This window comes from Ambystoma mexicanum, chromosome 6q, assembly GCF_040938575.1.
Source record: "Ambystoma mexicanum isolate Mex_15411 chromosome 6q, UKY_AmexF1_1, whole genome shotgun sequence".
Lineage (NCBI taxonomy): Eukaryota > Metazoa > Chordata > Amphibia > Caudata > Ambystomatidae > Ambystoma > Ambystoma mexicanum.
This window is the reverse complement of record NC_090937.1, coordinates 210297036-210585393: the sequence shown is the minus strand read 5'-3', so window position 1 is coordinate 210585393 and position 288358 is coordinate 210297036. Positions and strand designations below refer to the sequence as shown.

Below are 288358 nucleotides of genomic sequence, written 5' to 3'. Positions count from 1 at the left end.
GAGTTCCTGTGTTCTGCTTCCAGGGAGTGGCTCCTGCTCCACCCAGACAGAAAAAGTAGTCCCAGACAGAGAAGGATCAGGAGACCAGCTAGCTGGTTAGTAAGCAGCATGGTCTGCTACAGGTAGGTCCACCAAGCACTCTTATCTAATATGAGCCCGGCGCTTCCTGTGCCGGGACCAGTTACCTTCATGAGCCTGGCGCCACTGGCGCCAGGACAAGGTCCAAAAGGTCCCAATAGGGACTGGCTGGTTCCTGGGATCAGAGTTATGGGCCTGCTTCCAAGGTCGTGGGGCAAGTCCTGACCCCTTGGAAGCAGGGATCATGACAGCTTCTCAACTTCACACCATATTTAATAAGAAGCCGAAGTCACAACCAGTGAGTTGGCCATGAATAGACAATACTATAATTTGTCAGTCTGAATTTGGTCAAAGTTGCAGACAAACTTCCTATACCTAATTATATAAGAATGTGTAAGTGCAGTACACGCTGTCAAAACATGTCAGGGAGTTTCAATATGGACATATGTATTCAAACGGTATCCCCTTCCAAGCACCAATCTTTATATATAAAGCGGAATGTATGTATGTGTGTTGGTTTGTTAGGCTATACAAATCCACACCATTGAACCCACGTCTACTACATTTTTCATGGATTCCTCTTTTGTCTGGGGCAAGATCATAGTCTATGTTTGGATGCAAAAATCTTATGTGCAAAAACATTTTTGGATGTGTGTCTGTATGTTAGTCCGGCTATACAAATCCAAACCGTTAAACCCACTACCAAATCTTGCATGGATTCCTAATTAGTCTGGGGCAAGATTGTAATCTATGTTTGGATGCAAATAATTCACTTCGTAGACACCCTCATTTACTGATGCTCACCCCGATTCACTATAGTAGGTACTAGTAGGAGGCAGCATTTTAAAAAGTGTCTGAAGCAAAATGATTGATGTGTTGGTTATTCCTATTAAATGTATTACTACTCTATCCAGTTCAAAAGTGTTTATTATAGCATTTTTCATGGGAATTAAAAAATGAAATCAAGGTTACAGTCTATTTTGGTTTATTCACGAGAAGAGAGCACAATCAATCAATCAATCTCTCTTGGAAATGTTCTCATATGTGCTGAAGCAATAGAGTGACTGTAACATGCTGCACAAAAAAATGAACATTGCCTGGAAAAGCTTCATCTGATGCAAAGCGAAAATCAATATCAAGAGCTTCTGAAACACAACAACAAACAGCAGCACAACTTGCCAACCAGAGGACAAGAGCAACTTTTTCCAGGGCAAATGAGATTCCAGAGCAAACTGAAGCAAGACTTGCTGACATGAAGACAAGAGTGACATCCTCCAGGCACATAAGACCCTAGGGCAAACTGAAGCAAGACCTGCCGAAAAGCGGACAAGAGCAACAATTTCCGGGGCACATGAGATAGCACTCGATCAGGACACGGGTAATGCTGGGTAACCCAGCTAGTAAGAGATTAAGTAGGAAGTACATTAAAATGCAATTTCATTATAAATCTTCCCAGATCAGCATTACATGTCTTCACAATATAACCAAACTGTTTTAAATAAGGACATAAGGACAATGTTGTCCAACATATTCTTCATAATATTTCTTATTAGACAATCAAAATTATCTTTTACCACGTATTCTTCTCCCTCATCTCTTAACACATGTATAGTTTCTTAAGTGGGCGCTAAGGGTGTTTAATTAAAAACATATTTATATGAGTTTGCTGTGTGGCACTGGGCCATGCCACACCCTTAGAAGTCTGTTTGCCTTTTTATGACATTACAGTCATCAACAGAGAAATGGATTTCGGGAACTAGGGGATGGTGCTGAGGTGCGCTTCTAGGTAAGTGTGTTTTTTTCCTTTCAATTAAACACCCTTAGCACCCGCATGGTGCTTAGGGTGTTTAATTTAAAAAAAATCAAGAGGGGAAAATGCATTTCAGGAATTAGTACGTGGGATAGAAAATGGATTTCAGGAATTAGTACGTGGTACAGACGTGGGCAGCAAGGTAGGGTTTTTTTCTTCATTAAACACCCTTACCACCTGCATGGTATTAAGGGTGTTAAAAAAAGAGTATGACCTTGCGGTGTGGCGTTGTGATGTGCTGTACTTTACGAAGTCTGTTTCTCTATTATCAATGTCATGAACATAGAACATGGATTTCAGGAACTAGGGCATCTCACCTAAGTGCGCCGCAGTGTGTCTTTTTAAAAAATTCAAAGCCCTTATCACCTGTGCATGAAACTACTTTGGTGTTAATGGAGATATAAACCATAGCTGCGGGCCGAGATTGCCGGTAATGGTAGTGCTGCCTGCAGTAAGGGATAATTCTTTCATTTGGGCCTTTAACTTGGGCCTTGGACTTTTAGCGGAAGGGTTAGCCTGTTGCCATGGTGCTTAATGTAAACCCACCTCCTCCCGTTTAGATATTTTTTTTTACATTTAATGGTGGTTCTGCTTTTGGCAGATAGCACTTCCTGCATGTGAAAATGCCACCTAATGGAGACCTGCATTAGTGTGGAGGGTCCAACACAGGGGCAGCAGAGGTGACACTCCCATCATTGGCACTAGATGAAGTCTAAGGCAGAGGTCCAGAAAATGAAACAGCTAGTGGTGGTGGTCCAGCTTCATCTTCGGCCTGTTGCATTGCAGGACTGACAGTGGTAGTTGCAGGCCATTGCAACAAAGGTGGATTGCCTGTTGCCGTACTCTTCTCCTGAAACATTCATCCACTTGCTGACAGTGGTAAGGAATCAGATGATTAACTAATGTTGTGGTGCACAGGCTGTGCACAAGAACTATAGAGATTCTTTTCCGGTGCACCTCGCCACAAAATGTGACACCATCTGACAATCGAGTGTCTTCAGGCACCTTGAATTACTGCCAGCACAGGGAAAGTGTGAAGCCCCATGGGCGGTACTTCTTGGGTGCAGCTGGCTGCACTACCCAAGCAACATCTCCTGGGTCATTAGGGACAGTGACAAGGTTGATCTCTTCATTGCTGGAGGGTGACTAGGGGTGTTGTGTTGCCATCTCGAGAAAATAATTAAAAAGAAATACACACAATCATTAAAATAAAAATGATCACAAAATCCTTAAAAAGGAACTAAGAAAACTGAAACAAATATAAAACAAAGAACAGAAAACAAAGTACAACACCACACTGAAAAAATGTTTGGGTAGGAAAAATTGCTCTTTGGACTAAAAGGACAGTTAATGTTTGTACTGTAACTATCTGAATTTCTCCAAAGCAATGACAAAGTGTAAGGTTTTCTGGAGTATATATGTGTTATTCATGATCTGTGTGTCTATGAACCAATCAGCTCTTCAATTTCATGCCATTCATGTGCCCTTAGGCCAATACATTTACAGATTTATTTGTACCTGTGAATTGCGATTCAAAAATAAATTAGTCTGTTTTTATTCTTTTTATTGTAAGGATTTTTGAATATGTTAATTGACAATTCGGTTGGTCCTTAGCTAAAATGTGAAGAATACTTATTTCTACAAATATCATATACGTGTGTATTGTTATATGATTATTCAAACAATTCACGATTTGGAAATCAAATGTCGAATTTTAATGCCGCTCACACTGCGGTTTGAATTGCAGTTATGCAAAATAGTGTATTTTTGTCAAGACTTGATTGTCCTGAAGATTAGAGGGGCCTCCATCCCCAAGTACCACACAGGGAGAGATAAAATGACTCTCTATGCGATCCTTGAGGCCACAGGTGGGAGATGCTGGAACGCCAGAACCACGTAACACTGGAAACCCCAAGGCTGCTGTAAGGCAAACAATTTTTAGTACAAACAATCATAGTAACAGTACACAGAACAGACTAATACTGTCAGGGAAGAAGCTTACCTAAGTGTATTAGTAAAGTCGCTGCTAACCACACAGGGGCTTGAGATGTAGCTACGTGGGTGCTCGTGGGCAGCACCCTCAGTGGATGGTAATGGTGATGTAGGAATGGTACTCGGAGTGGTCATCGGTTACACCTGTAGTTGTTGACATGATCCTTGATGCAAAATAACAACCCAAGATGTGGATTCAAGTAAGTTTGTGAGCATTGCAGATCAATCCAGGGAAGAGCCAAAAGAGGTCCGTTAGGAAAGTCCTGAGGTCCAAAACAGCCAGATACCCACAAGAAATAAGTGCCAAATCCGAAGGAAAAGCCAAAAGAAGTCTGTAGTTCGAGGTCCAAGTTCGAGATATCCAGGAATCGAGGTTGAATTGCAAACGCCAAACAGAGTCGAGAAGAACAGCTGTGAAGCAATGTGTGATTGTGGGAACTCTGCTTTTATCCCGTTTGTTTCCTTGTCACGTGGCCCAAAACAGGGTCACGTGATCTAGATCTCCTTGTCACATGATCCGGAAACGGGCGTGTTCGCCTGACTCTGCCTGACCCAATGCACCACGGCAGTTGCCAATGCAGGAACGGATAAAAACGGGACCGAATGTGACCCCAGCTGTGATGTAAGTTACCATACCATAATCGAGGATTATGGGTCCCAAGCTGCTCACGCGGCCCCCGTCCTACATGTGTACCAGGTGTCGGGAATGGGCATGCTGCGGGGAATCTAGCGGGAGTGGGGACATGATGCATGACAGTTTTATTCTCCTTTTATTATTGAGCTTCTTCACAAAGAGACTGTAATTATAAACATTTTTGTACTGTTTACATGCTCCCTGCAAATAAAATACAGTTATTTGAAGTTTAAGATGCAGTTTGTATTTCATTGGGTGTATACAAGGTTTTCGATCTGCATTGTTGTTCAATGTTCACTTGCCCATCTCAGTATCGTCTGAATAATTGGGAACATCATGAGTTCCTGATATGATTTGTTTTGAGTGGAGGATCGGAATAAGGTACACTTAAAAAACATTATTTTATCTGCTTCTCAATTCACATAGTGTCTTCACATCTTTCCTTTTTTCTTAATTCCTGATCTCAATATTCAAAGACAGAAACCCTAAACAATATATGAAACTCATGCAGATGTGACTAATGTAAATAGGCAATATTTTGAGATGTGTATGTAATTTGGAGGTGCTGACAAACATTTTTTTGTTCGATAAGGACTATAGCATGATAAAGTACTGGGAAAAGTAACAGGACTGTGTGTGTGTATGAGATCCAGATTTGTGATGAATGATTGAAGTGGGCAAAACAAACATGGTCACATTCCCCTCAATACTTACAAAATGGCATGGGCATTTATGTAATGCTTGAGAAGCATTTGTTAGAATGAAAGCCCTATCATATTTCAATTTTCTGACTCTCCCTCAACTAACGCCTTTTTTCATTGTCTTCCTGTGCCTCAGTAAAAGCCAATTATACTTTTGGACCTCTCCCTCAACTAAATCACATTCATGTTCTGCATCTACTTCAACGAAATGCTACCAGTTTTCTACATGCCCCTTAACTAAAGACCATTTTCTCAACTGCTGAGAAACATCCCGCCTATCTGAGATTTTTTATTGACAAAACATTTCTAATAATTTGTTTTGGTAGAAGGATTTCTAAAACTTGGCATTGGCAAAAAGAATCTTAGACTTCTCTACTCAATCAATAGATATGTGGACTGCAACAAAAAACAGACACATTCAATTCCAGCCATTGAATACACTCTCTTGCCTATAAAATGGCTATGACTTCTCATTCGGGAAAAAAAAATTACTTAGACTTTACATTCATCAATATTTCCAAGACAGTTTATTCACAAAAGGATTTCAAAGACTATTAATTGGCAGAAAGATTTCCAAGACTTGTTATTGCCAAAAGATTTCTAAGACTGTTTAATAAGTATGTGAGCTTGCCACACAAAGACAGTGAACCTAGTTACAGGAGCTGCATGTAACCTCATGCTTCTTGCTGCCTCTGTACAATTCTGTCATTATATTCTCCTAGGTCTCAAAAACAATGGCACATGTGCTTATGTCATGCAAGGTGGTCACTACACTTGTCCTATCCTTGGTTCTGAGATGGTTCACTTAGTTAGATAGTGAATGTTATCTCCACTTGTCTCCCAAGAATTCTCAAACTATTCCATGTAAGCACAAGTATGTGGCTTGGCAACAAAAAGATAATGCTCCTTGTTGAGGAAACTGAATTCCACAAAGATCTCTACGACTTTCCACTGGTAAAAAGATTTTACCAATGTTTCTACACAAACAGGAGGTGTGTGGACTGCCTACAAATAGACAACACACTCAGTTGCAGCCAGCAGATGCTCACTCTTTCTAGAATGTTTTCTAAAACTGTTGATTGGCAAACATATTTCTAAGTCTTTTCATTTTCCATCAGATTTCTAAGACATTTCATTGACAAAAAGATTACCAAGACATTTCATTCATAAAAAGATGTCCAAGACTTTTCACTTTTGACATATATAATTTTCAATATTTTCTATACAAGATACAAGTATGAAGACTAGCAGCATAAAGATGACAAACTTAGTTACAGACACTTAATGAAATCTCCTTCCTGAGGCTGCCTCCACACAATTATGTGGTCCTAGTCTCCTCAGTCTAACCAGCAATGGTGCATGTGTTTATGTCATGCACGTTAAGTAGTAATTACAATAGATAGCCTATCCTTCAATTAAGATCCATTTTAATTTTCAGCCTATCACTCAACTAAGCATTTTTTTATTTTCTGCCGCCCCCTCAAATAATAAATAGTATTAATTTTCTGACTCTCCCTCAACTAAATCATATACATTTTCTACTGATTCCACAACTAAAGCATATTCTCTCAACCACCCTTCCTCTCCCTCTCCCTAAACAAGATGAGTTCAAAAATTGAACTGCATGTCACTATGTATACTTTTTAGTCATAAACACTAGAATCACTTTGTCTGAACCACTCAGGAAGCCTGGAAAACTCTGTTTCAGTAAAAAAAAAAGATAGTAGTTGGATTTATTGTAAAATGTTTGCACAGACTTGCTATTAAAGCAAAACTTATATTTTTAATTTTTATATTGTTTTTTATTTGTTTTGTTTGTTAATCACAACCTTTCAAATATGAACATGTACATAACCAACACATTTTTTTTAACCAAATCATCACTTAAACAATTCAGATACACTTACAGCATGTCTTCACTAACATATTTACATCCAAGACCATTTTGTAATCTTAAAATCGTTAAAAGCCATCTGAATTAATAGGTACATGTCCATCTATGTCTTCAACGCAGGTTAGGTGCACGCTATAAGACAGCATAGGACAATTTACGGTTCTTCCATTTCATAAAATATACCCCTATACACATTCTCACTCACTAAACAAATTCATAAATTCATTTGGATAGTTTGAAATAGTAAGCACCTGTCTGGCCCTATCTATGTATTCATAATTACATGGGTGGTTTAGACAATATATGATTCTTTCCATTTCACAAAATATAATCGTCTACACATTTTCACTCTCTAAACAAATATATTTGTACTTTTTTAAAATAATAAGCACCCTATCTATGGCTTCATAGGTACATGTATGGTTAGAAAAGTGTCTCAGTCTAACCTAGTAGACACGTCTGTCTCTATTTTTAACGCTACATAGCTACATGGATAGTTATACATAAGAGAGTGAATGTTTCTCTTCCATTCTAAAGGGGCCCTCAGCCAGATTTAATTATGTAGGCTCAACAGTGGAGTCACTATGAATCTTTGAAGCAAGGAGAAAATTGACGGTAGCAATATTTAAAGATATATGCTTTGCATTCAAAATCCTCTTCCACATTAGGTATTTAGTTATCGTTGAAAATTGACTAAAATATTTATAAAAAATGATTATATTAATAGGTTCAATTGCTGGCGTTCTACAAACACATGTTTTAATGTTTCTCTTTGAGATGTTGCATTGCAAAACCTACAACTGGTGATGGCCTCCAGACACTTGGAGCGTACTTCTATTTGTACTCTGATAGGCCATTAAGTCAGACGAATTCTCATAAAAATGCGGGATATTTGTTATATAGAAATTTTAATGAATACATTGGTACTTCATGCAGGGCTTTCAAATGGAAATCTCCTGTTTTAAATATTAAGTATGTGTTGCACTTTTTCCATTTTACACACCAATCCCATTACCAAAGTTTATCATTAGATCTATCTGGGTAGTGTAAAAGAAGCTGTTCACTGATGTCTGAATTTTTTTATTTTGATCTGCTATTCTGTCCTTTCATTGCCGCAAATATCAGTGGGATTAGGGTCCCATGATTGGTCTGTTCAATTAAACATTTCCTGAGCAGGTCTCAACCAATCCTAGTTCATATCGTAGAATCGCAATTGGGATGCTTTTAAGTAGGGATAGAAACTTTTCCAAAAGATACCTTCTAGCAGATCCCCATTTCGTCTGGTTCTCTGGATGTTTTGCCTGTGCACCATAAGTAATCACTGGGACAACCATTTGCTTATAAAAATTAATAACTGAAGCATGTGAGAATTTCCTAAATTTTTATTGTATTATTTTACCTTGGTATGATAATGTTCGCATTTGGAATTATAGCTCATTTTTATAAGTGTGATCAGTCCTGTTGTTATTGATATTTTCTCAGAGATATCTATATTCGTTGACTATGCTAACTGCACATTTGTTGACTGTCAACTTGAACTTGTGCTTTGATCTACTAGTAGTGGTATGCAATATCATAATTTCGGATTTCTGGATATTTATCATTAAGCCATTGACCTGTGGATACTGATCTAAAGTATTATTTTTTCTATGTAGTCCTATGGGAGTTTGGTCAATTATAAAGAGGTCATCAGTGTATAGAAACCTTGATACTAACCCGTTGCCAACTTTAAGAGGGAACGTGCGATGTTGATCTAAAAAAATGTTAATATCCTTGATATAGAAATTAAAAAGGATAGAAGCTAGAATGCAGCCTTGTTTAAGGCCAGTGTCAGTTGGAATAGCTTTTGTTAACAGGCCGTCTTGGGTTAGTTGGATTTTTATCAACGCATCTGAAAAAAATTGATGTATCAGCTTTAAAATGTGTATAAGGAAACCTGCATCCATCAGTTTGGTCCATAATAAGTCCCTTGATACTGAATCGACGGCTTGTTTAAAGTCTATGAAAGCTAGAAAGATAGATTGTTTGGCGGAGATAGCATGTTTTTTTATGGCTGACAAGAGGAGCAGATTGACTGCTGTTACCATCCCTTTAACAAAACCTGATTGATGCTGATGAAACCAGTTTGCTGCCTTCACCCATTCAATAAGGTCTCTCAATATTAATCTGGCAGTGATCTTCCCTGGTATGTCTAAGAGAGCAATAGGTCAATAGTTTGAGGGTTCATTTCGGTTCCCTTTCTTGAATATTGGTATTATAATTGACTCTTACCATAAGTACGGCATGAGACCTCTCTTAAAGATGTTATGAAAGATAATTTGTAGAATGTTAGCTCATTCATTGGATGGGCTTTGAGTATGGAGTTTGACAGACCATCAGGTCCCGGCGCTCTCGAGGTACTACGTTTGGAAATAAGTAAAAGAATGTCTGTCTGGTCTAAGAATACGTTCATGGGCTCTGAGCTCTGAATTTGTGGTGGGGTGACCTAAGTGGTCTTTTAGAGAAAACAAAAGGGATGTTGAGGCCCTGTAAGTAGTTTTCGTTAAGAGCCCCCACATTTGTGCACTTGATTTATTAGCTATAAATGCTAATGCTAATAACCTTCTGCCATATTTCTGTTTTTTGTGAAGTTTAAGTTGCTTGATTGCATTTTTATACTGTGTGTGACAATGTAATATTTACTGTGTTCTGTCAGATACAGGATGTGTTTTTAAGATTTGCCAGGTTTTTGCAAAGTTGAGAGAGTGAATGATCAGATCATAAGCTGTTTATGTTTAAATATCAGATGATTATTTTGACTGGAGGTTTAAATAATCAAATTAAGGGTATCAGTATACTCATATTTTTAGTGGAAGAAAAGCAGTTAAAGTCACAGTCCATTTTGAATGAATCTAGTTTAGAGGCCAACCATTTTATTCTATTTCTACCTTGATTGAGTGAAATATTAGCCTTAAAATATTTTTGGGATTGACTGCTAGGGATGGTCCATATGATTTCTAGAATATTATGGCCACTAGAGAAGGTAGGGATGATAGTAAAGGTTTCAATACGCATGACTGCTTGAGAGTAAATAAAGGCATAATCCAAAATTCCATGCGATGAACCTCTTTTCCAAGTTGGAGCCAGAGGAATGTCTCCGGTCACTGTGCCATTTAGGATCGTAAAGTTCCTTGCAGTCATCATAGACATCCATTTCTTTGCTCTTAACATGAGAGATTTGGGCGCCGTGGGAATACATTTAATATTAAGGTTGCCGACACAATTGTTATATAGGTCTGGTCATCAAGGACAATTAGATCTAGCATTTGTTCTATAAATTGGAAGAATTTGTCATCTTAAATAGATATTTAAAATCACCAACTGTGGCCCAAGTAGGAAATGTGGATTTGTTGTTATCAATTTGATTTGTTGAATCCCTGGATGAGGCGATGTCCATGTTACTAACTGGATTCCTAAGTTTGACTGCTATTAACATCCCTGCTGCTGGGTGGTCTTTGGCTTGCTTTGTGGCCGGAATCCATGATATTTGGTAATTTGCCCAGATCGGTTGAGAAGTCATCCATGTTTCTTGAAGATTTAGGATGTCAAATGTGATTAGCGGATTATCTACTTTCAGTCTGAATAAATGTGTAAAACCACTTGCCATGGATACCTTCTGTGTATGTGTTGATGCCTGCCATTAATAATATGTAGTGTGTTTTGTGTCACGAATGGCTTTGGTGAGCCATGACCATTTCCGCTGAATAGGCTGCACCTTCATCCTTATAGTAAACCTCTCATGTTAACTGCCCTCTTTCCTCGTCACAACTAATATACAGTGGCTGGAATTTAATTTGACTTGTCTGGTCCTTACTATTGTTCGTTGGTGGGTTATTTTGTCACTTTAAGGTGGATAAACCTATATCTACTTTGTGAGGTGTTTCATTTGAGGAGTTTCTAGCATAGGAAGTGTGCTGTATTTTTGTTCTTGGTCTGGCTTTTTGTATGTGAATATTGAAGCCATAATGCGCTAATTTATCCTTCATATGCCATGATAGTTCCTTTACAATCTGAGAGGGGATACTTAACTCCACTGTGTCTAACTTGGAGCTATTGATAAATTGTATTGATTTTATATCATGCGATTGTATGTTCTTGAGACTTGTAATAGATTTAAAGTCAGTAAGGAGCATGGTCCTATTTGGAAAAGGATGAGTTCTAGGTCTGTTGATGATTGTTAACAGAAGACTATCTGTAGAAGTTGAAGCCGACTTTTTGGAATTATAATCGTCATAGCTACTGCTCTCTTCCCTAATGTTGGACGATGGACATTTCTTTGCAGTATGGGAATGATGGTGGTAAATATAATCTTGTTTGGGCTGTTTCTCAGTCAGCCCCGTCTGAATAGGGAGTTGTGTTGTCTTTTGCTACAAAGTCAGAACATTAGGGAAGTAATCTTCCAGACTGATGGTTATAGCCTCTCGCCTAATGGTATCCAACTCCTGTGAATGATGTAAGCTCTCATGTATTGTATCAATTCGATGCAGTGATGATACAGAATAAGCAGAGAGGTTTAAGAGATGATCATTGTGATCGTGATCTATATCTATCAAGGTGACCAGTTGAGCAGAATTCTCATTCAAAGTTTCCCCACCCTTTAGCAGTGTGTCAATGATGTCTATCCTGGGACCTCCTACTTGTGATTTTTGTGCCACAGTTCGTACTGGAGTCGTCAAACCATCAGGGCATTTCTTCGATTTATTATTACTTGGTCTTGTTAAAGGTGGTTGGTTTTATAATTTATTTTATATTTTGGGGATTTCTTCAAGGTAGTGTGTTTTCTTGTTTTTTTCTTGGGTTGTGTCGGATGAAATGAGTGAAACAGGGAAGTCCAATCCTTCTCCAATTGGTTCTTGATCTGTAATAGAATCTATGCTCTCAGTTACTACACATACTGATGGACTGAAATTCTCTGCGATGTATCATCTATTTTGTCGTCAAATTCATCTGGGAGGAACCCCCCCCTCCGTATCAATCATCGGTGTTGGCATTGCGACTGCTTGGTTAACTAGGATTGCTGCACTATTGGTTTTGTCACCTGCTGTCAGGAGATCATATCTCCTGATGATTTCAAAAGTTAGCCAATCAACTTTTGCCACTAGAGTATTCAACAGCACGCTTTAGTGATACATTTTATTTTTCCAGTGGCTTCATACATTTTTCTGAGGCTATATATGCCTGTGTTGATGGCAGTTTAAGTGGTTTCATACAGATAAAATTGGGAGGGTGACTTACCAAATGATGGTCTCAGCGTGGGTTTAATAAAGGACATCACAGACAAATTTGATGAGAATGAGGAATTTTCAGAATCAGGGTATAAAATTGGCAAATTTGATAGGTTGAACAAGGGTTTGGCTATACCGACCCCCAATTGATTTTCACCGACTGTCTTTGGGGGTATACACACAGTGTGCCAGGCCTTTGATCTGGAATGATCTTCTCATCAAACAATTTTACAACAGGTGTTAAGGGCAAATTAATTATCGTTTCACCATCTTGTGTTGACATTTTGACAATTTGGGAATATAGAAGAGGTATTTGAGAGTTGTCACTTACATGGATAGTCACTTGACCATACTGGGGTTGTGGATTTGATTCCTTTGCAATATCCAATATAGTTCCCACCTCAGAAGAGCAGGGCATGGGTTGCATTATGCAAGCAAATAGTTTGATGTCTGAAACTTGTTGACCCTCCTCCGTGGGTAACAATGCTGCTACCCATGAGACGCCATGTTCATTGGTACTTTCCAGTGATAGCAACTAGTTAGGTATCACAGAGGCAGATGTCAGGGTATCTGCCATAGTGGGTGCCATGATACAGTCTTTCTCTAAATGGTAGAATTTCCTTATATCACCTACCTGCACTTTAGGAAGCTTCGTTTTTAAATGCCTCTGAGTGGAAACAACATTTTTAACTCACCCGTTGCTAGGGACACAAGATTGTTTTGATTATTGAACATAGCAGCTGCACACTCAGGCATAGATGTGGTTTTGGGCTTAGGTGGTGATGTATTACAGCAGAGCTCAGAGCACCTCTGCACCGCTGAACAGCAAAACAGCACTCGCCGGTGCACTCACATGATGCACGCATGGGATGCGTGCGTGCTCCTGGTTATATAGGAAAGCTGGGAAAAAGTGGGTGTGGTTTGGCGCACTTTTGAGCAAAGAAAATAATATCAGCTGTATTAGTAAAGAGCTTAATCAATATCCACAGAACAAGTGAAAATGTTCAGGGTAGAGATTATGTGGGATATTTTTACCCATGCCGATGCTCATGGGTAAAAAGATGGTAAGGAAGAGGTGACCTGTGACTTCAGGAGGGATGAGATGATTTTTCAAGTCCACCAGGACTGCCTTCCCTGCCTGAAGCCATCAGTACAAGATAGTACTTTAACCAGGGACTTCTCCACCCAGCTGTAGGAGGCTGCTGAGATAGCCAAACCACAAGTGTTCCCAGGCTTCAGGCAGATGGTTGAAGAGAGAATTCAACCTAGCTGATGCCTGTGAGACTCTTGAGCAGAAGCAAAAGTTAAAACAAGTTTTCTTAGATTTTCAGGATCTCTTTGCGGTGGACTCATATGACTGTGGTCGCACCGAAATCCACACAACAACAATTCCCACGGACACTGGTATGACTCCAGTGTTTGTGAAGAAATATCGCTTGCCTCTCGCATCCATGGAGTCCCTCACAGAAATAATTAAAAACCTTGAGTCCCATGTTAATTCGTCCAGTCGACAGCACCTTTAACAATCAGGTGCTTGGGATTTTAAAACCAAACGGCCAGTGGAGACTGTGTGCTGACCTAAGGGAGCTAAACAAATGGGTCCACACATCCCGATGGCCTCTTCCCTACATTGGCCAAGGGCTGGCTCAGATCCAGGGGTCAAAGGTATACACTGCCATTGAACTGACCAATTGGTACTGGACCGTACCTGACAGTAGGAAGGACCAATACAAGCTGGCCTTTACCTTTGGGGGCAGCAGTACACCTGGACCTGGACTCCCTTCGGATACATCAACTCTGGCAATGCATTTGATATCTTCTTGCATAAGACCATGCCAGACTTGGAAGAAAGGGGTAACCTGGCCTATGTAGATGAGGTTCTGATCAAAAGCTCAACTGTGGTGGAACATATAGCGGAGATCCGTTATATTCTGACAGAGTTGAGGGTTGCCGGAGCAAAACTATCTTTCCAAAAGGAACAGTGGTGCAGGGCCTGTGTCAATTTCTTGGGGCATGAGATAACTCCTGAGCCTCTCTGTCCCCAGAAAAAGAAAGTAGAAGCACTCCTGAAACTAAAAGACCCCACACCTCTGCGTGAGCTAAGGAGCCTCCTTGGACTGACTAATTACAGTAGAAAGTTCATTGAGGATTACACAGAGATCCCAAGACCCCTGGTCCATCTGTTGAAGGGGGGGTCAAATGGGAGTGGGGTCCAGAACAAGCCGTTGGCAGTGAGACAACTCAAAAGAAGCCTCTCAAAAGCCCCTTGCCTAGCTTACCCTTTCAAAAACAAGGAGATCTTCTTGGAGACAGGGTTCTCAAATACATGTTTGTCCACAGTATTGTACCAAAAGCATGACAAGATCAATAAAGTCATCTCCTATGCAAGTAAGACTTTATCCTCTGTGGAGGAGAAATTCAACGATTGTGAGAAGCACTCCTGGCAACGGTGTGGGCATTGAAGAATTACCGCCCATTCATCCAGGGCAACACATCATGGTGGAGACTCCACACCAACCTCTGCAATATCTTCAAAGGGACATAATCTGGCCCGGAAATGTGAGTAATTCCCAAATTACTTCCTGGATTCTGTCAATGCAAGGCTTTCCTGTGGAGGTAAGATATGGGCAACACAAGAAGAGTCCCCTCGCGGAAGGTCTGGCTGACTTGCATGATTGTGCCAGAGAAAACTGTCTCGAGGACGAAAGTCTTAAAATCAAGGACAACATGGAGGCGTACCTCATTTCCCCCCGCAAAGTCTATGGAGAAGGCAAGTGTGAGGGAATGCCCATTGTCTACGTGGATGGGTGCTCCTACCATGTTGACAAAAATGGGAAAAAGGAACTAGTGGCCAGCGTGGGAAATGCCTGGGTGAATGATGCCCCAGAACCCTCCACTGGGTACAAAATCTGTCCCCGTAGTAGTAAGGTGGGAGAGCTGATGGCAGTTCATCAAGCCATTCTCACTGCTGTCCAACACCAACTCCACGAACTGGTCACAATCACTGATTCAGATTATGTCCGGAACGGGTTCCAGGAGCACCTGGTTAATTGGAAAACCAGAGGCATGCTATGTGCTAACAACAAACCACTAAAACATGGAAAATTAATACAAAATATTGATGATCTGGTCACCTCTACTGTGATGACCATCTACTGGAAAAAGATCAAGGGTCATTATAAAGTAGAGGGACCAGACAAAACTGGAAGTGACTTAGCTGATCAGCTGGTCAAAACCAGAGCCATCCAAGGGTCTCTACTTGAGATCGAATCCCTGTTGGGGGAAATCCAGGCCACTGCTATCACTAGGTCCCAGACAAATGCTCACAATGAACTTTCAACTGCCCAGTGGAGTAAGGAGACCCCAGATGCTGATTTAATCACAGCTCAAAAAGGGGATCCAATAATTGGTAGGTTTTCTCAACACATAGAGGACCCTGAGAACTTTCCCCTTATGGATACCAATTGCATTGGGAAGGAGGCCCTCGGAGTGTTGATGAAATGTCCAAAAATGTTCTGAATCCAAGACGGCTGGTTGGTGAGGAGATCCATATCTGGCTGTGACCAGTGGGTGGTCCCTACCTCATTCCAAAGCCTGATGCTAAGTCACGCCCATGATGCGACCACAGCCGGTCATCAGGGGTTTCATACTACATTAGAAATCGTGCGAGAGGTTGCATACTGGCCACACATGGGGCAGGACCTCGACCAATACTTGAAGGGGTGTCTTGTGTGTGCACAATTTCAGCCAACATCACTCACACACCATGCTCGCTTCAAAAGAGGGGGATGACACTGCCTTGGTCAGATTTACAAATAGATTTCATCAGGCATGTGATTTGCTCCTCTAGGGGGAACAAGTATATGTTAACCGCAACATGCTTGTTTACTAAATGGGTGGAATGTCTCCCGGCCCCAAATTGCAATGCAGAAACAGCAGCTGCCCTGGTTATCAATCACATCTTCTCGCGTTATGGCGTACCCCAAAGGATTGAGTCAGACCGAGGTAGTCACTTCACCAGTGAAGACAAAGATGTGGGAGATACTTGGGCTAACCCCTGTGCGCACAAAATTCTGCAAAACTGCGCATGGGTCACACTCACCAAAGGCTGCACACCCCTGCCACACCCCTGCCACAGAGTCAAAGTGGGGGTGACAAATGAATTCTCAATGCAGGAGAATGCCAGTGGATGCTGTTACAGTTAACATGTGTCATGACCACTGTGAGGGGGCACAAGTTGTGCCACAAGCAGGCTCCCACCAGAACCCTGAGGGATTTAAAACCACTGCAAAAGGGCTCCTGGATCCAGTCCTGGCGCTTTTGGCACCAGGCTCATATGTTGGAAGTAAGGGTTGTTCAAACTAGGTCCCATTTATGTACATGGGCCTTTAAATCCAACATGGAAGCACCCACACAGTCTAGTTCTGAGAACCTAGGCATGCGGTCTAGTGTTTTGGGTGTGGTAGGCCTGGAACTACTTTCCCTGGTACTACTTTACCTGGCTACATAAACCACACCCTGACTGCAGAACACGCTTCGTGTTATTCTGCAACCAGCAGCGTGACGCTCACCGTATCCAGCTCCTGGTCTTCAGCATCTTCCTGTAATCTTGCAAGAACAAGAACAATATTTTTTTCTGTTTTACCTGAGAAAACACCATCCAGCACTCAGCATCTCAACTGGGCTGAAATCTGTGGAAACCGAGAGAAGAAGAAACATCACTCACCTGTGAGTACTAGCTTAAGGACTTCCGGCGAACCGCTACCACAACTGCTGTTTGAACATTGCGACCTGCAATAACGAGAAAGGGAAAAACAATAGTAGAACGCGCCCTTCCAAAACATCGAATTCCATCAGTCTTACCTGAATTCCATCGCACTATGCCACGCTTCCATCCGGAGCACCACAGCAACAAGTGCAAAGGAAAAGAGACGTATTCAGGTTCGCTTTCAATATTAAACAACCGCACACCGCTGTACTTACCTTAACGGATTCCAGGGGCCTGTTTTTCATCGCACTCTCATCCACTCGCAGCACCACAGCAGCCTGTGAGGAGAAGAAGAAGAAAACACAGGTTAGCTTTAAAAGACAATAAAGGCGCTGCGCTTCGCGCTTTCTCTTACCTAGAAACGTGCCTCGCCATCCGGCACGCCATCATCAAGATCTTCGCACCTGAAAAGAAGGAGATAAAGACATTAATGAATTCCCACCATAAACAGAACAAAGACTTACAATTAACAAACCTACCTGCCTACCAGCAGATTCAGGGTCACAGCAGGCCTGGGCCCAAGGAAGGCGTACTGCACCAGTGAAGCAACTCGGGCAGCTCACCAACAAACGTCAAGCGCCCCTGCACAAGAAAGGCAGGACAGATAGATCACCCTACAAATAACTAAGGTGACTGTAATGGCAGATTCATTATGGAGCACTGGGCAACTATGCATCCAGGGTTCCAGATCTTAGAGCATTCCAGACGCCCCCGGGGATATCAGGTGAGCGTAACACAAGGCCACAGAATTGGGCTAAAAAACGAAAATGCCTTTTAAAATGCAGCTTTTGCAACCTTCACAGTGCTGTTTTGTCACTAGATCCATTCATTGTCCAGTGAACCATTGAAATTAAAAGGGGCACAGATCATCCAGTGTGGCCAGAGAAGCCGGGTCTCATAGACTGACAGCAGCTAAGAAATGTATCTGATGAAAAAGGCAGACCAGCAACATTTCTTTCAGTTCCAATGGAAAAATGTGGCTTAAAATGGCAAAACATGTAACAATTTCAGCTGTGCAGAGGAAACTCTGATGTAAAGGATTCAGTTGAAATGTGCTTTTTCCATGAAGAAGTGCAAAATCACCTGTTTAAAAGCAAATTTTTGTGAAAACACGACTTCTTTAAATGTCCAAATCCCTTATAAACTCTGTTCATTTTTATATGTTTTAAATGAAAGACCTTAAAGTGAGTCTTAAAGTCAAAACCCAGTTTGGAGTTAACTATTTAATTCTGAGTTGAAAGTGCCTAGCCTGGGAAAGATGACACTTCAGGTTGACACTCCCATGTTAGCAAGACGGCTTAATTGGTGCTGGAGGTTCTCGCATTTAGAACAGAGACCTCATCAGACTTTCGTCTCTGGCCAAGCCAAGGACATGGGAAGGTTGAGCACTGATCCCTTTAGGGGAGGGCAGGAAACTTCTTTCTGGAACCCCCACCCTGATTAAAGGAATGTGGCAGCTGTTGCTTGTTGAAAGGAAAGTTACAAAGAAACAAAAACTGCTGAAAGGCATTTGTTGTTTAAAATGTCTATTTGTGATTAAGTTTTGAAAACCTTTAACTTTGCCCCATCGAGGAGGACAAATCAAAATATTGATAGTTGTGGATCTAATTTTATGCTCTTTCTGTGAAGACGTATGTGAACCCTGTACTACATAAGGACCCATAGCTACACAAAAAGAATAATTTTGGCAAAACTAATGATGCTGCAAATATAATATTGTATACCCATGTCCTAGGGGTAATTGCCCAGATATGTACTGAATTAGGAATTAGGCCAAACCGTTATGATTAAAATTGTCAAAATTCCACAGAACGACAAAGCCAGCTATCACTGAGATGGGAGTTAGATGTCAGGATAACCCACAAAATATGTAATGTATATGTCCGATTTTATTAGAGGGCATACTTATAGAAATGTGCATTTGTGGGCAAGTTAAATTGTGGTTAATTGTGGTTGGGAGTTCCCAAATCACGTTATAAAATATGACAGCTCTTTCTGACTTCTAACCAGAAAAAGGCAAGTGCCTTTGACCTATCACAGCCGTGGGGGTGTGGTTTGAAATTCTGTCCCTACCATAAACTTTGTGGTGACCCTTGGCATGATAAATATAGGAACTTCACCACACACAGACACACACTGATTCCTGACTTCATCATCATTTCCGCGCAGCGTTTTGTTCCTGTCTTCTACATCCTGTTCCAGAACGTTTCATCTTGTCCTGATTCCAGTCTACTTCGCAAAACCAAGGCCCAGAAATTGCTGAACTCTTTTCAACTAGGCCCAAATCCTGAAACCACCCCAAAGGGATTCATTCTGATCCAGTCTGGCATGCTACCATTAAGGCTTGCCTGCTGAAACTCGCCATCCCGCTAATCTACCGTGTCCAGTGACCAGAAGGGCCAATCCAATCCAATCAGAGGTGCAGTACAATTGACCAGAACCGCCCAGCTGACAATTCCACCAGAGGTGCCCTGCTGTCGGTAGATTGATCTGTGATGACCAGAACCTGACGGTCCAATCTGAAATTACAGTGGACTGTAAGTATCAATAGGAATCCTAGGGACCCATAGTATATTTGCCTTGTCCAAACCCATCTCTCAACGTATCCCATCTTTAACTTAAGAACCTTTAACCTTGTCAGTACCATTCTTGCAACCCTGTATACAATCCCGAAGTAATTCCCATAAAGAAAACGTAGTATCGGCCACGTGAAGAGTTACAAGCGGCCGTGCCTAACTGTGGAGATTCCCGGGCGGCATTCTATTTTTCTTAGTCATTAATATAGTTTAAATAAAACCAATCTGTCATTTTAAAACTGAATTTCTGCTTTTCTCTGTTCTATTTTTTTCAAAAATGCCTCTCATTAAAACTTACATAACCTCTTCAATTCTATAGCTAGAGACTTAATTTCAACTCTCAGTTAAACCTAAGACCTGTAGCTACATCCACAACCTGCATTGCAAAACAGTATATTTGACCTGTTTTTATCAAAAAATCAAATAGTGACATCTAGGCGCGAATTCACATTTTTGCTAAAGTTGTACACTTGTAAATTCCCATTCAAAATGTTTCTAAACTTCCATTCTGATTTAAAGTGTGTTCTGTTGTTCATCTTGAACTCATGTTTGTTAGGACCTGTTCAATGTTGCTCTCATAAGAGGTTCTATCAATATTAGGATTTTTGCACACTTTTCATTGTTTCACAAAGCCATTTTCAACTGTCAGTTTAAAAGGTGTCAATTTCCAAAAGTGCTTTTCTCTCTTGTTTGGGGAGGGAAGACTGCATTCAAACACTGTAGTCTGTTCTTTCATTCTTGAATGCCTGCTACTTACTTACAACTTTTACCTAAACGCTATCTTTTCACAAGCCAAAACTGTTCTTTTTCCTGTGTTTTCAATTCTGTATTGCTATAAGTGAATTCAATTGCTTTACTTACTTTCTGAATTGTTTTGTCACTACATTGTTGAATCCTGCCCCATATATATATATATATATATATATATAAAAATGTGTGTTGATTTGAATTTTAAATAAATAAATAAACAAATAAATATTTACCTTTACCAACCATTCTGATTCCTGGTCCAGTGTGATCTGGGGGGTATTTTAAGATGGGTGTGATATGAGTGGTATATCACTCAGAATATTGAACTTATAGACACAATAAATAAGTATTTCATTGTGCATTGCATGTTAGACGGAGACCTGGGTGTATTGCCTGATTGAAATTCTTAACAATTACTGCTTCCAGAGTTCAAGGGTGAATAGAGACAGTCCTCCAAATGGGTCACAAGGCTGTTAAGCAAGATTCAGTCGAAGCCGTATAGCAGGGGAATCCAATGTTAATACCAGCGTAACAGCACTCGCCAGTGCACTCACACGATTTTCAATATAATTGTCATAAACAGTCACCCAAATCTAAAATATAGGCTCTCATTTTGGGAGCCATCCACTCTAATTTACATTCAATGAAGGAATTAGGTGTATAATTGATCCCGAGGGAGACCTTTGTGGGTCTGTGGCATGCATCCACCTATACAATACCTGCCATCGACAGTTGCGGGACCCATTGTCTTGTTGAGTGGCCTCCAATTGATTTATTTCTTTTCCCCATCACTGATTTGCCTAGAGAGAAGGAAACTGTACCTTTCCACTCTCTCCACAGCATTGCACTACAACACTGTTTTTACATACTTTTGCTGCCTCAGCCAAGTGAACGGTGATAGATGAGGATGTATTAAAACCAGGGACGTCCTTTAGGGGTCGCCAGAGGTTGCAACTGCGACCTCTGAGGTCTCCCTTGCAACCTCTAAAAAAAAAAAATATATATATATATACATATAACTTATTATTTTTTTTCAAATTCAAGCTCTTGGGCTGTGGCTCTTTACTTCTGGGGTGGCTGGCTTTCTTGTTCAGGCCCCTTAAAAAAAATAAGAAAAATAGTAACAGGGTTGCCACAAGTCTAACACTTTCAGCACTGACCCTAAATAAGAAAGAATAGGAACACCAAATAAGGTGTCTTTCTGGAATTCTATACAATAATTGCTTGGCTCATTAAAGGTTTATTTCAGGCACACTTGGTGAGTCACTGATTTAGTCTGTTCTTAAACGCCACAACTCAGCCTTCCATGCTTCTGAGGTCGATTAATGAGGACCAACACAGTTTGAGTGATATTGGGTGTAAAGCGCTTAAGGGTAAGTGCTACATAATAACACATCATTATCATTCGGTCATGGACGTCTGCTTGCATTCACAGTCATTTGGTAATATGGGTCTATACACACCGATCTTAACTATGCATATGGCATTCCATTTTTGTATGAAATGTACATCACATTATAATGATATCGTATCCATATTTTTCGTAGTGTACAATGTTATGTGATGCCACTTCCTGTTTTGTCAACGGGTGAAAGGTCGTGTTCCATCGCTACCTGCAATATCACTTTGGGGTGGGGTCAAATTACATCACTTCCTGTGATGTCATCAAGGGTCAAGGGTCGTGTGATGTCACGTCCTCTACCCTTGGCATTTTGGTGAAATAACGTCCCTGATTAGAACTCATCTCCACTTCTGCAAGCCTCAATTGCAATTTTGAATTAGCAAGTGGATATCACTTGGCCATCCGAATGAGGAGCAATCATGAAAACTGTGTTAAAATATTACCTCAAACAACACCTTTTTGGAAATTGCCCTTACAGAACGGCAGAATTCAAATAACCAGACTGCTGTCATAGGCAATGCATAATGTTGCTAATATTGCAGGTTGGAAGGCTGAGGGTAAATCAACTGAGGGTTAAGAATTCCTGTTCTGTGTTAATGTGCACTGTTGTATCCCTTGTTTTTATTCCTGTTGTCTTATTGTATCGATGCATTTTATTGTTTTTTGTGCATTTATGACTTTTATGACCGATTACTGGTCTAAATAAAGTACTGATTGATTTAGAAGTCACTTTCTGTGTTTCTTGTATTTTAACTGCTTGGATACATAATAGACAAGCATCAAAATAAAAGTGAAAAAAAGCCAATTCAAAAGGCATTGGTGGCAGCGAGAGTCGAACACAGCTCCCCAGGCTCCCTGCCTCGAGAAGAGAATGCTTTCATGGCTTCACCAGTAACCAACACCAAGATGAAACCAGAAAAGCATTAAAGAGCAGCAACACATCTCTATATATTGCAATGTACTGTTCTCAACCCATCTCTATTCGTCACAATGTACACTGTTCTACAAAGTGACAAACATATTGCACTGTAAATAAAAAAAAATAAAAACTGTAGCAGAGCATGCATCCTCATTGCCTCTCTGAGCATGCCTGTTTCTTTTTCCATTTACATTGTTACAAAAGCAAGCATTGACAATGATATTTCTTGCTTTTGTATGAGGTTCTGCAACCTATGACTCCCCTGATTTTTGGACTACAACTCCTGTGATCCCTCGTTATAGACAATGCTAGCTAGGGGTGATGAGCCTTGTAGTCCAAAACATCTAGAAAGTCAAAGGTTGCAGATCCCTGGGTGTAATAATGTCTGTGTTATGCTCAAGCACAATTAAAATGAACAAACATTTAAACAGGTGGAGCACCAAGGCCCCACCGTCCGTCCTTTGTCTTATAAAGTCAATAAACAATGCAATCTAAAAGAACGTGCCTATCAAGCAAGGCAAGGCTATTCATTTAAATGTGTATTTAGCAAGGTGCCAGTGTTGTCCCCTTTAAGAATGCCTTCAGTGATGTATCTCAATGATGACCAAAAGTTCCCCTCTTGGTAACATAGAACATCGGCATAGTCTGCCATGCCGTGGTGATATGGGTCCAATGCCAGCAATCATGCTCATCTTGTCTTGTGCTTATCAACTTTTAATCTTGCAGTCGGCATGGAAATTAAGTACTGCAACTACTCAGAAAGAAATGTTGTTCTGTAGTCTATAACGGATCAATCTTTACTACCTGTAATCTTTCCCTCCCCCAACTCTCAGTCTAAACTCAACCCCACAGTATCTGTGGCCACATATGCTAGCTGAGAGCAGCCACCAAATAACCATTAGCGAGTAGATAGATTTTAGACCCTTACTAACTATTGTCAAACAGTGGCAAGAGTGATAACATTACATTAGCTAAGGAGACAGACAAGTAGGTCAAGTGTGGATGCGCCACTTTGGTGAAACAGCAGCCAGAGACAAATAGGAGAGAGAATTCAAGTGTAAAGTTGGGTGCATAGATGGCAGTGGGGCATGGTGACCATGGACAAGAGACCAAAAGTGTCTAACGCCTCTTTAGCCCTCCTGTAAGTAATAACACACACAGATGGTGAATGACCTATGGTTTGTGTACTCTAGGTGCAGGAATAGAGAATATGTGTATTGCCAATTATATAAGTACCTGCACATTTGAGAGCATTTCCTTTTAATGTTATGTTGTGTCATGTTATGTGGTCTTGTTCTGCACACCGCTGCCAATTTGCATGGTCTCTTGGCGCTCTGGCAGATCTGCATTGAAAGGTGGGTTCCAGGAGGTTTGTTAGTGGGATTAAGAGAGAGAAGAGCAAGAGAGCTTTAATGTGCTGTTGGCAGCTTACGTTCTGAAAAGCCGGTCACTGAGCGTTGGTGAGTTTTTGGTTGCTAGCTGTTATGTGGTGTTGGAGGTAAGATTTTGCATGGGTGGCTTGTGAGTGCTTTTGTTTGGTTTCAAGTTAGACATTCCAAAGTGTGCACGCTGGAGGTAGGGCTATGTTCAGTTTGGAGTTTGAGGGTGAGTATGTAGAATATTGAGTTTTTAGTATGGTTAGTTAGGTGCCACACATTTCCTATCCCCAAAAAAAATCCATGTGTGACACATTTCCTATACCCAAAATCCATCTAAGTGCAGTGCCCTTCCCACCCTCAATGTCCATCAGGTATCTAGCAGGGGATTTGTTTCCTAATTTTGTCAAAAGTGTGGCGCTCAGCAATATAAAGCCTGTCTGATACAAGTGGATCAAATCAGGGAGCACACCCTCCTGCCACAACCCCAGAAATGTGAGAAGATTTTTCCTCAGCTATATCCATGTTCAGCATTGTACATCCCCTATCACATCCGGAACCAAAATCCTGGTCACCTTCTGACACACCTAGACTAAATAGATTGGCAACTCATGGAGTTTGTCTGCACCATGGCATGTCTTTACCGCAGTTTTGTTCTTGTAAATTTCTCTTGTTATGTGGTGCGTGGGGCTTGTTTTTAAGGGGTACCCTTAGTTAGGATTGTTGAAGAGCCATGTTTTTAATAGTTTCCTGCAGTTGAGGTGATCCTCTGTCATTCGTATTTCCTTTGGGAGAGAGTATCAGAGTTTTGCCACCATGCAGTTTTTGTTTTGAGTATTGTTTCGGTTCCAGGTGGATGCTGTTGCTGTATTTTAGCGTTCGCTCAGGTTTGTGGATTGTGATTTTTTCTTGTAACATGTCTGCACCTTGGCCGTGGATCTCTCTGTGTATTATGCACAGTGTTTTGAAGAAGATTTCATTTTGACTGGAAGCCAATATAGCGTTCTTAGTGCCGGTTTGATGTGGTCTCTTCAGGTGAGTTTAAGGTGCAGTCTTGCTGCTGCATTCTGCATGTGTTGTAGCTTTCGCAACAGTTAGTCTGGTATTCCCAGGTTAATGCTGTTGGCGTAGTCTATACTTGGCATGCCGATGGAGATGATGGCAAGTGTTCTGTGTGTAAAGGATAGGACTGGCAGTATATTCTTGATCATGTGCAGGTGGAAGAAGCTTTTCTTAACTATTGCATTGACCTGTGGTTCCAGCGTTAGTTATTTGTCCATTAGAATTCCAACGTTTTTGACAACCTTGGATGGTTCTACCGGTTTTCCCAGCTCGGTCAGCCATGGAAAGTGCGGGTTGTTTTACCATGTCGTTGGGTGTAATCATGATTTCAGTTTTGTCCGGGTTAGGTTTAAGGCTGTTGGCCCCCATCCATTGATTTAGTTCCTTGAGACAGTCGGTTAGTGTTGTATTTCATTCTTTGTTTCTTCGTTGGCATCGATTATTTAGATGATTTGGGTGTCATCTGCATAGTTGTAGCAGGTGAGGCCATGTCTTTTGATAAGGTTGATTAGTGGAGTAAAGTAGATTTTAAAGAAAAGCAGTGACAGCCAGGAACCCTGTGGGACTGCACATGTTTTTCCAGTTGTTGATTAGAAAGGTGCTAACCAAGTTGTTTTGTTTTGTTTCTTTCTGTCAGTCATGATTTTAGCCAGAGGAGAACTGTGTTTCCAATCCCGATGCCTGAACAAGACCTAAAACTAAATTTAGCAATACTTGTTTTTGTTTTATTTTATTTTATTTATTTATATTTATAGTGCGCACTGCAGCCCTCGGGCATTGAGGCGCTGTGAAGGACATGTATGAAGGCATGATTCAGGGTTACAGTAATGCGGCCCCACAAAAATACTTGGTGCAGAATGATAAAATACATAGGCCCTCATTACGACACTGGCGGAAAGGGGTTTACGCCGGCGTAAACCATGGCGCCCCTTTCCGCCTGAGTACGAGTTCCCTTAGCGCCATGGTGATTTTAACGCCTGCTTTTAGCAGGCGTTAAAATCCATGGCGCTAAGGGACCTTGTTGTTAATTACGCCACCGTAATTTACGGTGGCGTAATTAACGCCTTCCCCACTCCCATTATACCCTATGGGGCAAAAATGGGAATGGGGAAGGGTAAATGGGGATTGGGGACTTACCGCCCCGCCAAGGTCGGAATGGGGCGGTAAGTCTGCCAACCACCATGGCGGAGTTGGCAGCTTAGCGCCATGGACCATGGTGCAAATAGCACCATGGTTCTCCGCCAAGGTCGTAATGAGGGCCATAGTGAACAGTTACATTGGACATTACAGGGAGGCATACAGTGAGTGCATTCGCTTATGGCTTTCCAGGAATCTGTTAGACAGAGCCTAGTCTTGATGGCTTTCCTGAAGGCTGCATGAGAGTCAATCTGACGCAGTTCTGGAGTGAGAACGTTCCAAAGGGTAGCAGCCATGTTAGGGAAGCTCGAGCCACCAGCGCACACTTTGTGTGTCATGGGCACCATTATTCTGTTGGTGTGGGCCGTTCTTGATGGTCTGGAAGTGGTGTGGGGAATAATTCTGTGGGCTAGGTAGGGTGGTGCCAGCCCATGGAGGCATTTGTGCGTCAAGGCCAGTGTTTTGAACACAATCCTCTCCTTAACGGGGAGCCAGTGAACCTTCCTCCTGATTTCCGAGATGTGGTCGTGTCTGGAAGTTGTTGGTTTTGTAACAGTATAAATAGAAAGAGAAACAGAGACACTTGGTGCAGCAGTGAGTCTTACATACTGCGATTTTGTGAAATGCCATTTCCATTTGTAGCAGAGCACAATGTGACATCTGAGGATGGGTTGATACTCTTTAGTGCTTTTGTACGCTTGGAATAGAAATAATCATTTCAGCCTAGTTTGCCAAGTGGTGCTATGCGCTTTTTTGCTAGCTGAAGATAGTCTCTCTGTATATCGAAAAGCGAAGTGTTGGTTAAAATAATCTGTCCAGCAAATAAATAGCACAGTTTCGGAATTGCTTGAAAACCCAAGTCTTTTCTGCAGAAAATAGCAATAATAATAATAATCAGAGTTGTATCTCTTTATTGTGAAATCTTTTTTAAAATGTATAGTATGATTTAGGGCAATTTCTTGTCTTACTTTTCTAAGAGAACCTTTGCATTTTGGGGATTGTTCATTGTGAGATGAGGACAGGCCACCTATATGGAGATGCTCACCTCCAGCAGACTATTTTTTACTACCTCTGGCCACTTTCAGTGTCTACCCTGCCACCTTTACATGGAATGCTGTTGTTGTCAGGTGTCAATGCCCAGGGGAGTGGAGGTTAGTGAGGGAAAGTTAGCTTTAGCTTGGGCTGACCAATGCTTTTGAAAAAGATGGTGGAGTGTGGGGTTCAACGAGAAGTGTACTGTAGATTGTTTCTGTTTGTCTAGTATGTTGGACACACTGTTCTAGTGTGCCCCATGCATTCAAAATATACCATAAAACCAGAAGAGAATACATACAAATGAATAATAAACAAGTAACACTGCGTACATTCACTGGTGCTTATTGTCTGAACCCAAAATAAAAAGAATACAGGAGATAAGAGAAAAGTTAATTCATGCCACATGCACGATTTACTAAAAGCAATGGGGGCAGATCGAATCTCGGAACCGAGTTGATTTTGTGGCCAACCTGGTTGATGAGGCATTCACTCAGTTGATGAAACTCACGTTTGCACCATTGTCCTCAGTCTATTGTCGGTGCGCCAGGTAGGTTTTCAAGAGTGCTGTTTTGTCTGCCAACTCCTAAGTAGCCTCAGGCCTTTTTTATGTTCCTTGCCCAGGCAAAACTGTGGCTAACCTATTTGATGACTTGGCAGCTTTTCCATCACGATGTTCTGGTAATTGTTCCGGGAAAATTAATGTGCAAAATTGAGTATGTAGGTGGATTTATTGGTGAAATTGTTGATCTATCACATACTGTGTCATATATTTAAACCAGTCTCTCAGCACTAAGATTACACCATTGGTGTGATCATTCAAATGTAATTTCAAATGAGCTAAGCTTCACGTTGGGCACATTTTCTAGCAGCATGGATTTATGGACAGGGAATTCTTAGATGAGCAAAATCAGCAATTCCCTACCTATCAATCGTACCAGCAGTGGCCATTATTATCACATGGAGGGATTTCCCGATTAATGCTATCCAGTACTTACGTCTGAGTTACTCCCCACAAAGAGGTATGTTACATGAGGTATTTGAGGTATTCAGTTGACAACTAGTGGTATACAACTGATGATGCCCAACTAGGCTGAAACAAATGTATGGGGTTGCTGTGGTACTCTTGTTCAGAGGAGAATTTCCTGGTATTTCGGTGCTGGGCTGCTCCTGGGCAGGACAAAGACTGATATGTGGGGATATTTCTTCTCTGTGAAAGGAACAATGAGCTAAAGACTTGGTTGATAGTCTCCCAGGGGCCACCCACCCAAGAAGAAGTCAATGGGCTGTTTTCGTGTTGGCAGAGAGTTTCCCAGCCCCCCCCCCTGTTTTGCATACCAAGTAACTTTGGGTCTCACCCTAAGTTACCAGGGGAATCCAGACGTGGACCCCTTGCTCACTGTTCTGAGAGAATCGCAGCTTCACCTCACTGATGATCCCCAACAAGGTTGAAACACGTGTATGGGGTTGCTGTGGTACTCTTGTTCAGAGGAGAATTGCCTAGCATTTCGGTGCTGGACTGCCCCTGGGCAGGACAAAGACTGATATGTGGGGATACTGCTTCTCTGTGAAAAGAACAGTGAGCTAAAGACTTGGTTGAGACTCTCCCAGGGGCCACCCACCCAAGAACAAGTCAATGGGCCTCATTACGACCCAGGCGTTAAGGGTTAACGCCGTCATTAACCCTTAATGCCTATTCTGATTTTAATGGCGCTAACCTGCCATGATGCTAATTACGCCACCGTAATTTACGGTGGCGTAATTAGTGCCTTCCCCACTCCCATTATGCCCTATGGGGCAAAAATGGGAATGGTGAAGGGAAAATGGGAAATGGGGATTTACCGCCCCACTCACCTTGGAATGGGGCGGTAAATCCGCCATCCACCATGATGTAAACGTAGTTTACACCATGGTGGTAAAGTTGGCGCAATTAGCGCCTGGGTTGTAATGACCCCCAATGGGCTGTGTTCGTGCTGGTAGAGAGTTTCCCAGACCGCCCCCTGTTTTCCATACCAAGTAACTTTGGGTCTCACCCTACGTTACCAGGGGACTCCAGACGTGGACCCCTTGCTCACTGCTCTTGAAACATGTGTATGGGGTTGCTGTGGTACTCTTGTTCAGAGGAGAATTGCCTAGCATTTCGGTGCTGGACTGCCCCTGGGCAGGACAAAGACTGATACGTGGGGATATTTCTTCTCTGTGAAAAGAACAGTGAGCTAAAACCTTGGTTCAGACTCTCCCAGGGGCCACCCACCCAAGAACAAGTCAATGGGCTGTGTTTGTGCTGGTAGAGAGTTTCTCAGACTCCCCTCCCCCTGTTTTGCATACCAAGTAACTTTGGGTCCCACCCTAAGTTACCAGGGGACTCCAGACGTGGACCCCTTGCTCACTGCTCTTAGAGAGACACAGCTTCACCTCACTGATGATGCCCAACTAGGCTGAAACATGTGTATGGGGTTGCTGTGGTACTCTTTTTCAGAGAAGAATTGCCTAGCATTTCAGTGCTGGACAGCTCCTGGGCAGGACAAAGACTGATATGTGGGGATATTTCTTCTCTGTGAAAAGAACAGTGAGCTAAAGTCTTGTTTGAGACTCTCCCAGGGGCCACCCACCCAAGAACAAGTCAATGGGCTGTGTTAATGCTGGTAGAGAGTTTCCGAGACCCCCGCCCCTGTTTTGCATACCAAGTAACTTTGGGTCTCACACTAAGGGGTCGATTCATGGAACCAACGTGCGCCGGAAAAAGTAGCGCAAGCAGGGCAATTGTGAAAAAACAGGCGCACGCGTGTGATTCATGGAAGTCCCTGTGCGTGTTTTCCTCGGGATGTGCGCCAAACCCGTGCATGGCACACACGTCACTGCAACATCCCGAATGGCGTGCACAACGCGCACAGTGAAAGCGCACAACCTCAGCGCACACACCAAAAAGGGGCGGAACACAGGGCGTAATGCGCGGAATGGGGAACAACGTGCGAAAATAAGGGCGTAACTGGGATGTACTGCTGGGAAGCAGACGGAACGCCCACACGCACGCGAACCACACATATTCATGGAATCGAATAGGGCAAAGCCGCGCACGGCCAAAGACACGCACAGGCCTAAACACGTCCACCACACGAAGGCAGGCGGTAGCGTCCCTGTGCATCACAAAAGCGCCAATATACAGCAATGATGAATGTCCCATACTGCTATTGTGCCTGTGTGAGCGGGGTATGTGTATTTCAGGGGTTCGCGTGAAGTTTTTCACGCGATCGGGCCTGGGGGAGCGGGCTACGTGTATTTCAGGGGTTCGTGTGAAGCTTTTCATGCGATCGGGCCTGGGGGAGCGGGCTACGTGTATTTCAGGGGTTCGCGTGAAGTTTATCACGCGATCGGGCCTGGGGGAGCGGGCTATGTGTATTTCAGGGGTTCGCGTGAAGTTTTTCACGCGATCGGGCTACGTGTATTTCAGAGGTTCGCGTGAAGTTTTTCATGCGATCGGCCTGGGGGAGCGGGCTACCACTCACCGTCTGCCTTGCATGTAGAAGAATGCGTAGCCAACACCCGCTGTGAAGTAATAGCGTGTGAACCCCAACGGCTGGAAAACACACGCACCGCACCCCACGAAAAGCACGCACAGAGCAATGTAAAGGCACGTGGGATCTACAAGCCCTGCCAGGGAAACGCCCGTGCGCGAAATGTCACAGACGCGCTTACGCGCTAAGGGCCTTTGGTCCAATGAAATTGCGTGTGCGTGCTGACGCGCTTACGCGCTAAGGGCCTTTCCTCGAATTACATGCAGACATGCAAGATTTTCACGTGCCAAATCACTCCGTATCAAGCTGGCCACGTGTAAGCACACGGAAGACCACGCTCCTGCCCAAAAGGCCGAATTACTGCCCCCCGGAGCCCCGAGCAGCCTCCCACGAGCCATCTGCTGCTGCCTGCCTGCCTGCCTGCCTGCTGCCACCATGCTCTGCCATTTGGTGCCTGCACATTAGCCATCTGCAGGGGTCCAGTTGCTGTGCCCACCCCTGCTGGAACAGAAGACTCCCGACTGGGATACCATCGCTCCACAGCCCAGCCCCAGGACCCAGTTGCCCACCCAAGCCTGCCTCGGGGGTCGCCATGTCAGGGCAAACATTATTTTAAATATTTTAAACAAATATTTTCTATTATATTTAATTTTTGTAATCCTATTTGTAAAAACGCTGTGTCTGATTCTTCTGCAGCACAAGCTAATCTTTTTAACTCTTTCTTTATAGATAAGATTGAGCGAATAAGGTCAGAAATCGAGCTAACAGCTCCTTCAAATTCATCAACACATGCTAAACCACAAGTGGATGAAGTAAACATCTTATCAAATCAGATCTCACCATCTGTTTTTGATTTTCACCCAGTTACCGAAGAAGACATTTTCCCAATCATTAGTGCCCTTAAACCTACAATTCATTCTCTCTCTCCTCTACCAGCTTATGTAGCAAAGAAGTTGGCAAGTGATCTTACCCCATTCATTGCGACCTTTGTTAATAAGTCATTACAGGAAGGGATCGTCCCAGAGAAATTGAAATTATCAATTGTCTCACCTCTACTGAAGAAACCATCTTTGGATGTCAAGGTGCTGCAAAACTATCGTCCTATTGCAGGCTTACCATGGCCAGCTAAGGTACTTGAAAAAGTTGTTACCAACCAGCTTCAGAAATTTGTCGAACACGAATTATTGTTGGACAAATTTCAGTCTGGTTTTCGTCCAAAACATGGAACTGAGACTGCCTTGTTGGTAGTACAGGACGAACTGTTAAAGGCTGCGGACCAAGGGGAGCTTATCCTCCTGGTTATGCTGGATCTGTCTGCGGCCTTTGATACAGTGAATCATCAAATTCTTCTGGACCGCCTACAGGAGGTTGGAAGAGTATCTGATTTAGCACTGAGGTGGTTTAGGTCTTTTTTGACCAACCGTGAACAGCGGGTGAGAGTGGGGGAGTTCCTGTCAGACCTTATTTGCTTGAGCTGTGGGGTCCCGCAGGGATCCTCCATGTCGCCACTGTTGTTTAATCTGTATATTCGGCCACTACTTGAGATTCTGAGACGCTATGGGTTGAATTTTCACTCATATGCTGATGACACCCAGATCGTCATACGAATTGGCAACTTTCAGGAAGCTTTTAACAAACTGGGGCTTTGCCTGGGGGAAATAGGCAGCTGGATGTCCAAGAATTATTTGCAACTTAATGCTGCTAAAACTGAATTGATTCTATTTGACCAAAAAATCAGTTGTTGGCAGATAAGAAGTTGCCTATTCCATCACTTCTGGGCAAGAGTTTAAAATTTGTATCAAAAGTAAAAATGTGGGTTGTATGTGGCAAGAAGACCTGGGCTGTGAAGCCCAGGTGGGAGCTAAGACAAAAGCAGTACATTTCACTCTTCGAATGCTACGTCAAGCACTCCCCTACATACCAACCAAAGATCATGCTTCTGTTCGTAGGAGCTCTTACCAGTGCCCACCTGGACTATTGTAACAGTCAATTGTTGGGCATTCATACCAAACAGCTTCAGTGGCTTCAGAGGGCGCAAAATGCGGCCATCAGACTGATATTTAGACTGAAGAAAACTGATCATGTCTCACCTTTTCGCCAAAAGTTGCATTGGCTACCAGTCGAAGATCGCATTAAATTTAAGACAGCCTGTATTGTCTATAAATGTGTCAATGGCCTGGCTCCCCTGTATTTACAAGAGCTAATACAGCCATACCAACCCATGAGACAACTGCGATCTTGTGATAGACATCTTTTAAGCATTCCTTACTCGGCTTTTAGAAACAGAGGTGACAGAAGATTCTCTGTCTTTGGTCCCAGGCTGTGGAATTCGTTACCGCAATCCCTAAGAACCAGGAGCTCACTTCTTCAATTTCGCCAGGCACTGAAGACTTTCCTTTTTAGGTAGTTGTCCCTATTTCATCTGGGATCCTTTTCAACTTCGTTGCTACCTTCAGCTGTGTCATCTGCGCCGACATACGGTTTATTTCGTTTGGTGCGCTTTACAAATGAAAAAAATCCAATCAAAATCAAATCAAATCAAACACCATCCGAGACCACTGGCGACCCCCCAGCCAGAGGGGAAGAGGGCCACCAGCTTCAGTCAGAAGGAAGTTGGTGTCCTGGTGGAGCATGTCCTGCGGCATTATGATGCCCTCTTCGGATCATCACACGCCGACAAGGATGGACAGGACAGGATCTGGACGGACATCGTGACTGCCATAACACGGAGGGGGTGGCAGTCCGACTATTACATCATGTCAAGAAGCTCTGGGAGGACTTCAGGTCCAGGACCCTCAACAAGGCCCAGCGCCTCTTGAAGGCAGCGGATGCTAAGGGGCGCCGGGGCCACTTGTCGGAAGATCAGATGAGGGTCCTGGAACGCATACCCCCAGCGCTCCACGTCCAGGTCCTTGAGAGGCAGACCCGTCTGGAGTCGAGCGGTAAGTGGCCAGGCATTGCTGTGTGAGACAGGGCATGTTGCAGTGTGCTGGTTGTCTGATACTTGCCTGTATGTGTGACATAGGCCATGTACGCGTGTGTGTGTGCAGGGACATCATGGTCATGCATGTGAGACCAGTAATGTGTGAAGCACACGGTTGGTGTATGTGTTTAAATGCTACATGGGGAGCCCTATGCGGAATGGACACATGAGAGCATGCCAGTCTCTGTTCCTGGACATGGGTGGGGGTGAGGGATGGGTGATGATGCCATGTACATGTATGGTGTCCATGTCTGTGTGTCTGACCTGCGTGTCTGTGACTTGTGAATGCCATGGATGCATGACACATGTCTGTGTCAATGTTCAGATCCACTGATGCAGCCTAGCTATCCTTGCATCCACTGTGTCTGGGGTGTATGAGTCCAGATGTATGAAAGTACGGTGAAGTGTGTGAATGTGATAGGCATGACCCATGATGCATGTGAGTTCAAAAACAACATTGTATGTTTCAAGAGTCCCTTGGACATGTTTGCTTATGTCCATAGCATGCGCCATGCCTGTTACTGCATGTGTTTTGCCTGCACTGACCCATGTGTTGTGGAGGGACATGATGGAAGTGATCTTTGACAGTGCCACTCATCTGCTATTGCTTCCTGTCTAGGGGACCATTGTAAAGTACCCTGATGCTTGTGTTCTATGCCTCCCTCTACACAGCGCAAAGTTAAGAAGAGGGCGGAGACCGCGCTGTGGAGCAAAGCGGCGGGGATGCCCCCACGGCTGCAGCGGAAGGGGTGGGTGAGCCCCCACAGGGGCTTGCAACGGCGGAAGATGATGTGGAGCCATCCAGGTTGGTGGTTTCCACAGAGGAGGAGGAGGCCGCTACTGAGCCGCACATGGGGCCTGGTGGGGGCATCCCTGCTGGTGCAGTGGTGCAGTCCAGGGGCAGGGGCAGGAGGCAGCACAGGTCGCCGTGGAGGTGCCTGTGCATGTCACTGTCCCTGACACTGTGACTGCACCACCGTGCACCAGCAGGGATGCCCCGTCCCAGGCCCGTCCGCAGGTAGGGGGGATGTCCATGTCATCTGACTCCCCTCCACCTGCGGACGAGGGGACCCATGGCCGCATGGAGAAGGTCCTGATTGGTGTCGTGTTGCGCACGGGTGTCATTCGTGATGAGGTGCGTGCTTCCCGGGGGGAGCATGGACGTCATCACAAAGAGCACCGTGCCAACGTGGCACAGTTGGGAGTGGTCGTGGTCGGGGGTCTCGTACATGTGTCGGGCACTTTGGTGACCCTCTCCTCCTCTGTGGGGGCTATGCGCCAGTCGTTCTCCATGCCGTCTTCCGGCCCAGATGCCACCAGGGCCCCCTGTGGACCTGCCCCGACCAATGCAGCCAACTCGGTGGGGATCCCATCCCTGCCACAGTCGGGAGTCGGAGGTCCAGCAGGGGTGGACACACCAGCAACTGGACCCCAGCAGATGGAGGATGTGACGGTATCATCGGGCAGGGCACGTGCACGACAGCGTCGTTGGATTCCATCAGCCTGGATGCCGTCGTGCTGGCACAGGCAGTTGCGTCGGAGGCAGCGGCAGGCTCGACGTGGGAGGCATCATGGCTCGGGGCCATCAACATCAGGGGTGCAGGCATCGGCCGGAGGGCAGGAGAACCCTGGAATGGGAGTGGCTTCCGTGTGGGAGCGGTTGGGCCAGCAGATAGGTGTGGAGCGGCAGCAGGCAGAGGAGGAACGGCTCACAATGGTCAGGGCGGAGAACTCCATGCGGAGGGCGCTGAGGCGGGCTGAGTGCCTCGAGTGTCTTCGCAGGGAGTTGGAGCTGGACACTGCTTTATCTCTGCGAGACCTCGGGGCCAGGGAACATGCCCGCCTCCAAGCCACTGAACAGGAGCTCGATGATGCCCTGGCCCATGACAACATCCAGTGAGCCGTTGGACTAGCCCGCTGCCCTTGTAAATAGTTATGTAGTTAGTGTTAGGTTTCTTTTGCTTTTTTCTTGATTTTGGACCTTTTGGACAATGGCCAACATTTTTGTATATAGTTTTTTTATTACGTAGTATTTTTAGATAGGTTTCATTTCTTCAGTTGGGATCATGGACCCTGGATTGTTTATTTGTATATAGTTGACTGTTGGATTATGTTTTTTTTTTTTGATTTACCCATGGAGCAATGGTTTTTGGTTTTGTTTTGATGTACTTTTTTGAACTGTGACTTTGGACACCTTTCCTTTGGATTATGATTTGTGGTTTTTCATTATTTTACGGACATGCTGCTTTTTTGTTTTTAATTCCCATTGTCGTTTGTTTATTTTTAATCCCATTTATGTTGCTTTTAATACATTTTTTTCATCAAACTTCAATGTATAGTATCATATCATTGGTTTCATGCATGTCATGATATGGGTTTTGACATTCACTTACACCCATTGTGTGTATGTGAGGGACATGTGTTCATTTACATACTTGCCATTGGGGTTGTATCATGTAATTGGCAATTCTGAGTGGGTGGATGCAATACCTGGGTGGGTGATGGCATGTTGGCTGGGGGACATGTGTCAGGGCCTGCTGGCAGGTGCCTCGCAATGCTGGGGGGTGGGGTGCAGGGGGACATGATTGGGACATGAGTGGGGGCCTGCTGGCAGGTGCCTCGCAATGCTGGGGGGTGGGGGTGCAAGGGGACATGAGTTGGTGTTCAGTAGTGCAAGGAGACATGTGCCTTTGCTGGGGGGCATGGGCATGTTGGGTGGGCTGCCTGCGGGACATGACCAGGGATGCAGGGTAGTCCCCTGTGGTGTGGGCTGCCTGCAGGGGCCGTGGAGGGTGTACAGGGAACACCTGGGAGGACCCACACTGCCAAATCACGTGTGGGACTCCCCGGCACCCCAGTAATACACTTACCCAGCTGAAACGCGTGTGAAACTTCCCGCGCACCCCAGTAATACACGTACCCAGCTGAAATCGCGTGTGAAACTTCCCGCGCACCACAGTAATACATGTACCCAGCTGAAATCGCGTGTGAAACTTCCCGCGCACCCCAGTAATACACGTACCCCGCTCACACAGGGCCAATCGCGTGTGAAACTTCCCACGCACCCCAGTAATACGCGTACCCCGCTCGCACAGGGCCAATCATGTGTGAAACTTCCCGCGCACCCCAGTAATACACGTACCCAGCTGAAATCGCGTGTGAAACTTCCCGCGCACCCCAGTAATACACGTACCCAGCTGAAATCGCGTGTGAAACTTCCCGCGCAACCCAGTAATACACGTACCCCGCTCGCACAGGTCCAATCGCGTGTGAAATTTCCCGTGCACCCCATTAATACACGTACCCCGCTCGCACAGGGCCAATCGCGTGTGAAACTTCCCGCGCACCCCAGTAATACACGTACCCAGCTGAAATCGCGTGTGAAACTTCCCGCGCAAACCAGTAATACACGTACCCCGCTCGCACAGGGCCAATCGCATGTGGAACTTCCAGCGCACCCCAGTAATACACGTATCCCGCTCGCACAGGGCCAATCGCGTGTGAAACTTCCCGTGCACCCTAGTAATACACGTACCCAGCTGAAATCGCGTGTGAAACTTCCCACGCACCCCAGTAATACACGTACCCCGCTCGTACAGGGCCAATCTCGTGTGGAACTTCCCGCGCACCCCAGTAATAAACGTACCCCGCTCGCACAGGGCCAATCGCGTGTGAAACTTCCCGCACACCCCAGTAATACACGTACCCAGCTGAAATCGCATGTGAAACTTCCCGCACACCCCAGTAATACACGTACCCCGCTCGCACAGGGCCAATCGCGTGTGAAACTTCCGACGCACCCCAGTAATACACGTACCCAGCTGAAATCGCGTGTGAAACTTCCCGCGCACCCCAGTAATACACGTACACCGCTCGCACAGGGCCAATCGCCTGTGAAACTTTCCGTGCACCCCAGTAATACATGTACCCCGTTCGCACAGGGCCAATCGCGTGTGAAACTTCCCGCGCACCCCAGTAATACACGTACCCAGCTGAAATCACGTGAGAAACTTCCCGCGCACCCCAGTGATACACGTACCCCACTTGCCGTGCTGGTACAGGGTTAGCGCAGCCCTTTGCGCTGGATTGGGGATTTTTATGGCTTTTCCCTGCGCAAGGGGCGTTCTTGGGGGCGTAACTGGCGCTGCTGCAGGGTCGCTGCGCCACTGTGCGCCACGGCTGGTTTCGGTGGCTGGAATCCATGAATACGCTGTGCGCAGAAATGTATTTTAGCGCACGCGGCTGGCGCAGGGATTCGCACGCGCACACTGTGCGCCAGCTGCGTGTGCCACTTGTGCGCTGAATTCTATGAATTACCCCCTTTGTTACCAGGGGACTCCAGACGTGGACCCCTTGCTCACTGCTCTTAGAGAGACACAGTTTCACCTCACTGATGATGCCCAACTAGGCTAAAACACTTGTACGGGGTTGCTGTGGTACTCTTGTTCAGAGGAGAATTGCCTAGCATTTTGGTGCTGGACTGCCCCTGGGCAGGACAAAGACTGATATGTGGGGATATTTCTTCTCTGTGAAAAGAACAGTGAGCTAAAGACTTGGTTGAGACTCTCCCAGGAGCAACCCACCCAAGAACAGGTCATAGGGCTGTGTTTGTGCTGTTAGAGAGTTTCCCAGACCCCCCCCCCCTGTTTTGCATACAATTATTTACTAGCTAATATTTACACACTTTGTCTAATGAAAGATATACTTTCGCAGTAATTTGATTTGCACGTTTGTATACGTGTACGATCTACCAAATGCAACAGGGAAACAGAAAACTGTCTGAACACAGCGCACCAAGCGAGCACTAGGTGATTCAATATGAATTGAAAAACATAGCTAAACGAGGCATTGTTTGAATGTAGGACTCCAAGTGGAACACAGTGCTTTTACTGGTGACTTGTCCCAATGGAGACCAATTTTGTGTAATTAACACCGTAGTAATTGAATGCTTTTACCCACAGAACTGGTAATTGAGTACAGTTAGAAGAGTGAAAGGCACCCACATCGATAGGCCCGTAGCTCCAGGTTAGTGCAGCAGTACTTAGTAATCCTTTTTTCAAAGCAATATGAAAGTGTGTTTCAATCAACTATACTAAAATAGTACCTATTTTCATTATATTTACAGAATAGCACTACTCCAAATATCTATACCTGAAGAAGGGCCAGCGAGCTCGAAATACGTAGTAGCATATAGGTGGACAACAGTCCATACAAACCTTTACAAGTCCTATCAAGATTTTAGGATTACCAATACTTAAATCACCTATATATTTTGAATTTTGTATGTATTATGAAGAAAATAGTTTTGCCTTATATCTAACAATTGGTAATGTAAACAAGGGAATTTATTTTTGAACTGTCTACAGAGTAATGTCAATAATTGCTGTGTATAAATAATTGATGTATGAGAAACCAGTCTAAATTTGTATTAATTTTTGAAACTTGAATATAAAACATTTTGTGAAAAAAACACTATTAAGTTTGTTGTGAATACCTAGGAATCATAGCAACTGTTTAGTTGAAGTGTGTGCCCTTGTTTGTACATTATTTCCGTTCACGGTACCGCCACTTCTCTCGCTATCTCGAATGCGGGCCAAACCGTCGTCATAACTGATGAACTGTATGCACAGTATACTCATTGTTTTACTCGTCCCAGGTGGGTTTTGAATTCATTGTTTTACTCGTCCCAGTAAAACAATGAATTCAAAACCCACCTGGGCTCCCTGATTCAGGACTCACCATCAAAAAGATGGGAATCATTTAATAACCTCTAACCTGGATTCTGAAAACTAATCATGAGAAAGATCAGAACAGAAGAGGAATACGGGAGATTCAATAGAAATATGTTGATCTGTACCTCCTTTTTATACCCTGTGGATAGAGAAATCAAATAAAATTACTATTTTTTCATCTATGAAGCAGCCTTTTTTGAAGTAATCCCAAGTACCTCTCTAGAGGGCGAACTAAAAACAAAAATTAAAATATTTTGTGAAAATATCCCCACAGAATTAATCAACCTGAGTTCTATTGTGTGAATGCAACCCTGCATGTACAGTTACATTGCACTTTACACAGGGAACTTACTCAAATATATCCTCTGTAACGTTTGTTCCTGTCCATGTAAATTCACCAAATTAGGCATGCAACTGATCTGGCCAAATATGAATACACATGGAAAATCTGGTGAAGTTTCATAACCGTTTTCATATCTATAATGATTGGTGAATAAAGTTTTTTTTTGTGCATTTTGAGTTCCGTAGAGACTGAACAATCACATCAACTCCTGTATCTTTATCTCATCTTCAAGGCCTTTATGCTAAAATTGTGCACACCAAAACAATAAGGCAAACTCAAGATATTCACTTTCTAAGCCTAACAAAAATATAAATATTTCACAGCATGCACAGAAGGTGCAGAGGTCCAAACAAAATGCACTATATAAATCCCCACACACAAACATCGACAGAAAACATGGGGGTCATTGCTGTGGATGTTGAAGTATTAGATGTCAGACATTCCATAATAAAGCATAATATGCCGTCAAGCACCCGTTCCAAGTGTTGGAACGGGTGGTAATGGCCCGGTGACCCGAGTTAAAGTCCCGAGCGAAGCGAGGACTTTTAACGAGGGCCCTTGGGCTGTTACCACCTGTTCTAACCTTTGGAACTTATGCGTAACTCCATTAGCACCCGTCCCATGGACTGGGCAAATTAAACAGTGTCCCATTCATGTAAAATAGAAAAGACTATTCCAAGATGGCTGCCATGGAATGGGAAGGCGGGGCCCCATACGGAGTTCCTCTTCCCTTTCCATGTCGGCCATCCGGGGTAGAGCGTAAGAAGATGGTGGCCGATGGAACCGTCCATCAAGCGGCTTGGAATGCGGGCTGAGATCGCCGGTTTCAGCCCACAATCCTAGCCACCTGATTGGCTGTCTCCCCAAAGCAGGGTGCTAATGGCACGAGTGCATTTGTTGACCATCCACCTAACTTTATCAATCTTGTGATGTACTGCTGTGCTTCTCACCCACAATTTATGGGCAGAGATATAAGAAAAAAAAAAGTCTGGGGATGATGGAAAATACCTAAAAAGAAACTATGGGTCATCCCTCATATGATATGAAAAGTAACTACCCATTGTCTACCTAGGCATGTAAGGCAGGAACATAAGGCACAGCATTATGCTCACCATTACAAGACTGACTGCCAATAGGCACTACACAAACATTTAGCCCCATGATGTCCATGTCACCCAATTTCGCAAACCCGTATGTTCCATCAATCAGAGTTCGATGCTTAACATAAAATACTGGATCTAGTGGATTCAAGAGTTCCCTACTATCCACATGTTGTGTGACATATCAATAACCTGGAAAACAAAAACAAAAGCCATGAATAGGGCTCAAATAGCGGCATGCTGTACAAACACACAGGACAAAGGTGATGCCAGGACAAGCTATTAAACGGCACAAATCCACAGGCACCCATTCCTCCCAAATATGACAAAGGCTCTGCACTACCTCATGAAAAATAATGATTTGTGGAACATAAATAACTACAGAGAATACTGTACTAACAAACAAACAAATATATGCAACATTCTCTAATGACAGTCATGCCCACACTTGCGTGACTTGCAAGTTAACCAAATGTGGACACAAATCATATTGAAGGAATGCAGTGACCACACAGAGCCAGTGCCCAACCACAACATGTAGGCTTTTTGTTTATACCAATGAAACAATCACAAAGGCATTACACACGCACACACACATGCGCGCACACACACAAACACGCGCGTACATGCACATGCACACACACAGATATCATTTGTTAAAAAATACGATTTTTTCATTGGATGTCTACCACACGGAGCATGGTCTGATACTCGGACACTGACAATGAGGTTGATAAGTCAAACTCATGTACTTAAAGCCCTGGAAAAAGTGACGCCCCCCAGCAGGCACACTTAAATACAATAACAAATATTCAGACCTACAACGTCTTTGTATAAACATCACAGGTGCACCACATCACAAACCATGCATAAAAAGGATTAGCTGGATAGATCCCCCCCACCAGACTCAAGCGTGCACACCTTCGTAAACATATGGGCCTACAACATCATGAATTCACTTCCGCACAAACAAGCCAGTTTGAAAAAAACTATTTTCACAAGACACAAACCTCAAACCTCAAAAAATCTGTACTCTTTCACCTCACGCAAAACCCTCAACATCAAACTCACTTCACTTTTTCACAGTTCATCATAAAACAAGCTGTAAAACCGTAATACTCAAATCCGCATAGCCACTCCCCTATCCAAACATCCACCCCTCCCCCCCATGCAAAACATACTTCTTTTTCATGTGAATCAGTTATAAATCTTCATCGACTTAAAGGGATCCCTCAGAACTCACAGGCAATACTGCAAGCAAACACAAACGTCACGTATTCAAAGAGCATCGCACAACACACTGAAACATGTCATGACTTGTTACCTAATGTCACGGAATTCAGTAGTAGTATTCACCGGGACTCCCCCAACCATAATCCAGAAAACCTTACATTTGTCACAGGTTCAGACAGCACCAAGATAATATCCTTACTATCACAGAACTCATGCCTAATATCACGCAATCACCCCTTTAAAAGTAGAATTCCATTTGCAGTGTTTATCAAGGTCAACGAGGGAACATAAATCTTCAAAATATTCCGCAAAATATCCAAACATACATATGTCATGGCTTCATATTGCACCAAATAATTGCTCATTTCTATAACCAACCACCAGAAATGACGCGTAATTAGAACATACATGTTTATTAACTAACATACACCCCTCAGCAAAACAAGACCTCTGACAAATGAGAGAAATAAACAACTGACCAGGTCCCCTTATTGTTCCACCAATTAAATTGTCAACCCCATCACCCGCAGTGCTACAAAAGCATCTGGTGGGGTTCTCATTTACAAATATTGCATCAACACAGTCACACAAGTTTTCTTTCCTTACAGTGTCACCAGCGAAAAACAGAAGCAGGAAACCTTAGAAAAAGAGAAGCAAGTCACCAGAGAAAGATCGACAGCACAAGAAGGCCAAGACGTCTTATACAAATATCATCACCATCCTTCTAGTGAGTATAAATGAAAAATCATTATCAGATTGTATTTACAGTAACACTTACAGTAACTTTGGCTGGTACTTTGTGGAAGTAATTTCACGTCTTAAAGGCAACCCTCAATGAACCAGCATGTTTCAATGAGGCAATGTGCCAAGCCTGCAACTTTCCGAGAGGCATTGCTTTGTGTGTCAACAAAGAGGTTATCTGATGAAAAGACAAGGGTTCAGGTTCCCCGAGCACACAGACTAGCCAGAAAACCAGTGAATGTAGAAAGCTTACTCAGTCTCTATCCAATTCACAGGGAACGCAGACGCTCTCAGCACAACGCAAGCAATAAAGGGAAGACACATAGAGTGAGTACTAGCTTCCAAGATGGAGCCCTAGACTGATAGTATATTCTTAGTTCCACCTGAAGAGACTTTGGAAAAGACTGGAGAGTGTAAATCAGTGAAGGTGTTGTGATTGGAGAGATGGAGGGAGCCGGAGAGGTGGCAGCAGGAGAGAAGAGGAAGTGATGGCTACAGAAGCACAGGAGGATGTGAGGATACAAGTGATAGTAGCAAGAGGAGTGTTACAAGTGATAGTAGACAAGAGCAAGGTGGTTAGGGAGGTGGTAAGCCCAAAGACAAAAGAGGGTGTGCTTTGAAAATAGAAGGCAGCAGTGATAGTGACAGACATGGCAGTTCTTGTAATGCTAGGGAGAACTTCGATATGAAGCCGATTGTAAAAGTGTTGGAGGAAGTGGTCAATAACACCGATAAAGGTGGTAGAGAGGTGGCAGTTGTGATAAGAACATCCCTAGGTGGCAGAGAGGATGTGGCAATGTCAACAGTGAAACTTGCCAGAAGGAGGTTAAGGGAAGATGATGAAGGAGGAGGTGGTAATAGCTGAGAAGTAGACCACAAAGGAGGGGGTGGTATGAATTAAATGTGGAATGAGTGTGAGAACATTAGGAGCAGAGACTAAACAGAATAAGGTGGCAATAGCAAAGGAGGTGGAATTATCAAGAGAGAAGAATTAACATGCGTTGGTGGTAGAAGAAAGCTGGCAACATCAGGAAGGTGACATGAACAGAAGGACATGGTGGTAGAAAAGAAGGTGGTAACATTAGTAGGGAGGAAGTGTTGTTAGTAACATAGGTCAAGGTGAAGGTGGAAGCATCAGGAAAGTAGAGTGGACTGAAGGAGCTCGTGGTAGTGAAGGAAGTGGTGACATCTGAGTGTAAGACTGCAGGGTTGACCAGAACGGGGGTGGGGCAGCCCAAGTTATCATCCCATCCGAAGTGAGGGCTAATAATGAGGGCACCGCACCGTTACCCCCGGTTCCAGTCCTTTGACCAGGGGGGTTAAAACTATTAGCACCCCGGTTTACAAAAGTGGTAACCATGGTTATAGAACTCAGCTGTATGGAGCCCCTCTTCTATGGCCATTGCAGCTGGAAAAGGGAAGCTGCTGCGGTGGCGCCAGCGCCACCCTAGCAATCAGGTAAGTGGGGATTGAGAGGGGGGTTGGGATAGTTTTTAAAAAAAAGATACTGAGGAGGGTGGGAGTAGGGAGATGGTGGCTCACGGCAGGGGAGGCAGCCTGCGGATTCTGTGGAACATGGGCTGAGATTACATGTTTCAGCCCACGATCCGTGGAACTGGATTGGCTGCGCCTCCCACCCAGGGTGCTAATGAAAGTGTATTTGTGGTAGCAACATAAGTGGTAAAATCCGGACGTGAGTGGAAATAAGGAGGTGGTGGTTGTAACTCGACAAACTGGGACAATTGCTCTGGAGGCCTGAAAGTATAACTACCCATATTTGTGAGACATTTAGGAGGAGACCATTGTATTTAATGGTTCACTTTGTAGGAGCCCCACCTGCGAATGTTTTTCTTTAGGAAGATCCCACTTTCACGTTCAAGTAGTCCCACATCTGTACAAAGACACCCAAAAATAGCTATAGAGATTACTTGGTATTACCAGTATGTGACAGTTACTAAATATATTTGTCTATTGTGATGTTTAGGTTGTTTTCTTTTTTTATTTGCTGTTGGAATGAGCAGTTTTGTCACGTTTCATAATGTATTTAGTTTGGTAGTGACATCAAATGTATGGGTATGTTTGGGTGTGCTAAATTATGTGTATTGGATTTTTGATGCATAATCTTTATTACATGTGATTGGTTTGGGATGTGAGCATGCATGATATTTTTGCAATGGATTTGTAAGCCTGTACATTTGTTATGGTGTGTATGCTTGCATTTTGGTAGGGGTGGTCCTAGAAGACCCATTGTCAGAGTCAGAATACAGAAGCAAGCTCCATGTGGTAGACATCATGTGACATAAAAGGAGAAGAAAAAAACATGTCTTAATGCATCACGGTTGTGTTTTGGGTGTAATAGGGTGGGTTTGCTTTTGTATTTGTATGTTTGTGTGTGTGCGATTGGCATGACTGTTTAGGCATGCTGAGGAATTGTGCAGGTGAAGGCCAATGGCACAAAACCATGGAAAGTGCAAAGGCCTGCCAAGTTAATATGTGGATGAAAGTGCCATGAGCTTGGGCATGTGGCTATCACATTTCCCTAGATATGCCAAGTCATGTGTAGGAGGGGTTGGTGTTCTTTTGCAGACATTGGCCCTCATTACGAGTTCGGCGGTAACCATGACGCTATTGGCGGCATGGCTGCTGCCGAAATCGTGTTGGGGTCCGGATCCTCGGAATGAGGATTTACCGGGCCATTCTGAGTTCGGCAGGCCCGGTAATTTCTCCCTCCAAGGACCCGGACATGGTCCTTCCCCATTCCCATTTCAGCCCCCATAGGACTGAATGGGAATGGGAGAGGGAGCAAACAACGGGCCATTACGAGATGGCCCGTTGTTTGCTCCCTCTTCCCCTCGCAGGACCCGGTAAGCACGCCTGGTTTTCCTAGGCGTGCTTACCGGGTCCCGCGAGGGGAACTCGTAATGCGGCGGTACGGAGTGAACGACGCCGGCACCTTTTACGGCGCCGTTCACTCCGTACCGCCACGGTCGTAACGAGGCCCATTGTGTGCGTTTGCAACATGTTACATATTGATTTTTTTTGTTGCCTTGCTGCTGCAATTGGAATGCTTTGCCTCCCACTGGCTCCCTATAAAAGAGAGGATCATCTTCAAAACCCTGACCCTCACACACAAATGCATTCACTCCACAGTACCAGCACACCTAACGCAAAGGATCCACCCAGTCATGTCCTCAAGACCAACTAGGACCCCCTATGCCAACATACTCACCGTACCCATGGTAAAAAGAGCAAGAGCAGGGGGGGCAGCTTCCCCTACCTAGCTGCCCTATGCTGGAATGCCCTCCCCACCACCGTGCGAGCTGAACCCTCACTCACCACCTTCCGCAAAACCCTGAAAACCACCCTATTTGCCTGATTTTCTACCCCGTTCTTTATGTTCATCCCCTATTTGAATATTTTAACTGTGTACACTTCCTGCATAACACGTGTTACATCTATGTATCCAATGTTGTAACTTATGCAAAATGTAACTAAGCCTGCTGCAAGTAACAGCGCCACAATGCCCCTGGGCTGCCTGTGCGCTATACAAATGTAAAAAAATAAATGAAATAAAAATAAATCTGTAGGCAGAATGGTTGCATGTGGATTTGTGTTGGCATGCACTTTATGATTTGTTCCACTATGAACTATTGGTTCTTCCCTGTGGTTTTGAAAGGTATCTACATATAAGTCATATTAATGCATTTTTTGTTATGATGGTTTTGAAGGTTGTTGATATGTGCAGCACCCTGTGGATAGTTGGGGACGCTTGGAGCCACTCTTACAACTTGGTTTCAGGGACTTCTCTTGAGTATAGAAGCTGTACTGCAAGAACATATTGGATCGAGCATCCACTGACCTGGGCATTGTGGGGCTCAATGCACTGATATAATGGCCTAATTAATGTCTTGTGAGGCTGAACATGATGGTGTACCTGATATTCTCAACTTACATAATGAAGGGAATAGGCCTGGTGATATGAAGGACACTTGGATTCTGTATCACATGAGTGATGTCCTGAAATGATTGTTTTACCAAGTTTAGACTGTGGTAGTTCTGTGTCTCCTTCACCAACTAGACATTACTGAAGCTTCTTGAAGGGCTAGGGTTGGAGCCAGGGGTCCCCGCTACCTGTCTCTAGAACCTTTGTCCCTTTCATCTTCAGAACGTGTGCCTGTACTTCCTCTCTTCTAGGCTCCTCTCTACTTCTGCTCTGTTGACACTGCCAGGGTCTCGTACCTCCGACCACCTTCTCGACCTGCATTGGGTGGATCCACCTACTCATTCCTTCCTGATTTTAATGCCTTGGACACCACCTCCTCCACATTTGGTCACTTCTTCCAAATATTCTTGATCGCTTTCAGATCTTCACCACCTCCTCCTACTATCTCCTTCAGACCTTTAACACCTCCTATCAGAGCCACCTAGGTTTACCTCAAACAGCATCAGCTAATCCCCAGTCTTTGTATGTTCCTCCAATTCCTTCATGTTCCAATTCCTTCATGTTCCAATTCTTTCATGTTCCAATTCCTTCATGTTCCAATTCTTTCATGTTCCAATTCCTTCATGTTCCTCCAGTTGCAATCCACAAACTGCTCCAAAAACCTACCCTCAGTAACTCGGGATGCTGTATGCTATGTTCTGCTCTCTTTGCCCTGGGTACACCTTTTCCAGAAGTTATGCATTTGCCAGGAGGAATTGAGTAAGGTCTGCTTTTGCTTCTGATCACACTTTGACCAGATTGAGGCTCATAGAGAAGGATCAACAGTATATGAGGCTCAACTGCCATTTTGGAATTTCTTTCACTCCAGTGCTTCTTGTGATCGCCTGGGCTGGGGTTTACATAATGATTACCAGCTGAAGTGCAACCCTGAAATGCAATTAATAGATTTAACTCGAGTTCTTTGATGACAGGCTTGGATGGTAATGATATATCAACGCCTGCAGTTTTTTGGATCGGGGAACGGGATACCTTTGTCCCTGGGGACGCTCTGCTCAGGAATGGAAAAGTGGCGTTCCCAGTGTGGTTCTCACGTGACATGAAATAATTATGTCCTAGTGGACGTGTTAGTTGTGGGAGGACACGGAGATCTCAACCTTGATGTAACACTTTCACAAGTTTCTGTCATTCACTTTGGCAAACTGTGTCTTTATTCAATATGCCTCTCTTGTGCGGGCCTGTGGTTCTTAATGTTTCTGGACACGCTTTACTGTTACTATGACTTGAAGAAGACTTTCCATTAAAGGCCACACAGCGGCTTCATGGGCGGGGCTGCAGGGCTCCTAGTAAAGCACTGCAGTTGTCTCTATTGGTGAGGGGGTAATTAGTGTTGGGCCTCGGAGCACTTTGGTACTACTACTGTGACTGTTATCAAAGGAAAGTGGCAGGGTTTCCTCCCCATTCCACATATTGGCCCGTCATCCACTGGCTCAGCGAGGCACACAGCTCTCTGAGCCACTCTCCTGGTGCTCCCGACAGCCAGTCAAGGGACTTTTGGTCTCCTCAGGAGTTGGGCGGCGCAGTAAAAATGTGGCAGGACCGATATTACTGCCAAGTTATCGCTCCACCCAATCCTGAGTTTGGGAGGAAACTTAGAGCATTCAACTCAAGCTCCAAGCTGGCGATAAATGCCCCGACATTCTGCCCATTTTTGCTACAATTTGCAATTACCACTGCAGTAATTGCTGATAAAATGCCCCATTTAGTCCTATGGACTCCAAAAAAAATGGGGATTTACCCCGCCACTGCAACTTGTGATCCGGGCGCTAATAGCACCAGACCAAGTTGCGGTAACGCTAATTGTGTTGGGTGGTATGCCAGCGGATTTACTGCCGGGATACCGCCCAACGTCTGATAGAGCCTTTTGTCACAGTGCCTTTATATGTTATAATGGAATGTCTCATATCTGTCACTTTAGCATCCACAGCAATGTCCCTGGTGTTCATCTAATAAACTATGGCACCTCTATTTCACCGTTGGTATGGTGGATGGAAGGTGCGGCTTCACGCGCATATCGACGCTTAGAGGTGCTTTCCTCTGTTTCTGATGACTGCGCGCGAGAGTGAAGGCTGCAGACTAACAGAGGATTAGAGGGAAGTTTGCATGTGCCTTCAGCACTTTGGTTATAGTGATTGTTACTCGGAGTGGTTGAGAAGGGGCTACTGTCCATAGTGCCCCATAGTGTGTGAGGCGCGGTGGCGCAGGTGCCCCTAGCTGAACCAGCTGAGAAACCATGAAGGTCGTGGTGAGAAGAGCATGAGCTGGGTGGCAGTATCTAACTGTGAACAGCAGCCTCCTTGTTATGTCCTGAAAGCAACCTGTAAGTACATGTGCATATATCTTATATATGTATGTGTGCATGTATGGCTGTGACAATGTTGTACACCAGCACCTGAAAAGCACATTAGAGAACATCACAATCCACAGCGTTCACTTCCTATAATTCACTTAAGAGCTGCTTTTGTTGCATTGCTTCCACTTGCTGGTACACTTTCGGGTGCGAGTTCGAATACTATCATCTAGACCCCGTTCATTTTTCTGTACTGCATAGTTTGGGGCCCTAGTTGGTAGGATGAAGATTGCATGGCAACATTTATTTTATGGCGATTGTCAGAAGCGGCCGGTTAACGTTGCATGCTCTCTGGTCTGTGCGACGTTCCATTGCAGCTTTACAATCCTTGCAGCTGTCTTCCAATCATCCTTAGGTCTTTTCCTCAAACGCTGCCAGTGGAAGCGAACCAAGGTTTGTGCGACAGGGAACGGTGCATGGTACCCGGTGCTTGGAAGGCTTCGTCTTGGCTACTTGGTGGAGTGACACGAGAGGCAAATGAGGTACATATGCACACTTAGCCCTCTTTAAGGTTGGGGTGAGTGTATGGAAGTTCGGGCACTAATTACTGGTTTGGGTCTCCCACACTAACGGTAGCTTGTTAGAATTGGGCAGTCTCCGGCAGATCTGGTGGCCTGGTGGACATTGGCCAATTCATCCCAGTCCCATTTGCCTCTCAGACTTTTGGGTGAGATATAGAACATCAAAAGCTGCCATTCTCTGTTGGGATCTGCTACTGAATACTTTTCTGTGTGTGTAGTGACTCTCTGGTTGGAAGGGATTGGGGATAGAGAGCAGGGTTTCCCAACCGTCAAGTTGAGTGAGCTTTCTAGAACTGATGAGGCTGTGCAGGGGGCCCTTGGAGTGATATCTCCCGGTCCCTCAGTGAATTTCTGCTTGCCAAACCTAACCATGAGAAAGCGCCTATGCGGCCTCTGCAGTGGTGAAACTAAACCTACAAAGTGGCCCGGGATTGCCAGTAGATGCAGGGAGTTTGTAAAAGACACCCCCCTCTCTCAAAGAGAGGGAAAAAGGATGCCTTAGTCAGTAATGCCAATCCCGTGAGCCAGCCCAAAATTACAGTTTTTTTTTTTTTGCCTACAGTACTTGGACCACCAAATGACATCAATGAACTGACATTTCCCCAAACTGTGGAATCTTCTGGAATTCCAGACCCTATTGATATGCAACATTCATTTTCGATTGATAACGATGGGTCTTTGTTAAACCTTGTCATGAACTTTAAAACGAAAGTCCCTTGATCAAAGCTTGCTCTGTTGGGATGACTGTCTTGGGCCAAATCATGATGAGTCTTTTGGGACTACTTAGCTGCTACTCCGGACCTGGAGGCATTGGTCTTGAGTTCTGACACTGACTCTGATACAGAAATCATGGTTTGCCACTCATCTATTACCATGATTCTGAAAATGGAGGCACTTCGTACTCTAGACTGGCAGGAGAACAGCATGAACTAATGGCTATGGTTGCAAGGGTGGTGGATCTAATCTTGGACAATAGTGCAGATCTTATTGCCCTTGGTAGGAGGGTCGACTCAGATTCTGGTAGTGGAGGTGGATCAGAGCGAGATCCTCACTAATGAGCCATCTGGAGAGAGGGAGGCTGTTGAGTTTGGGAATGCCTATTCATGTGCCTAAGTAGTCCCCAATCAAATAAATGACTCTCTTAACATCACTGCAGTCACTGAGCAAGAAGCTATTGAAGCGTTGTGTACAGTGACCAAAGTATACGAAAAGAAGTAGTGGTCAGAATCGTTGTAGGCCTGAAAAGAAGAGATCACGTTACAAAGGCTAGACAAGGATTGCATTGGCTTCCTGTTGCGTCCAGGATCCAATTTAGATTGTTTTCTATTATCCATAAATGCCTTAGGGCAGTAGGTCCATGGTACCTAACTGAAACATTCCAAAGAAAAGATAATATAGGAACACTGAGGTCAGGGACGTCATTTCACCAAAATGCCAAGGGTAGCGGAAGTGACATCACATGACCTTTGACCTCTGATGACATCACAGGAAGTGATGTCATTTGATCCCACCGTGAAGTGGCAAGACGGGAAGCGATGGAACATGACTGTTTATCCCTTAACAAAACAGGAAGTGGCATCACATAGCATTGTTTCCAAGCACACTGAAAAATATGGTTACACTATCACTGTAACGTGATATACATTTCGTACAAGAATGGTTCACCATATGTATGGGCAGAAAAAACATGCTATAACTGCAACTTGCAAAAGGCAAAATACATAGTCCAAAATGAATACTTATTCTACACTAAATGCTTTTTGGAGGATTTTGTCTGCATTGTGAATTTGGCTTGTTTAAGAACAAACTAAATCAGTGACACACTCCCTGAAGTCTTCCTGAAATAAACTTTAATGAGTTTAGCAATTATTGTTAAGAATTCCAGAAAGACAAATTGTCATTCCTATTCTTTCATATTTAGGGTCACTACTGAAAGTGTTACACTTGTGTAACCCCCTGTTTTTTTAAGAAGCCTGGACAAGAAAGCCAGCCACTCTAGAAACAAAGAGGCACCTGGCAATGGCCATAGCCCAGGAGCTTCAATTTGTAAAAATATATATATATTTATTTAGGGGCAGCATGGGGGAACCACAGGGGTAGCAAGGGAGACCTCAGGGGTCACAAGTGCAACCCCTGGCGACCCCTAAATGACATCCCTGACGGAGGTCAAACACACTAAAGCAACTACAAATCCCAAAATGTAATCTCACCCAGGTTAAAAATAGTGCATTTTTTATGGCAGCTCTCAGGGCATGGAATGACATCCCTCTTGGATTCAGAGAGATTGACTCCCTGGAAACATTCAAGAAAGGAATGAAGACCTTATTGTTTAAATAATGAGTTTGTCACTGCTGCTGCTTCGGATATTTCTGGATGACCTCTGTTTTGATTTTTGTTGTGCCCTCACAGCTGCGGGTTTTATTGTGCGCTATATAAATATAACAAAGTAAAGTAAAGTGGAATTATGTTCCCTGCTGACCTGCCCCTGTCCCCACAAACCCCATCGCCACACCCCATCCCACACGCAAACCAAACCCCCAAACAAACACACCTGCTGTTTAAGGGACTGTTCAGTGCAGCGCACTGAAGAGCAAGTTTCAACTTCTTCCTACACTTTTATTTTAAAACTAAACCATTCCGGGACGGTTTCTTTATAAATAAAAGTATAGGAATGGTAAAACAAAAACAAAGAAAGCAGACCACTCCTGTCCAATTCGACCATTGGTTGTGTAATGAGATCTCCAGACTTGGACTCATTTAAAAAGCGAAGGAGACGTCAACAGTCAAGGAAATCTGTGCGTTGTCCCACTCGAGTGGATTTCTCTAATAGGATTCCGGTAGTCTCAAAACATGGCCGCTCTGGGACGACTGATTCTGCCCCTTCGTTGGCAAGATCTCTGGTACCAAGCGACCTGGGCAAGACAAGTCGAACTAAAGGGGCCACTGGACAATTGGGTAAAAACCATCAGCAAAACAGACCACGTTTCGCCAAAAACATTGGAAAACACAGAAGGCCATGAAGTGGTAACCGACTGGGCCAATAAGACAAAATCATGCACAAACTTAAAGTCCATTGAAAGTACTAAAGGTGCTGTCAGAACCTTGGGTTCAGGGAACTTTGGGGGCCCTCCCATAGGACCAGCAATTTTTGTGAGGGCAACCCTGGATCCGAGTGTATGGAAAGGGCTGAGAAATCTTGTTAAAGTGGAAGTACCATTCCCAAAGGCAGACAGCCCCTTTCTTAGTCACTCTTATTTGTTGGCCTTATTAAAGAAAATTCCCTGGCTATCGGCAGTTAGTAGTAGAGACTTCCTACAGGTATAGTTTCCCAAGTGGAATTGCGCCACAAACTGGGCTCTTATTAAATTAAGCTCCCCTGCTATTGTATCTTTGTTGTGTTCCTGTGCAGAAGCTCTGTGAAAGTTAGGATTTAATTCAACTATATACCACACTCATCCTTCGATGGATTCCAATGATATCCAGCCAGATGGGCAGGATGGGTCTTGCCTCTAGTTCCCTTTTATGAGCACTAAAATGTTCATTTTCTAAGTTGGAATACCCAGAACTTCAATAGTTTCATGGGTAACATTGACAGGCAAAACATTTTTAATGGGAATCACATAATCTTTCTGCAGGAAACATGGCTGTATACCCCCCTGGTTGTGGATGGCTTTAAAGTATTCCAACAAAAAGCCACTAAATGCCCTTTGGGGAGACACTCAGGGGTCTAGCCATACTGATTAAAAATTCCATCTTGATAGAATCTGAGCGTTTTAGTGAGAGTGTTTATGGATTGTTGGCAGTGGAAGTAAAATTAAAGGGGATATGCCTTCGGCAACCCATACTGCTACTTAATATCTTTAGCAATTCATCTTGCATAGAGGTGGGTGCCCTCACAGAGAAATGTGGTGATGTCTGTGAATCGTTTCTATGTGATCAAAAGGGGCTTCACATCTTGACAGCTGGAGATTTTAAAACAGACTGTCATGTTGCCCAAGGGAATGGGGGCAGCTTTATCCTGAGGGTTCTGGTGGAGTGAGTCGGGAAGGATCTCCCTGGGGGGACTTATTGGCAGCATGGAACTTGATAATCCTAAATGGGTCCATTAGGGGAGATGGCCCAATGAGGCTAACTTGGCACCTACGTGGGTAAATTGCCCACTTAGATTATGTTGCTGTTACAACAACAGCCCTCTTCAAAATATATGAGGACCTGAGGGTGGAGGATTCTACATTGAGTGAGCACACCCAGCTCAGGCTGAGAATGAAGGCCGTACTGACACTACAGGTGGATTTCGGATGAGTGGGCTGACAGTTTACCCAGCAGGAAATAGAGTTTCAAGATATGTGGGGAGATTTGATGGATTCAATACCTAAGTTAAGAGCTTCCTTATGGGATCTTCTGATAAGCAAAGGAATCTCTGGATCACCTGTAATCGATTTGAGGCCTTCTTGGATGGATTCAAAAATTCATCACACGGCAAATTTAAGATGGGTAGGAAGAGATCCCACATATACGATCCAGTGCTCGGAGAAAAAAAAAAGAGAGATTAGAAGAGAGACCCGTACCCTGGGAGGATTCGGTCTGACCCTGGAATCATACTTAACTGCTCTCAACCGTAGAAGCAACATTTTTAAAATTGTCTGAAGAGCTATTTTTGACGCAAAATGACAGAGCAAAATTGTTTGAGACTTTGGTTAAAACGGATACAAGCAATTTCTGGCATATGATTAATTCCATGCAAAAGACACATCATTTTATGCAGTGCATTGCAAATGCGGAGGGGGACTGGATAAACCACTTCCAAAATGTTTGCAGGCAATCTGATCATCTTTTCTTGTCCTCATTAGTTAAGTCAGTCTGGGAACTGAATATGTCAAGAGACTGTATTGAGAATTTGCTTAACAGGCCCTCAAACTGTAAGGCAGTGATATCAAATGCCCTGTTAAAATCAGATCTGCGGCTGTGGTACAGGGTTTTGTTTATGCTGTTTGGTTCCATTTAGCGACAGGGCTTAGTTCCGACTTCTTGGTGTACTGCTATCATAGTTCCCATATATAAGAAGGGAGATTGGGTTGGCCCAGATAATGACCACCCTATCCCCCTTCTTGATAGTGTGAGCAAGATTGTTGCAGGTCTAGATTTGGGGGATCTTGAAGAGTGTATTAAAAAGACTGGCTGCTTACGAAGGTTTCAGACTGGCTTCTGCAAGAGGATGGGAACGGATTTGAATGGTTTGGTGGTTGGCTGTCTGAAAGAAGAATCCCCCAGGGTTGGTAAACTGCTGGGTAAACTGCCATTATCTTTGGCAGCTGTGGATTTCACAGAGGCTTTTGACTACATGAACCGTAACCTGCTCTGGCTTAAATTGAGAGATTGGCAGGTTCCCGGAACCTTTGCTGTCCATCTTGATTCATATTCATCATCACAATCTATTGCGAATAAGGTTGAATGGGCGGGGATATCTGACAGATGCCTTTTGTGCGCGGGGGGGGCTTTCATCTGGGTTGTGCACTAGCTCCTTGCCTGTTCAACCTATATCTGGCCGATCTGTTCCCCCCCCAGGATATTGACTGTGACAATCCTGTTTCTGATGAATAGAGAACATGTGGTCATGTATTTCCCTGCACTATTAATTTTTTAGAACTTTAGTGCTCGAGGCTGTTTACTTCTTTACTCGGGTCTCTAGTGGAGTGGAATCAAAGGCCACAATAGCTGTTATGACAATTTTAAACGGGCAGGATTGATAAAGTTGCAATGGTAACCCTATGGATGTGACCTTCATCAAGTGTTATGCATTAAGTACCTCTGTTGTGATTATTGTATGTCTTGTGTAATATGTATTTGTTATGTGATGATGTTATGTAATGACTTGATGTTAATGTTGAATGACATAGTTTTGATTTCACGATTGGATGTGTTGTCTGTTTTGTTACATTAAACTCTTATTTGTTGTTTCATGCATTGCATAGTATATTTTGCCAATCCATATTGTTTGAAACAGTTTCCTTACATTATTTTTAATGGTATGCAGTGGGTGGGGGTTGTGTGGTTGTGTGCTGAATGCTGCAGGTGAGTGTGTGCGCTCTACAGTATATTCCTTAGTTTCTTTTGTCCCTCCCATCTTACTCTGCAAGTGCTCCATGCTTCTCCATGCTGCATGTGCTGTTTGCTTATGTTTTTGTGTGCTTCACAAGGCTTATGTGTCCGTCCAACCATAATGTGCACGCCTACTGTGTTGGATGTGCTATTTTCAGATGTTTGTCACTTTTGGGTGGTATAAAAGTTACGTTTTTGGCCACCGCACCTAATGTACATGTACAGAAATATAAAAAAAGGTTGGCCTTAAAAAGTGAATGTTCAAGTTTGGGTTACACAATTTTGAAAATGTATATGGTGCAGAACTTTTATTTTAATTTTATTATATGGCTTATACGGTAAACCTAGAAAGGTACAGCAGAGCACTTTACAAGAGGTTGTCCTCATTGGGCTTGACATCTGATCATGTAGCATAGTACTGTTGCTGGAGGGAGTGAGATTTTTATTTGTCTGGTAGGTATTGCTGAAAGAGCCACATTTTAGTCTATTTGGGAGCTGGAGAATGGTGTGAACATTTCCAGCCTCTACCGGGATTGAGTTCCAGATGGTTGGGGTGTGGCAGGAGAATGACTGCTTGTAAGTCTCCTTTTTACCAGCTAGCTTAGACTCCATCCTTTTGATATTTTTGCTATGTGAGGTACGAGAGCAACAAGAGGTGTGGAGGTCAGCCGCCATGTATGTTGGTGTTCCATTTGAGGCTGCTTCATAGGCGATAACGTGCTGTTGGGAATATAATTCTGGTGAGGGGGGAACCAGTGAAGCTTGTGCAGTGTTAGAGAGATACAGTCAAATTTGCGCAAACCTGTAACAAGAAGGGTTGCAGTGTGGTGGGCTGCGGTTTCAGGGGGGACAGGTGTTCTCCTGGAATCCCAGTAAAGAGGTAATATCCCTTTTTGATGTGTGCAATTACGACGACTTGGACCACCATGTGCAGGCCATGAGAGGGGGTGAACGGTTTGATTTTGCAGAGAATGGAGTTCTGTAGCCATGCGGTTTGACTCATGTTTGGCTTTGTGCTTTTGGAAGGATAGGCCCCTGTCAACAATGAAGCCCAGGGGTTTGGATTAGTTTGACAGCTAAGGCGAAATTCAGCGTAATATCTCGGTGTGTGCGCTAAACTTCTAGATATGTGATATTGTGGTCAAAGTGGTATGTCTACTGAGTGCACTTTTCTGCCTTTATTGAAACCAGCAATCATTTTAGGCATACGCACTTGGATGAAAATGTGCCTCATTCATTTGATGCAGATTTTGGGATTTTGGTCACTTGAATGCAAAATCTGGTGAACTTTAATGGACGTAAACAAAAGTTAATCAGGAAAGCCTTTTTTTGTATTTTTCTATGTAAATACAGTTCGATTTTACCTTAACTCTGTTGTGTGCGAATTATTGCTCTCGTTATGTGCTATGCTATGATGTGCTGTCATTAACCTGTGAAAAAATATTCATGTTCCCTAGTTATTTATAAACCTGGATGTGATATGAGCTGTCACTTTCTATATTATCATTAGGGGGCAGAGATTATGGTTAGTTCGGCAACGAACATTCCAAATGATTGTTGCTTCATTATATTCACATATCTCATTAAAGAGAAAAATGCGAGTTAAACTATGATGCTTTCTTTCTTGTTTTGCTCGCGTTTTTTTCTTCTTGCCCATCTGCACACTTACAGGTTGGAATCCTTTGTGAGGCATTCAAAGATAGAGGGTTGATTTACCTTTGCTTCTTTGATTTGTTTGGGACCAGTACCTACTTCATATAAAAGTCTGTCATCGGTCAACTTTATGGCCTAGATGGCGTGAGTTGAGGGTAAAGGGAGCAATGTTTTCTAATGTCTCTGTGTTTCTTGTGTTGTCCTTGACCAACACTATTTTTATCACTGATGCAATCAACTGATATGGTCCTGGGTAGTAGTCCTTACTTTATTTTTTTGCAGCTTTATTCGGGTGTTTTTGTTGACACTTTCATAGACGTCTTTCTTGCTGTAGCATTTGTGAAAGTGGCAGTCTTTTTTCCAGTTCTCGTGTTTTTTTTGGGAGTATGATGGTGAATCTTTATTCATCCGAGGGTTGCAAAAGGACGTACATTCTGATTCCCAAGATTGTGACACTCAATGGCTTTAATGAGCCCCCTTCATGGATCCTTCTTTTCAAAATCGACCCCCTCGACCCCTCTCGTTCTTAATTAGTATATGTTAAGCAAAATATTCTTCCTTAGTGGAATTGTTTTCTGCAAGTCTTTTGAAGTGAGGTCCTCCGCTTGCTATCCAAGCTCTGGAAAATGTGAAACCAGTGACATTATTGCAATCTTGTTTCTGAGGCACGATCATTAGTTTTCAATTTGTAAATTTCCAAGACATGTCACGCACGCCACAGTCCAAGAAAATGGCTTGTATTACAAAATGCATGCACTCCTGGGACAGACACTTAAAAGCCTACATGCCTACATTAACTGGAATTGAAAAGAGAATAGATTTAGTAGCTGTGCGCTTGAGACACTTAGAAAGTTAGCAATTGCAAGCCAGATTTGATCAACCTGTATTAGCACCTGGGAAAGGGGATGCAACCAATCAGGATGCTTGGATCGTGGATTGAATCTACTGATCCAAGCCCGCGTTCCAAGCAACATGGTGTTTGCTTCCCCGGCCCTGCCATCTTCCCCTACCCTCACTGCCCCTCAAATGTCCCATCACTCCCGCCGCCCCCTTGCCTGTTCACCTCAGTAGCCCCACCTTCCTGATCCATGTAGGCCATCTTAAGTAAGTATTTTGTTTCAATGAACGGGATGCTGCGGGGGACCCATTCATTGAAACTAAATTGTTAGCACTTAGAACCCCGGCTTTCCAGATTGCAAACCCAGAGTGCTAATAGCAATAATACCCGATCTGGCCCACTGGATCAGGCAGTAACTGCATTGGGGTCCTTCGGTAAGGACTTTGCTGGGCTCAGCCTGTATCTTAGGCACTGGGCCATTACCCGAATTGATATTATTGCTAAATTATAGCATTGGAATGTTACTGTGCTCATTGTGAACAATGGGTCAGCAGAGGGCCTTAAACACTATTACAACGCTTGATGTTCCTTGATAATATTCCGCTTTGATGCTCAGTGTCTCCCTTACAGACCTAGGAGAGAGGGTTGTCATAGGTGTTATCATCCCTTACCGCTTTGCTCGGCCTATAACTCAGTTGTGGTCAAATTACACACATAACAATCCTCTCCCCAGTCCTGGAATTACTCACAAGAACACTTGAATAATCTTATCGTCATTGAAGACAATGCGGTGGCAGAGGGCTAGAGTGGCTGGTTTAGGCTTTCTGTCTTAACATTCCATGCTTTCTCCTTTATCTCTACAAGGCATGTTTTCCTCAATGTGTTGAATGTTCTAATGGAATCATAGCCTTGGCCCGGCTTACAACTGGTTCTATATGTCCTCTGCACAGTTATGGGCTCTCACATGCGACTCAGGCCTATAAATCATGAAGAGGTCAAATAAAAACAGACATAGACATGCTACATATAACATTACAGATGAGTAGCACACCACTGTGAAGATATATTCCACCCAGGTGTTTGCTGGGATATTAAGGGTGCCGCCAAAAGCGGTAAATTCCCATTCCATGGATTCCCATGGGATGTGTACTACTGAATCACTGGCACTGTTAACGGTGCAGTGATTCAGTCATTTCTCTGCTGGTAGGGGCCTGAACTCCTGGTAGGCCAGGCCTGCCGGTAGTTCATTGCAACTTGCAACTAGCAACAGACTCCGAGTGAGGCGCCAGGAAAAAATGCCAGATCCGGTAGTACCAGCATTTATTACAGCATTCTTTCCAGACTGGATCACCCATAATGAGGGTGATTGACTTGCAACATGAGCATGTCATTGATATGGTCATGAGAGTGATGTTGCTGAGCACCAGGCCCGGTTTATGAGGTTGTGTGCTAAGATGAGGCCTGCCCTTGTGTAGGGACTTTGTCTACACCTCAGGGCACTTTTAATGTATAGGGCCAGCTCATCACACTACATTGGAGGCATCATTATAGTCAAGCATTCCACTGAGGCAATATTAGCAGAATTGATCCGTCGGTCTTAACACAGATTTCTATTTTATTAAGAGTGCATTGCAGATTGACGATACCAAGTTAGTAAGAGTGTCCCCAAAAGACGGACGAGGGTCCCTACATCCCAGAGAACCCTTTGGCCGCTCAGAACCAGTGAAGGCTGTGATCTGAGTTCAATCAGCATCTGCACCTTCTTGGTTCCATGATGATGGTCTTTGTTGTGGATGTTGGACATATTTAGGTCCAGTTGGGGCCTACATCTACCTGCTAAGAGTTGGGAAGGGATGCATAGAGATGAGCATGTATACGAACAGGCCGTGTGACCGAGACATTATTCAGAAATGGCAACTCTAAGATTTAAGTGCTTTGTCGGGAAAGGTTATAGGCATAGCTGCCTTTGGTTGGTCAGTGGCCATGCCAAAAATGGTGAGGATGTTTACAGGATTGCTTCTTGATTTCTGACCCATTCCCATGGGATTGAAGAGAGGAGAGTTTACTGCACTGCATTCACCTCTCAGTCGCTTATCTAGCCCCCCCGCCCAGTCTTGCCTCACTTTTCTTTTGTTCACTTCAGACCTTAATTTGGTAGAGATCTTAGAATCTGAACACTCCCTCACCTTGAATTTGCCAGGAACTGATTTGCCACCCTCTCTTTCCAGTCAGCATCGCACGAAGGCACTATGATATTGTCTCATGCAAATGCAAAAGGTGAGACACAGATCAATGGACGCATTTAACAGCCTTATATTAAAGAGAGGCCAGTTCCTCGGCAGGAAAATAATTTGCGTGCACACCCCTCCAGTATATGGTGTCAGAAGTGTCGATTATATCGCTAACATGAGTCTACCCTCACCCTGCTGGTGGCAGCCTAGAATAAGACCAGTGGGCTGCCCTCGGGAGAAGTGTGATTGGCAAAAAGAATTAGCTGATGTGGCCCTACGTCCAGTAGCAGTGCTAAAAAATATATAACAAATAAATAAGACGCTGGGCATAGGCAGGATGCGTTCTGCCTCAGGCTCAAGCAGAGTGTTATTTCTGAGCCGGGAGCCCTCCACCATACAGTGTGGTTGAACTTGCTGTTTGCTAAATTGGTACCCATCTCCCTTGTGCTATCTTAGTTAGCTGCCTTGAACTGGTTTTTACATAGCACTGATCCCAAAAATACCTTTATGTGGAAGCGCTGAGCCCAATGGCACGATATTTTGGTGTATCTGGTCAATATTAATCTGATATATCATAAGGGAATTTCTTATATTTTTTGAAAAGTAGATAGAGACTAATGTAGCCAATTCTCCAGCTGTTAATGTGATCACTTAAAGAAACTGAAAATACCTGGGGTTTCATGCACCACATATGTCATTAGAAATGACTCCGAATTTCACCCATTACATAAGCACAAATAAACAAAAGGATAAAGATAAAAATAATAAAACCCATTTTTTATTTTTTACAGTACCTATATATTAAGGCAACTCAATGCTAGCCAGTGTGGGGCAGCTTTAATTAAAAAAAGCAACATATAGCACAATACCAACCAATACAAAACCTAATAAGATTGCTTTTCAGAAAGCTTTTCATGGCTTAATATTTTATGAATAAACTAACCGACTTCTTTGAAATAGAAAAAGACACATTTATATAAACTTTATGAGCATAAGGGAAACTGTGATGTAACGAGTATGAATTGAAATCCTTGATCTTTCAAACGACTCTGAGTGGATACAAAATACCTTTACACACATCCCTGCACATAGCACACAATCAGCCATTTGGAAGAAACAATGATCACAATCCTGTTGAATTGTCCACATTTGTAAAGCTGCTACACGCAGAATCCCATTCAAAATATTTGATATAGTTGTGAAAAAAGATAACTCCAAAAAGCACCTTGTCTGACAGGATAGTATACACGTCAAGATGAGACCCACTTGGCTTTACAATAAATATTATAAAACGCGTATTTCCAGGGAGTCCATTTAGTACAAACATATTTTGGGCAGTGAGAGTTGAACCCCATCCAACCCACGAGCACAGCAGAGGAAAGCAAGTATCTGCCCGACAAGGTGCTCAGTTAACAGACCTGTATGGATTTACATTTGTTCGGTGTACATTTTGCATTCAGTATCCATGAAACATATGTATATTACAATAGTTAGCACATAAAGACCACTTTAGTGACCGCGAGCCTCAAGCCCCTGCCCCCCATTGTCTCAGAAAGCAGTCATATGGAAACAAGGAGGGTAGCTCTTCGCGGAGCGGTTGAAGCAGTTTTCTGGAAGGTGACATATAAAGCCCTGGAGATGACATGACTGCAGGCCGAATTTCCACGAGCCACGAAGCACTAGATGGAATCCTTTTTGCCCAACTTTGAAGCATGGGTCTCTGGGACATCGTAACAGACCATAACATCTCATGCAAGTCAATCCCACACCACAAGCCTCTGTATTTCCTCAGGCCCTCCATAAAGGAGGAGACGCAATGGATATCTTGAGGCCCCCAGCTGGGGTCGCGTGCAGGACACAGATTCTCCAGGAGGATGGCTTGGGTGATTCAGTCACCTCTTCTGTTCGTTCACCAGGCAGCTGATCACCATGCACACCCATGATCTGCCAGTGTCCCAATGCATGCTCCTTTGGTGTATAAACACTGGTGAATACATTCCTCTGGTCTAAGCATTGAGTGTGGGGACTTCTTTGTACTCCTTTGATGGCTGCTGCTGCTTCTTGCATAGCGTCCTCTTGTACCTACAAATAGGAACAGAAAGGCAGGTACAGGTGTTATATATATAGTTTTGTTTTAGTAGTCATTTATATCACACTTACTGCCGGACTCCTTCAGCTTCTAGGAATGGGATGGGACCGGGTACTGAACCCATGTTGCACAGCATTGTTTTGTTACCAAGGCAAGCTCATTGCCCCTGGGATATCCTCCTGGTAGAAGAGTAGCATGTGCATCAGATGAGACCTGTGGAAACCCTAATAGGCTGTTCCCTAGAAAGGAGTCTGTCTCTACACTTTATAGTGGCCCAACAGGTCACAGAAATGATTAGAGGCTCATGTATGCAAGGAGGATATGCACGAGTGGTACGTTGTGGTTGCAGGGTGGATATGCCGGGGTGATACTTCCTCGCCTAGTGTCCTCAGTGATAAGGTTCCGGAGCACATGCAAACATTGGATTGCTGATCCGTCCTGCCTCTTCCTGATACTTACCAAATGGCTACCAAAACTTCCTCAATTAAAAGATAAAATATGTTAATCTCATCCCAATTTAGGGTGGGAAAATTACCTTGCCAGAGTTATTCAGGACTGTATATGTGTTAAGAAAGGGACCAGCTGTTGAAGGCAGCAGAGGTCCGGCAGGGCAAGGCAGACATTGGAGGTGGGTGAGCCGGCAAGATTATGACCATGTTATGAGGCAGAGAATGGGGCAAGAACAGGGGGAGCATCAGGTTCATCCTGGGAGGCAGGGAATGGAGGGGCGTGTTAGTGGCGTGCCATGTGTGATCTTGTGGTTGGGTATGGTAACTCTTGCATTCCTGTGACATACAGAAGATCCAATGCAGGCTAGGGTAAGAGGAGGGGCTTGTATGAGGAAAAACAAGACCCACTTTGTTTTCGGAGCCACCCACATCTGAAAATAGTTGGATGCCTAAGTTCTTGCTTTAAAGGTAAGACCCTCTTTATGATGAGAATAGGCAATATATACAAATACCACCTGTTTCTACTGCCTGGTTAGGAGGGGTATATGCTGAATCCATTATGCAGCCTCATTTGGAGATGAAATAACTTGTAGAACAACTACATGTTTTCCCATTACCATGGAGATAGAAATGACACGTTCTCTGCACTAAAGAAAGATGCAAGCACATTCTGTCATGGCAGGAAAAAGATTGCTGCATGGTGAACCTTCTCATCTCTTTTCAAAAGTGACCTTTTCTGCATTTTAAAAAAAAGACACATTTGCGCAATAGCAGTACGATCCACCAGTGTACACACCCCATTTCAATCCTTAAAACAAAGGAAATGGATTACAAAATATGTTGCGTGCAGAGTTTCATAAACCCTTTAAGCGTTATTTCAGGAAATCTCCATTCATTACCGCTAACCCAGCGGCTTCCTTATCATCAAGCAAAGACTCAACATTGCCGCATCTGGTAAGATCAATGAATGCATGCTATAAAGTCAGGTAAAAAAAAAAAAACAACCAAACATAAACATGGTGCAAGTCTCCTTCATGTTTCAATAGTTTGGGTCATATCTAATAATGTAATCTTATTGTTGGTGAGCCTTAAAATGCATTGCTTTAATCATGGACCGAAACATGACATTAACGGTTCCAGTCAGTCGAACCCCTTAAACAGACTGGTTGGGAGAGGATCCGAGCCATGAATTAATCGCATTAATCAAAAATGTTGTGATTTGAATTGGTTCAAGCCATTTGAACCCATAGACACCTACTGGGTTATATCAGGTTCAAATTGATTTTAAACTAAACTGTGTCCTACTAACAAAATATTAATATTTGTGATTTCAAAACATATTATGGGGAAGAAAGGTAGCAAAAAAAAACGAGTTTGATTAGGACAACAGGCACTTTTTCTGTTCTATCTGATCTAATCAGCATTGAAATCGTCCGACTCATTTTGCGTCTCATCTCCAAAAGGTTGGAATAATTCAGATTGATTCAAACCGTCTTTGCCCAAACTGGTTTAAATCAGGTTCAGAGCGGCCCACCCATCCCAGCACATACCGTTCTGTCTTTCTCCAAATGTTGGGAGGTAGTGTGTCGCCAAACAAATGGAGCTGCTAGGCCAACATTTCTCATTCATTCTTCGGCTTTGTTATTCAGATGCCATACTTTGCTCAGGTTGTATGTGCTGACAGATAAGCTTCCAAGGCTACATAGCGGCATTCCGCAATTGGGTAGCTAGTCGTGCAGGGTGTATTCTGTTTCTATAGAAACGTTCCATGCTCTTAGAAATGCCAGAAGGGAGCACGCGGTCTTATGCTTTAAGCCAAACAATCACCATTGACAGTACCACAAACATTCTTGTGCTGGAAACACTGTTAAGCCCTGGCAATTGAAAGGTTGCATGTCAGAGCAAGGCTCACCCTTCCTCCCACATGAAGTCACCAGTGCACAACTTACCTGTGCAAGGTAGAGTTCTGTCTGGCGTTACACCTATGGTACAGCACCGAAAGGAAACCCTCTTCTAGACAGGTAAAAGAGAAAGCATGAAGGTGTAATGGGGGAGGATGGGGAAACCAACGGTGCAGTGATAAAGACATTCTAGATCAGTGATGCAGGCCAAATTGGCAAGGCTAACAGGTGTATTAGCCAAGAAACAAAATATGATTAAAAGCCAGTTATAAAGGGTAGTTATATTCGTTCAAACACATTGCTAATATGCACCGAAAACACAGAATGGGTAATGGGTATACACTGGGAATCCTATGTAGCCATGAGAAGAGTGTGTTCCAATAAAGCATTTAGGTCAAAAACGGTGGCTACCTACCGGACTACAATCACAGCTAAACCTGCTAGGATGGTTGGGAGGGAGAAGGTGAGCTGAGGGAATGTCGGTAGACCCAAACAGAAAACCTAGACTTCAGTCAGGATCAATTATTTTGCTTTTGCCTTTCTGAATGAAATGTGTGGAGTAGAGCGAAACAAAAGAGGTGATGGCAGGGAAGTAATTTCACCAAAATGCCGGTGGTAGCGAAATTGACATCACATGACCCTTGACCTCTGATGTCATCACAGGAACTGATGTCATTTGACCCCCACCCCGAAGTGACATCACAGGAATTGATGGAACACAATCTTTTACCCCTTGACAAAACAGGAAATGGTATCACATAGCATTGTTCCTAAGTACACTATGAAAAATATGATTACTATATCACTGTAACATGATATACATGTCATACAAGAATGAGTCACCATATGTATCGGCAGAAAAAAAACATGCTATAACTGCAACTTGTGCAAAGTAAAATACATAGTCTGAAATGGATGCTCATTCTACTCTAAATGCTTTTTGGAGGATTGTGTCTGCATTGTGAATTTGAAGTGTTTAAGAACAGACTAAATCAGTGACTCACCCCTTGAAGTGTGCCTGAAATAAACCTTTAATAAATCTAGCAATTATTGTATAGAATTCCAGAAAGACAAATTATTTTTTATTCCTATTCTATCTTATTTAGGGTCACTACTCAAAGTGTTACACTAGTGGAACCCCCGATTTCTTTAAGAAGCCTGAACAAGAATCCCAGTCACTCTAGAAACAAAGAGCCACATGGCATTGGCCACAGCCCAAGAGCTTACATTTCTAAAAAAAACAATTTTTTAAAAACATTTTTTAGTGGTAGCAAGGGATACCACATGGGTAGCAAAGGCAACCTCAGGGGTTGCCAGGGAGAGCCCTGGGAACCCCTAAATATCATCCCTGGGTGATGGCTGGAAGGTTTAGAACACATTATAACCTCAGGCACTGCGGTGGGCAACCCTCCATTCCAATGTTCTTTGCCTGCCAAGCCATTACAGAAAGGGGAAGGACCATATGCAAATCAGGCTTGGTCCCAACCCGAAAGGGGAAGTCCAGCCAAAACTACTAGGTCACATCCCTTCTGCACGAAACCACAAGAATCCCCAAACAAGTTTCAGCCTTGTTGGGCCTCTTCAGTGAGGAGTAGCTTGCTTCTCTAAGCCCAGCAGGCACGGGACCCACTTCTGGTCTGGGCAGACCGGTCCCACTTGGGATGACTAAAGCAAAACAAAAGAGGTGATGGCTGGAAGGTTTAGAATAAATCGTAACCCCTGGCATTGCTCTGGGCAACTCACCAGACCATTGTTCTTCACCTGCCAGGCCTTCACAGAAAGGGGAAAGACCATATGCAAATCAGGCTTGGTCCCACCCCAAACGAAAAGTCCAGCCCAAACTGCTAGGTGACATCCCCTATGCACAAGACCACAAGCATCCTCAGACATTTTTCGGCCTCATATGACCTCATCAGTGAGGAGTAGCTTGGGTCTCTAGGCCCAGCAGGCATGGGACACACATCTGGGCACACCCGTCCCACTCAGTGTGACTAAATCAAAACAACAGATGTGATGGCTGTAAGGTTTAGAATACATCTTAATTTCTGGCATTTCTCTGGGCAACCCTCCAGACCATCGTTCCTCACCCAAGCCATTACAGAAAGGGGAAAGACCATACGCAAATCAGGTCTGGTACCACCCCCAAAGGGGAAATCCAACACAAACTGGACATGCCCAGACATGGGTCCCATGCCTACTGGGCCTAGAGACCGAAGCTACCCCTCACTGATGAGATCCAAGAAGGCGGAAACATGTTTGGGGATGCGTTTGGTCTCATGCAGAAGGGATCCGATCAAGCAGTTTGAGCTGGACTGTCCCTTTTGGGGTTGGAGCAAGTTTGATTTGCATATGGTCTTTCCCCTTTTGTAATTGTTTGGCAGGAGAAGAACTATGGTCTGGAGGGTTGCCCAGAACAACGCCAGAGGTTAGGAATAATTCCAAACTTTCCATCCATCACCTCCTTTGTTATCTGTGGAGCAGAGTCATAACGTTTCTTTGATATTGCTTCAGATGAGTCCCTTTACCATGATAAAGAATTTGCATTTGTTTGAGTGCATGTCTGCTTTCTCTCTGCCTCTGCAGGCTCAACCCTGCAAAAGTTGTGTAATAGTTATGTTATGTTGTATATGTCTTTCCTTTGTAGGTTGCATAGTGTTTTTTCGTGATAATTGTTTATGGTGGGGACATATAAAGGGATGGTTTAGCGATGTCTCTGAAAATGATACAAATTTGGGAATAGCACAAATTAGGAGGGAAACTGAAGAAGAGATAGAGTACAACCAATATAAAGGGGTAATCTTTGACACCATGGCTGATGTGCACCACCCCGAATCAGACAACATGTGGTATAATCACATGTGCGTGGTGAGGGAGAAGTCAAACGAGAGGTGCTATGTATGCTCATTGATACCAATTGCGACTTGCACACCCAAGTTTTCTATACCTCAAGAAATGCTGCCTCTTATAGCCCAGTGTTTGGTACACTTGGAACTGTGCAGAGTACAAAGCCTCTTCCAAGGACACACTGTCCAAGCATCATGGACAGAGATGATGAAGAACGTGCTAACAAGAAAGAGCAAGCCCAGTGCAAGGTATGGCCATTGTTGAAGATGAAGGGAGAATTGTTTTCCAACAATAGATGGGTGGCAGGAGTAGTGAGCTGTGGATCGGGAGGCTTAGTGGGGTGTCCTGAAGATATGGTGGTATGCGTGAATCAGAACTGTGGCATGACATGGGTCCGCTGCGTGCCAAAATTGACATGGGACGAGCTAAGGGAAACACCAGCTAAAGTACAGAGGCCTGCAGAGTAATCCTTTTGCTTTTGAAGAAATGGCAATACACCCATAGGAACAAACATTGTTTATCCATGACCTGACTGAAGGTACCACAGCATTGATGGATGTGTACTGGGTGTGTGGACAATATGCATATTTACACCTCGCTCCATCATGGAGGGGCGTATGCTCGCTGACCTCTCTACACTACACAGTTTTAGTAATTCCTGATTCCCATCTGCCAGTAACAAATGTGCTAGCCCCAGAACCATCTAAGCCGCCATCCGATAGGCGTGCCTGTCACTCACCAAGAATTCATCACCAGAAAAGATCAAAATATTGATCAAAATACTCCTCGGATCAATATCACAGATTTAGCACAACTGAGTCCTTTTTGGCCTTGCTCCTGATGCAGGTATCCACACTGCAGCTTACGGCAAGTGGCTTGAGATAACTAGATGGTACATGCTTTAGGTGGCAAACCAGACAGAGCAGGGTTTTAACTCAATAACGAGTGAGCTAAGGGCAATCAGGCTTGTGACATTCCAAAACAGATATGTTTTGTATTTGCTCATGTCTATGGAAGGGGGTGTATGCAAGAAAATGCGTCTGTCCTGTCCTTCCCCCAAATGATGCAGACAATGTGTCTTTGTCTCATGCTTTAGGGGCCCTTTACAATTTGAGGATTACTATGAAAAAGGAAGCCGGAGTGAATGCTGATGATTGGTATGAGTTTATGTTTTCATGTGTCCCATTGTGGTTAGAAATAGCAGTGAAAATGCTTGTTCCCATCGTGTTTTTTCTGCTCATGCTTTTTTGTTTGTGTCAGATGATCTTGAGGTGCTACACAAAGACATTGCAGAAGAGCGCCATGATGATGGTATTGATAAGGATGGGCAGAGCTCTTCCTTTCACAAAACACAAGTACACCAAGACTGAAAGATGGGAGGGGTTGTGACAGCAAGGATGGTCAAAATAGAGCTGGCTTTGGAATCTCTGGGAACCTTGATCACACCCCCACTGGACCCAGAGAATTATATTGATTGCTGGGTCAGTTTAGCAGGAGGTGGAGGGATGCTTTTTCATGTCAAGTACCCCAGAAGAGTATGCAAAAGGGGCGTAGTTTACATCATGTGTACATGGCATGGATATCTAAGGATGATGAGTATAGGATGAAGAAGGAAGTATGGGTAGTTAATGGAGTATTAACTTAATATGCATGTGCACTGCCCCAGCCAGGTCAAACAATTCTTTTTGTGAAAGACCTATTAGAATGTACCACCGTTGGAGCAGATTGAAGGTGTTGCTGTTAAAGCACACCCCTTGTTTTAGTTAGGTTGTGAGCTGATAGGGATGCACACTTTGACAGAAACATTCATGAAAAAAGAGAATAAGGTTTTGTGATGCCAATGGTAAAGATGCAGATTTAAGGTACAACTGGTTTGCCAAATAAGTGGTCATCCCATATGAATTATAAGTAGACACACAACCAAAAACAAATAAATACCTGAAATTCAGACTCAAGAGTGGTGCCCTGGTTATGCATGGGCACCTGGGGTTAGAAGGAGATAAGGGGGGAGCTGTGCCTGGAACTTTCCATGATTTGGGATAAAATGAGCAGAGGTGATGCCAATAAATGAAGTACAGGTTTGGTGAGGCAGCGTGTCTGCGCAACAGTGTCTGGGTTGATGAGAAGGCTTTGTCTATGAGTGCAGAGTTAGCCATGCAAGTTTACTTTGATCGCATCTGCAACTGGGAGGTGGACATCACATGATGGTCTCAATTTACAAATATATCAATAATGGGAATCCACTAATCATGTACTTGGATTTGATTGTGATGATGTAGGGGACCACGTGTTTAGGAGAATGGGTTTAGATTAGATGTGGCCAATCGGCCCAAGGTCTATAAAGGGGATTAGCATGTTCTATAGGTGGTAGCCAATGAGGGTGGAGGGATTATGTTGTTCTTGTTATTATACATAGTTTAGTTAATTTTGATTTCTCTGCTGCAATGTCTTAAGATAAGACAAGCTCCATGTCAGTTTGGTTCTACAGGACCGTCTGAGACCATTTTGCATGTAATAAACCTTGTTTTCCCTTGCAACGAGGTGCAGTGATTATTCGACCTTTTGGATTAGATATATGAGTGGTTTCTGAATTGCTTTCCATTCTGTGTTGCAATTCTCTTTCTAGGAATGATCCCCACTTTTCAACATAGGATGTTTGGTGCTGCAGAGCACTGGGCTGGAGCCAGAGGGTGTTGGTTACTTTTGCTCAAACAACCTTTGCTGAATGATCCTTGCAGGCGTGACCCAAGAAGAAGAAAGAAGAAGAGTACAGCTGGATTTGCTGTTGATCGAGGATAACCACGAGTGATGCCAGGATCCCACTATCTCGTAAAAATAGATTGTGTAAAGCTTAACTTGCATCAATAAGACTCAGAGGATAAAGGTAAAAAATTAGGCTAGGATATATTCTCAGTGTTGCATCATAACATACACACTATTGAACAGGATACATTTGGGACTGCTTCAAAGAGCAACAATCAAAAAGTTTGTGTCATAACCTGTGAAAGTTTAAATGAAAGTTTAAATGGACATGGGGGATTGTTTTTGGGTTATTACTTCAATGCAAAAAAAATGTGGTGTCTCGTTTTTAGGCTTATGACTGCTGTGTCACGCATGTAACCCTTACGTGCAGCACCAAACATTATTTCCATGTAGTCAGTGTATTTCTAGAACAGTCTAGATGTATGAGAACCTGCTGTGCGCTGATAGAATGAGGGAGTACGTCAGACATAGAGTTCCCTATTTGTTAATAAGGTGGGGTCATTTTAAAGATTTGAAAATTAATGGACTCGGTTTACTTGGCACACCACCGTTACAGGCTACATTGCTGTGCGCTTCACCCAACTCAAAGTAGTTGCAGAAGGTTTTAATGTTAGCAAATCGGGGGCAAGTGCGGATACAACAAATGCACCCTGCAGTCCTTACTGTAACAGACAGCAAAGAGAAGAAACGTGCACAGTGTAATCAAGTTTCAGGTTCATCTAGATAATTTCAGCCTCACATATCAGTTATGGGTGTCAGTTACCCATATTTCAAGATGTGTAAGGTCCCTTCTCATTGAGGTCTCTTTTGTTCAATCCAATTATTGTGCTCTGCTGGCTCATAATTTTACAACAGACGTTTTGTGGTGAGTATTGTCCATCAGGCCTCGACTGTGCCATGGCTGGCAATTTGTAGGTTTACTTATGGCATGTGAAGGAATTGGATGTACAGGTGTGATTGCATGGTGCTACCTCACTTGAGACTGCAGAAAAGATTGTATACTGTACTTGAGAGTGGCAATTGGACATCTCACTTTTTCCTCTCACTGGAAATGCTTGTCTTAGTTAGGAAAAAGATTGAGATAAATCCCTATTTAAAAGGTATCCTTGACCTGATATTGTACTGCAGATATGCTGTGTCGCTCATCAAGAGGACATCTGTGCAATTGCCCTGCATGGAACTATCAGAAAAGAAACAGCTAAGACACTTCTCAATGCACAATCCTTCATTTCTGTGGTCATTCACAAATCTAAGACACATGTTATGAATGTTATAAGGGTCAGGGGGTAAGATATGGTCCATAGAGATTTCTAACAAGGCAGCTTTAAAATCATTTTCAAATAGAATTCATTAAGACAAACACAAGAAGTGCATATAAATATTATGTATTATGGGGCAACACAAGTTGCCCGATAGTTAAGGTGAAACCTATCATCCATAGGAAATGCAAAAAATCTGTTTAATAACTTTTGAGCCATGAAATGGATCAGCACGATATTTTGCAGCCGTAAATTGTGTCCCAGGCCCCCTAAAACTGGACAGGCCTAATGCGCACCCACATTCTTCTAATTCTAACAATCTACATGCTCCCCGAGGGCATTCACCACACGTACGTTGGGGCCATAATAATGGGATAAAGGCGCTATATAAATGACAAACTACTATTACTACTACTACGACTACTATTAAGGGTAGGGCTCCTGTAACGTGCATGGGGATTTGTACGGGTGGGAAACGGCAAGAAGAGGTTTCCTCCTTTGAGGCTCTGGGCCATTCATTGGGAGCCTGGGGCATGGACAATGCCATTGGCTCCTGTTATAGTCTGACAGAATGATCAGCAGATGCCTTGGAGTTTGGAGAGGGCAACCACGGGAGCCAAGCTGGGTAGACAGTTTGGCTATGCGCCAGCTTGTGAAATACACTCTGCCATCCCTTTTTAGATGTGGCAGAATTAAGCCAGATATCCTGTATGGAGACAAAATAAGTATTAAGAAAAGGGGTCTGGCATGCCAAAAAGTAGGCACATGATGCCAGCAGAATGTGCGCCACTTTTAATTATTTTTCTTTTCAACGTATTTCATTCAAGTTTTGTAACAACGTGGGCAAAGCAAAAGAAAGCCAACCATTCTCCTCTGAAATTACTGGCCACCTCCTTTGGCCATTAGTGGAAGAGCCAGCAGACATTCCGATCCCTTCCCCGTCTCCCTCCCTGGGCCCACCCCACCCACCATCTTCAACCAGTGAGTGGGGCAAAGTGAGATGCTGCAGAAAACCACCGTTTTTTTAGCAGCTCACTATCATCCCCAATGGGCTAAGTGCACTTCTAGGCATTGAGGAATATCTGCCAGGATCTATATCTTTGCCTCCCTGTTGCCTTCCCACAATCAAAATGGCACCACTCCGGGAAGTGGAAGGGTGGCTGAAAAATGTGGGCGGTAGACTGTATGTTCTTGCCCACATTTCCAGCACCTGATTGGCTGAGCGCCCTTCCCCGGGAGTGAATATATATTCTACAATGTGCTGTTCAATGATTATATGTCATTTTCATTACTAAAATCCCCAGAATGCACTTTGCTGGTCTAATGGAAGCCGTGGTTAAAGTACCTGCAATTTTCAGCATTATATTCACCAGTGTGTGCAATTCTGTCAGAACACCTATAAAAGGGATATGCATATCTTAGCACTGCGTTCACCACAATGCACACTGCTGCTCTACTGGAAGGCTTGGAATGGCAGTATCGACGTTTTAAGCTCTCTGAGCATTAATGATGGATACCATTCAGCAACAAACCTAAATGTCGCGCAAGGCATTGCACTGGCCCACTGTAAGGCCCGGAGCCTGAATGTGAAATGTTCTATGAAAAGGGAACATATGTAGAATTTGCTAAACTTGTCAGCCTAAACATCAGTTTGGAAGTTAAGATGTGTGAGGCAGGGGAGTAACAGTTAAAAAGGTAGGTTATTTAGGCATGACAGTCTCCAGCGATAAGAGGGAATATGGGACACAGGCCGGCAGAGATTAGGCTGAAAAAAGTGGAATGATTGAGAGCCAGGAGGGTTAAGGGTCGAGAGGCATGCCAGGGGGGCATTGGGTATATTCAAATATGGACACGGGTTGGGTAGGGAGATTTAAAAGCCGTTGTTGAAAAAGTTAGCAAATCTCAGGAACTGGATTATGGATGGTTTCGTTTTGTAAGGCGTTAGGCCTAGACTCTAATAAGCTTGTCCACATCCTTTGTTGCACCATCGCTAACAAGGCTGAACCTGGTCACTGCCCAATAGGAAAGGAGTGGGAGCGCGGACACACACACACTCCAAAATCAGACCAAAGGCGTCTTTGCAAAACCAAAGGCTGGGCAAGGTTTTATGTGCTTTCAATTTTACCCTTGATTAAACCACTGTGGATGTTGTTTCTTTACTTGGAAAACCCAGTCGGTGCCCCAACATATTTGAACTTCTGTTTTCTTTTGTTCCATATCAGGTCAAGTAAATGTCTACAGCACCTTCACATAAACCTTGGCATGACTGTGCAATCACTGGGCGAATCGGAGCCACAGGAGAAAAAACACTCTTGGAGAAAATTATGAATGGAAAAACGGTCTTACCATTTATATGCGAAAAACACGCCGACAGCCACGGCAATGACAAAGAGAACACTCAGAATCGCTGTCAGGGCCACATATTCTTCACTCATGGGCTGCGTGACCAGCTCCAAATACACACACCGTTCACCATAGTATCCCTTCTGACACCTACAATTAAAATGAAGATAATACATTGGAAAGTCTCCGGGGTGGATTACACAGCCAACTCATTACATCCAAGTGCACATGTGAGGTTGCACAACATACATATATGCCTATGTAAATACCTTTAACAACAGCTTTGTTTTTCATTTTAAAGGCATTATCTGAGAAGTATAGGCTGATCACCTGGATTGGGGTTGAAAGACCGAGTAATAAATGGGAGAAAAGACTGGAGATCATTTTTTCGAAATAACCTTTGGTCTTTTCTCCCCTGAACATTTCTGACTTGGCCAAACTCCTGCCCACACACCCACTCACACCTCTGCCCACACCACCAACACCCCTCCGCCTCCCCCACACCCCTACTTAGCTTGCCTCCGACTCGCTGGTCCCTGCAACGCTTGTTCCCTTTCACTTCCGTGATCGGGAACCGGCGCTGCAGGGTCTTTTTTTTTTTTTTGGGACAGCTGTGTAGGGGGACGTCCCCCGCAACCTCCGCCGCTCACTATACTTTACAGTATAGTATAGTGAGCGGGGGTTGTGGGGCACACTCTTGCAGCCCTTTTTTGGGGGAGGTGGCTGCGAAGGTCACCCCGCAACCGCCGCTCACAATATAGTGAGCAAGGGTGCAGGGGACACACCCGCAGCAACCAGCACTGAATGCGTGATTTGGTTTAACTTTTCGGCTGTTCGGAATTTTCCAACGACCGAAATTCGGCTGAATCACTCATTCGAACATATATTTTCAGTCATTTTGAACGAAACTGATCGCCTTACTTGCTGGCAAAAAATCTATAGCACTCCATCGCTGTATTTTGTCCCGAACAGCACACACTTGTGCGGTGTACATGATGCAGCCTGACGCACAGGGCCATCACCACACCCAGCCCTGCATAGAGTGCTTGGAGGCTGGATCCAAAGGGGTCACTTTGCTGGACCACTAGGTCATCAGAAAGTGTTGCGTACCTTGGAGATGATAAAGATTTACCAGGTCCACACCAGATTCTCGACCAAGACCTTTTTGGTAAACAAGGTGCAAATTCATCATTTGAAAGCATATTGGGCAGGTCACATTGGCCAAGGCTCGGCAGGACTGAACTAGAACTTTACAGGGGGCGTGGTGCTGGAGAGGATAAGGAAACGGGGAACAATATGTAGCTGCATCACAAACTCAGTGATGGAGATGTTGGCAAGATATCTATCCTGGAAGTAGATTTGGATGCTATATAACATGCTTGCAAATTATTAACAAATCAGAACCAGTCGAATTCTTGGAGACAGATCGAGCAACTACTGGGTCATTGCATCTGTCCATACATGCAATGGTGCAGTCAAGCACAGACCCTGCATGTCTAAACAATGTTCTTTTGCGATTATAATCTATGACATTTCTTTTAGAAATGCTCAAGTTCGATTTGCACCGTGCCATGTTTGACTGTTTTCCAGGCGTTCCCAGCCTTTTCAGCTAAAGTAAGGAGGACGTGTCAGGTGAAGCCGTAACTTTTTCCAAATTACCGCAACCTACTCCACAGGAAGTGACATAATGCCCATCTCTTGGACTTGCAGCATGGTGGTGTGCTGCAGACCAGAGTCACCTACAATGCTGCTTCCTTATCAGCTGGGGGCTAAAGTACAGGGGGCAAGTAGAAGGGTCAGTGGATCCAACTCGGGTCCTATTTGGTCCCTTTGCATCTAGAAAGGGAATGGGAAAAGTAAGTAGGAGGCAAGCCATGTAGGTAAGGATGTTTGCCTTTCTCTGCGAGTTCAACATGGGACATAAAACAGGGCACACTTACCCAGGCAGAAAGTCACACAAAAGAGGGGGCACTTCAGCACCATAGCTGTATCGGGATAGTGAGTAGGGTCACCAGACGTCCCCTTTTCCTCCAAACGCTACTGAAGTGTAGTTCCTTGACAGCAACTTTCAAGGGTTAGTCCTACTTTTATGTTAGTTGCGTGTCCCGGTTTTTTAAATTTTAAATCTGGTCACCCTAATGTGAGTCCCAGTAGACAACTGCCAAATCACTGAACACCCCTTTCAAATTGAAAGGCAATGAGGTCAATGGCATCCGGCTGCCTTGCATCACCCTTTACATGTTTTCATCTGGCCTGCTGTGCAAGCCAAGCAGCAGAGCAGGGGGCGACTTCAAAGAGACAGGAAATGCCTGCGGGTATTCCATTGAAAATCCCATCGCCTCGCCAACAGCATCACTCACCGGTCATCTGCAGGACCAAAGTGGTCCCTGCCCTCAGAAGAGAGCTCACGAGGTAATGGTGCGCGGACATTGTGGCCTCGAACATACCTGAGGCCAAATTATAAAGAACATCACAAATCACCATCTTGGCTCAGTAGTAAGCACATGTGTCGCTAGGAAATATGAGGAGTGAGGACCTTCTGCCAGTCATTATTGTGAATAGACACGTCCTAAACCCCACCATTTTAAAAGTCATATCTCAGCCACTGGTACACAATAAAACCATTTTTTTTTTCTAAAAGGGAATGCGCTTTTGAGCAATGCATTACAATATGTCAGTCCAGAGTGCATTCCGCAGATGGAGTTCCATAACACAGTTTCTGTGAATTTCATCAACACAGTGTGGCTAGGAGGATGGTAGGCGGCGGGTTAAGGGTCTTTATGTATCTATGATGGACAGATCATGGATTAGTATCTTGGCATTCCAGGACCCCTAAAACCAATGACTTAGGGTGAACACTGGACTGGCCCTCTTTAGTGAGAAAGGTGAAAATGCTCACAAGATCATCAGTTCTGTGCAAATGCACCTGGTGGCACTGCACATTCATCCAACTGTCTACACCAGAGGCGTAGCTTATGGGGCAGTAACCAGGTGTGCACATGTTTCATGGTAGGATGTATGGGATGCTTTTTGAACTGCAGATGGAACAATGGTAGTAAATTCAAGAACACATAGAATGTAAAAAAGCTGATGTCCATGATCCAGATGAGTAAACAGTACTGCCAGACAAAATGGCGAAAGCAGACAGTTGGTTCTAGGAAGTGCGCGACACCCATTACAGCGACTGTGGATTCTAAATGTCACTCCAGGAAAGGTGTAGGTGTTACCTAAATGGGTGTCTGTGAGCAGGTGTGGACATTCAGAAATGGACTGCCTAGTTGGGCTTGCTAAGGGCATGGTTTTGGATGCCTGTACTAGAGATAACATATGGCCACATTATCCTGCTAAAAAATGGCTTTAAACTTGGAAGCAACAAGAATAGTATTAACAAAATAACTTATAATATTAGAACGACAGATTCCAACAACGAGGAAGACTTAGCCTTTGAACCTGTGGAAAGTGGAGAATGTTCAAATGAGAGGGATCTGCACTGCTGCAGACCATTGTTAGTTTGGTCTATTAGGTGGCGTCAAAATGCCACCTATAAGCTAAAACGATTGCATTAGGGTACAGATAAGGAGAAATGGCATATGAAGTTTGGCTATTGGCCCACCCATTGACTGACCATGGCCCTGCTAATCCCTGTGGCTATTCCCACCCAGTTCCTGCCCCTCCCCACCCAAAACACCTCCTCGTGGGTACTCTGAGCTTGCGTTAATCAAGTCTTACCATTGAACTTTACACTCAAATTGCCTGTCAGTGTTTTTTCACAGCAGTCTTCTGAGAGTTAGTGGCCTGCATTCCAAGTTTGGTGGTATTCCGCCAGTAATACCTGCAGGATACCACTGAACAGAATTACCATTTAGGCCACTCAGTCTGCCGGAATTACTATCAGATTCTAGTTTTTCTTACATTTGTGTAACACCCAGACCCAGGGGTATCACAGCGTTTGTGCAGTAAGTTGGAGGGAGAAGAGTCGCAAGGTTCTAGTCATACCTTTTAAACAACAAGGTTTTTACCTGTATGTTTAAGGTTGTGTAAGCTTAATTTCTGATAGCCAGTGGCAGAGAGTTCCAGAGGTGGGTGCTAGGACACAAAATCCAATGCCACCTGCTCTCCTTTCTGTAGCAAGGAACGAACATTGCATTACTAACAGCTGATCTAAGTGAGCATAAATGTTGTTTTGTGGTAATGACATTGAACTGGAGGCTTCCAGCCCTTTAAGATGAGTAGTGGTACCCTGGAGATAGATGGGGATACAGATTGTATTCATACATCAATAATCAAGATGACACAAATAGTAGGCAAAGTTTGTCTGTTTTAATGTCAAATATCTTAAAACAGGGAGTACAATGAACATCAGCAATCACTCGTTACTCTGACTCTAACTACTTCATAAAAAATGTGGGCTTCTGTACCCAAAAGTGGTCATCACTGATGTGCTGACCTGCGTCTACCAACGTCATCGTACGTGGCAAACTACAAAAACCTATCGGGAGGTGGGATTGGTTCTAAGTGAATAACTAAGCATAGGTTCCATATCTGTATAGGCTACCAGAAAGAGGCAATTGGATAGTTAACATCAGGTGGGGCAACTAAGCCCTCCTCTAAAAATGGCCACTTTGAACCTCACTAAATCTGTGACATACCATTGCCTACACACACTATAGGACCCCCAACTACGTGTTCCCCTACAATTGGTTGGCTTCTAACCCCTGTCAATACTTTTTCTACCTACATTAGCAGCACGCAGACTGAACAACCAGGTGCGGATAATCTCGTCTTAATACCAGCTTCCCACCAATTAAAATATCATCCAGCATCACCTCAATGATCCAGCATCAATGAGTACTTTGAAGTTGGCCTTGAGTTTGTACTGTGTTCTGAGAATTTTTAAGGAGTATAGGCACTAGCCGGCTTCCGTGCATAGGTGTGATCATCTTTCTCGTCCAACTTCTTCTATCAAATGACTGGACACCACATAATTGAGCCTCTTCGTGTATTTGATTTTATTTTCAGTAGTCCTCTGACGTCTTTTGTTTTTGCTTGACCTCTCTGAACAGGAGATTCTGTTCTTTCACGTTAATTGTATCCAATGGCAGCCAACTACAGTTTGATAAGACCTTGGCTTTCTTGGCTCAGTGAACTCATTAAATTAACTTTTATTCTGTTTAATTCAATTGCGTTTCTCAACTACAACACTAGAATGAGTCCTTCTGTGGCACTACACCACACTACGAGATCAGAATCTCCCTTGAGCCTCTGTGCACGAGAGACAGCTTGAACTGTATGCAAGACAGTTGGAACTCTTATCCCCTATCCGTAGACGCCATGAATTACTGAAAGATCTAAACTGTTATATTTAACACCCTTCAATTTGTCCTGAAGAAAGCTTGGAGTTCCTGAAAGCCATTTTCCACCAAAAAGACTTTCTATGGTTGCAATATCTGAATCCGAGCCAGAAACACCAATGAGTCAACAGTAAAATGTGTTTAGAATGGTTCATTACACATTGAACTATCTTTAGATTCAGCATCTATGACATGACATATGAATTTCTGTCTTTATGGTCGACAACAGCAATTTGTTGTCTTTTTGTTTATTGTTTTATTCATAATGCTTTTCTGAATTAAATTTTGTTTTATCTGTATGATTACAAGTGTGACCCTCGATAGCTAGTTTAAATAATTTTTAGCTAGAAATAGGTTTCTCCCCCTTGTGTGTGTAAGGGAGGGGCAGTCTGGTTTCTACTTCCTCTTTCTATATTGACTTTGCTTTCCAGAACCAGGCCCCCTGTTAACAACAAAGAAAGCTAGTGCCCATTTATTTTTCTGTCCTGGGGATTATGCCAGTATTATCGGCAACGGTATTACTGTGCCGGTAATACTCCCAGTTTTTTGCCAGTAGGGGTCGGATTTAGCTCCAGCTTGTAGCTGGACCAGCGAATTTGTAGTTGGCCGATCCAGTGAAAGTGCCAGTACACATTATTACCAGCACTTTTACAGTGAACCGGCCAACTCATAATGAGGCCCACTGACTCTAGCTATAGATGTGATACTGGTGTAATAACAATGTCTTAAGCAGGTCTGCCACTCGATTTATAAGCACTATGCGTCTCCTACACGGAAGTCCTGTTAAAAACATGGATTGGCAAAGCCAACAGTTCTGGCTTGTGCATAAGTATTAGACATTTTCCCTGCACTGCTAATAGATGTCCAGGTGAACATACCATTCTGCACCTGCTACCATCAATGGCCAGTTAATACCACTACGGAAGTGCCTGACAAGTGCCTTTCCCATTCATACACAAAAGCCAAAAGTGTTGGCATTGTCAATCCATGTTCATACATTATTTGCTCGCTGGGGCAGGCCAAATGCCACAAAGGGTTACTTCATATTACTGGTGACTATGGATCTACTTGAGCACAGGTTTCAGTGGGCACCATTTCACACTTTTTTTTCTGGCTATTGCTTAACTCATAACGTTTGCTTTGCTAGTGTGCACGCTGTGCATTTATGTGGTTTACCATTGGAAGTAGATATCTGAAGGTACAGCAGAAAGTCACAGCGACGAGATTAAGGGACAGATGTCGCAGCATGGGAGCTCAGAAGCCATGTTGCTCCAGAGTGTACCATGACTTTCCAGCACTCACAGGAACAGCTTCCCGGTGCACATCCATCCGTCAGCATGACTGTTAGCAACTCTGGGCTTCACTGATCTTTGCGAGTATCCAGCTAACTTTGCAAAGCAAGAACTGAACTACCTGAAGGCAAAGTACTGGCAGAGAATGGATATTAAACTGTTGTTAGAGAAATCAGTCAAAATCCCTCGGATTCCTTGTTATCTACAAGTTAGTATCTGTACAGGTAGGGAAAAGTAGCTAGATAATATCAGAAATCCCAATATGAGGGCTTTTTATATTAGATTTCGTGTGGGCTCTTTGCACTTGGCAGACAAGGTGGGGAAGTGGAAGGGATCTAATGTGAGCGACTTATGTTGTGTAGGTGGGGCATTGAAGGAGACACCAGTACGGGTCATGTTTGCATGCCCCTGTTTCTCAGCCCCCAGGAACAAATGGCTGTAACCCATGATGAAAAAGACTGGGATCAGGTCCACTTTTTCAGCAATAGAGTGGGCTTCTAGCTTAGTTGATGAGGAGGTTGTGTTTACAGTGGTTGATTGCATTTGGCAAGCATGGATGATCAAGGCGGGAAACGGTAGATAGGCCTGTACCAGTTGCATGTTAGAATGACTCTCTCCCAGATGCGACTAGGGTCTTCAGATGTATCCCTTTTGAATATTTGTATGTTTTATCGGTTTTATGAAAAATTATTTTATTTGGCTTTTAAATTCGTATTATTGTTTATTGTTGGTTGAACAAAAAAAATGCATTGATTGACTGTGCCACATACTAAGTCCACTTGCAGCTCATCATCGCTGGCTGCTCAGTGGCTTTGGCCACTGCAGAAGAAATACATCCACTTCTTGGCATAACCAGTGATGGTGGGCACGGCAGGTTTTATATTGGTTTTCCCTCCTTCAGATCATAAGGCATCTCAGGAGGATATCTCAGGGGCAACGTGCACGCCTTGGAAGCGCGACGACACAGAGCAACACAGGTCCGATCCCCGGATCTGCACATAGAAACCTCTGGGTATTAAACGTGTTATAAATAACCATTCATATCATATCATTAAATGTAAGGCCAGGATGGACTCCTTACAAATCGTCTTCTACGAGTCACAAGTAGACTAGGAACACCACAGCACCTGATATATGCTCCACGTTGACCAACGTTGACCAACGTTGCTGAAGTAGTGGATAAAAAGGAAGGTTCAGGACAATTCCTCTCAATTGAATTGCACCATTCATTTAACCAAACGGCCGCAGCACTAGGTTGTACCCAAACAAGCTTTTTTGATACTACAAACATCAGGTTATCAAGTTTGGGGCAAATGCCCTTACCTGCAGCGGAATGTTTCCAGCTCCACTATATACTGACATCGCCCGAAAAGGCAGTAATCTTTTTTATCCGCATCGCAATCCAATGTTCTTATTCTGGATACGTGATGAGTCCCTTCTTCGTGCACTGCAAGGTCAAATTCAACAGTTATCTTTTTAATCGAGAAATTGCAAACATGTGTATCACAGAAGGAGCAGCAAGCATTGGCACAGAAAACAGTTTTGGCGTTCCTAACGGGTAATCCTTTGACTAGGCATGACTCTCCCAAGGTGGAAGGTAGAGAGATGGATCAACGTGACAGCGAAAGGGGGCAGTTTCGCAGAATCTTCCCGACCCGCCCTCCTCTTTCCGCGTGATCCATCTCCCATATACATCTAAACATATTCCCTCCTTCCTCTAGTTATGCAAAGTGCAGTCAACAAGCTGAAACTCATGGTGGCAATAAAGCAACAGCTATGAGGGAACATTTTGTAACCTACGGATAGATAGCTCGAGACTATTTCTGCCTATGCAATGCCGACACTCTTCCTTGCTTACTCAGGGTCGGACTGGGACAGGAAATAGGCCCGGTCACCCAAAAAAAGTGCCCCACCCCTCGCCTCAAAAAAGTGGCCCACCCCTTGCCTCACGACCCTTGACATCTGATGACATCACTAGTAGTGATGTCAGTGGACCCCACACCAAAGTGACATACCGGGAAGCAATGAAACACGACCTTTCACCCCTTGACAAAACAGGAAGTGTCATCAAATCGCATTGTTCCTAAGTACACTAAATTACTGTGAATACAAGCAGACGTCCAAGGCCAAATGATATGTTATTGCATAGCACTTACGCTTAAGCTCTTTTTTACAGAACAAATATCATATATGCATACAATATCACCCAACCTGTGTTGGTACTCATTTATCGACCTAAGAAAGCTTTTTGAAAGAAAAAAATAAATCATTTTAAATTCTTTTTTTCCAAACCTGCCCAGGCATGGCCAGAAACCGGCCCCCACTCCCCAGGGCCGATTCCGGCCCGGCCACGGGCCGAAAGGCCAAGGGGCCAATGCGACCCTGTGCTTACTCTATTGCAAATTATTTGACTCACTAGATGAATATGCCACCTGTGAGCCCAAACAAAAAAAAAACATTAAAACCAACAAAAATAAACCCATTCTCCCCTCACAATGCAAAGCTGTCATATTGTTCCACCTCAAAACCAGTGAATATCCACCATGATCCTGGTGAATGCCCTGGCGGTCATTTTTCTGACTACCCCGTAGCAGAGATCAGCTCTGTTTCCTAGAGCATTATTCAGCACCATAAGGAAATTCTCTAGTCCTTGAGTGTGTATGATATGATATGATATGGCATTCATAACGCACCTGTACACAAGTGTTTCTATGCGCAACAAGACAAGGTGGGGGAAACAAAGGGAGGACAAAATAACGATCTTACTAGGCCTTGTGTCATTCAGATCGTGCAAGTGCAGGGAAGAAAGAAGGGGAGAAGTTCCATGGGAGAGGGGAAGGTAGAAGTGCAGTTAACTCACAAGTGCAGCCAGCGGGTGGCTCATAAGTGCAGATAGAAGGGACTGTAGGGTTGGAGATACAGACCCTTAAGTGCTGGGGAGCCCGGAGGCAGTGTGAGGGCAACTGGACATGCAGGATCCTGGGCCCGAGTTCAGAGGGTGACCGGGTGACAAGTGCGCGGAGCAGTCAGGTGCATCAGAAGGGGAAAGGAAGAGAGAAATTGGAAGCGAAAAGGAATGTCTTGAGTTGCTTGCGGAACCGGGAGGCTGTTCCGGAGGGAGGCCCCAGCCGAGGAGATAGATCTGCCCCCAACTCTCTGCTTGGAGAAGCGTGTGACCCTCAGCGAGTTGGAGGTGGATGAGCGGAGAGCTCCAAAAGGGTAGGAAGAGAAAACATTTCAGCAACAAGGGAGAGTTGCTAAATGTATACAGGCAGGCAGAATGCGGTCCCTGGAGATGGCCTAGCAGTCCCAAATACACTGGACAACCATGTTTCAGTCACTGCCTGTGACGCAAGAATAAAACATTCTTTTCATCAAGAAGTACTGTTTTGAAGCCTTACAGTGGGACACACAATCTTTGGACATTTTCAATTACTTCTGGAAAAGAATACAACTTTATTACATTAGACATCACATGTGTTTACATGAGGCGTCCTTCCATCTTTCTGGGTGAGCAGTCAGAGCACAGCTTGCGATTTAGACTCGGCTGCCAGTGAAAAGGGGGCATATTGACTACAGGACTATCGTGGTGCCCACTCACGCTTTATGATTTTTATCCTTATTTCAAATGCACCGCTTTTCACAGAACTTCATGAAGTAACTGCGAAGCCCATAATGTTAGGGTGGTAGTGTAAAACTACACTTATGACATTCCCATTGTTAGCCCCTAAGGATGGTGGCTTTCTGCTATAGACAACCCCTACACATTGCAAGGTCAGGTCTTTCCTGTTGTGTTTCTTACTCGGGGCTTCTGACCTGTGGGAATGGATAGAGATATGTTTTGCCGTAGGGACATGCTGGGTATCCTGACGTCACTAATCCTTTGCACACCGTTCCCCTCGCGGCTGCGTCGCCATCTTTCCCCAGATGGCGCTGTGTGTCCTTTTAAAACCTCTTTATAAAAGTGTACTGCGAGTGTTGCCGGGTTAGTAAAGTGACGTCAGAAATGTTGCCTCGGCTTTCAAGGGGAGGCGGGAAAGGTCTACAGTTGCATCCAAACAGTGCGGCTTCCATTAAACGTTTAAGATCCAATTCTGGGCGAGGGCCCTCATGCCAAGTGCACTTTACGTCTCCCAAAAGTGGAACCAATACTCTTAAGGGAATCTCACTGAGATTTTCCCGTGTGCGTCAATGCGAGACACCCTCCTTAAATATGTAAACCAAAGTAGTAGTGTATGAACAGTCGCCCCTTCTGCATCTTATGGCAAACATCACTATTTTTTGATTAACACAGGCAACCCACCACAGTTGCCAACAGGATCCATTCTAATCTCTAGGCACTTATCCAGTCCTGGTTTTCCAGTTGCACTCTGGGACTTGTAGTCAGAGTTGTATATTGGGGAAAGCAGAACAACGAGTCCCAGAATGCAACGAATAATACCAGGACTGGATACACACCTACAGATTGGAATGGCTCATGTTGGCAACTGGGGCACTAACCGTCCTATTTTCCCTTTTATCCTGCAAGCTTAAAATCTTTACACTCGCAGACACCAGAAGACTCTTATGGAAAGGAGGTGGAAACTAAGGGGCAGCTCTCTCACCGTTCCCGTCCCCCCTTCTACATGTCTCATATGTTCATCCCAGGACAGAATATTATATACAATGGGACTGATAGCATACAGTGTGCAGCTGCAGAAACATTAAAATCTAACAGCCTGCTTCTGATGATCCAGGGGAAAGGGATGGGAACAGGTACCTCTATAGCAGGAGTCTTCAACCTTTGGCTCTGAAGGGTTTTGCAGCTACCCTCAGCCCTGATGGGGATTGTCAATGGCGAGGGATTATGGGATTCGTAGTCTAAAATATCTGGAGAGCCACCGGTTGCAGAACCTTGCTGTAGAGTATATAATAGGCAACACGAAAGGGAAAACAATTTTCATGGTTTCCCATTTTGCTCCTTTAAGACTGAATTTTTCCAAAAAGGACTTATGCTCAATGCTTTCCTCGTGTTTAATGGAGGTTTGTCAGTCTTTGTCAGTCAGCAGCTGTTCCACCATCAGACTAGTAGCAATGGACACTGACAGCGAGACTCGCAATACCAGAATGTGCAGCCATACACGTAAGACCCCAGAGAGACCAGTGGGAAGACTCTGGTTCCTCTGGTGCTAGAAACCAGAGAAACCGGAGACAGTCACCAGCATAGCAACATCTTCTTGGCCACCGTCCAAAAGGGTGATGGCTGCCTCAGAATACCCACAGCCACAAGTGGGCCCACCGTCCACTTCTTTAGCAAAACTGCCATAACTTGTGTTTTCATGATTATGTGATGTTGCCCCCACTACTACTGAACAAGATAGGAACTTAGATTTACATGGCACATCAAGTCTTTCAATTCTGCCCCAAAATCTAAACATGGCTGCTACATGGACTGCGCATTTATAAATATGCCAAGCCTCCTAGGGCTGGACTGGGAACCAAAGGAGGCCCTGGAAATAATGTTCAGAGTGGCCCCATGCTGCACATTGTCAGCATGTCCAACCCTTTTCCTATAGGACAATTTAGACATCCCAGACAAAAGAGGCCCAGGGTGCAGAGGCCTCCCGGGAAATCTCCAGAGTCCTCCATAGGTCAGTCCACCCCTGGCTATCATTCTAATCTGCTTTCAAGATGTATGGTGGCCCTCTATGTACAAACTCACAGTTACACAATTCTTGGTGTATGTATAGGCACTTTACAAATGCCCCCCCAAAATAAATAACATAACTATCCTAAGCTAGCAGGTAAGCAGCTTGTTCGGCCACTTCAGCACTCTTGAAGTGTGTGTACAGCACATTACAGGACAATGCACTCACGCTGAGATCAGGGATGTACCTTCATATGTATGCACTTGGTTGAGCATCACTGTTTAAACTAAATGAACTGGGGCTGCATGTCAAAAAAGGCCCGTATCGGATTTTAAGTGTGTTTGTTGTTTATCCAAATGAATGTCAGCCACTTAAGAATGCAAAGCTCTATAGCAGCTCAGCAATCAAGGTGCCAGCTCGGCCAGTGCATGCATGGGCAGAAAGGATGTGATGAAGCCGGTCTGGTCTACCAGGCAGAGGTGCCCCATGTGAGACTCCATGCCACGCACCAATAGCCAAGAGGGGGAATGCTGGGACCCCGTGGCATAGGGGGGCCAATGCAGCAGAGAGATCCTTGGTGGTCTTCCAGTAGCAAGGCTGGTGTGACGTTGATTCTGAGATAAGTGGCTGAACCAGAGACGGGCACTAGGACTAGTAATCTTGATGCTCTGTGGCTGAGAGCCCACCCTTCTTTGTTCCTGATTTAGGGAAATGGCATCAACTCCCAGAGTGATGTGTGGCCATTGGGGTTCATAGACCCAGAGTCCTATGGTGTATTGGCACATTGAGGACAGGAGTTCCGCAGGTCAGTGTTTCCTGTGAATCCTTCCCAGTTCATGAACAGTCTGCCCTGAGGGTGGAACCCAGTAAGGATTCTGGAAAGTAGATCCCCTGCTCTTAAAATACTCGTCTGCATCGTCCAATGTTTCCTGCTCTGAACATGCTCACTCCGCTCACTGCTGTGCGGATGCAGGATGCAGGGCAGTCACTGAGCCACAGGGCTCGTCCATTTATTGATTTATTTTTATTTATTTGTCATTTGTATAGTGCACATAGCCCGCAGCCACCTAATAGCTTTTACTTAAGAGGGTTGGTTACAGTGTTTGCTTACACAGATGATAGTTCACAGACATTCCAACAGGGGTGTTGCTAGCTCTGGAAAGGATTGGGGGCCAGGCTATTGTTGGGACTGTCGGGACTCGGGGCTAGCTAGTCTTTTGGTTGTATCCCCTGAGTTTCTATCCGGGGCTACAGCCAAAAGACCCGGGGCTAATAGGTTACAGGGGTTGCTTACATTGGTTACAGAGGTTGCTTACATTGGTTACAGTCAGGTTTACAGACATGGTTTTGTTGAAAAGAAAAATACAAAAGTGGTGCCAGAGTCTGGGAGCCCTCAACAGGGCCTGTTGAAAAAGCCCCAATCAATGAATAATTTGTGCTAATAACTATCTAATGCAGCTCAGTTGCATGGGTTTCATATTGTAATATTAATGCAGTGGCCTACTTCTCTCCCTCAGGTGGCAACAAGAACTGTGATAGGCTACTTCTCTCCCTCTGGTGGCAGCAAGACCTGTGATAGGATAATTCTCTCCCTCAGGTGGCAGCAAGACCTGTGATACGCTACTTCTCTCCCTCTGGTGGCAGCAAGACCTGTGATAGGCTACTTCTCTCCCTCTGGTGGCAGCAAGACCTGTGATAGGATAATTCTCTCCCTCAGGTGGCAGCAAGACCTGTGATACGCTACTTCTCTCCCTCTGGTGGCAGCAAGACCTGTGATAGGATAATTCTCTCCCTCAGGTGGCAGCAAGACCTGTGATACGCTACTTCTCTCCCTCTGGTGGCAGCAAGACCTGTGATAGGCTACTTCCCTCCCTCTGGTGGCAGCAAGACCTGTGATAGGATAATTCTCTCCCTCAGGTGGCAGCAAGACCTGTGATACGCTACTTCTCTCCCTCTGGTGGCAGCAAGACCTGTGATAGGATACTTCTCTCCCTCAGGTGGCAGACAAGACCTGTGATAGGATACTTCTCTCCCTAAGGTGGCAGCAAGACCTGTGATAGGCTCCTGTAGTCAGTCAAGTAACTCTGTGTCGGTCTTGTCAGTAAACGCGTGGCATTACATATAGCCATGCAATATCACTTATAAAACCATCAGTGAACCTATGAACACACGTATTATATGTGTGATTCTCTATGTGGGAGGCTCTGCTTGTAGCTTTCAAAGATGGATAGCACAACATCTCTCCATGAAATATGTGTGGAGCACAACAGCTACCACAGAAAACCTGAGGAACCAGGGATCACCATGGGGTAAGGCCTCCTTCCAGTAGCATGGAGAGAGGCCCTCATTCGGGTCACTGGCCCCGATAAAGGGTTCCAGGGTTGCCGCCCCAAAAAGGATTAGGGGGAGAACAGCACACTGGAGGCCAAAACTGGGTCTTACGTGGCCAGTGCAGAGGCAGGACTCAGGACGGGGAAGGGTCAATAAACCTACCCTGACACGTAATTATTTTGACCTCCTCTCTGCCAGAGCCAAAACTCTCCGGCTTTCCTAAGGAAGTTTGCCCAGCAAGAATAGTGAAATGTCAGCCAGTTGTGTTGTAGCTTTTTATGAATACATCGGAGTTCTGGGTGTTTGCTCAACTGGCCTGAAACATGTTGTGGTACTACCACTCTTAAAGAAAAAAGAGGCTGGCAATTTTTATCCTGCAAATGTACGCCTAATTTTGGAGGCTTAAGACTTGGTAGCTCTTCGCAAGCTTTTGAATCGTGTTGAAATTAGCGTCTCAGCAATGAATTTAGTATGCAGTCAGAAGTGGTCTCTATGTGAGGAAACCAGGATGTTGGTGGATGGAGGTCATGTCAGAATCCTGGTAAACTTGGACTCTTTTGCTTTAAACACTGTTGAGGATGCCATTCTCAACCGCCTAAGTGGTTCGGGAACCCCGCATAATGCTCAATCGTGGGTTAACGTTTTCTCTCAGACACAACTCAACCCATAGCAATTGTACTGTTAATATCACCCCGTCTCTGAGTGCAGGTGGAGTTCCACAAAGAGCCCCAATGTGCCCTCGTACATGTCAAATTTTATCTCCAGCCACTAACCAAATTGTTCCATTCTTTTGAAATAGAATTCAATTCTACTCCAAACGAATGAAACAACTTGATGTTTCACTTATGATGACAACACTCTGTTTTTGTTACATCTAATTGTAAACATTAGCATTGATAACTCCACTTTTTTTTTATCTGTGTCCATCAGCAGTCAGTGGTGGACAAACAGGCTAAACAAGTCCAGGCATTGCCACCTGGGATTTCAGCTTTTGGCAAAGTGAAAAGGGACTTTGCCCACAACCATAAAAACGATTACACAATCTAGGTGTAACAATGTATAGTAAGCTTATCACCACTTGATAAGACTCAGGGAAGTATCCCCAAAAAACTTGAAAAAAGTCCTGAATTCTTACTGGGATAGCCAGTTTTTAAGAAATAGACTGTACCTAGTCTCTACTGGTGAGACCTGTCAGATAAGATCCCGGAATAGGGAGATTGGTTCTGGCCGTGCTCTATGCCAGGAGCAATATGTGCTACAAAGCAGACAGCAAATTGTTTTGAAGTGCCCCGCCTTGGGAATAATTAGAACTTCATGGTGGGGCGATACATACATCATTTCGCATTGCCTGATGCAGAATATTTTTGTGCACACATTTCGAGTGGTGAGGAAACCATGGCCACCATTGCTGTCATTAAAATCCTGCACGAGGCTGATCTGATAAGGTTAAGGTGGTCATATTTATTTGCCATCATTGTCATATGCTGTTAGTACTGCCCGTGATAAACTTAATGATAAATATGCTATGAAGTCATTGGAAAGATGTCATGTTTTTTATTTTCCTTTTGCAATATTTTCTCCTCTTTTCTCTTTTTAAACTATTGTATAGGGAAATTTCTTTGCATATATGCAGTTGATATGTGTATTCACTGATTTGTTTAACTTTGTGCAAGGTTGAGTATGAGCAACCAGAATTACATCACATAAATAAATAATAAAAACAGGTCACAGGGATCCTGCAGGTCAACGCAATTGCTACATTAAATTAAAGCAACTCAAAAGCGTCTCCTCCTGCTCTTTAAACCTGCAAGCACGGTTAGCAAATGCATCCGTATCTTCAAGGCTCGCCTTTTACATCACCGTTCATCTAAGAGTAATTAATGACCTGATGCAAAGACTTCCGCCAATACAACTTCCTAGATTTGCACCTGCATCCTATATACTTGGGCAGTTTCATTGAATACCATTCATCGAGCATGTTAGCTTCAAGGTACTTCGGACAGGCCACCATTTCTTCTACTCCAGAAGACCTCCATTTCCCTTTCCGATTTCTGAAACATCTCTGGCCAGCCAATAAACTTCTGTAACCGCAGAGGGCTCCTACGTATGTTGGAGCACATGCTGCTTCACTCCTTAGGTTACATCCTAATGAGTTCCATTTCACTCCCTCTGGGGAAAGAGGCCCGCCACCTCAAGTTGGGAACCCCCTCAAAACGATCCAATTCTCAAAGTAACGTTTTATTTTTTTCAAGGTTAAAAAGGATTTGTAATACACACGTATGCTTTTCGGCACCATGGTGCCACCCGGGCATAGACAGCTCTTTATACATATGTATTTCAATTGAAATACCTATTCAATGCGTGAGAATACTACATTCCAACAGCATAGTGTGCCCAGGGATGGACTGGTGGCGGCGTGCGATAGCAGCCGGATCAGGAATGCCAGGCAATGGGCTGAAGAGATCTGCCCGTTTGTTCACCTTTACCCACAGTATGGACGTTGAATCCGCAAAGAGGTGTGTGCCTGTCAGGGCGAAGGTGACTGCTCGTGATGAACTGTGGGGGCTGACCAGTGGGGTTGGCTCAAAAGCCTCACCCTGTTGCCTAAAACACTGTCATCTACCCACATGAGTATGGCATGGCTGGAAGGAGCACTCCTGTTCAGGGGCACGCAATACAATAGTCTGCCAGTATTTACAAGCCCGCCATGCCTTGCTACTAACATGCACAATGAATTGCAATGACAGAACAGTATTCAAGAGGGACAGAAATAACACTGCGAAGAGCATGGAGAAACGGCACTCTTTGTTCACCCAGAGCCAAGTTGTTCACTTGGCCTTCTGACCTCTCAAGATCATTTACTCGCAAAGATCACAGCAAGACAACTGAACCCATCTTCTGCTGGATTCAAGGACAGACGCGTCCTATCACAGTTCTCGATCCTCAGGTAAGGAAGGCCCCTTCAGTTGAGTAGCCCACAAAAGTTAAATACACTGAACTGTCCAAAGGAGACAGTTTGCTGTTTTCAAAACGGGCACAGTATTATAGTGGATTAAATACATAAATATCTAGCGGATGCTGGACCCGAGAACTTTCCAAATATTGATCTATGTATTCCATGCATTCCAGCCTCAAGAGCTTAATCCACTCCTTGATTTTAGGCCATCCACACAAAACACATAGGAAAGGAGTCAATCCAAATTGGCGTTATTCACAAAGCCACTATTAGCTTGACATGTTGGTGTGGTTGGCGCTCTCGGCGATCGGGCTTGGAGACCTCTGCCTTGCATGACTGGGTAACTGAGCAATTGGACATGTACCTGGGAGAGCGCATCCTGCTGGGATGCTCAACATGGGACTGCCAGGACCGCTTTGGCTACTTTCGACATCATGTATAACTTTGATGCCAGTTTGTTGGTTGAAACACTTTACTGTGCAGCTTTAATGTGGGAGTCTGGGGTTTGGGTTGGGGTACAGAATTCGTTTCCTACTGAATAACCAGAAAATTGATTGGATTAGATTGGACCCCCTTTTTTCTCTTGGCGGATAGCTCCTAATTCAAGGGTCACCAGCTTTCTGTGTTGTTTGTCCGCACTCGTTGTCCACTAACAAGAGAGGGGCCTTGTCATTCACTGAGGTGATCCTAGTCAAGAAGTACGTCAGGGTCTTTCAACTGTTTCAATTGCAATGGGAGCAAGCCTCAGAGGGGCCCCCTGCCCTCCAGAGGCCTGGGAACAGCAGTCCCCATATTGGCAGTCATATGACAGTGCAACATACTTCTCTAATTCAGGACAGTAAATGTGTGCTTTGCAGCACACGTTACAGCTGCCTTTGCTGACACGCTCAGGCTCTCGCCTCCCTCAGGGATCTTGCTGTATCCACAGCGTTCTTATCACCTGGCTCGTGTAGCTGCAGCTATTAACCTCCCCTCACTGCATTCCTTTATGCACCCTATGAGCACCATACACTTTTCCCAGCTGTAGTCAAGGGGGCCTCCAAACATTATATTGAAATTGGCCTCCACGAGCCCTGACACATGTACAGCTAGCCCTGATCCTAGGTGCCATTCTGTAAAGGCTTGACTGCCATTTTGCAACCCTATTGCAGTTTGCCACGTATTTGCATGAAAAGCGTATCTTACTGGTACATGGAGACAATATTCACCCTGGTACATTTGTTGTTTTATTGCGCCTGAACCATCACAATTCAATATTGTGATTTTTATTGTCAGGAGCGGCAAATGTAGCGTGCAGGAGAAGCAGTGGTCGAAGTTTACGAAAAGAAGTAGTGGAACTATTTTCCCTGCTGGCCTGCCCCTCGCCCCTAACAAACCCCATCACCGTGCCCCCTCCCACACACAATATAAACCCGCAAACACTTGCACCTGCTGTTTAAGGGAACGTTCAGTGCAGTACACTGAAAGTGCAAGTTTCAACTTCTTCCTATAGTTTTATTTTAAAACGAAACCATTTCGGAACAGTTTCTTTTTAAAATAAAAGTATAGGAACAGTAACATTTAATTTTAAAAAGTAGAGGAGCACCGTTCCCAACCGCTCCCGCTCACTTCGACCAGTGAGGAGAAGTAGAAGGCTCCTGTGCCAGTCCTCTGTGTACCCTCTTCCCTTAAACTCTCTCTATCATGTTCCTTCACTGGGACTCTCTCAGTGGTGGAAATGGAAAATAATTGGTGGGGGATCCCACAAGGGCTGGGGTGGGGGTGGGGTTTGGGGGGTGGTGCTCTAGGGGACAGGGTTTAAGGGGGTGGAACTGGCAGTTGACCATAGGAAGCGTCCAAAATAATAGTTTAAAACAGCGCTATTTCTTTCATGCTGCTTCATCAATTCCACTTTATTCCACGTCCATGGCACTGGTGATGAGTTACTCCACTATGTGGATAATAATTTTGATCAGTGTTGCTGAGTAAATATTCTTTAAATTTGCACAATTTGCATCGCATTTTATAAAAAGAACTCTCCCTTGGGTACTATTCAAACAGAGTGATTTCTGTTGGCCATAAGCAACGTTTTCTTTTACTTGAACCACACCAGGCAGAGCTCCTGGCGCTCCTCTCTGAAAGTAGTTGGGTGACTGCCTCGGGTGTGATAGTTTCAATATTAATAGGGGTATTTATTCATTCATGCAATGTTTGTCGAATAGCTGTATATTTATTCATTTATGCAATGTTTGTCGGAAACAGGTATCCGACAAACATTGCATGAATAAATAAATTATTTGGGTCCATGTATCTGACAAACATTGCATAAATTAACCGAGTCGTGGCTGAGGACCGGGTTTTGGCTGAGGAAACGGGGTCACCAGAGGAAGTTACCCTTTTTCTTACGGGCGCATTCTTTTTGTTCTCCCCCAGCGCTGACTCTGGCTGGATCCCGAGATCAGTATTGAACTGGTGTTCTCTGGTGCGCAATAGTTTCAAACCTACCTACTGCTGGTCTCTTCTTCAGACATCTACGGGCCTGTGTTACTGTTAGGATACATGCTGCAAAAATATGCATATACTACTTCCTCAAATATTAACACACTTCACCCTAATGTATTAAGGGCAATTCTTGTTGGTGGAGGCGACGCTCCAGGCTAAATGTTCACTGCATTCAGGCCGGAAGAGACATATTTAAACCTCAGCAAGATTGGCTCATTACTCCAGGATATGTTCTGTGTGCCACCCACCTGCAAATTTCGCTCCTGAGTGGAGCATTTCCCCTGAGCCACGTGACATCGCTGAGTACTTCAAATCAAAGCAAGCAGAGCGCAGTGCATGTGCAGAGCGGGCCTTACCCAGAGCAGTTGTGCAATTCTCACTGGACTCGCATAACGGGATGACCGTGGTACAGCCAGTCCACTGTATCAAACACAAACCTAGAAGAAAGAAAACATACATGAATATCAGTGTCATTTAAGAGCATTATTTGCTTTATGTTACATCATGGACATCAGTGATATGAAAGGTCATAAGATAACAGGGAGCATGCCTCCATCAAGACAGGGGATGAATAAACGCATCACCCATCCCTCGTGGTGGATGAGTCACACTACTAGAACAAAGTCATTTCCGATTCCTAGAAATGAAACATGCAAATGAGATCGACTCCTTGCAGCTATCCCATTGGTCACTGTGTGTGCTGGCATGAAGAAACCTGCAATGAAACTGGAGTTTCTATTATGTTTCAAGAGGTAAGAGAAATCGGCCCTGGCGGAGGTCAGCCGATACAGCAGAGCAGATCTACTTGAATGGAGATAGACATGTCTAAGCTGAGACGCCTTTCAAGGAAGTAGTCGAATTTCTGTAACCACATTCTTTAGTTTTAGCTACAAGTTGGTGCTTAAGCACTACCTATAAGCTGAAACGATTGCATCCACAGGTAGCAGGGAGATGGGATGTGAAGGGAGACACATCCTTTGGGTACTGCTTGCGGTTTTTCCACACAATTGGACTGCCGGTAGACATAATAATCTCCATGCCCATTCCCACCCACCACCTTCCCTCTCCACCCAAAAACCCATCGTCCTGACTGCTTTTCAAGGTAGCTCTATCAAGCAGTAACATTGAACCGTAAACTGTTTGAAGTCTGACTGTTATTTGTAAGCAGTGTTTTGAGGGTTAGTTGACACTGGAAATAAGCCCCTGGTAGAACAAGAATGTACTGATCAGCCACTCTATTTATAAGCAGATTGAGCACACGCGTCTCTATTATTTGCTTTGAAGTACTCTTAAGAACAAGAATGAGCAAAGTGAACAGTTGTTGGCTGGTGTATACGTACTATGCAAAAAACAATGGCGGTCCTGGGAAGTCCCTCTGCCAGACATTAGTCCTGGTTACGAGATCCTTAGCCAGATTCTTTAGCTCACCATCTTTCACAGAGGAGAAATATCCCCACATATCAGTCTTTGTCCTGCCCTGGGTCAGTCCAGCACCGAAATACTAGGCAATCTCCCTCTGAACAAGAGTACCAACAGCATCCCCAGACTGATAATTGTGGGATATTTTTCCACTGTGAAAGATAGAGAGCAAAAGAATCTGGGTAAGGCTCTCGTAACCAGGACTAATGTCTGGCAGCGAGACTGCCAGGGTCCCCCCTTGTTAATTTGCATAATTTAAGTAACTTTGGGTCTCACCCTAAGTTACTAGGGGAATCCAGATGGGGACCCCTTGCTCACTATTCTTAGAGAGGCACAGCTCCACCCTACTGATGAGGTCCAACCAGACCGAAACACGTGTCTGGGGTTTCTGTTGGTACTCTTGTTCAGAGGAGAATTGCCTAGCATTTCGGTGCTGGACTGCCCCAAGGCAGGACAAAGACTAATATGTTTGGGATATTCCTCCTCTGTGAAAGATAGTGAGCTAAAGACTCTGGGTAAGTCTCTTGCAACCAGGACTAATGTCTGGCAGAGAGACTCCCAGGACCCCCCTTGTTAATGTGTATATGTATTAGGCATTTGATCAGCATTCCTATCATATGACCAGGAAGTACCATTATGTCAGCTCCATGCATATACCTATGCCAGTCCTGCACAGAAGCCAACACTCTTGGCCTTGCACAGCTTGTTCAGAATACTCTAAGGAAGTGAGCTGATTCAAGCCCTTCACTCAGGCAGATTTTAAGATACCCTCCTCCACCAGCCGTTGTTCAAGGTACTACTTGGTTTTCATGTTTCAACTCAGTTGTCAACCTGCAATTGTCCACTTTTGATGGATAGTTATTAATAACCCCTTTAAAGAGCGCAAGTTACTGAATCTTCCCAATGAACCTTTGCTCATGGACTGGAATCCCGTTGACATTACATATTAGGGTTTTCTGAACTGATGTTCATGATTTCTTTAAGAACTTGAATGTGACTTATGTTCATAGGTAGCCACCATTTTTAAAACTCTCTCCTCCATTTGGTCATTCTACATCTTGGAAGTGGCATCATGACTTTGGCAATACTCCAGAAAAACATCAATAAAGGTGTACACCTCCTCCTTTTAATTCAGCTATGACTCCCTCAACTTACCCACCAGTTCTTCCTTCTGACGTATTTATTTAGTTTTGCATTTATAAAGCGCACAAAACCTGAGGCCATCCACCAGCTGGTTACAGAGGGTGTGGGAGGGAGGATAGAGGGGAGAGGTAAGGAACATAGATAATAGGGTGCAGGATTTCAGTTGGAAAGCCTGGTTTTGAGTGGTTTCATGAACGGACAGTATGATGTTTCAGCCTGTAGATGCAGTGGCAAGGCGTTCCAGAGGCAGGCTGCAATGGTAGGAACGCTAGACCCTCCAGCCTTCTTGTGTATAAAGTGTGGGGTAACCAGACGGTTACTGTGGATTTCTCTGGTAGGTCTGGAGGTTGTGTGTCTAATCTCTGCGAGAGGCAGGGCGTTGCAGAGTTTGAGAGGCAGCAGTGGGTGATCGAGAGAATGTTTAAGTTAATTTGCTCTTTCACAGGAAGCCAGTGGGTGGCTTTTCTGTGGGCTAATACATGGTCCAGTTTGGTCAAGTTCATGGTGGTACGGAGGGCATTGTTTTGCATATTCTGGAGTTTGTTGAGGTTGCGCTTGCAGGTGCCCACTAGGAGCGAATTGCAGTAATCCAGTCGGGAACTGATTATTGCTCTTGCTATGGTTAGGCGGCTTGTGTAGCGAGGAAAGGGTTTGCTGTATTCAGGAATTTGGTGGTATGGGAAGTTGATGAGGCAATGACCTCAACATGATGGGTCATACTTAGGCTGGACGCCAGGAGGACTCCCAACATCTTAATAAAGGGAGAGATTGGGACGGTAAGCATGTCAATGATGAAGGATCGGAAAGGAAGGGTCCAGTTTGGCAAGCTGAGAGGAGGGTCCCACTAGGAGGATTTCTGCCTTGTCTACGTTAAGGAAGAGTTGGTGGCTGGCCATCCAGACGTGTACGGTGTCGTACATTTTGTTGATGATGGTATCTTGTCTGTGGTTACTTGTGAGTGGGAGGAGGATCTGGGTGTCTTTGGCATAGTTGGTGTAAGAGATGTAGAGAACATTGAGATGGTCGAGAAGAGGTTTGGTATACATGTTATATAGGGTGGGGGAGACACAGGAGCCTTGAGGGACACCACAAGGATCTGGTGTGGGGATGGCAGATGCATTCCCAGAATACACACAAGCAGTCCTATCTGCTAGAAGTGCAGTGACTCAGTTGTCTGCTTCGGATGAGAAATTGGCAGCACTGTTGAGGTGGCGCAGAGGGTTGGTGGGTAACCAAGTCGAACGCTGCTGAAAGGTCAAGCAGGAGACAGACGGATAGGTTGAGGAGTCACGGATGTCATCCATTTGAGTCTTTAAGTCGAGGAGCGCTGATTCGGTTCCATGACCAGGGTGGAAGCCTGATTGGTGGGCGCTAAAGATATTGTTAGTTTTGAGGTAGGACTGTATTTAGATGTAGGCGGCAAGGTTCAAGATTTTTAGCAAGAATGGAACAGTGATGATCGGCGGTAGTTGGTGGGCATAGCAGGATCAAGAGAGACTTTTTCGATGAGAGAGGAGATCCAATCTGCCTTGAGTTTAGGTGGGACAAGACTGGTTTTGAGGAAGGAGTTGACAAATGTAGTGATGATTAGTATGAGGGCTATTGCACAGTCCTTGGTGACTGGGGCAGGGGTGGTGTTTCCTTAGAAGCATGAGGGCTTGAGATTAGTGATAATCTTGGTGATGTCATGTTTTGTTACCAGCAGGAAGCTAAATGGAGTGGAGAAGGTGGGGTTAGGGGTGGGGCATCTCCAGGGTGATTGTTTGTTTCCGTAGGATTTTTTGCTGGAGGGTGGAGATTTTCTTGTGGAAACATCTTGGATGTTTTGGCAACATGCAGCGTCTTTAGTGGAGTTAGCTATGGGTGCAGCAGGGGTGTCTAGCTTGTGTAGGATGGCAAACAGTTCTTTTGATTGGGATTGAGCTTGCGAGATTCCTTTATGTAAGTGGCTTTGGCTGTGTAAATGGCCTTTTTGTATTCTTTTGAAAAGTTGGCAAAGAGCATTTTGTTGGCTACTATGGGGGAATTACACCAGCTGGCTTTCAGGGTGCGTTTCATGACTCTAATGGCTTGGAGTTCGAGTGTGAACCAGGAGTTCCTATGAGTGGCGGGTTTGGTATTGCGTGGTTTGAATGGGGCAATGATGTCGACTGCTGATAATATAGCAGAGTTGTATGTGTTGAGGAGTGCAGTGGGATCGGAAGGAAGTTTGTCAAGGGCAAGAGTGTGATCTGCTATTAAGAGGGGCAGGGTGTGCTCCTTGGGAAGGTTGCGGGAGCATCGTATGATTGCCGATGCGAGCGGGGTGATGCCAGTGATCTGTGGAGAGTCTACGGGTATGTTGTAGGTAATAGTGTGATGGTCAGTCCAAAAGTTTGGGGTGTTGGCTGTGATGATAGTGAGACAGTTAAAGGCAGCGATCCAGTCACATGTTCTGCCTAGCATATGTGTCAGGCTGGTTATGCACTTTGTGAAGCCTAGAAGATTGAGTGAGTTTGCTAGATTGAGGGTGTATTTGTCTGTGAGGTCATTACAGCCTAAGTTCAGGTCTCCCATAATGAGTATTTTGGAAGTAGGTTTGATGCTGGCATTTATGAGTTGTAGGAGGTCCTCTTCAAATATTTTGGCCAGGCCTGGAGGGTGGCAAGGGACATGGAGGATGATGAGGAAGGTAGGGGAGACCAGGAGCTTAGCGCTGAGTTTCTCATTGGTGGGGGAGGTGATGGTGGGGAGTAGGGGGATAGATAGCATGTCTTTATAGATGATAGCGGTTCCACCTCCTTTATGTGTGGGTCGGCCAAACCGAAGGATGGTATAGCCAGAGGGGATGGCAATGGAGAGTGCAGGGCCGGCGGCTGGGTGAAGCCATGATTCTTTTATGGCGAGAATGTCAAGGTTAAGGTTGGTGATCATGTCTCTGAGAATTGTGGCATGGGTGACTTCGTGTTAAGAATCACACTGGAGAGAAGAGGGGGTAAGGGGCATTCATGGGTGGAGTGCAGTGGTATATAGCAAAGGGGGGTACTGTTACACTGCACATATGGAGGCACATGTTACGGGTGTTGGTGGTGGTGGGATGAAGATGAATTTCCCCTCACAATCCTGCCGAAAGAAGGACGACGACGACTCTGCCCCTGCCAACATCATCACCTGCATCATACTGCTGGTATTTAGGAAGATCACGTTGTGCAGATTCCTTCTCTAAGTATCTGCATTTCAATTTTTTATTTGCTGAATGCGCACATCGGCGAACCAAGCAATTGAGCATTGAAGGATATGATGCTCACCCTGATCATCTGTGTGCCTTTTTTGCTGCACCTCTACAAACATTGCATTCTACTTCATGGCCTTCCAACATGGCTTCTCATTTCTTCATTTTACTTTTGGCTACCAGCCTGGGTTCGGCCCTGCTCCTCCTCCTATTGGTTTGCTTTTGGCTCTTAAGCCAATCAAGGCAACTGAGAGGCGGGAGACGGGCCAGCTGTTCGAAGGCCCATGACAAAGGCCCCCCGTCTGCTCCCTGTCTGCTACCAGAACGCGCCAAAGTGAGTCACTGAATGCTTGACTTTCACCTTTTCCCCCACAACTCTGTGTCAGCCACCCTGCAACATTGGGTTAGGCTCCCTGAATGTGCCCATTTCATTGTCTTGTGCATCTCTGTTTGTGTCAGCCGCTCTGCAACATGGCGTTAGGCTCTATGAATGTGCCTACCTAATTGACCCATGCATCTCTGTGTCAGCCACCCTGCAACATGAGGTTAGGCTCCATGAATGTGCCTACCCAATCGACTCTTGCATCTTTGTGTCAGCCGCCCTGCAACATGGAGTTAGGTTCCATGAATGTGCTCACTTTGAACTCTTTTGCAGTTAGCCTGTGTTGTAATCACCTCTTTAAGTCTCTCTATGATGTAATCACTTCCTGTGCTTCCTTTCTGTAACAGAAGCACTGTGGGCAATCTCTTAAGCTTAAGCACCCAGATACCTCTGGGTTGTGTGCACTATATAAATAAATAAAATAAATAAAAGTGTGGAGCGGGTGGTACCTCAGTGCACGCAGATAGCCTGGATATCTTCTGTTTCCCAGTACATGGAAGGGATGCCATGGAGGGGACTAGAGTAGCCATGTGAGTTGGAGAGTTGTGGGGGGATGCATGCAAGCCAGTAGGGCTGCTTAGTGGGGCTGCGCGGCTGATGGTGACTTTCCTGAAGGAGACAAGCTCAGTGTGGGAGTTAGGTCCAGGCGCAGGTGCTTGCAGACTATTGCCAGTAAATGGGCTCAGTTGAAGTGCTGGAAGGAAAGGTGTAAGGTTAGACTGGAGAGTGGGGTCAGGGGTGCACTAGTGGCTCGTATCTTAATGGGAGATGCAAAGGTGTTGATGAAGACATGAATGTCTTGGCCGTCAAAAGTGCAGAGGATGGTGGAAGGTGGGTATGAACAGGTGTGTGCAGGAGGGAGTTTGGGTGGCAGGCATTGCTCCCGAAGGCGGGTGAAATACATGGGAGGGGCATCTGTATAAGGTCAGTGTGGGCTGCTAACAAGTCTTCCCCTACTGGAGGGCCAGGGGGGTGCCTGTTCGCGGACTTCGGGCATGGCTCAGGCTGCCAGTAGTAGCAGGGGCCCAGTTGGGCTTACCTGAGCATAGGTGGGGAGTGATGTGCCTCGTGGTGGCCTGGGGCGATGATGGGTGGCGGCAGCAGGATCTTGCAGGAGTGGGTGATTAGAGTTACTCTGAGGGCTAGCCATGCGTGGACAGGTGCAGACAGGAACAGAAGTGGGCCTTAGTTCCAGGCCTTCGTAACGGGCCAGCTTTGCCTGCAGCTTGCAAGGTGCAGGACAGGAAATTCTGCGAGCAACCAATCATTGCGGTCCATCATCTCTGCATATACCCAATCGGACTGATTTTGTTTTGATCTTATAAAAGGATAGGAAGTAGAAACAATATTCTTCAGTTGATTTTTTGCTACTTCACCTTGTTTCAGAACTTGGAAGCATAGATCGATTTATCTGCCCCTAACATTGCCTGCCAACTACTATATCACTCTTCCATGCATGCATGTCAATTCATTCAATATATCCCATCTGGGGAAAGTCCTATGGGAGGTCTTGATACCATCTGAAATTAGCCATTCTTTAACTACGAGCGTTTACTGTACCAACATATAAATGCAGTGGGGAACACCAAAAACCTATGTTTAAGTAGCCCTTTGACAGAATTCACTCCCATTTGGCAGAGACCAAAACAAATGACATGTATGTGGTACCTGAATGTGGTATGACACCCAATAACATAAAATAGCATAAGGTATAACATCATTTAGTAAGACATTACAAAAAAACATTGGCAATGCAACAGTTTGGGCTTGTGCGGGCATGAAAAAGGCACTTGCCAGGCATGTAGGCATGTGGTATTACCTGGCCATTGATGGTAGCAGGTGCAAATTGATAGCAGTGCCGCCTAGTACTTATACACAAGCCAAAACTGTTGGTTTGACAATGCGTGTTTTTAACAGGCCTTCGATGACCTTTTTATTACACTAGTAGTGTGTTTACCACTCCAATTAACTCATGAATTCCAGGAAGACTGCTTTAAAAAAACACTGGCAGGCACTTCGAGTGCAAAGTTTGATGGCAAGGCTTGATTAAAGCGAGCTCAAAGAGTTCCCATGAGGTGGTTTTTTGGGCAGGAACTGGGTGGGAATTGCCATAGGTATTAGCATGGCAATGGGCAGTCCAGGGGGAGGAGGGGTTGGCAGAGGGCACATAACCAAACACCTTCAAGCTTTGTGACCCCCCTCATATGCTATGTATCTCTATACGTAATCTAATGCAATAGTTTTGGCTTGTAGGTGGCTCTGTTACCTAATAGCCCAAACTGAAGGGATGGCAGAATAAGGAGTCTCTTGAAACCGGATCAACATCTAATTGAACATCTAATATGGTCAGGAGATTTAGAAGGTCCTCAAACGACAATGATATCTGTCTGAGTTAAAAGACACCCCAGAAAGGTGACTCTTCATGTTGTGCCGCTAAGAAGGTTTAACTTTGGCAGGCTTCAGAATAAACGTGGGAAAAAAGACAAAATAACAGCACGTAGCTGCAAGGAACCTCTTAAAGAATTATTGATTTAGTTTTCGCTGCTGTGCTGTCATCTCATGGCTCTGAGAAATAGAAGGGTGTGGCCGGGTCTTTGGGGCAAAAGGTATCAGTTATGTCCGGCCAGCAGGTGGCAGTAGTGGCCTGCCTGTTGTCAGACAAATCCAAACGCAACAGACATATGACTGCATACCTAAAAGCTGCAGCCGAGAGAAGAAAGCACCTCTTAGCCTCAAAACAGGACAGAACACATCCTTTGCAGGCCCGATATGGAGAGTCCAGCCGGCCATTTTGCATTAAGAGAGGGTAATTGCAGGCTAAAACAGAGGCTGCACATTTGAATCCGGAAGAGGGGATTACCAGAGGAAAATGCACTTCCCCGGCATAAAAGGGCGCTAATCCAGAGCAGCCAAGAGCGCATAGAAAGCCTCACATGAGTACAGAAAAGTCGCTAAGCTTTGCAGCAAAATAGGCTCCATGCTGAACCAGTTGATAGGATCCATGCTGAACCAGTTGATAGGCTCCATGCTGAACCAGTTGATAGGCTCCATGCTGAACCAGTTGATAGGCTCCATGCTGAACCAGTTGATAGGCTCCATGCTGAACCAGTTGATAGGCTCCATGCTGAACCAGTTGATAGGATCCATGCTGAACCAGTTGAAATTCCATCCTGAGACTGACACATTTGACTCCGTGTACTTGGGAAGAAGTTGTAGATGGCACATGTACGACCTCCCCCATTTGTCTGAATTGGATTTTTTCTCACCCAATTTCCGCTTCCTAATTTTTTTTTCTGTAAATCCTATTTTGTTGTGTGTGCTTGTCCCTCGCCTAGTGTTTCGTCCTAGTCCCCGTCTCTCATCCTAGTCACTCCTCTTAGCCTTAGCCCTTTGTCCGACTCATATTTTCTCATCCTAGTCTCTCATCCAGGTCCTAGCCTTGCCTTTCATCCTGGTTTCTTACCTTGGTCCTAGTCCCTCATCCTAGTGACAGCCTCTCATCCGACCCTCTCATCCGACATCCTAGTGCCAGCCTCTCATCCTAGTCCCAGCCTCTCATCCTACATCCTAGTGCCAGCCTCTCATCCTAGTCCCAGCCTCTCATCCTAGTCCCAGCCTCTCATCCTACATCCTAGTGCCAGCCTCTCATCCTAGTCCCAGCCTCTCATCCTATATTCTAGTGCCAGCCTCTCATTCTAGTGCCAGCCTCTCATCCTAGTCCCAGCCTCTCATCCTAGTCCCAGCCTCTCATCCTATATCCTAGTGCCAGCCTCTCATCCTAGCCCAGCCTCTCATCCTAGTCCCCTCCTCTCATCCTAGTCCCAGCCTCTCATACTAGTCCCAGCTTCTTGTTCTAGTCTACGCTGCTAGTCCTAGTCACATTCTCTCATTCTCGCCCTACACCCGGTCTCTCACTCACATTCTAGTCCTGGTCTGACAACCTCACCCTAGTCCCTCTTCCTCGTCCTAGTCCCTCATCCTCATACTTGTCCCTCATCCCGCATCCTCATCCAAATCTCTTGTCATAATTCTGGAGTGTTCCCTGGGTCATGGTGCCTCATCCTAGAACGAGTCTATTGTCTCAGTCATCGTAGTCGTAGCGCTTCCTTCTAGTCTGGTGTTCATACAGCATAACCTTAGTTTTGAAGCAAGGGAGCACTGTACATGCAGGTGAAACAGTCACATGGACACACTTAGAAGCATAGACCATTAAGAGTGGTCTTGGAAGGACATGGAGATAGGAGATATAGAGGGCTCCAGGTTCGGAAGGGAACAGTTTGGGAGTCCCTTCTCCTAGTCTCCGCCTGAGTTTTTTAGTCAATCTCAGTCTCTCTCTGTCTCTTTCTCTCTCCCTGTGTCTAGATTGTTTCATGAATCTTCTTTTTCTTCACACATCTTCCTTTGCCCCTCTCGCCTCGTACACGTTTCCTCCCTGTGACTGGTGAGTGTATGGCCAGTCAGGGTCATAATAGCATAAGAGAAATCAAATAAATATTTAAAGGCTGCACAGAGCGCTTGAAAGGGAGCTGGAGTCGGAAAGCATAACGTGATGTAATCTAAGAGAATCTCACTGTTATGTTGGGGCAATCACTCTACTAAGCCTGCGTATGGACCTGCATGTTGTATGGGCACATGTTGGCATGTGGCGAGGTACCTTGATTGGGGGATTCGAGGTGTGCATGGACCTTAGGCTCTTTCATTAGGTGTGAAGCTCGCAGGCAAACACTGAGAGGAGCAGCTGCCTCGGTTGTCTCAGATGTAAATGGGAAGGCGCGAATATTGCCCAAAAGTTTTAGCAATAAATGGGCTTCGGGCCTACAGTCTTTCTTATACCATATTAACTAGCATTTGCATATGAATGCTGACGCCATCTTTGCATGGGCATGGCTGGCATACTGGTGCTGGGTCTTGGTCGAGCACAGTATTCTCATGTGTTGCAAACTTTGGTTATCAGGCAGTGCACACCTCCGGCACGTGCTCGTCCACATCCTGTGCCTGTGTTCTCGTTTTCATAGTGATTCCATCCTACCTTTTAGCACTGTGGTAAAAAGATTGTTGTGGGTTACACTGCTCTGTTGGCCAACATGTGCAGCCCTGGGTGAGACTAGAAAATGTGTTTTGCCATTGAAGATGCCATTGTGGATGGCAGAGAAATCAAAAGCATTGTGCAGGCCTCTGCGGCAGACTGTGTACGCCGCAGCCTCCGTGCCTCAGCTGCCGATGAACATTTTACAAAAACGTCGTGTAGCAGTGTCAGCCCAGTTTTTTTTTTTTTAAATCACAAGATTTTGAGTTTTGATACCTTTATTGGACTAACTGAAAATATTATGTCGAGATGGACTAGTTCTGCATAATGGAATAGTTTCATCTGAGCCTAATATTTTCAGTTGATTTAAGAGGTATTTAATCAGCCCACAGAGAGTAACAACTCATGTGATATTAGTCACAGCGTGGCCGGCCCTGCAGCTTTCACGTTACTTGAGTTGGGTTGGTCTTTCTGGGGCCAAGGCAAGTGTACGTGGGTAAATGGAAATTCAACCAACAACTGCCAGTGCCAAAACGATTGGCTTTGCTATATCTCATCTTTGGCTCTTTAGCACTGGTTTCGGTTGCGATTACTGAATACATGATTACATTGAAAGGATCCCATTTTTTTTCACTCCGAGCTTTTCTTTCCCCATTATTGTGGGTGCCACGCCTGCCTGCACGCCCATCCTTCCGCAAAATGCCCAAACAAGCTTTGAGATAAATGTGCTTGTGTGGGCATTTCATGAGGATTTTCCAGGCATCCACAAACTGCCATATTTTGCCATCATATGGTTCAGGTATTAATATTATGGGACAGGTTTTGCTATAAAATGCTCCGGGCACTCACATCAGATGACAGGTATCCGATGGATAGTCCATACATGGTATCTAAAAGCAGCTCCTGGGTTTAGCGCATCACCCAGTGACCAGGAGCCAGTGAACCCAGTGAACAGAGGCTGTCAGCACATGCACTTGCTCCCAGCCTCATATCCAAGCAATGGCACTGCTTTATTCAAGTATAACAAAGTTGTTGCCACTTGATGTCCTGAGTACATTCCGTCCGGAGCAGGACGATTAGGCGCGGACAGTTTGGCGCGGGCCGATTCGCCGTGACCGATTCGGCGCGGGAGCCAATTGGGCGCACCCATTTTGGCGCAGGGGGTGGAGGAGAGGTGGTAGCTGGCAGGTGGTGGGAGGTGGTAGTGGGCAGTTGGTGGGAGGAGAGGGGTGGTAGTGGGCAGAGGGTTCTTTTTTATTGTGAATTGCCCAGATGCTTTATTATTATTTTTTTTTATTAGACTATTCAATCATGGGGGTTAAATATGTAACTTTTGCAGCCCCAGACAGAAGGCCAGTTTGGTCTTGTGGATAAGTTCCAAGCCTCATAATCTTGCAGGCCATGGTTCGTGGCTGGGCTAAAGCTTTTAATGTTATTCTATTTGCAAAATATCACATTATTTTTTTTTCAAATAGAATAAAATTAAAAGCTTTAGCACAGCCACAACCATCGCCTGCAAGATTGTGAGGCTTGGAACTTAACCACAAGACCAAACTGGCCTTGCGCCTGGGGCAGCAAAAGTTGCATATTTAACTCGCATAATTGAACAGTCTAATAAAAAAAAAATAATAAAGCATTTGGGCAATTCACAATAAAAAACACTACACTTCACGCCAGTCACTTGACGGCAAATTATTTTCAAATGCAACACGTTGTCAGGCACAGTTCCTGTCAACGTGCTGTATTTGAAAATAATTATGCTTTTAAATTTGGCGTGAGGGAGTTTAGATGTGGGTGCAATGTCAGCCACGTCCAAACGTCCCTCGCGCCAAATCGGCGGCGCCAGAAAGGCTCCCGCGCCGAAATGGGCGTGGCGAACTGGCCGCTGCGGCAAGCTGGCCGCGCCGAACCGGCCCGCAGCGAAACGGCCACGCCAAAAGGGGGTGTACCGCATTCTGGAGGACAGCAGATGCAGTCATGCACACCAAGAGAATTGTTTCTGATCTACTTCTTGTTTACCCCGTATCATGCCTCTGGTCACCAGCCGACTTTGAGGTATTCTGAATGTGGAAAGACACACAAGGTGGTAATGCACATCATTTCAGTTAACTGAATACAAATCCTCACCTAGAAATAGTTTGAAGGTGCAGGTTTATGCTAACCGTAAATGGCCAGCGTAGGAGTGAGGAGGCATGTATAGATGTGCAAGGTAACAATTCACTTGGAGCCAAAGGTAGCTTGAGGCAGTAGTGTGTGTTCAACAAACCAGCTCTTCAAAGCTACACACAGGGGCGTTGCTAGGGGAGGGCTAAGGGGGCTATAGCCCCTGATCTTTTGGTTGTAGCCACGGTTAGAATCTCAGGAGCTACAGCCAAAAGACTTGCTAGCCCCCAGTCCCAACAGTTCCGACATCAGCTTAGCCCCGGGTCTTTTCCAGACCTAGCAACTCCCCTGGCTACACACAAGAGCAAAATAGCCCAGGCGTATTCAATCCCTGAGGTCTTGCTATAGTATACTGGCCCGGTTTCCATTGCAAGGCCCACTGCATGCTACTTTCCAATGGTGGCACCAGCCTGTGACTGGTGAAATAATGCACGCCGGTGAGTTGCATTTCAAGCCAGATCAATTCCGACTAACCAATTTCACAAATGTGTGGTGGACTCATAAGGCTGTTCCAGCTGGAGCGGTACAACCCAAGCGTGGCAACATTATCCGTTGCACTTAGCAGACAGTACTCCATTTCTTCGCATTCTAGGACGCGTAGTCCTCGATGTCTCCATTTTAAACCAGGACTACAAGTCCCAGAATGCAAAGTTAAAACCCGGACTCGACTACTATCACCTGAATGTAATGGATAATGTTGTGATGTGTGAGAAAGTGACTGCTCCAAAAGAAGCTTTCTCTCTGGAGGGTCTTACAAAAATGAAATGCTCGCAATGAAAGAATGGGTTTCCAAACAGCGGGCAGCAGCCAGAATCCCACAGTGTTGCATAGTTTTGCCAGATTTTTGCTTCAATGCCCTTCAAATGGACTCTACCTACACCACCAAAAATCGGAAAACTATGTGATAACGAGGAAAATATTTAATCAAATAAGTGATAGCAATTGGCTCCAAGCTATGGTGTTATGTGTCATAAAATAAATGGAAGAAACACATTTTGGAGGAAAATAATGTGAGAAAATATTGGCCAACTGGTTTTCCAGCTAGAAATGACAAAATACCATTGCAAAACAAAAATAAAAAGTACAATAAACGCTTCGAACATGGTTAATGAAACCTTTACATAGGCGATGGGGATTGATTCTAACTTTCTATATTACATTTTTCTTGAACCAAAAATGAAACATGCATCAGGGAGGGACGTAGGGATCATCCTGCACATTGCACGTGACCAGGGCTCTGGGCACAAAAGGAGACCAGGAAGCCTGGTAAATGAATCCATGATAGGCAGAAACATGGGAGGCATCCATTATTAATTTGATCTACCACTAGGTGTTCCTAAATCAAGTTTGCACTTAAATGAGATTCAATCCAGGGACGTCATTTAGGGGTCTCCCTTGCGACCTCTGTGGTCTTCCTTCCGACCTCTAAAAAAAAAAAACTTTTTTTTTGTTGTAATGCAAGCTCCTGGCCTGTGGCTCTTTACTTCTGGGGTGCCTGGCTTTCTTGTTCAGGCCCCTTAAACAACACGAAGAAAAATAAGAACAAGAGTGCCACAAAACTAACACTTTCAGCACTGACCCTAAATAAGAAAGAATAGGAATACCAAATAATGTGTCTTTCTGTAATTCTATACAATAATTGCTAGACTCATTAAAGGTTTATTTCAGGCACACTTCAGGATGTGAGTCACTGATTTAGTCTGTTCTTAAACTCCTCACTCAGCCTTTCATCCATCTGAAGTCGATGAAGTCGATAAATGAGTACCAACACAGGTTGGGTGATATTGGGTGTATATTTTTTCTATATAAAGCGCTTAAGCGTAAGTGCTATATAATAACACATCATTATCATTTGGTCTTGGACGTCTGCTTGCATACACAGTGATTTGGTAATATGGGCCTATACACACTGATCGTAATGATACATATGGCGATCCATTCTTGTATGAAATGTACATCACATAGTGATATCGTAACTATATTTTTCGTAGTGTACAATGCTATGTGATGCCAGTTCCTGTTTTGAAATGTTGTGTTCCATCACTTCCTGTGATGTCATAAGGGGTCAAGGGTCATGTGATGTCACTTCCACTACCCCAGGCATTTTGGTGAAATGACGTCCCTGATTCAATCTTTGGGTTTGGTGGGTTGCTTCCTAGAGACCAAAAGCTAGATGTGCCTTATGTGCGCCCTGAGGCCCATGGGCATGTGGCGCGATATAAGAAATAAAATAAATAAATAAATCTGTGCAGTTTGAACCAGACTGCAGTCATGCGGATCCTCCTTATGTAGCCTCTTCAAGTGAGTGAGTAACTGCATATTATTAGAAAGGTCAACACAAGATATGTAGGTGGCTTAAACCTTTCTATTTAATTTAGACTGAACATTCCAATTAATTTGCACATGTTCATGGCCAAAGGCTATTGCTTTTGTTGCACTGATCCAAGTTGAATATCAGGCGCTACAGGTCAAGTGGAGTTAGTGCGAATACACTTTATTGTCCACATATATTAGATCTTTTAACTGTAGGTCACTGGTTCTTGCTGAATCTGAAACTTCAACAGCGTTTGAGGTAGTTGAACCATTTCTGTATGAACTAATTTGGTGTCCTTTTTGCTCAACAGCAGGTCCTGAGCCACATGCCATGTCATACTTTAGCATCTTGTGCCAAAGGATAGTATTGCGATCTTAGTGGACTTTTTTGGAAGTGCATTGAACATATTCCTGTTCCTGGAAGCAGAATAATCATCAGTATGTAAAGTCAGCAAAGACCAGCAGCCTCCCTTTCATTACAGTCTTGCATTACATCTCTATCCAGTTAATCCCCGTAAAGGGGATGTAGGGTGTACGTTAGCGCAGAGAACCTCTCTGAGTGCCTGTTTCGATGTAATAGGCTCACTCACACAAACAGGCACCCTCCACCTTGCTTACGCACCGTACCACAAGTTGCCCCAAAGCCTGGTAGAGTGCTATTGCCAGCATCTCCCACTGGATTAGGACTCAATAGCAGTGAGCATGGCAGCATTCTCTGTCAAAGCTTCATGTCGACGGTCTAGCATTCTATTAGGCAGATTGAGAACTACTATGCAAGAACATTCTAACATGTGCACTTAGTGGCTTCGTGTTCTTACTTATATTGGAATCCTAGTTGTTTAATTTCCATCATACTCTCAACCCATGTTTATGAATGTATGACACATAAAATATTCAATAGCATCCCTAAATGTCTCACACATTGTGGAGGGAGACATTGTCAGTATGTACTTAAGCAATAAGCCGCCTGCTGCGGGGGCATTACCGAGTCAGGTAATGCCCTGGGGCCCATTGTTATAGGCCCAAGTGAAGAGAGGGCCTTAACGAAGGCCCCAGGGCATTACCTGACTCGGTAATACCCCTGCGGCGAGGGGCTTATTGCTATTAGTACCCCAGCCCGCAAGACCAGGGTACTAATAGCATTTTTTCAGGGGAAAAAAAATGTCAAAAAAATGGCAGCCGGGGAAGGGAAAACGGAGTCTGTTTTCACTTTCCCTGGCGCCCATCAGGAACGGACACGCTATTATCAGAAATGTTCCTGAAGCGTTCGCTCCCGAATATGGAGGGATAAGATGGTAAGTGGGGTTGGGAGGGCAGCGAGAGGATTGTTTGTGGGGGAGAGGAAAAAAAACGTACCTGAATCCCCGGCGGGGGAGAATGGCAGCCTCCAGCCGCGTGGAGGCTCGGAGCGGAGATGGCCCCGTTTCGAGCCTCCTCATTGGCTGAGAGGCTGCCACACCCCCCCGCCGGGAACCGAGGAATTAAATCCCGGCCGAGGGATTCCCCGTCGGGTAAGCCCCAGCGAGGGCCAGTCAGAATGTTTGTTACATTCTGGTTGACCCCCGCCAGGTTCTAATACTCATTAGTGCAATGTTGCAGTCACCATGTGTACAGGACATACATGCAGAGATTATGGTTCCCTTGTCAGTAGATGGTGAGTCAAGGTTACAGAAGAGTCACATTCACATTCAGTGGGCAGTGGGTCATCATTTGAGTGGCTAGAGTGAGAAGGAACTTTCTTGGTTAATGCAATGCTCTAGAAAGGATACAGGAAGGTGCCTGGATTCTTGCTTGATAGGTGGATCCGACACAAGTACTTCAAAACATGAATCATGTGCTTCAGTGAGAGGTTAATCAGGAGATGATACATGGGTAGGAATTCCAGGTGCAATGGTTGGGAGGATAAACCAGATATCCCATATGCATGAATGTAAGGAGCTGGCAGATTTTGATTGGCCCTCTGAAACTAGTGAGGTGGCTCATGGCATGAAGCAGAGAGGCAGCAATCTGGTTTGCCAATATATAAACCAGTGATTTCATAGTAAACATCTTAGACATAAATAGGTTATCCCCTACAAAACGCAAAGCAGACATTTTGTGGGGAAAGACACCATTGCCACAAAATGTCGACCTGCCATTCTTGCAAGTTTGTCTGAATGCAAAAACAATCTATGTTTCCAAGGAAAGTCAGCAGAAATGTGCGTTAGAAGCAAAATGTAATTCTATATAAACGTTTTCTAATGAAAATCAGGTCCTCATTATGTGATGTTTAAAAGTTGAGTGAAAACTTTACTGATCGAACTGGAAAGAACAAAAAGAGCATATTGGTGCCTAAATCCTTAGCGAAGGATTTTAAAAAGTTGGAATGTTAACACAAGAAATCCCAGACAATTTAGCATCAAGGCAAGCTATTGACACCGGGAACAATGCAAACATTTTATAACAATAAATGGAGTTTCTTGATTTTGTGTGACACTGGATTTTCCGAATGAATACAATGATCTGGTAAACTTAGCAAACAGAAGAAAGATGCAAAATGGTAAAATACCAAGCATTGAAGGGTGGCAGTAAAGTTGTTATGCCCAAAATACATAGACCCTAGACTCTATCTCATAGGTTCTATCACATTTTGTATAAATCCATGGAGGATTGACGGCATTTGTGGCGATAAACATGCACAAATGATTGGCAACAATAAGACGTTCATTTGAGTACCCAATACATGTGCCAGGTGCTGTCAAGTATTTATTTTAAGATTAATAAACACGCTGGTTCAGGCAGATCTAATGGAGGTTAGTTCTGAACCAAGATGAGATGATACTAAGTGTGGCAACTGAGGTCAAATTTTACTTACAAATGGGGATCCTAAAACCTGAGAAGCTGAATTAATTGAGAGCTAATAATGAAAAATGAAACTGACTTCATACAAGGGAGGAATGGAAGGGACTCAAGCATAATCATATTGCCTGCATTCCAATGACATGTTCTCCAAAGCAAAGGGAGACATGGTATTCTTCAATTTTTCAGATGTAGATTTAACAAAAAGCTTGTGAACATTTTCATTTTGGTCCAATGCTTTGTTGGCCACTGCAACTATGACTTAAATGTTATCAGCTGAGGTTCCCTTGCCAATGGGGTCCTTTCTGAATCAATAACACTGAAACACGGAATGGAACAATAATGTCATTTGTCCTTCCTAATCCTAAACTCGATGCGTAATATTGGCGCCCAAATATATTGAGCATACAGATGAGGTTCAAAGGAGGCCTATTTCTTTTGTAGGTGGGTGATGTGAATATTAAACACACCAACAATTCTTATCTTGGTTTGTAATGCCTCATTGAGAAAGTGAGTCCTTTTCTGGTGAAACCGTTGAGAAAGAACCTGGGGGTGACTGTATATACTTGGAAGGAACAAAAGAAGCAGGGAGACGAGAAACCCGACTTGATATGAGAGACAGCAGAAACAGGGACAGAGACGGCCAGACGGAGAATCCAGGAGACGCCGCCGAACGGCTTAAAAGGGGAACATCTGCAAGGATGAGAAGAGGGGAACCCAGAACGAACTCAGGAATAGGGAGGAGTGGGGCGCCTGGCTGGAGGAGTAGTACATGGCAGGGTGCACAAAGAAGAACATACCATGAGAAAACAAATGGGAAAACAAGGGTGTGAAGGAGGGACACAGGAGGAGGGCATTTTGGGAAAAGGACAGTTCCAGACCACAGCAAAAAGACGAAAGACAATAAAGAGAGATGGTTTGTAGCAAATTTAATGGGAGGCAGGAAAGGGCATAAAGAGTAGGAAACAAGAGATGAACGAGGGTTTCTGCAGGAGAATGTGCCATCTATAAAAAGAGTGCACACCCACCGAAATCTTTAAGGAAAATTCAATCTGTTGGTGGTAGCAGAGTCGTGCCTTTTATAAGAGGATATGCAGTTTAGTTATTGGGCCCCATCTATTGACCTTGTATATTGAGATCCTTAATGTCCTTTAGATGATGTGTTCCCAGCAGCACTCAAAACCTCCAGTTCTACTATCAAGGTCCTCTTCTGGTGGTCTGGATCCTTAATTGGTTTTGATCTGCTCTTGAGGACTAAAAGACAATGGGCCTCAATACGACCCTAGCGCTAAGGGATTACCGGTACCAGTAATGTTACCGCTACCGGTAATCCCTTAGCGCCTGATTACGAGGTCCCTTTGCGGGTTCCCACCTTAATGGCTGGTTTTACCAGCCGTTAAGGAATGGACCCGCAAAGGGACCTTGGTGCTAATTACGCTAACGCAATTTGCGGTACTGTAATTACCACCTTCCCCATTCCCATTATGCCCTATGGGGCAAAAATGGGAATGGGGAAGGGCCATGGTGAAATGGGGAAGTACCGCCCCGCCAACCTTGGAATGGGGTGGTACTTCCACATCTCACCATGGCGGACTCGTTACAATACTGGCAGCAACCATGGTGTTAATAGCGCCATGGTTTAGCGCCGGTGTTGTAATGAGGGCCAATCTCTTTGGTGGAAGACAGCAAATGTGGATTCACAGCAGCAAACTGACTCTATTTATTTGGTATCAAAGAGTTACAGAGAAATTCCCACAGTGTGACTGCATTGAATTAAATCCCCCATCAAAATAAAATACTCTGTTCTTGGGGATAACTTGGGGATGACAGCTTCTCACAAATGCTACCTCCTTGATGTAACAAACAAATCACTACACTGCAATGCACGATCCTCCAACACTCTGACAGCCTTTTATCTGTGGGTGCCTAAAATTAAAAAAAAAACAACAACTTTCACCACTACAGCCCCACAGGGAAAAGAACTGTGGGTAAACTGTTTTCTGTCAACGGTCCTGGACTTTGGAACACATTCCCACATTACAAAAGGCTTGAATCTAACTACCTTAAGATTCATGAAGACACTAAAAACAAATATATCCCATGAGGCCTTCCCACCCTGGCCTACATTCCTGAGAACCATGATCTGAAGTAAATCGTTAATCTTAGAGGTCTTTATGTCAATAACATTACCCCCTGCGTTCTACGTTCTAGAAGCGTTGCACTCAGAAGAGACCTTGCATGAAAGCAAGGCCACAAACAAAAAACGGAACACTGAGTAGGTTTCCAAGCAAAGTGTTTGCATTCAGCATTACTTTCCAGCTAATTATGGGGCAGAACATCTAGTTGGCACCCATAAAAAAGAAACCTTTGTTTGCCTTTTAATGATTGACGTTCAGAAGGAAAGCAACAGACCAATGAACGAGGACAGCCTGCTGTCCGCACCCAGTGTGTTGGCATCTTCTGTGGGGGGGGCTTATTGTCACAATCAGTCACTGCCCTCGAAACACAGCAGCATGGGAAGCAATACTCTTGGATACAAATGAGTCAAAAGGCTGCCAAGGCTTAGCGAAAACTGCTGTTTCTGTACTCACGAGCATCAATGATGGTGGCCATCTTAGGTGTGGTTACAAAACTATACGTGCTGGACAAAATAGCATTGTTCACTATGAGAGATTGCACCATCCTGGAGCTCCCAGACTCGATTTCACCGAGTTTCATATGCCACAGGAGTATTTCATTTACAGAGTTTCTGGTTCTACTGGTGGACCCCCAATCGGCAGTACAACGTCCATGTTAAGACATCCTCACTCCTCCCCCTCACTTTCACTACTTACTCACTTTTCCTCCTCACTTCTCAGTCCTAACTCTTCACTCCTCCTTCTTAAGGCTAATTTCTCTTCTTTAAACATCCTCCAGATTCATCACACACGGTACATTTAAAGACATTAGGAATCATTACGAGTTTGGAGGTAGCCATGCTGTTTTTAGCGGTATGGCTACCTCCAAACTCGGGTCTGGGTTCCGCAAAAGGGGAGTTACCAGGCCATTTCAACCTTGCAGGGCCTGGTAATTCCCTTTCCCAGGACCCGAAACGTCCCCATTCCCATTTGTGCCCCCATAGGGTTCAATGGGAATGGGGAGGATGCTAACAGGCCCGTTAATGACGGGTCGGTTAGCATCCTGTACTGCTAGCGGGTCCCGCTCTGCACGCCTGGTCTGGCCAGGCATCCAGAGCGGGACCCGCTGCAGAACTCGTAATGTGGCGACCCGGAATGCACGGTACTGGTCCCTTACCGGTTGTCCCGTACCGGTTGTAATGAGGCCCATTATCATTCTTCTTCCTGACATGTAATACTTATTTCTCATTCACCCTTCTCCTCTGTGAGTTGTTATCCTCCCACCTTCTACCTTAATGCCCCCCTTCAAAACTTGTGCATTAGTCATCTCTACTACTATTTAGTCATTCCTCCTCCAATAGCATCATTAATTCTTCAAACTTCCATATCTCACTAATCGTCCTTATTTCTCCCCCACAATTTTCATATCCCGCATCTCAGCTTCCCGTGTCATCCTTAACTCCTCAGTAACAAGTAATCCTGCACAGCAAACTACCCTCCTCCTTATTCCTTCCAAATGTCAAGAGTGCGCACCGTATTAGATACATTGGGCCTCATTACGACTCAGGCGGTAAGGGTTTTACAGCGGCGTAAACAGCGCCGACCCTTACCGCCTGATTCCGAGGTCCCTTAGCGCCATGGAGGTTTTAACACCTGCTTATAGCAGGTGTTAAAATCCATGGCGCTAAGGGACCTTGATGTTAATTACGCCACCGTAATTTACGGTGGCGTAATTAACGCCTTCCCCACTCCCATTATGCCCTATGGGGCAAAAATGGGAATGGGGAAGGGTAAATGGGGATTGGGGACTTACCGCCCCGCCAACCTCGGAATGGGGCGGTAAGTCCGCCAACCACCATGGCGTAAACATAGTTTACACCATGGTGGTAAAGGTACGACCCAGGCGGTAACTTACCGCCTGGGTCGTAATGAGGCCCATTGTTTAATTGTTTAGCTGCTTCATTTGAAAAAGAACATTATGAGCCATGATGCCTTCGGGCTGTGGCGCGCTCTTTAAATGCAAATAAATAAATATGAGAAGCGTGGCACACAAAAAATCAACACAGATTAGAACAGGTATGTTTTCCCATGTCAGATGTGGGTAGATCAAACTGTTATTTTTAGCATTTTTGATTTGCCCGGTAGCACAGAAAATAACTTTTGATGGTAGGGATTTCATCCCAATGATAAACGTGAAAGCCTATCACTAGCAGCCCAGCTGGTTCAATTTAATGCAGCCACACGATCAACATCTCCTGTCCTCTTTTCCCAGCTCTGCCCAAGACAAGGGCCAAATAAACACTTTCCCTCTCACCGTACTACTGAAGGCTATGCTCTGGTCTAATTAGTTTTGGCTATTAGGTGGCGCTAAAAGCGCTACCTATAAAGCCGAAAATATTGTCATTAAAATAAGGGCTCTAACATGAGAGCTTGAAACAGGGGCTTTGGATGCAGGTTTGTTGTAATGCTTTTCAATGCAGGTGGGCGTATGAGGATGGATATGTGGTCGTTTGACCTTGTGTCCCACCCATTTACCACCCATTGCTAAGTGAAATGGATGGGATTACCGCCCCTTTCCACTTATCCCCACCCACGACATGCCTCTTTTTGCACTCTTTGGCTGCATTTCTACTGTGTGGGGGATTTGTCTGCCATTTTTACTTCCAATATAGCAGCCGCCATGTTTTAATGTTATAAAAAAAGTTATTTCATTTGATAGATGCTTTTAAAAGTAATGACAGCATATTTTAAGTAACGTTACATAGTTTACACTTTTTTTAATGAAATGTATGCAGGTATTGTAAGAATTAAGTTTTCTTTTAAAATGGCTTACAAAATGTACATTCAGGGACTTGCGAGGTAGTTGTTTAGTGTTTTTGAAGTAAGTAGCACCTGATTGGCTCTGCAGTTAGTGCTTGTGTTTTTGTGTCTAGAAGTAATCCATTTTGTTTCCAGTTAGTAATTTTCCTGTTGCATTTGAATAGAGCTGAAAGCTGTGTTTTGTCTTTGCAGAAGAGAGCTAAGGCTCTGTTTTTTTTTTAGTTTAATGTAGTATATGTTCTTTATTGTTGAATGTTTCCTGTGTTTTTATTAATTAATGTTTTTTGGGGGGTTTGTCCCACAAACTTAAAAAAAAAATTGTATATATGTATGCCAGCGGCAGATAAATGTTTTTAACCTGCCACCGGCACATATGTTAATAATCTCTAAAGTTAGAAAGCTAATATAACGAGTTTAGAGCGTCGCCTTTAAACTCATTATATTAGCTTCCTAACGCTACGGAAACAAAGAGCGTGTGGCGGCATTGGTAATTCCACTGCCATCACCTGTTCTGACTTGGAGCCTATTTGTTACCACACTCGAGGTACCTACCAGACTACAGTAGGGTTTACAGAATCCATACATCCATTTCATTGTTTTCTACCACATGTTAACAATGAGAAATTCAGTTTAAGGATAAAGAGCGAGACAAATCACTGTGCTCTGGTACCTTTTTATATTTTTAGAAAACACCATCACTGTGTGCGTGCGATTGTTGCATAAATGATTGCAATGAGAGCGAGTTGGTGTGGGCTCTGTTGTGACGGAAGTGGGGTTGGGAACTCGACACATAACACCAATTGTCACAAGCATCATGGACCTGTTCTCTTCAGTATTATGACATTATGGGAAGCCTTCATAAGCTTAAGCCTAGATACTTAGGGCCTCATTATGACCCTGGCGCTAATGGGTTAACGGCGCCGTAAAAGGCTGAGGCGCCGTTAACCCATTAGCGCCTTACTATGAGGTCCCTTTGCGGGACCCGACCTGAACGGCTGGTCTAGACCAGCCGTTAAAGTAGGGACCCGCAAAGGGACCTTGGTGCTAGGTACGGTACCGCAATTTGCAGTACCGTACTTAGCGCCTTCCCCATTCCCATTGAGCCCTATGGGGCGAAAATGGGAATGGGGAAGGGCCATGGTTCAATGGGGAATTACCGCCCCGCCAACCTTGGAATGGGGTGGTAATTCCCCATTGAACATTGGCGGACTCGTTACAATACCCGCACCAACCATGGTGCTAATAGCGCCATGGTTTAGCGCCAGTATCGTAATGAGGGCCTAAATGGCAAAACTATTGGCTTTGCCAATCCTTGTTTTTTTTTCCTGACATCATGCATGTGAGAATCTAATGCAGATTAATACTAATTATAGTGAAAAGGTGTGTATTACACTAAAAGGTGTGTGTCGAGCTGGGAATCAGAATGGATGGGGAGAGGGAGAAAAATGACGGAATGTGGTGAATGATGGCTGAGGAATGTGAAGTGATGACTGAGCCAGAGAAATTGCCAAATGGTCCGGTGACTAACACATCCCCAAAGCACTTGATCTACTCTGATGTATTCACACTCATTTCCTCATACCCCCACAACAGACCCATCCCACCAAACAGATGAGATGGCTATGCCAGCAAACTCTACCTGTGCAGCAAATCTCTCATCTACTAGTGGTTCTGACTGGTAGCTGGTAAGGTACCCCAGGGATCCATCTCGCTGAATTTGACATAGCTGCATTGGCTCTGCGCTGATGCCTGAACCTCCTTCAAAACTGTCATTCACCCACAAATATATCCACAAGAAAGCCCATACATATCTCAGCTTTATAAAGCATTGCACACCGTGTCATGTGACTTACTCGTTAAATACATTGTTTCAGATCCTGAGAGTACCATCTGCACTAATGCCACCAACCTTGCCAGGAGAAAAGTAAATATCTCTGTTCACCTCAGTATCCTCAGTGCACTCCCTCCCATCAAACACAGTGACAAGTACAGAGTTGGCAAATCAAGGTCATTCCTTTAATGGCTTCTGGAACATGAATGCTGATGTTCATTCAAGTTTTAGAACCAACCGTTTAATAGAGAATGGGCAGTTCAACGCATTTTCTCAGCAATCGAAACGTGCTTATAGTGCCCAAAAGGCTAAGTGTAAAATATGTTTCATTGTTCATTGATTAACTATAGTTGACAGGCTTTTCTGTTTTAGCTAATGGATGTTCTCCCAGAAAATGGAAATATGCCGTAATCTCAAACCTTTTCTTGGTACTGATAATTAAAAATAACAATAGTTCAGGTCCAATGTGATTGTTCCAAATGTGCATGGTGTTACGGACTAAACCTTTCATACTTCCCATCTTGACTTGGTTTCTTATACTGATCATCTTCTGTTGGTAAGCACTGTAAGAAACAAATTAACTTCCCAGTGGATGCCCTCACAGAAGACCTTGCCAACCTACACCTTACATGGACCCAACACACAAAACCGAACTGTGACTCTCTACTGGAATTACTCAACGCCACCCTCTCAGCCACCATCGACCGTCGCGCACCTCTGAAACAACGCCTCTGCACACCAAAACCGTCAGCACCCTGGTACAGGGGAGAACTCAACCTCAACAAAAGGGTCATCAGGAAACAGTAGATAACATGGCTCTGCTCCAGGAAAGCATCCAACCTGGCACTCCTCAAGGAACTCTGAGAAACCCACCGACAACTAATCAACACAGCTAACGCCTCTGACTATCAGAATACCATAGCAGAACCAGACATAAAAAAGCAGAGCCCTCTTCAAAGCGGTCAAGCACTGAATCAACCTACTACCCAACCCTGCCATACCACACTCCATCAAAATATCCACACTATCAACACCTTCTCCATTGACAACATCAGCAAGATTCGCCAGCGCATAGATGCCAGCTCTGAATCCACAGACTGACTCACATCCCTCCTTGCATAATCTCCATACCCTGGACAGCATTCAAGACATTCTCAGAGGACCAGATAGAAACCCTGGTGCCCTCAAAGTCACATATACAGATGACGTCCTCCCAGCATCCATCCTCAAGATCCTCTCCACAGAAGCTCCTTCCCTACCTGGAGATCATCAACAGCTCCCTAACTCAAGGCACCTTCCCATCAACCCGCAAAACAGGACAAATAATCCCTCTACTAAAGAAAGCCACTCTGAATCTTGACAACATAGGTAAATATTGCCCCACTACCCATCTTCTCTTCGTAGGTAAGATCATTGAGAAAGCGGTAGCTGCACAACTGCAGCAGCACATCGACACCAACAATATCCTCCACACCTACCAATCTGGATCAAGACTCAGATGCAGCCCAGAGACAGCAACCATACAGCTGGTCAACGATGCCCTCAACAACCTTGATGACGGCCACCCCGGCCTCCTGGTTCTACTTGATCATTCGGCCACTTTCGGACACCATACATTGGTGCATGGGGATCAGCAACCTTGTCTTATGCTGTTTCAAGTCCTACCTCGCCAACCGCAAGCATTTTGTCCAGATGGACTCCACAAGATCGCCAATACTACCTATAACCTGTGGACTCCTGTAGGGTTCCAACCTCTCCCCAGGGATCTTCAATGTATTGAGGCAATAATCCTAGCCAACACACACATCCACCAATACATCAACGAAACACAGCTATACCTCAAGATCGACTCCATCAAGGACATCCATAGCCTCAAAACCTGGCTCTTGCTGATCTAGTCTTGGATGTTCAGTGTATACTTAAAGCTCAAACCCTCCAAGATCGAATTCCTACTCCTCACCAACAACACCGAACACCCAGGCATTCAGACCTGGCTATCAGCCATGAACTTTGAGGGTTTCACACCCGATCTCAACTCCTGTGCCAAGTTCCGCTGGTTCCACATCGACAAATACCTCTCTTTCAAGATATACATAGCAACGAGAACTCAGACAGCTTGGTGTCAGCTCTCCCTCCTGCAAAAAAGTCAGACAGCTTTAGATCCATCATTCAAGCATTGGTCCTATCCCACCTGGATGGGGTAATGCACTCCTAGAAGGCTTCCTGCCATCCTCTGTTGTGACTCTGAGGAGTGTCCTACACGCGGTTGGCCACCTCATCAAGAGTCTACGCAGATACGACCACATTGTCACGCCCCTCATGACCTTCACTGCCTCCCACTGCATGCACGAATCACCTTCAAGTCTTGCTGTATCATCTATAAGGCAGTCGCCCTCAAGTCACCCAGCTACCTCGAGGAGAACTCAGCATCTCTATCGGACAGCTCACCACCATAAACCAGGACACGTGCAGACTTAAAATCTACTGCTGCAAAAAGGAAAGGATCAGAAAATAAGCCTTCTCTGCCTACACTGCAAGACTATGGAACCTCCTCCCCATCAGCATCAGACTCACTCCCACGCTCCTCCAATTCAGAAAAGAACTCAAGACCTACCACTTCAAGGAGTCTCTCCTACCCAACACCTAGGTCATCACATTGCCCCTCACGCCATCCGGCATGATAGACGCTGCCCCCCCTGCCCCACTCCTTCCCACCACCTGCTACAGCTGTACCCCTCCTCTGTGCCCCTCTGTATCCTACCGCCGATGTATATCTGTTCTGTTGTTGCCTTTGAAAAGTGCTCTGTTATTCATCTGTAATGTTGAACACCTCTGTAAAGCGCTCAGTTATGGTATACAGTGTTTATAACTAAAACATTTTTGGGTATAAGTATGTGTGGGGGTAGGGTAAGGGATTAAAAAGGGTGGGGAGGGTTGTGGGAGTTAATAAAGCTGAGGAAATGGGAGGGTTGGGAGTGGAGACCAATTAAAAAAGAGAAAAAAGTGACATGGAACCCTCTGTTATGCATCTGTATTGGTGTATACCTCTGTAAAGCACTGTTGCTTCTCAAAGCTAGGTCGGCGCTCAATAAATACAATAATAATAATAATAGGAAGTTTAATGCATTCCACCCTAAATATTTATTTTATAAAATGTTCACACCATTTCCCAAAACTATACAATCCAGTGGGAGAACAGTTAAAAAGTGAAGGCAAGAGACTGGGGTTATGACTCAGTGCAGGTAAATGTTGACACAGAAAGTAAGAGAGGGGCAGGATTCAGTGCAGGCTAACGCCCCAAATAAAAGCACAGTCTTTCCCTCTGTGCAACATTCTTGCTGGTTTCCAAGTGGCCTACAAGATGCAACCCGGCTGGAGCATGTCCATAACAAACAGTGTTCGGTTGCCACATCCACATTTCACAACTTCCTGACAAAACCACAAACATATCAGCCTGTATCTCAATCAACAACCTCGCCTATGCCCAGAGCACAGCATTTTTCTGCAAACTCCCTTCGATGTGATGTGCCAACAACGAATTCTCCGAAATGGTGCCATTTGAAGTCGACATTGAAATGAAATGCCCATATTAGGCTGCAAGAATACTATTGCATTATTCAGTGTGCCTGATTACCATTGCCACAAAAGGGGCACCATGGGTGGAGCTGGTCTTCCACCAGCAGGGGCCTTTGGAAGGGAGATGTAAAGAGAACATACAGTATCCCTACATATTATCCCCACCAGAAATATCACCGTACATATGGTTGCTTGTCTCGCCATAGGCAATATTTTTTGGGGGGATAATTTGTGGGAGCCGGGATTGCAGGGGTGGCCCCCACACATTTAGAAATAATGCAGGGGTGTCCCCCGCAGGGTCCATGGCTCAATATCGCTGCATAAATATGGCGATATTATTGTATCGCAATATTTTTGTGGGGATATTAACACATAGAACCAAACATTCTTCACTAGTGCTGTGGATTGGTTAGTGGTAGGCCTGTGCCATGCCCACAGAAGACCTGTGCACAAGCAAGTACAACCTTTCTTCCTGTATAGAAGGGGTGATGGTGGCCCATGGAGCAGCTCTCTCCGAGGAGATTGTGGCCACCATCACATTGCTAAAGCAAGCTGGTAGAACACTGCCCAAAGAGGGGGGCACTGGAATGGAAAAAAAGGAGGAGGCAGGCCGATCAGTAGGACTTGGCAACAAAGGGGAGAAAAGCTGGATAAGAAGGCTGCTTCAGTCAGTGCAATAGAAAACAAGAGTAAGGGTAAACAAGGTCTTTCAAGGTAATGGGAAGAGGATGACAGAAAGGAGTCCTTTGCTGGTCAGGTGTAACTGGGGAGGAAGACTTTGTGGAGGAGGACGCTGTGCACTGGAGGTGGAAGTATGTAGTGAAGATCATAGAGGGGCCAGTTGAGCTGGCATTGGGAGGCGTGCAAGTGGTTGGTTTCAAGGACTGAGGATGAAGGGCAAAGCAGGCCCACAGCCCTGGTGGCCTGGATGAAAGAATGGCCTGGGTGGCTGAGGGGGAGACCCCATGACCTTGCTGTGAAGGTCACTGATGGGACAAAGAAGGATCACTCAAAGGAAGGGGTGGCACAGAATGGCCTGTGTGTCTCTGAAAAGGTGGTCCAGAAGGGTGATTAATGTGGGGGGGGTTTGGGGGGTATGTTGCATGGGAATGGCTGCAGGAGTTCTCGGAAGATGAAGGCGAAGTGTTCAGCTTTGCAGCTGTGAAGGGGCACCCAAGTAAGGATCCAAATATTAGTGAGAGGGTATGGGGCTGTGAAAGGGGGTGAGTAGGGCTGGGGCGGACTGTTCCCCATCGTGGACACCACCAGTGAGAATAAGAAGGGGGCATGGTGGCATGGGTAAGACGAATAACACGAGGAGGATTGGGTCAAAAAAGAGGAACAGTTTGCCTTTTGGATGATTCGAGAGAGGAGATGCAAATAAGGTTGCACAAGAGGATCCTGATGAGAACGGTCCCAGGACAGCATGTAAACAGGGATACAGGAAAGGTTGTGGGATGAGTGAGGATGAAAGGGACAACAGGGTGGAATGGTCATGGTTTGGGAAAGTTGTGGGGGAAAGGAGTTAGAAAAGGGGTAGCAAAGTTTCGGACAAACAATACACTTTGTGGTCAGCGTGGAATGTGTCAGAAAGACTAAACAGAGGGAGGTGAACATTGTGGGGGTAAAAGAAGGGGAAACTTCAAAGGGGGGAGCAGGTGCAAGGGGTAGAAAGGACAGGGATGTCTGGAGAGTTGTCAGGATGCGCAGTTTCACCAAAGGGTGACACGGGCAGAGATAAGGTGTTTATTAAAACACAGGCGAAGCAGCAGGTGAAGGCTGGAAGGATGAAGGTGCATTGGAGGAACCCCCACAAGACGCAATGGGGAACGGGCAATATAAGGTGCCATCTAAAGATGTGAAAGTGCTATGTGCTGGGTGGCAAAACCACTGTGAGGTGCATCTGACAAAGGCCACAAAAGCAGAGGTCTGCGTGGGGGAATCCGTGGACATGTTTAAGCTGCTGCACAGGGAGGAGAGAGGGAACTGGCCGAACAGCCTAGGGAGCAGAAGACAGTAATGAAATTGTGAATGGTTTCCTTAGTGGAGCGTCACATATATGATGGAGTTCAGGCGAGGGCTGGGGTGAGCTTGATTCAGAATTACGGTTACAGTGGTGATGAAGTGATGATGTAATAAGAACGAAGAGAGGACATTCGGAAACGGGAAAGCTGAGGCTAACCAATGTCTGATAGCGATAACCATCGTCTTACAGTGATAGAGTAGCAGGCAGCAGATTGTGAATGAGATCTAAATATAGCGAAGCTTCCCATTAGAATGGTCCCTGGACGAAGTTCCACAAGAATACCTATGGGTATTGGAATGAAAGATGTTGGGACAGGCCGTAGAATACATTGTAAACGCTCTCTGGAGCAAATGGCAGAACCTATTGTACAGAAACCAGCATTGAAGGTCATGAAACACTTAGTAGGTTTGTGTCAAGATGTACAGCTGCTTCCCTAACTAATGGGATGACGAAGATTGAATTGGTAAAATATGTTTGTTTTATGGATCAAATTGCCTGGGTCAAATGAAATGGTCAACAGTGTTGCTAAGGGGTGCCATGGTAGGGAAAAAGATCATCCTGCGGAATAGAAAAAGAATGTATGGATACATGAAATGCATGATCTAACTAATATGGAAAACTTCTTATACAGGAAACGAGGCAAGAATATGACTTTTAAGAAGATTTGGGGAAAATGTCTTTCCTTCTATTGATTCATTTGTTATATGTTATATGATGTGGAATACGTGACTGGGGGCAGGGGTGGTGTATATTTTACTCTGTAATTTTGTATATAGTTATTCTGTTTTCTTGAAATTGATCTTTGTGATATTCTAATGTTTAAATTGAAAATAAAGTTTTTTAAACAAATGAAATAAAAAAACTAAAAAAACAATGTGATATTGCCACATTTAAAAGACCGAACTCAAAATAGACCGATCTTGAATCCGTTTTTGTGTTTGCTTTTAAATGTGGCAATATGGCATCCTTCCCCCTCTCCTGTCCTCCAAGATGACCCCTTCCACTCCCCCACTGGTTTTTATGTTAAACAGGGTATTTCACCCACCCAAACTCCCACTTTACCCACCCACCCCCCTTCCCAGCATAACACACACCAAATCCGCACACAAAAACACACACACAGACACACACACACACACACACACACACACACACACACAGACACTCCTCACTTGACAGCCTGTCATCCCCTGGGCGCGCTCGTGTGCGGCAGGGACTGTCAGCTCGATTTAGAATGACCACTCTGTGCGGTCACAAAGCGGTCATTCTAAATAGATTTTTTTTTTTGTGCAGTGAAAACTGTTTTCGCTTAAGACTATGTTGTATTTGTTTTTTGATAAAAATGATTTTTAGAAAACATGTCGAAAATCAAATCTTATCCACACCAAAAGTACACCTGTCCTGAGCACAGGCTGGTGGGCTTTATGTCCGCACAATAGCTGTTGTACTAGAGGCAGCCTATCCTGATCCAAAACCGCAGTGTCTCTATGATAAGAGTCAATTGTAGAGCTATTTGCGCCTTACCTTCCATCGTCTGTTGGACACACACTTTACCACTCCTCTATTTTCTCCAGGGCTCTGCTAACAAACTCAGACTGCAAATTACGTCATGATGTCCAGTCCATGTCTGGGCAACACGATTCTGTAGAGAAATATGGCCTAATGTTGCTAGGTCTGAACCCCCTCTGCCCCCCTAGCAACGCCTCTGGGCCTAAACCTATATTCCCCATGCTCTGGAATAATACAGATATTGGGACTCTCTCCTGCAAAACGATATGTAGGGCAGACATGAGGGGGGCATTCATTCTGTGTGCAGACACCACTCATCTGTCACGTAAACTGAAAGCACATTCAGTGGCATGCGGCACACAAGCACAGGCCCTTCTTTGGCATGCAGTATTAAGTACCCAGATCCACTGAATGCATGTCCTCCAGCACCTCCGCCTCCTGAGTATCCACTCTCTGCATGCACATGCCCAATCACTAGTGGTAAGTCAGATTTAGAAATTGATACAGAGAAACATACAGTGTCCATATAAAACTGTTCTTCCTACCTATGAGAGATCCATCTATTTAATGAATTACTCATCTTTTATAACGCATACATCACCGGAGACCAGTCTCTAAGCGCAGGGACCGCGATTTGAACCTGTGTTGCTCTGCGTGCGTTGCCCTTGAGCTATCCTCCCAACCCAGATACAAGGACTTTTCTTTGGTTGTTGGCTTGGTCCACTGATTCTGTGCCCCAATTCCTCATTGTTAGTTAGTGGAACAACTATAAGAGTGGCCGCGCCTTTCTAGTTACTTCAAAGCCATGGATGGGCTGAAAGGTACTGTAGCTCCTGTTGCTTTGTTTGTCAAAGTGGAAGCCGGCCGGTGGCCCTGCTACAGTGTCGCGCCAGAACAGTGCTCTGAAAGAGACTGATTGGAGTTTAAACAAGTAGACGGCAACAAGTGCTGCCCAGCAACACTGCAACGCCAAACATAGTGAAGGATACAGAAGGCATTTCCAGCAGGATTCCGTAGGTGGCATGCCAACAGACTCTGTTGCTCCTACTCGGCCATCATACCTGCGCGGAAGGAAATACGGGTACAAACATTGTAGTTACCACAGATATTGTGGATACATCAAGTCTTTTAAAAACGTCTGAACCAAGCAGATATGCTTTGTATTTTTACACTGCCAAGTGTACGAGGCGTATTGGCACTGCACTAAGTGTCAGCTGTGTGCAGAGCATATGCACTGTGTGGCAAAGTCTTTCAAGAAGCTTTGTGGTTCTGGGACTTTCCGGAGTACCAGTCACTATATCAGCCATCTACCGTGCCCCTCTGAGAAGGGCTTATTCCGAAAAGAGCTGGGAGCAAGAACAAAAATGATGGGGGCAAAATTCGATACGCTGCCAGATTTACATGTGCCTTAATCATTCTTTTGATAATGGCTCTTGAGACCAGTGAGAACAAACGACCATTCCTACATCTCCCAGAGGGCCTCAGAGCTTTTTTTGTAAATCAGTGGCTTTCTTGTGTGTATGTAAGTGTCACATCTTGTAATACTGGCGCACCCTGCTTACCACTGACAGAGTGGACCATGGATTGGTGTCAGACCCATACTTTCAGAGCAGAATCTGGTGAAGAAATTGTGCGCAGGGCAGAGGCTGCAAACTTGAAACTCTGGTTGCCCTTCCGAGGAGAAGGTCAGTGGTTGAATGATAATATTCATATAGTGCTTTTTCCAAAGCGCTGTACAGAGGACATATTTACATACAATTATTACCCAACTGAGGTTGATACTCATTTATCGACTTTCGAACAATGAAAGGTATAGTTGTATCTGCAGGGTTTCGAACCTGCAGATCACAGCAGTGAGTGCTCAGCCTGCTGAGCTATTTTACCGGAGTGAGGAAGACATATAAATGTAGCCAATGTCTTGCTGGTTGCAAAAAAGCCTATGCAGGGAAATTACTATGGGACCGGAGAATCAAGCTGATTAACTGCACGCCAAGCCTAAAATAAAGCGTAAGGGGCTCATTACAAGTTTGGCCGTAAGTGGTAAAATTGAAGGTAAATCTGTTACTGACAACTTTACCACTACGCCAAGCCATGAATCACAGAAAAATTGGTGCTAATTCCGCTGCAGAATTACCTTGGGTGGAATTACCTCTGGTGGTAATTCCTCCAAGAATTGGCAGAATTAGCTCCATGGCTAATTCTGCCGGTGGAATTACCTTCAAAAACATACATCTAATTTCCAGAGCATTACAGCATGAAAATCAGAATAGTTACCTAAAAAAATCAGTGAAAATACAGCAAAGAAAACAGTGCAGCTACCGCGAACAAAAGTTAGAGGTAAATGTATCCAGGTGATGGAAATGAAGGCACAGATTCACTCTATCCCCAAAAACATTACCCAACACCATGCTGTCACTAGCTGCTGCCAACTGGGACATGCAGCTGCCCCTGCCCGCACTGAGTTGCACAGGCTTGAACAGCCACACAGGGTACAGGGCACCTAGAAAAGGAAGATGTAGAAGAGGAGTAGGCAGAGGAGATGCATGCAATGCGAGCACCCATAACCCGGGTCATGCCCCACCCAGTACTTCAAATGACAAGCAGCGGAGCACCCTGCACTGCCCGTACACATGGAGAGCCACAGAGGGCAACAGACCTGTGTACTGGGTGAGTACAACTGCCAACACACCAATTGATTCCGCAGCACCAGTAGAATGCAATGTGAAAGCGGGGACATCACAACAACCAAATAATACATGCCCGGTCAAGGCCCTGTACATGCAGGACATGCCCTCCCACCCTGCTCATTTCAGCCACCAACACACTGGACCAATACATGCCAATCAATGCAATAGTATGTCTGTGATGCATGTTGCACCAACAGGCAAGCAATACGCACACACAGGACTGCAGGTGCCACAATGCAATAGGAAGCATCCCTACACATACAATGTCACATTTTAACGCAGCACGAAGATAAGCAACACTGGCAATAACTCATGCCATGTACTCTGCCAACCATGAATGTGAAGCCATAATGGCAGTAGCACATACCCCAGTAAGTAGCACAGATACAACAAATAACCCATGAGGGCACATGCATGATATCAGCGCACAGGCACAAGACAGCCGACATGCGTACTGCCATGCCATTTTAAGACCAAAAAAGCAACGGGTACTGCCTGTGAGCCGTTGGCATGGTGTGGTATGACAAAGCACCTGTTCGCTCATACTTAATGACTATACACACACAGTGTCCATCCACATGCCCTTGTAATAGCCAAAACATACACAATGCACTGTGTCTGACATCTGTGACCCTTTCTTTTGAAGTTGACACTGGATACCCCCAGCTATCATGGCTAATGACACCTGTGCACAATCCACGTAAACCACATGAGGAAGGTCTACAATGATGCACACGCCAGGACCAAGATGTGCATAGAGCGGATATATTGCCTGATGAATTGACGTCCTGGGTATCCACACCAGAACAGATGGGCGTTGATGCACAGGCCGGAGAAGGAGGACAAATATTTCCTGATTGTGGAATGCTGCACAACATTTGCTCAGGTGAAATGATCCCCTGCCCTCTGATGAGAACATGCCACCCCCAGAAGACAAAGACCTAATGCCTCCTGCTGCAGTGCTGACAGACAGTGATCAGGAGTAGGATATGGATGGACACCTGGTGTGACAAACTTTGTAATGCAATAATTGATGTTCAAATCAATATACACATGCTGCTCACCTTTGAGCATTGGCACGCACAGTGGGAATCTCATTCACACAAGAAGGGATGTCCCAGCATATCTCTAAGTCAACTACCATTTATTGTTCAATAGTAAAACCTCTACAATATGATGCCCTCCCCCCACCCTCATCCCCAACATGATACCCTCCCCCCGGCCTGAGCCCAAACATGATACCCTTGCAGTCTGTCTGACACATGTTCATTAACGCCTCCTCTTGGCACCCTTTGTTGCGGAAGTACCATCACGTGAGGTTCAGTGCTGAGACTGCCTTGGTGGCGTGCTCGCCACAAATCCCTCTGTAGGAGTGTTTGGCATGGAACTGCCTGGTTCACTGCCCCGGACATGCTGCAGGGTGAGGGTGATGGCCCCTAGAGATGTTCTCATTGCTGGCCAACATTTGTGCACACAGTTCCTGTATCCTTCGGCTCATTAGGGTGGTGCTTGCAGTTCATGCAGCAGCACAATGACACAGTCAGTCCAGGGCATCCTGCTGCAGGCATTGTGCACCACATCATGCAGTGCCTGTGTGTTAGATTGTTATCGCACAACCATACGCTCAATTGTATTCTGACACTGCCCCATCTGTCTGAGCCCCTCCCAGATGTCATTCATGGCGTGTTGTTGCACTGGCTTTGGTGATGCATGGCGGTGCCTTCCCTGTTGGCCAGGTGCCTGCGCAGTAGGCGTGTTGTGGTCATCTGCCTGTGGATCTGTATCCTCAATATTGGGCCAATGGAGGGCACGATGAGAAGACAAGGGGGCGGGAGAGGACAGCATGGGCGAGTGATCGAACACGGGGATGATCTCTGGGACGTCTCCCTCACAAGGGTGGCTGGGGAGGAGGAGCCAGGGGCGCCAGTCTCATGTGCCTCTGTGACAGCGGGTGTGGTGCCAGTGCCCATGTACTCCCCTGCCTATGCAAGGTAATGTGTGCCAATTTAGGGCCGGCATGTTTCATGCTTTTCCTCTTCTCCTGTCACGTGAGGGATGCCCTGCTAGCTATGGTAGTGTTGGTGTGACTTTCATTGGGAGGCACTTTTAAATGAGGCCTTGCCGCTACTGCTTTGTAGTGTTTCATGGGTGTTTGACCCCAACATCTGCAGCTGTTGCATGTATGCCATTTGCGCAGTGTGCGGCGGCTCTTTGGCGGATGTTATGTTAGAAGGGTATTGGACATGTTGCCACATGACGGTGGCTGTATACCTTGTAAATGGGTGAATGTCCATGGTGCTGATGATGCCATGGTTGTTGTGTATGTCCCACATCTGGGCCACGTCCATGCAAATGGTGTTTCTTAGATGGGGTTCACGCCTATCATGCCCATTGATTTACTGTATGAAGATGCTTGATTTGTTGTTTTTGCATTGGCTGGGTGACTGCAAGTGTGTCTGTTGCAATTCCACTTTAGTTGTTGAGCATGTGGGACATGATCCACTTACTCATGTACGCTGGATCCGCCGTACCCACACCCTCATGGCCCACATTGTGAAGGATGTTTTTCACCCTCTCCTCCCATGGTGTGAGCTGTAGTGGGGCCACATTGTCACCACCTGTGGCCGCTCTTTCCCTGCAGTGTGTGTTAATGAGCATCCTCACACCGCTTCTCAGGTCGTTCCACTGCTTCCTTATTTCATCACCGTCCCATGGGTGGTTTGCCATGGTGGCCACCTTGTCCCTTATTCCAGACCATATGGCAGTCTTGCACTGAGGGCAAAGGTTTCTGTGGTGTGGCTCATATAGGCTCATCTGCATTAGCCAGCACTTCCTCGGCCAGCAAAGAGATTTCCTTTTCTTGCGATGATGGATTTCAGTGGTAATTCCGCCAGCAGAATTTCTTTTACATGAGTGGGTGGTAACGGTAATTGTGCTGACTGTTGGTGGAGTTCCCTGTTTTTTGCAGAATTACTGTTACAGCCAATGGGGTGTGCGTTTGCCTGCCAGGTTGGAATACGGTGGTAATTCCACTGTTCCACAGGCGATAACGCTAATTCCACTGCAGCGGATTCACGGTCGATTTTGGTCCAGACTCGTAGATGTTTGCAACGTTGGATAGTAAAATTGACGAAAGAGATTCTGCCACAAATCTACACACTGATTTCTTTGCAAGGGTTCAAAATACTGGTTGGCTTAACCACTATAAAAGAGACTTTAAAATGACAGCTCTTTTGAACACTTATAGGCATTAGTAATCTTTATGACAGGACAGACAAGAACAACAGGAAAAGGAGGGGCATTTCTGTGAAAGAAATCATTGCCTGAGAAAGAGAGAGAAGCGTGATTGAGAAGCAGAGATTTGATAACGGATGTCTGTGAATACTTCAGGCTTTAGAGATTTTGAGCATGAACAGAAGAAAATACTCAGATTTACCTCCAATCATATTTCTTGGAACGGAACAGTACCCCGGGTCTCCAATCATATTTCTTGGAACGGAACAGTACCCCGGGTCTCCAATCATATTTCTTGGAACGGAACAGTACCCCGGGTCTCCAATCATATTTCTTGGAACGGAACAGTACCCCGGGACGGAACAGTACCCCGGGTCTCCAATCATATTTCTTGGAACGGAACAGTACCCCGGGAGTAGACGATATTCAGCTTTAGTCAAGGACTACAGGATGGACGAGTTAACCCCCCCCAAGGCATTGTACACATCCAAATATAGCGACATTAGTGTGCCATTAAAGAGGTAAATGTGTCCTGAGCATTTTTGCCAGAATTCATGACTTCTGGAGATTTTATGCTCACTAGAAGAAAACGTGGACGGTGAGGCGGCACTGGGCCCATTGCATAACATGAGCAACTTGCAGGTGTTGGGTGATTGCCCCTCACTTCTGTGTATTGAGTGGACCTGTCAAGGAGCTTTTGGAGAATAGCAATGCGCTCTTGCCATGGGAGCCGCACCAGCTGCATTCAACAAGACGGTCCATTTGTAAGGCCCTATTTTTGGTGGCCCCGTGCAAATCCTTTCCAGAGTCCCTGGGAGGAAGTTGGTCTGAAGGCTGAACAGGGGTGCAAAAGCGCACCTATTTCTTTCCCCATTATGGTCTGGATGTCTCGCTAGGCTCCCTGTTTCACCTCAATCTCAGATGCATTGGAACCGACAGTGCAACGAAGCTAAGCTATCGGAATGATCACGCAGAACATCCTCGCCCTCAAATGCTGCCCACGGCTTCGCTCAACACTACACAGCCTTAACTTCATACCGCCTAATTGCCAAAGGGTTGTTAAGGGCCTTTTCTACTGACCCCACGCCCCCTCTGAAGCCATATTTCACATTATTTGTCTCCTATACCCATGTCGTCCGTGTAGTGTAAATGATCTTTTTAAATACCTTGGCACTGGCATAATGATTGATTGATTGATATTTTATTTCTATCGCGCTCGTACACAAGTGTTTCAGAGCGCGACAAGGCAAGGGAGGGGAACAGGGGAGAACAAAACAGCGATCTTACTAGGCCTAGTGAAATTGAGAACGTGCAAGTGCATGGGAGAGGGGGAAGGGGAAAAGTGCATGGAAGGGGGGAGACGTAGAAAGTGCGAAGCAGAGGAGAAACAGATAAATAACAATAAATAAATAATAAAGGCAACAAACAGTGGTAATGCAGCCAGCAATTTGCAAGTGCTGGATGGATAATGGAAGGATATAGGGGAGGATCTATCATGGGGAAACTATTGCCGTGTTTTTCCAGATGACAGAACATGACCCTTCCCTCGCCTCCACTATGACATCATTTAAAACCCTTGTCAAAAGGAACCCAAATAGCCCATCAGGGGCTGGACTTTTCTGAAGAACATGGGCTAATACAGCGATATTGGGGAAAAAGGGACGAATTCCGGAGGGAATGAGGCGCGTCCTCTGTCAAGAAGGTATGGCTAGCCACAATATATATATGAAATGTTGAAAGGCTCATCACGTGTGCTGAACTACTGCCCTCAACCCGCATTGCCACATATCTTCAGATGTTTGAGTAACTTCTGCGTCCCCATCTATCTCAAGGGTTTTGCGACCTCATCTTAAAGGCCTGGGAGACTCCAGCTCAGTTAGCTGGATCGTGGTCCAACATTGATGAATGGAGCCCTTCTTGGGACACATATTACACTCTCTCTGGCCTTGACAGCATTTCTCTGTGCCCTTCTCCTTCATGTGATCATTGCCTGCTCACCTAGGTCCCCTTGAGTGCATGTAAGATGCTCCTCTTTCCCACCCTGAAGGCATCGTCCCACTAGCCTGGCTCTGGCCTTTACTCCTTGGCCACACATGCATGGGACAGGAATGCTTCAATGAAATGGTTGTACTGCAAAATCATGTGTGGTCATCAGACAAGCATGCATCATCTCTGGCGCTTAGAAATCGGTGTACGGTATTAAGCGCGCTATAAAAGAACAATTATAATGTCAACAAGACCAGCGTTAAGACTCCTCATGTCAGATGTTCCAGTTAAGGCACCATCATAACTGAGATCCCTGTGAAAACATTCATGCCCACCATGTGGGAGTTCTTTTCAACAGCATTAATGCAACTTTTATTTTAGCAGACATGGCAGGGAGAGGGGCCATATTCTCACTTTTTATTTGTACATGCCCGTCCCCAATACTTTCAATCTGTTTCTTTGAAGTACTTGTTTAAAAGAGGATTAGAAAAACGTTCCATTTCTGCTGATGTTGCATTTTTAGTTTCGTGGCACCTGCTTCTAAATGTAGCGCTTCAGGATTCAAGATCAATGGTTGCGCGGAATCCCATCGTGACTGAATAATGCAGCGCTATATTGCAAAACCCACATTGTTTGATCATCGGCTTTCAAGTGTTTTCCTTATTGAAAAATAAGTGGATTAAATAAAAAAGTATAAATATAACTCAGAAAAAAGGCAGCAGGCGCCCCTCTCTCGAAGGAACACGTCATGAACGTCATGGTTCAGTGGTTTGTAACCACTTTGAGAGTTCGCAGCCATCTGCTTTTTGCTCACTGTACCTTTCACAGATGGGAAATATCTATTTGCATATCAGTCTTTGTCCCGCCCCCAGGGGCAGTCCAGCACCGAAATGCTATGGCAATTCCCTTCTGAACAAGAGTACCAAAAGCAACCCCATAATCAGTATTAGCATGTCTGAGTGTTTGTTCCAGAGCTCTGGTAGTCACCTGATCACCACATATGTTAAGAGACAGCGGGTCATGAGACCGTGGATCGAGAAAGGAGGTTCCAAAAAGAGAGATATAGGAGTCGGAACTGCTTGGGCAGAGCTGCCTCATTGCCTCCACTCCATCAGTGCTAGGCGCAGACCATGCTGCATATCCGGTAGTGGATGCGAGATCCGGCGGAACCTTGCACATGATTCTGTTGAGAAGTTATTGGTTTTCTGTGACTTCTAACCCATGACACTGTGTCCTTTCTGGTTTCTGCGCAACTGTGCACAAGTGGTAAAACAATTCCTCGTAGGAGAAAGGAAATACCCTGGCTACCGGGCCTCATTAGGTATGAAACCGGAGCTCTTTCCAGAGTGGAGGGATTGCAATGCCATATTGAGCAAGTGCTGCATAGGCCAATAGGTTTGACTTCTTTTAAGTCTATGGGCCCGATTCGTGGAATTTTTAGCACGGTGCAAAGGAACTGTGCACTGGTGCAAAAAGATTTTGCACTGCCAACAAACACCCTGATTCACAGAGTGGTGTGAATTCTATTTTTGCAGCACAAAGTCAGTTTACATCGGGCAAAAAATTCCATGAATCAGGCCCTATGTGTTGTGTGGTGAACAGATGAGTCTTCTTGGTAGAGTGTGGATGGTATGTGATTTGGGAGTTACATTTGTGTCTGTGGCCGTTTTGGGGTGTACAATGTGTACACGTGTGTTGTATGAGTAGATTTATATATGCTTGCACTTTTATAGAAAGAAGATTCAATGTGCAAATGCAGGTAGAGTCAACTTGATGCTAACGCTGTCCATTTGATGACAGTGCAGTACAGTGTGTGTGCTAAGCATGCTATGTTCTGGACAGCCGATATGTGATAGGGAACAGAGAACATTTCAATCCATTGCCGAAGAAACTGACGATGGATTCTGCTTCAAGGATGCCCACGGCCTACCGGCTTGATGACATAGTACTGCATCATATGTGTGCTACCGCTAAGCCTGCTCACCAAGGCAATGGCCATTTTCAGCTTTAAAGGCATTCGATAATTGCCACCGGGCTTAGCGTACTGCACTTTCGGCGTGTGCCATTCATGATTTTTTTTAAAAAAAATTATATTCGGTTTCAAAAATGATCAAGGAAGGAGGAAGGAAGAAATGCAGAAAGGGTGTGTAAGGATGACTTAGTCAAGAGCTGCTTAGGTCAAAGATACTGAGAACTGCACCAATCAAGTTTTAAGGGCAGAGCGATGGATTAATCTAAATCCCACAGAAAACGGAAGCTTGCAAAATCACACTGGAGCTTATATTCAATAAAGGCTTTTACACCATTCATTCACGCTGTGGCTCATTTCCCCGGATATGCTCAGCGGAGAGGAGGGGAAGATGCAACTTGCGTTACGGCCGCCTCCCTTCCTCTCCGACTTAGAAACGCTCCAGCATTTGCACTGGTGTGGATTTTCTTGCTGGGCAAATGTTGGCGGTCCCGGTGGGGTCCACCGTCTTTATGCACCAGCATAGAGCAGGTGTACCTCACAGGGACTCATTGTACACGCTGCTCGACATGCTCGCACGTCAGACAGCGTTTAGTGCAACACTGATTAGCGTGCATGCATGGTAAGCAGTGTTCACAATGAAAACGACATGCTGCCCGTGGAGGATGGGCAAATCTGGGAACAAGCTTGAAACTTCCACAGAATGTCTTGGAAGGCTGGAAAAGGCAGATCATTCCAAATCGCCCTCTTTAGATTCTGGCAAGCTTAGCATCAAAGTTCTCACACCATGTGGTGGTGCATAAGAGCCAGAATGCCCTTTTCTGTCTAGTATGTCAACAGTGTTTCAGTTCTGCACCCGCAGAGCAACTTTGCTGTGATGTTATACCTGCCACCAAGCCCCTTTCCGTTCAGGAGAAGCTAGTCCAGCCCTGGTTTTAACTTGGAATTCTGGGACTTGTAGCCCTACGTTTATAATGGGGAAAAGCAGGACTACAAGTCCCAGAATGTAAACATAAAACCAGGACTGAACTCTCATCCCCTGAAAGGAACAGGGCCCATTGGCATGTATGTTGATTTTTGTTCACTGTATAATACCGTAATAAAACCTTCGCAGTATAGAAAACGGTTGGGAAGAGTAACACTAAACCTCTTAAAAAGTGTGTTTCAGTTCTCAACAAGGCTTCTTGGGGGTGGGCCACGCATCATTAAAATAATACATTTTCTAGAGAATCTGACGATTTGTGCGAAAGAACAGGGGAGCCAGAATGTCTTTTGAACCTGAGATTTTAGTCAAGAACTCTGTTCGTATCTGTGTGTTTTAGTATTTGGCTGCAGCCCTGGGAGGCGGTTGCAAGCGTTCACACTCTGGGGTCTTGCCAGAGGGATGACATGCCTCCACAGAGGTGTGAAGCAGAGGAACACGGCTCAGCATGTCTTGCTTTCTGGGAAAGTCATTTCACAATATGCTCGGCAGCGAGGCTGTGACAGGGAGCGCCTGCAGCTCGCTGCCTGCCCGTGCTTAGCGGAGTGCATGGCGTATCCGGCACAGTCAAGCAGTCCTCCGGGCTCCTACTCCCACTCCTTACATTGCCCGGGGAAGTAGCAAGTGCCTGGTGGACAATCACGGCGTGACCAGTGATGCAAACACCAGGGTACTGAAGAACTTCTCTGGCCGGTGTCAACATCCCAAGACCCCTAGCCCCATCCATTGCAACAATGTCAAATCTGTCACCCAGTCTGCCAAAACTCAGTGTGTGCCATGTGTACAGCTCCAATCTACTGTGGCAACGTTATGCATAAGACTCGGGAGGATCGCTCAGGGGCAACGTGCTTGTCCTGGAAGCAAGATGACACAGAGCAACACAGGTTCGATCCCGGGTCCGTGCTTAGAAACCTCTGTCAATCAAATTCAACATATGTGTTGCCAGCAGCTAGGTCTGGTTGGATAAATTCGCCTGCACCCACAGTCACTCAAATGTTCAGGTGATTCAGGTTCGGACGTGCATCACTGGGTGCGATTCAGGAGTTCCCACAGATTTTTCTTCCAGAATGAGTCTGCCAAAATCTCTTCTAAGAGCCATACACCTTCAGGGAAGTTATGAAGAAGTGTGGCCCGGTTCAGTATGATACTTTGGAAAAACATATACAACCGGTTCAGTATGATTCTTCTAATAAAGCATACCCCCAATAATTTCAAAGGGCCTCGGAAATTGGAGAAAGATCATGTGAATGGGAGAAGGGGAGGGCTGGGCAATGCCGCAGGGCCGCCCAAGGCGAGGCAGAGTAAATGATGTTACCATCCAGCAGGCAAGGAGAGGGGCAGCCCCCACCCCCATGCCTGCTCCTCTCCCCCTCAGCTGCAGAGACACGCAGTCTCTGCCATACAATGCCAGGGAAAGGTGAGGTGTGAATAATCACCTCACCCTTCCTCTAAGCAACAGGGTGCTAAGCACCTAAGAAAAACCAAAAGTCTGGCCGGACACAGGTTCAAAGACCTGCTCCCCCTCAAGGGGCCAGACAGTCGGCTACCCAGCCTGGGGGCTGGAACACAGCCCCCACCACTATGCACATCAAAGACCCAGGCCTCCCCTGGGTTTTATAAATCAGAGCAGCATGCTCTAAGAAAATAGGACCCAAACAAACAGGAGGTTTGCTGTTCACTCAGCGTCTTCCACTCTTAGCTTCTTTACCACAAAACACTCCCACCCTACAAAAGCAGGGAGAAGAACAAAGGAAAAGAGGTACAGGGCACTGTACGGTGTCCACAACAAGTTGTGGGACAAGAAAAGGCGACACGGGCCAGAGGGGATAACCTCAGGACCCGGTGCCCAAAGTTTGATATTATTATGATATGTGATTATTGTTATTCCCATAACCATATCTGCACAATAAAATCCTACGGCCTTTTATTGCCTTGACAAATTTTGTGAGCCAAATTATTTACTTGTGAGGGTAAGGGGTCGGCTAACACAAGTTGCATGCATATGGGTTCAGCAGTTATAGATAATGGGGTTTGTAAGAGGAAACAAAATTGTGTGAATTCTCTCCAGCTAGGGCAGCACATTAAACTCTGCAGTAAGTTCTCAGTAGTTTAATGCATCTACTGGTGAGATCTATGTGTAAAGTGCAGGTCACAGGTTTGAATCTGTGTAACAATAACTCAGCCTATCATCCATCCGCCATTGATGAAATGAGCAAGGTTATAGTGGGCGACTGTACGATTTCATGTCAAACCAACAGAATGAGTCACATCATCATGTCAGGCTTTCCTTGGTCTGCTTGTCATCATTTGGCAATCTATGCATTGAGGATACCCGAGTTTTATGATAATACAATATATGTATTAATAACAACCTCCCAGCTCAGATGAGGTCAATCGACTCACACACGGCCTTCCGCAAAGCCCTAAAAACCAAGCTCTTCATCTGAAGAGCCTGTTCATCCTAAGTATGCACTATTACTGTATTCACCATGTATAGGAGACCATATACCTAGACAAGAATACTAGTAACCGACTGTAACAATCAATGTTTTACTATCTGTAACCATGCAAATGTGCTTAATTGAATGTATTTAAACAGACATTTTGGGGCCGCTTACTGTAACCCTCAAGCAAGCCTTCTTAAAACTTCCTTATAGCGCCTCGTTGCCTTTGGGCTGTAGTGTGCTCTACAAATGATAAAATAAATAAATAAATAAAATATGACATTGATAGAAGCCATGGACCTCTGGAAAGCCTCTACGACTAGTAAAGTCCCTGGGATGCATTAGATGTGCATCACATTTAATTCTGCTAAGTTTGCTTTTCTGAGGACCACTGAGATTAATTGTGTGCTAATAGGTGCTGTACATGGCTGCAGGTCCAAAACCTCAAAAAGGCCAGTAGGGCTGAGGCCGAGTCAGTCACATGTCTAGCATTCACAATACACGCCTCTGACATCGTTTGAATGAACACCATTTTGTCAGGTAGCATTAAAATGTCATGAGCTCTGTATCCGGAACAGGAAATCATGTAATGTATCTCTGTTATGTATCTTTATTGAAACCTTCTTTGGCGCAAGTAATGAGATGCCTTACCTGCCACAGTTGTAAAAGGCATTTGAATAAGCACATCATTGGTGAGCGCATTCAGAAGCCCATTTCCACTACCCTTGTGTATTTGTGTAAAAAAGGGGGGTGTTTCTGCCCATTTTAATGTGCATCCCAAATTGAGAAACGGGATGTGTAATACAATTAAGGCTCCCAGTTTTATGATACTCATGTTTTCAACATGTCCATTTGATTTTATCCATATTTATTTTTTGATAATATTATCTGTATTCATCCACTTTTATTGTCTCCTCTGTTAAAAATAAAAATACAAATACAACTAGTATTTTTCCACAAATATTCAAATTTTAAAAAAATGGTGCTTGGATACTTGATGCTCGCAGACCCAGGTTCTTGCACATCAAGCCACAATCATTTTCAACTTACAAATAAGTGGCCTGCTATTTCTGGTGACAGGAGCAACATCCCCACTGTCATTTAAACATCTGGAGAGGCAATCACATTCATTCCTAAAGCTTCTCTGTTGGGTTACTTCCCACAACTACTGGCCTGCAAGTCCTCATAGTCAACCTTTGGACCTCAGCAAGAGAACTTCATGTCCACATTTTCCCGTGTCTTCCAGATCAATACTGGAAGGAACCAACGTGATTTCTGTCTGTATTTATAATCAGTAAAACCAGAAAACAGGGAGCCGTAATTACAATGCTTAGAAAACAACCGCTACCGTGGGCCTGTGTGACAGCAGGGCAAGGGATGCACAATGCACGGCTGCGTCATTTCTGACCTCTGACCCTTTCATACATGTGTGAACAGCAGCGGTATGAACCCACTTCCTTTATTATACCTCACTGATGCATGTCTTCCTCTTTATACGTTGCACAATATTAGACCCTTCAAGGGCCCGTCATGGAGACATTCTCTCCTGGAACCCACATGGGCGCAGGGAGTCTGTCCTGTATTATTGTCAGGAACCTGCTCCCAAGCAGGCTGCCCGGCGCATCTCTTAGAAATACGCACGTCACCTTTGAGAATAAAGTCACCTGGCCATTATTTGCCTGATTCATTGAATTATATGCGCGAAAAATGCACATTTGCGTGCCTTTCTGCCCGAAAATCCCCATACTTCAAACAGGGATTTTTCGGGCAGAAAGGCGCGCAGATCTGCGTTTTTCATGCAAATAATTCCATGAATCAGGCCCCCTCCCTGACTCTTCTCCCCTTCCTCCTCTTCTTTCTCCTCCCGCTCCACCTTCCTGTTCCTTTATCTCTTCCTGTTCCCCCCCTTTGACTTCCACCCTCCCCTCTACTCCCTCTACTCCCTCTCCCCTTTCCCTTTCTACCTTCCCATACCTCTCCTCTCCTCTTCCTTCCCAAATGCAAATTGTTCTACATGCTGTTTTTCTGGTTTGAATCATGTTCATTTTATTGCTTCTATGTTCCATGTTTAATGTTTTCTGGTTGTTATGCTGTAAAGCGCTTTGGTGTAAAGCGCTATATAAATAATAAAATACAAATACAAATACAAAATACACACAAAAAAAGCATCAACGGTACTTTTTTTCATTTCCATTACTATTTGTGAATTTGGCGTTTGCTTTTCAAGATTGTATGTTTGCCAGCTGAAAACAAGAAGTTCGCATTGGTTCCTATATTAAGGAAATGGCCGAGTGCAAGCCGTCCATCATTTAGACACTGGATTTGATTGGATATCCCTGGCAAGAAAGGTTCTGACCTTTTATTGGTAGTTTAAACACCGTTTTCTTTGAACATGCTCTGGCAGGAACTGGTCTGACCTCCTCAGACTGTTTACTGTAAAATGCTCACCTCCATGCTGAACTGTTCCCCCACTGTAGCCCCTGCTCCCCATTACGCTATTGATCTGTAAAGTATCCTTTGATTTGTCCAATCAAGCCCTAACATTGGGTTTGATTCTGGTAATGTTCTCACTTAAAACAATAAAAGGTTATTTGAAAAAAATGTTAAAAAAAATATTGGCTAAGCTCTGAATCACCAGAAAGCAGTACACATTTCGGTGATTCGGAGGTCGACAGAAGTAATTCGCACCAGCTTACTGAACAGTCATCTTTGCTACTGGACTGCACAGGTGCAGCTTTTAGCCGAGAGGTTAGGTGCACAACTCGAGTGCTCACGCCCCCCAGCCCCCCTCCAAAGGAGCACCTGCCCACATTGCCCTCAAGCAGTGGAGGGCACTCACCACTTTATGCACCTATTGGCGTTAGGCAAGAAGTTGGGACAGTCGCCACTCCCCCCTTCTAGGAGTAGGGGTCTTAGAACTATTAGTTTGGCTTTGAAATGTTGCAGCCTTACAACGCTATATGTCTATTGTATTAAAGCTGAAAAACAGATCTATAAAGAGGTCGCTGGCGTCGCCGTTAGTATGTGGGATGAGTTTTAAACTGTATGCGTTTTATTGCATTGTGCTACCTTTTTAACGGGTTTTATTCATTCAATGCTGTGAAATATGTTTTTTTTTCTCTTTTTAAATGTGATGCACTTTAAAGGCTTGCGCCGAATAAAGTTGTATAACCGACTGACTGCACATAGTTACAGGTTGCTTCATCGGGACCATCCAGCCCTCAATGCCTGGTGCTTCCCAGCCTCCGTGCCGCGCGGTTGCGCTAACATTACAGGTGCAATCTGCCCCCAGGAGGCTAACCACAAATCAGTGCTTAGAAACCTACAGTCGGATTCCAAAGATGGATTTGATCAACATAAAAAAAGTACCTTAAAATCGATCTGAAAACAAAACCAAAATCTCAAATAGCTTTAAAATGCACTGCAACTAATGATACGAAAGGTGATTTATAACGCGCTTAATACCCAGAGGTTTCTAAGTGCGGTTCGGGGATCGAACCTGTGTGGCTCTAGGTCGTCTTGCTTCCAGGGTGAGCACATTGCCAGCTGAGCTACCCATCCAAGACAGCGAGTCACAGCAATGCGCATCACAAGGTGATCCTGTTTCTAATTCTGACTACAGCATCCATCCCCCTTTTCGCCAAAGAAAGTCTCAGCTGGTGCAGTATGAATGCGATGAGACCCATTGCCAAACCCCCCACCCCCGTGTACTGGCCATTATTTGATAGGACAAGTGCCACTTTAAAGTGAGACCGCTAGCCGTATATTGGGAATGCTTGCTGCCAGTGGTAGAGGTGTACCAAAAAAAAGTGGACAGAGAGGGCAGGAAGGGAGCCACGTGCAAAACATTATTCAAGGGTTGCAGCGATGCTGGTTGACTGCCAATTAAATTGAAACAGATGTGAGTTTAGCTGCAACTACTATCTGATGGCAAAGTGCCCTATAGGACCTGGGCAAGGATGGAGAATGTGCAAACATTGGATATACTCTTTAAAGGAGGGGGAACTTAATAAGCAGTGGGGGATCAGAGAGAGGGAGAGGGAACACAGTTGTAGAGCCGTTCAGAGATACATTTCGGTTCAGCACCATAAAATGCATGGCAAGTCAATTCAGCCTGTGATGTCACCAGTGGACAGAATTCTGAGCAAAGCCATCACATTTCAAATTATGCTGAGCAACAACATATAGGAATCCAAGTCGCTGCATTTGTGGACATCGAAAGGTATTTGATATGGTTCTGCGATAGGCCAAGCAAAACAATATTTGCATCGGCCAGAAGGTGTAGGACGAGGGCAATATTCATTGGATCCACCATGGACGGGCAGGAAAGGAGAAGCATATCGGAGAATTGTCAAACAGAAATATCCCTTTCTCACCACTCTGGTGATACGAGGGTCCATCGTCAACTCAACATTGAAATGAACTCCAAGGCTGATTTCCAGAGTGGAATGCCCAGGGCACTTTAATTGATGTGGCCAAATGTTAGAATGTTTGGCCATCAGTAGTGCCCCAGGAGCAGGATCCCAATCTTCTCTCGATTCATTTTAAAGACATTTGGCTTTCGTAATCGGTTGCCAACACGGAGGGGTCATCCATACTGGGGTGAATACTGAGGGCCTGATTCATGGAAGTGTCTTATAATAGCGCAACCCCATAGGAAAACGTTGCATGATTCAGGCCCTAATATCCCTTGTCTATCATCTGCACAATAAAACCAGTGGGTGCCCCCGGAGTCAATGCGTGGAGTCAGGTACATGTTAAGTAAGAGGAAACGCATGGAGAAAGCATGTGGCACGCCACAATCAGCAGCCCAGGTTTGAGATTGTGAATGGCAGAAGGAGAAGCATATTTTGCAGGCCTCCCAAACAGGAGGATCGGATCCACGCCAGTGCATGGCCGTGAAGTCCACTGCCCTAGAGAAAGGAAGGGATAATATCATGGTCGATGTGTGGAATGGAGCTGCAGATCCATGTTAATTTTGGTCACAGAGTCCCTTTCCCTCCTCAAGTCATCCACGGACTGTTTGCTGAAGTGGGTGCCATACAGCCGACAGGTGTTTGGTTCAGTAGACAATTTGATTCTGCCAAAGTTCGCAACTCATGCACTGTGGCTTTTTCTAAATGCTTGGCCACGTAGGGCACACTGGCAATCAGTTTAAAATGTGTTAAGTTTAATGCATCTCCTTGAGTTTTTTTTTTTTTATCAATGCTACATTGTAATCACCTTTAAATGTCTCAGGAACAGTGCCAATCATTGCAGACATATATTTAAGGTGCCCACATGTTTTTGCCCAGATTTTAAAGATGGCTAATTGCATCAGAATGCATGAAGGACACCTATCAGAGGGAGAGCCTGAGAATGCGATGGTTGAAGTGCTGAAGACGCGGGCAGGTGCTGTGATGGGTCGGGTGCAGCCAATGGGTCTCATAAAGATCTGGTTGTTACATTTTCCTGTGGCTCTCACTCTTCCCGTCCGCTCTCTCTCCGTTCATGACTACAAACATGCCTAGGCCAATCTTACACATTCTCAATATTTGGCCCCCTTTCATATTCTCCTCAATCTAATGACTAATGATTCAACATGCCTACGGGCCTCATTAAGCGTATGGCAGAATTACCAATGGTGATTATGTAATTGGATTACCGTTAAAGCAATAATACCAGCTCGGAACTGTAAATACATTCCCCAATTTTCTGAGGTGGTGTTATCCTTGTTTATGGAGGTTTGGGGGAATTACCACCTGTGGTAATTCCTACATTTTCTGGAAGTGATTTGGAGGGAAAACATGCAGCCAAGTGTTTGCGGTATTTCCTCCATTTTCCTTGCAGTGTGGTAAAAATGAAGAAAACTCTGTTCAATTTAATTGGTGTCTTATATCACACTTCATGCTCGGCTCAACCTCCTGTGCGCGGGACAAGGTATTGAAACTGTTGTGCTCAGCGTAGATCTTGTTTCCAAGACAAGTGCGTTGCCCCTGAGCCATCAACCCAGCCCCGATGTTGACACTATTTACTGCACCGCCAAACTCGGAATGAGGCACCATGCCTTGTTTGCAAAAAATAATTGTGGTATTGAGAAGGAACGTTGCCTGTGCTTCAATAATAAAACATTGACATTTCATGCCTCGGCGAGGTGCAGCGTATTGAACCCTACAGAGGTAGCAGCCAAAGATTGGATTCATGGGAGATGTTGAGGGTCGCGCGCCCACTGGATTGAAAAGGAGTGCGAAGAATGGTACAAACACAACTTCGGGGAGAAGTTCAGGATGAAGAGTGGGGGGATCCTTGTTTTGCAGCAAAAAGGTGTGATGGAGTGCAGCGCCTGAAGCAGTAGGGGGTGCAGTCTATCAGGAGGGAGGACAACCGATCAATGCACCTACGTAGTCTTCTGTCCTTGCTAGAGAGTTGGTAGGCCAGACAGTTTTGCCACCCAAAGGTACATCAGTTAAAGGTAAATTCAATAATGGCAGTCTGTTTACCCTTTCTTGGCCTTTGAATTGGAAGCCATTCTGCAGAATGAGGGTTCATTGAATATGTTTTCATAGTCCCATTCCACTAAACATTCGCTCTATAGGGAGCTGGTGAGGAAAGCTGGTGATAGGGCACTACAAGCTTGTCAAATCTCTGTGACAATATTTGCATTGCTTCCCGTGGATGGACATCTAGGGGTTAAAAGCCTCTGGGAGCCTGGGTGTGCTCCAGGCGCAGAGCGCTGATGCGACATTCTTTTCAATGATCAGTCCTTAGAGGCGTAATCAGAAGGGGTTTCACCTCTGAGAATGTAGTCTCAAAGCATGCGCGAGCTAAATTTAGACCGTTTAATTTAGTCTCGAACTGCGTCAAAGGGAGATATGCAATCAAAAGCCTAAGAGATTGGTATGCAAAAATAGCACGCCGCGTGGCTCCAGAATAGGTACAATAAACTAGGGCAATATTGCGACACTGGAATGTGCGCGCAGCAGGTATATAGTTAGCAAGAAAGTACAAGAAGCGCCAATAAAACCGGGACAAACGCATCGCGTCATGCTTAGTCACAACCGAAGAGTGGCATGCTAGTGAGGGCAGGTGTGCCACCCAGCTGGACGCCCGCTGCAGAGCACCACCGCACAGATGTCACACAGATGTTACACAAACTGCTGGAGGTTTGGGTACTGATGGCACCCCATTGTTGGACGCACGCTGACAAGGAGCGGGGGCGGGGGAGTATCCAGAATTGCAAGAGTGGGGGGGCGAGCCACGAAAAAAGTCCTGCTACTTTTCCCCACAAATGCAGTGCGCACAATTCCATATGGTCTCATTCACGCCCCCAAGCCACCCACCCCCGCCCAATCTACTTTTTGCGTAAAATTAGTGACAGATGGCATTTTAACACATAACAAAAAAAAAACTGCAGAATCATTACAGATGCAGGAAACCATTCTATTACAGCTCTGTCCAGGCGCTCTGGTGCAAAATACATACAAACGTCCTAATGTGCACTTGGATTACACCAACAGAAGCGACTTCACAGAAAAGGACATCGCAAGGAGCATCATCAGTCTTCGATATTCGGAGGCACCATGGAAGTGACTTTAGAATAAGTTGCCATAAGCAAAGCAAGCAGCAAATAACTTTGTGGCGCAAAATACCTAAATTGCACTATTGTTATATATGGAGAAACTCTATAGTCAGGCTTTTTTTATCATAGCATGAGAATATTAACATAAGCTCTGAAGTCAATCACTTACATGGTTGCAAATAAGACAATGGGCCTCATTATGAGTTTGCCGGTCCGCGTAATGGTACGGGAAAGCTTGCCCGTACCATTGTTACCGGACCGGCAAACTACGAGGTCCGAGTGGATGCCTTTCCACCCAGCAGGTCTGACCTGGCGGGCGGACCGGCACCCATGAGCAGACTATGCTGGATGCACCGGCACCATCCACCAATGGTGCCGGTGCATCAGACCTCCCCATTCCTATTGAGTCCAATAGGAATGGGCAATTACATGAGGCCCAGTCGTTAAATGGTGAAACCGGGATGTGGACAATTTAAGCAACTAAGGTTCTACACACAAACACCACCATGCGTGTTAGAGTGGATAAAAGAGGCAATCTTACTCAGCCAATAGTAACAACAAAGGGATTGAAACAAGGTTGTAGACTAGCCCCAATGCTATTCAACCAATTTATCTCAGACATACCTCTAGCCTTTGAGAAAATCAGAATGTTTCCACCAAGAATGGCAGCGATTGCTGTGGGTCACCTGCTATACGCAAACTACCTGATTCTGCTCGACCAAACAAAAATAGGCTTACAGAGGCAACTGGACGCCTTAGCGACCTATCTGGACAAAAACAGCCTAAAAGTAAACGTTGCAAAATCAAAAATCCTGAAATTCTCTGGGAAAAATGCACATAAACATTCTAGGAAACAAGCATGGTTTTATAAAAGAGAAAAAATTGCAGAAGTAACTAGCTTTGTTTATTTGGAAATCTGTATTAACAACAGCTCAGTAGAAACTCCACAAGAGAAAAGATTAAGAATAAAGATGAGAAACCTCACCTCGCAGGGAAAAATAATTGCGAAGAAACACTGTAAGTTCACATTACAACCGGTCATTGAATTTTATAACATACAGGTCGTGCCTATCATAACATATGGCTCTGAAACTACATCATTACTTCCTAAGGACCTCTGGCCAAAACTGGAGGGTAGCTATTGGAGATAGGTGTTGGCTCTTCCTTCATGTATCTCTATTGACTTAATACGAGAAGAAGTGGGGTTGAATTCACTATGGTCTATTGTGCAATGGAATACACTGGCCTTTTTCCGCAAATGCCTCCTGAACAATCGGGAGGGAGGCTTTAAGGTTCTAAACCAAGAACATCAAGAAGAGCGCGATCAGAACCTAAAAAATTGGAAAAATGGATGCCTGAACATTCTGGTAGAATTGAATACTTCGATAGAGACCATAATGATAAACCCTGCCAAAAGTTAATAGAAAACGTTTGGATTTGGGTTGGATTTACACTAGAGATAATGTGCGATCCCTAAAGCTATATGGACAGAACAACACTAATTATAGGGCAAGAGGAAATCCTCAGGAGTACCTGAAAAAATTCCCTTGTAGTGCCCGTAGAAAAGAGTTCATGAGACTGCAGGTGAATTTAATGCCTACCAAAAAAGTACTGAAAGCAAGAAAACCTAGAGACCTGAGAGATTATGTATGTAGGTGGTGTGGAGGGCAAACGGAAACCCTAAAACACCGAATCATGTTCTGCCCCACTCTAAATAGCCAGTGAAACAGATGGATGGGTAAATGTATTCAGAAATGTACAACTAGAACTGCAGCCGAATGGTGGACAGTCATCCTCTGTGGGGAGAGCAATTCTCTGATTATAGCTGTTCTTGGATAACTAAAAGAAGTACTGACATGGACAGATGAAGCAGCTGTAATAGTTGGCGGAGATCATATTCTACCTCCTTAAAGGATCTAATATTACCCGGCTATGACTTTTCTTGCTTCCTAATTAGATGTGTTTTTATTTCCTTTTACTTTTCCGTTTTAGATGACTGTTCTGTTTTTTTATTAAAAAGCTTAAGGTTTTCAAGTGTAAAACCAAATGCTAATAAAAAAAAAGGGAAAAAAAAGCAACTAAGCACATCTTCACAGGGTTAGTTGATATGGATATTTTTTTGCTTCAAATAATACTTTATTTATAGCTATGCCCTTTAAGGAAAGCCCATTACACAATAAACTATCCTTTCATAATTAACTTTACACTATATACATCATCATAGAAATATGTTGAGCAATAAGAGGATGGCTTTAGTTGTATTCTCCCCATCCCATTCTGCATGCAAGTTAGCAATAGCATCATGCAGATTAATGTGAGACTAATAAATCCACCTTGGGTAAAGCCATAGTCATTATTTCATAAAGCCTGCAGCATTATGCGCCCTTCTCACTGCTGATCACTGCCTCCCTTGCACATTTCTAAAGTGACAAAAGTCCCTGCTAATAGTCCCCCCTCCCTCCCATCAGTGCCTAATGGCTCACATTCTAATGCTCTGGTCACACAGAGCAACGTGTGAGAGCCCCTCTGATGCCCAGAGCTCAATGGGGCATTGTCCTGGTAGTGGGACACTTCTCCCGTTCGGAAATTGCTCAGCACATGTTGTCCTGCCAACGGGACACCTTTCTCGTTGGGCACCCTCATTGTGGTGCCGAACGGGAGAGGTGTCCCACTGACAAAAGTCCCACTAAGGCTCTCAAAAGAGCCTGTTGGGGGGGGGGGCAGCTTGCCCCCCTGCCCCGATGCTCGGTATGCCACTGGGCAGGGGACTCATGAATAACAGACCTGACGCTAGTGAGGGGGTGTGCCTTCTGCACACCCCGAAAAGTAGGAAGTTGCATATAAGGAAAGATAAATTAGGGGACATTGCAGTATTTCTTCCGGGGTACTGTGCACCAGCCAGCTGCAGCAGCCAGCACGGAATATAAATGTTGAACAGAACATGCTTGAAATGTGTTTACACATGCGTAGAATGGATATGATGTACACACAGCCTGTGACAAAACAAGAGAAAAGAAACCTAAGAGATTTGGGGGGGGAATGTGTGCCTTCGTGCTTTTCCGGTTTTAGGGGTCAAACAAGTGGTACCTCTGACCCTTCTGATCCACCGGCCTTTACACAAGGCCTGCAGCCAAGCAACTCTGCCTCAAGGACACGAGGAGAGCCAAACCATCCGGATAGCTGACACCTTGAGAGCTGAAGTCTGCACTGGAGCCCACGCATTCACATAGGATCGATGGCCTGCTGCTGGAAAGGTGAGTGTACCACTAACACCCCAGAGGTCCGAGCAACTGCTCTGCTTTAGGTGCTATGCAGGTATGGCAAAGACAGAACCCAAGTAAACTAAATGTGCACCTCAAAGCCCTCACATGGGCCAGCAAAGCAAATTAAAGAGTGGGAGAGGAGACACCTGGCCCTCAAGCACACCATCCATTCATGGGGTTGCTTGAGCTTGAAGACGCAAAGACTCAAACTCAAACAGACACCATTGGACTCTTAGCGTCAGTTCATCAGTACCTACTGTGACGGATTGCCCTTTTTAATAAAAAATAAAATCATGCAGACAATTCCATCTCTATCTGGGGAGGAAATCTTCGGATCAGATTACCCTTTCATACACTCCATGCAAAAAAGCATAGTGTGTACGTGTGCCCTGATGTATCCTGATCTGCAGCACCTGCACTACCAGTGGCACAGAGCAGGTTCAGAGGGCACAGGTGCCCATTTGACAGCTGAAGTGACAGCCAAGTCACTGCAGCGCAGGGGATGTTTTTAAGATATTGTCATGCGCCACCAACGTTGGGGTATTTGGTCGCGGTGGAGAGTGGGCTGCCATTAGCCGCCCATCATGTCCCCACCGCGCACCTTGAGCAGCAGTCTAGTTGTTTCCGCGGAGTCTGCCGCGGTACGCCTTTATTTTTCTGTCTCACCCGGAAGTCTGCGCGTTGCAACCCTTTCGCGTCAGGCTCCGGGTGAGACGCTAGCAGTTTTCTCCGTCCCGTGTTTCCTTCGTTTTTCTTCCGCCTGCCTTCCTTTCCTGTTTTTTTTTCCCTGTTTTCCTTTGTTTTGGTTTATCTGAAGTTTTTCCCTCGTGCGCTCTCCCGACTTTCTCTCCTTTCCGGCTCCTTCCTTTGCGCAGTTTTTCCATTGTTTCTTTTTCCCTCCTTATTATTTTTCCACGTTCCTCCACTCCTCCGTGCCTTCTTTATTTACGCGGCACATACCAGCGCATTGGACCTTCAAACTTGGCTCATCCCTACTCACCAGTCCTGCATACTTGCCACATCCCTACTAATTGGACCTACTTACACCAGCTTGGATATTGTTTTTTTTATGCCATCAGGCTTTTTCCCCCATTTGGCTTGCTCCGGCAGAGAGGTCCCCACTAGACCTCTTTGTACCAGGTCAGGCTGGCTTCCTCCCGGGGTAGGCCCTATCCTCCAACAAAAAAAAACAGCTTGGTGGAAGAAGAGACTTGAACAGCCCGAGGAAACCAACGCCACAGGTGAGGAGGAGGTCGGAGAGTTGGAGTTAGAAGAGGAAGAGGGTAATTTGGAGGTTGGCTGTGATAGTTTGCAACGCCCGAAAGAAACCATGGCTACCCCAGAACAGCTTCAAGAGCTGATTCAAGCAGTTCAGGGAATGAATGTCGAACTGCAGAATGTCAAAGCTGAAAATGCCGCACTAAAACAGATGATTACGGCCCGAGAATCACGGGAGACCGATCTCCCCCCATGTCGTTGTCTTCTGGTAAATATGATGAATCGCCAAAATGCCTCAAGGAATTTCTGGAATCCTGTGCTATTTATTATGCCTTTCGCCCACATACTTTTGCCAGCGCTCACACCAAGGTGGGGTTTATGATCTCGAATTTAACAGGAAATGCCCTGGCCTGGGCCTCCCCACTGGTGACCAGCAACAATCCGGTACTCCAGGACTATGGCGCCTTTGTCACCTTGTAGAAACATACTTTCGAACAGGCTGAGATAACTCATGTTGCCGTAGAAGAGCTGCTAGACGTTCAGCAGGGCAGTAGTGATCTCAGGTCCTATATCTCGTCCTTTAAACGCCTAGCGACTGAGGCCGGGTGGCCGGAACACGCACAATTTACAATCTTCCGCCGCGGCCTAAAAGAAGAATTGAAGGACGAACTGGCTCGCATAGCGCTACCTACCTCTCTATCAGATTTGATGTCTATAGCACTTCAGATAGAATTTCGCCTCAGCGAGCGGCGGGCTGAAAGACGAAAGCTTCGCACCCCAGTCAACTCACCCTCCTCTGGAACCCCTCCTCATCAACCGCCCTCAGCGTCATGCAAGGAAGAACCCATGCAGATAGGAGCCGCAAGAGCCCCGTTAACTCCTGAAAACGAAGAAGACGGCGAGATTCAGGTCTCTGTATGTATTGCGGCTCAAATGCTCATCTTCTGCAAAATTGTCCAGAGGTCCCTCCTCGTAGGTCGGGAAACGACAGACCTCGGAACAGAAGGGGGCAGGTTTCCGAGGTATATCTCCTTGTCCCTATGTAACCTTAGCAGTCACTCCTCAATTAGATACTATGGACTCTCGTTTGATGGTAGTATCTCTACAGCTACAAACGTCTACCAGAAAGCTAACAACTCTAGCCCTCATTGATTGTGGCGCTGCTGGAGTTTTTATGGACACTGTATGAGCTGATCGACAAGGACTCCCTTTAGTTCAACGCGAGGATGCCCAGAAGGTAGAAGGTGTTGAATGGACCCCACTTTCCTCTGGTCCTATCACTCACACTACAGAACCACTCACTGTGGTTATCCAACATCATACTGAACATTTGAAATTCGATCTCATTCGAGCAGCCCACTTCCCAGTCATAATGGGTATCCCATGGCTGAGAAGGCACAACCCCTCCATAGATTGGTACAGGAATACCATTACCTTTAAGTCTGGATTCTGTAAGGAGTATTGTATGCCTCACCGGTCGCAGGAAGTAGTGAAGGTTCTCTCGCCCGAGTCTACCGCCACTTGTGACATCTGTTGCATTCCATCTGAATTAGAGGAGTTCTACGAAGTCTTCGTTAACAGAACCATATTGGAGCTGCCCCAGCATCGTCCAGAGGACTGTGCCATAGAACTCGCCCAAGATGCATTAGTCCCTTTCGGGCGGATGTTTCCGCTGTCTCTCACAGAGAAGGAAGCTCTACGAAAGTACTTGGACGCCCACATGGCCAACGGATTGATCCGACCTTCAAGATCTCCCGCAGGGGCCCCGTTGTTTTTCATCCCCAAGCGCGATTCCGCTGAATTGAGACCTTGCATTGATTATCGGGGCCTCAACAAGGTCACGATAAGAGACAGGTATCCCATGCCTCTCATCGCCGACATCCTGGAGGCCGTGCAAGGTGCCACCATCTTTTCTAAGCTAGACCTGCATAGTGCTTACCATCTTCTCCGAATACGTGAGGGAGATGAATGGAAGACGGCATTCCGAACACCTTTTGGGCTCTTCGAGTATCGGGTATGCCCTTTGGCTTAGTGAATGCCCCAGCTGTATTTCAGCGCTTCATGGATCGACTGTTCTCTGATGTCCTTTTCATCTTTGCGGTTGTTTACTTAGATGACATCCTGATTTTTTCTCGATCCTTACAAGAACACGACCAGCATCTTCGAAACATATTAGATCGCCTTCGGACCAACTGCCTTATTGTGAACCCCGAGAAGTGTGTTTTCAAGACCAACTCAATTTCCTATCTGGGATTTATACTATCTAAGGAAGGAATTTCTATGGATCCTAGGAAGGTATCTGCCATACTGCAATGGCCCACACCCACCTCATTGAAGGATGTTCAACGGTTCCTTGGTTTGACAAATTTCTACAGGAAATTCATCAGTCATTTTTCTCGAATAGTGTTACCAATAACGGCTTTACTCAAGAAAGAAGCCGGCTCTTTTTTTTGGACTGACCAGACGAACAACGCTTTTGAGCAATTAAAGAAGTTGTTTTGCTCTGCTCCAGTGCTTCGCCAACCCGATCAGACTAAACAGTTTGTAGTAGAGGCTGACGCCTCTGCCGAAGCTTTGGGGGCCGTGTTACTGCAAGAACATCAGGGAATTGAGTACCCGGTGGCCTATCTCTCTAAGACCTTGTCGGTGAGTCAGAAGAATTATTCAGTTATTGAGAAGGAACTGTTAGCGCTCAAGACGGCCTGTGAGGAGTGGAGACACTTCTTACAGGGTAGCGCATCACCCTTCATTCTGCGTACCGACCATAAGAATCTGAAGGTTCTCCGGGGAATGGATTGTATCAATTCCAGACAAGCACAATGGGCGCACTTCTTTAGTCAATATGACTTTGTCATAACTTACATCCCTGGCTCCCAAAATGGTCTCGCCAACGCTCTTTCCCGGCGGAATTCCCCAGGGGTGGGTGCCACTCCTCCAGCAGAAGTCCTTATTCCCCGCAATAGGATAGTGGGTATCATATCGACATACCTGCAAGAGGTGAAATCTGCGACCACGGGGGGTATGGAAGACCTGTTGCCTCCAAATAAGAGACAAGATTTGAGAAGGACAGGGGGGCTCATTTGGTACAAACAGAAGTTGTTTGTTCCCACACAAGCCTTGCGATTGAAGGTTCTGGGTTGGTGTCACGACCATGTGACAGCCGGTCACCGAGGGCAGAAGGGCACATTGGAGCTAGTATCTCATACAGTCTTTTGGCCCTCTCTGTCTAAGGATGTCAGGATGTATTGTAAGGCCTGCCCAGTCTGCGCGCAAAGCAAGGTCTCTGTTAGTAAACCATTGGGATTACTAGAACAACCTGAAACACCATTGCGACCTTGGTCCCTTATCTTGATGGATTTTATAGTGGAATTGCCCATGTCCCAGGGTTATACTTGTCTCATGGTCACCGTTGACTCTTTCACTAAGTTAGCCCATTTTTCCCCTTTGGTTGGAATCCCTACTGCTCCGAGGTTAGCTGAGGTATTCCTCAGGGATATATTCAGACTACATGGACTCCCTGATAGGATCATTTCTGATAGGGGGAGTCAGTTCACTTCTCGATTTTGGACAGCCTTGGGTCATTGTTTGGAGATTAACAGAGCACTGTCTTCAGGGTTTCATCCCCAGACCAATGGCCAAACTGAATGGCTTAATGCCACTTTAGAACAATATCTGAGGTGTTACATCAATTGTCACCAAGACAACTGGGTATCCCTTCTGCCCACTGCAGAATTTGCCTATAACAATTCTGTACACTCGGCTACTAACCTTAGCCCCTTTTTCTGTACTTACGGGGTTCATCCCCGGGGAATTCTTCCCTTATTCGGTTCCCCGACCAACATACCCTCAATTGAGTCCACATTAGCGGACATCTCCACCGCCCATAAGAGCGCCCTGGTCAGTTTAACCTCGGCTAGGGAAAGGTATAAGACGCAAGCGGACCGTCATCGTCAGCCCTGTCCCCTGTGGAAGGAAGGGGACCGCGTATGGCTATCCACTAAGTACCTGCCTCGTTGGCTACATCCTACAAAATTGTCCCCCCGTTTCGTGGGCCCGTTCAAGATCACACAAAGGATAAATCCTGTAAGCTTTAAACTCAGGCTTCCCAAGGACATGCGTCGCATACATCCAGTTTTCCATTCTTCTCTCCTACGCTCTGCTGATCCCAATATACCCAGGAACAGAAATCTACATCTCCCTTCGGTTCCCGACCCTATTCCTAAAGAATACGAAGTTTCCCAAATTAGGGATTCCAGATTTAGAAAGGGAAGACTGGAATATCTAGTGGCCTGGAAGGGATATCCCCATTCTGAAGATTCCTGGGAACCGGGGTCCTTTGTTCATGCCCCCCTTCTTACCCAAAGGTTCCATCGTTTCCACCCAGGTAATCCTGGGTGGTCCAGGTATAGAAGGGGGCATACTGTCATGCGCCGCCAACGTTGGGGTATTTGGTCGCGGTGGAGACTGGGCTGCCATTAGCCGCCCATCACGTCCCCACCGCGCACCTTGAGCAGCAGTCTAGTTGTTTCCGCGGCGTCTGCCGCGGTATGCCTTTTTCTTTCTGTCTCACCCGGAAGTCTGCGCGTTGCAACCCTTTCGCGTCAGGCTCCGGGTGAGACGCTAGCAGTTTTCTCCGTCCCGTGTTTCCTTCGTTTTTCTTCCGCCTGCCTTCCTTTCCTGTTTTTTTTTCCCTGTTTTCCTTTGTTTTGGTTTATCTGAAGTTTTTCCCTCGTGCGCTCTCCCGACTTTCTCTCCTTTCTGGCTCCTTCCTTTGTGCAGTTTTTCCAGTACCTATTGTTTCTTTTTCCCTCCTTATTATTTTTCCACGTTCCTCCACTCCTCCGTGCCTTCTTTATTTACGCGGCACATACCAGCGCATTGGACCTTCAAACTTGGCTCATCCCTACTCACCAGTCCTGCATACTTGCCACATCCCTACTAATTGGACCAACTTACACCAGCTTGGATAGGGGTTTTTTTATGCCATCAGGCTTTTTCCCCCAGTTGGCTTGCTCCGGCAGAGAGGTCCCCACTAGACCTCTTTGTACCAGGTCATGGTGGTTCCTCCCGGGGTAGGCCCTATCCTCCGACAAATAAAACAGCTTGGTGGAAGAAGAGACTTGAACAGCCCGAGGAAACCAACGCCACAGGTGAGGAGGAGGTCGGAGGTTTGGAGTTAGAAGAGGAAAATGGTAATTTAGAGGTTGGCTGTGATAGATATGCACCCCTGTTTCCAAACCCTATAATTATGGGTCTACCTTCTGTTGGCAGAATCATTTGTATTAAAACCTTTATTTTTTGCTGTTGAGTACAATATATCAATATATATTTCAAAACAAAACATTAGCAGAGAGAATAAAGCAAAATAGACCGGTTGGTCGCACTCCTTTACATACTTCATATAATGCATATTAATTCCATATTTGCAGTTATATTATCCCCCTTTGGTTTTTAACTGCTCGTCTTGGGGACATTGTCTTTTGTCTCTGTGTATTCTCACTATACCAGTTCTTGAGGAGTCCTGCGATTCCCCTTCTTGATTGCCTCTGAGGTAAGTTCGTAGTGGTGCCCAAATGTCTTTTGGCCTGCTGTTAGGGTTGACGCTGTTTACATATCGCTCTTCCGTATCTTGCACAAACATTAAGTCTCGTAGCCATGTTTCGATTGAGGGGGCTGTCTTGGATTTCCATAATTGTAATATGTTTCTTTTCGCCACTGCTCCTGCCACTGCCACGAATCTTTGGATATTCACAGATGCCTTTCCGATATCGCCCAGGAGATATTTGTGCTGAAGGGCCGGGATCTGCAGTCCTGTAATGTCACTTATTTTTACAGATATTGCTTCCCAACATGCCTTTATTGGGGGGCATTCCCAGTACATATGTATAGAGTCTGCGTTGTTGGTGCTGCATTTGGGGCAGACTGCTGGGACAGATGGGTCTTACCTGGAGACCTGCTTGGGAGTTATGTGTAAGTGGTTTAGGATTTTAAACTGAATTAACCTGAAGTTTGAGTTAATAGATATCTCCTTTGTGTACCAACAGTATCTGGTCCATTGGGCGTCTTCTATTTCGATGTGCAGGTCTTGTTGCCTTCTTCTTTTCATTGCATTCCCTGAGGGGGTGTGTTCCTGGGCCACTTTGTAGAGGCTCGAAACCAAGCCAGTAAATCCCTCCGGGGATAATACCATTGTTAGGAACTCATGAATCAGGGGGGCTACAGGGAAGGACGGACATGCCTTTTTGCATGCAGCTTTTAGCCTCTAGTATTGTAGTGTAGCGACTAGTCCCTTCCCCATTTTGTTGTGTACAACATTGTAAAACTGCCCTGCGGGTACAGGTCCCCTATTTTCATTTCCTTGTCCGAGTCCCACCTATGTTGCATGGCCGTGTCAAACGTTGGTTCTAAGTCTGGATGGTGCCATAGGGTGGTATGGGGCCAATATGGGTTTTCGCACACCACTCTGGCAAATAGTGCCATGCCTGCGCGAACCGTGGAACTCACTGGCTCGACCTCTTTTATGTTACCCTTCATATTTGTGTAGAGCATTGTCCGTATATCGGCTGGGATGACTGTGAATTTCTCTGCCCGCACATGAGCATGTTTTTCTGCCATTTCCCCCCAGTATTTTGCAAAGTGCGCCTGTGCCGCATGGAAATATAGTACGAAGTCAGGGGCTGCCAGATCTCTGGTTTCATATTGTTCCCATAGTCTTGACCATTTTAGTCGCACTGACTTCCCGGCCGATACAAAGTTGACTGCTAGTTTCTGCAGCTTTTGGAAGAAGTCCCTTCCCGGCCAGATGGGTATCCCACAAAACAAGTATAAACGTTTGGGCACTACCACCATTTTAAGCAGGGCCACATGGCCGTACAGGGAAATCAGAAGCTTGCCCCAGACTGCCAGTTTAAGTTCCAGGAGTTTCAGGTATGGCTCATAGTTGTTAGAATAAAGGGACTGCTTATCAGTGCACATTGTTATTGCCAGGTACCGTGCTGTTGTGGAGGACCATTTAAATGATGCAGTGGTGGGGGCTTGTTCCATAGTTGGTGTGAGTGGAATAATTTCTGACTTTGTCTGGTTAATTTTATAACTGAAGTACTCAGAGAATGTATTTATTTCCTGTATTACTGGTGGTAAGTGTACTTCCGGGTGCCTGACGTACACCATTGTGTCGTCTGTGTATAAGGAAAGTAGTTGGGGGTTGCCCCTGATACGAATGCCCCTCCACATATGCTCATGTCTGACCTGAGTGGCCATACCCTCGATTGTAAGCGTGAATATGAGAGGGGATAGCGGACAGCCTTGACGGGTGCCCTTGCCCGGTTCAAAGGGAGAGGACAGTGTGTTGTTAGTTCTCACTATTGCTACTGGATTCTTATACAAAATGCAGATGTATCTCTTGAATACTGGCCCAAACCCCATCTTGTCTAGCATCGTAAAAATGTAGTTCCATGATACGGAATCAAGCGCTTTTTCAGCGTCAAGCGTAACTGCAGCTGCCTTGGCTTTAGGGTCTAACTGTGATGTTATTGCAACGAATCTCCGTAGATTCAGTGCAGTCGATCGGGTAGGGATAAACCCGGATTGGTCAGTGTGAATTAATTTATTCATGTGCGGGAGCAGTCGACCTGCCATCGCCTTCGCAAAGATTTTTGCATCTGAATTTATCAGGGACAATGGGCGGTATGATGCTGAGGCCTGCGGGGGTTTTTGGGGCTTAAGGGGGACAGTTATAATAGCTTCTCCCATAGTACCGTGTAAGAGGATTCAATTCAACACTACAGCTAAGTCAACGCCTAGTCTATAATACTGAATGAAAACCCTTATTGATATACTTTATGTCCAGTTCATGCGTTCTGGATGACTACCCCTATATAACACCCCTCTCTCAGAATCCCCCTGACCCCACTGAGCCAAGAAGTAGTTCTGTTTTGCAAGTTAAAAGGTTTATTTGAGAAGTAAAGCAATATATATCTATATCACGCTTTATAATAAATTAATAATTGGATATCACACTTAATCTGGTATGATAAAGATTAACAACGGAGAATCTGGCACTAGCACACTTCTTGATAATCACTAAGGAGTTGACATGAAATGGATAAGATAGCAACAATACTTTTATAGTTTCAAATGGATGCAATGTGGAATGAAATGCAGTCAAGAAAATAACTTGATAGGATTTCAGCAAAAGACAATGTAATCACTTTCTTGGACAATTCACCCCCCCCCTTTTATGCAATGCAAGGAAATGGAAGGAAGGCACACAGTTCTCAGAAATGCAATTAAATGTGATTCAGTTCACCCAGCAACTTAGACTACAGACGTTGAAAACACAGGCAAAATGCTTTGATATGTGCTGGCAAGGGAGTGAAAATATGTTAAAATGCTTTTAATTCCCTCTAGGAGGTTCAGGGTGAGTGGTATCTAGTTAATATTAGTCCAGGCTCACACTAGCAATGATTCAGGGATGATTAGCAGGTTAAACGAATTTCTGGCAAGTGGAAGGCAAGCAGCAGCAGATTTTTACACGTGAAGAAATTTGCAAATCGCGGCAAAATTCGCGAATGCGTGTTCCGCGATTGCGGTACAACTATAAGGGGTAGGAATGTGGTTCTTGGTGCGATTAAAAGCTAAGATTCTAAGCTTTCAGATGAAAGTTACTGCAAGTCTCTAAGACAAACGGTCGCGGAGATATGAGCGATTTAGTGAAGGTCGTTTTTGGTTTTGCAAATTTTAAACGCAACACTTTTTCAGCTTTAAAAATGATGGCAGAATAACACAATTGCTAAGCTGCAGTTCTACTTAGATTAAAAATGGATTGAATTATATGATTTTAACTAAGAGATGTGTTCTGAGTTTTGCTGAGTACTCACAAGAGATTTTGAACCGGAAAGCGACTTGGTCACGGACTTCAGTCTGGTCAGGTCTTCCCGAGTTCCGCTCACAGCGCCTGGCCTCTGGGACTGCTCACAGCATCGGGGTCAGCACTCTGGATACAATGGCCTGGTCTCTGCTAGGCACCGGTTCTCTGGGTCGGGTCCTGCCTTCTCTTTGGATATTTCTGTCACCGGGTTCTTGCAAAAGTTCTTGGCAAAATTCAGACGGCGTCAGCCGGCTGTCTGAAGAGTTCAGTTGCAAAAAGATTTTCAGGCCTGTTGACAAATACTTTTGCTGGCAGAGGCCTTTTTGGTTAAGGTTCTGTAGTCTCTGTTTATCTTGGAGTCTAAGTGTTGGCTCCTTGAAGGTTGATGGAGGTAAGTATGGATTTTTCCGGCAGAGCGTCCCGCTGCAGATGAAAATGAATGTCTCTACCTAAGTTTCAGTGATCCATTTATATGTTCTGCAAGTGGGTGTGTGTGTTGGTCATAACTAAACTTGCCCCTCTCACTTGTCATTGGTCCAGCTTTCATTTCTCCCCTGATTGGGGGAGCTAAGTTGTGTCAGAGTGATGTCAGCCATTTATGATCTCTTGAAAAAACTCCCCTGTCATCTGTGCACCCAAATCTATATATGATCAAAATACATATTTCACAGTTACACAGTTGTTTGAAATTACATACCCATGTCACATATCACATGAGGTATACTCTGTCCCAAATCTGCTGTTTCTAAGAGCTTGTATTCAAAAATGGCAACTTTTAGCACTTTTTAATGTGCTAAACAACATTGGATCTTCATTAAATTTTATACAACTGTTCCTCACATATCTACCCACATACCAATGCATTTCCGTTTGTCTAGCTGAAACAGGGAGTCTGTAATATTAATAAACAGCAGCGTTTTGTCCCAGAATATCCCACAATTTGGAGTTTGGGCTTGAATTAAAGGTACATTTTTTAAATTAAGTCTCTCAAAGTTATACATTTCTGTCATTTGATTACAAAGAGTTATCAGTGTTTTTGTAAAATATATATTTTACTTTCAATTAAGTCCTCAGAGTGTTGGAGTCCGCCTCCAAGACTTGGGTGGGTCAGTCACATGTCTTCTGGCAGGCAGGCCTTTGTTGACAGGAAACAGTAAAATCAACATATTCCTTTCAGAGGAGAGCGGCCATTGTGTGGTCTCTGGGAAGCTGACATCAGGAGGCCAGGGAGCCACTTTGCATTTAATTAACAGAACCCTGTGATTTCCTGGCTTCTTGTGTTGAGTTCTGAAGTGTCAAGAGTTCTCAGGACAGGCAACCCCTTTGAACTTTTAATTAAATAAGACCCCTTTCTTTGCACTAGACAGTTTTGCAAGACAGCTCTCCTGTCAGAGTTTAGACCGCTAGTGCCGCCTTGAGGATTTTGTTGGTACTGCATGCAATTTTGGGATCTTTCTTGGATTAATGCATTCTAAACAGGAATGGTTCTTACATGGTAGTAAATCCTTGCTTAACATTGTTTTGATGGGGCTCCTTACAGTAAGATGGTTATGTGGAACCCCACAAAAGGGTTGAATCTTTAAACTGGTCCAATGAGTCACGATTTCAGCAACTTTTTGACATCAGTAACAGTGGATTTTGTGAACAAAGACCTTTCTTTACACTGGTGGGTGGCAAGTTAGGCAACCATTTTGGTGTGCGCACAACTGCGCAGCTCTCCTGGATTCTGGGATGAAATGATGGGCGGCGACAGCGCATCCCCATCTTTACCCACTTCAATGATTTATTTTTTTCTGGGGTAAAATGATGGGCAGCGACAGCTTAATCCCCACATTTACCCCGTCTAATGATTCCACATGGGTCAAAACCCTCCACAACCGGGTAATTTCCCCCTCTCGAGTGCCTCCTCCCAGATTTCCAATAGTCTCAGGGCTATGTTCTGATCTAAATACCTTGTATAGGTCGAGTGGGATGCCGTCCGACCCAGGGGCTTTATCTGCATGGAGGTCCAAAATGGCTTGTTCGATTTCTTCGGTTGTCAGCGGGAGATCTAGCATCTATCTTTCTTCGTCCCCTAGTGTAGGTGTTGGGAACAAGGCCATGTATGTTAGGCGGTCTTCCTGGGTGACTGTGTCTGTGTTTGCATATAGTTTGTGGTAGAATCGTTGGAACTCCTCGTTTATTTCATGTGGAGCTGTCTTTATATTCCCCTCCCCATCACGGATAATGGTGATGTATGTTGATCCTTGTTCGGTTCTGATAAGGGTTGCCATTGCCTTGCTCCCCTCATTTTCTTCACCATATTTTTGTGCTCTTACGGGTTGAGTCATGTAAAGAACTTCTCTTTCTGCGAGCGTTTAAAATTTCTTCAGCTGTTCTTGTAGTTTTTCCAGACACTCCCTCCCCAGGGGTACGGTTTGTTGGGCCTCAAGGTCCTTTAGTTCCCTTTCTGTCTGTGACAGATTTTTCCTAGCTGGCCCCTCACCCATACATTTAATGTCTCCAACACCGAACCCAGGATCGGTACTGTGCCGGTGTTGCGACTGAAGAAATCTTCTATCTCTATTCTTAGTGGATCGATCACCGATTCGTCCTTTAGAAGATCTGGTGGCATGCGCCATGTGCGGTTGGTATGTTCCATGTTCTTGTGCACCATTCTCAGGAGTACCGGGGCATGTTCCGATAGGGTACGTGGTAGGATAGAGCTCTGTTCCATCTGTGGCATCAATTCAGGGGAGTACAGTCGATAATCTATTTGCGAGCTGGTACCATGTACCCCTGAGTAAAAGGTGTAATCCCGCTCAAGGGGGTGAAATCCCCTCCATATGTCCGCCAGGGGTAAGGTGACCATTGCCTGCTTGAGCGTGAGTGCCGCGCTAGTATTTGATTTGGGGTTTCCCTCGAATCTGTCCATCTCAGGGTCTAGGGGTAAATTGAGGTCACCATCCCAGATCACATTTCTGTATCGATTGGCGATATTAGTTCCATGATGCGGACATAGAACTCGGGGCTGTCTGTGTTTGGGCTGTACATCTTGACCAATATGACTTCCCATTATGCAGCTGACCCTATATTATCACGTAGTGACCCTATTCGTCAACCAGCACTTTGGACATCTGGAAGTTCACTCTCTTGTGTATTATTGTGAGGACCCCTAGCGTCGTAGAGGAATAGTTCCTTGCTGCTTTCATGTACCCCAGTTTCATGCAAAAGTGCCTCATAATTTGCTTGGTCGCGTGAGTCTCTTGTAAGAATATTATGTCAACCGGGTTGCATATGCTAGTATCTTTCTTGCTTTTATTGGGTGTGCCAGATCCCGCACATTCCACGTGAGTAGTCTTCTCCCTATCATCACCTGTGTCCTCAGTTGTATTGTCGTAAGTATGTCTCGGCCTCACTCTCCACTGCAGTACCGCCTTGTTTCTTGTGCCGTACTCAACAGTTTTTTTTGTTAGTGTGCTCCGTCTCTTCTTCTGACCACATCCCGCTGACATAACCGGATACATGTATGTGGTCCGAGTGTATGGGAGTGCTTCTTGTTTATTATCCCTGGGGCAACTGGCCCAACTTCCTCCCCGCCCCCCACCCTCACCATCCCTCCAACTGGACGGTGTAAAACCCATTGAACTTTTCAATCCTTGAACTGATGGGTGGCTCTGTACGGTCATACTACCCTCTCCGTCTGCCAACCAGACCACCTTGAGGGCCGCCGCACCTGTGTCTTCGCATATCCAGAATTTGCATATTGCTAATTCTTCTCGACCTCCTCTTATGGTCTCATTTGTTACGTCCCTGTACCGGGTCCTTTTCATTCGCTGTTGGGGGGATATTCCGTTCAACAAACCCCATGGCTTCATCGGGGGATTAAAAAAAGTGCGTCTTGCCAGCATGTTGTATGCGCAACTTGGCAGGGTATATCATTGCATAGGGGATGTCTTGTGTTCTTAGCGCTCTCTTGACTTGGTCGAAGTTGCGGTGTGCGGCCTCTACCCCACTTGAGAAGTCGGGATAGATATGTATCCTTGCAGAGTCATATGTTAGGGTCCCTTTCTCCCGGGACAGCCGAAAGATTGCATCCCTGTCTCTGTAATTAAGAATGCGGGCTATGACTGTGCTTGGTGGTGCGCCTGGCTTCGGGGGAGGCGTTAGGACTCTGTGCGCCCTCTCAATCAGGAACTGTTGTGAAAGATGTGCGTCCGGGAGCACTGCTCGGATTGCCTCTTCCATGAAGACTTCCATTTCCTTTGGGGCATTGATTTGTTTTTCCGCCAGTCCCACCTCGATTCCAAGTCTTCACACTTCATCTACACTACCTTCAGGTACTTCTTGATGATTTCCATGTCCTTGCCGTCGGTAGCCACAGTATTTTCGACAGTGCTTATCCGGTTCTCTGTTTCTAGCACTCATGCATTCACATGCTGGAGATCTGCCTTAATGGATGTAATGGTGGTGCCAATCTCGTCCAGTTTCGAGTTTACTGCGGTGAATCCGCTCTGCAGTGCCACCATATATGGGTCTGTAGAGTCCCCTGTTGGGCTCTGCGGCTCCGGGGTGGCAGCCCGTGAGGATCCAGCTGTTTGATCCCCCATATTGGCACTCGTGTATGCATCCATGGGCCCCTTTCTATTGTGTTTGTTGCCTCTGGGCATATTGGGTATGATTTTGGCTGTGCCTTAACGTGGATCTGCTAGCCCTTGTTACGAACCGTATTGCAATTTGTGCCACTCTTGTGGTCGCACTAAGGGGCTTTATTATGTTAATCCGCCGCCAACATGTGCCGGGCCATCTGCCACCCCCAGCCACAGCGCGCTGTAAGGTCCCCCCGAGCTCCCCGGGATGTACTCTTGTAGGATGATGTGGGGGGGAGGCGACTCGTTGTTGCCTGTTGACCGTTACGAGCCACTTTCACTGTGCCTGCAGCCATTCGGGTCACCCCCCACCTGTTGACGGGAAGTAGGATGGGTGATGCACGTAGCTGCCCCCGGGGGGCGCCCGCCCTCGAATCCACTCAAGGGTACATGATTCTGCTGTTCCTCAGTAGATCACAGGCTGGTGGGGTTTTTGCCTCCAGGGTCGCTGCCAACTCACCCCTGTTGGTGGCTCTGTGGGTCGCACTGTGTCTCGAACCCTTCCGGATTCATGAATCTGCCAGTCACCCCTCTGTGTGCCCTCACCCCTCGTCTCGCACTTTCATATGCTGGCACTGCATAGTAGTTGTTAGTGGGGCCGGGCCGGCTCCGGTGTTTATTAGGTAGTATGAAGGGCGCAGGGTGAGGGAGCCCGCCCTCGACCCGGCCGGCCAGCCGCTCGCTCTCAGCGCACAAGGCGGCCGCCGGGGAGGGTCAGCCCACGCCTGCCCATGCTCAAGGATATTTGCGTTGGCCATACTTGGTCTCCGCGTTGTGATCTCCTCCACCCCCAGCAGCACCACTTGTGCTGGTCGAGCGTTTGTACTGTGGGCACCAGATACCGACCCCTGGGTGGGCCGTGTCCTGTCCACACACGTATTCGGACGCTCCGGGTGGGTAGGGGGGGTGCCCTCGACCCAAGCAGCCCGCTCCCGTCCCCACTCTCATGTGGTCTGCTCCTCCGGTGATGGCCGTGGGCCGAATCCCCTATCGCGCCCATGGTCTCTCCTAGGGTGTCCCACGTCGGCGCTCCAGGCTTTGATCAGCCGCACTCCAGTGGGGCAGGGGCAGACATCCGCTCCAGTTCCCCCCGCCCAGGCCACAGCTCGGCTGAACAAAGCGGGTTTCTGCCTGTCCCGGTGGCCACTGTTGTTTCTGTTTGACGTCTGAGTTGCGGTATGGTGGATGGTATTCTCAAAATGATTACAGCCGCATCCAAATTGATATCACAAATGTGTCAGCCTGCGAGCCAAGCTCAGCTGTGGAATTTATGATGTGGGTTAAGCCTGATAGGACAGATATCTGAATGGCTATGCCTCTTTTCTGATCTCTTTGTGAGGGCAGGTACCACCTTCCACCAGGGACAGCCGCACAGCAGGCTTCTGCCATGTGCACAGGCAATAAAGGAGCACACCCATTCATAGGGAGTAGTCTCACACCAGAGTGTTGCATTTCTAAAGGACAGTGATCCTAGTGTAAAGGAAAAGGGCAGGGTTAGAGTAGTCAGGAGTGATCTGTTCAGTGGAAGGAGACTTCCACCATTTTGTTTCCTTCTGCCTTTCTCTGTCCTTCCTGCCCCCTCACTTCCTCTTTAACAAAGCACGTTGAGTGTAATGTCCAAAAGGCAAGGTCCACTTCTTACAAGAACAGTGATTGGACCACTAAGGCAGGCTAGCTGTCGTCCAATCGCATGCAGGTTTTTGCCCTTAAAAGATGGGGTCTCCTACCATGTCTTAGATTCTATCAAGACAACCCAAAGACTCACTCTGAAGCCCCTAAGAAGAACTCACTGGACTTTCTTTTGGAATGTTGCTCTTTCCAAAGCCCTCAGCCTGAGGTGAAGAAGGAGCTGTCCAAGGCAGAACAAAGATCGGCCCACTTGCCACTCCCAGGGAACATCGGGGTGAACCTTTACTGTGGACCACGACCTGCAACTCTGCAGCAGAATCTCCTAAAGCTGGAAGAGCAGACCCTGAACAGAACCCTCCTGTCCTCAAGTAGCTCTGAGTGGGTCTCTTATTAGCAGGAGGGCTGGTTCAGGTGAAGCTCCCTGTTCGGCCACACTGAACCTGTCTCTCTCTGTTCACTGCACCTTAAACAAGAGGGTAAACACCAGCACTGGCTTTTGTGCTTCTCCCTAATCCGAAGTCTTGCTTGCACTTCAACCAGCTCAAACCTGCATCATGCCCTAGCTGTGCCTATCACTTGCTAGGCCTGAAGCTACTGCTAAATGCAAATACCTGTTCTGATTCTCTGGTGAGTGACACACTGACTTTGAACAGAGTTTACTGTTGAGGCTCGGCCCGACTAGCCCTCAAATGGCTGCCTTGCTGACCTGTACATCGATGCACCTGAGATCACCACCTTTGACGACCGTCACCTGCCGACTCAAGCTTCTGGAAAATCCTGCATCAACCCCTCCAAGCAGCTAGAAGCCTGGTCCAACTGCAAATGGATCCTGGGAACGATCTGACCTGCATCCCCGAGAGACCCCCTTCGAACGCACAGAGCACTCACATTCACCCCTACTCGATGCCTACATTTTGCATTGGCCAACATGATCCAACAAGCCCGAACTTTAGTCTGATCTGCTTGCATCTATGTTCGACACCAAGTTCAACATCTGTCAACCCACCAAGAACCGAAATCAGGTACCTGTGACCCCGAACTGCCCCCTCGGTCAGTAGAGATCAGCTCACCAAGGCCGAAGAACATGGAGTCGCTAATTAATTGTGTTACAAAGGAAAGGTTTCCTATGGGGAGAGGGCCTCCCAGAGGGTCTAACACAGACACGAACTGCAGCTCCACACAATAAGTTTGAGGAGCTGTGGCAGTGAATACAATAGATATTGAGAATAAAATAACATGAATTACTTTCCAGCAATGATGGCTTGTCTGTTTTTTCTAAGCAGAGCTGACACCAGGCGCGTTGAGGAAGATGAGGACATCACAGGTGTTGTGGGGCGAGGGACAGGGAACCAATTAGAGAAGCTAGAATGTAGTGCCTAACCTTGGCACTGTTCTATCTGAGCTTATGTTATCTTCAACCAATAGAATACAGTTCAAGTTTGCAGCTGCATAGCTATTTTTGTATGAGGACTGTGCCAGCCAATCGAAGCAGAGAGTTTTTTTCTGCTGGTCAGAATAAGGTGACGTCATTGAAGGGAGGGAGATTTCAGGTTTATGATGTAAGAAAGGGCTGTTGTGAGTTTTGGTTTCAGCAAATGTGTTTTTTCAATAAGAGGGGGCAGTGTATTGTAACCACAGGGGCCTGATAATGTTTCTCCAATCAGTTATTTTGACCTGTCCCAAAATGTAATTAATGTGGATTATGAAAAATTATATAAATATTCTAGCCTGTCATGGGTGGAGTTTACAACGTTTTCAACCAGTTCAGCTCGCAGAGCTGTTTTGCAATTCTGTTACCCATCTTTTTTTGTGTGTTTATTCTTGCACAGTGTCTATGTTTCTATGGAGTATTTTATTTTATTTTATTTTATCAGGTTATACATGTATAGTAGTCCCTCTTCACATTCCCACAAAAGGCGAAAAGGGTATAACTCTTAACTGTGCCTTTTTGACCTTTATAATTGCACTGGGTCTTGGTTTGTAGAAGTGTGAGGGCTGAGTGGGCATTTGTATCCCTACTCATCATTGTACTCCTGCAGAGCAGAATCCAATTCGTCACACCTACTATGAGATGAATGCTCTCCACGTGCATATGCACTTATTTGAAGCACGGGTTATGCTGTCCACATGTCAGAGCAGTGTGATCAAGGTCCATAAGCAAGCAGTTTCTGTGCAACCAGATACTTTTCTGGCATGGGCGTAGTCTGCAGCTGCAAAGCCTTTTTCAATATAACAATAATAAGCGGGTCCCGGGGCTGCACCGTGTGGTAATAGCTCGGGGCGCAGGTTAATAGGCCCGAACAAAGTGAGGGCCTCTTACGATGGACCCCTGGGTTAAAAAAGGACCAAGAGCACACCATTAATTGGGGATATACAGTTAGATCTGCAGTACTCACATGCGTGGTCATAATGCCCAAAGACCATGGTATTGATTAGTAATGCAAGTCAGCTCCAAAGTCTTGTCCCTGCTAATTTGGAGACCTACTATTTTGCATTTGACAAGGATAGTGAAAATGGTGCCCAGCATCAGGTATGGATGGGCCACAGTCTTGCAGACTCCATTGCTACTTCTCACTTGCATCACTGAAGCTTTGGTGAGTACCATGCAAAGGACAACAATAGATGTCATCACCACTTCCCTGTGCACGATGTTTAAGACGCTTGCCACAACGCAAATAATGCAATTATGCGCACAATTACAGACAATGTCGAGGTGGACCTAAAAAGGCTGAAATACAATGCCCTGATGTCAAACTCGAACATGGACCTTAAAAAAATCCAAAATCCCACCAGGAGCCTCACCACCTCCAAATACAAGCACATAGCAGGTAAAATGCATTTTGGAGGCTGGCTTTGCACTGAAACGAAAGCCTCCGGGAATGCTGATTACGCAAAACCCTCAAATGACCCTCATCACGAGAGGCACCTCACATGTTTGCAGCTTTCGGTGGCTCAAAGGGTAAACAATTATCTGAGGATTTTGAAACCCAGATTAACGAACACTCGACCGTCAAAGGTGACTGATCACCATCTCCTTTCCATTTCTCGAGTTTCATTTGGCCACTATATCTGTCTGGAAAGCTGAGTCTTCATGTACTTTCATTTCCCCAACTGGCTTTAGGCCCCTGCCCCGATTGTTATGTAAAATGGAAGGCTGGGCTTGCGGTATCCCGGTGATCGTCACTCTAGTCACCATATCCATGCAGACGTTTGCGTCAGCCAGCCTTCACGCAATTGAACACGCACGCCTTCCGTCTGTCATGGCAACCGGTACGTCAGCCAGGAAGCGCCTGGAGGGGATTCCGCTCAGTGATGCTCTGTCACTCAGCCGAATGCTCGTTCCCAGTATCCAGGGAGAGCATTTGTTACGAGTTGCGATTGTTACATGGCCAAAGCTTGCATGTGTCATCATGCAAACTGGCAATATCTTTTCATTGATCTCTGCTTTCCCGGCACACCTGTAGATAGCGAAGGGAGATCTCCGGGAAACTCGCTGTGCTGCTAGGATGTGGAAGGAGTTGCCTGCATGCCGCAATTCACCCCGAGGGCAGGTGCATGCCTCTCTGTGGTAGAATGGGGCCTAGCCGCATTCCTCACGCTCATACTTGCCCTTTTCCAAGTGGCGGGTCAGGTTGCGTCACCATTGTGAGAGCCAATCTCTCAACGCCAGATGGTCTAAGATACAAGGAGGCAAGCCGCTTGTTACCAGCCACCAAAATCTACAAACCAACAGAGGTAGCACGCAGGTCACCCTAGCCCTTCAAGCTTAAGAGCGACATATACTTCCCCTGCCAAGTGAATCCCAGTTTTGGACTGATCGAGTAAAAGTAGCCTCATGATTCACAAATAATTCAATATTTCAAACAAACAAAACATCTTTTGTCCTGGGCCTCTCCAAGTGACAATGGCGAGTTCATTTGTATTTGTTTGTTTGTTTTATTACTTGTATTGCGCGCCAGACCGTGGGTATCAGGGTGCATTGCAAAAGACAACTTAGAGCTTAGTTACACATGAACATAGTCAAATATAGATTCCAGCCAGGTTGCTTATTCACACAAATAAGTCGGGTACAAAAAGAAAATCAGGAGGGGGGCAATGTATAACTAGAGGAAGCAGGTAAAGCCGGCTACTAAAATAAATGTAAGAGAAAGAAGGTGTAGTGCCAGAGTTAGTGAAAGGTGGCTGGAGGGATTGGCTGGTCAGAGATGGGACAGGTAGAACCTTACTTGTCAGAGTCTTTGAACCTCCTTATGTCTCCTGTCTTCTGTAGCCCAGCAGTTGCCTCATCACGCCTCGGATGCTGCATAACAGGTGATTGGGGGCGTGGGGGGGGGGTTGCAGGGTGATAGCTATGGGGCTATTGAAAATAAAATAGTGGTGCAAATCAAATTAGAGAAGCCGCCCTCAGGTGCAGGACAGCATCGAAATATGAATCATGTGCTCAAGCGCAGGTTGCAGGCCGAGATCTCGGGGTGGGCGAGTTGAATCTCCCAATCCTCTGTGAATGCAACTTAGGAGTGGGGGCGGGGGGAGCTGGCATACTTTGCTTGGAAGAAGGTGCTGAAGTCTGAGTGGATATTTCGAGGGTAGTTCAGTGTCGGGCACTAGATGCATGGTGGTAGTCAAGGCGTTGTGCAGAGTGCTGCGTTGTGCAGAGTGCTAGGTAGTTTAGTGTGAGGCGCTAGATGCGTGGTGGTAGTCAAGGCGTTGTGCAGAGTGCTGCGTTGTGCAGAGTGCTAGGTAGTTTAGTGTTAGGCGCTAGATGCGTGGTGGTAGTAAAGGCGTTGTGCAGAGTGCTAGGTAGTTTAGTGTGAGGCGCTAGATGGGTGGTGGCAGTGAAGGCTGTGTGCAGAGTGCTAGTATAGTAGGACTTGGATGTCGGTTTGGATATGAGGCTTAGAGGCAGACGTTCGTTTTGTGTTAACCCTCCTCTTCCCCCTCTGAAGACAGCTCCCACCTTTCTTTCCCTTCCTTTTGTTCCCTCAATACTTCTGCAACTAGGATCATGGACTGACAAGGGAGTGGAAGGGCTGCCTGGCAACTACCCTGATGTCCTTACATTCTGAGGGTCCTAGGAGGCAGGAACCTTTGGCTTTAAGAGACGAATTTTAAAACCTAGGCCCGCTTTTCCCTTTTCTAATGATGTAGCAGATTCTAGCTCAGAGCTGCGCCAGGCCACATCCAGCCAGCCTTACACAGGTGACCCACTTAACGTGAAGCCAGGTGGCGGTTATTGTATGTGGATCTAGGGAAACATTGAAACCAAGGCTTCCACCTGGAACGTTAAATTGACCTCAGAAAACATCCACATACTGGAATGACAGGAACTGTCAACTAATTCTGGGATGGGCTTGGCCGCCAGGTGACGAACTGACTTGCCTATAATTAAACTCTACTAAAAAGGTTCCCACGTCTTTGCAACCAGACAAAAAAATGCCTAGACAGGTCACAGGTGTGCTTTCACCCTCTTTAAATGCTTACAATTATGCAATGAGCTTTAACACCCCATCTATAATTAGGACACCGTGAATTGGGGCGATTACGTTTGCTGATTATAATAAATGTAGTTTCAACAGTGTTGGCAAATAACTTACACGAGAAGGGAAGTGTAAAGACTCTACGGGATCACCGACCACCATAATATTAAAATACCCTACATACCAAGCCCTCATCACAAAGCCTCCTTTGAATACGGGCTACTGCAGCCTATTTGGGTAAACATCCTAATGCCCCTCCCTACTCTGGGGCACCCCCATGAGGAAGCAGTTTACCCATAATTCTCCTTCATTGTCTACGAAAGATGTAAAGCAATGGAAGATGAACCCCTGATGCACATGAGGAGGATTGGGCGTGCCTACTGTGCCCAGGAAATGTGGCGGCTCTGCTGTGATAAGTAAAGGAGGGGTAAAGGCCATAACTGGTGATCCAACCGGCCATTTGGGTAGATATAGGAAACAGAGTTAGAGCTTGATGCAGAGATGTACATAGCCATTGACAAAAAGGGTATCAGGTAACATTATCTCCATATATATGGTCGCCGTATATAATATCGCCGGGAAAAGGTTGTGGCGATATTTTATGGGTGACCATATATATATGGGGAGAGGGGCAGCCAAAAAAAAAAAAAGGGTTTGGGGTTGCGGGGGTGTCCCCCGCATGTTCCATGCAATAAAACAGCCATTTTTCGGCGATATTTTTGCATGCTAATATTTTTGTGGGGACATTATTACATGCAACCACAAAAAGGGGACATGTCCCGGAGCCCCTATGTTACGGCCCCCAGTTTCCCGATATAAATAGCACAGTCTGCTGCCAGTTAAGTGCTATGCACGGTCAGCAGATCCAGGATGGTGGTTTTTAGAGCGTGCTCTCATCATTGACCTCTTTATGTGGAATACCCTGTATTTTCACTTCATGTGGTCTCAGATTAACGTTTTGTGTCAAGCACTTCTTTAACTTTCATGATGTCCAAGGGAAGCAGTGGTATCCCACAAGGTATGTATGTTCATGTTTATTGTCCCACCTGAAATGTGCTGGAAATTCCGTATGGCCAAAGTAACCATCTTTTTATACAACAGGAAATTGCATCTAAAAGTTGTCTTTGTAGGAGTTATTGTAACATTTGTTTTCAATTAAAAAACACATATATCTCAAATTTGCAAAGAGTCATTTGACAAAAAAGTACTAGGTCACCTTTAACTTCCCTCTGAAAAGTATTGGGCAGAAGGCGTTTTTTGGCGGACCACAGCATTACAACTTTGTTAGACTTAGGTGTATACACAGTCTACACAATACATATATCATGGTGTACAAAAGCATACACATGAAACTAAGGCATCCATTTATCAATCAAACCTCATACTACATTAACAACTTAGGTGTTGGCTGCCACACATGTGTTTATAAAGCCAAGCCTTCTCCGGGACCACAAAATCACAGTAGTTGTTTTTTCAGAATCGCTTGTAAAGGCCTGAGGTTTTGACCGCAGAAATGTATAGTGCTGAAGAAGGCCTGCCTCCATAAAGTTCTTACGCTGACCTTGATTTTAAGTTGCCTTTGTTTTGGTTTAAATATCAGAGTGCAGCTCAATTAAAAATGTGCTCTTAATGTAAAAGTAGAATAACTGGAGTGAACAATATAGGTAGGGATTAGCATTAGTGAAATATCATCTTTTCCCTGATAAATCGAGGTCTTGCTTGTGAGTGTAGATTTTCATTTGTATATTTGGTATGCTGGAACATATGTATTGTGAAGTCTGTATAACTGAATGCTTTGCCAATATGTAAAGTAGTTTGAATATCTTATTTCTGATTATTTCTTGTTTCTGCAATATATGTATGCATGTATATGTATTCCTTTAATCAAATATTATTATTATGTTAAATACAATATTTGAAGATTCAACAACCATATCGTGAACACATTGTGTTGTGTACAGTTCAGATTCATATGGCCTATTCGGATCTAAAGTTGTCTTTTTGGATTTACAACATTGCTCTGGTCTCTGTTGGGGTTTGCAAACTAAAGTATAAATATGTACAGAATTTCTGAATTACCACACACCAGGTTTCCTTAAAAATAAATTTGAAAATTATTTCAATCCATGTTATAGGAATGAAAATGATTACTGGGGCAGCAGTGGTATATGCAGAAGGGTCGATAATGACCCTCCTGCGCATTGCAATGGGTGGTCATCGAGCATCAGCACGTGAAGTCCATTTATCCCTTTACTATTCATAAAACTGAAAAGATGAAATAGAGCAACCCTTCAGTTTTGGGAACTTTTTTGAGCTACCCTCCACCGCTTTGTGCCCCTACCTTTTAGTGGGGATTCACAGAGCGGTGCAACGTGTATTTTTGAAGTGCAAAGTACACTTTGCCCCATTCTGTGAATCAGGGTGTTTGTTGGCAGAGCAAAGTCACTTTGCACTGTGCTGAAAATTCCATGAATTTGGAGAGTCATCAGATGGAATACTTTGATTGGCTGGTGAACAAAAGAGATGGCCCATCTTGCTCGTGAATTTCCTACGGAAAATAGGTCGTAGAGAGATGTGTAATGTCTACTGCACTTCCTGTCAGAAGCCTGGCTGAATTGCTGATAAACTGGACTACAGGAGCTGGATGATACAAACATTTTGATGATCTGTGCCCGCTAACCAAAAATCTTGATATTACATATTGTCTGCGAAACAGTACATTTCTCAAAGGCATTGACCATTTATACTTGAAACCCCAAATATATTTGATTTGATGCCCTAGTCCTGCAGTTCGTCTGTTCTGGCTGTTAATGCGCACAAATAGCCACTTATGGCTCACTGTGGAATTTAGATGTTACCCAACGTTTCTGTAGACTGTGTAACAACCCGGATGCCCTGGAAACTGTGAGGCATGTCCTTACAGAATGCCCCAGTTTAAAGAAATGGCACCTTAATCTGTATGATTGATATGTTTATTGCTACTCTACCATAGTGTCCCTTCACTTCTGTGCATCTTTGTTTGAATTCTTCTATGAACACATTGCACATTGCACTTTATAAGACATGGTCTGTGGAAGAGTTGACATGGAATAGTACAAAGTAAGAACACCTGGCTGTATTGATCTCGCCATAATCATGATAATTATGATTGGATCTGTGTATTATTTGTGGAATAATGAACTCAAATTCCTATGAAGATGAAATGAAATGAAATGAGATATAGATGTAATGTTTTAATACACATAATTTTATGAAATTTAAATAGGAATTTAACAAAAGAAGTGAAACTGATAATGATGTATTCTGTATGTTGATTATGTGAGATGTTTTGTTTTGTTTAATCATTGTTGATGTTGATACTGTGTTATGGTATTGTTGTTGATACAGTTCTTAAGGTTCTTATGAACTAAAATACAATTATAATAATAAATTAAATTAAATTAAAATCTTGAGGATGGCCGTGGGTGAATGTTTTGTGCCCCAGAACATATATCTAGCCTATTTTGGCCGGCGAGAGACGTGAAAACACTAGGATGAAAAGGGCTTTGTCTGCGTCTGACACTGGTCTGCACAGTCCCTGTGTTGCAGAGCAGATTTTCACATTCCTACTGGCAGGTTTGTGCAATTAGATTTAGGGCCTGATTCATGGAATGTTCAGCGTGTTGCAAACTCACTTTGCACTGGTAAAGCCAGTGTAAAGTCACATTGCACCGCTCTGTGAATCAGGGTGTTTTTGGCAGTGCAAAGTCACTTTGCACCATGCTAAAAGTTCCATAATCTCATAGAAACCTTATTTTCAAGCTTCTGCTAGTTCAACATTCACAGTATGTGGCATTGCATTCGAGAAACATGTTCTTAATGCCGGCCCTGTTGTCTAACGCTGCCTACATGCAGTGTTCCTGCAGTAAAAATGAATGTGGACATGAGCACCGGTAATTCCGGGCGTGTCCCCGCTTTAAGCAGAGTCACTTCATATCCCTGGCATAGTGTGAGACATTCCATTCCTGTGGGAATCCACTAGTGCATGTCGTGCTGGAGTGGATGCACAAGTCATAGTTTCTGCTGCCATGTGCATGCCGCAGGCATTGTGCTTGGTGAGGAGAATGTTGCGACTCCCCAAGCATGCTGCACAGTGCACAGAATCCCTCATATGAGGTTTCCATAGAGACTCCCCGAAAACAGCCTGACTGCCAGATGTGGTTGGGCTATTATTCAGGGCCCTCAGTCAGTACAGGGATCAATCCAATTAAGTGAAGCACCTATGATTCAAAGCCAGATCTTCTGGATCCAGCATCTGGAATTTAGTCACTAGCCCTCGCTACCGCTCCCACTATCAGCTGATGACACTCTGCAACAAATGTTGGGGGTCATTATCACCCTGGCGGTAGCCGTGCTGGTAAATACCGGCACGGCTACTGCATGAGTCATGACTTTACCAGCACCCGGCAATGGGGACTTAGCAGGGCATTACAGCCCTGGCATTCCCGGTAAATTCCCATTGCCGGGTGCCGGTAATTATTACTCCCCATTTGACTCAATGGGAATGGGGAGGCCGATGAATGGTGCTGGTGCATCCGTAGAGGTCAGCGCGTGGGTGCCGGTCCGCACGCCATTTCAGACCTGGCGGGCTGAAAGGCACCCGCTCGCAGAACTCATAGTTTGCTGGTCCAGTAACAACAGTGCTGGTAGCTTTCTACCACCGATGTTACCGGACGGGCAAACGTGTAATGAGGCCCATTGTCTTTTGCACACTTTGATGGTGGCGTTTAATCCAGCAGCATGGAAATGATGGGCTGCAGAGGTCCCCAGAGCAATGCCAGTGCTTCAGATTCATTCAAAACCTTCCAGCCACCACTCTTCAGTTGTGCGTAGGTCACCCCCTACGCCCCGGTGGAGGGGTAATCCCAGATGTGGTTCCAGAGCGTGCTGTGCCGAGAGAGCTAAGCTTCGCCTCACTGATGGGAGTGCAAAATTTGTTGTTAAGAGTCATTCAAAACCTTCCAGCCATCACACTTCAGTGTTGCTTTTAATTCAGCAGAACCCTGTTGTAACCCAACCTTCCATAGTTGAACAGAATTGGGCAATCCTGCGCATATCACGTCATCTCCCTGTGTCTCCGTTCCCTTGTTGTGCACAAGAAATCTCTGAGTCAAAAGCATGGGGACAGATGCTCCCTCAAACCACTGGGCAAACTGCCTCATGTATGCCCCATCGCCTTTTGCCCAATCCTCTGAGTTCTGGAGAGGGTAAAGAAAAAGCACCATCACATGATTATTGTTACACTTTTTTGGCCCAGAAGGACCTAGTTCCCTCTGCTGTGTCAGCTGTCAGCAGAGCCAATGTATCTTCTGCCTACTCTCACTGGTGGGCCTTCGAGGGTGGCAGATCACAGGGCGGGCAGAAGCTGTTTAAGATGCTGGCTTAGACATTGAACACCTAGGACTCTGAAGTCCTGGTTTTTCAGTGGAAGTATCTACCTCCCTTCAGGAATCTAAAAGCAAATCTACCCGTCAAGTATCTGGAAGGCTTGTTCACCTTGTTGCATTCGAGGTCGCATGCAACCACTTGAATGTCCTACTTCACAGATCCTGTAAATCCTACAGTCCTTTGGGTCTCAATGCCCACAGGAACCGGTGGGAAGCTATTCAAGTGTTCAGGGAATTTGGGCAGATTGCCAAGGACCTCAGATTGGTTTTCTGGGCTTCTGACAAGTTTCAATCTTACCAGGCACACGCTTAGGTCTCTCCTGCACCCCTTGTGGTATCCCTTTGGTGCATAGGGCCCTCCATTCTAGACTATCTCCTTTGAGCCTCTGGATTTGGTTGATCCTAAATATCTTATATGGTCCTTTTCTTAGTCACCATAATCTTGGCTGGCAGCCTGGCGGATTTGGAACCCCTATTGTGCAGCTAAAATGTCATTATTTTTAAACTTGAACCCCTACTTTTCAGACCCAATCCCAGATACAAATCTGAATTCTTCTTGTCCCATCATTGTTTTGAGAAGGTAATCCTTCCCCTCAACCATCCATCTGCCGAAAGCGGTGCGGAGCAGCAGCTCCACGTCCTGGATGTCTGGATGGCAGTCCTGAAATGTTTGCATAGGACACGGGTGACAAGGAAATCGAGTCAACTTTTTTTATCATCAGGTAAATGGGTCAGGCTGGACATGTGGCCTCTTCTTCCCTCACCAGATGGATAAGCAATGCTATTACCATTGCCAATACAAGAGCAGGTGTCCCCCTCGCAACACCTGTGCCTGGTAGGTCTATTAGGCCTATGAGCACCCCTGAGCTGAGTCTCAGGTTCCCTCTTATGGATATTTTTAGTACCACAATTTCGGCCTACACACATTCCTTTATTGCTCACCACAGCATTGATTTCCTGGAAGCCAGGGCCTGTAGGTGTGTGAGTGAAGTGCTGGATGATTTTGGTACTTGCGCTTTGGGTGTGTTTTGAATGAATAAACATGTGTGTTGCATTCACCTTTGACTTAGTGTAGTATACATGCAATTCCTCCTCATTTGCTTGGGTTTTCTTCATACTGTGATGGTTGAGAAAAGGAAGAAGGACCCAATGGCAAACCCCTCCCATTATGGATGGTAATATGCATTACTCCTAGTCCTACCCTTCCTCATCAGAAGTGTAACACTTGGTAAATGGCATGTAGAGGAGGTCAGGGACGCTCCTCCATTATGCTGAAGGGGCATGAGAGGGAGAAACTCATTCTGAACCATGGAGAGAGAAAAGGGCTTTCATATTGTTGCAAAACAAAAGGTGTGATGGCTGGAAGGTTTTGAATTAATCTTAACCTCTGGCATTGCTCGGGGCAACCCTCCAGACCATCGTTCTTCACCTGCCAAGCCATTACAAAAAAAGACCATATGCAAATCAGGTTTGGTCCCACCCCAAAAGGGGCAGTCCAGCCCAAAGTGCTAGGTCACATCCCTTCTGCACAAGGCCACAAGCATCCCCAAGCATGTTTTGGCCTTCTTGGGCTTCATCAGTGAGGAGTAGCTCAGGTCTCTAGGCCCAGCAGGCACGGGACCCACATCTGGGCATACCCATCCCACTCGGCCGACTATAGCAAAACCAAAGGGGTGATGGCTGGAAGGTTTTGAGTTAATCTTAATCTCTGGCATTGCTTGTGGCAACCCAGACCACCGTTCTTTACCTGCCAAGCCAATACCAAAGAAGAAAGACCTAATCAGGCTTGGTCCCACCCCAAAAGGGGCAGCCGGAATATTGTTCCCACTGGGAGGGGTCCTCATGCTCTAAGGAATGTGACGAGGAAGTGCAGGACCAAATGTAATGAAAATTACCATCCGTAATAAGGGCATTATCTGACCAGCCTAATGCCTGAGGCAATTTGATCAGTAAAGATGGACCTGTCCCTTGTGAAGAACTCTAAGTACTCTTAATTCTAGATGGGACAAAAAGTTGTCATGGTGCTGTGATTTGGTCCAAGATGGAGTTGAGCGCAGTACTTCACCCCGCTATTGTAAGAATTAGCATGCTGCGATTACCAACTCCCGGCTTGAAAATAAGATCGATCTCAGCACCAAAAAAGGAGCGCAAGGGCAATGCAAAATCTTGAAGATTCCCAGCAACGAGATTTGCTCTCAAGATGACGGTAATATTGTGAGTTTGCCCTGTAACATCCTGTAACAGTAACTTCCTACAAATCAAGTGGCACAGACAGTGCAGAGCCCATTCAATTTCCCATAGAGAACCGTTGTAGCATGAAAATCGCTTGGAGGATTTGGACCAAATAAGAAACAATTTTGGCACAAAGCAGTGACTTAATTTCTAGACTGGTTTGGGGTAAATCCACCAAGTCATTGTTAAAATATTCGACAGAGAACAGGGTGCGCCCGCTCCTTAAAACCTTTATATCAATCTTGGTGCTTTGTAGTACCTTGATAACAACAGTTATGGGAAAACGTTTTTTACAAAAAGAGAGGGTTTAAAAAATTAGATTAAGACAAAAAAAAAAGGTGATTCTACAGCTACGTTGAGGTGGGTGGTAATGAGTGTGGCCGAAGGGTATGGCTGCTGGATTACTTTAAGGAACCGAATGGTGCAATATGTAAAGAGGCTGAAGGTCCATGGCTAGTGGGTCCCAACTAAAACTAGTGGGAAACATATCAAGGGCTCACGGCAAAAGGCTGTGGCCATTGGCCAGGGCCGAGGTCCATGGCTAGTGTGTCCAAAAGAAACTCAGAGTTGTGGCCACGGCTGAAGGCCCTGGCTAGTAGGCCCGAAAGAAATCCATAGTGGCCATGTCCAAAGGCTGTGGCCACCTAGTAGGCCCAAAAGAAAGATATTGGAGGAACATGTATAGTGCGCAACATGTCAAGGGGCCACAGAAAAAGGCTGCAGCCACTGGTCATGGCCAAATACCATGGCTAGTGTCCCCAAAAGAAACCTAGTGGTGTCGAAATGGCCGAATGCTGGGGCGCCAAGTCTAGTTGGCCTATTTAGGAAACCTATTGGAGCAATATGTAGAGTGGCCACGGCTGAAGCCTGTGGACACTGGACATGGCTGAAGGCAATGGCTAGTGGCACCGGAATAAAGCTATTGGGGAAACATGTAAAGGGTCCACGGCCGAAGGCCGGGGTCAATGGTCATGGCTGAAGGCAATGGCTAGTGGCACCGGAATAAATCTATTGGGGAAACATGTAAAGGGTCCACGGCCGAAGGCCGGGGTCATTGGTCATGGGTGAAGGCCATGGCTAGCGAGCAGGAAAGAAAGGTAGTGTTTTAAAACATACAGTGGGCAAGGCCGAAGGCCGTCCTCACTGGCCACGGCCAAAGGCCCTAGCTAGTGGGAACAAAAGACATGCATAGTGGCCACAGCCAACGGCCACAACCACCAAAAGAAAGATAATGGGAGACCATGTACAGTGGACATGGCCGAAGCCCATGGCCTTTGTGCTGTAAAAAAAACTGTGGTGTAAAGAAACCTTGGAATTCACTGAAAAAACCTTATTTAACGTGCAGTTAAGTTGTGCAGATTTAACACAACAAAACTCTTGAAATTCAGTAGGAAGTCATGACCAGCTTATACATCTATATTTAGAAGAAATCCTTCTAGTGGTGTAATACTTACTCCCATGCATCCAGAATGAAAAGAAAGTTTAGGCACTCCACTGGTCCAGTGAAAAATGTTTATGTGGTTCACTTCATTTGAAACCACAAAAACATGACAGAGTGTAACAGCTCATGGATAAAAATACCATGCATTCCACCCCAACCGGGGCTTCCTCAGGCTGATAGCACAAGAATAATAGCCAGCATTCTGTTTTTAAAAGCAACGTTAACAAAACTTCGGGCATCATCCCCAACAATAACATAGAGAAAGGACTGGTTTGCAATCCAACAATCTAAGTGCAATCTTAGAACAGTATCTGATACATACATTTCTATCACTCTCTATTGGCACCAGCTATTCGCAACAATGTCATGTCAAGATATAGTAGTTCCCAACACCAAACAGTATTACGTATATCATGCCCCAATTTGCAATATATTGCATACAAATATTTGTCTATAGTTGGTTTCATAAAAAAACAAAACAGACTATATATTACCATGATACTAAAAAAAGGAAAACAAACGTTCCAGGACAGCACAGTTCTGATACTTCAACATGCAGTGCATAGTACATATACACTGTAATGCTGAATTCTAAAAATCATTTAGTTGCAATAACATGTATTTACTTACAACAATGTTTATGTAGCAAGATGTTTAGCAGGTAAAATGTATCATGCAAGAGCCAATACAAATCAAAATAATAGTATCCATCAAGTGAGTATCCATCCATGACTGAGACTAGGACACTCAGTCCTGTGGCCTGAACGGAAGGGGTTTAAAAACGAAGATTCCTCATGAAAGGTAGGGAGTAAAGGACAGAACAGAGATACCAGTAATTTCATCAGGAAAGGAAGAAGAAAAATAGGTTGAAAATTAGAGGGGATTGGTGGTTCAAACGAGGGCTTCTTTAGGAGCGGGATAACTGTCGCCAGCTTCAGAGGAGCCGAGATCACTCCGGTCAAAAGAGACATATTAACTGCTTCTGACAGCAAATGTAGAAGATGGGGAAGCATATCCATAATAAGATGGAGAGGGATGGGATCAAGAGGGGAGGATGACCTAAGACTGATAACAGTGGAGGTAACCTCTGAAGCAGAGAATGTCAGGAACACAGACCAAGGTGCAGTAGGAATAGGTTCAGGTGATCTTAGATCTGCACACAAAAAACAGCGTTTGAGATTTACAAGTCTAGGTGGGAGTAACTTAACATTCCTGCCGTTAAATCCCATAGCTTTTTAACACATTAGAACAGACTCTGGAACATTATCATATGCATATGATGTCTTTATCATGCACAAAATTGTGTAAAGACCACTCACAGTGACCCTCAACAGGAGAGGCTCTCCCTAGGTTACGGGTGGTGCGGTGCCTACCTAAAAGGGATAGAGAAAGAGAGAAACTGTCCCTGCTAACCAGATGTCACAATAAATGAGCTCCACAAAATTAAAAATCCAAATGAAGTGCTCACAGACAGGTCTACTTAAATAAGCCTGTCTGATGAGTTCCCGAGATACAGGTTGCCTAGGGGAGTTTCATATAGCTTTATTAACCAACTAGGTTGCATACTCAAAGAACATCTATTGCTCACTTCTGGATACTAAAAGGAAGAAAGTCCCATATGCGGGATAGAAGTAAAATAGCACTCACAAAACCCTGTCTGCATGCACAGGTATGGGCTAAATGTTTCACACTTATCCTAGCACAACTTAAAGGATATCGTCACAATCACATGGGTCAAACGGTTTCGATGACTGCTATTATTGATGCCATCTTCTTCAGGACCTGGTCATTTATGTTTCGGCATTGCTCTATTAGGAATCCACAGTTCCGGATTAGGCAAGCACCATCATCCCCTTAGAACTCCAGGCATGGATGTGCTAAGAACGTTAGGTAAAGTGTCCGGCAAGCCAAATCACTTCTCGCCTGACCACATCATTGATAGAGGATATAATTACCTTGTATCTGCATTCATTTCCTGCTGTATGACTGGCACACACCTCTGTCGGATATAAGACCTTAGACCAGCAACAGGAAGTGAGTGAGAAGCTGTAATGTGAGCTCAAATAGAGCTAATTTTGGCCATAAAGAATGAGGACAGGGAATCAAAGGGGGCCTGAGAGCTGGGAACTGACACCGGAGATGCCGTAGAAAGATTACAAACCACCTTAAACAATTCTTTGGGATGATAGAGAGTGTCTGGGTCAAACTTGTTTCCATTCTGCTTCTGATTTTACTTTGTCTTTTTTTTCTTAAGAGCTCTTTTGTCTTTATCTTCACTGGAAGATGACAGCGTTTCTGCCTCCTTCACTGGACTGCTGCTGCCAGCTATGTTTTTTCTCGATCGATCTGGGTGAGGATATTTACTGCCATCTGCTTTCTTTCATCCTCAACCTCAGTGCTTTTCTCTTGCCACCTTTCTCCTTCTGTGGCATACTCGGAGGTGTGTGTCCATCATTTGCCCTTTGGGCTTCCTTTCTTGCCCTTATTCTACATGAGGGATAGATGCTGTGAACTATGCCTCAAACTAGCACCTAACGCCTTCCGGATGGCGTACCCTATACTGGGATGCATCCTTTTTTGGCTTACATGTGGTCTTGCCTCTTCACTGGAGCTGTGAGCGGCCGTTGTGCAGAATCAACCTCCACCCATTAAAGGTGCTGCCAGCAACAGCCATTGGCCCTCATTCTGAGGTTGGTGCTAGTCATGGCACTATTAGCGCCATGACTAGCACTAATAACGGTACCGCCACCGACTTGGTGGTATGGGGACTTACCGGTCTATTCCGACCTTTGCAGGACCGGTAAATCCCCATTTGAAAAGCCATTCCCCATTCCCATTTGAGCCTCCATAGGGCTCAATGGGAAGGGGGAAGGTGTCAATAACGGTACTGCAAATTGCGGCACCGTTATTGACCCCAGTATCCCTTTGCGGGTCCCGTCCATAACGCCTGGTAAAACCAGGCGTTAAGGGAGGGACCCGCAAAGGGACCTCGGAATAGGGCGCAAAGGGATTACCGGCACCAGTGTCATTACCGGTGCCGAATTCCCTTTGCGCCCAGGTCGTAATAACCCCCATAGTGTTGAAACACCTGCAGACCTGGAGCACTCCATTCGAAGAGTCATCAGAAATGCTAGGGAGGTTCAGAGAGGAGGCTTTTGATGAAGTGTCTACAGGTGTGCTGCTCCCATGTCCAGCAGTACCACTTGAATGAGCGAGAGTCCTTCCCAGGATCTTTTCTTTCTGATGCTAATGCATCTGCTGGAAGTCTTCATCCACTTCATTCCAATTTTGTGTAGCAAAGTTTATTTTCAATTAGATTGCAGAATTCATTTTCCTGATTTTCGTGAAAAGATTTAAGCATAATTTCCCTCAATTTGTATACCTAAGAAAGCACTCAACCTCTTGAGCAGCAGCAAACATCTGTGTGCAGAAGCTTTTTAAACCTTGCCTACATTTATTCACAAATCTGAACAAATAATTGTGATTGAAGATGTGTACTTTTAATGTAATTGAACATTTTAACAAGTTTGTCCAAACAGGGTGCGCGGCAGTGGGTAACCGCAAATAATCACCCCACCCACATAGTTTATATTGATCATTGTCACTAGTGCTTGTTAGTGAAAGGTTTACCAATTAACTAAAATAACTTTTTTTACACTGTTAATTGTTCCTTTGTACCCACTATTACGCTAATAATTTTCCCCTTCTCTTTTCCTTTTTCAGTTTGTCTATTTTTGGGTTACCTTTTTTTTTTTTACTTTTTCATTTTTTGTGGCATTGCCTTTTTAGTGTTGTAATTTTTGTTATTATACATTTTCCTCCCAGTTGGACATTTCAACATGTCTAACCATGAGAACAGCAGCAGCAGCGATGACGATGTCATCTGGGTTCCTAATCCATCAACAACCATGAAGAAAGACACAGGAATAAAAAACCCTGCAGACAGTTGAAGTTAGTTCAAGATCAATGAACACTGCTCTAAAAAGAAGGCACAGGATGTTAAGTGCATGTTGTGTATGAAGACTCTAAGAGGTGGACCATCAAATGTGCAGTCGCAAAGCCTTTGAATATGAGAGTGAGTGTGCATTGGGATGATGTGGACGACACATATTGTAAATCGCACAAACACCACAAAACTAAAATGCATTTGGCTCAGGCATTACGTGCACAGAAATCGGCATCATGTCCAGCACCTGATTCCACCAGTGCGACGCCAACAACACTGAATGAACTCTTGACTTTGGCAGCAGTGTCACCTCCACATAGTCACTTCTCCCTTTCTATGGCAGCCACTCATAGAACTAACCTGAAACACTTGTGTACAAGCGCGATAGAAAACATCAATATGAATATCAATACCAGCAGCGTTGATGTGGTCGAATGGTTGTCTTTGGCTTTACCTCCATGGAAGAAGCTCAAAAATCAACTGTTGACAGTTGGCAATATTTCCGGGTAAAGGACCAACGCTGCAAGTAGTTGATTGAGGAAGTGATGTGCAAATTCTGTGGTAAGGTTTGGAGACGGCAACCTCAAACAAGCCGGTGCAAAGTTTGGGATTCTAAACGTGAATTCAACATCTTGTCCGCATACATTGGGATGAAGCGGACGAATAGTATAGGATGGCTAATGTAAAACATAAGATGAAAGCGCATGGAGTAAGATCAGCACAGCAGTATTTTCATCTGCACCACAGAGTTTCAATACAACTACTAGTTATTTTCCACTAACTACCTCCCAACCTCAGTCCATCCTGCCTGCACCCAATGTTTCAAACCTTAGTTTAGTTTAGTTTAGTTTATTATTTATAACGCGCACCAGACCCTGGGGCATCAGGGCGCAAGAGATAAGAATATGTTCAGCTTAGTTACAGGGTACAGAGGTACATGGTATACAGCGATAATACATGGAGATTAAAAGTGTAGCAATATATACAGATATGAAACAATATAGGTTAGGTGATCTAGTACACGTGACGAGGTAACAAAGTGCCAGTGTGCGAGGTAGTGAAAGGGAGTGTATATACAAGCAATCAGGACATGATACAATATACAGTTATGTACAGTAGTGTATAGAGGAGGTACCAGGTTCTTACTGTGTAGATTAACTAATCAGGTCGCATAGAAGTAGAGGGAACTCAGTACATCCATGATGTAATAAAAGCACATAGTAAGCGATTCAAGTAGCAGAGTGGTGGACGCCAGAAGGCATCGCGGGAGAGATGATGGTCAGTGTGGTTAAATAACTTTTGCTCTGAGCCAGTTGGTTAGATTCTGTCTGAATTTAGAAAAGGGCTGGGGTTGTCTAATTCCAGGGGGTAGGGAGTTCCACATTTGTGCAGCCTTAACTGGGAAACTAAGTCCTCCTGTAGCGGAGAGTCTGAAACGCGGAACTTGAAGGCAGTTTGTATTGGCTGTTCTTTTTGGTCTGGATGAGGTTTTTTTGCATAGTCTGTCCGTGAGGTACGGTGGTGCACTATTGTTGAGGCATTTATGAGTGAGGGATGCAATCTTAAATTGGATTATGTCAAAGGTGGATAGCCATTTGTATTCTCTTCGTACGGAGGATATAAGCTCATTTCTGTTAATCTTAAGAGCTGCTCTCAAGGCATTGTTCCAGAAAACCTGTATTTTATGGATAGTATGTTTGTTCGCTCCAATGTAAAGTCCATTACAATAGTCCAATTTGGAGAGTATGAGGACTCTGGCGAGCGTAATGCAGCTGTCTGTGGAAAGGAATTGTTTACTAGCTCTGATGAGTTTGCATGTGTAACCAGTAGCAGAGGCTACTTGAGTTGACTTGTTTAGAGAAGTTCAAGGTGGCGTCTAAGTAGAAACCTAGGGTCTTCACTTCTTTGGATACTTTTATGATAGTGCCATCGATGATGAAATTAGCATAGTCAGGGGTAAGTTTAGATATATGGGTTGGAGTGCCTAAAATGATGAGTTCAGTTTTATCTTCGTTCAGGCATAAACCATTGGACGCCATCCATGCCTGAACGATGCTGTAAATTTTATTCACTAAAGCCAGATCAGAGGCGTAATCTCCTGAAAGCAGAAGGAGGATCTGGGTATCGTCTGCATAGTTAGTGTAGGCCAGGGGTGCACAACTGATTTTGACAGAGGGCCGAAAGTACCATACATGAGGGCTATAGTGGGCCGAAAAGTAAATGTGGGCGGGGCGGTGGGCGGGGCATGGCAGGAGGCTTTTTAAACCCCCAAGTTGTACTAAACACATGGAAAAAGAATGTTTTTGAGGGGTAACGATTTTTATTTGCATTTCAAACTTACATTTTGTACTACACATTTTCCATTGTTATAATTTATTTCTATTTAGTTATTGTATCTCGCCTGTTTAATTAACTTATATATATTTTATTGACCCTAGATTGGACATGCCGTTATTTTGGACTGCTACAGTTTGCTATTTGGGTTGCCCAAGAGGAGTATGGCCTTCGTTGAGTCAGGTTTCCTCAAAAAGCCAAAGATGAACATCTCCTAACTGTGCCTGTTTTAGCTTTATTATTGGGTTCACTCTTGGAGTGCAACACTATGCCCCAGGGCCCCTTACCCCCAACCAAACACTATGCCCCATGTCCCCCTCACCCCCAACCAAACACTATGCCCCATGTCCCCCTGACCCCCAACCAAACACTATGCCCCATGGCACTCACTCCCAACCAAACATTATGCCCCATGTCCCCCTCACCCCCAACCAAACACTATGCCCCATGCCACTCACCCCCAACCAAACACTATGCCACATGTCACTCACCCCCAACCAAACACTATGCCCCATGTCCCCCTCCCCCCAACCAAACACTATGCCCCATGTCCCCCTCCCCCCAACCAAACACTATGCCCCATGTCCCCCTCACCCCCAACCAAACACTATGCCCCATGTCACTCACCCCCAACCAAACACTATGCCCCATGGCCCCCTTACACCCAACCAAACACAATGCCCCATGTCCCTCACCCCCAACCAAACACAATGCCCCATGTCCCTCAAACACTATGCCCCATGGCACTCACCCCCAACCAAACACTATGCCCCATGTCCCCCTCACCCCCAACCAAACACTATGCCCCATGTCACTCACCCCCAACCAAACACTATGCCCCATGTCCCCCTCACCCCCAACCAAACACTATGCCCCATGTCCCCCTCACCCACAACCAAACACTATGCCCCATGTCCCCCTCACCCCCAACCAAACACTATGCCCCATGCCCCCCCTGACCCCCAACCAAACACTATGCCCCATGGCCTCACCCCAACCAAACATTATGCCCCATGTCCCCCTCACCCCCAACCAAACACTATGCCCCATGTCACTCACCCCCAACCAAACACTATGCCCCATGTCACTCACCCCCAACCAAACACTATGCCCCATGTCACTCACCCCCAACCAAACACTATGCCCCATGTCCCCCTCCCCCCAACCAAACACTATGCCCCATGTCCCCCTCCCCCCCAACCAAACACTATGCCCCATGTCCCCCTCACCCCCAACCAAACACTATGCCCCATGTCACTCACCCCAACCAAACACTATGCCCCATGGCCCCCTTACACCCAACCAAACACAATGCCCCATGTCCCTCACCCCCAACCAAACAAAATGCCCCATGTCCCTCAAACACTATGCCCCATGGCACTCACCCCCAACCAAACACTATGTCCCATGTCCCCCTCACCCCCAACCAAACACTATGCCCCATGTCCCCCTCACCCCCAACCAAACACTATGCCCCATGTCCCCCTCACCCCCAACCAAACACTATGCCCCATGTCACTCACCCTCAACCAAACACTATGCCCCTTATCCCCCTCACCCCCAACCAAACACTATGCCCCATGCCCCCCTCACCCCCAACCAAACACTATGCCCCATGTCCCCCTCACCCCCAACCAAACACTATGCCCCATGCCCCCCTCACCCCCAACCAAACACTATGCCCCATGTCCCTCACCCCCAACCAAACACTATGCCCCATGGCCCCCTTATACCCAAACCAAACACATTGCCCTATGGCCCACTTACCCCCAACCAAACACTATGCCCCATGTCCCCCTCACCCCCAACCAAACACTATGCCCCATGGCCCCCTCACCCCCAACCAAACACTATGCCCCATGGCCTCCTCACCCCCAACCAAACCCGCCAACCCATGGCCCCCTCACCCCCAACCAAACCCCCACCCCCCAAATCATCACACACAAACCAGCACGAATACAGAACCGAACCCCCACCCCCAACTCCAAACCCCCCACCCCCCAACTCAGCACACACACTCTCAAGCATGCACCCATACAGACCCGAACCCCCCACCCCCCAACTCAGCACACACACAAACATGCACCCATAAAGACCCGAACCCCCCACCCCCCCAACTCCAAACCCCCCACCCCAGCACACACTCTCAAGCATGCACCCATACATACCCGAACCCCCCACCCCCCAACTCAGCACACATACAAACATGCACCCATACAGACCCAAACCCCCACCCCCCAACTCAGCACACACACAAACATGCACCCATAAAGACCCGAACCCCCCACCCCCCCAACTCCAAACCCCTCACCCCCAACTCAGCACACACACTCTCAAGCATGCACCCATACAGACCCGAACCCCCACCCCCCAACTCAGCACACACACAAACATGCACCCATACAGACCCAAACCCCCACCCCCCAACTCAGCACATACACAAACATGCACCCATAAAGACCCGAACCCCCACTCCCCAACTCAGCACACACACTCTCAAGCATGCACCCATACAGACCCGAACCCCCACCCCCCAACTCAGCACACACACAAACATGCACCCATACAGACCCAAACCCCCCACCCTCCAACTCAGCACACACACAAACATGCACCCATACAGACCCAAACCCCCACCCCCCAACTCAGCACACACACAAACATGCACCCATAAAGACCCGAACCCCCACCCCCCAACTCCAAACCCCCCACCCCCCAACTCAGCACACACACTCTCAAGCATGCACCCATACAGACCTGAACCCCCCAACTCCAAACCCCCCACCCCAGCACACACTCTCAAGCATGCACCCATAAAGACCCGAACCCCCCACGTCCCCAACTCCAGACCCCCCACCCCAGCACACACTCTCAAGCATGCACCCATACAGACTCGAACCCCCCACCCCCCAACTCAGCACACACACAAACATGCACCCATACAGACCCAAACCCCCACCCCCCAACTCAGCACACACACAAACATGCACCCATAAAGACCCGAACCCCCCACCCCCCAACTCAGCACACGCACTCTCAAGCATGCACCCATACAGACCGAACCCACCACCCCCCAACTCAGCACACACACAAACATGCACCCATACAGACCCAAACCCCCACCCCCCAACTCAGCACACACACAAACATGCACCCATAAAGACCCGAACCCCCACCCCCCAACTCCAAACCCCCACCCCCCAACTCAGCACACACACAAACATGCACCCATACAGACCCAAACCCCCACCCCCAACTCAGCACACACACAAACATGCACCCATAAAGACCCGAACCCCCACCCCAACTCCAAACCCCCCACCCCCCAACTCAGCACACACTCTCAAGCATGCACCCATACAGACCCGAACCCCCACCCCCCAACTCAGCACACACACACAAACATGCACCCATAAAGACCCGAACCCCCCACCCCCCCAACTCCAAACCCCCCACCCCAGCACACACTCTCAAGTATGCACCCATACAGACCCGAACCCCCACCCCCCAACTCAGCACACACACAAACATGCACCCATACAGACCCAAACCCCCACCCCCCAACTCAGCACACACACAAACATGCACCCATAAAGACCTGAACCCCTCCACCCCCCCAAATCAGCACACTCTCAAACAAGCACCCATACAGATCCGAACCCCCACCCCCCAACTCAGCACACACACAAACATGGACCCATACACACCCGAACCCCCACCCACCAACTCAGCACACAAAAAACATTCAAATCAAAACATTCATACACATCCGACAACCCCCCCCCCCGCATCTCAACATACACACAAAATACATTCAAATACAAACATTCATACACATCCAACACCCCCTCCACCCCTGCATCTCAACATACACACAAAATACATTCAAATACAAACATTCATACACATCCGACACACCCCCCGACCCCTGCATCTCAACATACACACAAAATACATTCAAATGCAAACATTTATACACATCCAACACGCCCCCCCACCCCCGCATCTCAACATACACACAAAATACATTCAAATACAAACATTCATACACATCCGACACGCCCTCCCACCCCTGCATCTCAACATACACACAAAATACATTCAAATACAAACATTCATACACATCCGACAAACCCCCCCACCCCCGCATCTCAACATACACACACAATACATTCAAATACAAACATTCATACACATCCGACACACCCCCCCACCCCCGTATCTCAACATACACACAAAATACATTCAAATGCAAACATTCATACACATCCGACACACCCCTCACTCCCGCATCTCAACATACACACAAAATACATTCAAATGCAAACATTCATACACATCCGACACATCCTTCCACCCCCGCATCTCAACATACACACAAAATACATTCAAATACAAACATTCATACACATCCGACACACTCCCCCACCCCCGCATCTCAACATACACACACAAACATAAAGCAAAACAAACCCGACACACAAACACAAACACTTACCGGAGACGTGCTGGAAGGCAGGTAAGCGGCAGGTAAGCTGGAACGCTGGAATCGTACTACGGCTGGCGTGGCCAGCAAGGCTGAAATGCCTTCCGGCATCAAGCCTTACTAGCCACGCCAGCCGTAGTGCTGGCCCTCCATTTGTGCAGCACACACGCATTACGTGGCTCGTAGGAGCGACGTGGTGCGTGTGTGCTGAGCCAATGAGGGCCAGTGTTTTGTCCGGCCCGGAAGACAACAAAGACTTTCCGCCCTCCATTAGGAAAGTATTTGTGCCTCGCGGGCCGGACAAAAGAGCATGGCGGGCCGCAACTGTTGTGCACCCATGGTGTAGGTGATGACCAGATGATCCATTTCGTCGAAGAGGGGCTTAGTGAATACGTTATATAGTGTGGGTGACACACAGGATCCCTGTGGTACTCCGCAAGTTATAGGGATTGGGTCTGCTGAGGCCGACGGAGAAAAGTCTCTCATGGTCCGGTTACTCAGGAAGGACTTGATCCAGGTTATAGCCATCTCAGAGAAGTGGGTTGCGGAGTCTAGGTGGCTACATAAGACTGTGGGCCTCATTACGACCCAGGCGGTAAGTTACCGCCTGGGTCGTACCTTTACCACCATGGCGTAAACTACGTTTACGCCATGGTGGTTGGCGGACTTACCGCCCCATTCCGAGGTGAGTGGGGCGGTAAGTCCCCATTAACCCATTTACCCTTCCCCATTCCCATTTTTGCCCCATAGGGCATAATGGGAATGGGGAAGGCGTTAATTACGCCACCGTAAATTACGGTGGCGTAATTAACAACAAGGTCCCTTAGCGCCATGGATTTTAACACCTGCTAAAAGCAGGTGTTAAAACCTCCATGGCGCTAAGGGACCTCGGAATCAGGCGATAAGGGTCGGCGCTGTTTACGCCGCCGTAAACCCCTTACCGCCTGGGTCCTAATGAGGCCCTGTGTGGTCAACCAAGTCGGATGCAGCCGAGAGGTCTAGAAGAAGGAGTAAGGCTGCTTGACCATTGTCTCTACACTCGTCAATTTGGGCCTTAAGATCAATTAGAGCCGTCTCAGGCCCATGTTTCAGGCAGAACCCAGATTGACGGGATCCGAGTAGAAGGTTAGATTCTAGGAAGTTCTGTATTTGCATATAGGCCACTTTGTCTAAAATCTTTAGTAGAAATGGCACAGTCGTGATAGGCCTGAAATTTGTGGGGATGGCCGGATCAAGGGTTTGCTTCTTTAATAATGGCAGAACCCATGATTCTTTCATATTATTTGGAACAGTGCCTGTGGTGAAAGAGGCATTGATGAGTTTAGTTATAAAGGGCGATAAAGGGCGATAATTCTCTAGCGGCATCCCTGATAAGTAGAGCTATACATTGATCGCCTTTGCAGTTGGACGGTTTAAGTCCCAGGATGACCTTTTCAACCTCCAAAGTTGAAACTTTAGAGAAGCAGAAACGTGGTTTTTGTTTGTCCTGTGCGGGTGGGACTAGGTTCTGAGGGATCTGAGGAATTGGAGAGGCTTTCTTAAGGGCAATTTTAGTTTGTAAGTTGGTAACTTTGTTTGTTAGGGCCATCCTTAATGCAGTTTTCTTGTGGTACAATAGGAGTTTCCAGTTCTGTCACAATGCTGAACAATTCTTTGACACTAGATTTGGATTAAGAGATTCTGATATTATAGGTTTCCTGTTTGGCTAATAGTATGTCTTTCTTATATTGGGAGGATGATTTAGTCAAGTTGAGTTTGTTTTTGGCCGATGGATAGAGTCTCCAGGCCGTTTCAAGCTTTCTTTTGAGTAGCCTAAGGTTTTTTAGATGTGGAGTGAACCATGAGTTAAGATGTTTTTTAGGTTTGCTATTCCTTAATTTGAGCGGAGCGATGTGGTTGAGGGCTGAGTTCATAGCCTCATTATAATACTCGACTAGAGAGTTTGGATCGATGGTGTCTTGAACCTGGTTAAGTTTGGGTGTTATGAGGGGCATTCATTTTTCTGCTGTCATGAATTTTTTGTTTCTCGTGTGCACAGGTGGGGCAAGCGAGAGCTGGGCACTGACCAGGTTAGTAGTCAGTGTAAATAGTAGCAGATGGTGGTCAGTCCAGATCTGAGGTAGAATATCTGTGATGCTTACTTTACAGTTATGTACTGCTATCCAATCAAGGATTCGACCTTTGTTATGAGTGGGAGAGTTGACTTTCTGGGAGAATCCTAGCTCATTTAAGGTCAAAGCAATAGCTGTTGATTGGATGCCTTTCATGTCATTATAACCTAAGTTAAAGTCACCTAGCACTAAGGTTTCGGAAGTGCTTTTTCGGTTATTGGACAAGGTCGTGGAGATGTCCTCCGCGAAGGTTCCAGTGGGACCTGGTGGTCTGTAAATAAGAACGATGTTTAGTGTTTGTGAATTAGTGGAGGCAATTTTGACTGTGAGACATTCACAGGACTTCATAGTGGAGGTGGTGATAATTCTCATGTTTAGGCTATTCTTAGCTATGATTGCTAAACCACACCTCGAGATGTGTGTCTATCCGCTCGCAGGATCGTATAGTTACCGGGAACTGCTAGCGATAGGGCAGGACCTGCTGCATCATGCAGCCAGGGTTCTGAGATGGCTAGGAAGTCAAGGTTGTCTGTTAGTAGAGTATCTGAAATCTCCGTTTCATGGGCGACTAGAGATCTAGCGTTTATGAGCGCTCCTTTGAGATTGGGATTGTGACTCTCAGGAGTGAGGTGAGTGGTGCTGGGTCTCTAGCTATTCGTTTGGTGCTGTTTCTTATAGACCTTTTGTGGTTGGGTTGTTTCATATTGGGCTCTGCAATTACCTTGTGAGGTAGGTGCTTTTTTAGTTGATTTAACTGTTCACGTTTTTTAGCAGGTAGTTCATGAAGTTTAGAAAGTCGAGCGCGTAGTCTTGAATTTCTGTCCCTGATATTGCATGGCATTTGTGTGATAGAGTAATTTTGATATTGATTCATTATAGGTGATGAATTATGTTTTTGGGTGGAATAGATAGTGGCAGGCATAGTATCAAGGAGCAGGGAACTAGTTTTGGAGAGTAGACTGTAGGTCTGTGCTGCTAGTATGATGGAATAGGCAACATAGAGTGGTAACCATACTGTCCTATAGTGGGTGACAGAGGGGAGTTTGCCTAGGCCAAAAGTGTGCATACTGGGACAGAGGAAGTGGGACGTCCTGTGAAAGGTCAGGAGGTCGGCTAGAAGGATGGCACGAGGAGGCTGTGTATGGGATGCAGCTTTCTAGTAGCGTGCTGGTAAGGGTGTTAAGTGTTAGGGTGATTTACAAGTAGCAATGTAAGAGTCCGCTAGATGCAGCTATCAAGCTATCAAACTTCAGGGTAGTCATGAATGGGAGAGTACCAAGCAGGCTAGATGCAGCTATCATGCTAGGAGCAATCTAAGGTAGCAAATACAGGATAGCTGAATACATCTGTCATACTGTGAGACATCACATATAGCGTTTAGCAGAGTAAAGGGCAGGCTAGATGCAGCTGTCAGGCAAGAGTAGTCACAGATAGCAGGATACAAGACAGGCTAGATGCAGTTATCACGCTGGGAGTAATCGCATATAACATATCGGAGTACAGAACATGCTAGATGCAACTGTCAGGCTGGGGCAAAGCACAAGTAGCAGGAAACAAGACAGGCTAAATGTGGCTGTTTCGCTAAGAGCAGTCTCAGATAACAGAGTGTGGAACTGGCTAAATGCGACTATCAGGCTTAATGCAGAATCAGGTACGAATAGGTATTATGTCACTGACTGGCTAGATACAAGTTTTTGGTAGCAGGGTCTGAATCTACTAGATACAGCATTCAATTTTAAGTGCAGTTTCTCATGATGCAGGGACCAGCGTGCTAGATACAGCTACCCGTTAATGCGTCTTTAGTTAACCGTCTGCAGCAGCTAGGCATGCTTTACAGATGGCGGACTAGCCTATAGTAGGCAGGCGACGGCATGACTCAGACCAACTCTAAGGTATGGGATTGCGTGTAAGTTGGGTAATATGCCAGCCAATCGTTAAGACGTTAGGCAAATGCTGAATGCAGTATACATGTTGATATGACCAGCTAAATGCGGTATAATGTACGGGCAATAGCACAGGCATAAGAGAATATTAAGACATGGAGTACCAAACATGAAGAAGCGTTAATATCACCTTGTTTCAAATTATATGTCAGGCAGCAACGAGCAAGGGTTCTATATGGCGGTCAGGAGATATACTGGTTAATACCGGCATTGAGAATAGTTAGAAAGCGGTGACCTTGTGGTGATGTGCAAAACTTGTCCGAGCTTGATCGAGGTGGGAGGTGGCACCCTAGACGCTTTGGGCAAGGCTCTTTCAGAACCTACAGCCAATTGCCAATGCTAGGTCTATTTTTAAGCGTCCATTTTATTACCCCATTCTTTAGCAAGAAAAACACATAAAAAATGTGCAAAATATAAAATGCGAGAAAAAAAGTTTTTTTTTTTAACCTTTGGTTATATGTATGAATCCTAATGTTTTCCCTTCCCAGTTCCTACTTCTTTTTTCCTTATCTGTGCATATATTCATGGGTGCCAGCTTTTTATTTTCGCAATGGGGGCAAAAGTACCTGCGCCTATGTTATTCTTGCAGCCGGTCATTTTTTACCTTTTCAGTGCTGCTTTACTCTGGTTAGTTGGGGTTTTACAATGTATCATAAAAGTTACCAAGAGACGGCCATAAAACAAGGGGCTTGTAGCACAATGTTTATCCAAAGGGAGAGTACCTCAGGAAATAATTTTATCTCAATGCACATTGCCTAAAAACATTGTGAGTTCTCAAAGCCTGCAATATTTTATACATAACAATACCAGTGTCGAAGCAGGTCCAAATTAGTTTGTGATTGACGAACATCTTTGAATGATGGGTTGCAAGTGTTTTCAAATATTGTGCGGCCATGCCCACTGGACATGGACGTAAGCCATGGCTAGTGGTCTGGTAGAGTTGTAAAATGGACAAGGCTGTGCCCACAGGACATGGCCAAAGGCCATGGCTAGTGGTCTGGTAGTGTTATAAAAAATACAGTGGGCATGGGCGTAGGCCATGTGTGGAATAAATCTAAGTAATAACAAAGCCCTTGAAATTCAAGAAAAAAACGATAGTTGCAGGGACGTTAAGGTGAGCAATATATTCTAAAAAAACAACTGGAAATTCAAGGAAAAACTTTTTAGTTGCATGTATGTTAAGGTAAGAACTTAACGCAATGAAATACCTGAAATTCATTTAAAGCCACATTAACTTTGCACCACCTGTTGCACAGCCTATGGCCACAATGATGACATCACAGATGGCATTACTGATGACATCACTAATTACATTTCAACAGTATCGGGCACTAAACATGGCCTTCAGATATGGTCAGTGTGCATGGCTAAATATATTTTAATACATTAATGGGCACTAATCCTGGCCTTCACTCATGGAGACTGACCACAACCTTCAGTCATGTGCACTGTACATTTTAAAACACTAACAGACCACAAACCATAGACTTTGTCCTTCACCAGTGGCTGCAGCTTTCACCTGTTTCCGTTGTATTTTATATACACTGAGTAGCCTCTAGCCATGGGCTTTAGCACAATTCTAGCCAGTAATCACAGCCGTTGGCTGTCCCCACTATATATTCTATACATTTATCTGAAGGACACAGGAAACCCCAAACTCTGGGTCAGGGTATTAGTACATTACTAATTACGGAAGAAAACCAGAGGATACAATTTTGGAGACAGAAGGAATCAAGAAATTTAATTGAACCTGATCCATTATTTAAATATCAAATTTTAATCAAGAATTAATCATAGCACTCAATAATTTTACATCGCAGGAAAGGAATTAAGAACACATAATTTCACATAGTTTCACATATAATCCATCTCATTCGTACACAGGCATCCAATAACCATTCATACATCCATCACAATAATACATGCAAGGTAAAACTTTATCCTAAAAAAGTCATAACAATTGATTTACTTATTGTCTTCATAAAAAAGAGAGAGAAAGAGATATATAATAAATATATATGAAAAGCCACAACAACAGATAGTTCAAGTGGTCATCAGTTTAGGATGGGTCACATCGATGTCCAAAGTTGACCTCATCACTGGTTTCTCAACCGGTTTCGGCGTATTTAACTTTAATTGAGTTACGCCTTCATCAGGAGAATAACAATTCAACTCTAAAAAGACAGGGAGATATACATATAGGAGACCTCATCATAGAGCCACTAGAGAAAACAAAGGGAAACCCCCAATTATCAACCAATTCATATTCATTAAAAGTGATTTAAAATAAAACACAACCTTCCCCCTACCTTGTGCCATAACTCCAAGGGGGTACTTTGCATGCTATAAACAGTGCTACCATGATCATTGATGCCCCAAAGTGCAGAGAGAATCAACCCCTCGTGGCCATCAAGCGGACCCATTAAGTTAGGGAGAAGATGCAAATTCCCATGTATTAAACTTGCGTGATCTATTTATACAGGCAGTGTGCTATGCGAGCGCTTATAGGTCTAATTTTTAATAACTAACCTTCATGAATGAAGAGAGAGGAGAGACAGCTGAAAATTCCTGATATGAAGAACAGGAGTACCAGCTATACCAATATGCGATGTCCCAACACGTCTGTACTGCGTAACCGTCAGCTGAAGATATGGGAATGGTTCAATCCTGCAGTGGCTGTTTTTCATGCAGGCAGCACCATTTCGGAGGAAAGGATCAATCCTCCAATATAAATTTTCATAGACTCAAGGGGTACACCCAGAGATTCACAAGTCTCCCGTTCCCTATATAAATGAGAAAAAAGGTCAGAACTGTTGATAAGGTCGAGTTGGGGCGAAGCAAAAGTCACGCAAATCACAATAACAATTCGGGTAGAACTCCCGAAGCAAAGATAATCAATTGCCAGGGCTCACGTTATGTCACACCGATGCGGCCATGGAAGCTATGGGCAAGATGGAGGCGCTATTAGGACTCTACGGCTTGTCTGTTAGCGGTCTAGCCTTTTTTTGCTACGGGCATATATGGAAGCCACGCCCCCTGTGAGTCGCGTTGCAACTCGCTTTCGCTGACTTTCGTTTTGTTCCTTACCAGTGCCTTCCTAGATTTCCTCCTGTCTCAGCATTTCTCCTTTTGCTGCGATATATTTCCTCTGCAGCCCTATCCTGCTCGCCGGATCTTGGTTCTCTTCCTTTGCCTTCCTTGCATATCACTCTGTTTATGTTTTCTGGCTTTGCAGAAGTTGGAGGCTAGTAGGATCCGCTACAAGAAATACGCCGATAAGAAGAGATCACCTAATCCCAGGTGGACAGTAGGAACTAAGGTGTGGTTATCAACCAAACATCTTCCACGTTGGGTTCACCCAGGGAAATTCTCGGCCCGCTTCATAGGTCCGTTTCCTATTTTGTCTCAGGTGAACCCTGTCGCTTTTCGCTTACGACTACCACCTAGTCTGAAGAAGATTCACCCTGTATTTCATACCTCTCTTCTGAAGACTCATCATCCAGATCCCATGAGTCGTCTTGGACTCTCCTCTTCAAGGATCGAAGATCCTGACCCTGAAGAGTATGAGGTAGAGAGGCTGATGGATTCCCGCTACAGACATGGCACTGTACAGTATTTGGTCCACTGGAAAGGGTACTCTGCTGCAGAACGATCTTGGGAACCCAGACGTAACATTCACGCCCCACGTCTACTTAGACTGTTCCATCGCCTTCACCCAGGGAAACCTGGAGGAGAAGGGATAAGGAGAGGGCATACTGTCACACCGATGCGGCCATGGAAGCTATGGGCAAGATGGAGGCGCTATTAGGACTCTACGGCTTGTCTGTTAGCGGTCTACGGGCATATATGGAAGCCACGCCCCCTGCGAGTCGCGTTGCAACTCGCTTTCGCTGACTTTCGTTTTGTTCCTTACCAGTGCCTTCCTAGATTTCCTCCCGTCTCAGCATTTCCCCTTTTGCTGCGATATATTTCCTCTGCAGCCCTATCCTGCTCGCCGGATCTTGGTTCTCTTCCTTTGCCTTCCTTGCATATCACTCTGTTTATGTTTTCTGGCTTTGTCTAGTTCTGTTTCTGCTATCTGCTTCGCGCTGCCGCAGACCTGCCTTCCCCGGCGGCCGGGTTCTGACGTGTCGGCTCCCACCTGCTCGGGGTTACTTTCACTACATCTCCGTTCTCTCGCTCTCTCACTCTCTCGCACTCAAGCTCACTCGTTCTCTCTCACTCTCTCTCTCACTCATTCTCTCTTGTGCTCTTTCTCGTTCTGACTTCTGGCTCTCTCTGATCTTACCTGTTTCTCCGGTAGTACTATTCCCGTGCTTACCCTTCTTTGTCCGCTTCCGTGTGTATTGCGGAAGTCCTCTTCAGCGACTCTTCCTTACCCCTCCTTCCCGGGCTCCTTCTTCCAGAAAGGCCCCGCATCAGTGCCGCTATACTTTGGAGTTACAACCAAGATCATTGTAGAAAGTCCTCACCTGCCTCTGGACCTTCTAATCTACCCGGCCAACGTCATCTGCAGCTACACAGAGTTTTTTCTGCCTTTCAGGCTTTTTCCCTGTTTGAAGGAGCGGGCTCCCCAGGGTTCACTTGACTGTTTTATTAACGGTCAAAGTGGCCTCGGGAGGAGACCGCCCCTATCTCTTTGAACGTAAGAAGGGAAAAAGACCTCTAAAGAAGGAAGGGGAAGAAGAGAAACCTCCAAAAGGACCGGAGAAGGAGGCGGAAGGTACTCAGCCACAGTGAAGATCCAGGTGAGGTGATCCCTGGGAAAGGAGCCTTGGGCAGTGACACGTTACTAACGGGAGAGTGCTCGGCATTGGAAGGGTGTCAGCAGCCGGAGGCATATATAATTCAACAAAGTCAAAGACTCACTGTATGCAAGCCTAATAAATACCGGGTAGCTCGTGGCTGAAAAAATAAATAATGCTTTCTAGCAAGAAACAGGAAGAGTCTACTTACTATTCCGGGACGAGCTGTTAAAAATATGCTTGCTCGCAGGGTTTGTGTGGTCCGTAACACGACGGCGCCCCTCTGGCGACATAAGAACTATTCCTACGGCTTCTTAAATACTATACTAGCGCTCACGTGACTGCAAGGGCCGCTCACGTGACTGTAGCTTGTCAATCAAGGTGAAAAACGGACTATGAATTGTATACCGGCCTGTTTTTCTCGTTCTCAGTGGCATCAGAGGGCTCGCGATGGACGGGACCTAAGGTGTTTCCCACGTCAACGTCTCAATGGTGGATCCCCTTTAGGAATATGAAAGACCTGGTTCTAGTGTGTTCAAACCATTAGTTAAAGTTTTTAGGTTAAAGATCCATAATTGTTCTTTGTAAGCCAGTTTTTTTGTCATTTGGGTTACGTTGGAGGCAATTACTTTTTCAATACAGAACCACTCAATTTGTTTCGCAGTATGGCCCATTTGAACAAAATGAATTACCATAGGAGCATTTAGATTCCGAGTATTAATTTTTGAGCGATGCTCATTAATTCTGGTGCTTACTTCTCTCGTGGTTTTTCCAATATACATCATTTTGCAAGGACATGAAATTGCATAAATGACGTTTTTACTTTTACACGTTGTAAAGGTGCATAAGTCCCAGGTTTTATTTTCCATTATGAAAGAAGTCGTTTTTTTTTAGAACTTGCAGGCAGTACATGACGTGCATGGATAATGCCCTATCACTGGGTTAAAGTTGGTGTCCCTGATCGCGGTTGGTTTAGCTGAGGTTCTACTTGCACGTGTCATTTTTTGTTTTAGATTTTTGCCTTTCTTGAAAGCAAATAAGGGTTTTGGCAAAATCATGCCGGATGCATTCAGGACCCGCCAATTTTTTAAAATGATGCCTTTAATGGTATTACTGTATTGGCAATAGGTCGAGACACAAACCAATTGTTCTTTTTTAATGTTCTCATTTTTAGGTAATAGTAGCAGATCTCGATTTGCATAGCGGGCTCTCTTTCTAGAGTGTTTGATGAGCTTTTTAGGGTAGCCTCGTTCTAATAGTCTATTTTCTAGGATGGTAGCATGTTTGATAAAATTATCAATATCAGAACAATTCCGGCGTAACCGTAGGAACATACCGAAAGGTAAGTTCCATAGCAAGCTGGAGGGATGTTGACTCTCAAAACAGAGTGTGGTGTTCCTTTCTGTTGTCTTTCTGAATAATTCAATTCGTAAGACACCTCTTTGTTCAAAGATAGATAAATCTAAGAAAGCAATCCTCGTAGTGGAGTACTCAAACGTGAAATGAATATCTGAATCAACTTTGTTGAGCCATTCCACAAATTGAATTAAAGACTGAGTATTGCCTTCCCATATTAAGAGTATGTCGTCAATGTATCGGCGGTATAACTTAATCTGTTGCCGGAACGGATTTGAGTTTGCCAGGATTTTTTCTTCCTCAAGAAGAGCCATAAAGATGATGGCTAGATTTGGGGCAAAAGTACAGCCCATAGCAGTCCCTTTAATTTGTAGAAAGAATTCTTCCTTGAATTTAAAAAAAACTGTTGGTTAAAACTAACTTGGCAGCTTCACACAGAAAATTGGTGGGAACACTATGTGGATATGGTTGTATATTGAGTATGATTTCTAAGCTCTGTATAGCTCTTTCTTGAGGTATGTTTGTATAAAGAGCCTCAATATCTAATGTGACCAATATTTGTGTGTCGGAATCAAAGTTCAGATTTTCTACCAAATTAATCACATCTCTGGAATCTAAGAGGAAAGTAGGTGTTGCCATGGCCAAGGGTTTGATGAAAAAATCGATGTACTTTGATAGTGGCTCGAGAATCGATCCGCATCCTGAAACAATTGGACGTCCCAGGGGATTTTGAATATCTTTATGCATCTTGGGCATGATATAGAACAGAGGAATGCGATCATCTGAGTGGTTGATGTATTCAATTTCTTTTACCGAAAGGAAACCTGCTTGGCTGGCTTCTTCCATGAGTTGGAGTATTTTAAGTTTAATCAACTTCGATGGATCTTGTGCTATTTTGGTGTAATGACCTGGAATGTGAAGAAGTCTGAACACTTCTTGGTCATATTTATTGGCATCCCAGACTACTATCCCCCCGCCTTTGTCAACAGCTTTTATGACTATGGTAGGGTCAGAGGCCAGTGTCTTAATGGCCTGGAATTCTAGTAAATCTAAGTTTGGTCCTGATTGGTGTCTGTAATGGCGGATCTGCTGTTCTATTTCTTTAAGAACCAATTTTTCAAAGATGGCTACTTCAGGGGGAAGGTCACTCAAACTCGGAGTGAATGAAGAAGGTTTTGAGAGACCGGAGATGTTAGGCTCCCTTAGCATCGTATGGTCCATAAAATAGAACCGAAGTCTAAGTTTACGTAGAAATTCTTTAATTTCACTTATCAACGCCATTGCACTAGGATTCTGCGATGGAACAAACGATAGGCCACGTTTAAGTACTGATGTTTCCGATGTTGTTAATATACGGGATGAGAGATTAAAGATTGGTAATATTTCATTTACCATCTGTAAGCCCGGTTGCGGGTTTGAAAGTCCCGGTGTGTCATACCCTGTCCCGGATTGTTTTGCATGGGCATTCCCCGGGACATTCGGCCTTGGGGCGCTACTCTGCGGCCTTTTCGGCCGCCCCTTCCTCGAAAAGGGGGGTCGCCCAAAGATTGATTAAGATCATCATTGCCCGAATTACTGGACGACGTGTCTGAAAAAGTGAGCCATCTTTTTTTAGGACCTATATTCTGATTTATGTTAGTTTTCCAAAATGTTTGGGGATTGAAATCTTCTGCAAGGTATGGATATACCAATTCCTTTTTGAAGAGTGAGATGTCTTTTTTTAGTTTATTTGTCTTTTTTTCAATTGTTAAGTTCTTAAATTCTAGAAAAGATTTATCAATCTGCTCTAGTTTTTGTTTAGCTTCTGTGATTAGCGTATTTGTCAAAAAAGACTTCTCTTGTTCCAATAGCGTTTCCAAAATCTTACCACTTACTCTCTGGGCTGTTGTTATAGTTAGCACCAAGAGGTCACGGCTACATTTGGTAGCTACTTGACTAAATGCTATCTTATAGTCATTGTCATCCAGAAATAAACATGGAATGATACTTGATTTTAGATATTCCTTTAGTACATGTCCGTGCATTTCAGTGCGAAATTGCTTCTTTTTAAATCTCAACAGAGATTCGCTTGTAGACCCTTGATTTTGTATGGGTAATTGGTAATCGATGAGTTCAGCTATCTGTGCCTCCGTAAATGAAATGGTGTCGGATTCAGCCATGTTGGTGTGATACTCTCCAGCACTAGAAAGGGGTACACCAATGCACATGCAAAGTGCACAAAAATGTCAAAACAAATTCCTCAACAGGATCAACACACAGTCAATAACAGAATAAAATAACCTGCACAGCCAAGGGCTGAATTTTTTATATTTATCTGAAGGACACAGGAAACCCCACACTCTGGGTCAGGGTATTAGTACATTACTAATTACGGAAGAAAACCAGAGGATACAATTTTGGAGACAGAAGGAATCAAGAAATTTAATTGAACCTGATCCATTATTTAAATATCAAATTTTAATCGAGAATTAATATATTCTAACATATATATATTCTAACATATAAATGGGCCACTAGCCATGGCCTTTGATAATGAACAGTTTGTACATCTTTTTCCCGTGCCTACTGTTTATTTTAAAATACTAACATGCCATAAGGTATGAGCTTCGGACGTTCCCACTATGTATTATATAACACTTAACAACCATTAGCTCGGGCCTTCGGCCATGCCTACTGTATATTATATACACTAACCAGCCACTAGCCATGGACTTCAACACAATACTAGCCAGTAGCCACAGCTGCCACTGACTACAGTTTTCAACACCACACACAGTTTATTTTAAAACAGTGACGTGCCACAAGGCATGGCTTTTCAACATGCATATTGGTATTTTACAACACTAACTGGCCACTATCTATGCTGTTTGGTGACGGCCACTGACACAGCCTTCGTCATGGCCAAGTCCAGAGCCTAAATTGTTATTAAGATAATCAAAGTTTTTATGAGCTAACTTATTAATGATGTTATATCTAATGTGATTATTGATGTAATCTGTTATACACAATGTAATTAGTGTTGTCACCAGTGATGTCATCAGTGATACTATTTGTGATACCATCAGCGTTCTCCTACAACATGTAATTAGAGATGTCATCTGTGCTGTCATTATTGTGGTCATAGGTTGCGCAACTGGGGGCGCGAAGTTAAGGTGGCTTTAGCTGAATTTCAGGGGTTTTGTTGCGTTAAGCTCTCACCTTAACGTCCATGCAACTAAATCTTTTTTCCTTGGATATATATGTGAATATCTTCACATAATTATTAATGAAACAGGAATATTAGAATGTGCACAGATTATATATATATATTAATATAAACATAGTTTGTGTACTCAGGACTTTGGTGCTGCATAATCCTATTGGCGCCTCTGCGCCTGTTTCACCTCATTGGGAATTCATAGCTCAGCAGGTTGCTGTCCCTTCTTTACTCCAGTGAAGCGGCAACAGGCACAACTTGGCCACCCTCATGCAAACCCAACCTTTTGGGCCACACAATTCCCTGCAAGGCATTCTTAACTTTAGCATCTGCAGCGACCATGGAAGTCTGAATTTGAGTGCTGATGACGAACATATTACAAACAACTGCACTGATGTGCTCCGTCTAATTATTAGACCATCATCTATTCAGGGCATAAGCAGGGCTGGCACATTTTTCATTAGAAATCGGTAGATAAGCCACAGTGTAGTTTGGGAGTGGCGCGCTGCGTGCCTTGGAGTGGTGTGGGAGGTTGGTGGGGGGGGGGGGGGGGGGGTGCATTGTAATGATTCGCACTGGGCCCCGAATGGACTAGAAACTGCTCTGACAACACCCGAGCAATCTTCAGTAGCAACTGCGTGGCATTTTCAGTGCTTCAATGTGTAGTTTGTCCCGTGCACGCTGTTTTGTTTCTTTCATTTAACGTCCTTTTGGTATGCATTTTGCAAATATTAAAGGTTTTTCTTGTTTTGTATTTCTGTCATACGAGATTTTAAGATTATAAGGGTACAAGTCAAGGTACCAGGCGGGTGGAAGGCGTCCGCCCACATGTTTGAGAGCTTGGACGCCGTCTACCCATGTGTTTTTAAAAAAAAATTGCTGCACCCACTTTAAGTGGCAGTGCAGTCGTGAGGATTCGAACTCGTAGCGTGCCGTTGGAAAGCAAAACCCTTTACCGCAAGACCCTGGGTATAGCGTACTGTAACACAGTAAAATGAGTCAGATTGATATTATGATATACAGGACATGTATTGTTGGAATGTTTAGATCTTAAAGGTGAGTAGTTTTTAAAGTTAGCCAGCAATGCAATAGGAACACATATTCTATTGGCAAATGTGGATTTCTCCTGTGCACGTTATTCACCCGTGAAAAAACAAATTGAATGAATTGTGAACATTTAAGTCAAGGAAATGTTCACTCCCTGTGAAGTCGCTTGCGTGAGAGAACTCCACTTTTTTTAGGACTCGAGTCCCGTTTTTTTTTAATTTCCTGAATAAAATGCAATGCGATATAAATATATATATATATATATATATATATATATATATATATATATATATATATATATATATATCCATTTCTTTTGCATATATACATATGCAAAATAAACGTGTTTTACAGAGCGTTCTGCATACTGTCCCTAAACTGCAAGCCACCTAAAGCATTTAATATCACCATTGCACTTTCCTGAGGCAAGCAGGTCAACCGTGATCATCGATTGAACTGCTTATAATAATGCTTGACACCATTTATTTGAGTCTTTTCGTTGTCACGTTTGTAGCATCGTCACTCGATTAATCCCGCAGTGTCTTGGAGTCATGCACATCGTTTGTTTTAATTGTCAAACAGGTTCTTATCACAATTCTGAAACTAAATTGCTGCGACCACGTTTAATTCATTCGTAGCGCATTGCCTAATTTATGTAATGGAGCTTTGAGGGAGGCACGCGCCCTTACACGAGAACTGTCCGTGCCGCTGCGCCACATTCCGAATAAAGATTGCTCATAACAAGCAGCACATTTGTCGTTCAATATAATAATTAATTTTGATGCGACCACTGGGGGATTTCACCGTGCTCACTTGTATAGGCTGTTTTGGTACACTATAACCGCAGATTCTGTAAAAGTCGGGGAACAGGTGATTCGCCTTGGCACACTCACGTAAACCAACAACTCCATCAGTCAAGGCACACTTCTATACAGTCAAGAGGAACCTGGCGTAGAGAATGGAAAGCGAAAGGACTTACCGCAGAGAATGAGGAGCGGGTGAGTCAGCAGGTGGCAGCCCATCCTGGATGCGTCTCTTCAGAGGTGGCAAAGCGTGCGGGCGCTGGCTCTGCGGTGCTATTCAGTACTCCGAGGCAACACCAGTGTAGTCGATGGGTGTGCGTGCAAGCTGTCACTTCAGAAGAGCTGCAGGCTTTGGAGGTGGCTGTCACTTCAGAAGAGCTGCAGGCGTTGGAGGTGGCCGATACAGGGTGCTCGCCCCTGGCTGGTGAGCGGCTAGCAATGCGTAGTGTCTGTGTAAACTGGCACTGGGTGTGAATGCGATTGCTGCCGGCTGCAGCGGCGTGTAACTGGAAATGCTTGTAAAAGCAGTCAGTGAACGTCCCACTCGGTGCGCTGCAATAGTTGTGTGAGAGGTGTATGCCGACTACTGTGGCCGTATGCTGGCTTTTTCGGACGCTCTGCAGTGCGCCACGCGTGACAGGTGTGCGTGCAAACGGTCACCGGAGCGTTAAAGAGATCACTAAATGCAGCCTCTCGAGAGTTGGCCTTATCAGAGCAGTGAGTGCAGGCACATGGGCCTACTCTGCAGCGCGACACTACGCTCCGCTCCTGCCTGCGGAATCGGACGCGTCTGGCTTTATAGAACGGGCCCCGGCTCAACCATTGGCCCGTCGCGCCGGCCGCATGCTCCGCCGCTCTGCATAGCAGACATTCCTGGCTCCGGAAGTACCCTCGAGGCGGGGCGCGCACAGGAGCGGGCACGTCTCCCTTACACGTGGGAGGCGACCGCCTTCATGCACCTGGGGGAGAGTGGGAGCAGCAGGACGGCTGCTTTACCTTTACAGGTGATTTACCACATCAACGTCAATGTGTACTTGGCTTCAAACCTACCCACGTGCAGGCGCAGGCTCTCCCTGTGACGTTTCTGCGGTTTAATACCTCGAAGGCGGTCTAATTGTTCCACAACCACACGTGTCGAACTTCTCTGCAGGCAGAGCATACAATTAGACCACACTGGCATCGACTGTGGCCGCTTTACACAACGTTTCTCTGTTGATAGGGACATTTGGTAAGCAAATTGGAAGGTATACCTCTCAGTTAAACCTTTCCACATTTACCTCACAAATCCAACTCACCACAAGAAAAAAAAATCATCTCAAATTCTACAGATAGCATCAATTAAAGTTATACGTGGTAGGGGCCTTCACGATTTAAATGGGTCTTAAGTTTATCATGCCATATTGTAAGTGCCTTGAAACCATTGTGGTATTCCTCCTGTCAAAGACAGGAGAACGCACGGACGCTTCTATATTTTTGCATTTGTGGATCATTATATGTCCACGTGCAGAGGGCCAAGCTGAATACCAACTTTTGGAGACGGCGGCACACATCCAAGGTCTCAACCTGAATCCTCTTTGCAGGTGTGGACAGGGCACACACGCCATCCATTGTGTTCTCCTTAGTCCCCTCGATGAAAGCTCCCATGACATCAGCCACATGGAGGGCCATGTGGCGCTTCACAACGTGCCTCTCTTTCAAAAATGATATGAGTGTTGATGATTGGTATCAGCTGCCATCTGGCAAGGGTGTGAAAGCCCTGGATTTTTTGATTTATTGAAATAATACAATGATGCATATAATTTCATTGCAAAGGGTAATCTGCTGATCAGATTCCTCTTCCAGAAGCTCCATGCCAAAAGCTTACAGTGTACCAGTTTCATGCTGCATCAGTATCCTGATATGCAGCCACTGCTATACCTGTGGCACAGTGCAGGTTCAGAAGGCAAAGCTTCCCATTTGACAGCTGCGGTGACAGCCAAGCCTCTGCAGCGCAGGGGAAGCATGTACCACATCTATTATGATCATAAGTAGTCCAAGATGGTGGCAGGGTAAACTCTAAATATAAGCTATTCCTGAGTTAAGGCATGGTACATGGCACTACTTATGATCATTGCAGTCACTTAAAATTTGATATCACACATGCGTCAGCTCTGGTGAAGCAACCTCAGATGTGGAATGTGTTGTGTATTCTGGCCAGACGGGCTGAACCTTACAAATGGCAGGACAGGAACCTGAATGGCTATGCATCTTCTTTGAGCTCTTTGTGAGCGTAGGTAACTGTGATTAATTCGACCATCCGCACGGGAAGAGTGTGCTCACCTGTTTTTTTTTGTTTATTTAAAAGAATGAATGATGGGAGAACAACCTCCGAAAATATGTGGTGCCATTCCCGCACATATTTTCCACGCTCACTGCACAGCACAATGATAGTCATGTACTCTGGGAGGACACAGCTTACCAGCGCCACCCTCCCCTGTCATGTGAAGTTGACACCTGACAGCCGTGGGTATATCAAAAGCCTTTGGCCGTGGCAGCCTGATTAGAATTTCAAGCCCCCATGGATTTGCATCTCCATTGTCAAACCTTGCTGGTGGCGGCGAATACTGAAGATTGTTAATTTGCAGACCTCAGGGAAGGCATGTGTGCAGGAAGTGACAATGGAGACCAGACACCAACACCTCTTTGTAATGCAATGTGTCAACTTGGTACTAACACCCCTTCTAGGGCGGCACATGTCCTGTTTGGAACCACTCCTTTAAGAGCAGGGAAGTATGTGAATTGTAGAAGACGAAAGTCTGCCTGCAACCCCCTACTTCAAAAGAGCCCCATGTTGTGATCAAGCGCTGCATAGTGCTAAGTTAATTAGGGAGACATTTTGATGTACAGCAGACAGGAAGATGGGTGGGACTTAGAAGTATATGTTGTCATCCTTCCCCTGTCTGTTTCCAAGCGCTCTTGTTCTGACCTGAAGCATCACTGAAGATTGTTGTTGGATACCCAGGATTGGCTTGCTTAAGTTAGGTTTGGCCTACAGCAATCCCTGGGCCCCGTTTGGCTTTACAAAAGGGCTGAGCCCCTCACTGATCAGATAATCTGTAGACTTTGCAAGGAGTGAGAAGAAGGACTCATTAGGACCTGAGCTGAAGGTACAGTTTACCTTACATCTTCCGTCGGTGAAGGAAGGCCAGGAGTTCCAAGAGGGAAGCAAGATCCCTCCCAAAAAATTCTCTCAGGGAACAGAGGGAGATACCGGACTCAGAGGACCCACCCACCAGCTCCAGAACCAGTATCCAGCCAGCACACAGCATGCCCTGCTAGGTTCTGACAGCAAGCTTCCTAGGTGGGAAGTGCCATAGAGTCTCTGGACAAAGGACAAGGCTGTTGCCTACTAACACCCTCCTGAGCTTTGGGCCGCCCAACATGAAAGGTCACAAGCCCTGCGAAGAAGCAGGAGGAGTGCCACACAAGCATCATCCAGCGTCCATCTTTTTAAGGACAATTTGGAGATAGTCGAGTCCTCGAACTGCATCCCGCTGGACCGCTGTCTGTTGTCACGCAGCAGTCGCCAGAGCTGTCCGGGACAACTCTACCAGCATTCCAGATTCGCCAACCAGCACACAGACAACCATTCTTGGCCCCAAGTCGCCTAGGCAGACAGCCTGCAGACAACCATCCAGCCTCGCTTGCCCAACAGCCTGCCGCTGTTGCCCGCAGCTGTCTCCCACCACTAACTCAGTCTGAAGGGCTGCAAAGCGCCCTGGAACTGCCTGGACTCTGTCGAGCACCAAGAATGTCTTCAGCACCAGGTACATTGTGGTTCTGCCCCCCTGGTCCTTCTCCGAAAGCCCCTAGAGACAGTTACAACCCGTTTCCCCTTTGGTGTTGAAACCAATAACCTTGAACTGTAAGACTGATTACTTTACCAACTGCGCTCCTGTCAGTATCCCGAGTGCATCCCTTTCCTTCGTGAAACTGTCTGTCCTCTGTGTTCCTTTACAGTGTGGGTTGTAATTGTAGTGTGCTAGAACTTTATGTTGTAGTAATAATAAAGTAGATATTTTTGTACAACCTTGACTGGACTGTCCCTTTTATCATTGGGTGATAATTGTATTTTCGCTGTGTTGAAACTAACCGACGATCCACAACCTTACAGAGATAAGCCTGCCGTTCCGTCCATGTTTCCGAAAATTGGACAAGGAGGTCTTATAATCCACTTGTATTCCAATATGTTCAGATCCCTTCTTGTTTACTGGAGGTGTGGGGCTGATTGATGGTTTAGAAACCGATATTCATCCCTGGACCACTGGTGATCCGGAAGTTTATTTGCCAAAGTAACAGCCTCCGCCAGAGACAGCTGCCCAACAGGCACCTACCCTCAGCCCAGGAATTAAATGACCATACCCATTCGAAGGAAGTAGCCTCAAAACAGTGTGCTGCATTTCTACAGGCCTTTGACTCTAGTGAGAAGTGAAGGGGACAGGGTTAGAGGAGACAGGAGGGCTCTGTACAGTGGAGGAAGACTTCCATCATTTTATTTCTTCCTGCCTCTCTCTCTAGAGCAAAGCACTTTGGGTGCAATGTCAGAAGGGCAAAGTCCACTTCTTTCAGAAACAGTAATTGGACCACTCAGGCAGAGTATCTTTAGTCCAATCATCTGCAGACTTTTACCTTTTAAAAGAAGGGGTCTCCCAAGTTTTGGACTTTCAAGAATATTTCATTGGACCACTGTTGCAAGAGTTGATCTTTTCAAAGCCACCCGCCAGTGAGATGAAGACTGATAGTCCAAAGGAGAAGGAAGCTCTGTCCCCTATCCCCAGCGGCCAATGAGGTGAACTGCTGCTGGAACAAGACCCGCCTCTCTGCCAGCCACAGAGGTACCCAGACCTCACCAACTTGAAGGAACCCTGCAGTTTTGTGCCAGCCTCCTCTGTGTTTGGACGCCTGAGAACAAGGGCCCATCTTGAGTCCCAGTCCCTGGAGTGGGACCCTGAGCTACCTGATGACTGAACTTCTGCTGAAGCAATACCTCCCTGTCTGCCAGCTGCAGCAGTACCCAGGATCTCACTGTGTTGAAGGGCCCTTGCAGTTGTGTGCCAGTCTCTTCTGTGTTTGGGAACCCAAGAACAAGGACCCATCTTGTTCCTCAGCCCCTGGAGTGAGAATCACAGCAAACTAAGGGATGAACTGCTGCTGGAGCAATACCTGCCTCTCTCCCAGGCACAGTGGCACTGAGGACCTCACCTTAAGGCCTGGATCATGCATAAAATGAGTTTAGCTGTCAAGCAGCATTTGGAGAGATCAAGGCATTCGGGCTAGCAAAACTGTATCGTCAGCGTAATCCAGGACTGGTATGAAAAAAGCAATAATCAATATACACTTCAATCATAAGGAAAGAGAGCCCTATTCCCATGGACAGTAGTCTTGTAAATGTTATAAAGACTGGAAAGAGGTATATGCTTATAGAAGAGAACCAATGTGCAATGTGAAAAGAAATGCATACAAAGAAAGGCAGGACAAGACCAGATCAGCTGATTTGGAAGAATTCTCTAAACCTAATAGATGAGAAGAGATCCTGAGGCTTAAATGACTGGGTCAGATAATGAAGAAGAAATAATTATGCTCAGCCTAGAAGAAATGTATGGGACACTAGGGTGTAGAAGAAGTAAGGAAGTGGGTCCAATGGTGTAACAGGGGCCCCAAAGCACCTGTTGTGAGGTGGGGCCCACCACGCCTAGTCCAGAGGGGGCCCAATCCTGCCCTCACCCTGACTTCAAGTCTGGGTGAGGGCTGAACTACATCTGGCGTTGGAAGGAGGTTCTCCGCCTCTGTCTCACTGCGTTCATTAGACAGGAAGCAGGGTGCTTGCTTCCTGCTTCGTGTCTGCATGCCATGTTCGAACTGGAGGCATGGAGTGAAGAAGGACTGTAGCTCACATGTAACAGGTAAGAAATACTTTTTTTGAAATGTGTATGAGTGAGTGTCTTTTGTGATTGTTTATGTAAGTGTATAGTATTATGAAAGTATGTATGTATGTTTATGTGTGCATGCGTGGGAATGGTGCATGTATGTATGGGTGGTGAATGTGCCAGTCATGTGATTGAGAATACAGGGTGTGGAGATTAATGTTCTTGGTGTGTTCCTGTGGAGAATGCAGTGTGAGTGAATGTGAGAGAAGATGTATCAGTGAGTGAAAGGGTATGAATGTGATTATGTGTGTTTGTGTGTGAATGTTCTGGGTGGGGCCTCTGTAGAATGCAGTGTGAGTGAACGTGAAAGGTGAATGGATGAGTGATAGGTGAGCGAATGCATATGAATGTGACTGTGAATGTTGTTTGGGTGGGTAGTTACCCATGTGGAGAATGAAGTGTGATTGTCTATGAGAGATGGTGGATGGGTGAGTGAAAGGGTATGGCTGTGGCTCTGATTGTTCTGGATCAGTGAGTGCATGTGTGGATAATTCAGTGTGAATGAATGTGAGAGAGGTAGTATGGGTGAGGGAATGGGTAGGAATGGGATTATTTGTGTGTGTGGATGTTCTGGGTGTGTCTCTGTGTATGATGCAGTGTGAGCGAATGTGAACGGTGTATGGATGAGTGATAGATGAGTGAATGGGTATGCATGTGACTGTGAATGTTCTAGGTCAGTGAGTTCAAATGGGGAGAATGCAGTGTGAGTGGATGAGACAGAAAGTGTATGGGTGAGTGAATGGATTTGAATGTGATTATGTGTGTGAATGTTCCGGTTGGGGGCCTGTGTGTATAATGCAGTGTGAGTGAATGTGAAAGAGGTATGGGTGAGTCAATGGGTATGAATGTGATTAAGTATGTGAATGTTCTAGCTATGTGTGTGTGTGTGTGTGTGTGTAGAATGCAATGTGAGTGAATGTAAAAGGTGTAGGGATGAGGGATAGATGAGTAAATGGGCATGAATGTGACTGCAAATGTTCTGGGTGAGTGTTTGCTGTGTGAAGAATTCAGTGTGAATGACTATGAGAGATGGTGTATGGGTGCGTGACAGATGAGTGAATGGTTATGAATGTGACTGAGAATGTTCTGGGTGGGTGCATGTGTGGGGAATGCAGTGTGAGTGAATGCTAGAGACAGTGTATGGGTAAGTGCCTCATGGGTGAATGGGTAGGAATGTGATTGTGGGTGCATGTTTGGATATGATATGATATTATATTTATAGTGCGCCTATACACAAGTGTTTCAAGGTGCGACAAGGCAGGGGAGGGGAACAAGGGGGGACAAGAAAACGATCTTACGACGCCCAATGACATTGAGATTGTGCAAGTGCAGGGGAGAGGAAAGGGGAAAAGTGCCAGGGGAAAAGGGAGGAGGAGTAAGTGCAGGACATAGGATCTAAAAATCAAAAAACAAGAAGTGCGTCCAGCATGTGGCCGTGCAAGGTTAAGTGCAGAACAGGTGATCGATAGTGTAGGTAGGGGTACTGGAGGGTTACAGATACAGCCCCAAGTGCAGGGTTGCCAGGAGGCAGTGCAGGTGTGCAACTGGAAGGGCAGCGACCTGGCCCATAGTTCAGTGGGTAGCCTGGCAACCAGTGCAGTATCAGACAGGAGATCAGCAGGGAAGAGGAAGAGAGAAGGCAGATGCAAAGAGGAAAGTCTTGAGCTGCTTCGGGAACCATAGATGGTTCTGCTCAAGTTTCAGAGAGGCAGGGGGGCTGTTCCAGAGGGAGACACCAGCCAAAGAGAGAGATGTGCCCCCAGCTCGTTTCTTGGAAAAGCGACTGACCCTGAAGGAGTTGGAGGTGCAGGATCAAAGAGCTCAAGTAGGAAGATACTTAAGAAGAGAAAGTTGGAGATATTTTGGTCCTAGGCCCCAGCAGACCTTGTGGACAATGCAAAGCATCTTGAACGTGATCCTGTGGCCCCTGGGAGCCAATAGAGAGATTTCAACGCTGGAGAGATACAATCCCTGGGCTTGAGGCCAAGAACAAGTCTCGTAGTCCCGTTCTGGATGTGTTACATAGGACGGAGAGTAGAGGAGGGCAGATTTACAAAGAGGCTGTTACAGTAGTCAAGCCTAGAGAGGATCAGAGCTCTAGAAACAGTGAGATTCTGGGGGAAGGAGAGAAAAGGAAGAATACCGCTGAGGAGGTGCAGATGGTAGTTTGACTTCTTAGAGACATCAGAGATGTGAGGCGAGAAGGAGAGTGTGGAGTCAAAGCTAATCCAGAGGTTCCTAGCCTCATAGGTGGGAGCAGGAGGAGGGCCAAGGGAGGCAGGCCAGAGAGTGAAGGGTAAGAGGGGTGCAGGTGTGCCGATGAGGATGATCTCCATCTTGCTGGCATTCAGGCAGAGATCATTGGCGGCTCACCGCTCGTGGATTACAGACAGACAATGCGGATTGAGAGAAGGAGAAGAGGTGGCAGAAGTCAGCCTGAAAGCGAGCTGGATGTCATCCACATAGCACTGGAAGTTGGAGCAGAGAGCAGCAATGTGGAGGGCGAGAGGTGCCAGGTATTGGTTGAACAACCAGGGAGAGAGGTTAGACCCCTGGTGAACATTGCAGGTGGAGAGAGAGATAGAGGAGAGGAAGGACCCATGTTGGACTTGGGAGGGTCGGTCAGAGAGGAAAGAAGTCAGCCAGGCCAGAGCCTGATCAGTGATACCAAGGTTATCATGGTTGACCGTGTCAAAGTCAGAGAGATCAAGTAGGATGAGGACAGAGGGGAGATTAGAATCAACGTTAGAGAGCAGGTCTTCAAGGATGTTCAGGAGAACAATTTCCATGCTTCTGGCTGCTCTGAAGACAGATTGATGGTCATGGAGACAACCAACAGATTCAGTATAAAGATTAAGCTGGGAGATGGCCAGCTTTTCCAGGACTTTGCCCAGGAAAGGAGTGATATAAATTGGGCGATAATTAGCCAGAGGGGAGGCTTCGGCTGAGGGTTTCTTGAGAAGAAGGGTGCACAAGAGAGTGCTTCAGGGGGGAGGGGAAGGTTCCAAAGGTGAAAGAGTGGTTGCAGAAGTCAGCCAAGGCTGGAGCGAGGGTGTCAATGTGGTCCTTGATATGATATGATATGGTATTTATAACACGCCTATACACAGGTGTTTCTTGTATGGTTTTGGAAGAACAGTGAGGAACCTGTTTTCATGAGGTTTTCATAGATCGGAATTGTCTTGAAACCTTGTCAGGGGAGAAGAGGGGAAAGGAAGATAAAGGAGATGGGGTGGCCACAGGGGGGGCAGAGGAAGACGAGCGACTGGAGGAAGAAGCAGGAGAAGCTGAGAGGGTGGACAAGATCTTCTGGGTTTTAGAGAAGAAGTGAGAAGCCAGGGCCGCACAGAGGACCTGCAAAGGAACAGGAGAGGTAGCGACTGTGGAAGGATTTGCAAGCTCCTTGCAGATTTTAAAGAGTTCCGGAGGAGTTTTTAAATGCCGCAGAAATGGGGGCTTGGATGTGAGCTCTCTTCTTAGTGAGGACAGAGAGTCAGCATTGCCTTTGGAGCAGGCGGCAGGCCAGTTTGTCAGAGGATGTACAAGATGCCAACCATATCCTCTCAGCCACCCTACACTTGCGTTTAAGGGTGATTAGATCTGTGTTGTACTAGGAGTTGCACTTGGCTTTAGGCTTCATGCGGATCCTCATGACAGGGGCAAGTGCATTGAGAGTATCTGAGATAGCAGAGTGGAGCATGGAAAGAGCAGTGTCAGGGTATGAGTCAGCCAGAGGTGCAGGAGGGGGAGAGAAAGAGGCTGCAAGAGCCTCCACTGACACATGCTTCATGGGTCGAATGACTGAGAAGGTGGGTGGCAGTGTGGGGATAGGCTTGGCCTGAGGGGTGGAGAGAGAGAGATGAGAGGAGAGGAGAAAGTGATGTCTCCAGGGGAGAGGAGTGGTGAGAGGGTTAGTGAGGGGGAGGTCTGAGGAGATCAGAACATCGAGAGTGTGCCCTGCGGAGTGAGTCGGGCCAGAGGGAAGAATTGAGAGAGAGAGAGAGTCGCAAAGGTCACAAAAGAGTCCCGTGGCAGGGCAGGAAGAATCCAGGTGGATGTTGAAGTCTCCAAGGAGGAAGAGTTGAGTGGTTGAGGCCAGGAGGGAGGAAGAGATGTCCGCCCACTCAGAGAGGAAGGGGGAGATCTGACCAGGTGGCCAGTAGATAGTAGTCACTGTGAGAGAGTGCCCAGGAGAGGGAGAAAGCCTACAGACCAGGCATTCAAAGGAGGTGTAGGCCTGCATAGGAATTATAGAGGCAGGAATCCACTCCGGGAAGATCAGTGCTACACCCCCTCTGGAACAGTTGGATCTGGGCACGGAGAGGATCTTGTAGCCATCAGGAAGGAGAGTGTCAAAGCTCTTGACAGAGCTGGCCGTGAACCATGTCTCGGTGAGACCAAGGACCTCAAGGTCGAGTTCTTCCAGGAGACGTCAGATGTCAGAGGAGTGTTTGACAGCTGAGCGAGAGTTAAGAGTGGCAAGGTGGAGAATGTTGCCATCCTTGAAAGACTTCCGGGAAAGGGTACAAATCAGAGGTACTCCCTGCAGAGGTTTAGAAGTAGCCTGAGGGAGGGCGGAGGAGGTAGGAGGAGAGGGCAAGGTAGCCAAGGAGGAGGAAGAGGGTGCCAGAGTAATGGCAGAGGATAGAGGCAGGGAAGCCGAAGAAGGGAGAGAAGGGATAGCGGGAGAGGAAAGGAAATTGATAAGGCACGGCAAACGTCTATCACAGATAAGGAGGAGGTTGGCCTGAGGGCCTTGGACCAAGATTGTGCCATTGAGGTAAACATTGATAATGACCTTGGACGAGAGGAAGGAAGCTAGGAGGGCCTCCCACCTGGTGCCACCATTAATGGGAGAGGAAGAGTAAGGAGAGAGCATAGAGACCAAATGAAGAGTCCATAGGTCTGGCGAAGGAACGACAAAGAGGATGTCAATGAAGGTCTGTCTGGAGGAAGTGCTAGTGTAAGTGTCAACGATAGGGAGGCCAGGATTAGAGACCAGGATATTATTTTTGAACTTCTTCCTATCAGACATAGTGAGAAGGGTAGGATAGTCAATAGAGAAAAAGTTGGAGAAGATAGGAGAAACGTAGAGCACCATAGGTGATGTGCAAGAGGGGGAAGAGTAGAGAGGATGGGAGGGGAATGAGGGAAGAGCGGAAGGGGATGGTGGGGACACTAGGGGAAAACACAGGGGGGTGCAAGTGGAAGAGTCGGAACAATACAAGAACAGCAGGACAAATGAAAACACAATGCAGCCACTGGACACAGCTAAATTCAAAATTAGCAGGACAGATGAAAACACAATGCAGCCACTGGACACAGCTAAATTCAAAATTAGCCGGACAGATGAAAACACAATGAAGCCACTAGGCACAGCTAGAGGTAATGAGAGTGGAGGCCCAGGTGAGAAGGACTGAGGGTGGGAAAGTAAGAGATGTAGGAAGTGATGTTTAGTATTGGCGAATAACCCAAAGGAAGTGAAGTGTAACAATGATCACAGTGGGCTCTGAGAGAGTGCAGGTTTACATCGGCCACCATGTGATCAAGTGGGGTGTGGGGCAGACCCCCCCAGTTCCGACTATGCAGCAGACAGGAAGCAGACAGGGCCTTAGAACTGGGTCTTTGATAGGCTGGGCCGGCTTCCGCCTGCCAGTCCATCGATATGGCAGAAATGAAGTCAGGTAGCCAATCAGTGAAGCCGGAAGGCACAGGCCCAGAAGAGGGTCGGAACCAATGTGCAGCGGCCATCTTGGAAGGCCAAGGCCACGCAGCAAAAAGGTGGGAGGGTTTTTTTTAAATCAAATTGTTCCGACTGGAGTTGCTGCCCAGAGGACTCTCAACGAAGGGAGATGTTCAGTGCCCCAGGAATGAAAGCTCTCTTTGCTGGTGCTCAGCACACTCATCACGGGAGAGCACAACAATAAGCTTTCCTTTTCTGAGGAAATGGCAATACATGAGATTTTAAATGCAGCCAGAGTCAAGCACTGCTATTGTTCTTCCCAATTCAGTGGGTCTTACCTTCTTCTGGTGCGAGGGGGCGCACGTTGGGGGTAGTCAAGGCAAGCGACCAAGCAGATCAGCTGTTCTGCGTGGGATTTTCTACAGGGCCCCGATGTGGGCCTTTCATAGGCTTCGCCCGCTCCCGACTCCCGATCCACCGATAGGCCAGAAATTGAGTCAGGCAGCCAATCGGTGAAGCCGGGAGGCCCAGGCCCAGAGGAGGGTCTGAACCAATGTGCGGGCTTCAGAGAATGCAGTGTGAATGTTCTGAGTGCATGTATGGGTGAATGTGAGAGAAATTGTATGGGTGAGTGACTGGTGGGTGAATGGATATGAATGTGAATGTGAATGTTCTGGGTCGGTGGGTGCCATGAGTAGAATACAGGGTGTGTTACTATGTGTGGAGAATACAGTGTTAGCAGATGGGAGAGAAGGTGGGTGTATGGGTGAGTGAATGGGCATGAGTGTGATTAAGTGTGTGGGTGTGGGTGTGTGTGTGTGAATGGTTTGGGTGGGTGCCTGTGTTTACAATGCAGTGTGAGTGAATGTGAAAGGTGTATGGATGAGCAACAGGTGAGTGAATGGCTATGAATGTGACTGTGAATGTGAATGTTCTGGCTGGGTATACGTTTGAAGTCAGCAGTGTGAGTGAATGTGAGAGATGATGTATGGGTAAGTGACTGGTGAGATAATGGGTATGAATGTGATTGTACATGAATGTATGGAGAATGCAGTGCACACGTTCTAGGGAGCATGTGTTTGTGAATGTGAGTGAAAGCGTATGGGTGAGAGACTGATGGGTGAGTAGGTATGAATGTCATTATGTGTGCGTGCAAGCTCTGGAGGACCAGGGGAGCACTGGAGAAATGTTGACCTTTTCTTAAGTTACATGGAATGTCGTACTGGCATTTTTGGGCAAAGTCAACTTGATTTGTGTTGTTAAGTGGCTCAACTAGCACTGTGGTGCAGTCAGTCGAGTCATTGCTTACTTTGGATGACATTTTCCCTGGGCATGTTTGATAAAGCAAGTAATGATACCTTAAAATTTGCCACACTGGCATTTTGGTGCAGCCAGTATGCCATTTCATACTGTGGGCCTCATTATGTCTCTGGTAAAAACCGGCACGGGTGCCGCCGGAGTAATTTATTTTCTGGCACCCGGGAATGGGCAATTACCGGCATTACAACCACGGAAAATATTACTCCCCATTCCCATTTGAGTCCCATTAGACTCAATGGGAATGGGGAGGCCGGATGCACCGGCACCATTCGTGAATGGTGCCGGTGCATCCGACATGGTCTGCTCGCAGGTGCCGGTCCGCCCGCCAGGTCAGACCTGGTGAGCAAAAAGGCATCTGCTCGCAGAACTCATAGTTTGCCGGTCCAGTAACAACAGTACCGGCAACCTTACCGGTTCCATTGTTACTGGACCGCCAAACTCATAATGAGGCCCATATGTCTTTACATTTTGTACCGGTCTGTTATGATAAAGTAAGCAGGCATGATATGTGTTATTACAGGGCTAGAATGCCATTTTGGTGCAGTCATACTTGCTATTTCTTACTGTGACATTACATTTTTTACTGAGCATCTACGATAAAACAAGCATGATAAATGTATTTACATGTCTAGACTGGCCTTCATTTGGACGCAGTTTGGACATATTTTCTTATAGTGATATGTCATTTTTAATGGCAAAGCGAACAACAGTATGTTCTTAGTGGGGGTACTGGAATATATTGTGAGAGCCAGCTTGGGCATGTTTTCTTATGGTATCCCTACTGGAATTACATGCAAAGCAAACATGAGTATGTTTTCATATGGGAATACTGGCATATATTGCTGCAGCCAGCATGGAAATGTAGGGGCACAGTGAGCATGAAAAATGCATTAGGAAATGTACCTGTGCACCGTTGGTGACTTGCGTCGATTGGATTTTTTCATGAGTTACCGAACAAAGCCAATTGCACATTGTCAGGCTTTGTACCCAATTATTCACAAAAAGTGTGCTGTATAATGCACCATTTTAACCCCTTATTCGAAATATGTTCTCGGGGGGAACCTATAGAAACCCCTTTCGTTGGTTTGGGCTCCCTCGCTGCACTTGGTCGCTCTCGCATACTTGTGGGAAATATGTATGCTTCTCCAAAAAAACAATCACCAGCTGTCACTGGTAGCTAGTACATGTGGGTGCAAGAGTCCAAGCAACCCCCACAACAAAAAAAAAAGATTTAAGCTTTGATTAAAAAACATACATCGATCACCTAGCGCAGTGCCCTTACGGTAGCATGACCATGATGGACATTGTTCACCCATGGTGGTCCAGGCAAGCCCAGAGTGTGGCATGTCCCATGCTTTGGTAATGAGCTTTGGGGTGGGGCCCTCAGCATGGCTCGATGGAGGCGGGGGGAATTTTGTGTAATGCCACTGGGTGTATCTAGAAGAAAAAACTCAGAAAAGGCACAGTGAAATACCTGTTCCCCAAGAAAAGGTGTTAAGGAGGTATGGGTGTGAAATTAGAATGCCATGTAGTTTCAGAGACTGTGGACTGTACAGACTACATCATTGTGACATATTGGATTCTTCCTTTATATATGCAGCACCCTGGTGTGAGGCTCATCCCTTTGAATTGGTGTGCTCCTTTGATATCTGGTCCCAGGGCAACTGCCTGTTGTACGTCTGTCTCTTGGGGAGGGAGTTATCTACCCTCACAACGAGATTCTGTCCTGTTGCTTGGCAGGATCAGCCTGTCTGAGCAGTATACACATCACCTTCCGCATCTGAGCTGGCTCACAGAAGCTGACACATGTCTGATATCAAATTGGATGCAGGTGCATTGATTATTAGCAGTGCCATGCACCATACCTAGCTCAGGCATTGCTTATATTTAGAGTTCACCCTGCTACCAGCGTGGGCTACTTATAATCATCATAGCTTGGTGCGGGCGCATATATTAAATGCAGCACCCGCACTGCAGAGAATTGGCTGTCACTTCAAGTGTCAAATGTGCTTGTGACCGGACCTGACCTATATTATATCTCTATGTTTGAGTTGGGTTCTTTCTTTTCCTTAATTGTGGTAGGGCCAGAAGGCAGGCTAGGACAGGTTCCTAGATAGTGGACAGACTTTATTTTGTTTGGTTAAATCTGTTTATTTACAAAAAAATATAGATAACACAACAAACGTATTACCAACCATAAAACCACTTGAATTTCATTCTTAGAGGGCATACAACAGACATGTTTCTGAAATCAATATGACCATCAATCACTGCGTTATATGATATATAATCTTCTGTTAAAGTGCTTGAACATTTCAGCGTTTTATAAACATTTACAACATGATGAGCCAATAACCAGAATAACAGTGCATATGTAATTATATATGTGACGAGAATATATGGGAAGAGTTCTGTAATTCATGCCACCAGATGAACCAATCCCAAGATTTTCTTACAAACTGGCTAAAAACATCAGAGAACATCTGGTACACTCTCTATTCCAGCCAACCAGAAATGCTGCACGTACTTTACGACCCTTACAAGGCCATTACCCCTGTGGCAATTGCGTTGCTTGCCAATTTACAAAAAAGATGAGTACTTTCCAAATTGGAAGACGGAAATGGACACTCAGGGATCCCACCAACTGCAAGAGACAGAATGTAATCTACTGCATTGAATGTCCTTGTGGCCTCCGTTACATCGGCCAAACTACACGAGCAGTTAGCATCAGAATTTCCGAACACAGGCTGAAAATTCGATGTAAAAGCCTAACAGCGCCCCTAGTGGAACATTTTATAACAGCTAATTGTCGGAATAGAAACAATATTATGCCTCCTATTGTAACAATTGTATGTGTATTGGCCTACGCCAAGTTGTCTAAACATCATGTGCGAACAAACTCCACGGCAAGGTCTTGACCTTAGAGAAACCAGTGTAAGCCGCCATCTTGGATTGAGCCGCCATTTTAGGTTCTCTTGTTATGTAGAAGTCACCCTGAACATCAAAATGGAGGCCAAATGACATTCTGAGTAAGATTCTGGCCGTTGTGACCTTCGTACAACTGACTAATTAATATGCCTGCAGGCCACTTGTCGGGGTCGCGAACTGAGACCTTGTCCTACCGTTGACCTGTATGTAAATGTACTACTTATATCAGCGAAACTAATCGAAATGCATATATTAAAGGATTGACCTGGCAAGGAACCCTAAGACCAGAATTAAATATTTTACAGAATGGTTAACCCGCAAGAGGGTTGGCCAAGGGCTGGACAAATTGTATAAAAGGCCCGGGTATTCCAATATGCGCTCTCTCTCACTAACACATTGAACCCTCGTTGAAGTTCGTTATGTTACACTGAGAGCCGAATAGCTATCCGTTTGTCAATTCACTTGGTAACTGTTGTAGCTTGAAATAAAGCACTTGTATGTTTCTTTGTAACCTGTGTTGGTGTGTTTAATTTTGGGCTTCCCGGCCTCATATTATTTTTCTGTTTTCACAGTTGGCGCCCGAGTAGGGACCCTCAAGATTGATGCCGGATCATTGAAGGATTGACTCAGACTATCGAACCGGGATCGGACGGTGTGATACTGCGGGCCCGACCGAACGAGACGCGATACCTCTGCAGCGCTGCACAATCCGATCCTTGGACGATAGTCGTGTGGTCTGACACGGCATCTTGACGAGGGTCCATTTTTGAGGCGGGCAGATTTGTCGAAACCACCAAACACATGGTAAAATTCGTTAGGTAAGTTCTTTGGTAAACCGTACGGTCCTCCTTAGGTTTGGTCAGGTGCAGTCCTGACCCGACTCTTAATTTAACCCTGACAATTTGAATTTGGCGTATTGTATCTGCAGACACAATTATTGACCAAGTAACACCAATTTTTTGTGAAATGCCTGGGAAATTGTCTAGCTGCTTTAGGGCTCTGTTCCGTAGCGATCGACAATCTTTGGAATTTAGCCGCCCGGCACCACAGGAGAGGTCGCCGGCGTGTACGATGTACTGTAAGCATGGCATTGGAAGTATAGTATTTAATGATATTTGGCACAGACAAACCAGACATGCCTCCGAATTTCAGTGGCCAATCAATGGTAGTTTTGCGATCCCCCGTATTGAATACCTAGAATCGGTCTTGCTAAAGAAGAAGGCCAGACCTGCAGTATTTGATGTTTTGCAGAATTGGAAAAAAGAAGCATTGCAGCAGCTTAAAAGTAGGCATAAACATGCACGCCGTCATAAAACGAATGCCGAAAAGGAGTTGTTATATGATAAGGAAAAACTTTCAGAGTCAGTCAAGAATATGGATAGGGCTTTCTCACTCGGTATCCAGAAAATCTATCCCTCTAAAGATTTTCATGTTTCCGAAGAATTTATTGATAAATTGTTAAACGAACGCAGGCCTGGTGCCTCTGCGCCACATCCGTATGATCCTCTCCCTGGTGCTCTGCCCATTCCTGCTGTTATTCCTGCTGTTATTCCTGCTGTTAGTCCTGTTCCCCCTGTACAACCTATTGTTCCTACTCCTCTAGTTGTTGTTCCTCCACCTACTCTACCACCCCTTCCCCTTGCGCCGATAGTCGCACCTCCATTGAATTTGCCTGCACCTCCGCTCCCGAGTGGTTCTGTACTGACTGAAGTTGATCAGGGAGCGGGGGTCAAAGATTGTTACTCGAAATACTATCTCTGCAGAAAAGAAACAGGAATTATTTGCATGGGCTAAGCATTGCATGGAGAGAGGTGATCAAGCTGACGTTTTCTCCACATTATCAAATATGGGCAATTTTCCCGAGAAAAATGTTTTTATTGAAGGTTTGGAGACTCATTTATGTGTAATGTGGGGTAGATTACATAATACGGATCTCCCACAAGGGTTGAGGATCTAAATACTTTAGCACTTTCAAGGGACACTGAAGAGAAAGTACATGGTCATGTTGAGAGGTTATTTGAGTATAGGAGGGACTTAGAAAGATTACGGGATGAGGATGGTGAAGACGACAGTATGTATGTACAGAAACGGTTCCTTCCATGTCGTAAATCGGCATCTGAGGAAGTACGAATTTGTACCAAAGATGCGATTCAATGGATCTCGGATTCATCAATACCGCCGGTTGAAGTATATGACACGTATAGTCAGTATACAGTAGAAATGCAGAGGAAGGTGATTCAGGTAATGGTACCGTACCTGCAGGATGAATGTGTAAGGAAGAAGGTTTGTTGTCCTATAGAGTTATTGGGTATTTGTAAGAGGGCTTTTTCGCTCGACACTTCTTCAGCTGCCTTAGCGCTCGACCTGGCTCTGTTGCTTAGTAAGCGATCGGAATTACCTATATCTCAGTTGCCAATGAGAGAGGTTCCTCCGACATTTGTCCCAAAGGTTGAGATTCCCGCTGACGTTGGGACAGGTGCACCCGCTGTGGACATCACTGCACATTATGTATCGCAATTTGTTCACGTTCCGTTTTCGCGACAGGAAGTGAACACTATTAGACAATCAATTCCTGATATTAGGAAAAATCCGACAGGATTCTACAAAGAGATAGAGTCCGTTTTACAGTCCTCTGTGTTCACCCTAAGTGATATTGACTTGCTATTCCCTGTACTCCTGCCCGTAGATTTATGGAAGCAGGTTCGAACAATAGACGATGTGCCAGGGTTGGGAGATACGTGGGCTAACATAACTAGGCTTGATGGGGAAAGACCAGCTGGTGAGAAACCACCTCAGGTAATACTCACTTTTCCTGATAGAATTGTCGCAAAATTGAAAACCATAATTCCTGAGAAAAGAATTATTTGGGACAAGCTTACGGCCTGTGTTCAAGGAAAATCTGAAGGCGCCACCAAATTCTTTAATCGATTCGAACATGTATTCTCTGACTTCAGTGGACAGGACTTGGGCACAGAGTCTGGGAAAAGGTTGTTTGTGGACAAATTTGTACGTGGATTGCTGCCTGACATCCAGTCACAGATTATGTCCTCTGAGAGCGCTTGGCAGGTGAAATCCCAATCTGAAGTTTTGCACATGGCTCAGTATTATGAGAACCGTGTTAATAATGAAAAAGAGAGAATAGAGAAGAGGAAAGGAGATTTGAAGACTAAAGTATTGTTACAGCAAATTGTTAGAAATCCCAGAGGAAGTAATTCACAGACCAGAGGTCAGTATGTTCCGAAAGGGAACGTCCCCTTGGGTCCTGTGAATATTAATCAATGTGCCTATTGCCGCCAGGAAGGTCATTGGCGTGCACAGTGCCCCGTCCTTCGACAGAGGTCAAACAACACATTTGGGAGTATGGGTATGCGACCTAGAGATCGCCCCGGAGTGGGGGGGCCCTGATAGAGGTCAGTTCTCGCAAGATCCTCAGCAACCTTTTTCACGGGATAATCAGACTTCGAGTGTGGACACGAGAAACCTATTTGATCACCCTTCTGCTGCCTACCTTTCTGAAGAGCTTCCTTCTGACGACATTTTATTTCGTTAGGATTGCCCGAAGCAGGGTTTGGAACCTTCACCTATTCCCGTTAGTCAAAAAGGTCCCTACGTTGAATTGTTAGTGGGGAATAGGAAACATCAGTTTTTGATAGACACTGGAGCACAGAAGTGCTCCATTGATCATTCTCGGGTTCCAAACATTCCACTGTCAGGGCAAACTAATGTTTCTGTAGGGTTTTCAGGCATACCAGTTGCTTGTCCGGTTTCTTCGCCGGTGCCTGTTTCTTTGGGTCCCTTTACGGACCATTGTCCATTCCTCTTGACTTCCAACTGTGTAGAGAATTTGCTGGGGTTAAATCTGTTGAAGAAACTAAATGCAGTAATTCATTGTTCCTCTGATGGAGTGCGACTGACGGTTTCACCACAGCAACTTCCCAGTTCTCAGTTTCTGACTCGACCATTGCCTCCTGAGTTTAGCGTTGTCCCGGAATGTTTGTGGGCGGTTGACGACAATGATGTCGGGGTACTACAGGTTGAACCCGTTAAAATAGTTTTGAAACATGGAGTTAAACTACCACGCATTCCGCAATATAAAATATCAGTTGAGGGCGAGCGTGGTTTGAAGTGCATTGTCTCCGATTTTGTGCATCGAGGAGTGATCGAAAAGATTGCAGGTAGTTTATGTAACAGCCCGATTTTACCCGTGTACAAGAAAGGCGACAATGCAATCCCATTCCGTTTCATAATTGATCTACGCGCTATTAATAAAGTTGTCGCCCCACAATTTCCAATTGTGCCTGATGTGACAATGATACTAACGATGATCCCTGCTACAGCTACTCACTTTAGTGTTGTGGATCTGAAGAATGCTTTCTTCAGTATTCCTATACACAAGGATAGTAGATATTTGTTCGCGTTCACCTTGGGGGGACGTTCGTTCACATTTACTCGTGCACCTCAAGGATATACTGAAAGTACAAGCATTTATAGTAGGGCTTTGAAAGAGCAGCTTGACACCCTTGAATTGCCATCTACTTGTACACTGCTTCAGTATGTCGATGACTTGCTTTTAGCTGCAGATTCTGAAAGTGCTTGTAAAGAAGGCACTGTATTGTTGCTTATTCATTTGGCTGAACATGGTCATAAAGCTTCGCTTAAGAAATTTCAATGTTGTTGTCAGGAGGTCGCCTATTTAGGCTATCTCCTGTCAAAGGAGGGGAGAAGATTGACACCTGAAAGATAAAACACATTTCTGGCATGTCTGTTCCAAATACACAGAAGGAAGTCAGAGCCTTAATAGGTATGGCTTCTTACTGTAGGCTGTGGATCCCAAACTTCTCACTAGTGATAAAACCGATGTTGGCCTTGATGAAGAAGGGCATCTCTTCGCCGCTGCCATGGAAGTCGGAACATCAACGATCATTTGAGCTCCTCAAGGCCACGTTATGCTCTGCATCGGTTCTGGGTACTCCAAATTACAATAAGGCCTTTGTGTTGTTTGTGCATGAATGTGATGGATGTGCTTTGGCTGTGTTAACACAGGAACACGGAGGGAAGAATAGACCGTGCAGCTACTACTCTTCCGCCCTTGATCCTGTCGCATGCGCTTTGCCAAGATGTTTGCGAGCTGTCGCTGCTGCTGCCACGTCTGTAAAACAGAATGAGGGAATGGTCCTAGGCCATGATTTAACTCTGATGGTACCTCACTCTGTAGATGTCCTATTGAATAAAACCCAAACACAGCACCTCACCTCTGCACGGCTGACGAGGTATGAATTAACTTTGTTTGCCCCTCACATTCAAATTAAGAGGTGTTGTGTTCTTAATCCGGCTGAACTCCTACCTTTCCCACAAAATACTGTTTGCTGTGACGAAGAATCACATGACTGCCTGTATACTACTGAACAGGAAACGAAGGGCAGGATAGACCTTATAGATACTCCTTTGGGTAATGCAGAAGGGGAGGTGTTTTGTGATGGCTCCTGCTTCAAACTCCCGGATGGTACATCTACAGCTGCCTATGCAGTTACTACATTGAGTACGGTTGTTGAAACTAAGAGAATTCCGCATAACTCCACGCAGGCCGCAGAGATTATAGCGTTGACCCAAGCTTGTGAACTCTCCGAAGGGCATACAGTAAACATAAATACTGATAGCCAGTACGCCTTTGGGGTGGCTCACAACTTTGGGAGGCTCTGGTCGGAAAGAGGGTTCCTAACGGGACCAAGATTCAGCATGGCCCCCTGATAGTGCAATTGCTCTCGGCACTCACGCTCCCCAGTCAGTTTGCGATCATGAAATGTGCAGCGCATCGTAAGGTCATAGATGATGTGGGAAAAGGGAACGCTTTTGCTGACCAGTTAGCCAGGCAAACGGCCACAGACCTTAGCGCAGACATGTATGCTCTAAGAGAAACAAAAGATGTCTATGTAATGGATGAGGGTATTGGGTCTGTACGAGATATCCAAGCTGATGCCACGACAGAAGAGTCTAAAAAGTGGGCCGAAGGGATGGGGAAACTAGATGAAGATGGGTGTTGGGTGGATACATCTGAAGAGAAATGGTTGCTCCCTGACTCATATGTGCTGGCGATGGTTACGATGGCACACGGTCCTACGCATGTGTGTGCTCAGCAGATCACGAAAATGTTAGAACAAGTCTGGGTAAATGATAAAATTTTGAAGATCGCGCAGCGCTATGTTCAAAATTGCATGATATGCTTACAGCACAATGTGGGGAAGGGGACAGTAACTCCAAGGGGTAGTTTTGGGCCTCCTTCTGTTCCCTTCGAGGTCATCCACTTTGATTTTATTGAGATGGAACGGTGTAACAATCTAAAATATGTCCTTGTTATCATTTGTGCTTTTAGTAAATGGGTTGAGGCTTTCCTCGTTAAGGATGCTACTGCCATGACCACTGCGAAGACTATGGTAAAGGAATTCTTTCCACAATTTGGGCTGCCAAGAGTAATTTGGTCGGACAACGGTCCCCATTTTGTTGCAGCAGTAATTTTGGAGATATGCACAGCGTTACACATTGAAAAGCGATTTCACTCGGCTAGACATCCTCAAAGTGCTGGGTTGGTAGAGAGACATAATGGTATCCTAAAGAATAAGCTTGCTAAAACATGCGCCGGCACCAAACTGAAATGGCCGGACGCCTTACCTTTTGTATTGTTAGCCATGCGTGCCACAGCTCAAACTAAGACTGGGCTCTCTCCATTTGAGGTAGTGATGGGGAGACCTGCTAATATTTGGGGTCTTCCGAAGCCTAAAGCATTGAGGGAGGTTGAAAATGTATTGCTTGTAGACTACTGTAACCAGTTGACTAAAAATCTGTATCTCATCTATCATCAGGTTCAATCAGTTTTACCTGTACGGTTTACGGGCCCAGGACACAATATTCAGCCTGGAAGTTGGGTCCTGGTGAAGGCCTACGAAAGGTCTTCCTGCCTCGCGCCTCGCTGGCAGGGACCCTACCAGGTGCTGTTGGTCACCCAGACAGCAGTGCGGGTGGCTGGAAAGAAGCATTGGATCCACGCGAAGCATGTCAAGAAACTTCCTCACCCAACGCCACACGTTACAGAAGAAGCAGAACCCCTCGCTGATGCTACAATCTCAGATCCTGGAGTAGCAAATAGCACTGTGAGTGTGTCGGAGAATCTCTCTGAGCCCGTGGAGCTTGGGGAACAGTCCATTTTGTCTCCACACTCTTTGGAAAGGTCACTTCCGGAAAATGTTGTTTCAAGTTCTGCGACTTCCGTCGCTTTTGATACGTTGCCTCCCTCAGGAGGTGACGTTACCTTATTTCCGGATCAAACAGTACCGGGAATCACCAGGTATGACCTTCGACGAAGAAAATAGAACTGCGGCATGGGTTTTGCCTGTGCATCTGGAAAAGAAAAGAGTCATTGAGAGTTTGTTCTTGCAAAAGAAAGTTTTTGAAAAGAAAGGCATTCTGCTGGCTAGGGTTGGGGAAGGACTAAGAAGTTGCGCGACCGTAGTGTCGCCAGCAACGAACATTGGGGTCGTCGATTGAGAAACTACAATGCCTGCCACCTCCACCGCTGCTGCTCGCATTGGACTTGTAAATAAGGGGGTGACCAACTCGGACAATGAACAATGTGCCTGGGCCCCGAAAACGTATTGCTGTGTTGTGATAATAGTAATTGGAATTTGTATAGTTACTGCCGTGGGACTCTGGTACTTTGAAGAAATGTATCCCGTAGAGCCTCTTCTGCCAATTGAAATTGTACCTACTGCTTTGACTCCCTCTGTACACCTTCATACTCTGTCACCTAGGGACTCCCAGCATAGACGAAAGTACCATAATAACACTTTAATGATAATAATGAATTCAACGCATGCCATTTTTAATAAGAGTAATTGCTGGATCTGCACCCATTTACCGCAACATGGGAACAAGGGGCTAGGATGGTATATTCACCCTTTACCTTTAACGACTGCTTGCTATGCCTCTCTTAGAGCACTATTCTTTGGCCGTTGGAATGACAGCATCTCAGGGAACTTTGATGGAACTAATTTAAATAATTTTAAAAAAAGTGAATTGACTCCTCTGGGATGCTCGCTTTTTGCAAATAGACGAAAACCTAATGTTGCTTCTATTAGGCCATCTGATAAACTGTCTCTTCCTTTCCAAACTCTAATTTCTTTTAAAATGGCTCCGATAGGCAATAGGGACGCTTTGCCTCCTTCCTACTCCATTAACCATAGCCCCGATTCAGTCCTCTTCTGTGTACAAAGAAATGGCACTCGGTCAATGGGAGATTTTGAAGGTTGTGTGAACATTGTAAATTTGACCGGAGAGAACAGGTCTCTGTATGTAGGGGGGCCTGTCTATTTCGTTTGCGGTAGTATAGCATTTCCCTGGTTGCCCAAGGATTGGCAGGGAACCTGTTATTTAGGAATCCTGTTACCTTGGGTATTCATAGCTAGTACATTGGAAGTTTCTAATTCTCGCCCACAGCGGGACGAGAATGGAGATACCCCTGGGCAAATATTGGGAGAGATAACAAAATCAGTTGTGCCATTTTGGGGACAGATAGCAAATTCTGAAAATATTAGGGGGCTAGCAAGAGTACTGGAGAGAACTATCAACCGGACCACGGATATACTCTACAATATGACACTGGAACAGAAAGCAGTAAGATTGGTAGCGCTCCAAAACCGGATGGCATTATATGTCATTCTGACAGAACGTGGGGGAGTATGTAAATTAGTGGGGTCCGCTTGTTGTGTTTTAGTTCCAGATTCCTCAACGACAATTTTCAAAGCAATACAGAACTTGCACGTCCTTAGTTCAGAAGTGCATGTTCCCGTGGGAGATTGGAGTATTAGTGCTTGGTTCTGGGATTCTCTACGATGCTGGGGTTGGAAGGTGCTTTCTGTCATACTGGTTATTTTGGGAATCCTGCTACTCCTTTTTTGCTGTATCCAATGTCTACCTAGTATATGTGCAATGCTAGGGGGATGTTGTGCTCAGGCAGTGAGCAAGATAGGGCACAAAATGTATGCCCCAGATACAGCATCTAAAGAGTTTGTGTTGCAAGAGGTTCTGGTGAACGACCTAATGGCTATAGATATTACAGAAAATGATTCAGGATGTATGGACGACAATGCATGGAGTTATTTACAAAGACATTAGAAATGGTATTAGCAATTGGCATAGGCCAAAAGGAGGGTTTGTCGGAATAGAAACAATATTATGCCTCCTATTGTAACAATTGTATGTGTATTGGCCTACGCCAAGTTGTCTAACCATCATGTGCGAACAAACTCCACTGCAAGGTCTTGACCTTAGAGAAACCAGTGTAAGTCGCCATCTTGGATTGAGCCGCCATTTTAGGTTCTCTTGTTATGTAGAAGTCACCCTGAACATCAAAATGGAGGCCAAATGACATTCTGAGTAAGATTCTGGCCGTTGTGACCTCCGTACAACTGAATAATTAATATGCCTGCAGGCCACTTGTCGGGGTCGCAAACTGAGACCTTGTCCTACCATTGACCTATATGTAAATGTACTACTTATATCAGCAAAACTAATCGAAATGCATATATTAAAGGATTGACCTGGCAAGGAACCCTAACACCAGAATTAAATATTTTACAGAATGGTTAACCCGCAAGAGGTTTGGCCAAGGGCTGGACAAATGGTATAAAAGGCCTGGGTATTCCAATATGCGCTCTCTCTCACTAACACATCGAACCCTCGTTGAAGTTCGTTATGTTATACTGAGACCCGAATAGCTATCCATTTGTCAATTGACTTGGTAACTGTGGTAGCTTGAAATAAAGCACTTGTATGTTTCTTTGTAACCTGTGTTGGTGTGTTTCTTTTTGGGCTTCCCGGCCTCATATTATTTTTCTGTTTTCACACTAATCATACCCCAAACAACATCCTTTGGTGGGTAGTTGAGAAAACTAATGGAGGCCCTGAGATTCAACACAGCCTCCTCAGAAAAGAATCAAGATGGATACACAGGCTTGACACCTAGCACCATGGCCTGAATGAGATTTTTCAACCTGTATTATAAACCATGACTTCATACATAGTTACCATCTTTCATCACCTACTCAACACCCAACATTTAGGCACTCCGTCATAGTCTAGCCTCAAAGCCCCAGCTTCACTTACTGATACACTTCTGGTCCTATAACATCAGGGCATACTCACCTATCAGGACCACAAGTATTACTTAGTATTACAGCCCTACTAAGCGGTTGGCCTGGCTAGGCTCCATTTTAACCGAAATGATGCTCTACTATGCTTGCCCTTCGCATCCTGCCTTCTAGCCTTATCCAACTGGATCTTTGCCCGCGGAATCAAGCATCCACTAGATGGCACTAGCCATAAACACCAGATTATCCTCTGCGTCCTCTACATGCAAGGTTAACTCACCCATAGCCTGCCTGGTGTCCACATACAGTGAATAAATACAGCGTTTGCCTGCATGACAGTGAATAAATACCAAGTCTGCCTGCACAGTGGGCTATACAGGTCAATGTGTTTTCACTTAAAAATACTCACATTGCTACCATTTTATGTAGACCACAGCAACCATCACTGGCGTTTTCTGCCACTGCTGTGGTCCATTATGACAATGATGTGCCCATGCACTGCTCCCTATTCAATTAAGCTCTGTATGAGCACGCGTGAACATTACTATCACGCGCGAACTCCATGACAACAGTTGTAAACACTCCAAAGTGATTAATGCGCATGCGTCATTTCCATAGCAACAGGCCAAATATGCTGAGGACACCACGCGCGCACACTTTCAGCCTTGGGTGCACAGACGAGACAGTGCGCTTCCTCCACCTTCCCTGCACGATTTCAGCTGACTCATGCAGCTGCAGCACCAACGTACACAGCGAAAACGCTGAGCTAAAGGTAAGCTCTAACGCGGACTGTAGCACGTGCATAGCTGACAATCTTTTTCACCCCGGCCGTACGGGCTTGATAGCGTGCGCCCGCGGGCGGTGGTTCCTTCACCCTTTCGCTTGCATGGTCCCATTTGCAGCCTATTCTCCTGACACAGCATATATACCATAAATATTGAGAAAGAGGTAAGCCCTGGCGTACTTTTGAAAATAACAATATGCGCCAGGCTACCTCTGCTCTTCTATGCTGCAACTAAACAAATGTATCACTCTGTCTGCTCAGTGTAAGCATAGTGTTTGCATGTCAAGTATTCAACACTCAGCTTTTGTCCTAAATTAAACTCACTAAGCATTTTTTTCAAATCCCATGACACAGATTTTGATTATACCTTTCTTGCCGTTCTTATTTAAAAACCAATGCAACACACAAAATCTACTTTGCTGTGGGATAGCAAAACCTGCTAAACAAGGCTCTGGGACCTTGTTTTTGCCCCTATTCAGGAGTCTACTACAAGGGCCTATATCAACAACTGGCTATTTGCCAATACTTGATGCCCACGATCTGGAACATCCACAAATGATGAGACTACGTCCAGACCCATACAGGTACTAGATAAGTTGCGAACTGTTATCTCATAATTATGTGCCCATTGCTAAACTGTTTTGCATTAAGTTATTTTTACCTTTGCACAATACCACATGAGACACTGGCACTTATATTATGGAGCTTCATTCTCTTGAATCTCCATAGAAACATCCTCATGGGAACCTGACTGCGAAACTTCACATAGATTTGCTATCTATACGATTGGTCTCGTTGACTGGCACCTCTCCTGTGTGGGGTGTATCCGAGCACTTGGGATCTGAAGCACCGGTAGGTAAGCCTCCTGTCCGGCGCTGCGAGAATAGATTCACATATATAATGCCCCAGTATTACGGGCACCCACAGCACAATTCCACTCACTAGATATCTATGTACCCCTAAAGGATCCCCGATTAGGAGCCCTGATGAAGCCGGACTCATTACAGTACGTCACCGCCGAAACGTGAAGAACACAGGGAACACTTTAACACCTGTATCCCTGTCCTCTGATTCTTTTGTCCAACAAACAACTGTCACGTTGGCAAGGATAAGATATCTTGTATTCAATGACCCTGCAGCATTTATTGCTTTTTTGAAAATAGTCTTTGCTATACTAGGGATAACTAAAGTACCCATCCAGTGATCAATGATGCAATGGACATATTGAACTCTTCTTATGCATTTGAGTCCCTTCCTAATAATACTGCTTTGATAGTGATGCTTTCTAAAAAAATCTTTTGTAATTTTGAATATCATTGTAAACTGCACTCAATATTATGCACTATGCAATATTTGTTGATCTTCAGTTTTCCTGTTTTGATATTTATTTTTAATTCAGCTCTCAGTAACAACAAAATAAATATTTGTTCTATAAAGTGGGTGGTAATTTCCACACAGCGGCTGATTCATCCGTAGGATTTCAATAATTAAGAAACCTAATCTCTTTGCAAACACACTTGTGGACAGCTCTAGACTAAAGTATCTGTCCACCCGAAATTTATGTAGCCTTAAACATAAACAGTAAGGGTACACCCCTTTGTTTACATCTGTAATTCATGCCAGCCTGAGATCTGATTGGAACTGAGTCAGTGGCAAAATCAAATCCCACTTAGAGTGAAAGCCTTCAGATCCCACCTTAATGCTCTTCTGCACATGCAAGCCCCTGCTTTTGTCCATCATATTAAGTCGTTCATAGACTTTCCTTTTTGAGACATCCTGACAAGACTTTTTTTTCCGGTGACTTGGTAGTTTTGAGTGGGGAAGGATGATGCAGGGAAAGCATGGGCTAAGATGCCCCTATTTAGGTTGGTGGGCCTGTCTACCAGTTCTAAATCAAGCTCTGAGAACACTGAGGCAGTTAGGTCGGAACTTGGTCCTACACCCTGGCATGGGCTTGTTATTGTGAGGAGTTAGGGAAGTTATTTGCCAGGGGAATTTTACTTTCAGTGGGACGATATGATTTGGGTCAGTGGGGGCGCGGGGGTTATATTGCTGGTCATGCTTTCTCTTCATGTACTTTGTTGGGAAGAATGAGCAGTGAGTTAGGCCACATCCGGAATGGCACATTGTTCAAAATCTCTTAGACTTTGTTTTGGCAGTAGGACTGGGATTTGGGATTTGACGTGGAGTTTGTGGTCGGTGTCCACGTCAGGGACTCACTTTTAACAGTAGCAGCATGCAGGACGTTGGAGCTTTGGGATTTGGATTTGGGGTGACATTCACAGCTTGGATGGAGTCTGGAACTTTAAGGCCATCTATCTGATATGAGGTTCACAATGACCATGTCAGGGAGCTCACTTACAGGGATGGCCTTTGGGTTCAGGGTGAGAGATTGAGGCCTTTATTGGAGAGGGTTTTATAGGCGGTGCTTGGGTCTTCATGTGACGGTAGAGGGAGTTTTCCCAGGGGCATAGGGATGGCAGCCATGGGCTGGGGTATCATTTCTTGCTGCCATACATTCGAGACCTCTCTGCACCAGTTCTATGGGGCAGAGGACCCTTGTGCGAGATGATGGTTTGGTTCATGAGTTGGAGGGATTACCTGTCATAGCCAGGCATGGGTGATGTGTTTAGATCAGCTGGCGGTTGAGGGCTTCTCTCAGCCTCATTCCTTGCCACTTTCATTGCCCAGTAGCTGGGGATGCTTTCTCTGAGAGGGGCTATGGCATGAGGTTAGAGTGGAGAGGGTAGAGGCACTTTGGTTGGGCCTTTCGCACACGGGGAAGGAGGGGCTGAGGAGTGAGGTGTGAAATAACTGGTTGATGAATGCTGGAGGGGATTGTTGGGTGAAGGAAGACAGGTGGTCGCTGGCTGTGTTTGGAGGAAGAGGTTTTAGATTTATGAGTTCAGCATAGAGCTATCTGAGGGTTTGCATGTCTGGAGGGAAGGCATCAAGGATGGGGTGGAATGAGTGGGTAGCTTGACCTTGCCTTGATCCCTCTAAACTGAATGGGAGTGAGACTCTTTTTGGGCCTGAATTGGACTGTGCTTAATTGGAGCTGATGTCTGGTTTGGGGGTTCTGGATCCTATACTCGAGTGTGCTGGCCTACCAGGGTCTGGATCTGACCCGCTCAGATGGGGAGTTTTAGCAGGATGGAGGATTGATGCTGTGGGAAAATGCTTATGGGCCACATTGTGTAGCTGCAGCTGAAACTGAAGAAGCCCTGCTTCGCTTGCATTGATGAAGCTGCACCTTCTTGCATCCTTATTTAGCCTGGACAGCCTTTCAACTGCTTTGTAGTTTCCAAGCACTAACATTGCAATGTAGAAAGAGCCCACTGACACAAGACAGTGGACGGGATGTTTGGGGCTGCTTTCTCTTGTGTGAGACTGCATTTGACTGTTTTGTGGCTTGATATCTTGTTTCCTTAACTTACCTTCTGTTTTGAGCTATTGCTGTCTTTGCTCATTGCAAGCAAGGCTTACTACACGTCTATTCAACGTCCTCTCTTCTCCTCCCCTCGAGCAATGGACTGTGGCATTGACTTGGAGAAAAGGGGGCTTGATTGGTCCCCGAACTGGTCTTTCTTTTCTTCTGCTCCCCCTTCCATGCCTTATCTGCCATGCCATCTGTCTTTAAACAATTTGGCCTCCAACATCTGCATTTGAAGGCTCTGCAATGGACACACTGGGATTCCTTTTATTCTTAGATATGTTACTCTCCCACACTTTTGTTATTTCACGCACCAGTGGTCTTGCCTTTTCCTTCACTTCTGAGTGTTGTATTTGTATTTTATTCCATTTTTATTGCGCTTGATGACTAAGCGCTTACAGGATTATAGTAAATATGAACATGTCAAAGAAAGAAACCAACAGATCAGTGAGAAAGAAGAAGAGTTTTGAGGCAGGATTTAAACAGGGAAAGAAAGATACATAGCATAAAGAGAGAGGGAGAACATTCCAATTCTTGGGTGAAAGCAAGGTGAAAGAAGGAAAAAGAGATGGAGCACGGGGCGGGATAGGTAATAAAAAAGGGATTGGGAACAAAGAGAAAGAGCGGTAGATAAGAAGGAGATTAAGGAGGAAAGATAAGAGGGGCTAAAGCCGTAGAGACATTTAAAGACAACACAAAGTACATTAAAATGTAGACAAGCTTCAAATGAGAGCCATTGCAAATAGTGCAGATCAGAAGTGATAGAGTCATGAGGGAAAGAGTGCAGAGCACACGGATCAATGAATAATAAACCGAGCAGAGAGGAGCGAGGTTGGAGGACGGGGACCAAGGTGGAGAGAGGAGTAATAGACTACTCTACAGAAAACTAGAGACAAGATGAGGAGCTTTGATGCAAAAAATGAAGAACAAATGTGCTTTCTTGATGCTAAACAGTTGATAATGGCAGGAGCAGGAAATAGAAGAGATATGAGAGAAGAGAGAAAGTGAGGAGTCAAGAATGACGCAAAGATTATGGGCAGAGGTAGAAATACAAAGAGTAGAGGGGGAAATGGTGATGGAGCGGTTAGAGCAGGGAAGAAAATAACCTCAGTTTTGGAGTGGTTGAGATGCAGATAGTGGGAAGACATCCATGACTGGATAGCAAAGAGTCAGACGATTAAGGCGGATTGAATGGAATCAGTGAAGAATAGCAAGACTTGCAAGTCATCCGCATAGGGGTGATAAGAAAAAGCAAAAGACGAGATGATAAGGCTGAAAGATGTAAGAGAGATAAAAGGAGGAGAAAAGGGACTAAGTCTTGGGGGACACCATGTGAGAGGGACAGGGTAGAACAAGAGTGACCAGCCCAAGAGACAGCAAACGTGCGACCGGAAAGGTCTGGTGAAACCAGTTGAGGACAGAATCACGAACGCCAAGTATGGCAAGTGAAGAAAGGAGAATACCATGGTTGACTGTGTGGAACGTGGCAGAGAGATCCAGAAGGACGAGAAGAGAGGACATTTCAGAGTAATGTGATGTACAAAGTGAATTGTTGGCAGACAGGAGAACAGATTCAATATTTACCCTTTCATTCGTCTCTGCATCCAATGCTGGGGCATCTAACCTATTCCACACAATCTTATCTTTTAGTATTGGCCACAGGTGTCTTCTTCATGCAGGATGACCTCATTTATAATTTTGGTGATTTTGTATCTGTATTTTCTTTTTGGCAAGTGTGGGTATTGCAGCAATCAAATGTGAGTCAATTGTTCATGTGCAGTTAAAGTACTATGTCTGTGGTAGCTGTGCCATGTTCATTTGCTTCCATGTTTTTTCTATAATACAGTTGAATGGCTCAAAGTAGCGGTCCATTCCCTGCTTGCTCCGCTGAATGACAGAGGTGTCCCCCATTTATAGGTATGGAGTTCAGGGTGGAGTCTCAAGCATTAAATGAGCACATATTTCCAGAATTTGATAGCTTGCTCTCAATTACTGCATCACAATTCATTCACTACCCCCAACATCCATCACCCAATTGGATTCTTCATGAAGTCTCTAAAGTGGTATGGCTCTTCCCGTGCCGGCTTTCCATTTTGTATTCTCTGCATTCACTTCGTGACTCTGGCACTTCTGTCTGTTGTCTTGTTAACCCCAGATTACCATCATTGTTCATATACAATAAACATTATCCTGCTGAGAAGCCTCCACATTTCAAGGCCCCACTTGAGCAAAGCTCAAGTAAATCGCATAACCTTGCACCAGGCTATTCATATTGGAGGGTTCAGGCTGAATGTCCTTGTACCATCTAGAAGCCTCTGCTACTATTTTCAGGGAATCTTGGTAATGTTCGTTCAAACTTATCTGTCGCATTTTTTAATGTCTTCCCAGACTTTTCAAATAGTGTCTGCAGGCCAATTATAGATTTTACAATCCTACAGCCTCTTCTTTGGCTTAAGCCTCCTATGTACTTTTGAAAGTCTAGCATGACACGAACACAGAGCAAATACTTCATGACTTGACAGTAACATTTCACACTCATGGTGCCCAGCTTTCAATGTTGACACTATCCCCTTCCTATCTTCTTTTACTCACCAACATGCACCTTTATGCACAACCAGGGCTTGTTTCGGCCACACTGAGGCCTAAAACCTGGAAGTCCCAGATTTATTATTGTGGAGTACACATTATTGGTATACCTGGGCAAATAAGGCCCACCATGTTCGGATTGCCTGGGCACATTTCAAGCCCTGATGCATTCAAACATTATATTGTGTACGTATTCCCTGTACTCCAAACATTTCTTCTAACGCAGTTAAAGAGATTGCCCACACTTTAAAACATTTGCTTCTTTCCTTCATCCTAACCCTATTGTCCAACTAACAGGACTTTCAAGTACCCAGAGAGAGGACCTATCACGTGAGATCTTGCTCAGCCGAGATCTCGTGAGATTTTGCGTTGGAAACGCGCAACGGGCTGGAAACCTGGGAGAGTTGGAGTAAGGCACCAGGAGGACAGTCGGGACTCAACGCTCCTCCTGAATGAGGAAATCAGCCCTCTAACTGAAGTTTGGTCTTCCAGCAGATCCTTGTAGCTGCAGAGTGTAATTCCATGGCTGAAGACAAGCCTTGTGGGAGCTCTAGCAGGCAGGGGAAGTAAATACCATCTAGTGTATATTCTGTGCAGTGAAGCCAATTGCACTGGGGTAAAATGACTGAACCTACCCTGTTTATGCAAGGTGTCACAATAAACAACTTCACCTCACACAAGTGTCCTGTGTTCATTGAGGGCCTCCACATAATTGGTAACGAGGACCACAAACCAACCACGCTGCAATCATGAAGGGTGCCACGCCACCTCCCTCTTTCCTCAATTCCCCCGGCATGCCTTCCATTCCCTAGCAACAATTGGAGCCACTGTTTTCCACATATCTGGAGGCGTTGGTAGGAACAGGCTATTTGCCTGCCAGGTAAAAGGCCATGCTATGAAACGCCATGGCTGTTGAAGGGCAGCACATTTTCGCAGGCTTGAAGGCTGTGCCTCCCGCAGATGAAGATGATGATGTCTACAAGGAAGCGATTCGCTGCATAATTAAGAGGTTTTCCAACAAAGAAATGTGGTCATCCACAGACTCAAGTTCTATATGAGGAATCAAGAAGGTACTGAACCGATGATTACATCATCAGAATGAGAGAACTGGTGGTCTTGTGTGGATCGGGGACAATGTGGAGCAAGTCATTTGTGACATGTTGGTGGTCCACATCAATTCCCGCAAAGTCCAGGACAAGTTCATCCAAGAGAAGAGCTGGACCTAGATAAGGCCATACAAATAGTGAGAGCAGATGAGGAAACCTCTAGCAGACACAGAGAAGTTGGCAGACCGTCCCCCACACCTGAAATGGCAGCTGTGCAATGGAAGGGGCGAAGAGACAGGCAGCCGGGAGAAGCGACCAGGGAGACAGGACCCAAGTGGAGAGATTCCCAAAAGTGTTACAGATGTGCCAGCACCAAGCATCTGGCTAACGATCGAGACTGTTCCGCAAGGAACAAAGAGCACTCCAACTGCAGGAGATTTTGTTAAGTTGCTGTAGCCTGCACGTGGTGGGAAAAGGAAGTCACCCATATCAAAGGAGACAGAGGAACAAGCAATGATGAAGAACAAAATGATATGCCCATGGTAAACTCATCTCGAGCAAGAAGGGAGAAACCTCATTGTATAGTGGAGGTGGATGGAAATGAAACACGCGTCATTGCCGATTCGGGGTCCAACCTGACCATCCTCCCCATACAGACATACAAAAACATGGTGGGACGTGACTTGGTTAAGATTAGAAACACCCAGCAACGTCACACAGTCTTCAGCGAAGCCACTGTAGACCTATTGGGCAACATCAAAGCTAAACTTGAATTTAATGATAGATCCACCACAACGAAAGTCTACTTCTCGACTGAAGGTCCCTCAGTGATGGAATGGGACGACCAGCACAAACTGAGCATCCGGTTAAACCCCAGCACTGGCGAACAGGTGCTGCTGGTCCCCTCAGGACGAGCATCAGATATGAGAAGTGAACTCCCTTTGCTGTTCTCCGAAACATCTGGAAAAATAAAAAACTACATGCAAACAATCCGCTAAAAACCCAATGCCGTGCCAGTCAAGCGCATGGTCATGCCCGTTCCAGCGACAGCAAGGTCAGCACTGGAATCTCAGCTTCGCAAAACGGTCAAGGAAGGTACAATTGAGACCATTGAGTACTCCGAATGGCTAATCCAGGTGGTCCTGATAAAGAAAAAATCCTCCAACGACTTGAGTGTGCCTAGATCTACGCAGCCTCAACTTGGAGGTGGTCACAGACAGTTTCCCTTTGCCCAATATCAACAAAATTATACTAATTTTGAAGGAAGCAAAAAACTTCTCAAGTCGCGATATGTGTGATGCCTACCAACAGATTGTTCTACACAAGGCCTCATGTCCCCTCACAGACTTCATCACGCCTTTCGGCACATTCCAACACACACGAATGCCGTTCGGGTTATTATCCGCCGCATCAGCATTCCAAAGAATGATGAATTCACTGCTGCACAGCATCGACAATGTGTCCTACTTCCAGAACGACATCCTTGTGTATGCCAAAGATGCAGAAACTCATGACAGAGTGCTGAGAGGAGTCCTTGGAAAGCTACAAAGTGCAGGAGTCCACCTTCACCACGAGAAATGCATAATTGGAGCATGTGAAGTCGAGTACCTGGGTTACTGCATTTCAAACAATGGAGTGAGCCCAAAGAAAAACCTGCTCCAAGCCATAGTTGATGCCCCAGCCCTCACCTCAAAAGACGAGCTCCGGTCGTTCTTGGGTCTCGCGGATTATTACGCAAAATTCGTTCCCAGATTTTCTGAAATCACGTCCCCCTTGAGAGAGCTCTTGAAGAAAGGACTGGAGTAAACGTGGGAATCACAGCAAATGAAGGCCTTTACCAAAATCAAGAAGAGAATCCGACATACACCATGTCTGAAACCGTTCATTCCCAAATGGGAAACATACATAACAACAGACGCCAGTGCGTACGGTTTCAGTGCCACCCTCACCCAAAAAAGGGGAGATACCGAAAATATAGTTTCCTTCGCATCAAAAGCACTGTCTACTTCAGAGAAAAACAACTCCATGGTCGAGAAGGAGCTGCTGGCGTGGGTCTGGGCCATGGAGTACTTCAGATTGTATGTCTGGGGAACCAAGTTCTTCCTGGTGACTGACCAAAAACCCCTTGTGCACCTGTTGAGCCCCGGGGGCAGTGATGCCACGCATATCAAGAATTACTGCAAAACTGCAGGAGTTAACGTACAAGATTACCCATATTGCTGGCGGGAAGAACACCGAAAATGGACTGCATGTCCAGGTTACTGGATCAAAGAATCCTAGGCACCATATTCCTGGAAGACGAATACGTTGAAGCATCCATATGAGAACTGAAAAACAAGGACTTTATGGAAATGAACGAGTCTCATCGGCAGGAGGAAATGAGACATGATGATGCCCTGGGCCAAGTAGCACAATGGGCTTGCAAAGGCTGGCCAAATGAGAGAACAATCCCAGAAGGTCTGCAATCATATTGGAAGGTCAATGATGAGATCGTGGAAATGGGTGGCCTAGTAATGAGAGCTCACCAAGTAATTCCCCCAAGAGGCATCCACAAAGTGAAACTGTATAGAGTGCATGCAGGTCATCTAGGCAGCAACATGACACGACGCAGAGTGCACGATGCATACTGGTGGCCCGGAATGGACCAAGAAGTGTGGTTAGTAATCGAGAGATGCCATGAATGCACAAACAGTGACAAACGGCTAAAGGTAAGGCAAGCACGTATGATACCCACACCCACAGAAATTCCACCCAGTGTCTGGCGTAAAATATGGCTAGATTTCATTGGCCAATTGGACGGCATGTCGAGCGACAGCAAGATGGGGCGGTCATGGTGGACTATCTTTCCAAGTGTGTCAAAGCTGATTTTGTGCTGGACATCACCAAGGACACAGTTATTGAAGAACTCAGTTCCGTCTTCCAAAGAGAAGGACTCCCTAAAGAGATTGTGACGGACAATGGAGTTCAGTTAGTTTCCAGAGACATGGAAAACTTTCTCAAGAAGCACAATATCCAGCAATTGAGAGCAAACCTATATCACCCACAAGCTAACGGGCTGGTAGAAAGGGCAAACTGATTTGTTGAAGGAGCCTTACAATAAGCATGAGCATTAGGCAAAACCGTCAAAGAGGCCGTGGCGGTGCATAGATTGATGCTAAATGCCATTACAGGAGTATCTACATTTCAGATGTTAACAGGGTGAAGGGCCACATCCACACTGGTACCACTGTGGCTACACAGGTTCAGACAGGACGTAATTGACATGAGCAAGATCGTGTTCACATTACAGAAGAGCAAAGAGATCATGAAATCTCAAGTCGACAAGCGCAAAGCAGCATATTGCATGGAGTTCAACGAAGGGGACTTGGTGAAGATACGCTTGCCCTACAAAGACACTTTAACAGGCTCCAAATACAGCCAAGCCATAAAAGTCACACAGACAGGGACCAACCATGTCTATACCAGTGACAGGAAAAAGTGGAACCTTGAAAGGGTGGATGTATACAAGAAAAAGGCATCGACAGCCCACCCTTCCATGGGAGTAGGAGATGGTAATGGCCCATGGGAGTTAGCCAACAGTCTTCAACAGCAAAAGACGGAGGTCAGGGAACAAGAAAACCAAAGTGTCCCCATGGACCCCACACCCCGGGCTAGAGAACCACACCGAAAAGCAACCTCAGCAGACCAAACCCCATGCAACACATCCCGCATAACCACCCATTCCCCCAAGGCAGCCACTGACCAGAACCAACGCCAACATGAAAGAAGGAAGCCAAACAGATTCACAGACTTTAAAATGGACTAGGAACAAGCTTTTCCAATTAAAGGAGATGTGTGAGGACCTATCAAGTGAGATCTCACTCAGCGGAGCTCTCGCGAGATTTCACAAAGGAAGCACGCAACTGGGCGGAAACCCGGGAGAGTTGGAGCGAGACACTAGGACAGTCGCGCCTCGGCGATCCTCTTGAATGAGGGAATCAACCCTCCAACTGAAGTCTGCTCTTCCAGCAGATCCCTGTAGCTGCAGAGTATAATTCCATGACTGAAGACAAGCCTTGTGGGAGCTCTAGCAGGCAGGGGAAGTAAATACCATCTACTGTATATTCTGTGCAGTGAATCCAACTGCACTGGGGTACCCGGACTGAACTGTGAGTACTACCCCCTGTTCTAGACAAATCCTTTCCTACTCTGTTTATGCAAGGTGTCACAATAAACACCTTCACCTTACACAGGTGTACTGTGTTCATTGAGGGCCACCACACCCATTCTATCAGAAAACACCCGCCCCTCCTGAATCACCTACTCTCTTTTCTCCTCCTCCTATTTTACTTATTCCACTTCGCTTCCCTGGCGCGGACACATGTGAATTTACAGACCAGCCTTGGCACCCTAAGAATGCTACAGGGGCAATTTCGCACAGTCCAACCTCAGAACAAGAATGCTTGAGGGATAAAAATAAGCAATTTAAGCTGGATTGCTGATGGTTCTGGAAATGTTGTGACTACATTTTAATCACATTTCAGTGTGTGTTCTATAGGACATCCTGTTTTAACCATACAGATATTCTCCATGGAGAGTGAATAGTAAGAATATTATCATTCACTGTCAAAGTTATGTTTCAAAACAGATGCTCTTTTTTATTGTTTTGTATACATTCATTTACTTAATTTTGCAGGTTAAGGTTTTCTATAAACCAAGGACCACAATAAAAAACTCAAATGAAGAAAGAAAAAAGATGGCACGGCATGGTTGCAGATTCCGGCTTCCTAGCCTGCAGGGCCTGCCTGCTTCAGTTTCACTGGAGACTGGAGTTGAGGTGGTGACGAAGAGACAAGAGAGAGCTTGTCTGTGTGCGATGCACTGCACTGGTTGGTTTCGGGCATGCCAGAGGCTCATCTCTCCTGACAGATACAGTGCAGGCGCTGCTGGCGCTGATGAACAAACATGAGGGTTCACTTAGAGCTGAGAGGGCAGTAGCACCAGAATTCTCACAGGTTTTGCGCTGCGGTGGAGGGCACTAGCCAGGTGGGGTCCAGCTTTGTAACCACAGGCCAGAGGCTCTGTCAGTTAGAGGGGGGTTTTGTGGAATGCACTCTCGCCTCTTTGCCATTGGGGTCTGCACAGTGACCAGCTAAGACAAGTCTTTGGGACAGAACACAGTTGATGATTGCAACTCAGTTCTGCATGCTGGATCAGGATAAAGGATTGCTGATTCTCTTTGCCTGGCAGACGTTTGGTGCCGACATACACCAGACCACGTTTCACCACCAGAACCGTTCTTGGCAAAACGCGGGGACCAGCTGTGCTTCCTCACAACTTCTCTTCAGTCCAACGTATTTTTCTGTGTCACATGCTTCGTCCCAAGGTGAAACAAGGTAAGAAGGCAGACCCTCAGCTTAAAAAGAATATTGGGGGAACCCAGTGACCAATCCCAGGGTTTCAGTCATTCAACCTTTTGGTGGCATTCAAATCACTTCAGACTGCCACATTTAACGTTTTCAAACTTCTGCCCAGGCTTCACTGTAGCAATGGATTAGAGCCTGAAGCATCCATACACCATTTACAAACAGGTAATGATTAGTTTTGACACTTGCAGCCCTTCCTCCATGGCAAGCAGTAGCCATGAGGAAATAAGGAAACAGCCATGTCCAATTAGATTTCTTGTAGAAACAATGACTGGATGTTGGACTCTATATTGACTTTAGGCAGGGGTTCCTGAGAAGGACACATGAAGGTACAGAAGGCTGTAGCACACTAGAATTAAAAAAAATCTGTCAACACCTCACTGGAGCCCAGACAGGCAGCTGCATAAGGAGACTAACACAGGTAAACACTGTGAATTGTGGCATCATGAACCTAACAGAATCAGAGCATCCCACAGGGCACAATTGGTTGCCCATCCCTGATGAAAATGTAGGTGTTGGCTCATTAGGGAAAGATTGGATAATTAGCAGTGTGTGAGGGAGTGTCAGGAGCGGCCTCACTGGCAACATGAATGTGAGGTGCGGGTTGACATGCTGTGTGGAGACATTTGGGAGACGTTGTGATGTTCTTTCCTCTAGACTTTCGGCTGGTGCCAGTGCCGGGGAGCTGATGAGGGGCTGACAAGCACGCAGGTCACCAGCAAAATGTGATCGGTATCAGGGGTTCTGTGACGGGGCTGGAATCGGCAGCCCCGGCCATGACTGCGGGTGGCAGGCACTTAGTCTGTGTTTCTGGAGCACAGGAGCTTGTGGCGCAATCTGCTTGCCACTGCCCGAAGCTAAGTCGGCTGTTGCCGCTTAAGATGTCTGTGAAAAATGAACTACACAGTAAGATCTCCAGCATGCAGGGGGCCTTGGCTACTTCAGCATCCACAGCTCTTGCCGGGGCATCCTCTGAGACTTGCTTTCAACCATCAGTATTAATCAACACTTTTATCCCCAAAATCGTTGGAACTGAGGCAGCGGATAATGTAGTTGCTCTTGGCCCCCCTAGAACTCCATCCTACGCTCAAATGACTGCCTTTTTTGGTCCTAATCACGGCAACGAGTGGGGAACCCCTTTTCCCTTTGGTCCTTTGCAATTATCCCCTCTGAGAGAAGAGAATGAGATATCAGATGGTCTGATGTTGGATGCAGTCCAAAAAGACAACAGTGCTTCACAACAAACTCTTCCTCTTAAACCTATTACTGTATGATTCTCATTTTCTGAGGCCTAAATTCCTCAGATTGCCCACTCTCCATAACTTATTTTCAGTCCCCAAAGGAGGTTGTAGTCTTCTGTTCCTTCGTCTTTGTCTTCACTGTAATCAATACCTGAGCCTGCAGTCACTCCGCTGCTACTGCTTGGTGCTACGACTATCTCCACTTTGAACTTTGTGCTTAACTCCCTTGTTAGGCTGTGTTAGAGCATCAACGCCTCTCTATCCGACCAGAGACTGATGATTACCTCTATTAATTCCAAAATTCCCTTTTTGGAAGGTTTCATTACAGGGATTAAAATGCAGGATTCCTGCATTATGAGCGGTATAGCTCGACCACCAATAAACCCAGGTCTTGAGTGTGTGCCTGATATTTCGGCTCCTTTTACCCCTGATGGGCCTATGATTAATACCCCAGTTAATCATGTTATTACTGTAGTATCTCAGTTGGAAGATGGGAGCCGGGATCCTGATATTGGGGAGCCCTCATCTGAATGAGTGACTTATTTCATCTTTCATCAGAGGAAAAGAAAAAGAAGGCTCAGACAGAGAGAAAATCTAAAAACAAAAAGATGTCAGGCTCTAATTCGAGCTATGGCTCTTGAAAGATCATCCTGAACTTGAAACTTACCTTATCTGTGGTTGCTTCTTCATCTACCTATGACGTTAAAGATTTGTGCCAGAAGGGTAAGAGATGAGGTAAACCTGTGGCTACTCAGTACAAGCGGCCTCGTGTTCTGCTGGCAGAGCTGGCTGGTTCAACTTCAAGCCCAGAAGTATGCATGGCACTTAAGAACAGGCAGATTCATTGGATATTCTTAATATGTCCACGTAGTCTAAGGATGACATTATCGCTATGCCTGTGGTGTCGCAAAGTTCGACGTTGGTTCCTGGCCAGGAGGCAGACATATTTGTGAGGACTGTTGTGTCTAATAAGCAAGAGTTTTTTAGATCTGGAGAGCTCTTAAATCATGCCTCGCAGAGACTTCATGAAGAATCTTCTTTCATGACATTGGAAGCGAGAAGAAAGGGTCTTCTAGCACGTTCTAACTTGTCTCCTTCTCACCCCGATTTGCTGCGTCAGACCTTTTGTGAGATTTTACCCTCGGCTGTAACCACAGAGGAATGCCAGAATCGTGAGCCCCCAGAATCTTCTTGTGCCTCTTCATTTGATCTTTCACGGCATGCAAGATCTTGAGGTGGAAATACCCCTGTGAAACATCTCATTTAAGAAAGACTTCCTATATTTAAAGATGTTGTCTCTCTAATGAGATCTAACGTTCTTGCATTATTCAACTCAATTGACTGTCTGAAGGGTCTTTCCTCTAAAGACATTGATCAAGTAGAGTTCATTGATGATCATGTTCTTGATCGAGTGGTTTTGCACATAGGCACGCGTTTCACTCTTTTAAAAGTGGAGAGTTATGATCTCATCGATGGTTCGGGAGGCCTCATTCCTAAAACTGTTTTACCCCAAACTTACGTGATGCAAATGAGATTGGATGACCCACAAGGGTCTCTTCCATTGTGAATCGTTTGTTCTGAGGGAAACTTGATTACTAGAAAAGTCTTGTTTGATGAAAGAGATTCTAATTCGAATGATGATCATAACAACTGGGCATGGCTCGCTAGAGCACTTCAAATGACCTCTGAGGGTTCCAACTAGCTATCCTTACCTGAGGGGCTTCGCTCACTTCGTTTTCTTTTGTGGAACACTAAGAGAATTTTCACCACGTATTCCAGTCGAGAAACGGGAACCGCAAAGAGTATGATTGTTTAGTTTTGCAAGCAGTCTGGCTAGTGGAAGCTCCTCTTGTTGATGGTTTTACCCTTTTTCTTGGTCTCTTAATGGTCCTGTGTAATCATTGTAACATAACTGTTGCCATTTATGATCAGGCGTACCCTATATTCAAGCCATAGAGTTGACTTTGGACGTTTCCCGCCATTCTGAAAGTCCCAACTTACTTATTATAAATATATATTGGAACCCTGAGAATTTCATTAAAGCGTATGCATATGAACTTGGAGGGAATCCTGTCCGACTAGCAGTCTTTTCGCAGCTCGGACAATATCATAATTTGTGGAGACTTTAACGCCACTTGCATAACTGCAGGGCATCTAGTGGCTGATCACATATCTAGAAGTTAAGTCTCTCTGGAGAGAGGGGAGGTATGGACGTCCGTTATGTAGGCATGGGATCTACTATGTGTCAACAGGAATGTTCCTGGTAAACATTCCAGCAAGATCTGCTTGGTCACAGAGCACTCAATTGGTAATAATTGATTATCTACTTGTGTCCAAAAAGATTTTTAATTGAATATTTTTGAAATCATTAAATTGTTGCATAGTGATTATCATCATCTTAGCTTTTCCGGGGCTATTGTGTGTCAACAACCTAAAGCAATGGTTTTCTCCACCCAGGTGGCTATTAATAACAGGGGGAATAGACTAACGTGGAACCCTAAAAATGTTGGCAAATTTAACAAACTCCTGGATCAGGTCTTAAGTAATGGATATATCGGGGAGTTCTTTGCTAAACATGATTAAACCCATTTAATGGTCGGGGTCACACCCACACTTATAGTAGACAGAAGTCCTTTACACACAAATAAGCATATCTTTGATAGGGAGGTCCAGGAGAAGAAAACATCTCTTTGTGCGTACTTGGCTTACACTTCTGTTTCAAATAAAGATCTTCTTTCCAAATCTCTCAAACTTCAATATAACAACTGCAGTTGTCCACATAAGAGTGCTATTTTACAGAAAGGTGCTGAATGCATGCTCGCGCATTAGCTAATAAACACTCTGCTGACTTATGGAAGTTAATTAACTTTAGTACAAACCCTCAGCTTGCTACCCAAACCAACCTTATTTGTGAAGCTGCTTGGTCTTGCCACTTCAAGACTCGTTATACATTTAATGAGGCACCACAACCTGGTCCTGATATCTTGACAGTTGAGAGTTGGCCCTTAACTTACGACTTGGACAATACTTATTATTAAGAGTAAGAACTCTTGTGCTCTCGGCCTGGATGGGCTGGCGAATGTGACCCTCAAACAACATTCGACTCTTTGGGCCTCTATTTCAGCTGCTATTTTTAAGAAACATTAGTAATTCTGGTAATATTCCATCCTTTTGGAATTCGTCTATCATAGTTCCCATTTTTAAGAAGGGCGAGAGATCGTATCCTAGTAATTACTACCCGATTGCACTTCTAGGTGCTCCCAGTCAAATCTTTGCGAAATTGTTGGAACGTCAGCTCCATTATTGGGGAGTCGATACGGGCAGATTTAATTTCTTCTAGCCAGGCTTCATAAAGGACATGGGAACAACTCTAAATGGCTTTATACTGAATGTGATTAAATCTAGAGCCTCAGCAAAAGACATGGACATTTACGTGGCATTTATTGATTATTCAATGGCCTTTGATAGTGTAAACCGTGCACTTCTGTGGGGAAAACTGGCTAATTAGGGGTGTCCTTGCTACTTATTAGAACTAATCAAAAAGCTATACTCAAATACCTCATTCGTGTTCAATTAAAGAGCAATGGGCTCCTCTCTGCTCCTATTCCTACTGAAAGAGGCGTAAAGTTGGGGTACATTTTAAACCCCATGTTTTTAATATCTATTTTTATTGACATTGTTGATTCCCTCACTAAGGCTAGTGCCTTTCCTCCCAAACTGGGTAGTTTGCCTAAAAGATGGTGGCTTTGCGCTGATTATTTGGTTCTGTTGGATATGGCCCCAACTGGTCTGCCGCGCCAATTTATAGCCCTTCAAAATTATGGACTGCAAAATGAATTGTCTATTAATATCAAAAAAGCAAACATTTTAATTTTGAAACCGCTGAAAAAAGGAGTTTTCATCAATTATTAATGGTCTCTTCAGCTTTCCATGTTGGAGGTGGTTAACTCCTTGGTGTATCACTTTTCTTGTTTACCAGTGCTTAGGTTGTGTAGGCTGAAAGCTGTCCCTTTTTTGACCTATGGGGCTGAAATCCTGTTAACGCTCGAAAAGCCCTAATGCTCGAGACTCGAGGGGTTATTTTGGAAGAAGGTTTTGCACCTTCTGGCAGGGGGTCCTATCTCAATTTTACAGTACGAATTGGTTTTAACTTCTTTGGTGGCCATTGTAAAGTGGAACATTTTTGCGAGCTTCGGGAAAATGTTGGTGGCCTGCAAGAATTCTCTTTGGTGGTCTTTAAGTGAATTGCAGAATAATCCTAGAGTAAATATTTGTAATTCTTGGTGTTTCTGTTGTGAGGACCTTTTGAAGGATTTTAATTGCTCCATAGATCCACTAATTGAAAAACATTTGAGCGTCAAAAAGCAAGCAACTATCGTATTGCGTAAAATCTAAAAAGTATTTTCGCACATTATGCCAATTGACAAACCAGTGAATGAGCCTGCTGACTACCTTCTTAGATTCTCGAATGCCCACTGGAGCATGCAGTTTCTCAGATTCCGTTTGAATCTTTTTCCAGCGTATGAAATTCTTGGTGCTGCCACCAGTATTGAATGGTCTATGTGATCCTGCCATCTCTGTGGGTCTGTGAAGGCTATGGAGACATTATTTCATTTGGTGGCGGTTTGCACACCCAAACCCTGGACAGGTGACCCAAATGATCTTGAAGTCTAGGGGAACCAATGTGCTGTCATCACAACAGCAACACGAGCCAAGGAACACTCAACAGCAAATGAAGAACTAATTGTGGGGCTCTATAAACCGCAGAGATTGTGGGCGACTCTCGCAGCCTTTAGGGGAAGATTAAAGGCAAAGACTGAGGACTCTGGTCCAAAGCAGGCCAGGAGAAGGCTCTTTCTATGCACTTTTTATCTCATGCACTTTTTCTTTCAGTTTTGGTATCTTGTGAAAAAATTCCCTAAACCGTTATTTGGTCTCGAGTCCACTGTTTGGTCCACATTGACTGCAATGTTAACTACAGATTACCACACACGCAGACATCTAAAAATACATTTGATGGTGAACCACAGACACCCACGTTTCTTAATCGACTGGTTTCACTGCACATTTCACTTTTTCGTAATGCACGTTGATACCATTGCAATATCAAAGCCCCCAGTGTTTGTGGCAGGCCTCGTTTCAGAGTGCATGGAAACTCTTTTTTTTTAAGAAGCATGGCAGAGTCTGTTGAAGGTACCTTACCAACCACAGTTTGTACTGTCAGTGGATCTAAAGCTATTAAAGGATTACATGCCACCTGCACACATGCTTCAGAGGAATGCATTTTATTTACATGAGTGAACAGGACATTTCGTTTAAGCTTCTTTCTAAGGAATGATAATGAATGGTTCTGTCTTTTGTTGCTTCTCAGCACAATATAAAGTTCATATCTTTTGTTTTTTTAGCATGGCGATACAGCAAGGCAGACTGTCCTGCATGGCACAAACATGATTATAACACGTGTATTTGCTACAAACACCACAAGGACTATCTTAGATCTATACACAGATAACGAGCTGTATAGTTTTACCCTACTTAATGGTACTTATTTCATCAACCTAAGAAGGCTGAAAACCTGAGCAGACCGGTCATCATTACAACCTGTGACCATGAGGTCAAAAATAGATCCCTGTATTCGATGCATTAGTCAAATAATCCACAGACCCGGCTGATGCGACTGATCTAATTGGTGTTCAAAGTCCAGGAGTTTGCTTGATAGTAAGTCTGTTTTTCCTTTGAAGTCTGAGCCGTGGAAAGAAATACATGATAAATACTGTAAATCTGTTAATTCACATACCGCACGTGACCTACTTGGCAGTGGAGATGGTGAAGGTGGAGGCAAGGCTGTTTGGCACGTGGTAGCCAAAAGAGCTTACAGGGATCGGACCACTCTATGGTGGATAAACAGTGAAACTAAAATGTAGTCTACTCCCCTCTAATTCAGGAGAGCCAGTCAGGTGGCACAGTGGTTGATTGAGCTCAAATAGCATTTGCTGGAAATCCTGGAGAGCATCTTCGTCACACAATGTCAACAAAGGTAGATGTATGCCAACACGTGCAGCGACGCCATGGGAAGAGAACGTTGCTGCCAATCCTACATATGGGTTTCCTGGTGGGTTTCAGCATCTAACATGACAAAGCCATTTTCACACCAGGGTTCTGATCACTGGAATGCCATTGAATCCAGCAAGCATAGAAAAGGAGCTGAGTTAGAATAGCCAGAGAGGGAAAATAGGATTGGAGAAGGGGCCCACCAGCTTGCTTTCTGTTAGGATTCTCTTCCTTTTTCTGTCTCCTCCATTTCCTGCAAGCAAGGCATTCTAGGTGTGATGTCACAATCAACGGGCACAACTTCAATCAATGGAATCGGACCCCTTACAGCAGGCAGGACCAATCCTCTATGGTATTTTGCCTATAAATGAAGAGGGGTACATATTCATTCTTTGATTCCTGCACACTAACAAGAACAAGAAGTAAACACTTTTGGACCACTGTTGGAAATTCAATCCATTCCACTGTCATCTGCCAAAGACACAATGAGAGAAGGCATCTGAAGCAGAGGAATGTTCTGTCCTCCAACCATCCACTGGAAACAGTGGGGGTGGATCGCTGTTGGACCAACACCTCACTGTGCTGCATTGGAACGAGGAGGTGAAACAACCCCCATCAGTGCCAGCCATTCATCTGGGACTCGGAGTAAAACAGATTAATTCACCATCTCTTAGACCCCTGGATTGGGACTCCCAGAAACCACATACCCAAGGAAGCAACAGCTACCTCCCCCTGCAACTCAGAACAACCTCCATATCAGTTTGGGCACCTTTGACTCCATCCAAGCTGCTGTGATGGTGACTGCAGGAGTTATCTTTGATCTCTGCACTCAATGGCCTACTCTTCTCAGTGTTTAGCCAACTCCGACCCCAAAGCCCTATCGTCTTCATATCTGAGACCCACCAAGTCTTCTAGCATCCCAAACTCTACACTGCCATCTGGTCACCAGCTTCTTTGAGCTGACCATCAATGCCACTTGAGTACCCCAATGTCGTGTTGAGCCAGCGGAGTGCCCTTACCGCTGAGAGCAAGTCTCTCTTCTCCATCCCTGAGGTTACCAAGACTTCAGCATGGTTGACCCGACACTGCCTGCTATTCCCAGTATCTTAGACAACTAGCAGATGGCTCTGCAGAACAGCAGAGCATCGTTGGGACCTGTGCTGCTGGTCAATAACTCGACTTTGACCTGGTGCCAAAAGTGTCCAGACTCATGGTTCAATGCAGATAAGCCTGCTCCAATGCTGTTGAGCCCCAAAGTCAAAAATAATAATGAGAAGAGGGCCTCCATCAAAGACATCCACAGGCTCAAGGCCTGCCTCAAATTGATCGAGTCATAGATGTTAGTGCTTACCTGAAGGTCAATCTCTCCAAGATTGAATTCCTACTGCTGACCAACAGCATTTAACACCCTATCATTCAGACCTGGAACTCTGCTCGAGGGCTTCACGCCACAGCTGGCCACCTGCGCCATGTCTGTAGGGTTCGATATTGACAGACTTCTCTCTTTCAAACAGCACATAGCAGGAAAGACACAAACCGCTTGGTTTCAACTTTCTCATCCCAGAAAACAGCATCAGATCTAATGTCCAAGCCTTGGTCCTCTCCCACCTGGATGATGTCAGTGCCCTTTTGGAAGGCCTTGCAGTGACTACAGTGGCATCGCTGAGATGTTTCCTGCATGCTGCAGCATGTCTCATCAAAAGACTGCAAATTCGACTACATCTCCTCGACCCTTATCAAACTGCACTCACTCCTGATACAAGGCTGTATCATCTTCAGATCCTACTGCATTATCTACAAGGTTGACAATCTGAAGTCCTCAAGCTACCACACTGAGAAACTCAGCATCTCCAGAGGCAAATGGTTGACCAGAAGTAAGAATATGTGTCGACTTGAACTCCCTCAGTGCAGAAAGGAAAGAAGCAGAAGACAGGCCTTCTCTGTCTGTGCCCCAAGACTCTGGGAGCACTTCCCCATCATCATCAGAATCACACCCTAGGTTCTACAGTTCTGGAAGGGGCTCAAGACCCTCCTCATCAATGGATGACTCCTCCCTTTCACCTAGGTCCACACACCCTCCACTCTGCACATTGGCAGAGAATAGGTTGTCTGCTTCCCACAGTTTCCTCCACTTATTGCTTGTAGGGCATCTGCTCCCCAACTGCCTGCCCTCCCCATCCTCTGATATATCTGTGTTCTCTTCTTTCTCTGCTTCCCTCTGCATGTTCTTCCACCTATTATTGCAAAGCACTCTGTTGCTTCCCAGAGCTAGCTTTGCCCTCAATACATATCCTGACATTAACAATAATAATAATAATAATAATAATAATAATAATAATAATAATAATAATAATAATAATAATAATAATGTTCTTTCTCCCTGGTCCTGGTGACTTTTAAGCCTCCCTTTGTACCTGTTTCTATAAGACATTAGGCCCCATTACAAGATCGGCGGTAGCCTTGCTGGTAAAACAGGAAGGCTGCTGCCGAACTTGCAAATTTTTCCGATGCCTAAGATTGGGCAATTACCGGGGTATTACAACTCCGGCAGACCTGGTAATTGCCCTTTCTCGGGCGCCAGAAAATATTTTTCCCCATTCCCATTTGAGACCCATAGGGCTCAATGGGAATGGGGAGGCCGGATGCACCGGCACCATTTGTGAATGGTGCCGGTGCATCCCACATGCTCTGCTCGCGGGTGCCAGTCCGCACACCAGGTCAGACCTGGCGGGCGAAAAGGCACCTGCAAGCAGAACTCGTAGTTTGCCGTTCTGGTAAATATGGTACCGGCAAGCTTACCGATACCGTAGTTACTGGACTGGCAAACTTGTAACGAGGCCCGTTATCTTTCACACCGACATTGTGCCAATTGAATGCCTGCACACCCCTGTTCATCTGCCCAGAGTGCTCTTCTAAAATATCTTTTATTTATTTTCTGTGTTTCTTTTACAGGATGTGTTTTTGCTTGTGTTTGTAATTAGTTATTTTCATCTTCATTGTATAATTAAAAGACTATGGACCTCCTTACGAGTATGGAGGTAGCCATTCCGCTTTTAGCGGCATGGCTTCCCCCTTACCGGGTACCGGGTCCGGGTTCCAGGAATGAATAATTATAGGGCCATTCCTACCTTGGAGGGCCCGGTAATTCCCTTTCCTGGGACCCGTACCCGGTACATCCCCATTCCCATTGGAGCCCCCATAGGGCTCAATGGGAATGGGGAGGATGCTAACAACAGGCCCATTAATGACGGGCCTGTTAGCATCCTGGTCTGCTAGCTGGTCCCGTTAAGGACTCCTGGTTTTACCAGACGTCCTTAGCGGGACCCGCGAGCAGACCTCGTAATGAGGCGGTAAAGGGTTAACGGCGCCGGCAGCTCTACCGGCGCTGTTAACCCTCTACAGCCTTCCTCGTAATGAGGCCCTATATTTCTATAGAACCTTGTTGGGACAGTATTTTTCTTTGGAGTGTTTGTACATTGCTGTTTGGGTTGCTAGTGATATAGAACGCACTACCACACACAGTGAAGGAAGCAAACTCTTCAGGCAGTGTCTGTTTCACCTTTTTGATTGGTATCACTGTTGGTTCAGTAGCAGTGTGGAGCTCGCCAGGCAGTTTAGTCGCTTCACCTCCCTGTACTCGTGCAGAGCAGTAGTACTAAATACGTTTATTCAGATAAAAAATCCATTAAACACACACACAAAACAATTATATTGAAAACATTACACTTGTATCGATTTACCACCATTAAAACGCAAAACAAGATAGTTAAAAAGGTTCAAAATATCTAAAACTTGAGTCTGTTGACTACTTCCAGGGCTGTCTTTGTGAAGTGGGCTGAGTAAATTGAACTAGTTAATGGTAGGCCTTACTGTTCTTTGTTTCTATGTTAATAGTTAGGCTGAAAACTTCCATCAAACTTGACTTACTTTTAAAAGTGAAGATTAAAAAACTGGATATAACTTGGACAACTTTCCTGCCTTGTATCCTAAGCATAAAGCTGAGTAGAGTGCCTTCTGCTTCTGTACAGTCTACGTTATAATTGTAGCAGTCTAAGCTACTTATGCACGATTGAAGATTATAATAGACACATTATTAAAAAGTGCTCCTCTGTTCTTCTAGAGACAATTACATCTATCAAACATCACCAACCGGACACAACAGGGCTCGGTTCCTATTCTGCAGGTAAAACACGTTAAAGTGCAATCATCACAAAACAAGCACATAGCCCTTTTTTTTGCAGAATTGAGGCGTGGCTCAAAGGATAGGCCATCTTTTATCGGTAAAAAAGGCAATAGATATAGGGCCTCAGTACACGGTAGGTGGTGAAATACCGACACCGCATTGGTGGAAAGGGGAATTACCGCCCTATTCCAAGGTTGGCGGGGCGGTAATTCCCCCTTCCACCATTGCCCTTCCCCATTCCCATTTTTGCCCCATAGGGCATTATGGGAATGGGGAAGGTGCTAATTACGGTACTGCAAATTTGCGGTGCCGTAATTAGCACCAAGGTCCCTTAGCGGGTTGGTTTTTAACGCCTGCTAAAAGCAGGCGTTAAAGTACCGACCCGCTAAGGGACCTCGTAGTAAGGCGGTAAGGGTTAACGGTCACCGGTACCATTACCGGTGACCGTTAACCCTTACCGCCTACCGTGTAATGAGGCCCATAATGTTTAGTTCTTTTTGAGGCAGCCTGTCCAAAACCGACAGTGAAGCTGTGACACACAACCGAATATGGAGGAACCAGCTCAGTAAAAAGTGTATCTTGCTAATGGCAGCCACATAATTGATTAGCTTTCAAGTAGAGTGATGGGCAGCATGCTGCAAAGCAGCACGCACCTAGCCTGTGCCTGCAGCAGTGTCAGGTGCCTATTGTCTCCATGGGTGGGGAACAGAAAGCTTACAAAGCCACACATGGGATTCTGCAGGGCTGCTGTCCCAGCAAGCATAGTAGGACACTGTGTTCCCTAGACAATCAGAGGCATTGGGGTTGCCAGATCTACACTTGCCAGTCTAAAAGGATGATGTTAGCGATCATCCTGGAGTCATCCCATGATCATCAAACTAGAATAGAGGTCCTTCTCACGTCATCTGATGTCATCACGCTCTTAAAGTCATCAGCAAATGTTTCCGAAATGTTCTTGATGATTTGCGGATGATTTTAGGATGACTTGCTGATTACTTTAAGAGCATCTGCATTTTAAAAGACTATGGGCCTCATTCCAAGTTTGGTGGTCTGTAAATAAAGTACGTACCGGCACCGTTCCCGGACCGCCATTCTACGGGAATGCCGGTAGGAGCATGGATACCCCGGCCGGCCTGACCTGCCAGGGTCTTAGGCCCCTTCTGGCATGCCTCTCACTCAGGCACCAGAACCGTTGCTAACGGTGCCAGTGCTTCAGTGTCCCCATTCCCGTGGAGTAACGTTTCCACTGCCACTTGTGATATCCCGGTGGCACCGGGATATCAGGTGACGCAAACAGTGTTACGGGGTTGGCAGCAATCTGCCGGCAGCACCGGCAGCTTACCACCAACCTCTTAATGATATGTGTTCCTTGTGATTTCGGTATGATTTTAGGATGATCTGCTTATTACCTTAAGAGCCTCACCATAACCTATTTGTTCCCAATGATTTGGGGATAAATTTAGTGCGACCTGCTGATTACTTTAAGAGGCTATCTTCAAGAGAAACGGTTTGTTCGTGATGATTTTAGGATGACTTTATGATTACGTCAAGAGCATAACCACTCTGATCATGTTCAGTGGATTTTAGGATGATTGGCTGATTATGCCGCAAACACATTCCCCACATTTTTGTTAAGCTTTTGCAAATGAACAGTTTTGCTAGATGATGTTAGAACAATTTATTTATTTATTTTTCAATTTATAAATCACCTAAGCCCAAGGGCATCAAGACTCTGTTACATAACCAGTTACACGCAACGAGACATGGAGTTCATACATTTATGATGTCAGAGTAATATGCTAATGAAAGCCCATTTTGTATGTAAGGAAGCATACTATGGATATTTACATGTGACATGCAACAGACACATGTAACACTGATATACCTTTCAGTAGGGATTGCACTTAAAAAGCATATATTTATATAAAAACTGTCTTCTTTTAGTGATAATTCACTGATACATTTAATTGCATAGTCAAATAACATAATATTAGTTCACGATATGCACAATATCAAACATAACCAGGTACTTAAGGTCTGTATTACTTTAGCCTGCTAAATTAACTGCCCATTATCTAAGCAGAAATAATCTGTCCATAGCGTGTCTTACTGGTTTTACAAAGAAGCATGGATTTAAATAACTACTTTGTATTTTTGTTTTAATGAACTAGTCATTAAATGGGAAACAAAAAAAAAGTTCCCTGTGGTAGCTAATTACCTATACTAGCACTCTTAAAATCAGTAATTATGTAGGTGCTTTATACTACAGACGTGTTTGCCTTACATCATTAGGTGGACTGGCAAGTACTTTAGATAATGGATGGGGATAGTACTTAATATTTATTTAGCTTCAGAACGTTTTAGAGGAGGGGTGGGAGGCGAACACAAGGAATAAGGGACCAGCAATGACCCACTCAGGACAGGGGATGAGAGATGGAGAACTCTGCAAAGCAAGAGAAAAGAAGTTTCCTGAATAATCCTGGTGCACAAATTCACAGTTAGTCCTTCTTGTGCATCATCCTGCAACTACTTTTTTTCCATTGTCATGGGACTGAAGGCCCTTTGTGCAGCAGCTACGTGCTTTGCCAACATTTTGAAAAATGAATCTCTTATGCCACACAAGTATAGCTTCAAAGTATGCTGTACTTGGATGCTGTGCGCAACTGCATTTGAGCTCTGACCCGTGGACATATATCTGGGGTTCCTGGGTCTTGACCACTGTGTGCTGCATCAAAGGCTTTCTTAGGGCACAGCAATCGTGATTTCAATGGTGGAAACAGTGTGTGATTTAGGAATGGTTTGGTGGTGAGGCACTATGGTGAAGTGCTGGGTTGTGGTTCAGTCTTGAAGGTTGTAAGGTGAGACTGGGTGGTCAGGGTGCTGCGATGGGTTGGGCCATGACGTTGTGTAGCCAGGTGGTGAACTGAGGTGGTTAGGGGTTTCTGGGGGGAGAGTTTGCCATGAATGTAGGTAAAAAGGTTGGGTGCTGGAGTGGTTTTTGAGTGATTTTTGATGGTGGGTGGGGGTTGTGTTCACTTTTGGTGATAGTGACAGGTGGAAGTGATTGGGTGATGTTGGATAGTGGTGGCACTAGGGTGAGGTTGGGTGCTGAAGGTGGTTGGGGGTGCTGGGGTGAGATACTGGAGGTTGGGTGGAGAGAGGGCACTGAGTTGAGTTGAGAGTCTGATGTTTGGTGGTGTTGCATTCGGAGAAGCCGGTTGGGTGAGGTTGGGTGCTGGGGAGTATCCGGGAGCGAGGCACTGATGGAAGTTGGCTTGTGAGTGATGGAGTATTGGGGGTTGGCTCCTGCAGGCACCGCAGTGAGGTGCTGGGTGATGTTCGGCGATAGGGTGATAAGTGTCAGATAACTGCCGCCCTATAATAATAGTGCATATATATATATATATATATTCACTAAAAAAATGTTGTTAAAGGGACATTGTGGTTATGCACTAATAAAAACCTATGAAACTCACTGAAGAAAAATGTTGTTAAAGGGACATTATGGTTAAATTGCACTAATGAAAACCTATGTAATTCCATGAAAAAACTTTGTTAAAGTGACATTATGGTTACAAGTAAAACTGAAAAACCCTAGAAATTCACCAGTTATGGTAAGCTAAGCAACTCTAACTCACACAACCACCATGCACTGCTAAGACTAACACCCAGGACATCAAAGTTGACATCACAAATGTCTCACCTTAAAACTCTGCCATTTCCCACCTTCTAGCATAATTTTTAAGACTTCTATACACTGTTTGCCACTTTTTCCACTGGTTTTGTGATCATCAATATCCGTGAACGTCCAACGTCATCGCAGACTTTTCAAACAGGGTCACGTGACCTTGTGCACACACGCAGCATTATGACGTGTCTGTGAATGCGTCCACATTGCGCGATCGAGTCTGTGCTTTGTGAACATTTTGGGACTGCACCTATTCTTACTCATTATCCATTAACAATCTCGTACAGAGCACATACTTGAAAAAATATTAGCAACACTGCTAATTATCTTAAAAATGGCATCGGGTATTGCCATCCCTCCTCCCCAAGAGCCACCACCAGCTGGACCTACACAACAAAAACAGTGCAGTACTTCAATAGACAATGAAGAGGACCAAGTAGATGAGGTAGAGGAAGTGCCTACCTCTAGCACCCAGAGAGAATCATTGGTGTGGCAGTTCTTTACGACTGTTGGGAATTTACCAAAGTCTAAAGCTACCAAAGTAAAATGCACTGAGTGCAGCGTTGTACTTAGTCGCTGACTACCTGGACAGTACTCCTACGGGACCACCCCCCCCTGCGCCGCCACACACAGTCCAACCACTGCAATGCTCTCAGAAAGGTTATTCCTTTCTTAAGAAGTAGTAGGCTATCTTCATCCCACTCATCTTCTTCAACCAATACTGTATCCACACAGCCTACTTCAATGATACACAGAATTCCATCAGCTAAGTTGCAAGCGATAAAGAGACTATTGATCCATATCTTTCCAAGACAACAGCATTCTGAATATACTGCCACACACCACTTTGCGTGGGGGAGCAATTTCTAAGTGCTTTTGAAGCTGTAAACAAAGAGCATGAGAAACACTGCCCGCTATCTAAGTTGTTACACACGCGCAACATCTTCCCCTGTCCACCTGCCCTCCATATGTTTTGTTGGTGTCTCTTCTCTCATTTCCCTCGCCACCTTACTTTCTGACCTATCCTGCAAAAAATCAAATTTAAAATGAAAAAACAAAAAAAAGTTTCCTTTAGGAACCACCTTTCACAGTTAAAAGATAGAACTAAAAAAAAAAATCTTATAGACTCCATCTACTTTACATTTCACAATAAAGTAGATAGACTCAATAAGATTCTATCACCCTAACTTCAAAAGCCCTCGCGTTACTGATTACGTTAGCCCACCCAAAACGCTAACTTCACTGTATGCTCAAAATGAGCTCCACCTATTTCAATGACATTAGTGGGCAGCGTAGCCAAACGTAGTCTGTCATCACCAATGTCATAAAGTTATCAATGCAAATTAGGAACTTAACACACACATCCACAACAAAGGCAAAACTTTTCTTTCTGTTTACAAAAATAATAGAAACATTATATTTTGAAGAAAACAACAATAGTCGAGACCGTAACAAGGATGAAACATTCAATTAAGTCCACAAACACTTGGTTAACTTTTTCGAACACAGTTCCTAGCTACCAAACTTTGCATCCTTCTCATTTTTAGTGAAACTGTCAACAGTGATCTTTTAATGCCAAATCCGATCCTCGATCCATGAATCCAAGTCTTTGCGTTCTTCACCAAAAATTGTCTTAGATGACCGACGTGTAATCTATGCACATGGCGCTTCATTACATAGGAGAAATGTGTTCATTAAAATTGAAATAAATGCAACACTTTCACATCCGCACGATTGTAGAACCTATACGCTCCCATGTTGCTCCTTGTTACTGCAACCGCGAAAGGACAGATTGTCGTCTGGTGATCACCCCAGATGATTATTACATATGTGTTGTTGAAAATTATTGTCTAAATACTGCTGAAAAAGACTGTACCCATGACAAGTGCATATCAGGATTATATAACTATATAAAATCGAGAATGCAAAAACATATTTCAGTAACCACTTTAGAGTTAAATATACACAGCACGTTCTTATTTTGGCTATACATTTAAGTTACAATTCGCACATACAATGTCTATTCTTTGCGTCAAATTGAACATTCATCTGTCAGGATGTTCATCAGATGGCACACAGTACACTTTCAATCCAAACTTCAATAAATATTATTTTACATCTTGCTTACATTGCGTTTTGCGAATCCATTCTTACAATGTAGCGGAGGACCAACCGCTTCAAAACACAGTTTTCTGAAATAGAAACGTAACTTTCCGACGTCCGCTTTCAATATAGTGAATCTTATCATTTCTTTGTGGATTTTTTACACATTTAGTCCTTCAAATTCTTAGTGCAGTGTATTCAAGGGCACTCAGGCACCAATTTCCCTATATGTCAATAATAATTTGTCCCCTGCTCTTTGCCTTGAGAAGCATTTCCCCAGCAGAGACCTGCAGCAACAAGATCTAAGGTCTTGTGAAGAAAAGTAGTTTGTCAAAAAGACCTGAAGGTAGTATGTTCTGTAAGAAATCTGAAGGTGTTTCACTGACTAGTACCCGGGGATCTGTCATCCAGGTGACCAGGACCCGACCATCGCTACTGGATCCAGTTCCTGGGGGTGGACTCGTGAGGGAGGATCACCTAGATGAGGGGGCCTCAGGGAGTGGAGTTGGCACACTGAAGGTTGAGATGCGATATGCCCTTCCATATGACACCTTTTCCCCATCCTACCCCATAGGATACGTAGAAGCTCTACCCCACCCCTTTTACAACACAAACTCTTTCTCACAGGCTGAAAGAGAAACAGACTAACACCAGAGCAGTTCACCTGTCATGTCCAAACACAAGGGTCGGGCAGAGTCAGGCAGTTGCCAATATAACAACATACACCTAACTGCCCTTTCCCTACCCCACACGGATAAAAGGCAGAGCATGAGAGCACATTTTGAGCAAGGCCGAATGCACGAGAAAGCATCATTCCAGGATGGCAGTTCAAACGGAGGAGGAAGGCTGTAGAGATGTGAAAGGACGACTAGGAGGGAGTGACCCTTGTCCTTTTCAACCCTGACCCGCAAAGCCTCCATGAGAGCAAACTTAAGCCCTGGAATCACAGCTGGCAACTGGTGTATCGGATGTCAGCTGTACGTGGAACCCCCCCCCCCCACACTCATTTCAATGGCAGGGAGAAACGGTTCTCATCATGGTACCGTCCTTGACTCCAGCGGCAAAGGAGACACCAACGAGTTGAACACAGCCGGTGAGTCAGAAGAAACTGATAGTGGACCAGACTGTGTTGAGCCCAAAGTTGCAGTGGCAACATTGTATATACAGAAAGAAGATAAAAGAAAGAGGTCTTTAGGGAGTCAATTTGGAACCGGACATAGAGTGGTCCGGCGCCATGTGGGTGTTCATTCGAAGGACTCTATCTGGTATTCCTCTGCTGGAAGAAAGGAAAAGTAATGAACTAAGAACTTTTTGGCTAACAAAACTATAATGACCAAGAGGCCTTAAGGGAGGCCGTGTGGAGTGTCAAAGTGGTGATACGAGGGTCGAGCAAAATCCCGTGTACAGTCGAAAGTCTTTGACACATGGTGAAAACTAAGTACGTTGTAATAACTGGCAAGCATGAACCCGACTAAGGGATGCTTACGAATTAGGGTGATCAGTAACACCCCAATAACATTCTGTGAATATAAGTATGTGAAGCCTGACTGGGGTCTGAGACACGGACTTAGGAAAGAAAAGAACCCGAGGGGTCTAGTGAAACCATGGCAAGTGTGAACACGACGGAGGGATGCCGTAAGAAAGCTAGGGGAAGGAAACCCCACTTTTCTGATGAGATGCTAGAATGATGAACTGTGTTAGAATGGCTATGGGGGATGCCAAGGGAAAAGCTAATGGAAGTGAATCCCAAATGGTGATATAGCAAAGTGAACTGTGTATTTGGCAAATGTGAACCCAGCTGAGGGATGCCTGCGAATTAGGATGAACTGTGATGCACCCGTGAACATTGTGTCGACATGTGTGAACCCGGCTGAGCGTTGTCCACAGTGAAAGGTTGTTTAGAAGGACATTGAGACTCCTGAATGTTACAAGTTGCTGATATTTTGAATGAAAGGCTGTAGTGAACCCGACTGAGGGAGGCCGTAGTTGCAAGAAGGATCAGAGCCTGGCTGAGGGGGATTCAAGGGTGAAGAGAAATCACTGACGTGAAGATTACTGAAGGAACTTTTGTTTGTGTTGTTTTGACGTATCAGGCCCTCTGAAGCAAGAGACTTTGCATGAAAGAGACTTGGACACAGACGGTCCTTATATTGAGAAAGGGAACTGTAACCTCTTGCCAGAGAAGCCCAGAAGTGTGCATCAGGGCCGGGCGTGGCCACAGACTATCATGGAAGGCATGTGCAAGAGACCCTGGGAGGGGCAAGGTGGAGCCACAAGGCCGGGCCAAAGGGAGGGGCCAGGGCCAGCCTATTTAAGGCCAACCCTCCCACATGCCTCCACTTCGCGTTATTCTTCTTTCAGCAGCGTAACGCTTACCGATGTCCTTACCTGTTCTTCATCTCGTCGTGCATCTACTAGATTCCAGCTGCTCCATCACTGAAGGTGCCTCTTACCTGAATCCAGCTAATCGATCGCTGAAGGCGTATCTTACCTGATTTCAGCTACTCCATCGCTGAAGGCCCTCTTTACTGAATCCAGCTACTCCATCGCTGAAAGTGTATCTTACCTGATTCCAGCTACTCCATCGCTTAAGGTGCCTCTTACCTGAATCCAGCTACTCCATCACTGAAGGCGCATCCTACCTACATCCCATCGCTATCGGAGTCAGAGCCTCTCCTCACCTGATCCGGGCTTCTAGCAACGCGGAGCTCCACGTCCTTTCTTCATCTTCGTGGTACCTTCATCCTGCAGCCGCGGACCTGCTGTCGAGCCTCCAAACTCCGCTCTACGCCACCAGTCTTCTCCTGCAAGGGAAAAAGAACACAACAGGTTAGAAACCACATAAATAACAAACGCTTGACCGCACCATACCTGAGTCTAGAGTTCCATTATAAAGGCCTACTTACCAGCTAATTCAGGAGCTCCATCATCCCGGTCATCCCGGTATTAATAACCCATAGGGATCAATGGCAATGGGGAGGGAGGTAATAATGGGCACATAACAACTGGCCCGTTATTACCTCCCTCTTCCCCTCAAGGCACTCAGAAAGGACGTCTGGATTTACCAGGCGTCCTTACAGGGTCCCGCAAAGGGAACCTCATAATCGGCGCTCCCGTAATGAAGGGGGCCGGTCCCGTACTGGGCCCCTTCATTACGGGAGCGCAAGGGTCGTAATGAGGCCCTATCTATTAAAGACAAAGAAACTCAGAATAGGGTTATAGCTAATTACCACGAGTCATTAGTGAAGGGACATCCCAGGATTACTAAAACACAAGCCAAAATCAGGGAGAATTATTGGTGGCCAACCTGGAGAAAGGACATGGCCCAATTCATTGCAACTTGTGGAGTTTGTGCACAACAGAAATCCCAAAAGTCAAGTCCTGCAGGATTATTGTGTCCTCCGGCTATACCACCAGTTCCTTGGCATACATTATCCATGGACTTTATCACAGACTTACCTCCCTGCGATGGCTTCAACACAATTTTAGTGGTGGTAGATTTATTCTGCAAGATGGCACACTTTATTCCACTAAAAGGACTTCCTACTGCTGCAACTCTGGCTACTGTATTCCTAGAACAAGTAATCAAACTACATGGTTTCCCTTCGGTACTTATTTCTGATCGAGGAACGCAATTTGTCTCAGCCTTCTGGAGGAGTTGTTGCAAGATAGCGCAGATCAATCTTCGCCTGTCCACCAGTCACCATCCCCAAACCGATGGTCAGACTGAGAGGACTAATCAGACGTCAGAGCAATACCTGAAATGCATGTTGCTGCAAACAGAAGGATCCTGGAAGGACGTTCTTTGGTTAACCGAATTTGCATACAATAACTCTATCCACATCAGTACTGGACAAACCTCATTCTATATCATGAATGGTCGGCATCCCCGGACGTCCTCCTTTGAACCGCTTGATGAGCTAGAAATGCCAGCAATCACCTCTCTACATAAGACAATTACTCAAACTCTTAAGGTAGCAACCAAGAATTTAACTAAAGCCAAGCAACAACAAAAGAAGTTTGCTGACAGGCATAGAAGGGAAGCTCCACATTATCAAATTGGGGACAAAGTATGCTTAGCTGCCAGAAATATACCATTAAAAGGACCTAGGGTCTTTCGTCCCAGATACCTCGGACCTTATCCCATCAAGGCCATCATCAACCCGGCTGCAGTAAAACTAGATCTACCTGCCAATATGCAAATTCATCCAGTGTTTCACGTTTCCCTCTTGAAGCCCATGAAACCTGAGACTAGGATCAAAAAACCACCGGAGCCTGATGTTATCAAAGGAAAACCAGAGTACGAGGTTAAAGACATCCTGGATTCTAAAATAGTATGATCAAAACTGTACTATTTAATCAATTGGGAGGGTTATGGACCTCAAGATCGCACTTGGGAACCTGTGCAATTCGCACCTCGACTAATCAGGCGGTTTCACCATAACAACCCCACCAAACCTGGACCGGGGAGAGGAACGCCCATGAGAGGGGCCTTACGGGGGAGTGCTGTCATGGCCATTGGACAAGGGTTCAGGCCTTCATCACCCCCAGGGCCCAAATGGACTCTGTCCTGGCACCTCTGGTGCCAGGCTCATGAAAAGGTGTGCTTTGCACACTCTGTGCCTAGGGCACGTGCATCAGGGCCGGGCGTGGCCATAGACTATCATGGAAGGCACGTGCAAGAGTCCCTGGAAGGGGCAAGGTGGAGCCACAAGGCGGGGCCAAAGGGAGGGTGCAGGGCCAGCCTATTTAAGGCCAACCCACCCACATGCCTCCACTTTGCATTATTCTGCTTTCAGCAGCATAACGCTAACCGCTGTCCTTACCTGTTCTTCATCTCATCGTGCATCCACTAGATTCCAGCTGCTCCATCGCTGAAGGCGCCTCTTACCTGATTCCAGCTAATCCATCGCTGAAGGTGTACCTTTACCTGAATCCAGCTACTCCATCACTCAAGTAGTATCTTACCTGATTCCAGCTACACCATCGCTGAAGGCGCTCATTACCTGATTCCAGTCCCTCCATCACTGGGCGCGCATCTTACCTGCATCCCATCGCTATTGGACTCAGAGCCTTTCCTCACCTGATCTGGGTTTCTAGCAACGCAGAGCTCCACGTCCTTTCTTCATCTTCATGGTACCTTCATCCTGCAGCCGCGGACCTGCTCCCGAACCTCCAAACTCCACTATATGATGCCAGTCTTCTCCTGCAAGGGAAAAAGAACACAACAGGTTTGAAACCATATAAATAATGAACGCTTGGCCGCACCATACCTGAGTCTAGAGTTCCGTTATAAAGGCCAATTTACCAGCTAATTCGGGAGCTCCATCATCCTCAAGGGAATCCCCGTATTTGCTCCACGACTCCGATTGGCCATCTTCACACCTATTGGGAAAGAGATAATACATTGCAAGAATTACTATTAATAATCAAGGCACAAGACATTATAAAGAAAATGAACATTAACCATAAACAAAAGTCTTACCTTCTAAGTGGATTGGTCGCAGCCAGTCTGGATCACCGCTTCCATACACTAGTGATGCAACTAGGTCCACTCTACGCGCCCTTGCTACACGAAGCAGGACGGAGAGCTCAGCGTTACAAAACCACAGGTGAGCTTGCATGGGAAAACGCTTGTGCACTTCATTTTGGCACGAGAGGGTCGAGGGAATTCACGACACCAACACGCTATTCTCATTGCCTGTCATCTTCTCTCAGAGGCAATACCAGCATCCAGAACAGCAGCTCAGCAGCAGCTGGGGGAGAGAGTCTATCCAAGGGAGCGAAGTTGAGGGAGGGCTCCAACCATTCCCCAACATCTCCACAAAGACCAGGTGAGCATAACATGTATCCACACTAAAAGAGGATTTGGTGTTATCCAAACTTCGAATCCCAACTAGCCAACAATATTTTTTCTTTAAGACTCAGGTATTATTGGACACACTTCCTCTCTCACATTATCATATACAACAGTGAGATCGAATAGTACTAAAAGTCTGACCCATCTTTACTTTTATTAGACCTAGTGCTCTGAACCCCCCTTCTAACCCTTTTTATTGGCACACATTTGTCATCTTTCGCGGGGCCATCAGGGTTAGATATTAACCAACCAAAATCCCTTCCTTTGGCAGACTCAGAATCAGAAGTATCATAGGACTTTGAGAGAGTAGAGAGTTGTTTCTACTCTGATTCCGAACCATCCACGGAAGGAACCCTTACACCTCTGGAAGAAATGGCTGACCTAGCCAATGTCATTGCCCAGGTGGTGGCCCATCAGATGAATGCTGACGCTAGACCCAAGAAAATGTGATGAAACTGATCAAAATACAGGCAAGACGATTATTATCACAAGGAGTAATTCAGCCATATTGTCAAGACTTGGCTCCCCTTCCCCTAACTCCTCCTCACCTGTTTCTCCTAGTATCTCCTCCAACTTTGCTGCTTCCTTTTTCTTCTTAGTCCTTGTGATTTCTATTGGCTTCTTCTCCTTCTTCTAGCGTAAGTAGGGTCGCGCTCCCTCAGTGGCCACCTTGATCTGGATTTTACACAGATCTTGGGGGATACCCGAGGAGCACGCCCTTCGTGCTGGGAAAAAGCCCAAAGGCAAAAATACCCTGATAGGTGTTTATAGTCCGTCTTCAAATGTGGTGAGTAGTTGGTACTATATCAAAAAGGAGCACTTCCGCTTTAAGAATTGATGACTGGAAGAATCAACACAGCAGGCAGTAATCCAAATAGTCCTAGAGGTAGGATTGTAGGCGAGTGTCCAACGTAACCCTCCGGTAAGATACTGGAAGATCTGAACCTCGAAGACCGACGGACTCCAGGTAGTCTCCCATACAGCAGGTACCGGAACACCAGTAAGGGAAGAAGGAGGTAAGAATACAGACGGAACAAAGAGGAAACGTTCCGAAGCCAGTACCAGGTAAGGCGATAGTAATTAATTAGATGGTATACAGAAAAAGATAATCCAGATAGCAAGAACGGAGAGGAGAAGAGAAAGAACTAAGTAGAAAGACTCACGGTACTGAGGAAGGTGGTAATAGAACAGAGCGAGAAAGGCTAAGTGAGATAGCCGAGGTAGACACGTACACGGAGATAGCGTTAGCCACAAAGATGGTTACCGCTACGTGCATGAAAGAATAGTGAAAAGAAACACCCGTTACCTTACCTGAAAACCTGTAAGTACCTAACATGAGGGAAATTAGGAAGAATGAACATAGACAGGTAGGAAGGAAAAGAGGCACGGAGTAAGGCTCTGTAAGGTGAGTCGCTTTGGGAAAGAGACTGGCAGCGCACGTAACAATTGCTGATACAACGTGCCGAGCGCCGGTTTGCATTGTTGTTTATAGGTTCCGGAGGCCATGTTGGATATAGACTAGACCGTCAACCTGGAACAACCGGGACCATATTAGTAGTATTTCCAATGGTGCAAGATCTTCCAGGGCTGGTGCATGACACACATCTTGAAGGTGAAGATTTAGGGACTTTATCTCGGAACTTTGAGCGCCTAGCAGAACAACTGGGATGGGAAGAGAACCTCAAAAGAGGCTACTTGGGTCATTTGTTGAAAGGAGAACTGCAAACCTCCTATCATCTACTTAATCTTGCACACGGGGACACAATTCTATCCATCAAAGAGGGACTGTTAATAAGAGTGGGGCAAACCTGCAATTTCTATTGACAGAAATTGATGGCCATTAGGTTAAACCCAGGAGAAATCCCCTTAGAAATGGGTGAACGTATCAAAAATACTGTGGCCCTGTAGATTAATAACAAATTCCTAGAACAATTGACAGAGATGTTAACCCTGGAACAATTCACTAATTCCTTACCCCCATTTTTCCAGAAAGACGTTCTTGTTACGTTCACCTGGTTTATGCAGGGACGTTGGGGCACGGTTGGAGCCCTCCCCGGAGCTGGCTCCCTCAGGTCGCTTCTCTCCCCCAACTGCTGTCTTTCTGTGGATCTGGAAGGCTGGGCTTGTTCCTGTGATAAGGTGACAGTCAATAAGGATAGCGTGGTGGAGTCGCAGTTCCCCTCTGCCCTTTCGTACCAAAATGTAGTGCGTAGAAGTTTACCCATGCAGGCTCACCTGTATGTATGTAAGGATGAGCTCTCTGTCCTGCTTTTCTTCAGCAGGGGCACTGCAGATGGACCTAGTTGCATCACTGGTCCTAATTGTGGAGGTCCAGATCGGCTGCAACCATTCCGTCTTGACAGTATGTTTTTTTTATATTAAAGGTTGTTGTCCGTATTCTTGTAACAATACTGTTTCAAGGAAGATTGTTCGTAATGGTATGTTGTTCTCTCTCTCCCCTGTAGTGATGAAGATGACCCAGGTGCACATGATGGAGAAAAGAGTCTACTCCGGATGAACCCACCACTGGTAAGTGGGTAGTTTTAAGGAATTGCACCAAGTTCGTGAGTAGTGCCGCCTTAGCGAGTTAAAGTCTATGTGACCGGTCACCTTGTGTCTTTTATTCCCTTGCAGGTGCGACAGATCGGCGATGGCTGGTGAGCGGTGTCCGACTCCTTCTGGTTGCCGGAGATGAAGATCCGCGTGGAGACTGAGCCCGATGAAGGCCCTGTGTTGGTGGAATTCGGGACAGGTAAGGATGCTGGGCAGTGCCTGCAGAGGATTCCGCAAGGCAGGTAAGATGGATGCGGCTGTGGTAGAGTCGGGAGAAGATGGCAGCGCTTCCAGAGATGGTGTGACTTCAGGTAAGGCGTGCGCAGTGACTGCAGAGTGGAAAGCATATGGCAGAATCCAGGTAAGATGGTCAAGGTATCTGGAGACTGGAGATGCGCATGTAGAACCAGGGAGGTGTTGAAGGGTTCCAGAGACTGAAGGCACACGTGCTGAATCAGGTAAGAGTCCTCTGAACGGCGGTAAACATTATGCTGCTCTCAGCAAACTAACGCAAAGCGCCTTGTGGCCCCACCTAGCTCCTCCTTCTGTCTTCTGCACGTGCCTTCCCTGTGATAACAGGGCCCCGCCCGGCCTTTCTGCACGTGCCTTTGGTGTTCTGTGTGCCATGCACACTTTGAAATGAGCTTGGTGCCATAGGCGCCAAGACTGGGTCCATTGGGACCCAGCATGAAGTGAAGCACTGGGCTCCTGCTGAGTGGCGATGACAGCACTCCATCCTCAAAGGCTCTTCTCACGGTGGGTCTTCCCTCTGGTCCCGGTTTGGTGGGGTTGTTCCGGTGGAATTGTCTAATGAGTCATGGGGCATGGACAAATTCAGTGGGCTCCCAAGTACGATCCTGAGGCCCGTAGCCCTCCCAATCAATGAGATAGTATAGTATTGAACGTATTTTCTTAGAGTCCAAGATGTTCTTTACTTCATATTCAAGTTCACCGGCAATGATCTCCGGTTCTGGTTATGTTAGAATTTGAGTGTCCTGTTCCACTGGCTATAGAAGGGAGATGTGAAAAACTGGGTGAATTCGCATGTTGGGTGGTAAATCCAATTTCATGGCCGCAGGATTTATGACAGCCTTAATGGAATACGGTCCCAAATATCTTTTTTCGGATCCCAACCATATTTTATCCCCGACATGATAGTGTGGAGCCTCCCTCCTGTGCCGGTCTGCAAATTTCTTTTGCTGTTCCTTGGCTCGCCTTAAGTTTTCACTGGCTTCTTTTAGAGATTGAGTAATTATTTTATGCAATGATGTAACAGCTGGCATTTCCAACTCGTCCAGGGGGTCAAAGGAAGATGTTCTTGGGTGCCGACCGTTCATTGTGTAAAACGGGGTCTGTCCAGTGCTGGTATGAATTGAGTTGTTGTAAGCGAACTCACTCAACCAGAGAATGTTTTTCCAGGAGTCCCCTGTTTGTTGTAACATGCATCTTAGATATTGGTCGAATGTCTGATTTGTCCTCTCCGTATGACCATCGGTTTGGTGATGGTGACTCGTAGAAAGCCGAAGGTCAATTCGAGCTAGTTTACAACACCTTCTCCAAAAGGCTGAAACGAACTGAGATCCCTTGTCAGACATCAATATGGATGGGAAACCATGCAGGTGGACGATCTGTTCCAAAAATACTGTAGCCAAAGTAGCTGCGGTAGGAAGTCAATTCAGTGAGACAAAGTGTGCCATCTTGGAGAACAGGTCTACCACGACCAGGATTGTATTAAATCCCTCGCAGGGTGGCAGATGGGTGATGAAGTCCATGGATAATGTATGCCACGGTGTTGGTGGCACTTCCAGTGGTCTCAACAGGCCTGCATGGTTTTGTTTTTGGGATTTATTTTGAGCACAGACACCACACATGGTAATGAACTGGGCCGTCATCCTTCCTCCAAGAGGGCCACCAATAGTTCTTATGGATCTTGGCCCTAGTCTTGCCGATCCCTGGGTGTCCTTCTACCAATAACCCATGGTAATTTGCAATAATCCTGGTACGTAATTCTTTGTCCTGAAAATATAATCTCTCCTGGAGGTACGGCAGATTATTTCTGATGGAGTATTGTTCTCCCTTACTTAACCACTCCTTTTGGGCGATTGGGTCCATTTGAGCTTGGAGGTCAGTCTTTCCAGCAGGTAGTAACAGCTATCTGGTGTTGAATCCGCTCTTTGGGGATTATGGCTATGGGGTCGGAGAGGTTGAAGGCGTCCTGGTCCTCTCCCATTCTTGATAGAGCATCAGCTTTTCCGTTGCGCATTCCTGGCCGGTAGGTTACAAAATCGTACTCAGCAAAGAATAACGCCCAGCGGAGTTGCCGTGAGGATTGAGCCTTGGCAGTTTTCAAATATTGTAGATTACGGTGATTGGTAATAACAGTAACCATGTGCTTAGCTCCCAAAAGGTAATGTCTCCAAGTCTTGAAGGCTCCTTTGATTGCCAGGAGCTCCTTGTCTGTTATTGCGTAGTTTCGTTCAGGTGCAGAAAACTTGCGGGACCAGAATGCTATAGGATGAAGCTGCCCTGTCTCAGGGTCTCTTTGTGATAACACTGCCCCCATGGCAATACTGGAGGCGTCAGTTTCCACTACATAAAGTAGATCAGGCCGAGGGTGTCGAAGTATAGGTGCTGAGGTGAAGGCTTGTTTTAATTCTTGCAAGGCCTGTTCGGCCTCCACTGACCAAAATAATTTCTTGTTCTTTTTTAGAAGAGACGTGATTGGGTGGACGATTTGCGAGAATTGTGGTATAAATCGTCTATAAAAATTAGCAATGCCCAGTACACTTTGACCTCCTTTGGTAGATGTTGGGGAAGGCCATCGAAGAATAGCTTCAAACTTGCATGTGTCCATATGAACTCCTCGTGGAGTAAGCATGAAGTCCAAAAACTCGACCTCTGTGACGTGCAAGGAGCATTTTTCGAGTTTAGGAAAGAATCTGTGCTGACAGAGTTTTTCCAACACCGCTCTTACGTGGCCAACATGTTCTTCCTTGGACTGTGAATAGATTAAGATATCGTCAATGTAAACGAGAACACAGACATCCAGTAGTTCATGGAGCACATCGTTCATAAAGAACTTGAATGCCGCTGGCGCATTGCATAGCCCAAAGGGCATCACCTGATACTCGAAGAGTCCGTATTTAGTCCGGAAGGCTGTTTTCCACTCGTCACCACTTTTAACTCGTACGAGGTGATAAGCGCCCTGTAGGTCCAGTTTAGTGTAGACTTGAGCACTCTTTTACCTGGTCGAGTAATTCTGGAATGAGTGGCAGAGGGTATCTGTTCTTGACCGTTATTTGGTTCAATGCCCTGTAGTCGATGCACGTTCTGAGGTCACCTTCATTCTTGGGTACGAAGAAGAGCGCTGAGGAAGCAGGGGACTTAGATGGGCGAATAAACCCATTGGCTATATACTGGTCTAGATATGTTCGTACGTGTTGATTTTCTTGTTCCGTCAAGGCATATATTCAACTACACGGGATGTTAGCTCCGGGTATCAGGTCGATCAGGCAGTCATAGGGCCTATGTGGAGGCAAGCTATTTGCCTGGTCTTTCTGAAACACGTCTAGATAGTCCAAATATTCCGGGGGCAGGGTACCAGCAAGGGCCAGAAGAGGTTTTGCCAAAATGTAGTGCGTAGAAGTTTACCCATACAGGCTCACCTGTTTGTATGTAAGGATGAGCTCTCCGTCCTGCTTTTCTTCAGAAGGGGTGCTGCAGATGGACCTAGTTGCGACACTGGTCCAAATTGTGGAGGTCCAGATGACTGCGACCATTCCGTCTTAACAGTAATTTTTTATAATAAAGGTTGTTGTCTGTATTCTTGTAACAATAGGAAGATTGTTCATAATGGTATCTTGTTCTCTCTCTCCCCTGTAGTGATGAAGCTGACCCAGGAGCATGTGATGGAGAAAAGAGTCTAATCTGGATGAACCCACCACTGGTAAGTGGGTAGTTTTTAGGAATTTCACCAAGTTCGTGAGTAGTGCCGCCTTAGCGAGTTAAAGTCTATGTGACCGCACACCTTGTGTTTTTTATTCCCTTGCAGGCATGGCAGATCGGTGATGGCTGGTGAGCGGTGTCCGACTCCTTCTGGTTGCCCGTGATGACGATTCGCGTGGAAACTGCACCTGATGAAGGCCCTGTGTTGGTGGAATTCGGGAGAGGTAAGGATGCTGGGCGGTACCTGCGGAGGATTCGGGAAGGTAGGTAAGATTGATGTGGCTGTGGTAGAGTCGGGAGCGGATGGCAGCGCTTCCAGAAATGGTGAAGCCTCAGGTTAGTCGTGCGCAGCGACTGCAGAATGGGAAGCGGATGGCGATGCTTACGGCGATGGTGTGACTTCTGGTAAGGCGTGTGCAGCGACTGCAGAGTGGAAAGCAGATGGCAGAATCCAGGTAAGATGGTAGAGGTATCCGAAGACTGGAGATACGTGTGTAGAACCAGGTAGGTGTTGAAGGGTTCCGGAGACTGAAGGTGCACGTGCTGAATCAGGTAAGAGTCCTCTGAACGGTGGTAAGCTTTACGCTGTTCTCAGCAAACTAACGCGAAGCACCAGTATACGGGTGGGTCTGGTTTATATAGCCTGGCCCGAGCCACTCCCCTTAGGCCCCACATTGTGGCCCCACCTAGCTCCTCCTTCTGTCTTCTGCACGTGCCTTCCCTGTGATAACAGGGCCCGCCCGGCCTTGCTGCACATGCCTTTGGTGTTCTGTGTGCCATGCACGCTTTGAAATGAGCTTGGTGCCATAGGCGCCAAGACTGGGTCCATTGGGATCATGCATGAAGTGAAGCACTCGGCTCCTGCCCAGCGGCCATCACAGTTCTACAGTTAAATCGACCTACACTAGCCACAGCCATTTATACTACACAATTCACTCTGATGTAGCTAAACAATTCCACTCAGCCCAAGGGGAAGAATGGGACGAACCAGAAGAGGAGCTGGAGAACTTTAGTATCTGTCTATGTCAAGCATCCACTGATTGTGCATACAAAAAGATGTGGGTGAGTGGGAGATAGGTAAAGTCCTTAATTGATTCTGGTAGTAAGCAAACTGCTATACTGGCCGATTTGATTACAATAGACGACCTGGAAAATATGGCCCTGGTTAGGGTTACCTGTGTACATGGGGACAATGAGGTATACCCCAAGATACTTGTACACATGACCATCCAAGGCGTATCCTGTGAGATGTCGACCGCCATATTCCCTGGGCTCCTATTGGAAGGTATTCTGGGGTGAGATTTCCCTACCTTTTCTACTCTCATACATGAAACTCCACCTCCATTTGGAGACTTCCTACCCCAGTGCTGTTGTCAAACAGACTACTACTCCCAAAACTCTCTCATATGGGATTGGGAGAATTCTGAGCCTAAGAGAACTGAAACAACCCTTAAAACCAAATGTATAGGCTACTGTTACGAAAGTAGTAAGATCATTGCACCTCTACCGACACCAGTCACAATGTATCAGTGGAATAAGCAAGAGTTCTTGGACATCTTTCATCCCTGTTCTCTCCCAGGTCTTAACGAAGTTCAACCTGGACAAAGAACAGGCATATCCACCTCGCATAGGGGAAGGGTATGTGAGAAACCTGAAGGTGTCTCACTGACTAGTCCCCGGGGATCTTTCATCCAGGTGGCCAGGACTCAGCCATAACTATTGGATCCAGTTCCTGGGGGTGGACTAGTGAGGGAGGATCACCTAAATGAGTGCCCCTCGGGGAGTGGAGGGGGGACACTGAAGGTTAGGACACGGTATCCCCTTACTTATGACACAGTTTTCTCATCCTACCCCGTAGGATACATATAAGCTCTACCCACCTTTTTACAACACAAACACTTTCTCACACTGTGAAAGACAACGGACTAACACCAGAGCCTTTTACCTGTCGTGCCCCAACAGATGGGTCAGGCAGAGTCAGGCCATTGTCGATAACAACACACACCAACTGCCATTTCCCTTCCCCACAGGGATAAAAGGAAGAGCATGAGAGCACGGTTTGAGCAAGGCCAAAAGCACGAGGAAGCAGCCATTCTGGGACACCAGTTCAAACGGAGGAGAAAGGCGGAGAGATGTGATAGGACGACTAGGGGGGAACTAACTTTGCCCTTTTCAACCCAGACCTGCAAAGCGTCTGTGAAAGCAAATGTAAGGCTGGGAAAAGCAGCTGGTGAGTGGTGTGTCAGATGTTAGTGGTACATGGAACCCTGCCACACTGATTGCCAGGGTGGGGAGAAACGGTTCTCATCGTGGTACCGTCCTTGACTCCAGCGTCAAAGCAAACACCGACTTCAACACAGCTGCTGAGTCAGAAGAAACTTGTAGAGAAGGAGCCAAGTGCCCCCACCTCAATCGCCTCGCCCGTCTTGCCTATATGTTGGGAGTCAGAGTATGAGACATGTGTGGTACCAGTGAAAATACTGATACCATGGAGAATCCTGGAAGCAAGGTTCCCATTGAGAAAACCATACCTGCATATGAGAAAGTATGATGGCCATTTGAATGTAATACCGGAAGAAGCAGAGCAAATGAATGACCAAAATGAATCGTGACGTCGCACAGAATCAAAACTGACGAACATAGAAGAGTCGCAGGAACTAAAGAATGCTGATATTCTATAAGGCACAAGTATAGATGCAACAGAAACGCAAGCAGACAAAGGGCCTCATCACAACCTCGGCAGTAACCCTTAAATCCGGCGGTAGCGCTATTACCACCGGATTTAAGGGTCCGCCGAATCAGGGCCTCGGCGGATTTCAACCCAGCTCTGAGCTGGTGTGAAATCCGCTGAGAATTCGCGCTCATACCGCCGGCGGGAAATCCGCCGGCGGTATGAGCGCAAAATTTCCCCATTGAGCCCAATGGGGAATGGGGCATTCCCGAATGGGCTCAATGGGGAATGGGGACTTCCAAGTCCGCCCAACTCGTGATCCTGCGCTATTAGCGCCGGGGGCTATGGCGGTCACGCTAATAGCCCCCGCGCTAATACCGCCGGCGTTACCGCTGAGGTCGTGATGAGGCCCAAAGTATTCTTGAGGCTAGCTCAATAGTGAATAGATTGCGGCATGCACCAACATATACATATATGCATAAGTGAGTGAAGATTGGATGTTTACACTACGAACTACAGCAGAGCTGGGCTAAAAAGGAAGGCCTCTTTGCCAATGTGTCACAGTAAGAAAATAAATTAATTACAAAGTGAATATCAGAAAAGCGAGGCTCGATGAGCCATGAAGCCAAGCCAAGTAGCCAAGGTCTTATCAGAATGGAGTGAGCAGACATCGGATACAAATTGTGTGAAAGAACGAAACTCCTGTTCAGAAGGCATAGACAAAAACAAGGAAGACGTCAGAGGTTTATTTGAAAATAGTATTTAAACACACAAGAAGCTCGATTTTGTGGTCAGTCACGTGGATGGGTGAAGTTGGACGAACGTGATGGTCACACCCACACATGAGGCCAGAGCGTGCATTCACTCCCCTTAATTCTCCAGAGCTAAGAACACTCCCAAGGACAAGATCAAAGTCCCAATTGACAGCAGACCACTGAAGTTATGATGGATGAATATGCTAACTGGTGGGAAGCTATGATTAAGACCAGCTCATCAGCACCTGGAAGCTCAGCCTGCGTGCTGCTATTGTAGGTGGATAAGTACTGACAGAGGTTAGAGTGCCAACCAATGCTAGGGGACGGCATGATTAAGGGTTCTATAGTTTGCGTAGCCAATAGGACATCCTGTATTTAGTGACGTTCATAGTGACCTGTTTATGGGGCAGGCTTAATTGCCCACCTGATCTTAAGAAACTTATCACTTTCTTTCACTGCCTTACACAAGTATGGATCGTTTATGTAGATATTCCCTTAGACCCTATCACACTTGCCACTAGGTTTTCGTAGTTTGCTACGTAGGATAACGTTAGTAATACATAGGTTCACGTCACCTATGACGATTTTTTGCTATAAAAGAATGCTTTTTTTAAAGATGCATTGAGAGTTCTTACGCTGTGACGTCTGTTGATGTCCGTTGTACTCCCTGTATTAGATAATTGATATTAAAATCGTTATCCTTTTGCCAACTACCTGAGTCATTTTAATTATTGATGTTTGAATAATTTCTGCATCCCCATCCATCTCAAGGGTATTGCTACCTCATCTTAAAGGGCTGGGAGCTCCAGTTCATGTGGTAGCAGGGAGAGGATGGTGACATATCCATCGAGATAAGTAGGCTTCGGATTCCCGGAAATATCGCACCACCTCTGCCATTTGGCTGAAAGGACGTGAAGCTCCATGTAGATAGCAGTATTTAAGTATCAAGGCTTGCAAGCAGGGTGAGATGGGTCCCCCAGTTTCCATGGAGTCCCCTCCCAGAATCTACAGGAAGCTGAACGAACATAAAGTTGAAAAGGCTACTGAGGAGGCGTACAATCCCAAGAGTCAGAAGTTGAACAATCGAATGGTGAGTAAAAACTGATTGAGGTGGCAAAAGTGTGAATGGGCAGTGGGTGAAGAAAGTGATACAGAAAAAAACGAGTAATGGAGGCTGGGGTAAAGTAACTTCAGAAATGATGAGTATTGGACATTAATAAATTGGTTTGAGGAGAGATGCCAAGCAATTAAGAGGTTTCATGAGGAGAGGCCACTATATAGAGTATGTCCAAGACACCTGCATTTTAAAGAACGTATCAGAAGGAACAGTACCTAAAGTCCCATAGCGGAAGACGTAGAAGGCAAACTCGGTTAAAGACGAGTTTAAAGAGGACAGTTCAAACTCTGTAGGAGTATTTTTTAGAGGTCAGAATAGTCTTAGAGAGAAGGCTGAGAGTAGTATGTGGCCGGTTCAGTATGTTTGCTTGTGTTTCATGTAAACTATAAATGTTGAAGAAGAATTGATAGACGCAAAAAAGAATATATGAGATTTGTGAATTAAGTATTTATTTGTTGGTATTGAACTGATGGTGTTTAGTGAATATTGGTTTATTTTTCTGAAACGTACTTTTAAAATCTGCAAAATGTAAAGGTGAGTATTGACAGTCAAAGAGTGACGTGTCAGAATGGAGGATGTTACTCTGCTTATACATCTTTGCAAACAGTTACCCAAGCACACACCTAAGCTTATACAGTACAGTGCAGAGTGGGTGAAGGGCAGTGCAAACACAATGTTCATGCCATGACCACAAGGGGGATCATTATCAAAGGCAATTCTGCAGCATCTGACGACATATCTGCATGCTGCATATACGGGGGAAAAGGTAAACAAGCGATTAGCGAGCTTAGAGCTCTGGAAGATGTATCAGGAGGAGAAAGAAGACCCATCTACTGTAGCCTGGATACTTAATATATGCAGATGGGTTTGGGGAGGCGATAATAAGAAATATGACAGGCTGTACCCATTGAGGGAGCTTAAGGCAGCGACGGGGTATAGTAATCCAGCATATGAGTAGCCTGCGCAAAGCGGCGACAAGTTTAACTTCGGCCGCTGGGAAGTGGATACATGAGTTAGAGAAAATGACTGAGGTAACACGTTAGCTATAGGGGACATTAAAGGTCTCCTGATTGCCATCCTTGGGGAGAGGGCTGATGATGTTTGGTCAAGAGCAGGGTATTCTGGTGTCACCATGGTGAACACTGCTCATGATGGAGCACCGTTCAATAACTGTAGTGCGGTGTCTGGAAAGCAATTAGAGTACTGTATCCGGACACGTCAGATTTGGGAGCTATAATGACAAAAAAGATGCAGGAAGCAGACGATCCGTTTGTTTATACTCAAAATGTCCAAGAGCATTGGGCCTTGGAGACACAGGAGGTTTGGGGGAAATCTATACTTTTATTTGATCATATATTATGCGCAGGGGCTGGCATGCGCAGTACAAAAGCAGCTCAAGAAGTTAGTGGGTATGGAAGCAAAACCATGGTCAGAAATACAGCTGACCATCATGCATTATTGCAGGCTTTTGCAAGAAAAGAATCGAAAGAAAGACAATGTTAGGAAAAGCGAAGAGGCACAGTTAGTGCTGAAAAAACAATCCAAGTACGCCATTGAAGGGGCAATGTTGACTAGTGGAGACGAATCGGGTGCAGAGCAAACAGCGAGTATGTCACAGGTGAATAACCAAAGGCAGTTTGACCAAAGTAACAATGGGTTTATTCTACGGGGAAGAGGAGGTTTTCGAGGGAGAAACCTCCAGAACAGTCAAGGTGGGTTCCGAAACATGGAGAATGATAATCAAAATATGCAGGAAGGGCAGATCAGAAGACCTCCTCCTGACATGTGGTATGACAGGGCACCTCTCCCACACATGTAGAAGTCAAGGCATCGTACAGAATGGGCAATTCTTAAGAGGGGACTGCAAACCCGCCTGTATATTCGTAGCAGAATGGATATGGGTTTGCTCAGAATCAAACAGTGCAGCAGACACAAGCGCAGAGAGTACAGCAAGACTTCCAAATACAGCAGGCAACAATGAATCCGCCACAGGGGCAGTCACAGCCGTCACCCATGCAGATACAGCAGAGCACAAACACGGGACAATTAATGACTCCTAGAGTAGGGTGTGTCACTGTTGATGGAGGGAATCCTTTCACAGCTACAGGGATGAGAATGTACCCACAATAGGACCGCTCACTGGGAGACTTGATGTGTTCAATACCATCTATAAGGCCAAATCCTCAAGAGGAACCAAGGGTTGACGTTAACATAGGAGGCAAATCCTTTTAGTTTTTAGAACACACAGGTGCAACACGCTCATGTACACGAGAGGAGACATTTTTTATGTCTGGAAATGCCATGAATATTCAAGGATTCACAGGAGCGACAAGCAGAGTTCCTTTTACTGATGCATTGCCAGTATCTATAGGAGAGTGTGACATGCCTGTGCCATTATCATATTCAAGGGTCTGTCAATATATTGGGCCAAGATTTAATGACTAAGTTGAACATGACGATTTTATTCACTGATGAAGGCATAGTGTGCTCAACACCAGGAATGCATTATTTAAACATGAGTGAATTTATTATGGCATTTGCAGGACAGGTAGTCATACAAGGAATGCCACTAGAACCAGATGTTTTTCACTATGGGGTACACACTTGTTAACATGGCTACCCGCCTTAGTGGGTAAAACTGTGCAAATACCTGATACATTTTTATTCAGGCCAAAGATACCTATGGATGAAGAGGAAGGACAAGTCTTTCCTTTAGAATTACAAGCAGCTATAGTGCGAGGAGAATTAGCTTTGCTGGATGGGAATGACCATGACGGCAGACGATGGTGCACAGTGATTGCTATTTGGGAAGGTTACAGATTGACTGACGTCACTGATGAGGATCTGTTTGGAGATCATCCCACAGATGAAGAAATGATATTCGAGATGAGTATTTCTTATTGGGTGAGAGCAATTAAACATGAGGTTCCTTAGAAAATGATGTTGGCCCAGAAACGCCCCAAGTATTATGATGACGACATGGCAAAGGGGCCAGCCTCAATGTAGACAAAAGGCCCGTATGATGTAGGCCTATTGTATGGGGCTGGAGAAGTAAAGATTAAATTGAAACCAGTAGCAATTTTACCTCAAGCACGACAGTATTCCATGTCTCGAGAGGCAGATCAAGGTATTTTAAGACAATTTCTGCTATGATGGAACAAGGCATCTTAGTGACATAAGAGTCACATCGTAATAATGCAATTTATCCTATCAAAAAAGGGAGACGGGGTTGTGGCGTTTAATCCAAGACCTTCACCCTCTTAACCAAATTGTAGAGGCCGAGTTCCCTCTAGTTCCTAATTCGGCAACAATTCTATGAATATACCTGTCAAGGGATGATACTTCACTGTGATTGACTTGAAAAATGCATTTTTCTCAATCCCATTGCATAAAGATTTGCAAGATCAGACGTCATTTACGTTCAGACAAACTCCCGTGAAAAGCACTCATTTACTCCAGGGTACTGTGAATCCCCTTTGATTTTTAACAGAGGCCTACAGAGGGACTTTAGCAATATTGATTTAGAGAGTGTTGTATTACAGTACGTGTATGACATATTGGTCTGTAGCACTTCAGAGGAAGAGTGCAGACGGTGATTCAGTTCAACTGTTGATTATCCTTGCAGACAAAGGATGTATAGTAGACAAGGAGAAATTGCAGTATTGTCAAGAGGAAGTGTTGTACATAGGCCAGCTAATTTCATGTGAGAGGGCTGAGGCTATTTTGAAAACAGTAAAACAGTAAAACCGACCACGATAAAGCACATGCAGAGATTTTTGGTACTGTGTAATTATGTAAGAGCATGGGTCTTTGATTACAGTACATATATAAGACCCTTGTTGCAAGCTTTGGTGAAAGCACTGGTAAATCAGGAATATAATTGGTTGGAATGAGGAGATGGAAGAAGGGTTTGATGAATTGAAAAATCAATTTACACAGCTCCAGTTTTAGGGATTCCCAATTATGATAAGGAATTCTTTTTATTTTTGCACACGAATGGCACTGTTATGACAGCTGTACTTATGCAGAGAACCACATTGGGGTACAAACCCCTTGCATATTACAGTAGCTTTCTGGACCCAGTAATGAGGGGTCACTTTCCGTGTGAATAATCTTTGGCAGCCGATGCATTCGCCATAGAGAAGGCTGCTAGCATAGTGATGGGATGTTCCATGACGTTATTTATTGAACATGCCTTATTTGCAATTTTGGAAAAACCTAAAGACACATTGACTTCTCAAAGGGTTTATGCCTACAAGTTAGTCATATGGAATCCAGCGATCAAAATAGTCAGATGCAGAATAGTGAATCCCGCCATGTTCGTAGCAGAAGCATTTTTCAGAAGGCGAGCATGCACATGATTGCTCAAATTATGAGGAGTTCTATGATGAGCTCCAGAGGGTAAAGGCAAATGCATTGGTAACTGGGGAGATTCTCTTTATTGACGGTTCTTCAAGAATCGATCAAAACGTTGGGCAAAGATATACAGGTGCTGCTCTTGTGAAGCACATGGCCAATGGGGAGTTTCAAATGTTGGTAAGCCCACTGCTACTGTCTCACTTTTCAGCACAGGCTGCAAAATTAGTGGTGCTGATAGTTGCGTTCGAGAATCATGCAGACCAGGAAGTAACAGTGTATAGTGATTCCGCCTATGTGACATCAACAGTGCTTGCGGGGTTAGCACATTGGAAAAGGAGGGGCTACCTCCGACCAGATGGCACTCCAGTGCAGCACGCAGCCTTATTGGACAGGCTTATTAGGGCACTACAACTCCCAGTAGCCATCACAGTAGTTAAATGCGCAGCTCATACTAAGAGAACAGATTTTATCTCACATGGAAATCAAAAAGCAAATGAGAAAGCATAATGTGTTGCATATACCGAAGTTATTATTGTTATGTCCTTTGATATGCCTGATGTGAATGAAAGCATGGTGGTGATGATGAGTGTGTCTGAGTGTTATAGCAACCTGTCTAGGACACAATTGGTAGAGATCCAAGGGGAAGCGCCCCAGATGAAAAAGACTTGTGGACGCGTAGAAGGTGTTCTTTAAACCCCTCTGAAGCATTGTGGCGACAAGACAGCACTGGTAAACGGGTGATGCCTGTAGTCTTATTAAGGGTAGCGATGGAACAGCTACACTACCCTGCGCACATTACTAGAGAGAGCCTAGCCGCAACAATTGCGGAGGATTGGTTAATTCCAAATATAGTAGAACACGTTGCATTTTATGTAGTAAATTGTATCGTATATCAAAAGTTTACTGCTGGGCACACATTATCTACAATTAGAGGAGTTATTCTGAGACCGAATGGTCCCTTTCAGCATTTACATATCAACTATGTCAACATGCTGCAAGTTTGTAATGGAAACAGATACATGATTGTAGTGGCATGTCCCGTTTCAAGGTGGGTTGAAGCTGGACTGTGTACACATCCCAGTGCCACTTGTGCAGCCAAATTTCTAGTACAAGAAGTGTTTCCTAGCTGGGGAATACGTGAAGTTTTAAGATCAGATAATGGCCCATATTTTGTTAACAGAGTCTTAGAGCAAATAAGCTTGTTGCTTAGTATAGAGCACAGGTTTTCACCAGCGTATCACCTGCAAGTGAACGGTACAGTGAGAGACTCAATGACTTGCTTAAAAAGAGAATAGCCAAATAAAAATTGACCCTGAAGAAAGGATGGTTGCATTGTCTACCACTTGCATTGTATGCGTTGAGAAATCAACCGAGTTCAGACTGCCATTTTACCCCCATGAGATAGTGACAGGGAGGCGAATGAGGACACCTCTCACACCTCCGACTAGGGTTAGAAGTGATGCTCAGCTGACAGCAGAATTGTTAGCAAAGGAACTGCATGATCATCTTACATGCATGACTTCAAGTATCTCTGTCATTTCAGATCAGCTCAACCGGAAGGGGTGTGGGGCAACTCGCAACACAGAAGGAGATGCTGCAGGAAACAGAGTTAAAGGTCTATGTCTTCCCAAACTTTTTCCTGGAGATGCGGTCCTAATCTGAAATTTCACTAGAAGGTGGCACGAGATATGTTTTAACGGCCCCTTCATAGTGGAGGACATTACACTGTCTGCAGTCAAGGTGCAAGGCAGGCATGCTTGGATATTTCTTGGCAACGTGAAGATCTATGCTGGAGTACCCTCTTGACCCCCACCCTCATTGGAAATAAACATCGGGAAGAACCACAGAACATGCAGACTAGGTCTATGACAAGGAAAAAGGACACAGAAGCTGTTGAATAAAGATAAAGAGTGTATTGGACTGTTGCTTATTTCGGGACACTCTTTTCAGTCATTAAAAAGGAGTTAAGGGATGATATTTGTTCGTGAGCCACAGGAGTGTGTTGACATTGGACTGGGGTATGCTTAAAACTTGAGTGAAAAACCACGATATGTCAGATCTGGAGTTCCTTTTCGACGCCTGGAAGAGGGAGCAGTTCCCCAATTCCTTTCTCACTGGGTTCCTGTTTGGAAGTGCCTATGATGGTGCCCAATGACAACGTTTCAAGGATCATTCTTGCTGTTTTTCTGTTCATATTGTGTGCTTACCCAGCGCTTGTGGGGAGAACTACTAGCATTCATCTGTTCTTGCAAGATCCTAAGAATGGTCCAATTAAGAGGGGATTGCTAGCAGCTATCATTGAGCAAATTCTTCTTCTTCCTGAGGTCAGTGGGGAGAACACAAATTTCCCAGTCAGCGGATAGTGCACATAGACTGGTCAGCTAAGTATTCTACTACCTGACTGAGGAATGCCCTCATCTTGATGGGAGGCAAACTGAAGTCCGAACTTTCCTGAGAGACCCGAGGAACAATAAAGCACTCAATAGACTATTGAGAGACATCATAATCCAAGTGTCACAGATACTCTGCGAGAACATTAAGAACTGAATGAGACTTTTAAGGGAGAAGATCCAAAGGCCTACTGATTAAGGAACTTTGTTTCATGCTGAGAGAGGATGTTCATGTCTTTGGTCAAAGGCCAATTCGTGGTGTCCATTGGGAATTTGTATTTATCATCGCCTAGCCAGCTGAAGCTGATCAAGGAACTTTTGAGCCGACTCAGCAGTATCCAGATGCAG

At 45.3% G+C, this 288358-nt stretch overlaps 1 protein-coding gene across 3 annotated transcripts; it reads right to left on the bottom strand.

Moving 5' to 3' along the window:
• Positions 1–61484: 61484 nt before the first annotated feature.
• On the bottom strand, positions 61485–208574 carry EREG (epiregulin). Of its 3 annotated transcripts, XR_011282177.1 has the most exons (6): positions 207981–208574; positions 199187–199440; positions 94777–94857; positions 82349–82472; positions 74386–74532; positions 61485–62816 (listed from the first exon to the last, which is right to left on the bottom strand). XR_011282177.1 is itself a non-coding variant. In XM_069630647.1 (5 exons), exons 1-5 carry the CDS (start codon positions 208021–208023, stop codon positions 62741–62743), a joined length of 579 nt encoding a protein of 192 aa, XP_069486748.1. In that variant the 5' UTR covers positions 208024–208567; the 3' UTR covers positions 61485–62740. The 3 variants fall into 3 exon arrangements, 2 of the variants coding, with proteins under 2 accessions (XP_069486748.1, XP_069486749.1); XM_069630647.1 differs by lacking the exon at positions 199187–199440 and having other exon boundaries at positions 94669–94857; positions 207981–208567; XM_069630648.1 differs by lacking the exon at positions 199187–199440 and having other exon boundaries at positions 207981–208156.
• Positions 208575–288358: the final 79784 nt, after the last annotated feature.

Bases quoted from the DNA above. Each gene is read 5' to 3' on its own strand.
- EREG (XM_069630647.1), bottom strand. From the start codon at position 208,023: ATGGGCTGCCACCTGCTGACTCACCCGCTCCTCATTCTCTGCG. The intron at 82,473-94,668 runs GTGGGTGGCACA...TTGACCTTGCAG, and splicing joins CTCAGGAGCGAAATTTGCAG to TGCACGAAGAAGGGACTCAT. The intron at 62,817-74,385 runs GTAAGACCGTTT...TCCTATTTGTAG, and splicing joins GTGTTTTTCGCATATAAATG to GTACAAGAGGACGCTATGCA.